This window comes from Pan troglodytes, chromosome 1 (assembly GCF_028858775.2).
Source record: "Pan troglodytes isolate AG18354 chromosome 1, NHGRI_mPanTro3-v2.0_pri, whole genome shotgun sequence".
Lineage (NCBI taxonomy): Eukaryota > Metazoa > Chordata > Mammalia > Primates > Hominidae > Pan > Pan troglodytes.
This window is the reverse complement of record NC_072398.2, coordinates 18,888,971-19,177,328: the sequence shown is the minus strand read 5'-3', so window position 1 is coordinate 19,177,328 and position 288,358 is coordinate 18,888,971. Positions and strand designations below refer to the sequence as shown.

Here is a 288,358-nt window from a genome sequence, read left to right as displayed (position 1 = left end):
TATTTGAGACAGGGTCACAATTTGTTGCCCAGGCTGGAGTGGAGTAGCATGATCATGGCTCACTGCAGCCTTGAACTCCTGGGCTCAAGCAATCTTCCCACTTCAGCCTCCCTAGTGGCTGGGACCACAGGCATCACCACACCTGGCTAATTTTTGTACCTTTTGTACAAATGGGGTTTTGCCGTGTTGCCTAGGCTGGTCTCGAATTCCTGGGCTCGTGCAATCCACCTGTCTTGGCCTCCAAAAGTGCCGGGATTACGCATGAGCCACCATGCCCAGCCTGGTTTTTAAAAAAATATTTAAAAATTTTTTAAATTGACAAATAATTTTTTTTAACTTTTATTTTAGGTTTGGGGGCACATGTGAAGGTTTGTTACACAGGTAAACTCATTTCACGGGGATTTGTTGTACAGATTGTTTCATCACCCAGGTATTAAGCCCAGTATCCAATAGTTATTTTTTTCTGCTCCTCTCCCTCCTCCCACCCTCCACCCTCAGGTAGACCCCAGTGTCTGTTGTTTCCTTTTTTGTGTTCATAAGTTCTCATCATTTAGCTCCCATTTGTAAGGGAGAACATGAGTTATTTGGTTTTCTGTTCCTCTATTAGTTTGCTAAGGATAACGGCCTCCAGCTCCATCCGTATTCCTGCAAAGGTTAGGATCTCATTCTCTTTTATGGCTGCATAGTACTCCATGGTGTATATATACCACATTTTATTTATCCAATCTGTCATTAATGGACATTTAGGTAGATTGCATGTCTTTGCTTTCATGAATAGTGCTGCAATGAACATAAACGTGCATGGGTCTTTACGGAAGAATGATTTTTATTCCTCTGGGTATATATCCAGTAATGAAATTGCTGGGTTGAATGGTATTTCTGCCTTTAGGTCTTTGAGGAATTGCCATACTGTCTTCCACAATAGCTGAATGAATTTCCCTCCCAGTAACCATGTAAAAGTGTTCAATTTTCTCCTCAACCTCACCAGCATATGTTGTTTTTTGACTTTTTAATAATAGCAATTCTGAATGGTTCAAGGTATCTCATTGTGGTTTCAATTTGCATTGCTCTAATGATCAGTGATATTGAGCTTTCCTTTATATGCTTGTGGGCTGCGTGTATGTCTTCCTTTGAGAAATATCTGTTCATGCATTTTGCCTACTTCTTAATAGGGTTGTTTGTTTTTCTCTTATAAATTTGTTTAAGTTCCTTATAGATGCTGGATATTAGATCTTTGTCAGATACATAGTTTCCCAATATTTTCTCCCATTCTGTAGGTTATCTGTTTACTTTGATAGTTTCTTTTGCTGTGCAGAAGCTCCTAAATCTAATTAGATCCCACTTGTCAATTTTCGCTTTTGTTGTGATTGCTTTTGTTGTGTCTTTGTCATGAAATCCTTGCCCACTCCTATGTTCCAGAATGGTATTGTCAGGCCTCTGAGCCCAAGCTAAGCCATCATAACCCCTGTGACCTGCACGTACACATCCAGATGGCCAGTTCCTGCCTTAACTGATGACATTCCACCACAAAAGAAGTGAAAATGGCCTGTTCCTGCCTTAACTGAAGACATTGTCTTGTGAAATTCCTTCTCCTGGCTCATCCTGGCTCAAAAGCTCCCCCACTGAGTACCTTGTGACCCCCACACCTGCCTGCCAGAGAACAACCCCCCTTTTCCCTTTACCTACCCAAATCCTATAAAACGGCCCCAGCCCATCTCCCTTCGCTGACTCTCTTTTCGGACTCAGCCCGCCTGCACCCAGGTGAAGTAAACAGCCATGTTACTCACACAAAGCCTCTTTGGTGGTCTCTTCACATGGACGCGCATGAAATTTGGTGCCGTGACTCAGATCGGGGGACCTCCCTTGGGAGATCAATCCCCTGTCCTCTTGCTCTTTGCTCTGTGAAAAAGATCCACCTATGACCTCAGGTCCTCAGACCCACCAGCCCAAGGAACATCTCACCAATTTTAAATCGGGTAAGTGGCCTCTTCTTACTCATCTCTAACCTCTCTCACTGTCCCTTAACCACTTTCTCCTTTCCACTCTTCAATCTCTCCCTTCTCTTAATTTCAATTCCTTTCATTTTCTGGTAGAGATAAAGGAGACATGTTTTATCCGTGGACCCAAAACTCCAGCGCCGGTCACGGACTAGGGAAGGCAGGCTTCCATTGGTGTTTAATTACTGCAGGGACGCCTCTCTGATCATTCACCCAGGTTTCAGAGGTGTCAGACCACTCAGGGATGCCTGTCTTGGTCCTTCACCCTTAGCGGCAAGTCCCGCTTTTCTGGGGAAGGGGCAAGTACCCCAACCCCTTCTCTCCGTGTCTCTACCCCTTCTCTGCCTTTCTGGGGGGCAAGAAACCCCCAACCCTTCTCCTTCACTCTTAACGGCAAGTCCTGCTTTTCTAGAGGAGGGGCAAGTTCCCCAACCTCGTATCTCTGCCCCCCAATCCCTTATTTCCACGCCCCAACCTCTTATATCTCTGTGCCCCATCCCTTATTTCCACACCCTGACGTCTTATCTGTGTGCCCCAACCCCTCATTTCCACGCCCCAACCCCGTTCCCACTTTTCTGGAAGGTAAGAACCCCCGAACCCCTTCCCTCCATGTCTCTACTCTCTCTTTTCTCTAGGCTTGCTTCCTTCACTATGGGCAACCTTCCACCCTCCATTCCTCCTTCTCCCTTGGCCTGTGTTCTCAAAAATTTAAAAACCTCTTCAACTCACACCTGACCTAAAACCTACATGCCTTATTTTCTTCTGCAATGCTGCTTGACCCCAATACAAACTCAACAGTAGTTCCAAATAGCCAGAAAACGGCACTTTCAATTTTTCCATGCTGCAAGATCTGAATAATTCTTGTCGTAAAATAGGCAAATGGTCTGAGGTGCCTGACATCCAGGCATTCTTTTACACATCGGTCCCTTCCTAGTCTCTGTGCCCAGTGCAACTCATCCCAAATCTTCCTCCTTTCCCTCCCACCTGTCCCCTCAGTCCCAACCCCAAGCGTCGCTGAGTCTTTCTAATCTCCCTTTTCTACAGACCCATCTGACCTCTCCCCTCCTCGCTAGGCTGAGCTAGGTCCCAATTCTTCCTCAGCCTCCGATCCTCCACCCTATAATCCTTTTATCACCTCCCCTCCTCACACCTGGTCCGGCTTACAGTTTCGTTCCTTGACTAGCCCTCTCCCACCTGCCCAGCAATTTCCTCTTAAAAAGGTGGCTGGAGCTAAAGGCGTAGTCAAGGTTAATACTCCTTTTTCTTTATCCGACCTCTCCCAAATCAGTTAGTGTTTAGACTCTTTTTCATCAAATGTAAAAAACCCAGCCCAGTTCATGGCTCATTCAGCAGCAACCCTGAGACTCTTTACAGCCCTAGACCCTAAAAGGTCAAAAGGCCGTCTTATTCTCAATATGCATTTTATTACCCAATCTGCTCCCGACATTAAACAAAACTCCAAAAATTAAATTCTGGCCCTCAAACCCCACAACAGGATTTAATTAACCTCGCCTTCAAGGTGTACAATAATAGAAAAAAGTTGCAATTCCTTGCCTCCACTGTGAGACAAACCCCAGCCACATCTCCAGCACACAAGAACTTCCAAACGCCCGAACTGCAGCAGCAGGCGTTCCTCCAGAACCTCCTCCCCCAGGAGCTTGCTACAAGTGCCGGAAATCTGGCCACTGGGCCAAGGAATGCCCACAGCCCGGGATTCCTCCTAAGCCGCGTCCCATCTGTGTGGGACCCCACTAGAAATCGGACTGTTCAACTCACTTGGCAACCAATCCCAGAGCCCCTGGAACTCTGGCCCAAGGCTCTCTGACTCCTTCCCAGATCTTCTCGGCTTAGCAACTGAAGACTGACACTGCCCGATCACCTCAGAAGCCTACAGGACCATCACAGATGCTCTAGGTAACTCTCACAGTGGAGGGTAAGTCCGTCCCCTTCTTAATCAATACAGAGGCTACCCACTCCACATTACCTTCTTTTCAAGGGCCTGTTTCCCTTGCCTCCATAACTGTTGTGGGTATTGACAGCCAGGCTTCTAAACCTCTTAAAACTCCCCAACTCTGGTGCCAACTTCGACAATACTCTTTTAAGCACTCCTTTTTTGTTATCCCCACCTGCCCAGTTCCCTTATTAGGATGAGACACTTTAACTAAATTATCTGCTTTCCTGACTCTTCCTGGACTACAGCTGCATCTCATTGCCGCCCTTCTTCCCAATCCAAAGCCTCCTTTGCATCCTCCTCTTGTATCCCCCCACCTTAACCCACAAGTATAAGATACCTCTACTCCCTCCTTGGCGACCAATCATGCACCCCTTACCATCTCATTAAAACCTAATCACACTTACCCCACTCAATGCCAAGATCCCATCCCACAGCATGCTTTAAAAGGATTAAAGCCTGTTATCACTCGCCTGCTACAGTATGGCCTTTTAAAGCCTATAAACTCTCCTTACAATTCCCCCATTTTACCTATCCTAGAACCAGACAAGCCTTACAGGTTAGTTCAGGATCTGCGCCTTATCAACCAAATTGTTTTGCCTATCCACCCCGTGGTGCCAAACCCATATACTCTCCTATCCTCAATACCTGCCTCTACAACCCATTATTCTGTTCTAGATCTCAAACATGCTTTCTTTACTATTCCTTTGCACCCTTCATCCCAGCCTCTCTTCGCTTTCACTTGGACTGACCCTGACACCTATCAGGCTCAGCAAATTACCTGGGCTATACTGCCGCAAGGCTTCGCAGATAGCCCCCATTACTTCAGTCAAGCCCAAATTTCATCCTCATCTGTTACCTATCTCGGCATAATTCTCATAAAGACACACGTGCTCTCCCTGCTGATCGTGTCCGATTAATCTCCCAAACCTCAATCCCTTACAAAACAACAACTCCTTTCCTTCCTAGGCATAGTTAGTGCGCTCAGAATTCTTACACAAGAGCCAGGACCACACCCTATAGCCTTTCTGTCCAAACAACTTGACCTTACTGTTTTAGCCTAGCCCTCATGTCTGCTTGCAGTGGCTGCCGCTGCTTTAATACTTTTAGAGGCCCTAAAAATCACAAACTATGCTTAACTCACTCTCTACAGCTCTGATAATTTCCAAAATCTATTTTCTTCCTCACACCTGATGCATATACTTTCTGCTCCCCGGCTCCTTCAGCTGTACTCACTCTTTGTTAAGTCCCACAGTTACCATTGTTCCTGGCCCTGACTTCAATTCAGCCTCCCACATTATTCCAGATACCACACCTGACCCTCATGACTGCATCTCTCTGATCCACCTGACGTTCATCCCATTTCCCCATATTTCCTTCTTTCCTGTTTCTCACCCTGATCACACTTAGTTTATTGATGGCGGTTCCACCACGCCTAATCGCCACACACCAGCAAAGGCAGGCTATGCTATAGTACAAGCCACTCGCCCGCCTCTTAGAACCTCTCATTTCCTTTCCATCGTGGAAATCTATCCTCAAAGAAATAACTTCTCAGTGTTCCATCTGCTATTCTACTACTCCTCATGGATTATTCAGGCCCCCTCCCTTCCCTACACATCAAGCTCAAGGATTTGCCCCCACCCAGGACTGGCAAATTAGCTTTACTCAACATGCCCCAAGTAAGATAACTAAAATAACTCTTAGTCTAGGTAGACACTTTCACTGGATAGGTAGAGTCCTTTCCTACAGGATCTGAGAAGGCCACCGCAGTCATTTCTTCCCTTCTGTCAGACATGATTCTTCAGTTTAGCCTTGTCATTTCTTCCCTTCTGTCAGACATAATTCCTCAGTTTAGCCTTCCCACCTCTATACAGTCTGATAACAGACCAGCCTTTATTAGTCAAATCAGCCAAGCAGTTTTTCAGGCTCTTAGTATTCAGTGAAACCTTTGTATCCCTTACAGTCCTCCGTCTTCAGGAAAAGCAGAACAGACTAAAGGTCTTTTAAAAACACACCTCACCAAGCTCAGCCACCAACTTAAAAAGGACTGGACAATACTTTTACTGCGTTCCCTTCTCAGAAGTCAGACCTGTCCTCAGAATGCTACAAAGTACAGCCCATTTGAGCTCCTGTATGGACGCTCATTTTTATTGGGCCCCAGTCTCATTCCAAACACCAGACCAACTTAGACTGTGCCCCAAAAAAACTTGTCATCCCTACTATCTTCTGTCTAGTCATACTCCTATTCACCGTTCTCAACTACTCATACGTGCCCTGCTCTTGTTTACACTGCCGGTTTACACTGTTTCTCCAAGCCATCACAGCTGATATCTCCTGGTGCTATCCCCAAACTGCCACTCTTAACTCTTGAAGTAAATAAATAATCTTTGCTGGCAGGACTATGCTGAACCTCCTTAGGCACTCTCTAATCAGATATCCTGAGTCGTCCCAATTCTTAGACCTTTTATACCTGTTTTTCTCCTTCTCTTATTCCATTTAGTTTTTCAATTCATACAAAACTACATCCAGGCCATCACCAATAATTCTAAATGACAAATGTTCCTTCTAACAACCCCACAATATCACCCCTTACCACAAAATCTTCCTTCAGCTTAATCTCTCCCACTCTAGGTTCCCATGCCGCCCCTAATCCCGCTCGAAGCAGCCCTGAGAAACATCGCCCATTATCTCTCCATACCATCCCCCAAAATTTTCGCTGTCCCAACACTTTACCACTATTTCATTTTATTTTTCTTATTAATATAAGAAGACAGGAATGTCAGGCCTCTGAGCCCAAGCTAAGCCATCATATCCCCTGTGACCTGCACGTACACATCCAGATGGCCAGTTCCTGCCTTAACTGATGACATTCCACCACAAAAGAAGTGAAAATGGCCTGTTCCTGCCTTAACTGATGACATTGTCTTGTGAAATTCCTTCTCCTGGCTCATCCTGTCTCAAAAGCTCCCCAACTGAGTACCTTGTGACCCCCACTCCTGCCCGCCAGAGAACAACCCCCCTTTTTCCTTTACCTACCCAATTCCTATAAAACGGCCCCACCCCATCTCCCTTTGCTGACTCTCTTTTCGGACTCAGCCCGCCTGCACCCAGGTGAAATAAACAGCCATGTTGCTCACACAAAGCCTCTTTGGTGGTCTCTTCACACGGACACACATGAAAGGTATTGCCTAGGTTGTCTTTCAGGGTTTTTATAGTTTTGGATTTTACATTTAAATCTTGAATCCATCTTGAGTTGATTTTCTTATATGGTGTAAGGAAGGGTCCAGCTCCAATCTTCCACATATGGCTAGCCAGTTATCCCAGCACCATTTATTGAATAGGAAGTCTTTTCTCCATTGCTTGTCTTTGTCAGCCTTGTCAAAGATCAGATGGTTGTAGGTGTGTGGCCTTATTTCTGGGCTCTCTATTCTGTTCCATTGGTCTGTGTGCCTGTTTTTGTACCAGTACCATGCTGTTTTGGTTTAACTGACAAATAATAATTGTATGTATTCATGGAGTACATAGTGATGTTTCGATACACTCAATGTATAGCGGTAGATCAGGATAATTAGCATATCCATCACCTAAAACAGTTATCATTTCTTTGCTTGGGGAACATACAAAATTATAGCTAGATAGGAGAAATAACTTCTGGTGTCCTATACCACTGTCAGATGACTATAGTTAATAAATGGTTTCAAATAGCTAGGAGCATGACATTGTACGTTGTACACATTTCTTAACAAGCAGCACAGGAAAGTGTCTTGCAAGTCATGTGAGCCCAGCAAAAAAATAATTGCAGTCCAGTCCCCCACCTCTTCGGGTTGCATCCATACCTCAATCCTGCATGAATTCCAACAAATATTTGTGGAGTATCTACTATATGCCAGGTGCTGAACTAGGAACTAAGAAAACAAAGGTGGAAAGAAATGCTCTGCACCCTCTGGGTCTTCACAGCCTAGCTGCCAACTTGTCGTGCAGACAAAGGTGAACCAAATCACTTGGGGAACACGAGGCATGAGCAATTTACTTGGTGACACTCGGGGAAGCTTAGCAGCATTTGTCACATATGAACTTGGTGTATCAAGGCAAGTGTTCAACACCTACTTTGTGCCAGGTGTTCTCCTGGACCTGTACAATCTTCTTTCTCCTTCTGCCCCCTTAGAAGTGAATATTTCTTGTCCACTTTCATGACCCCAGCTACCATCTATTTCCTTAAAATTTTCCAAACCTCAGTGTATTACCTGGAAGCTGTGGACACATTATTAAAACAGGCAGGCAAGGTCTCTACCTCCAAGATGCTTCTGGTCCAACGGGCGACCAGTAGGCGTGATCCATGTAGGAACTGCCGTGTCAGAAGTATCTTCACATCTCTTGGCACCAGCATCTCCTGAGCCTTGTGCAGCTTGCTTCACCTCTGCCACCGCCATGGCCAGCTGGACCCTCTTAGGCCCATGCAGTTCTGCTCCTGGGGCTGACCTGTCACCTGTCCTGAGAATGTGGGTCTCTGTCCTCTGGCTGCCAGCCAGCCACATGCTCTGAGTGGATGTCTCCTGTAGACATTTCCAGACTTTAGTTAAAATGCCATCATGCTGGTCTTGACATCCGACTTCCAAGGGGTGAGCTAACAAAACCCAGGGAGTGAAGCAGAGCAGGAGAGGAGACACATGCCCTCTGCTTCCCTGTGATTGTTCTCTGCAGTCATCTCAGGGAATCCTGTCCAAGCTGTGCCAGGTGGCGAGTGGACGCTCCTGCCCGGTGACCAGCTGTGTCCCTCGAAGCACATGAGGAAGCAGGAGCCAGCAGAGCAGCCCATCACTGTGCACAGGGACTCCTCTCTCCCCACCATGCAGGTCAGACCTCCTGAATAAAGCACTGGCACTAGATCCTTGCATCACTTTGTTTTGTAGGGAACCACAGCTGACATGACAATTACAACGTATGAGTCGTTCTTTGAAAGAAACCAATGGAAAACCCTTCCCTGACCATTGCCTTCCCCAAGGAGATGCTCTCTACGCTGAGTCTTGAAGGAGGAGAGGATGTCACCAAGAGTCCTAGCAAGGTTGAAGAGCTCTCCTAATGCTGGAGGTGCCATGTTCAAAGATCCAGAGGATCGAGCAGCCTGGTAGGCTCCTGGAACCATCAAGCCAGTGTGACTGGAGCAGGGAGAAGATGTCCCGTGGTCTTGCTGTCCTTGGTGTCCTGGTGAGTGTAGGGTGAAATGAGACCAGGCAAGGCCTCCAGTACCAAACTTGTTCCCTAGAATCCCACCTTGTTGTGGATCTTCCTACTCTTTACCCCAACCCACCCCTGCATCCCCCCATAAAAGTTCTATGATCTTCGTCCCACTGCTTGCTTGCTCTCTGATTTCTAGTGTAAATTCATCCAGGTTAGTTTCTTGTTGGATAAAATTATGTTACTGTAACATCTAATTCCAGGAGACACAGCCATCATTTCATTCAAATAGTACGTATTTATTAAACACACAGTGCAAGAGGGCTGTGTTACACAGATACAAGGCAATAGAAGACTTTCCAGGAAAAAGCCATTGAATTCAAAAGAGCAACCTCAATGGGAGAATATGAGCCATTGGAGCAGATACTTTGGAGGAAAACAGCCACATACTCACATACGCTGAGTCTGCCCCAATAACCTCTGTGCCCCACTCATTCCTGCATTCTTCCAAGGCCCAGGCTTGTCCCCTGGTTGTTATGGATTTTCTATATCTTACTTATCTCCTTTATTTAAAAAAACAAAACCAAACTCTGTAGACTCTTGATTTTGTTTCTAGACAACTTGGACCAAAAGTTGACTGCCTGGTTTGGGTATCATGGGGTCTCCTGTCTTTTCTTCTTGTTCAGATCATGAATAGCCTCTTGGCCCTGCAGAGAGATTTGGATTTTACATTGACCCAAGTTAGAATAGAATATGTTGCAGGAGACAGTGATGAGGCCTCAAAGGAGGCAGGTGCAGTGTAGATAAAAGGAAGTTGCCTTTGTAATCACATGTATGATGGAAGCATTCATTAACAGATAAAAATATTGGCTGGGTGCAGTAGCTCACGCCTGTAATCCCAGCAATTTGGGAGGCTGAGGCAGGTGAATCACGAGGTCAAGAGTTCAAGACCAGCCTGGCCAACATGGCAAAACCCTGTCTTTACTAAAAATACAAAAATTAGCCGGATGTGATAGTACATGTCTGTACTATTCCAGCTACTCAGGAGGCTGAAGTCAAGAATCACTTGAACCTGGAAGGCAGAGGTTGCAGTAAGCTAAGCACTCCAGCTTGGGTGGCAGAGACCATCTTAAAAAAAAAAAAGAAAAGAAAAAAAGAAACCACTTTAAAATAAATTACCTGGCCTCAAGCATTCTGTTACAGCAATACAAAATGGGCTAAGACAGAAAATACTTAAAGAAGAGGGTACTGATTGAGGTTGAAGTGCTTGATAGACATTTGATTGAAGATTTAGTAAGCAGTGAGCAGTTTGAGCCTTGCGTTCTATAAGAAGGTTCCAGGTAATACACTGAGGTTTGGAAAACTGTAAGGAAATAGATGGTAGCTGGGGTCATGAAGGTAGACAAGAAATATTCACTTCTAAGAGGTAGAAGGATAAAGAAGATTGTGCAGAGAATTCCAGGAAGGAACAGCTCATAAGTGAGAGGAAAAGGAGGATGGCTGTGGCCTGGGAGCTGGAAGAGAAGATGTTCTCTGGAATAGTAAGCAAAAAAAAAGAATATCAAAACTACATTGGATTTAACAACTGGAGGGCACCAAGAACCTTGGGTAGGACCATTTTAGAGGAATGTCCAAAGGCAGAGTACTATGGGCTGGTGAGGAGCAGATGTGGACCGAGCAAGAGCAAAGGACAGCAGATGTGGTCACTTTTCCATCTGGAAGGCGGAGAGGAAGGGAAGGAAGGGGAGAGTGCATGCTATGGGCAGACTAACAGGATCAGAGGGTTATTTTCCAATGATACTGGAGAGATTTATCTAGCATAGGGCAGAGTTTTCTTTCTTTCTACTATGCCCTGGGGATGTACTGAATCCATCCTCATGCCAAGCAAGGATAATAAAAAAGGAATCTTTGATAAAATAGAGAGAAATACAGGCTCAATGAATAAAATTACACTACGAATATGAAGGAAAGAAAACTTGGTTTCTCTTGCAGCTGTTTTCTTTTGGGGCTGGACCATGAGGGGCCATTTTCCTCTGTTGTCTCCCTCCCTCCTGCTTACCAACTGGCAGGAAGGGGAGGAGGTGGCCATACCAGGGCAGGGCAGGAGATAATCCACAGCTCAGGCTCCCAAGGTGGCAAGAGAAAGAGGGATCAGAGCTAGACCAGAGGACACCATGCCCTGAGGCAGGAAAGGAGACCAAGTGGGGGGCTGGTTTCTTTGGGGAGCCAAGGGAAGGAGGATGCTGCTTGCAAACAGGCTCTGCTTTCTTTATGGAGTAAGAGGCAAGGCTGTTCTGTGAAGGTAGCAGAAGGAGGTTTGAGAAACTTGATGAAGTCTGGAAATACTGATGGGAAGGTGCTAGAGGAATGATTGGAAACAGGAAGAGCAGGCCTCTCAAAATCTGATGAGGCACTGTTTCATTTTAGCTTGAGTCCTTTTCCCCAGCAGTGCACAGTGGCACTGGGATAAAGCCTTTGGTCCCCCAGGCAGGGCAGGTGCACAGCAGATAGGAAGGGAGGTGAGAGCAAAAAGGACAGGGTAGAGAAGCGTGGCTTCAATAATGGATCACGTAGGGAGAAGGAAGAGGCCGGTGGAGGAAGGGGAGGGGCTGGGCAAGCATGGACCACACATGGGTGAGAGCTTGAAAAGGGAAAACTGGAATCAAAGCCTGAGAGGAGGCCAGAGTCTAAAACTTCCCCCTCTCACTCTCATTTCCATAAAACATTCTTATGGTAGAAGTTTCTGGAATTTTCAGTTTAGTGTCTGGGCAATCCATGTAATTGCTTCATTTACAACTTTATGGAGACATGCTGAAATTTGGGAATTAATGGCTTGTATTTCAGCATCCTCACAGACTAAAGATTTAGCTATTTCCTGTAAAATTTCCCTCCTTTGTTGATTTCCTTCTTCCATGGAGACAGGAGATCAATTCTGCTTCACTTGCCTTAGGGATGATAACAATCAGGTATGAACCAGGCCTGGCATTTAAAAAGTCAGTGATGGATTTCAGGACATCAGGGTGAGGGGGCCAGGCTCCTGAGGGCCCTAACTTTCCAACTTTCATCCAGCCAACAGCCATTTCTAGCAACATCCCCATTCAGCCTTGGGTGGGAGGAGTTAGTGAGTTGAGTAGGGGGTTGCCAGGGAGGTGAAGCCAATACCATCAAAATTCCAGAGTGGGATTTTAAATTTACATACGCCTACGACCTTGGTCTATTCAGGCTGTTATAACAAAATATCATAGACTGGCAACTTATCAACAACAGATATTTCTTACTGGAGGCTGAGAAGCCCTAGATCAAAGTGCCAGCAGATTCAGTGTCTGGTGAGGACCACTTCCCGGTTCATGGATGGTACCTTCCTGCTGTGTCTTCACATGGTGGAAGAGCTCTCTGAGGTCCCTTTTATAAGGGCACTAATCCCACTCATGAGGGCTCCACCCTCCTGTCCTAGTAAACTCCCAAAGACCTTACCTCCTAATACTGTCACTGATATGGTTTAGATGTTTTGCCCCGTCCAAATCTCATGTTGAAATGTGATCTCCGATTTGGCAGGTGGGCCTAACGGGAGATGTCTGGGTCATGAGGGCGGATCCCTCGTAAACGGCTGGGTGCTTTCCCCACAGTAATGAGTGAGTTCTCATTCTATGAGTTTATGTGAAATCTGGTTGCTTAAAAGAGCCTGGCACCTCCTTTCTCTCTCTTTCCCTTCCCTCTTGCTCTCGCTCTCCCTCTCTCTCTCTCGCCATGTGATATATTAGCTCCTCTTCCCCTTCCACTATGATTGTAAGCTTCCTGAAGCCTCACCAGTAGCAGATGCTGCACTATGCTTTCTATACAGCCTACAGAACTGTGAGCTAAATAAGCCCCTTTGCCTTATAAATTACCTAGGTATTCTTTATAACAATGCAAATGGACTAATACAATGACCTTGGGGCGTAGGATTTCAACATGTGACTTTTGGGGGCACATGATCATTCAGTCCATATACTTAGCTTTCCATTTCCCCTAGGAGGCTGATGTAGCTATCTGCTAACACCCACCTTCCAGGTGAGGACCACAGCTCTAATCCCAAAACATTCAGTTTATAAGCGAGTGAACCGAGATTCAGACAGACCAAGTGACTTCTCAAAGTCCTATGACCAGCCAGTAAGAGAGCAGCAATAGAAACCAGGCCAGCAGATTCCCTGCCAGCCTCAGGCCATCTCTACCATCACACAGTTCATGCAACCAACCTTCTACCCAGCAGTATGTGGGGAGGATGAAGACATAATAAAGGCTTGGGTTTGTACTCATCTTCCTTGCGCACTCAGAACACGTTGGAAGCAAGTGTGATGAAAGCCCCTCCTCCACATCACTGGCTCCTTAGCTGCAGGTGACACTCCCTGGCCCAGCCATCCATCAGGGCCTTGTGTTTTGCCTCACAACAAAGTGGCTCCCCTATGGACCTCTCCCAGAATGGATGCATTTTATTCCCAGGAATCTTCTGCATCCTAAGGGCCTTTGGACAGTCAAAGGCTTCAGGGAGCTCGGAATAGGACTTCCCTGCATGTAAAGGAACTGCGGGTCATAGAGGCAGGGACCAGGTTTGAGCCAGCCATGTCCTTTTGTAATTCAGATGCCTGGAACTGGCACAGCTCTGGAAGCTCACAGGCTCCTAGAACTTAAAAAGCATCTCTGATCTGGGCAGTCTGCTGTTCAATGCCTCCTAATCTGCTCCTTAAACATGGCTCCATTCATAAGGTGAGCATCCACTGAAAACAGAGGGAAAGACTTATTCATTCTCCTTGGTCTGTCTTCAAGGGCAGTGACTCTGCACCTACTGAATAAAGCCATGCTTTCATGCAGAGCATGCCACAGTCTGGCCACAACATGCCTTTAGCTCACTCTGTCACTTTCTCTCTCCTCTCCTCCCCTTTGCCTTTCTCTCTCTCTCTCTTTTTCTTTCATTTCCAAGCTCTATTCAGAGGCTTCAAGTATGCACTGCACATTCTTTCCTTGAGGCATTTGCTTCTATGCCTGATACAGATCAAACACACAATAGGCATGTGTTGGGCAAATAATTTTGAAAATGAATGAACGAATGGTGTGATTCTGTCTGCCTAGATTTCCCTCCTTGTCCTCACTAATTTCAAATCTTTACTCTCCTCTTACTTCACCGAGCTCTTCTCAGAACTCACACAACACTCATTGCCAAAACCTCTCCTTTGACCTCTTTCCTGTGTTACTACACACACCACCAAGTGTGTCCTCGTATGTCCTTGTGTTCCCTGTGCTTTGCTGGCATGATATAAGTTGTTGGTTAGTTTATTCCACTATTTTCTACAATTGTTTACTATGTAATTCGTCTCAATAAATATAACATCTATGCCTTGCTTTACAGCTTATAGTGTTCTTGGCCTTGCGTTACCCCAAGTGGTACCTATAACAACGATGATGAGTTAGAGATCGGGACCCCATTGACCCAACAAGACAACCAAGGCTCCCACAAGGAGCTGTAGATGATGAAATAGACCTCCAGAGGCAAATCCACTGCCCCTTCCACTGGTCCAGAGCTGCCAGATCAAGCCTGTTAAGGACAGACGGTCACTGTGATGATTAATTCTGCATCAACTTGACTGGGCCAAAGGGTGCCCAGATAGCTGGTAAAACATTATTTCTGGGTGTGTCTGTGAGGGTATTTCTGGAAGAAGTTAGCATTTCAATTGGTGGACTTGTTACAATAGGCATTTAGGCAGACATAAGCAGGGCAGGAGAGTCTCCCCCCAACAACCAGGAATGTTAGGCAACCATCAGGTGATGGCCAGACAGTTGTTAACTGTCTCTCTAAAATAACTTTTGGGCATGGCTGGCACCAGGGAAAAGCAGTCTCCCAATAAGTAGAAAACACCTGAAGCTGGTGATCATCCATTTCCTGACAAGATCTCAGGAGGTGGGCGAGTAGGCTAAGCATGCACACCAAGAGGAAAAATGGTGGAGTTTAACTGCTATGTGACCTTCCTCTAGAAACACTCAACTGGTAAGGGAAGAATGCCTCAAGCAAGCATGTGTACAACTTCGGTAAACACACTGCACATGAGGCCCCTCCCAGTGCTGGCAGGCCATTGCTCATGCGAGATAGCTTACCCCAAGGGAAGAATCCCAGGAGAACTGACGCAGACCACAGAAGTGTACCAACATACCAAACCCCAAGCCAAAGGTCAAACTGGGCACTTGAATCTCTCAAGTCACCGGCTTGGCCCTCTTCCAAGTGTTCTTTATATCCTTTTGTTCCTGCTCTAAAACTTGCCTCAGTCTCTCACTCTGCCTTACTCCCCTTGGTCAGTCTTTCTTCTGAGGAGGCAAGAACTGAGGTTGCTGCAGACTGTATGGATTTGCCGCCACTAACAGACTGAATGAAAAAGATGGCCCTCACCCATGTGGGCAGGCATCCTCCAATCCTTGAGGTCCCAGATCCAATAAAAAGGCAGGGGAAGAGTGAATTTGCTCTCTCTGCTTGAGCTGGGACATCCTTCCTTTCCTGCCTTCAGACATCAGCACTCCTGGTATAAGACCAGGACTTCACCATCAGCCCCCTGGCTCTTAGGCTCTCAGACTCGGGCTGCAACTACACCACCAGCTTTCCTGGTCCTCCAGCTTGCAGACAGCAGATCAAGGGACTTCTTGCCTTCCATAATCACATGAATCAGTCCCTCATCATACATCTCTTTTTATATATCTGTATGTCTATCCTATTGGTTCTGTTTCTCTGGAGAACCCTGATTATCTCAGTCCCCCTAGACCCAGGCTCAGCGACCTTGCCCCAGTTTTGCCTTCCCTCCAGGCCTGCCTGAGCCAGGGGTTCTCAGCAGTGAGTAGATGCCTCATGGTTCCCAGACAACTGGGTCATCGATAGCACATTCTTGATCTGTCCCCTGAGTTAATTCCACCTTCCCTTCTCTCCAAGGGTTTGCTCCCAGTTGGGAGTAATTATTAGACACTTTGAAACTAGTAATTATTCTAGTAAATATATTTTATTCTTATTTGTACATGAAGCAGAGGGTGGAAATCCTGGATTCCCATATTGTATTAATTGCTTCACCTGATTAAGTTTTAAATTAGATGACGTTTTGCACTAGTTGGATGGAAGGCAGAAATAAATGTGCCTCAGATGTTCAGGTTTGATTATAGCTGGATGGAGAGAAGGAGAAAGAAAAGGACATAAAAAATGACGTTCATTTATATTGGCTTTAGTGAGCCTCTCAGAAAAGGGGCTCCCAGTCATTTTTGTCTAGAATCATCCTAGGCCACAAAGGAGTTGGAGCAGCAGCTCAGGAATCCTGGTCTTTCTTCAGTTTGGTACATGAGAGTACTGGGTGCCTTGGGGGTTTGGGTGATAAGGGGAGTCTGAACCATAGAATGATTAAGAACCAGACCCCAATAAAGCTTCACATTTTTTTAGGTCTGGCTTCTTCTTCAGTGTTTTCATTTTGTGCCTAGAGAGGTGAGGGGAAATGTCAGTTTGTGCTCATGTCTCTTCCAGAAGCAATCTGAAACAGTGCCTGGCTTGCTCAGTTTGTATCCACCTGTGTCTTACTGGAGCCCAACATGCATGGCCCTTGCCTCTAGAGAAAGCCTACTCCTCTAGAAGGTTCCATGTGTATTCAACCCATTCTATTTACCTGTCTCTCCCTCTAGTTTTCAAGGCCTCCAGAGTAGAAGGGGAAGAAATCAGACTTTCTTCCCTGCCCTGGGTGTCCCAGAGGGCTGATGATTTTGTCAGCAAATGAACAGAATGGAGGTATCATTCCCTGGGAACTTCCAGGGGCTCCCAAGTGCTGGATCTGGAAACAACGGTCACCAATTTGATCTTTATTTACATATTTAATTATTTTGAGACAGGGTCTTATTCTGTTGCCCAGGCTGGATTGCAATGGTGTGATTATAGCTCAGTGCAACCTCCAACTCCTGGGCTGAAGTGATCTTCTTGCCTCAGCCTTCCTTCCAAGTAGCTGAGACTGCAGGCACACGCCACAATGTCTGGCTATTTTTTTTTTTTTTTCTTTTTGGTAGAGATGAGGTCTCACCGTGTTGCCAGGCTGGTCTCAAACTCCTGGGCTCAAGAGATCCTCCTGCCGAATGGCGGGAACCCGGGAGGCGGAGCTAGCAGTGAGCTGAGATAGCGTCACTGCGCTGCAGCCTGGGAGACAGAGGTAGACCCTGTCTCGAAAAAAAAAAAAAGAGATCCTCCTGCCTTAGCCTCCCAGAGTGCTGGGATTATAGGCATGAGCCACTTCACCTGACCACAGGTCTCCAGTTTTAAAATCCTATGCCCAGCAGGGGGTTTATCTTCTTTTTCACCTGTCACTCAACATGCCACTAGCCTTGTTTTCTCTGAGTCAACTTCACACCACAGTAATTTAAGGAAATCTGACAGTGACATATTCATCATCAGAAGAAACAAGACCCAGGCCTTCTAAGGCCACTTCAGGACTCAGCCCCATCCCTGCATCTCCCACCCTTGTCAGTGGGACAAGTGTCCTACATTGTATTCATAGCAGTGTTGCGAGATTTTTCCTTAGTTCAGCTGAAGACGGGGTCCTTGTCCCACGGCCACAAAAGATTAGGCTCGCAGACAATTTTAAGGGTGAGTAAGGCAGGGTTTTATTGGGTGAAAAATGAAATAAAGGGGAAAAAGAGACTCTTAGTGAAGCCAGACTCCCTGTTAGTGTGCTTCCCACCTCGCAAACTGAATCGCAGGTGCTACACAGGAAGGGGAGGGGCCGGGCTCCTCCCGGTCAAACAGCACAAACTTCAGTGGCTCCACTCCAGCGTGCACTCCCTCCAGTGTGCAGGCTGGTTAGAGTTTCTCTGGGGACCCCTTTCCCACCTGGCTGTCTCCGCAGTGAGCATTTCTTTTTGCTTGGGTGTTTTCACTCACCTTTCTGTTTGGTTTTCTCCTGTTCTGATAAATCTTTCCATTTCCCTATTGAGATGGTGACTAGCCTGGTATAAGCACACGTATCACATCACTCACAGATCTCCATTTGTGGGGTGTGCCTTCTCACCAGGAATGGACCTCTGGACGTGGGGTGGTCCTCCTGCTTGGAGATCATGTGCGTTTATATTGCAATGCACTGCAAGTAATCCAGGAAACTCTAAACCCCTGGGGAGCCTTTGGGTTGCTAAAGTCTTTCATTGGCCGGGTCTGATTAATCTCAGATCCAATCCCTGATTTCTACTGGGCTCATCCTTTGCTTGCAGAAGACCTTATGGCTTTTTTTTTTTAAACCCCCTTCTGAACCTGAACATTGCCTTAGAATCCTTCCCAGAACTCTGACTATTACAAATTGATTGATGTTGGCCTGGAAATTGAAACCTGTTCACCTCCGTTAATGTAGCCCATTTAATAGTGGAAGGGCTCAATCACCATGGTTGGAAAAATTGATTTTAGCGCTATGTGGTATAAAACGGTAATTTTTGCAGTGAGGCAATATGTTATCCAGAAGGAAGGTAAAGACAGATTAACGTTAGCTTTTGATACATTAGAAGCATATGTTGTGATTCTTAGGGTATTCACTAAAAGAACCAAAACAGATTGCTGCCAAAAACAAAATTTCAACAAACTGAGTTTAAACATCTAATTGGCTTTTATTAATGATCCATGAATTGGGCAGCATCCTGTCTAAAACAATAGAAGGAGCTCCACTAGGCCTAGCAGAACAGTCAGTTTTTGTAAGGTAACTTGAACAGAAACAAGGAAACAGCTTAATACAGAACAAGAGGATTGGTTAACATCAGGTTACTTCAGGTTACTTTCTTTGAAAGGGCTAAAGCAGAGGAGACTTCCTTATCATGCCAGCTCAGATTGACTGGGCCCTTATAGATTGGTTGTTCTAAATCTCCTGTTTTTTGGAAAAAACTGGCCCGCTTGGGGATTTTTTCTGTTTTTTTAAAGTTTCAGTCTGATTATGTGGCACTTAACACAAGTGACTCCATTTTGGTTGGTCTGTAGGGGCTTGGCACAAGAGCTTAGCTCAAAATAATGGCCTCCCATACATTTTATTTAACACTGTATACCCCCAACTAAGAGAGGGAAATTGTGAAAGCCTGAGCATGGGAGAGTAAGCTCAGGTGGAGCCAGAGGTCAGAATGTGAGTAGGCAAACAGGACCATGGGTGGCCCTGTTGTTCTTTGGGATTGAGCGAAGAGTTCTAGGGAACCACAAAATGTCACTGGACAACCACAGCTTCCCTCGTGCCTGTGTATATGCTTGATCTCCTCTTTGGATGCTGCCCTCAGAGCCCAAGCTCCTATTCCTGTAGCCCAAGGTACCTTTGGCAGGGCAGGTGGGTTGAAGTTGGCATCAGAGGGAGTGTGTGTTCCCAGAACAGTCTGACATCTGGAGAAATTTTAAAGAATTGTCTGCCAGAGGGCTTCTCCCTTGTATTTCCCCCAAGATTTACCAATATCTTCATTTTTTGACCCAGAGATTAGAGCTTAACCATTACCTCTACCACTCTCACTCCCATCACCATCTCAAACAAGACTAGTCTTAGGCAATAATCCCTAATCATACCAGTTAATAACCAGAGAGAGTCTACATAGCTTTATGAGCAGATACAAAAGAGGAGACCATTCAACAAATGTCTAGTGACCAAGCAGGAGTCATGAGTGCCTGCGTTTCACTCAACTATCATGTCCTCAGTGCCTACTATGTCATCTTTGATTACTAGCATTTATTGAGCACTTGCTGTCGTCCAGACATATTACTCATGGTTTTTTTTTTGTTTTTTTTGTTTTTTTGTTTTTTTTTTTTTGAGACAGCGTCTTGCTATTGCCCCAGCTGAAGTACAGTGGTGCTATCATAGCTCACTGCTGCCTTGAACTCCTGGGCTCATGGGATCCTCCTCCCTCAGCCTCCCAAGTAGCTGAGACTACAGCTGCATGCCACCACACTCGGCTAATATTTGTAGGGGTTTTTTTTGTTTTGTGTTTTGTGTTTTTGTGTTGTGTTTGTTTGTTTGTTTGTTTGTAAAGACTGGGTCCTACAAAATGTTGGACCTGTTAGTCTTGAACCAACCAATGTTGCCCTGACTGGTCTTGAACTCCTGAGCTCAAGCAATCCTCCCACCTTGGCCTCCCAAAGTGTAGGGCTTATAGACATAAGCCACTACGCCTGGCCTATATATGTCTTTGATCCTTCCAATAATCCTGCAGAGTAGTTCCCAATATAATGTCCACTTTAGAGGTGAAAAAAACATGACACAGAGGAGTGAAACAACTTTCAGGAGCTAGAAATGGGGCCAGTAAAGGAACAGACCTGGATATTACACATGCTCTATCTGGCTTCACCTCACAACAATACGTGACAGTTCCCAGGACAGCCTCAGCCCTCAGTGGGCTTTTGGTTTAGTAAGGAAATAAACAGGTACACTCAAGACTCCAAAACAGGACAGATAGGATGAACAACATAAAAGAAAGACAAGCGGTGGAAGAAAAGACGGAGAGACCAGGCAATGATGAGGAAGGGAGCGGTTGTGGAAGGATAGGGAGAATTTGTTTCATCCGTTTCATCAAGAAAGACAGCCACTAAGTTAGTCATGTGAAAAGATGGGACAAGTATGCCAAGAGTAGAAAATAGTGTGAGCAAAGACATAGATTTAGAAATGAAGTTAAGCTTGGGAAATGGATAGAAAGACTGGTTTGCCTGGAGTGTAATAGTAACACTAATAGTAGCAACAACAGTAATGATGATGATGTGTTTTCATACATTGGTGCTGGGAGAATTAAGTGCTGTCTGTACCACTGCACCAGTGAAGAATAACTAGGAGCTCCTGCTGGTTTCTCCTGGACTCTGCCATATGTGTCTTTTGCTTTACTCATTTTAACCTGTATCTTTTCACTGCAACAAACTACAACCATGACTATAACAACAACAACAAAAAGATGATGATGATGATGATGATGAAAGTAATTAATACTTCCATTGTACCAGGCACAAATCTGAGCACTTTATGTATATTAAGCAATTTAATTCTCACCACAGCCCTATGAGGTGAGTACTATTATTATGCACATTTTACAGATGAGGAAATGAATGCAGACAAGGACAATTACTTGCGTGAAGTCACAGGCTAGATTCAAATCACTGGGATTCAAATCCAGGCAGACTGTCTTGAGCCTGTGTGATCTAAACCACGATGCTTCTGTTGCAGTTAGACAGAACATTAGTGAAACCCACTAAGGAAAAGAATACAGGCTTTGCACACCGGGATTATAATAACCATTTATTAGTGATGTGACCTTGGGCAAGTTTTTGAACCTCTCTCAATATCAACTTCTGCATTTATCAAATGAAGACAACACTACCTACATCAGGGCACTGTGAGGAGTAGAGATATATATTATCTCTACCAGTGTATACCAGATACACACTTATATACCTATATACCAGATATATAAGTATATCTGATATACTTATATACCAGATAGCACCTGGTATATAAGTGGAAAAAGGATGTAGGAATGACAGGTGAAGAAATAAATATCTGATTCAGGAGATGCTGCTAAAGGCCTTCAGCAAGCAACAGGATTGCAGCTGAACTATAAGAGCTATCTGAAAGGAGTTTATTGGAGGAACAGGTTCTTGACTGGAATGCCCAAGACATTCTAGGGAATGTCAAAGTCCTAGGTTTATCTCCTCAGAAATTATAGGTATATCATCTAGGAATTCATCCTATGAAAACAGAGATGTACTAAAGATAAATATATAAGTATGCATTATTTAAATGCAAACAAATAGAAACAACTGAGATGTTTATTAGATTTTTATTTATTTTTTTTTGAGATGGAGTCTTGCTCTGTCGCCCAGGCTGGAGTGCAGTGGCATGATCTCAGCTCACTGCAACCTCCACCTCCTGGGTTGAAGCAATTCTCCTGCCTCAGCCTCCCGAGTAGCTGGGATTACAACTGTGTGCCACCACGCCTGGCTAATTTTTGTATTTTTAGTAGAGACGGGGTTTCACCATGTTGGCCAGGCTGGTCTTGAACTCCTGACCCCGTGATCCACCTGCCTCGGCCTCCCAAAGTGCTGGAATTACAGGTGTGACCCACCACACCTGGCTAATTAGATCTGGGTTATATAAATGATGCAACGCATATGATAGAATGCTACAAAAAGCATTAAAAATACTATTTTGGAGGACAATCTGATGACTAAATGCTCATAGTAAATTATTAAAAGTAGACAAAGAAGCAGCCTATAAAACAGTGTATACAGTATGTTCTTATAAATATACCTAATCTTTGTCCATATGCATTAAAAAAAAGCTATTAAAAAATGCTAACGGTAATTCTTGGCCAGCGGAATTATGAGTAATATTAGTTACCTTCTTCATCTATTCTCTATTTTCCAAATTTTTAGAGTGGCTTTATATGTATTACTTTCTATATACAAATTTTTAATTTTAAAATATATTTTAAAATATTGGATATATAGCTTGAAGTGGAAAATTTTAGTAACAATAATAAGTCCACCAGAGAGCTAATGATTGTGAAACATATTATATCTGGTCAATATGGCAGGTTACTAGATGTTTGGTTTGGTTTGGTTTCCATGTTATTACATGTTAGGTGATTTTGCTTTTAAAGTATGGATCCAGAATTTAAAATAAATTAGACCAATTGGAAATACTGAAATCCTTTTTCTTTGCTAAACATTTTAAGAACTGGGGCCTTTATCCTGCTTAGCAAGAGGAGACAGGCATCCCCAGTCAGGGTGCTGGTGTAAAGAGACATCTATAGCCAGGCATCATTAAGAATGGCAAGAGAATTGCTTGAACCTGGGAGGCAGAGGTTTCAGTGAGCCGAGATTACGCCACTGCGCTCCAGCCTGGGCAACAGAGCGAGACTCCATCTCAACAACAACAGCAAAAAGAATGGCAGGAGAGACATTAGTTCTGCTGCCATGAAAATGCAGGAAGATGTAGGCTTTATCTTACTGCTGGCTTTCTCTCTCTCTCAGAAAATCTTAGTGTCACAGCAGAAAAAAATATTAAATTATTAAAGTCTGTGCTTAAGAAGCTGAGGTGTTTTATGAGCACCACTGTGACCATTAAATCCATTTTACTGTGGTCTGTGATTTTGTTTTCTTAAATTCATGGTGACATGCTACTCTGAATCATGGAGGATGGCAGGCACATTGCTTTAAAAGGTAGTTTCCTGGGTTTGAAAAGTAGCCTAGAACCTTCAGGAGAATGAACAGCAAAGGGAGGATCACCTATCTGGAAAATTACCCCAAAAGGTGGATTTTGGATTTTGTCTCAGTGCCATAGACCTGCATACTTAAACATAGTTAACATGGTAAATTTCATGTTTATGTATATTTTAACACATGCAAAAGTGTTTTTCATAGAGTTTGGATTAAAATCTTTTATCAGATACATGTTTCACAAGTATGCTTTCCCAGGCTGTGGCTTGCCTTACCTTATCAGTGTTTTTTAAAGAGAAATATCTTACATTTTGATGATGTCCAATTTATCAACTTATCATGTTATAGTTTATAGGACAGCGCTTTGTGTCCTATCAAAAGATATTTTGCGCAACATGAGTCAGAATCTATTCCTACTTTTTCTTCTAAAAGTTTCTTCTATGGCTTCAGGTCTTAAGTTTAGGTCTATGGTCCAATTTGAGTTAATTTTTATATATGGTCTAAGGTTCATTTTTAGAATGAACTTAGTCCATTTATTAAACAGGCAATCCATTCCCCATTGAATTACCTTAGTATCTTTGCCAAAAATCAATTGACCATATATGTTACGGTCTCTTTCTGGACTCTCCATTTTGTACCTTAGGCCTAATTATTGATTTATGTAATTGTCTTTTAAATCAGTTAAGAGGAAAAGGGGCTAGAAACAAAAAATACATTTATACTTTATTTTATATTTACCTATGGAGTTAACTTAATTGGTGTTCTTTATTTATCACATGGATTCAAGTCACTGTCTAGTGGTCTTGCATTCTAGCCTTAAGTACTCCCTTTAGTATTTTTTGTAGGACAAGTATGCTAGAAAGAAATTCTCTCAGTTTTTGTTTGTCTGGGAATGTCTTAATTTCTCTTTCATTGAAGGAATGTTTTTGCTGGATATAGAATTCTTGATTGACAGTCATTTTTATTTCAGTACTTTGAATACATCACCCCACTGCTTCTGGCCTTTCTGGTTTACAATGAGAAGTCAGCTGCTACTCTTATTGAGGTATTCTTGTACCTGATGCGTTGCTTGTTTCTTACTGCTTTCAAAACTCTGTCTTTTTGTTTGACTTTCAACAGTTTGATTATGGTATGTCTAGATGTGGCTCTCTCTGCATTTATTCTACTTGGAGTTTGTTAAACTCCTTGGATGTGTAGATTAATGTTTTTCATCAAATTTGGGAAGGTTTTTTTTTTTGTTTGTTTGTTTGTTTGTTTTGAGACAGAGTCTCGCACTGTCACCCAGGCTGGAGTGCAGTGGTGTGATCTTGCCTCCCAAGTTCGAGCAATTCTCCTTCCTTAGCCTCCCTAGTAGCTGGGACCACAGGTGTGCACCACCACACACTAAATTTTTTTTTCTTTTTTTTTGTATTTTTAGTAGAGAGGGGTTTCACCATGTTGGCCAGGCTGGTCTGGAACTCCTGACCTCAGGTGATCCACCCACCTCGGCCTCCCAAAGTGTTGGAATTACAGGCATGAGCTACCACACCTGGCCCAAATTTGGGGAGTTTTCAGCCATTATTTTTTCAAATATTCTTTCTGCCCATTTCTCTCTATCCTCTCCTTATCTGACTCTCATTATGAGTATCTTGATAATTTTGATTGTATCCCACAGGTCTCCAAGGCCTACTGTTATTGTGGGCCATTTTGTTGTTGTTGTTGTTGTTTTCAAGGTTATTGCAGACATGGCTAGATGGGATGGGAATAGGGAAAGTTAAAACATCACAAAGCTCAATGTTCTTACTGAGATTCAGATGTTTTTCTTGATTGCTATTGAGATGAAGCAAGGACCCCCTCTTAGGGGCCTGGGAGCCCCCTCACCTCCACCCCCCTCAAGCATGGAAATTAAGGAAAATCTTGAGTTCCTTTAAGGGAAATTCCAGGTACCTAGCTAGCCTTGAAAAGTAAATAATAACTTGATAAGCAAGAAAATGATAGTAGCTTGAAAACAATAGCCAAAGAAGTTAGAATCCAGAGATGTTTGGTTCCCTGTGGAAACTAAAGCTAACATCTTAACGTGTGTCTGTTGAGTTGCTTTTCAGAAACCTAGACCCCCACCAAACAGTTCCACTGGCACATGGACCTCAGATGAGAGGAAACCAAGGACTGAACTCTGACCTCTGCTGTTTGTTCTAAATTTCTTCAGGAGGGGCCTGGAGGGAGTCACACCCGCAAGCCAGTTAACATTCTTTACTGCTGATTCCAAATTTTTGGACAAAGCTTTGCTTTCTTAACCAATTGCAAATCAGAAAACCTTTGTATCTGTCTATGACCTGTAAGTTCCCACTTCAAGATATCCTGCCCTTTTTGACCAAAACCAATGTATAACCTCTATGTATTGATTTACAATTTTGCCTGTGACTTTGCTATCCTGAAATTTACCCCTGCCTTTAAAAACTGTCACCTGCAAGCCATAGAGGAGGTCAGGATTTGAGCACTAGCTGCCTGGTTCTCCTTGCTTGGCACTGTGCAAATAAATGCCTTCCTTTCTACCACTGCAAAACCTCAGTGTGCATATCTGGTTTTGCTGCACTGACGAAATGGATCCCAGTCTGGTTCTATAACACTACAAGCTTTTGGTTAACTTCCAGAACTGAAAAAGTTGTTCTGACAAATTTTGTCAGCACAGACAACCCCTGATATATAATGGTTCAACTTAAGATTTTTCAGTTTTACAGTGGTGTGAAAGCAATACTCATTCAGTAGAAACCACACGTGGAGTACCCAAGTAACCATTCTGTTTTTCATTTTCAGTACACTCTTCAACAAATTACATGAAATATTCAACACTTTATTATAAAATAGGCTTTGTCTTAGATGATTTTGCCCAACTGTAGGCTACTATAAGTGTTCTGAGCATGTTTAAGGTAGGTTAGGCTAAGCTATGATGTTTGGTAGGTTAGGTGTGTTAAATGCATTTTTGACTTATATTTTTAACTTACAATGGATTTATCAGGACGTAACCCCATCATAAGTCAAGCAGTCATCTCATTGTCCTGGAGGAAAGAATTTTCAGAGGCGCTTACTCTGCCATTCTGGCTGACATCCTATCCCTTTGATCTATAGGTCTATCTCTACACAAATACCTTTCCTGAATATTGCATAGCAAATCTTAAATTAGATAGTGTAAGTATTCCAACTTGGTTCTTATTTTTCAAAATTGTTTTGTCTATTCTAGGTTATTTGCATTTCCATGAAAATTTTAGGAATGGCTTGCCATTCTAGGCCAGGCGCAGTGGCTCATGCCTATAATCCCAGCTCAAGACCAGAATGATATAGTGAGACCTCATCTCCACAAAAAAAGAAAAAGAAAGAAGAAGGAAGGAAGGAAGGAAGGAAAGAAAGAAAGAAAGAAGGAAGGAAGGAAGGAAAGAAAGAGAGAAAGAAAAGAGAGAGAGAAAGAGAGAGAGAAAGAAAGAGAGAAAGGAAGAAAGAAAGAAAGAAAGAAAGAAAGAAAGAAAGAAAGAAAAGAAAGAAAGAAAGAAAGAAAGAAAGAAAGAAAGAAAGAAAGAAAGAAAGAAAGAAAAGAAAAGAAAGAGAACAAGGGTTTGCTATTCTAAATGTCTACCCAGGGAATCTGCTGGGATTGTGATTCTTGTGATTCAGATTCTACAAATAAATTTGGCAAGAAATGACATCAAAAACTACTGAGTCTTCCAACCTATGAAATATCTCTTCATTTGTTGACATCATCTTTAATTTTTCTCAGCACTCTTTTGTATGAAATAGTTTTCAGTGTACAGGTGATGTACATATTTTGTGAAATATATCACAATTTTTGTTCTTTTGATGCAATTGTAAATATATTGTATATATTTTATATGTATATATTTATATGTATATATTTTAATCTAATTTTCAAATTGTTCATTGCTAGTAGATAAAAATGCAACTCATTTTTATATATTGGCATTGCTAAGCTCACCTATTCTGCTACCATTTTTGTAAATTCATTACTATTTTATACATATATAATCATGCCACATCATTTGTGAATATAATCAGTTTTATTTTTCACTTTTACATCTATGCATATGACTTCTTTTTCTGGTCTTATTTCACTGATGAAGACCTCCAGTACAAAATGAAATAGAAAGGGCAAAAGCAAATATCCCTCCCTTGCTCCAGATCTTAGAGGTGGAACATTCTGTCTTTCATCACTAAGCATGTATCTATCAGGCTGAGAAAAAATTACCTTCTGTTTTTATTCCATTTCCCTTCTTTTTGTTGAGGGTTTTTAATCATAAATGGGTATTAAATTTCATTAAATCCTCTTTCTATAGAGATGACTATATTTCCTTTCTTTCTTTCTTTCTTTCTTTCCTTCCTTCCTTCCTGCCTTCCTTCTTTCTTTCTTTCTTTCCTTCTTTCTTTCAGACAGGGTCTCACTTTGTCACCTAGGCTGGAATGCAGTAGCATGATCATTGCTCATTGCAACCTCAAACTGCTGGGCTCAAGCAATCCTCTGGCCTCAGCCTCCTGAGTTGCTGGGACTGAAGGTGTACACCACCACACCCAGTTAATTTTTTTCATTTTTGTAGAGACAGGGTCTCACTATGTTGCTCAGGCTGGCCTCAAACTCCTGGCCTCAAGAGATCCTCCTGCCTCAGCCTCCCAAAGTGCTGGGATTACAAGCATAAACCACCACCATACTCAGCCTGGTTTTTCTTTTTAAATCTGTTAATGTGATGAATTACATTAATTTTTCACATGTTAAACCAACCTTACATTCCTGGTAGAAATCCTACTTCATAATCATGTATTCTGGATTATATTACTAAATTTGATTTGCTAAACTTTTTGTCAAGAATTTTCATTAACTATGTTCTTGAAAGATGTTGGTATGTAATTTTCTTTTCTTCTACTGTCTTTGTATAGTTTTGGTATCAGAACAATATTGTCCTCAAAGAATGAGTTGAAAAAGTTCCCTCCTCTTCTATTTCTGGAAGAGTTTGTGTAGAATTGACATTATTTATATTTTAAATATTTGATAGAATTTAGCTGTGAAGCCATCTGGGCCTGGAGTTCTCTCTCTCTCTCTCTCTCTCTCTCTCTCTCTCTCTTTGTGTGTGTGTGTGTATGTGTGTGTGTGTGTTTCAGTAAACTTTTTATCATAGGATAGTTTTAGATTTACAGGAAAGATGTGAAGATAGTATCAAGAGTTTCCATATACTTCATACTTGGTTTCCCCACCATTGATATTTTGCATTGTATATTTGTCACAACTATGACCTGATATTGATGAATTATTATTATTATTGTGTTTTTAATTGAGATGGAGTCTCGCTCTGTCCCCCAGGCTGGAGTACAGTGGTGTGATCTCGGCTCATTGCAACCTCCGCTGCCCAGGTTCAAGTGATTCTTCTGCCTCAGCCTACTGAGTAACTGGGACTACAGGTGCACACCACTACACCCGGCTAATTTGTTTGCATTTTTAGTAGAAGTGGTTTTTTGTCATGTTGGCCAGACTGGTCTCGAACTCCTGACCCCAAGTGATCCACCTGCCTTGGCCTCCCAAAGTGCTGAGATTACAAGCGTGAGCCACGGAGCCAGGCCTGATGCATTATTATTGATGAAAGTCCATATTTCATTCACCTTTTCTTTTTACTGAATGTCTTTTTTCTGTTGGGATCGCATCCTGGGTAGCACATTACCTCTGGTCATCACATCTCTTTTGATTCCCCTTGGTCGTGACAGTGTCCCCACACTTTCCTTGTTTTTGATGACCTTGACAGTTTTGAGGAATATGGGTTAGGAATTTTGTAGAATGTCCATCAGTTGGGCTTTGTTTGATGTTTTCTGAAACTATACTGGGACGATGGGTTTTTGAGAGGAAGACTACAGAGGTAAAGCGCCATTGCCATCACATCACACCACGGTATGCACTATCAACTGGAATCACTGTTGATACTAACTTTCTCCTGCTGAGGTCAGGCTTGCCAGGTTCCTCCACTGTAAAATTACTCTCTTTATTCTAAGGAAGTTTTAAACTATGTGTTTAATTTCCCTAATAAATACAGGGCTATTGATAACATTTCTTCCCAAGTGAGGTTTGTGTCTTTCAAGACATTTTTTCATTTTATTCCATTTGTTGAATTTATTGACATAAATTGTCCACACCTTTCCCTTATATCTTCTTAATATTTATCAAAGGTGAAGTGGTGGCCCTTCTCTTATTCCTAATATTAGTAACTTGTGTCTTCTCTCTTTATAAATTTTTTTCTTTGTCTTTTCATCTCTTATCTTTTTTATGTCTTATTTGTTTCACAGGGGAGGGGTCTTATACATTTTATTTATCTTCTAACAAAACTAGCTTTTAGGTTTTTGTGGGTTTTGTTTGTTTGTTTGTTTGTTTTGAGACAGAGTCTCACTCTGTCACCCAGGGTGGAGTGCAGTGGCACGATCTCGGCTCACTGCAACCGCCTCCCATGTTCAAGCAATTCTCCTGTCTCAGCCTCCAAAGTAGCTGGGCGCACACCAGCACACCTGCCTAATTTTTTGTATTTTTAGTATAGACGGGGTTTCCCCATGTTGGCCAGGCTGGTTTCGAACTCCTGACCTCAGGTGATCCACCCGCCTTGGCCTCCCAAAGTGCTGGGATTACAGGCATGAGCCATCAGGTCCAGCCAGCTTTTACTATCATTGATCGTTCTTTATTGTTGTTATGTTTCCTATTTCGTTAGTTTCTTTTTAATTATTTACTATTTTGTTTCTTCTGATTAACTTAGCCTTAATTTGCTAAGACTACGTTTTAAACTATAAATTTAGTTTCCCTAATACACATAGGGCTATGTGGAGAGCTAGTTCATTCATTTTCAAGCTATCTACCTACATTCGCATGACATGCTACAAATTTCTAAGTACTGTTTTAGCTGCAGCCAACAAATGTTTACATGTTACGTTTTCATTTTGTTCACCCTCAGAGATTCTTCTTTGTTTATTGTATATATTTAAGGTGTAAATAATTTCATTTTTATTTAGTTCAAATATTTTCTAATTTCTCTTGTCATTTCTTGTTTGACTCATGGGGTTATTTAGAAGTATGTAGTTTAATTTCCAAACATTTGGGAGGATTTTTAAGGTATCTTTCTGTAAGTGATTTCTAGTTTAATTCCTTTGTGGTCAGAAAACATACTTCGTATGACTTAAATCCTTTTAAATTCATTGAGACTTATACTATGATCCAGAATATGGTCTATTTTGGTAAATGATTCATATGCACTTAAAAATAATGTATATTGTGCTATTCTGAGATGGAGTGTTACATAAATGACAAGTTGGTTGATAGTGTTGTTCAAATATTCTATATTTTTACTAATTTTATTTCTTCCTGTTCCATCAGTCATTGAGAGAGATGTTGAAATCTCTAACTATAACTGTGAACTTGATTACTTCTTCTTTCAGTTCTATCAGTTTTAATTTCTTTTGAAGCTGGGATATCAGGTTAATACATATTTAGCATTTTGATGTCCTCTTGATTACTTGATCTCTTTATTATTATGAAATTATCCCTTTTATCCCACTTAACGTTTTACTATATTTATATTTTAGATATTGTATTCTTCATCTTTATAAGCTTCACTCACGTCTTTTTATTCTTTCATTTATTGCTTCATTGTATCCTTTTCCTCTACTTTCTTATACAATGGAACTTATTTATAACCATTTTAATATTCTTATCTGCTAATTCTGTCATCTCTATCATCTCTTTCATTTCTGGGTATTTCTATTGGTTACTTTGTCTCCTGATAATGGTTCAAATTTTCTTGCTTTTTGCATTTCTAGTAATTTTTTATTGGATCATGAATATTTTGGGATTTACATTTTGGGGGTGCTGAATCTTTTGATTCCTTTAAAAAGTGTTGGACTTAGTTCTGGTAGACAATTAAGTTATTTGGAATCAGTTTGCTCCTTTCAAGCCTGCTATCAAGCATTTCGGGGGCATGTCTGAGTCAGCCTTCAGTCTAAGGCTAATAATTTATCCCAACTAGTAAGATGGTATTTTCCTGTCCTGTGTATTTATTGCAAGGTCTGTCCATTTGGCTAGTGGGAACACGAATTATTCCTGCTTATGTGCGAGCACCATGAATGTTTAGCCTACTGCCTTGCAGAGTAGTTACCCAGGTCCGGGTAGTTCCCTTTCACACGTGGGCAGGTGAGTGTTCGTCTAAAGGTGTGCCTGGTTTCCTCCACAGGTTTCTTGAGCTATTTCTTGGTGCAGCTCCTTCTTTTTTTCTTCAGTATTCTGTTCCACAAATTCTAACCACTTTGGCTTCCTCCCTCCCACTTCTGATCTCTTTCTCCTGCGCTCAGTGTAATCCTCAGACAGTGTGGGAACTGCTTCCTGCGCTACAGCCTGGAAATTGCCTCCTGGCACTTAGCTGGGGCAACTGTAGGGCTATCTTGTTTGTCACCCTCGCTCAGCAGTCTCAATCTTGTACTGCCTATTGTCCAATTTCTGAAGAAAAAAAACATGATTTCTTATCATTTTGTCCAGTTTTCAAGTTGTGTAAAGTGGGAGGGTAATTCCGGCCCCAGTAGTCCTTCATGGGCAAAAGTGGAAGTCTCAGATGCTCTTTTAACAAGTTTTGTGATAGAGAGCAAGAGAGAAGTAGCTTGAAGGTCAGGCAGAATCAAGTGAATCTTTTTCTTTAAGTTGGAAAAGAGATTTTCTTCTGCAGACAAGAGAGAACGAGCAATGAATAAATGCCATTAGAACTAAAGTTTGTGATACTTGGTAGAAAGCTTCAAAAAGCTCATTTCTGGTGACATTTATGTTTTCTATATTGTGGGAGGTACAGTCATCCAGTAAAAATGGCATGTGACAAAAGAAAATGGTGAAAGTTTAAAGATCAGCTGGAGGAGGCAGGGAGGGTAAAGTAGAGCTGATTAGGGAAGAAAAAAAAACACTGGTGACCAGGTGAGAGGGGACATACTGTAAGCCGTAGGTTAGTCATGATGTCCCTCAAAGAAATACGTAACTTGAATGGCAGCACTAAACATGTCTGAAATGATGCCCTTGACCATGAGACCTATAAGACCATGTTCTATAAAACCCAAGGTTCACAGACATTGAGCACTGTTGAAAAGTCATTCCTCTGGGCAGTCTCTAAATATCATTAGAGCAAGGTGCTGCATTTCCAGTCCTGTTCCCAGGTCTGGCTGTAAAGGCTTCCTTAGATCCTTGGCTCTTGTTACTCTATTAAAAACAGAGAAGAGGCTGGACATGGTGGCTCACGCCTGTAATCCCAGCACTTTGGGAGGTTGAGGTGGGTGGATCGCCTGAGGTCAGGAGTTCGAGACCAGCCTGGCCAACATGGTGAAACCCTGTCTCTACTAAAAATACAAAAATTAGGGTGGGCTCGGTGGCTCGTGCCTGTAATCCCAGCACTTTGGGAGGCCAAGGTGAGCGGATCACCTGAAGTCAGGCGTTCGAGACCAACCTGACCAACATGGAGAATCCCAGTCTCTACTAAAAATACAAAATTACCCAGGCGTGGTGGCACATGACTGTAATCCCAGCTCCTCGGGAGGCTAAGGCAGGAGAATTACTTGAACTTGGGAGGCAGAGGTTGCAGTGAGCAGAGATCATGCCATTGCACTCTAGCCTGGGAGACAAGAGCGGAACTCCATCTCAAAAAAAAACCGAAAAACAAAAATAAAAACAAACAAAGAAGAGGTCACACATGGTCAGATGTGTAGGTCAAAACCACGCCATCAACTCTTATGAAAGAGTACCCAAGGGCGGAGACTTGGAGCTTTCAAAGAGGCACTGTTAGGACAGTTGACTTCACCTGGGCTGACTAGACCTGAGTCCTTTTCTCTGTGTCTCGTTTGGCTGCCAGCCCTTGCCAGCTTGGGATTTTTGGATTTGCCTACAGTGTCAGTTTCTTACCCATGTTTTGCCCAAATTTTGCATGGTGAGTGTGCTGAAAGACCCCAGCCAGATCCCCCTGTTCCTTTCACTTCACAAGCTAGCGTTTGGCATCCAGCCCATCTGGGTCCCTGTCAGACTTTGTGTGAATTAGTCAAAGCTTCCTTTTATGTGTAGTCCCATGTGAGGGCTTCTAGCCTGGCAGATGGAACCTAGGTTAGATTTTAGCCCTTGCTCACCCCCTTGACCCGCTCCCCGTATAGTGTACAACCCACATGACTGTACACAGCTGGCACAGTGCCCTTCATTTCCTTGCCTTGACTCCCTACCTCCTCTCTTGGCATTAGCAATTAATAGTGACTTTGTCTGCCAGGCAGGCTCCTGGCCTCTTAATTCACTGCTTTTTATGTCAGTACAGGTGTCCTTCCAGGTGGTCTCAATCCCACCCAGGTGTCTGCAATGGTGCCTGACAGCTATCCGCTTCACACTGTTAAGCCCTGAGCCAAGGATGATGATGACACACTGTGTATTAGGAGAAACATCCTCTCTATTGGGGGCATAGAATCTACTGCCACTGTCTTCTATCCAGATTTGCCTGAGGTGACTTGAGTTTCCGGAGCCCCTCATGGGAACAGAGTTGTGGCTTTCCCACACACCCCATCGAGGGCTGTCAGTCTACACAACCAGTCAGGCCTTCTCTCCCGCCATGTCCCTGCGAATCACTCTCATTTCCACCAGAGCCTGGGCCATGATGCCCTGGGAACCCCACACTGATCATCTGTAGCCTTGTTCTGACCCCTTGTCTAGACAGTGCTGGACTTTTCCCTTAATGCGAGGCCTGACTTGCAGGGTCTTTTCAAACTTTACAGTGGTTCTGTTAGAAAGTCTTGGGAGGAGGCCGGGCGCGGTGGCTCACGCCTGTAATCCCAGCACTTTGGGAGGCCGAGGTGGGCAGATCACGAGGTCAGGAGATTGAGACCATCCTGGCTAACACGGTGAAACCCCGTCTCTACTAAAAATGCAAAAATTAGCTGGGCGTGGTGGCAAGCGCCTGTAGTCCTAGCTATTCGGGAGGCTGAGGCAGGAGAATGGCGTGAACCCAGGAGGCGGAGCTTGCAGTGAGCTGAGATTGCGCCACTGCACTCCAGCCTGGGCGACAGAGTGAGATTCCATTTCAAAAAAAAAGTCTTGGGAGGGGAAGAGTCTGAAAGTGGTGGCCAAATTGAAACCTGAAAATGAGGCAGGGCAGTATTTCTTAAATTGTGTGCTAGGAAATGCTAGTTCCACAGGATGTTTTCTGGAGTAAAAAAGAAAATTGTCTGGCCAAATATGTTTGAGAAATCTGGGCTTAGCAGCAGTTAAACAGGTTCTTCTATTGCAGGACTTCTCAGGGCTTTTGACACGCCAAAATCTGTAATGTACCTGTAAGGGGATTTAGAGCGTATAACGTTTCCCAAACGTATTTGATTACAGAGCATCTCATGATTCAGGTGCTCCACAGAATACTCTTGGGAAAAGTTGGGATGTGGACCTTTCTGTTCCGTTTCCCGGTATGGTGCTGCTTTCTCAGGTTATTGGGAGGACTGCGGGAGCTCCTCCCTCCTGGGCATCCACTCGCGTTTCTCAGGTGAGGAGTTGCTACCTGGGCCTCTCTGCAATCATGTCAGCTGCAAAGGAAGCTGAGAAACAATCAAGGAAAACGCCTGCTGCGGATGTCTCTGAGTTCCAAGCCCCCTGCACTAGGATCTGATTGATCTCCTCTGTTTAACTTGCAGTGTTTGATTCTCGTGCTTTTGAGCTCTCAAGGCTGCTTTAACAATGCTGTTCTTGAAATATGCTGATAATTTCCTTTGAGACAACTGGCCTGCTCATTTCAAAATGACAGGTTTTCTCTTTCAGTACTTTAACTGTGAGCTCTCTTTGATTGAAGAAGAAAAGTTATCTTCTCAATTCTCATCCCCACATGAAAGAACATGATGGGAAGAAGCCTTTGAATAATGAGCCATGACTTCTACTTCAAACTGCTTGCTCTGTTGATCCAAGTGGAGAACCTCTTTCCATATCAGAAGCCAGTCTTGGCCATCCCCCTACCTAACCTCACTCAGCCTTTAATAAGCAAGTAATGGCATCTGCTTCCAGGGAGGAAGATGCTCCGTGATGACTGGTCTTTAAGGACAGAAGAGTGGGCCAACGTGTTGATATTTTAGACCATTTGTGTTACTATCAAGGCATACCTGAGGCTGGGTAATTTATAAAGAAAATAGGTTCAATTGGCTCGTGATTCTGCCGACTGGAAGATTAGGCATGTGGTGAAAGCCTCTGGCTGCTTCCATTCATGATGGAAGCTGAGGGGCAGCCAGCCTGTGCAGAGATCATAAGGCAAGAGAGAACGCAAGAGGTGCGGGGGGAGATGCCAGGCTCTTTTTAACAACCAGCTTTGTGGGAACTCATACAGCAAGGACTTACTCATTACCTTGAGGATGGCACCAAGACGTTCCTGAGGGATCTGCCCCCAAGACCCAAACACCTCCCATTGGGCTCCACCTCCAACACGGAGATCAAATTTCAACAGGAGGTTTGAGAGGACAGACATACAACAATAAGGTGAAGATTACCTGGAGAAAGCTGGAGGCCTGAGTCCTCAGCACTGTGCAACTGACAAAGAAGGAGGGGGAGAAGGAGAAAGAGGAAGATGAAGAGGAAAAGAAAAAGAGACGGAGATGTTTGTATTTTTGTAGTCCAAGTTCTTACAGAACAGAGTTCCTGGTTAGGCAAGGCTTTAAACACCCTGAAATCAGGGACTGGTCATTCAGTAACGCTGTCTGCAATGCCTGTGATGCTGGGTATGAGGTTGCATGCAACCATAGTTTGCTGGAGAACAAGAGAGAGATGTATGAGGCAGGGCTTTAGCCCTTCATGACCTTACAGGATAGTAGGAGAGACGGATGGGTACAAGAGTCATTACCATGTAATAAGATATGGGATCTATGTGTGCATGGTGTACTCAATAGTAGAGCAACACTTAGTGGAGAGAGTTTCTGTGGGCTGGGTCTGCAGAAGGCTTTATGCTAGTGGTCACCTTTGAGCGAAACCTTAAGGTTTTACAGATAGTAAAAGCAAGATGTATGTCATGACATTCACTGTGATCTCACCAGTGTCTGTTTCCTTCCACCTCTCCATTGCCTAACAGAAAACCAATTTTAATTCTGGCATCTACCTCTTTCCATCACAGGCTAAGCACTTTTGGAAATGCTTGACTGACCTTAAGCCAGTCAGCACTGTCCATTCCTCTGGCCATTTCATTATTTTGGTGAGAGTACTATACTAATTGTATTTTCTTATTTTCTGTATTCTTGATGCTCTGACATCTAGGTCCTCACTGACTGGAGAGAGACTGCCTCTTCCAGGGCTCAGAGATAGAGTAGCAAAAGGTCCACCCAGGTCTTTCATAGGCAAACTAACAAATCCAGAGCTCATACTCTGAGCCACCTCTCCTATCTGGCTCTTGCACTCCAGGAAGCAATATTCCTGTGCCTTAAATCATCCCAGGGCCTGGTACAGCCAACTTGGGCCAGCCCCTACACTCCAGAGCCCATTGAAATTATTCAAACTAGCCAGTCCTAAGCCTGCTTACTGTGCCTTGCCTAACCTTTCCTGTGGAAACCACAGTAAAGGGTCCTGGTCATGCTTTTCCCTCTCTCCCATTGCCCTGAGATCCAACTTGGTGTTTCCGCCTGCACCAGCAGGGATTGCTTCATCTCAGGAACTGTGAGTAACAAACTATCTTTTCAGTGGTGGTCATTGCATGACCTGTTGGCCTCATCATACCTGAATAATAATAAAGCCTACACTTTAAAACAAGTATGACTTAAGTCCGTGCAATCAGGGTAAATTTCTGGGGTCTGCTTGGAATTATGACCCAGAAGCACTCTCTCTCTTCCACTGGATATCAGTGAGGAAAGGTTATGGCCCTTGTTGTACATGGCAGGCATCCAAAAACCACAAGAGGAGCCACCTGAGCTGGACAGAAGACTAGAGAGGCAGACACAGCCTTCTAGGACATCACTGAACCTCCAAGCCACTGACCAACTACACCTGAAGTCCGCCTGTCTTGTCAGTCAACAGAGCTCCCTTTAGGTAGTTTAAAGCCTGTAATACAATAAAGACTATTCAGAGGCTCAGAGAATGGTGGGAAGTAGTCTCTGGGCTGCATTTACAGGGACAGCTTCCAGCTCTCCTTTGCAGAACTGATGTGAAATGGAAACTGTTGCTGCCATCAACCTGAGCAGCCTCTGCTTGGGCCAACGCAATGGATGCCCCTGGCCCTTGTCTTTTATAGCTGGCTTCAAATAGAGTGATCAACTCAGCTCAGGTTACCCAGGACTTTGCCAATTTTAGCACAGAAAGTCTCACATTCAAGACTCCCTCAGTGCCAGGCAAACCAGAATGGTTGGTCACCCTACTTCCCAGTAGAAGTTATAGGAGAGTGCAACGGAGTGATAGAATCTATTTCCCCAGCAGCAAGAGGGACTGGGTCTTTTCATTGGAAAGGAGGAATTTACAATGTGGGGAATGACCAGAAATGTGGAGAGGATGTTTAAGCAATTTTGAGCAGTCAAGAATGACAATTGTATTTAATACAATAAAGCATCATACCTAGACTTTCCAGGTCCATGAGCAAGATGAGGCACTTGCAATTGGGCTTGCAACCAGAGCTCCCTACTTGATACAGAGGCTTTCAGCAGCTTCTACTGGAGAGCTGCTGTGCTGAACTGAGAGCGAGTACCCTGGTGTTATTCACAAGAGGATGAGGTCCGATGTCTAGGGCTTTTCTCATAGGATTGCAGATTTACCATATTTTACCTTGTGGTGCCAGGGACAAAGACATGAAAAATAAGCAAATAGATAGGAAGGGGGGCAATAAAATCTACAGTTTATTAAATGAAAGAATGAATTTAATTTTTTAACCTTTGATGACAATGAGCTATGCCACCTTCTTGAGAATGTGGCACCAAAGTCCAGAGGACAAAGTAATAAGACTAGAAGTCCCTGAATACATATCTGAATGAAGTAATGAGGGAGAGGCATAGAAGATGGTGTTTCATGAGTCGTTTATCAAACTGTCTGCACTGCAGCATTCAGCATCTGGACCAGCTCTGTCAACATCACTTGCAGTTGCTGTTGAATCACATGTGACAAATGACAAGTCCCCAACAGGTCTGGGCTGACAGCCAGCATGCCTCCACTGCAGTGACACCTAGTGCAAAGCCTGTATTTGGGACTCAGCCTATAGAAGAGGACCACCCACCCCTGTCCACCACCACCACAGTTGCCTGCCACCATTGTAGAACAAACTACAGGAGAATGTCACACATACCCTAGGGGATACATTCACTCTGCTCTTTGAAAAGTCTTTGCATACACTGTGTTTCAGGTGAGCCCCTCCTATGTCACCTGGAGAGATAGGCAGGATAGGCGTTGTGATGTCCATGTTAGAGAAAAGCAAGCTCAGATCCCAAGAGAGTACGACACGCCTGCTGTGATACCGTTTGTCACAGGTAGCTCTTTGCCTTTGATGGGTGAGAGAGGCAAAGAAGGTGGCAAGACTAGTCTCATCTGTTAAATGTCAGTCATCAAAACCAAAGTTGAAGCCAGGTGCTGTCACTCACACCCATAATCCCAGCATTTTGGGAAGCCAAGGTGGGAGGATTGCTTAAGCCCAGGAATTCCAGACCAGCCTGGGCAACATGGTGAGACCCTCACCTCTACAAAAAAAAAAAAAATAGCCAGGTGCAATGGTGTGTGTCTGTGGTCCCAGCCACTTAGGAGGCTGAGATGAGAGGATGGCTTGAGCCTGGGAGGCTGAAGCTGCAGTAAGCCCTGATTATTCTACTGTACTCCAGCCTGGGTAATAGAGCCAGACTCTGTCTCAAAAAAAAAAAAAAAAAAAAATGGAAACAACAACAAAAAACCAAAGTTGATACTTTTAAAATATCAACTTTGATATCAACTTTTAAATATTTTAAATATTTTTAAAATATTGACTTTTAAATATCTTAAAAATACTTCTAAATATTCCCCAACTTTGGGCAGATTCATTTCATTCTGTAGCAAATTGGTTTCTGCATTTGGGCTGAACCACTTGATAGACATATACTCTGCAGTTATATATATAATATATATTTTACACTCTATAGTAAGTTGCCTGAAGTGCCCAATATATTCTAAGAACATGAAAGAAACGATTCCAAAATAAATGATTTCCATCAGCCCCTTGAAAGTGTCTGAGACCTCACTTATTTCTCTATTGTTCTGCCTCATTCTGTGTAATTGCACTGGATAAAACATTACCTGGTCTAAATTGTCTTGTCAATAGAACTTTCACTTTCTCTTTTTTGTACCTCTGCTTCTCATACTCCTATAGCCATTCAGACCCTGGCTTTGTTTTCTCTCATCTCTCCTGAGCCCTCGGCTTATGTCCACAGGGACTGGCTCTCTGTGGAGGAGAAAGGACTGGCTCTCTGTGTGGAGATTTCTGGCTCTCTCTTCAAGCTCCCAACTCTGCTCTGTTCTACTCACCCCAGCCCTCACCTTCCAGCAGTGCATCTAGAATGGGCCCTTCTGCCATATTTGCATTCCACGGCTCTCTCATTCAGTCCCCCACTGATCTCCCCCAGCCTTCACTATTTGAAGCAGGGTAGGCATTTTCCTTGATTCCGCCAAGCAGATTTTCAATTCCTAGGATTCTGTAGTTGAGCCTCAGGGATCGTTCCTAAAATCTTTTAGGTGGTGAGAGTGAGAAGCCACCTGAGACCAGGCCTGGGAGGGCCAAGGTTGACCTTGTCAGGGCTGCAGTGGAGAAAGCCAGATGTTTTAGATGGCCATGAAGCCAAGGGAAAGAGATCGGGAGGCTCTGAGAGGCCGCGTGGGAACCTGGTTCTTGTGGAGATCCCAGTTCTGGGAACCAGCCCTTTGGAACCTGACCAACTTTCCTGTACTTGCCCTGTTTTGCTTAAGCTGGGGAGTTCTGTTTCTTGTACCCCTAATCATGGCTGCCTCCAATCTCACCTTTAATTTGCTGGGAAGCTTTAGCTAACGGCACCTGCCCCACCTTCACTGCAGCTTTATTCTGCCTCTGGCTTTACCATGTCAGGAAGAAATCTGATCTAATCTCATCTCTCTATATTATGGGCTGAACTGTCTCCCTCTAAAAATTCACATGTTGCAGTCCTAACCTCCAGGACCTCAGAATGCAACTGTATTTGAAGATAGGACCTCTAAAGAGGTAAGCAAGTTAGAATAGAATGAGCTCATTAGGGAGGGCCCTACTGCAATATGAATGCTGTCCTTACAAGAAAAGAAGCCCGGGACAAAGATGCACTCCAAGGGAGGACCATGTGAGGACACAGGGAGAAGACGGCCATCTGCAAGCCAAGGAGAGAGACCTCAGGAGAAACCAACCCTGCTGACACCTCAATCTTGAACTTCCAGTCTCCGGAATTGTGAACAAGTAATATAGCTGAGAGCAGCCACCAACTTTCATTGCTCAGGGAAAAATCTTGGAACCAAACTTACCTCCTTCTTTCTCCCAAACCCTACCTCCCACCCATCAGGAAATACTGCTGGTTCCACCCTCACTGCTGGCTCTTCTCTTCTGCTTGCTCCCACACTGGTCTCAGCACCAGCAAGCGGAAGAGTTTCCCAAAAGGTCGGAAAGACTGCTTCTGCCCCTGCCTTGTGTAATCAAACTCAACACAGCAGCCAGCATCAGATGTGTTTGCTCTTCTGCCCAAAACCCTCCACTCAGAGTAGAAGCTAATCCTGAAAGCACCCTGCAGGATCCTACATTCTCCAACTCACTGTGACCTTCTGACCCAGCTCCGACCTCTTCCTTCTTATTCTCAATTCACCATGCAGGCTGGACAAGCTCTGCCTCAGAGACTTCGCCTGACTGCTTTAGCTCCTGCATGGAAGGCCCTTCTCCCAGATGCCTGCTTGGCTGATTCTCTCACCTCCCTCTAGTCTGGGCTCAGATAACCCCTGCTCACCATATCCAGGGTGGCCACTGAGTCCGCACTCACTGTCACTCTCCCCTTCCCTGCTCCACCTGTCCTTGTGTGCAGTGTACATGTGACCTTCTAACACACTACAGGGGACCCTTGAACAACATGGGGGTTAGGGCACTGACCCCCTTTGCGGTCAAAAATCCACGTATAACTTTTGACTCCCCCAAGACTTACCTACTAATAGCCTACTGTTGACTAGAAGATTTACTGATAACATAAACAAACAATTACCACATACTGTGTATATGTCTTAAATACTGTGTCCATACAATACAGTAAGCCGGAGAAAAGAAATTATTAAGAAAATCATGAGGAAGAGAAAATACATTTCCTATTCATTAATTGGAAATGGATGATCATAAAGGTCTTCATTCTCATTGTCTTCATGTTGAGTAGGCTGAAGTAAAGGAGGAAAAGAGGAGTTCTTCTTGCTGTCTCAAGGGTGGCAGAAGATCCACATATGAGTAGACCTCATGTGGTTCAAGGGCCAATTTGTATTTACTCTACCTACTCATTGTGTTGAATGCTTACTGCCAGTCCCTCCCTTTCCCATCCACCACTGCACTACAGTAGGAACCCCAGGAGGGCAGGGACCTAAGTCTGGTTTTTTTTTGTTTGTTTTGTTTTGTTTTTGGAGACAGAGTTTCGCTCTTGTTGCCCAGGCTGGAGTGCAGTGGTGTGATCTCGGCTCACTGCAACCTTAGCCTCCCAGGTTCAAACGATTCTCCTGCCTCAGCCTCCTGAGTAGCTGGGATCACAGGCATGTGCCACCATGCCTGGCTAATTTTGTATTTTTAGTAGAGACGGGGTTTCTCCATATTGGTCAGGCTGGTCTCGAACTCCCAACCTCAGGTGATCCACCCACCTCGGCCTCCCAAAGTGCTGGGAATTACAGGCATCAGCCACTGTGCCCGGCCTGGTTTTTTTTGAGACAGAGTCCACCCTCTCACCCAGGCTGTAGTACCAAGGCACAATCTCAGCTCACTATAACTTCCACCTCCCAGGTTCAAGTGATTCTCGTGCCTCAGCCTCCCGAGTAGCTGGGATTACAGGGGTGCACCACAATACCCGGCTATTTTTTTTTTTTTTCTATTTTTAGTAGAGATAGGGTTTCAGCATGTTGGCCAGGCTGGCCTTGAACTCCTGACCTCAGGTGATCCACCTGCCTTGGCCTCCCAAAGTGTTGGGATTACAGGCGTGAGCCACCGCACCCAGTCTAAGTCTGTTTTGTTCCCTGATGTAACCCAAGTTTCTAGAACAGTGCCTGGCACAAAGCAAGCGCCTAATAGAGAATGGCTGATGGAATAAATAGAACTTCTCACTAAAGTCCACCCATTTCCTTAAGTCTGGGGCTATGGGGGCGTCTTTAACCATGAGTCTCCTTTCCTGCCTAAACCTTCCCACTCAAGTCCAGCTGCTGCTGCTTCCCAGCCAGCTCTTGTTTGATTCCTCCCTGCTCCCTCAGAGACCTGACTGGAGCTCAGATCTGCCCCACCCCATCCAGCTGCAGAGCATGGACTCGTCCCATTACCCCAACAGGTCCTGAAATCACCTATTAATCTTTTAAAATGTTGCTTTTATCCTACCACTCCCTTGCTCTAAAAAACCCACCACTCCTCTGTCAGCTGTTGGATCAAGTTCAGGTATAGCAGCCTGAGAGCCAAGCTCTCAGATCCAGGGCCTATCCTCCTCCACCACAGCTGTCTGCGGTCGAGAACGCCTCCCAGAACGCTCACCCTCATGTCTGAACCATACCCATCCTCCAAAGCCCAACTCAAACCCTCCCCTCGACCCTTCCTTGGAACTCCAGCCCACACCGATGGGTCCATTCTCTGACTTCTCCCCACAACAATTGAGGGCAGCTCCTGATTTAAAAGTTGGATTAATGCAGCAGGAGATTAAGGACAATAAACCTTTTATCATTTGGAAATCCCCAAGAGATTTTGATAGCAACTAGACTTGCTCCCCGCCATATATATTACATTTAAAATTTTCTGTTAACCTCTTAAGTGTCCATATCCAGCATTTGCCACTTTATTTATTGCCTTACTATCTATTTCACATCTGCGTGCTCTGTTTGTCAAACAAGGGAATAAGTTCCTTGAGGGTAAAGGCTGGATTATACAGTGATACGTTGATTAGAAATTCCTCGGGAACAAGGCTCATTTATTCAAAATCGACTATGCTCAAAAATAAAAACAAAACATCTTCATAAATCATTCTAAGCAGAGCTGCCAGCTTACAGCTGCATGTCAGAAATATTTCAATGCACAGTTTCTGTTTGTCTCTACCGATTCTGAAGTTAACGAGACCCGTCTTGGGGAGAATTTGCAGTCTGAGAAGTTTGCTCTTGGCATGCAGAGTCTCCTCATTTCCAACTTGAGCTTCCGCAGCACCATTGTCAGGCCCCTGAAAGGTGCACATCTCCACCTCCCCACCTCCCCAACCTCCTGCAGAGTGGATAGACCTAGGAGACTGCCCTTTATCTTCATGGATGCATTGAAACTGACTCCCTCCGGACTGTGTGCACTGCACTCACTCTTAGAAGGTGTGAGATTTTTCTGAAGGCAGAGATGTTCTTCACTTTCTTCATCCGTGCACTCCAGTAATCTAGAATAGAGCTTGGCAAAATGTAAATACTCAATAAATATTTGTGGAATCAGTGATTGTTATCTCAATGGGTGTTTATACTTTCAACCTTTTATCTCCAGTTGTTTCATAAATTGTTGAGGACTTGTCAATTACCTACATGGGAGAAATGTTCTCCCTCCCCACACCTTCTTAAGCAAAAATGCCCCTGATGTTTCAATTAGGCTGGTCAATCTGACCTGTAGCTGGCCTAGCCTCCCTCAGGAGGAGGTGATTCATGGAGACTTTCCTGTTGTCTTTCCAGCTCACTGCCTGGTTCTTGAAGAGGACAAGCTATGGTGGGATCCCTTTCTCATGGCCCATCGTCATCATGTCTACAGACTCATCCAGCCCCTCTTTTGAGCCCCCTTCTCTCCAGGGCTCTCCTCTATCACTTACCTCTGCAAAGGTCAAGCATTCATCCTTAACAATGACCTAATTCTGTCCTCCCGTCCCCTCCCTAGGACTTCCAAATGCATCATTTTATGTTGCTCTATTTGGGATCTGACTTAAGGACTTTTCTTAGTAAAAACCTCTCTTTTCCGACATCCTGAAGAGTCCCATATCATTTCTCTTCCTGGTTCAGAAGTTTCTAACAAAGATAATCTGCCTGGTAAAGAAACCTGCTTGCTAACGGAGCTATAATTTGGGGTGCTTTAAAAAAACCTCCTAGTGAATTATATCCAGGACAAAAAATCTTCATGGAGCTAAATTTAATCATTAGCAGCTCAAGGACAGGAACCCATAGTGTACATTTTCATTTTTTTTTTTCTCACTGTTTGTAGAAGTCCTAGGCCCAGCACAGACCTGTAATAAACACCTGTTGAATAATTGTTGAATAACTGATTGATTGACAGCCTGCTGACCATGCCAGATGTTTCTGTCTGGCTACAATGTCTGGGTTTTTCTTTTCTTCAATAAAAATTGTTATGATTTTCAATGCAATTATTCACCAGATTTTCCTCATGTGCCTTTATTTTTCTTTTTCTCCCAGCTTTTCATTTTGAAAAGTTTAAGTTATAGATACAAGTTGAAAGAACAGAATAATAACCCCATTATGCTCTCTACCTGGATCCAACAATGAGTGTTTTCCCACATTTGTTTTTATCTCTTGCTATATCTATGCCTATATTTTTATAACTCTCTACAATATAAATACTTTCATTGCTAGGTCATTTGAAAGTAAGTTGCAGACATCAAGAACTTTACCCATAAATACTCCAGCACACAGCTCCTAAGAATGAGGACATTTTTCTAAGTAACCACAATAGCAATATCACAGCTAAAAAATTAATAATAACTCCAAAATATAATCTAATACCCCTTCACTTATTCTTAAATTGGAAAAGCTTGCCTTTTGATCAGACAATGACTTTGCTTTCCAAAGTGGAATTGTAGTCCTAGTTCCCTACAGATCCATTAGGATTTATAGGTATAGTCAAGATGTACAGTTCACATAAGATAGTTGCATTCTCTGGTTCTGGGATGACAAAGGGATGTTCAGGCCCCCAGAATGGGCTGTTTCTAGGGTAGACCAGGTCCATCATCAAGTGGGACCAGGGAGATGTTGCTTTGGGACTCTGAGGGTTGCCATGAGCCCTACGTACCTGTTAGAGTTTCTAACCCCACAGCTCCGCAATGTATGCTTGCTCTGTCTCTTTCTAAAATCCCTGTTTCTACTCTCCTTTGTCTACTTGCATTGGCAAATGGTAACACTATACACTAGTCAGCTCCACTCTTGGCAGTTCTGATTCAGTAGGTCTGGGATGGGAATCTCGAGAAATTTTATTTTTAAAAAGCTCTCCAAGATCTGCAATCTGGCAGGGGGAGGGGGGAATGGAAAATCCCTCATGAGTTACGTGGTCTGCCTACACAGCTCTGCACATCTTATGTATATGTGTTTGTGGGTTTCTGTAAAATGTCTCCAATTATCTTTGGAAGTGAGTGGAGTATAAACTATAAATAAACGAGAGACTTTCTCAGAACATCTATGTGCGGTGGGACCAGTCTTGGGGACTCTGCAGCTGAAGGTGGGGGACGGTGGAGAGAAACTGTGAACTTGAAGAGAGATGACCGGCTGGGTCTGTGTTTGGTGCTGCCATTGGCTAATTACATGGATGGTTTTGGACAAGTTGCCTGACTTTTCTGAGCCTCAGTTTGTCATCCTCTAAGATGAGCAGAGTAATATGCACCTCATGAGACCTTGAGGTCGTGCATGTGAAAGTGCTTTGTAAACTACCTGCAGGAGTCTAAGTTGAGCCAGAGATAAGTTCACCCAAGAGCCCGGATCTGCCTGGGGGCAGGGGCAGGCACACAAGGAACTGGCTACTGGAGGAGCTGCGGGGCCTCTTGAGAAGAAGCTTACCCTAAAGGAAGGTAGCAACCACAGGCAGGAGGGGTAGGAAATGGGAAGGAGCATTGCTGGGGTTAGGTAAGTGTCGTCCGGGGCTAGGAGGATTCCGCTGGCTCCTTTCCCCAGGACGAAGGGAGGAAAGGGCTCTGATACAAGAGTGTACACGAACGAAAAGCACTGGCTGGAGATCATCTATGTGGAATGTGGACAGGGCAAGGTGCCCGTAGCCCCTATGGCTTACAGAGTAAGTAGAACTTCTCACTAAAGTACACGTATGTCCTTAAGTCTGGGGCTATGGGGGCGTCTTTAACCATGAGTCTCCTTTCCTAGCCCTCCTGACACTGGCCTCCTCCTTCCTAGGCCCAACTCTCAGGCTCACTCAGGGGCAGCCTGGGCTGGTGAGGCATCAGCAGAGGCCGTAGTGCTATGAGTGCTGGCTGGCGGCACGGCAACATATTCCCTGGGAGCCTGAGATGAGAGGGTTACACAGCAGGGAAGGTGGGAACAAGAAGACTGCCTTTCAGCAGAATGTCCCCAGGATCTCCTAAGCCCCCGTGATGCTGTGCTCGGTCGCTTTCCTGCCCCACCCCCTCCAGGTAGCTGCTGTCCTGCCTAATGGGAAGATTCCTTTCCCCCACCGGCAAGTGTGCCAAGTGCCTCCTACTGACTCACTCTCCCTGACTCTGCTACTCGCTGAGCTGCCTTGGGCAAGGCACTTAACAGCACCCTGCTATAAAACTGAAATAGTGAGAGCATTTACTTGATAGGACTGTTGTGAAGATTTAATAAAATAATACACAAACAGTGCCTGGCATATGGTAAGCACATCATTAATGTTTATATGTTCAGGGCAATTGATTCCTTTACCCTAAATCACATTTGATAAACTATTTCTCAGTCACAATTCAAGTCAAGCAATTTCTGGGAAGACAGCAGCAGGTGGTTAACACTGTCCCCGGGGTGTGGGGATTTTGAGCTTAGTGTCACTAAGAGCTGCTCACTGAGGATAGAACTGTAGTACTTCAAAGTGTCCCCTCTCATTAAAGACAGCCCATTGTGGGTCCTGGGAGTATGACAGGGCCTGGGCAAGCTCTTCCATATCTTCTTTTTGTAATAACCTCCATAGAAATGTGCTTTCAGTTTGGTGGGAGGGGCGTGCGAACGAGTTCCAATTATCCAATTTCAGTGTTTAATATTTTGTTCCTTTTAAGCAGTCATAATTTTGTTTCTCCTTTTCTCCTGATTGGGTATTGTCCCCCTTTAAAGCATTTTAGAAAAAAGGAAATTGGACAATCAGATTATAAGAAAGGTTCTATTGTGCAAAGTCACAATGTATCATTAAATTGTACAGGGCTCCCGACATCTCTGACAACAGTAACTGGTACAGTGAATTGGCAGCAGAAACGCTGAAGCTGTATTTATGTGCTGCTACAAATATGTAGCTATTCTTACTGTACTATACAGTCAGGAAAAAGCCCTAAGGGCTTCTGGCATGAAAATGTTACATTGATAAATGACAGCCACAGTGCTGAACAGTACTAGGGTCTGACAAAAGGCAAGTCAATGTATATAGAGTTTCCTACTCATTACCTTACCTGTAAACACTAGAAGTCATGCACAAGTGTTTGAAAGTGTCTGTGGAGATGTGTTAGGAAAGTAAATGAAGGTAGAAGAAAGACAAGGAGCGGGTGTTTATATGCCAGCTGTCTAGAGAAGCAAGTTGTAGTATCTTTTAGACGCTTGGGCTGTGGGGTTGTTGCAATGGAATGTTTTTAGGTTTCTGCCTTTTATCTAATCAGCAGAATGAAACTTCAGGGTCACCATATTGCATGTAAAACCACTTTTAAAGAAAACGATTTCAAACTTACCAAAAAAGTTGCAAAAATAGTGCAGAGAATTCACCTATGTCCTTTACCCAGACTCGCCATTTTAAAATATTTTGCCACTTTTTTTTTTTATCATTCTCTCTCTATATTTTTCTTGAATCTTTTGAAAGCAGCTCGTGTATGTCATGCCCCCTTAACCCTTGACACTTTAGTTTATATTTCCTAACAAATATCATATTTCCTAACATTCTTCTAAGCAACTATAGTACAGTTAGCAAAATCAGAAAATTGGACATTATACTATTTACCATAGTGTACCATGGTATATCAGACTATGCTATAGTCCGTAGTCCTGTTTTGTTCATTGTCCTACTCATGTTCTCCATAGTATTTTTACTTTCCACTACAGGGGCTTTATTGCATTTAGATATCATGTCTCTTCAGGTCCATTAATCTGGGACATTTCCTTACTCTTTCTTTGTCTTTCACAATAGACAAAGTGACATTTCTGAAGAATACAAACCACTTACTTTACAGAATGTTCCCCATTTTTTTCCTGATATTTATTCACATCCTTGGCCAGAATACATATTTTCATTTGAATATATTCTCCCTTGGACACCTTGTAATTATTCTTTGTTTCTGGGATAGTTTTTGTCATTATTTTCAATTTCCTTCTTGAATTTGCTCAACCCTTGTTTATATACATCCTTGGCCAGAATACAAAAACCATGATGCTGTCACCTTCTCAGAGTCTCTCTGCAGACTCAGGATATCCATCTGACCCTCATAAGTGATGCTAGTTTTGGTCACCTGGCCAAGGTGCTGCCTATTTCTCCACCAGCTACTAAATCCCCCATCCCCCTCACCACCACCACCCACACCCAGCAGTGAATAATATGTCTATTATCCAACTAACAAATGTCTGTTGAAAGACATTTGAAGACCTTGTAAATCTCCTCCTTTTCATCAAACTCCTCCTCCCCTAACCACTTCAGCATCCATTCAGGTGTCGTCTCCAAACAAACTTTTACTGCGATGGTTGTAAGATGGCGATCCACTCTTCCCTGAATGTCTATCAGTTGGCATTCTACTCAAAGAGTTCTCCTTTTGTCCATTTATTTATTATCATTGTGTATACCTAGATTTCTACTTTATTCAGTGTTTATTTTGATGCATATATTGTCTTAGATTTAGCCAGTGGGGCCCCTTCAAGCTGGCTCCTATGTCATTTTAACATTGTGCTCTCTCTCTCCTCTGCTTCTCTCTTTCTCTCTCTCTCACTCTTTCTGCCCTTCCTTACTTTCTAGTACAACAAGATGTTCCAGGCTCATTTAATACCCTCTCAACCCCAGTCCTGGAATCAATAATTTCTCCAGTGAACTCTTACAATGGAGAATGGTATTTAGAAACCAAGATCTGGGTGCAAGGGGTGCTCATTGCTACTGGGATATTATTAATCGGGGCCCTTTAAGTGGACAGATCTAGGAAATATGTATGTATATTTGTTTAAATATGCATACATATGAGCATAGATATGTGTGTGTATGTGTGTGTGTGTGTGTGTGTGTCTGTATGAAATAATGAGTTCATACCGCTATCTCTAATTACAAATCTACTCCACAGGAATCTTTCTTGCCTTCTTCCATCCCATTCTGTATCTCCCTTCTTCCATAGTGAAAAGCCTAGCTCCCCAAAACAATGTATTTCCTGATTTGCTCAATTGCATACTATGCATAAAATAATACAATTGCTATACCCATAACACTATGAAAAAAATAAAGGGCTTTAAAATTCTTTCCAGTTCTAGGCTGAGAGCACATAGCTGGCATACTTTGTTTAAGGTTATGAATTTTTTTTAAGCTTTATATTATTCATTTATAATATAATTGGATTCAGATATTTCTGTTTGGATTCAGTTTTTATTCCTCTCCCCTCAGCTTTCTTGATTTTATTTTGTTTTTTTAATATAGAGAACACTATCATGTTTCCAAAATTTAAGCCTGGAAAAACAGTATACTCAGAGAAGCATCAATTCTTCTCCTATCCCTTCTACCTTTCCCTGCCACCCCTTCTAGGTAACCAACTCAATTGTTTTCTGGTTTACCACTATTGTGTATGTGAGTGTGTATGTGTGTTTTGCCAAAATATGCAGATACATGTGTCTTTTCTTTTCTGCATGGAGTGTTTTCCAGTGAAAACCAGCAAACCTTCTACACAAGTTCTAAAAGAGCTATAACACTTACATGTATGTTTTCTTCTAGTCCCTTCTTTGTTACAGAAAAAGTAGCAGATGATACATACCCTATTGCAACTTCCTTTTTTCATTTAACAAAATATCCTGGATATTACGCTATATGTGTTCACAGACGTTTTCCTTATTTATTTATTTATTTATTTTTGTAGTCTTGCCAACAGAATGTTTTGTCAAGCTTTTGATTTTTTACCGGTTTGATGGGAGGATAAATAGTATGTTTGTAGTTTTAATTTACAACTCTATTACGAGCAAAGTTTAATGTCTTTCCATATGTTTATGGACTCTTTGTAGATCTTTACTATAAATTGTCTGTTTATGCTTTTCCCCATTTTTTATAGGAGATTTGGGGTTTTTCCTTAATGTTTAAGTACTTTATATGTCAGAGATATTACCTTTTTATCTACAATGTTGTGGAAATAATTTCTCCCAACTTGTCATTTGTAGTTTTTTCAAATTGTGATGAAATATACATCACATAAAATTTACCATCATAACCATTTTAAGTGTATAATTCTGTGCCATTAAGTACATTTACCATCCATCTCCAGAATGTTATCATCTCAAACTGAAACTCCGAACTCATAAATAATAATGGGAACTCCTAATTCCTCTCTTCCTCAAGCCCCTGGTGACTGCCATTTTACTTTTTGCCTCTATGATTTTGGTTACTGTAGGAAATTCATATAAGTGAAATCATTTGGTATTTGTCTTTTTGTGTCTCACTCATTTCATCTAGCATATTGTCCTCAAGGTTCATCAATGTTCTGGTATGTGTTAGAATTTTCTTCTTTTTTAGGGCTGAATAATGTTCCATTGCATGGATATACCACATTCTGCTTGTCCATTTATCTGTTGATAGATATTTGTGTTGTCCCACCCTTTGGCCACTGTAAATAACACTGCTATGAACGTGGATGTACAAATATCCGTTTGAGTCCCTGCTTTCAATTCCTTTATGTATACAACCAGAAATGGAATTGCTGGATCATATAGTAGCTCTAAATTTAATTTTTTGGGGAACCACTATACCATTTTCAACAGCAGTGCATAAGGGTTCCAATTTCTCTACATCCTTACCAACACTTGTTATTTATTTATTTATTTATTTTTAAAATGTTTTATAGGCTGGGCGCGGTGGCTCACACCTGTAATCCCAGCACTTTGGGAGGCCGAGGCAGGTGGATCATGAGGTCAGGAGTTCGAGACCAGCCTGGCCAATATGGTGAAACCCTGTCTCTACTAAAAATACAAAAATTAGCTGAGCATGGTGGTACATGCCTGTAGGCCCAGCTGCTTAGGAGTCTGAGGCAGGAGAATGGCTTGACCCCAGGAGGTGGAGGTTGCAGTGAGCCGAGATTGTGCCACTGCACTTTAGCCTCGGTGACAGAGCAAGTCTCCATCAAAAAAAAAAAAAAAAAAGTTTTATATAATAGCTATCCTAATGGATATGAAGTGGTATCTCACTGTGGGTTTTTGTTGTGTTTTGTTTTTTATTTCCATAATCAACACTGGAGGTACATTACAGTTTGTCCTCATGAATTCTAGTTGTTCTCATGAGGTACATTTTGTCCTTGCAGTTTTGACTTTGTCTTTGAAATGCCCCATGTCACATCTAGCTATTCTTCTGATTCCCAGGTCTAGAAACTACAGTGACTTCAGACCTGCCCCATGTACAATGGAAAGACTTCCATAACCTGTTTTCTTCTACCTCTAACATTGTCTAAAGTTTAATCTCTATCATACATCGCTTATTCCATCAAACTAATAATGATTTTACTTTGCAGATCAAATCCTAATGATATACAGTTGATAAGTGTTTAGGAAGGGAGGTTTTGGGCTATAAATTGTCCCTCTTCATCTCATTTAATGCTTTTTGGCCACTCTGTTTTGTTTGATATCAGAATCACAGCACCTGCTTTTTCAGAGTTGGGGTTTCCGTTATGCCTACATTTGAAAATCTTTTATTTTAAAGGGTGAACTGAGCCCACTTATAAATTGTTATGTCTGATGTGGGTTGGTCTCAGCTGTGTCATATTGTTTCCTATTATAACTACTGCATCACCGTGCCACACTTACTGTGTTTCTTTCATTATTTGGTATGTATTCTTTGCTATTTTTAGAACTTTTGGGGTTTTGGAATAGGGTTTCCAATATTTGGGAATACATATATTTTGTTGTAGTGATTTTTATTTATATTTTTAATATATTACCCTTAATTCCTATATTTTGTTTCTAACCTTTTAACATCTGGTCTGTCTGTTTTATATGGTATCCTTTCACTCCTACCTGCTACTGATATTGCAGACAATGATATTATTCTATTTTCCCTTCGCTCTTCCCCTTCTCCTCCAGTTGTCTTTAGTTGCACCTGTTCTAAGTTTATCAGAAAGCATAATGTATATACACTAGTCTTTCACCTTCTGAATATACAAAATGTTCTCCATTAGTCACTCTGCTGGCTTCCTCAGCTGTCTCTCGGTTGGAGGAAGCTCATTCTCTAAGATTCCTCATGAAAGGCCCATGTGAGTCACGTTCTCTGAATTTTTGCATTCAGGTCATATCTGTTTGCCTACAACCTTGACACTTGAGGGCTGGGTATAAAAATCACTGCCTGGTACTTTTTTGTGTGTGTGTCATGGAGTCTCGCTCTGTCACCCAGGCTAGAGTGCAATGGCATGATCTCAGCTCACTGCAACCTCTGCCTCCCGGGTTCAAATGATTCTTCCACCTCAGCCTCTCGAGTAGCTGCGATTACAGGCACCTGCCGGCTAATTTTCATATTTTTTTTAGTGATGGGGTTTCACCACTTTGGCCAGGCTGGTCTTGAACTCCTGACCTCAGGTGATCCACCCACTCTGGCCTCCCAAAGTGCTGGGATTACAGGCATGAGCCACTATGCCCAGCCTGCCTGGCACTTTTGTTCCTTGTTAATGCTGCTCCACTGTTGCCTGGCTTTGCATGTTGCTGTTCAGAAGTCTGATGCCAGCATAAATTTTTATCTCTATAAGCAATTTGATCTTTTTTGCCTTTAAAATCTAATCGTTTTACTAAAATATATTTAGGAGTTGATAATTCCAGATCATTTCCCAAGGTACATGGAAGTCACTTTTGACATGTACATTTAAATTTTCCCTTATTCCTGGATTATTTTCTGGGGTTATAGTTTTAATATTAATTAGGTTTTATTGTTTAATGTTTGTACTTTAGGGACTCCACTTAACATGTATTTTGGTCTTTCTTTCCTGGCTTTTATTTTAACCTCTTCTCTCTGAACCTTTTTACTTCTATCTTTATATTATTTTCAATTTCTTGATTGTTTTCTTGCCATTCTTCAGTGTCCTTTTACATATTTTCATTTGAATATATTCTCCCTTGGACACCTTGTAATTATTCTTTGTTTCTGGGATAGTTTTTGTCATTACTTTCAATTTCCTTCTTGAATTTGCTCAACCCTTGTTGCATTTCTTCCTAATTTTTGTCTAGTCTGTCTTCAGTTCTTGAAATTTCTTATCCTAGATATGTGCGTGTGTGTGTATGTGTATACAAATACATGACACTTTGTTCAGTTTGACATGTGGTATTACAATTTTCTTATGCTTCATGGTTTTTATTGTGGGGGTTTTCATCAGCGAAAATGTTATGATTTATTTTTTTATCATCAGAAATGTGATTTCTGTTTTCTTTTTGCAGAATCTTTATATGCAGTTGATTTGATGTTTTTCTGTTACTAGGCATTTTGAGGCAGGGTTCCCAGTTCAAGAGTGTTTTCTTTTATCTGTGTACTGAAATGCAGTTTTTAATAGATAATGTTGGTGTTTGGGGAGGGGACTGGCTGTCTTCTCTTTCATTTCTGCAGGATTTGTAATTTTCCCTTCTGACTTCCTTCTTTCCCTTCATTGTCAGGCCTCTGAAGGACATTATCTTCTTTTCGTATTTATCTGACTTTTTCCCAGAAACAAGGCTCCTTCAAGCCTCTCACCTCTTGTCCCATTTTCTTTCAAATCTCTTCCCTTGATCAATAAGGCACCTGACCTCTGTTCAGTTTTTAATTCTTGGTGTTGGACTTTCTATTTATAAAGAGGTGACAACCCTGTACTTCACTTAAGTCCTTGGCAATAGTGGAGGGAGCTCAGTTGGAATTTGATATCTTTTCTTTCTTCTACTTAAGTAATTTAATGTTCAGTTCATGGCATTCTCTCTAAGTAATGCTGAAGGCTTGTTTGTTTTTGTTTCGTTGAGGATATGGGTACGGACTTATATCAGGCAGCTGCCATTATCCTCTGACCGAGAAGCTCCTGAAAACATTTAATATATCAAGTTCTAAGTAAAATTTCTGTCTTTCTTAGGAACACTGGAAGCTTTGCGTGTTGCAAGGGCATCACCAAGGTTACATAGATTATGTTACAAGACAGATCGTTTTCTTGTATCGTTAAAGATGCTTAATGTGCTTTTTAAAGAACGCAACGAATGAGAAAGAAAAGATTTTAAACAATATATTATTGCTTTCCTTCTTCCTCATTTTGTGTTTATTGAAAAGAACAACTCTACCATTGATAGCTCTGTCACCCACAGAAAAATGTTCTTTTGAAAATTACCTTCTCAGTTCCTACCACCTCAAAACCTCCACATCTGCCTATATAGATAAATAAAATCGATACCAGCGGGTCAGGAATGTTTTGCTGCAAGATTAGTGAGAAAACTGCAGCAAGCAGCAGCAAAGTCGGGTTCAAGCGGGCGGTTTGCACCAAAAACTCAGGTCAGTTGGCCAATAAGAGCAAGCCCGTTAAGGGTCTGAGGTGGCCCCAAAGACCAAGGCTGAAGAGGTGACAGTCTGGGCAGGAAGCGCCGAGGCCACTACCGCCCCCGTAATCGAGAGGCCCCGTGTGCGTGAGCAAGGCTCTTTGCCCACGTGTGCGCGCGCTCCAGTCTGGTCCCGGGGCAGCCACCTGTCACTCACGGGGGAGGGGGCGGCCGGCGGGGGGAGCACGCTGAGGGGCGGGCGGCCGGGGGCGGGGCGGCGCCCAGGCCCTCACGGCGGAGCCCGGCGTGCTGCAGCCATGGAGACGCGGCAGTCCCCTCCCGCGGCCCGCGCCCCGGCCCCCGCAGCCGCCGCCGATTGGTCGCCCTTTGCTCCCTGACCCCCCTCGCCGCCTCCGAGGCCGCTGCTTCCTGCTCTGGTGCCGCGCGGCGCCGCCGGCCCGGGGCGGAGCTCGGGCGCCGATTGCGCGCCGCCGCCGAGCAGTAGCACCGCGCGGGAGGAGGAGCCGCCGCCGCGCCCTTCCCCTTCCTCCGCTCCTCCCCCGGCCCCCACCGCGCCCGCGGCCGGCCCAGGCAGCACTCGCGAGCAGCGGCGGCCCCGCCGGCGGCCGAGTTGGGAGAATGCGGCGGCGCTCGCGGATGCTGCTCTGCTTCGCCTTCCTGTGGGTGCTGGGCATCGCCTACTACATGTACTCGGGGGGCGGCTCTGCGCTGGCCGGGGGCGCGGGCGGCGGCGGCGGCGGCGGCGGCGCCGGCAGGAAGGTGAGTGGAGCGCCCTGCCGCGGCCGGGCCCCTGCGCCCACCCCCCACCCTGCGCCCCTGTCCCCTGCCCGCTCCGCGCCGCCCCTGCGCTCCTCCGCCCGGACCTCCGCTCGCGTCGCCCGCCCCCGTCCCGGGCCTCCGCGCCGAGTGCCCAGGGCAGGGGTGCACCCGGCCCCTCTGCGCACGCCGGGCTCCGAAAGGGCGGCCCCCGCAGCTTTTCTCTGCCCCCTCTCGTGGACGTCGCCCCTCTCTCTGCTCGTCGTAATTCGAGTCTTGTCTGGCCGCCGGGAGCCCCATCCCCTGCGGTTGGAAGTTTAGGGATGGGGGTGTTGGGAAACACAAAGGGGGTGGGGAGGAGAGGAGAGAGAGGCGACCGCTTTTCCAACGCGTCATGTACAGCAGGAGAGAGGAGTCCAAGTTTCTTTTCAGCCCTTTGATACCAGCGGCTGCAAATCCTCGTCCCTTTCCCCCTGTCACTCCGCGGGGCGTGGGTTCCGTGTTTCTGCCACCTTCTTTGCCCTTTACCTTTGGGGGGCAGGGGCGGCCGCTCCCGTGCCAAGTAAAGCCCCAGGGCCCGTGCGAGCCAGGGGCCAGTGCGCCCCTGCGCCCCGAGCGAGGCCAGTCCCGGCCGTTCCCTTGCGGCCCCAGCGTTACCCTCTGCCCAACCCGGCCCCCGGCCCTCCCGCGCGAGCCGGACGTGGCCTCCTGCGCTTGCATTTTCCATCCCCACTCCCCGCTTCAGGGAGAATCCCTCTTCTGTGGCTGTGTTTTTAACATGCTCCAGGGGCCGAGTGATCCGGCTGTGGGGACCGTGTGAGCCGCTCTGCGGTTCCGCGTCCTCGTGCCGCCGCTCCGGACGGCCGGGCCCTTGGGCATTCGGGAGGATGGTGAGCGCCGAGAGGAGCCGGGACAGCGCGGTCCTGCGGCCGAGCGCCGGCCGGGAGAGCAGGGCGTCGGGCTGTGTGCTGAAGCATGCCGGCAGGGGACGTTTGTAGTGTTTTACTGGCTCCTCGGCTTTGAAAGCAGCGTTATCTTTTCCGAATTCCTGTAACCCTCGTTACTGTGACATTTAGTGTCACCGCAAACCCAGAAAATTCTGAGTTAATGGAGATGGACTACGGGTGGTTGGGTTGGAACAAGAGAGTGGTATCCTGAAACAAGCCAGAGGGAACTAACTAGATGAACAGACTTCAGTTCTGAAGTCAGACCCCTAAATGTCCACGCCGGGGTTTGGCTGCTTCAGAGGTTTTTTTCTTTGCTTCATTCATTCATTCATAGCCGAAGATGTTAGGTGGAATGGGTGCCTTATGTGGTTTCTGGTAAATTACATGGATTTGTTTTATCTAGAAGGGCAGAAATAAAGCCCTCTTTCCACGTGCTGAATCGGCCTAGCTTCTGAGCTGACATTGTACTCTTAGCGTTGTTTTTGTAAAAAATGGTATAGGTAGTATATGTACGCGAAGACTTGGTTTATTCTTGAACAGCAAAGAGCATGCAGGCAGCAAAAGCCGTGCAGTCCATTCAGAGATATAATCGTGTAAAACTGGAATGATTTTTAAAACTTTGCTTCCCGGTAAACTGTGCCTTGGCCACTCTGCATAGCCTGGTGTGCTGGTGAGACCTGGCAAAGCTTTCTGCCTTTCATGCAAAGAAAACCAAACACATAAGCCACCCTTGGCGTTTCTCTTTCCTTAGTCTGCCACTTTCATTAGTACACGTGATTAGAAAGAGCAAGCGTGCTCGTTCGCCTCCCGGAGGCTGATTCCTCACTCTGGTGGGCTTCAGTTCCTGGATGGTGTGAGGGGTCTTCCATGCAGAAGTCTTCAGACACTCCTGAAGTGTGTGATTCTTAGTTGGCTTTTGTTTTGTTTTGTTTTGTTTTTTTAAAGAATTCCTGGTGGCAATATAGACAGGTACGGAGACCAGGTAGAAAAAGTGGGGGAAATGAACAATTACACATGGATTGGTGATTTGGGATTCTATTCTTTCTGTCAACGAACCATAAAATTTAATCCTAGCCCTTAGGATGCTTTAGTGATTTGTCGGTTGAGGAAGAGGTGTGTAAATGCAATAGCTTTTGAAATCGCAGTGGAAGACTCATTAACTTCGTGTGGTGGACCCTGGGTTAAAGAGAAGCCTTAAGATGGTTTCTGAAGGAGGTAAATAGAGCCCTGCTGTCACGAATGCCTGATGTATAGGAAAATCGTGTAGTCTTCTTTCTTCCCCAATTGTTTCCATGGATTTAGACACTAGAAGTGTCTCTAAATTTGTTTCATTCTCATACCAAAAAAAAAAAAAAAAAAAAATGTGGTTTGTTTGGCTTGTAAAGTATGGACATAAAAAAAGATAGCGGGCCACGCACAGAAAGGCAGAATTTAAAAGCTAGCTATAGTTTTTTAGAGATAAGTGGACCTATATTTTTTCTCTTGCCTCATACTGTTCAAATCAGGGCTTTTATTCCATATTTAGCCAGTTTCTGCACATCCTGACGTTTTTCATAGGGTACTAGGCTGCAGTATTGGGCTTTAGGGATCGTCTGAGGGGAGTCCAACTAGGATTTCTGCTGCTTCAGCAGCCCAGCCCAGGCTTGTCATTGTGTGCCCTGCCTGTTAAGTAACTCATCACAGAACTATTATTCTCCACTTGGCAAAACCCAGAGAGCCAGCTCACCTCAGATTGCAGGTTTAGTAAACTAAGCAGGAGGGAGTGCTGAAGACCAATCTCAGGCACTGCCGCACAACTCGGGACTCAACACCCAGGCTCAGGACATGTATGTTAAAGCAGTTTATGCAAAATATTGTTTAAAATTACATTTCATTTACATTTGTGTCCATACCCTTTCCCCCCATATTTTGCTCTTTCCCCCTAAATTGATGATTTGCACTTCAAGTGTGCCTTTCCTTTGAGCTTCTTAAATGCTTTAAAATTTTAATCATGTTAAGTCTCCCCTGGGCTTTGGTACGTTGGCAGTGGATGGAGCCGCAGAAGAGAGGAAGGGATTTCTCTGGAAATGAAGCTGCCTGTGGGTGAAGTGTGGCTGTTTAGGGTGGAAAGGGAAGGGTTTTCTCTCTGCTGTAAGAGTGTGTGGAGCCTGAGACCCCTTGCCTGTGTGCCTGCATGCTGGGAGGTAAGGGACGGTGTTAGTTGAGGGACATGATCTGGAGCCCTGGGAGCCTGTCCACGTTGCACAGTAGCATCACCCTTATTCCCTGAGCTGGCACGAGTCCTGTAGCCCTTGCCCGAGAGTCCAAGGGTGGGGGACTTTGGGTGGGATCTTCTAGGAATCATGCGGGGAGGCGGGCAGGTTATTTCTTGGAACAGTGAAGGACCTTGGCGGGCTAGACCATGGTACACGTGGAGGGGAACGTTAGGGTGTAAAGTTGGAGAAATTCAGAACTAAATTGTAACGGGCTTCAAATGCCAAGCTGAACCATTTGGGAACTAGTAATGTTTTTGAGCTAGTAGTAGACATTAAAGGGAAATGGCACAAATCCACTTATTGGCATTGAGTGAGACCTAGCTGTTTACCTCTTTGTGCTTAGTGACCTTCACTGATGCATTGAACCTCTCTGACCCTCAGTTTCCTCATCTTTGCAGTGGGAGTAATCATTCTTACCTCATGGCCTTGTTCGGAGAGTTAAATACTGTTAGTGGGTGCTGAATAACTGCTATCTCTAAAAGAGGAAAATGAAAAAATAAAAGCCTAAATATCCCCTTGAAAGTGTAGTGAACCAGGAATCTTAAGTTCACGGTATTCCTGATACAATTCTTGATTTCTGGAAAATAGTCGTCTTTCTTTTTTTTATCCCTTACCCCCACCTCTGAGATTGATCTGACTGGTTCGTTTGGGGTTTGGGCTATGAATCTTAAATGCTGTTAGAGACGGACTTTTTGGGAAGTTGTCCAGACACCATGCCAGCTCTCTTGTACCCAATTGTGGTGTCAGAATGGGGATCCCAGTAGTGGGCAGCCATCAGGAATGTGGGTGGAGGGTGCAGCTTGCCTTGGCGGTTAGGCAGTTGTAGTGTCCACCAGTGGACAGACGTGTCCCTGAGCGAGGGGTTCCTGTGGTGGGATCCCAGGTTCTGAGCTCCACTGCTCTCCCTCTGTAGCCCTGCCCCTCTTGTTAGAAGGGCAGGTCGCTGTGATCCCTGGAAGCATGCATGACTTGAGGTCGAGCATGGGGCCCTCACGTGGTTTAATGGGTGCCAAAAATCTGTGAGCATCTTGGTGGATGCGGAGGGGAACACCCATACCACTCCTTGCCACCTATCATCAGTTTGGAGTTTAAAGAAAGTCCACTTCAAATGAGAGTTTGAAGTTGACATAGGGAGGACAGTAGCAGGGAAAACCACTGTATAGCCAGATAATCCGACAGTGGCACTGTAACATAAACTTCTCTCTTTAAAGAAAATAAAGTTTCCCAATTCTGGAGTGAAGCTGTGGCTGCCTCTGGGTCAGCAAACATAATGGAAACAGATTGTGTGACTGCTGAACAGTGCAAAAGTAACGAGCTCTTCCCTAGACCCTTGAGCAAAAATGAAAAAGCAACTGCTTTACCCAGCACTGAGTGGGGTCAGCTTGCCCAGGCTCTGTTGGACCTTGGGGTGGGGGACACCTGGGAGGCTGGTGAAGGTTTTATGAGTCTTCAGGCCTGCTGTCAGTTTCCCCACCCTAGCTCCTGTTTGGCTGAATGATGGGTGAGTGGTTGGTCTCCTGTTTGGAACAGAGGAAGAGGTGGTCAGAAAAATGATGGGAGAGGGGGTGGGGGAGATTGGGTTGGGGAAGACATAATTTCTTCTTGCTACTGCTCATGTTTCTTAGGGCTTTGGGGAGAGGGAAGTCAGTTTGGGAAGATACTGATTTTAGTGTCAAAGCAGGCAAGGCCACTGTCCTGCCTAACTTCTAGCAAGTCCAGAGGCAGTGGGCTTAGTGAAAGGAGGTGTGGTGGGGCGGGGGTTGGGGGGTGCGGTGAGGCTGCCTGGGACAGAGACACAGGTGTAAGCAGGAGTCGACTGTGAGGCTCTGGCTGAGATCCCAGGAAGGGAAGCTAGGTATTCCTGGGAAAAGCCTGTGAAGTCTCCTGGAGTGCCCAGCAGAATTCACGTGATGAGAAAACACACAAACCTGGCCAAGTCTACGCTCCCTGTTGGTTTTTGTGCTTTTGTCCTTGTGAAGCCTCTTCTGGAAGCTCTGCATGGGTGATGCTGAGCCATGCAAGTCAGTGGATATCCAGATGGAAACACACTGGCTTAGCCATGCCACTCACATGTAACAGTGGGGCACTTCCATGCTGGTTGTTAAATATGCTCTGCCTTGAGACCCCCTGAGTGCCCTCCAGTTCCTAGCTGCCCTGGTCTTTCCTTGGGATCTCTTTCCCATGTTCAGCAATCAAAGGGTTGAATCCTGACACTTGAGGGGCCTCTCGGACCCACTTCTGTGCCTGTGCCATAGTGAACATGCTGATTGTCACCCCTGCAAATGTGCCACTTGGATAGAAGGAGGCCTAGCCCCACTTCCATGATGGGAACAATCCCTTTTCCCTCTGAGTAAGTCTTGATTCACTGTTACTGTTGAGAGTTCTGGTTCCACCATTGTAATCTTGTGGCCTTGCCTCTAGACTGCCTTATGGGTGAGGTGTTTTTAAGGAGGAGGGATGTCTTGGTACTTCCATATGCAAACCCTCCTGAATGGGTCTGGGATAGGCTGGGCCTGGCGGGGAACTCTCCTCTCTGGAGAATTACATTGAATTCATTGATGTGTGCTCACCAGTGATCACTCCTCTCCTTAGAGTGGAACTTGACCTTGTTCTCTTAACAGTGTGAAGATTCCTTTACCTTGGCCCTGTGCTTGATCTTCATGATGAACCCAGTATGGAGTTGGCAGGAAAGCTGTCTTCAGATTACCTGCCCAGTCCAGAAAGCCTCTCCCACCTTTCTCTATTGTAAACCATGGAAATAAAAGGGGCTCAAGACACTAATCCATCTTCCCTGATGGGCCCCCACCTTTCTAGGGTTCCCTGCTCTAAGCAGGTGGCACTGTGCTCCTGCCTGGCTCTTGCCTCCTGCAGCACAGGGTGAAACACTGGCATTTTTGCACTTAGTCATGTCTACTAGTATGGGCCCCAGAAGCATGGGGTGTTTTATATGGATTAGGTTTCTTAGCATGCTGAAATGTAGATGACAGTGATTCATCAGGGCCGGATTTGGAGATAAACAAAAACTGTCACATAGAGTCTCAGTCATAGGCTTACATTTAAAAAGCTTTCCCAGGCTATGGGAGTTATATGAGCCCCTTGTCTCACTGAGGCGGGCTGTCACAAAGAAGCAGTTAAGGGCTGGCTGCCTGGGGGCTGGGAAATGGGCCGATCCCTCATGGCTCAGCCTGCCCTTGCTGGCTGCTTGCCCTGGTCAACTGTCCCTTCTGCCGCAGCCTTCCAGGAGCTCCCCATGGAACAGAGAGTCTCTCCTAGGCCACTCTGCTGACCACCTCCTCCTGCCCATGGCTGGCAGTTTTCTGTCCCTAACTCTTAGGGAAGAGGAATGGCCAGGAGGGTTGGGGGTAGAGTTACTGAATTTCCAGAGTTCAGGTCAGGACATGCATTTGGGCAGGGACAAGGGTACTTTCGGGACCGTGGTTGCACTGGTTCAGTTTCTTAACTCTGGCACCATTGACATTTTTGGCTGGCCTTTTTTTTTTTTTTTAAGACAGTTGTGCTCTGCCACCCAGGTTAGAGCTCAGTGGTACAACCAGAGCTAACTGTAGCCTCAAACTCCTGGGCTCAGGTGATCTTTCACCTCACCCTACCGAGTAGCTAAGACTATAGGCATGTGTCACCACACCAGGCTAATTTTTAAATTTTTTGTAGGGACAGGGTTTCACTATGTTGCCCAGGCTGGGCTCAAGCGGTCCTCCTGCCTTGGCCTCCCAAAGCATTGGGATTCCAGGTGTGAGCGACTGCACTGGGCTGGATCATTCTTTGTTGTGCAAGGCTGTCCTCTGCATTGTATGATGTGTAGCAGCATCCCCAGCCTCTCCCCACTAGATGCCAGTAGTTCTCCCACCCCTGATCTGCCAAGTTGTAACAACCAAAAATGTGCAGACATTGCCAAGTGTCCTGGTGAGGGTGGGAGGTGGGCAGAATTGCCCTTGGTAGAGAACCACTGCCTTAGTCCGTTAATTTTGATTTCATTCCTTCTGTCTGAGCCTTTATGGTTAGACCTTCTTGGAATGAGACTGCCTTTCTGTGTGGTCTGGGGTGAACCACTGTGGGGAGGGCTAATATATTAATATGTTTTAATTTTCAAAATTTAATAAACACTTTCGTGGCACTCACTGTGCATAGAAATAAAAGGGCTGCATTTCATCTCAGCCCTTTTATTTCTTCTAGTGTACTGATGAAACTGAAGCACAGAAAGGTTAAGTGACTTTCCCAAGGTCACAGAGCTCACAGGTGGCAGACCCAGGGTTGTCTGGTGGAAGAGATCTCCTCAGGGCCTCTGGAGGCAGTGGGGTTTTTCTGCAACTCCTGGCCGAGGGTTTCTGCCAGCCAGCAGTGAACCTGGCTTGCTCCTGCTCCCTGGGCCTCCCATGCCCCTTCCTTGCATTGGCAGTGCCCTCATACTGCGGCCTCATTTGGAAAGTTCCTGGAAGGCATCTTGGAGCAGATGCACACTCGATAATGCTTTGCTAGTAGTGCTGGTCTGTTTTGCTTTTTTTTTTTTTTTTTTTTTTGAGACAAAGTCTCACTCTGTCGCCCAGGCTGGAGTGCAGTGGCACAATCTCGGCTCACTGCAACCTCCGCCTCCCGGGTTCAAGCGATTCTTGTGCCTCAGCCTCCTGAGTGGCTAGGATTACAGGCACCTACCACCATGCCCAGCTAATTTTTGTATTTTTAATAGAGACAGGGTTTCACCATGTTGGCCAGGCTGGTCTCAAACTCCTGACCTCAGGTGATCCACCCACCTCGGCCTCCCAAAGTGCTGGGATTACAGGCGTGAGCCACCGTGGCCGGCTGCTCTTTTCTTCATTTTTACCTTTTGCTCCATGGAATTTGTGTTCCTACCCTCCAGGCCTCTGCCTGTCCTGAAGGCTGCAATCCTCAGCTGCCCCTCCAGAAGGAGCAGAGATGAAAACTGGCTCTGGTTCTTTTCATTTATTCTTTCAATGAGTATCTCTTGAGACCCTCCTATGTGCCAGGCACTGCTTGAGTGTTTGGGAGTACACCAGTTGTTGTAGCAGACACGAAATCCTTGTGGTCTTGGAGCTTTCATTCTAGTGGGGGGCTGCGGGGAGCCAGACAGTAGACATGAAGTCAGTTATGTCGTGTGCAGAAAGGTGCTATGTGCTGTGGAAAAAATAGAGCAGTGTATGGGGATTAGGGATCAGGGCGGAAGGATAGTTGCAGTATTAAAGTGGTGATCACGTAGGCTCATGGGGAAGGCAGGATTGGAGCTGAGACTAAGAGGGAGCCATTGTGGTTCCCTCTGCTTCAGAGGTAGCCCCTGGTTTCATCTTTGTCCAGCCTCTTTTTCGGTGATCTCTCTACTCCTTGGTTTCTTTTGCTAAACAAATGAGCCAGTTTTCTTTCCCGAAGGATGTTGCCTTTGGTTGGCTAGTGGTGGAGTTTCCCTCCATGCTGTGGACATCTTGGTCACCTGTTCTTGTTCTGGTCTCCTCGATGAGGCATGAATGCATCCTGGTTAAAAGGTTGTGTGTACTCTCATGATCGCTTCCCTTACTATAGACCTGCAGCTGCTCGAGGCAGTTTAATTTAGACTGCTCCAGCGGTTTAATTTGCTGATCAGCTTCGTAGGATATGCTTGTGGAACGATCTCATTTCTTGATTCCTGAGCTGACTTCTGTGAAGCACCAAGCATCGGGTAAGTCATTCATTGTTAGGTGCACCATTGAAGAACAGTACACATTCTTAAAGTGCTTTCTGCACATATTGCTGTTTAACGAGAAATCCCCCTGGGTCCCTGTGCACCTTTTCCAGCACAGGATTTCCGCTGTGATGTGATCTTTGGGAGTTGCTGCGGGTGGGAGTGGGGGTTGTTGATTCATATTTGCAGGAAACCAGAGATCAGATGCCTGCCTGATACCCAGGCTTTGGAGAGGGGGGTTATTCTTGGCAATGTGGGTAACACTGAGCTTCTGTGATCGATAGTGTTGTACTTGGGGACAGTAAAATGGAGATGTGACTTCATGGCCAATCTCAGGGAGGCGGAACTGTGGGAAGTTGTGGCTGGTCCTGGTTCTCAAGGTGAGGGCATGCAGGTGCTTTTCATAGAGGCCATTCTCATTTATGAAGGGTCATTAGATATTTTATCGGATTGGTAGGTACCAATCCCATAAAACCATTGGGATGGTTAGGCACCGTGCGTCCAGTGTACTTCTGGATAAAACAACTGGAGCATTTACATGGCGGGAAAAAGAACAGGTAATTTGAGAGGCCATCACATTCAAGAGTGGCCATCAAGGTTTCTTCCTCTCTGCGTCAGAGACCAGCCCAGGGAGTGAACTCTTTTCTTTCTGACAGGCTGCTGCCCTAGAAAAATGACGCACTTCAAATGAAGGGTCTTTCTTAGCTAAATTGCCCTGTGAGAGCTTGAGGAGCCGGTGCAAATTAAAGGGCTGTGTTTTGGAGATGCCCATGAATTAAGTACTCTGTTATCAGTATTTGGGTAAGTGTAGATGACTGTTGGGTAGGGGCATTTGTATGGCTGTCCTGGATGATGAGAGGGTTGGCCCAGTGTGGGATGCCTCCCAGTCTCATTGTTTCCTCCTTGCTGCTTCTGGGGCTTTCCCCTTGACCTAGATGTTGAGCTTTTGCTCTGTGACCTTCAAAAGGCCTGCCCTGCCGCACTCTCCTTCCCCTCCTGCCCTTGTCCTGCCCCATCCCCTATGCCAGGGAGCTCACTTAGTTGTCTTCCTGTCTCACTTTTGATCATCACTAATTTCCCCTGTGTCTGGAATACAACTTTTTCATCAATTCCGAGAGGCCATTATTTGTCAAACATGCCATTATTTTGTGGACCACTAGGAAAGAAAAAACACTGTCCATTGACCTGTGACACAACGGGTTCTTATCAGTTGGCGTTCTTATTTTCTACTTATTGAAAGAGCTCTTTCAGACCGAGACATCGATTTTTCCATATATCACTCTTGGGCATAGATAGATACAAAGGAAAATACAAGTGAAATACATTGAGCAAAGTGTTCTAAAACTTTTTCAGAGTCCAAGCACTCTGAGTCACTTTTTGACTCAGATATTAGTGCCTATTTTCTTCAAACAGAGTCATCCACTGTGCCACCAAGAGCGCTGGTGATGTAGCATTTCCTAAGGAAAAAAATCCATAAAAATACTAAGAGCCATTGGTTCTGGACTTTGAAGACGGCTTGGCAATGAAGTCGAGGTAGCCAGCCTTTGACTCTTCTGGGAATTTTGCCTAACTCCTCAATTCACCATCCATTCCTATCCCACCATGATTTGGTTTTTAGGGATTAAGAGTGCTTGCTTCATTGTCGTTTCTTGGATTTTCTTCTAAGCCATTGACGTATATGTCCTGCAGATGTGGATGATTGAGCATGGGCTGGTAATAATGCATCATGGGCCTTGCCTAGCCCATAGCACTGCCGACGTCATTGATTGTGAGCTGCATTCCAGTTGGGGGTGGTGGAGGAAAGGGCATCTTAGAATTGACCAATTACAGCCTTTCTTTTTCTCGTGTGTCACATTGCAGTTGGGCCTTCATATCTGCGGGTTGCACATCTGTAATTAAGGCAATTCCTACTTTATTAGTGGTTATATTATTCAAAAATCCTTATTTTTTGAAGAACAATACAAACTGTGGATACAATGTATCGTATTTGGGGGGGAATCATGGAAGAAGCCAGATGTGCTGTTGAAGTTGACCAGTGGGTTCATGGAGTTCGTTCTACTGTTTTATTTTTGTGTACTTTTGAAAAGTTCATTTAAAAAATTTAAAAAGATATTTACTCATGTATGCAGCATAAATTAAAGAAGCAGCTGAAAACTAGTATTTTTGTAAAAAGCAACTCAAAGAGTTTGTGATCGTATTAGTCCAGAGGTGCTTCTGCCTGACAGCTCTTCTGTAGTTTGGGATATTCCACAGTGATTCTTTTCATAGGGAGCATCAGAGATCACGTTAGATCCTGACTTAGTACCTGTATCACCAGGGAAGCGTTCTTACATTGGTTGCTGTTTCTTCTGTGAGGAGTATCTACATTCTTTGGAAATTGCTAATCCTGGTGCAGTTTCTGGTGGTAGAGGATGAGCTCAGGGGGTCTGTGAGGTCATTTCTGCCTAAGCAGACTGCCCAGTGGACCAAAGACCCTGTTACCCACCAGAGTTCACTGTAGATGTTTTATTTTATTTTATTTATTTATTTTTAGAGTCAGGGTCTCACCCTGTCGCCCAGGCTGGAGTATAGTGGCATGATCATGATCATAGCTCACTGCAGCCTCAAACTCCTGGGCTCAGGCGATTCTCCACTTCAGCCTCCCAAGTGGCTGGGACAACAGGCATGAGCCGCTGCGTCCAGCCAGATGTTTTATTATCTTGACTACACCCTTCTCATTTGCCAGGCACCTCTTTATGTTCAGTCTTTCTGCCAGATTTTTCACTCATGCTAGGCAGCTTTGCTTGTGGTTATAAGCTATCCATCAGGAGCTGTGGATGACTTGGGAAGCTGAGTGGGAGACCGTTAATAAATATGTGTTAGTCCTTTTGGTTCTCCCAACAAGATATTGATGCTAAAGGCTATTTTACGTGGTATTTGTCAATAAGAGATTTTGGCAAATTATGATACTGCGTATCTTCTGTAAGGTATAATTCCTGGTACTTCAAATTTATGTCAGCTTTGTCTCTGAGATGTCTGAAATGCTTTAGAGCCATTGCTCATTTGTCTTGCTTTTCAGCATGCCTGGGAGAATGAACAGCTGGGGAGAAAGAACAGCTTTTCTTCCCACATTCACACACAGTTTCTGATGGACCCACAGGTTATTAGCCTGCCCCACGGGTCATGCAGTAGCCAAGTTGGGACTAGAATTTCAATGTTCCTCCACCTGCCTAAAGTACGGCTCTGGAGAAAGTCAGCCCTGGCTGTCCTGGTCTTAGTAAAGCTATAGTTCCTGAAACATCAAGTTACAAATAGCAGGTTTCCCTCTTGCTGACGCAGAGCTGCAGCTTCAGGCTTGGAAGGTGCTGATTACTGGGGCTGGTGATCTACTAACCCTTTATTGAAACTGCTGATGTGGATGATCGAGAAGCAGAGAGCCGGGAGGAGAATGTAATTCAAGTCTGGGTTCTTGGATGGTCTAAGCTCCAGGCCTGAGGCTGGCCGTCATGAAAGGAACGTAACTGTGGCTGTCCAGGCCTCATAATTGGGCTCATGGGGGCAGACGGGCTCATGAGGAATGTCCCTACGCAGAGGGTTGCTGAGGCTCAGCCTCCATCTGCACTTCAGTAACTTAGGAGCTCACACATTCTTATGGGTCAAGAAGTAATCTGGGTCACTAAGCATTTGCCTAGGAAGATGTGAATTTGGCGTCCTTTGTTTTAGAAAGAAAAGGGATAGAGGTAAAGTTTCCCCTCTTCCTGGTAATAAATGTGACTTGGCATATGTCATAATTGCAGTAGTGTTTGTACTTAAGACATAGGTTTTAGTTTAGAGGATTTTTCTCCCTAACTGGCAGTGGAGAGTGTGTGGAGTCATTTTCGTTGTACTGGCCCCGGAAGGGTATTTTTGGTGATCTAATTTTTTTTATTCCGGTGTTGCAAAGTGCCGACATCATTATCAAATGTGCCATAGTTGTTTGGAAGCGAAGCTCTCATCAGCTATGTAAGTTTTTATTTTAGGTTACTGTGTGTTCAGAGTCGGAGCTTGCTGCAGAAATTCGAGTCCTGTTGACCCAGGGAGCAGGCCTTGACATCAGGCCCCGTGCATGAAGCAGTGTGATGTCCCAAGCAGTGGTGCTCTGACCACTTGCCATTTAGGTCCTGGTGCCAGCGGGAAGGTCTAGCATCAGCAGGTTGCCAGGGTGACTCTGTAAATCCATACTGGGGGCTTTGGAAACAGTTTTGCCTGTTTCTGGCCCTAGCCTCGTTTGACAGCAGAAGCCCAGGAGGCTTGTGCATGGGAGCTCTTGGTGGACAGCTAGCTCTGGGTGTCTTTCTGGGGCTGCTGTGACGTGGCAGAGAGGATGCATAGCACAGGGGCCACTGGCCTGGGCTCCGGAGCAGACTCTGGGTGTGCATTCTGGCTTATCCAGTTAGCTCTGTGGCCTCAGGCAAGTCACTTAACCCTTCAGTGCCTCAGTTTCCCCATTCACCTATCATCAGGTTGTTCAATGATGAATACATTAGTTTATGTAAAATGCTCAGAATGGTGCCTGGTACATACATAGTAAGTGCTTAAAAGTGTTAACTGCTGTTGCTAATGTTAACTGTCACTTTGAAGGCGGGGAGGTGTTGACACGGGTTCTTGGGGAAGCTGCACCAGTGTGCTCTCACATCACATGTGACACGTCGCAGGCATTCACGAGCCCAGAGGCTCCTGTTCCCCAGCCAGAGCCAGCCTCCTCTGCCAGGTTTGAAGTGAACCAACCTACTTTCCTCGAAAGCGCCTCCAGCCTCCGCAGACCATGCCTGAAACTGTCATTCCTAGGTAGGTGGGTTGTTTTGGAAGGAGTGTGAGGATGAAGGGGCTCCTGCAGCCCTTTGCTTCTTCCTCGGGTGGGGAATCTGAGCCCCAGACAGCATGAGGAAGCTGGTCAGGGTCCCCCACAGCTGGTGTGAGGACCGAGTGGCCCCTGGGGTTCTGCAGGCAGCTTCAGGCCAGAACCCTTTCCCCATCCAGTGTTCAGTGGCCAGGAGATTATTTCCCAATTCCACCCTTAATCTTTTTCAGCTTGTCTTTGAAAAATTATACTGAGATATGGTTTTAAGTGCGTGCTGTTTAATTTTTTAATACTCTTATTGGCAATTGGATTTTTCAACATCTTGAGCTGTTACTATCTGAATATAGCGTGTTATTTGAAAACTTTTCTGCAAGGTTTTAATTAGTAAATATTCTTTCATTAGTTCAGTTTCTGGCTTGCTTTTGAAACTGCAGATGAGTGACAAGTGGAAGACAAATTAATAATTGTGGCAATGCAACAAAGCCCCCCTGTGAGGGCTGAGGACTAGTTCTGTCAATTAGCAAAGTGTTCACGTGGCTTTGCTGATGGCTCTAATTAAGACAACTCACAACTGGATTGCAGATCAATAGATACACTCTGTGATGATTTTAAGGAGGAATAACCTGTGTGAAAACCCGCATGTTTGGTCATGCTAACCATGACGAGGAAGGATGGCACAGTGGTTGGGAGCCTGGCCTGTCATGTTAGACCTGGTTCAGATCCTGCTGTTACTATGGAGTAGCTGTGGGACATTGGCTTGCGTTTCCTTGTCTGGAAAAGGGAGTTAGTGAGTTGATGAAGATGATGCTGACGAGCTTAGTGAGGACGTTTATTTGTGCTTGCTCTCCCTTCCTGCAGGTACTTCTGGGGCTGGTCTGGCTTGACTTCTCTGACCCAGGAGGGGTCTTGCTTGGAGCAGACCTGCAGGTCAGTGGTGACATCAGGTGTGACTTTTTGGACTAGGAGTGTCAGTCGGGGTGCAGAGGCGCCTGGTGAGGCAGGCTTTTCCATCCTCCTTCTCTGGTCTGTGTCCCTCCTTTGGGCAATGTGGAGTTGCCTCTGGTCTGGGAAGGTCTCTGTTTCTTTGTGTAAGGTGAAGCTGTGGTGCTGAATGAAGCAGGTGTCACATTTGGGTTACATTTTTAAGGTTCTCTAATCGGTCAAAGTGCTGTGTAAGTTCCCAGGGGCACCGTAGAACAAAGCAGGCTTAATGGATTAATGGACATGATTGAGTGAGCTGATGGGTTGGTGATTTCATGGGTGTCTGGCTTTAAGCCCTGCCTTGCCTTTGCAGTTCCACAGCTATTCAGGCTGGTCATCTCTTCCTAGGGCCTCTGGAGCTGGCCCACCTTGGAGAGATCTCCAGTGTGCCATTCCTCCTGCAGCAGACTCTCCTTATCCCTACTTCCTCAGTGCTGAGCCAGAGGAGAGTACCTTTTATCACTTCTGTATCATTTATTTATTTCAGGAAGGGAGTGTAGTGGCTGCCAGGAGAAGGAGGCACACATATAAATTGTGGACAAAGCCTAGAAACCTAGGCATTGCCCCTGCTCATAGGAAGTCATATGCATGGAACATACACACTGGAGTGCTAGTTAGACAGCTGGGATGATAGAGCAGGGGATCCAGGCTGATACATCAGGGGAACTTGCAGAGGGAATAGGGGATCCAGGATGATAGAGCAGGATAAGGACAGCTGTGGATGGAGCAGGACAACTGGATAATGGAGCATGGAGCCAGGATGATGGAACAAGCAGCTAGGATGATGGACAGGGAGCTGGGATGATGGAGCAGGAAGCTGGGATGATGGAGCAGAGCAGCTGGGATGATGGAGCAGGGCAGCTGGGATGAAAGAGCAGGGAGCTGGAATGATAGAGCATGGCAGTTGGGATGATGGAGGAGGGAAGCTGGGATGATGAAGCAGGGAAGCTGGGATGATGGAGCAGGGAACCCGGGATGATGGAGCAGGGAGCCAGGATGATGGAGCGGGGAGCCTAGATGATGGAGCTGGCAGCTGGGATGACAGAGTGGGGAGTGGGATGATGGAGCAGGGAGCCAGGATGATGGAGCAGGGGGGCCAGGATGATGGAGAGGGGAGCTGGGATGATGGAGCAGGCAGCCAGGATGATGGAGTGGGGAGCCCAGATGATGGAGCAGGCTGCCAGGATGATGGAGCGGGGAGCGAGGATGATGGAGCAGGGGAGCCTGGATGAGGGAGCAGGCAGCTGGGATGATGGAGCAGGGAGCGGGATGATGGAGCGGGGAGCCAAGATGATGGAGCAGGGAGCTGGGATGATGGAGCTGGGGGGCCCAATGATGGAACAAGAAGCCAGACTGATAGAACAGAGGAGATGATCTGAGAAACAACTTTGAAAGGTCACCTGCAGCCCCCTGATGCTTGCATTATGTTAAAATGTTTGAAGATTTAGAATCCTCATTTTAAGGCATTGATCTTTCCTTCAGAAAGCTGTCCTTGCTGTTAAAAGGTGTCCGGAGAGTAAGGAGATGGTCAGCACTGAGCATTTAGTTTCTTCAGAGGAATGACAGTGGGGGTTACTCTGTTTTTACTTGGAGTATCTGGATTGCTCAGGACCAAGTAAAACTCTGTAAGAAAGGGTTGGAAATCCTGGTGGGCCTCTGTTAGCCCTTCCAATGGGAGGGGGCCGGAGGGGGCCCACTGTCTGTGTCCTTGGACCTGCATGCAAGCTGAAGGAAATGGTGCCTGCTGCACATGGAGGAGCTGGAGCCGTGGACAGGCCTGAGCTCATCTCCATCAGCACCCGGATGTTGGCGTACATGCCTGTGAAGGTGAGGGTCTGCACTTCCAGCAGCCCTCCCCCTTTGTGGTCTCTTTGGACACCCGAGATTTCCCTGATTTGCCTGGAACCTCTGTGTAATTTTAAATTTGATCCCCTGAGTCCCACTGGACTGTGAGTGTCTTGAGGCCAGCACAGGCTTGGCCCCTCCCACAGCAGGGAGGCAGTGGGGAGCCAGGCTAACATGGGCCCAGGGATGTATATTCTGGAAGGAGGGCAGGCTGGGGGACGGTCACGCCAATATCAGAGTGTGAAGTGGGGCTCCATGAGAGGTGAGTCCTCATCAGGAAGGGCCGAGGAGGGGACCTGTGGGCGAGGCCTGTTGACCAGAATGATCCAGTGTGGCAGAAGGCTGTCTGGGCTTGGAGAAGATCCTGTGCAGAGATCCTGGGGCCAGAATGAACTTGGCATGTCTGGGCAACCAAAGGAGGAGGGCAAGCTGGTGAATGGGACGTGAGGTCAGAGAGGCAGCCGGGGGATGGTGAGCATTTAGGATCTGATTTTGTCTGCCCTGGCACTTCCTGTGTCTGGCTCAGCACCGAGACGTTGCTAGATGAGGGAGATGAGGCTGAGACTGGTGGGCTCGGGGGAGAATGGCTGAGAGCCGGGGTTGTGGAGGGTCTGCCACATGGGGAACATGCCTCACAGGTTCAAGGCATCCCTGGCCCCTGGCTCCCTCCTACTCTCCTTCAGCTGTTCGCCTGCTGGGTGACTCAGCTATGGGCTACCAAGTCATTTTGCCCTTTTCTGCTGGGATCTGCATGCTGAGTCTCTGACTGGTAACACGCTGTGGTTTGGCAGCATGCTTGGGAGTTGACATCATTTCTGGGTGCAAGTCTGGCTTTTTCTCCCTGGTGCAGGGTGAACATGGGATTAGGGGAGACAAGAATGTCTGCTTTTTCGTCCAGACATGCTGCCTTGCTCTTGCAGCTGAACAGACCCCAGCTGTATTTGTAAGTTAAGCCCTTAAATCCTTGTGCCCTAAAGGTGGAGGTGCCATTTCATCTCCGAGGAGTGGAGAAAGATTGTGCAGGGATGCTGAGGTACAGGAGAGAGCTGATGAGGAATAGAATGATCAGTTGTTTGTAAGCAATCTCCTCTCTTCTGGCTCTCTTTAGCAAAAGTTTTTATTATTAACTCTCCTTTCACCACTGTGGATGGCAGACATACCTGACGGCAATAACTGAAGCATACCCTGACAGTGACCCTGTGGGGCATACACACCTGAATGTGTGTTTGGAGTTTTGAGCTAAGGAATCCGGGAGTGGCCAACCTGGAGATTCATTCCTTGTTTATGAGGAACGTTTGAGCCCCTATCCTGTCCCGTGGAACACTGGGCATACAGATGAGCGAGGCCCTTTGTTTTGGGTTAAATGAAGGTTGCCCTGTGGAGGCTGTTAGAGGATGCTAGGTGGAAACTCTGTTTATAAACCACAGGCTTCAAGCAGTTGCAGTTTTCCTGCCCAGTCCACTGCCACTGGGCCATCCCTGTGTACAGGTTTCCCACTCGTAAGCCCCTGTGTCTCATTTGCTGGCTCTGGGTCTCCTTCAGCTTCTTGGACCTGGTGCCGTCCCTGTAGAAGTTCATTAGGGGTCTGGCATGATCCAGTTCATCACTGGAAAATTGTTCTGAATGTAGGCGGTAATGTTTGTGATTGTCTAGGTTGAAGTCTGGGGCAGTCTACCTGTTTAGGCAAGATGCAGGATTAGGCATCTGAGGTTCTCTTATTCATTGCATTTTGGATCTTCTGGAGCTCCTCCTGGCTGGTTATTTTAATGCTCTATACCTTAGCCAACCACTTACAGAACTGTTTTGATAGGCCACTGACTTCTGGTGTAGACGTTGGGGGTGAAGGATGTTTGACAGATGGGATGGAGATGGATTTATGTTTGTGAAATGTTGGGGAAACCCGAGGCAATACCTGGAGCCCAGAAGAGTGGGCTCACCGTATGTCCACAGCTCTATCAGTGCCCCTAAGGTGATTGGAAACTGCTTGCTGACCTGCCTGGTTAAGGAAGGAACTCGGGTTCCACCAGAAACGTGCTGAGAGATTTCCGTCCACCTTCATGGAATTCACAGAACAAATGACAAGATTTTAATCCAGGTCTTGGTATTCCTAGGGTGCCAGAGGTGAAACTGAGAAAATTTTGCTCTCAATTATTTGGCGAGTTTGTAGGTAGAGAATAATATGAGCTCCTGGAGGGCTGGAATCTGGAGGCATTTCAGCAAGGGTTTAGAAAGGGTGGGTGATGGTGACTAGGGATACGGCACGTTGCTCAGCTCTGGGCTGAGAGGTGGTTAGTTCAGCCTGACAACCCAGCAGAGCACCTCCTGGTCATTCTGCCAGCCCTTTATCTGGTGAGGTAGGGCAAGGAGGGAGTTGGAGTGAGGAAAAATGCCTAAGTCAAGGGAATAGAGGGAGGGCAAGATGAGAGATGGCCCTTGCGCGAGAACTGTCTGCATTGCTCACTCTTTGGAGATTGATGCTTTCTCCATTTTACAGTTTTTAGGGGGATGTTCTTACTGGCAAAGGAGGAAAACAGCTGTAAAGTGAGCAGTTTTTTTTTCCCCCGTGGGTTAAGGGAATTTATTTTCCTTTTCATTCTTTGTTCCTCCTTGGCTCACCCCTGCTCAGGACATAACTTTTGCAGAAATGAGGATTTTGCTGCAGCCTGAATCTCCTGGGTTGGATCTCTTAGAGCAATTAATAACTTGTTATTCATGTGTTCGGGGCACAACCCTTTGTACTCAGTGGTGCGTCTGTCATGCTGTTTGTGCTATTGGGGACCACTAAGAGTGCTCTAGAAAGTTGGTGTGGGCAGTGCTGAGCTTTGGAGTCATGGAGTGGCTCAGGTGTCAGCCCTGCCACTTACCTGTGTGCCCTTAGACAAGTACCTTTCTATGTCTCTGTTACTCCTCTATGAGATGGAGTTTATCACAGGGTTTACTGCATGAAGCTGTCACAAGGGTTCAACAAGATGTTGCCTGGTGAGCACTTAACCCACACCAGGCACGCAGGGAGAAAGAGCTCAGTAGAGTGTGTGTGGGAGGGGTCTTCTTCCGTCCCAGGGAGGGAGGTATTTCACCTGGGAAGGTCCTGGCTGGGAGCTGTCTTCTACCCCTTCTTTATGCAGCGGGCTCTAAGCCAGCATCTGGCACCGCCCTTTCCAAACCAGTGCACACTCTCCCCATAGGGAAGGGGCCTGGCCTGCTGGGGCATGCTTAGTTTCTGTATTTTAAGAGCTCCCTCATCTAATGACCAGTACTAATTACCGAATTTCACAAATGAAATATGTGCAGGGTGGAGTATGCCTGTTGATTGCACTCGAATTACTGCATTAAAATTAAATTTCAAGGACTGCAGGAGCCTAAGATCCTTCTGCTGTCCTCCACTTCCCCCATCTTAATTGGTTTTCCTTGCCACCTGTCTTTCTTGCCTTTACTCCCCCATAACTGCCAGCCCGCACTGTTATCCAGCGGTTCTCAATCTGGCTGTACGTTAGGAACACCTGGGGAAAACTTTGAGCTATAGATGCCTATCACCCACCCTAGACTGATTCAGTCAGAACGTCTGGCTGTGGGGCCCAAGTGTGTTTTAGAAAAAGCTCCCCATGTGTGAATGACTCTCACGCAGTCAGGTCTGGGGACAGTTGGTTAGGAAGGCATCGCTGAGAGTCTCCATCTTTTGGGAGTAACTGCTGATGGTCATGGAGCCCTTGAATATCTGTTTGGACTTTTTGAGGGCCCTGAGCTTGAGCGTGGTCTTCTCTTTTGGAATACTTGGGTGTTTGCTTTAATATTCAGAGTTAAATATTGATGGGCATATAATGAAATGCCTACTGGATTACTGGACGATGCTTTTAGCTATGAGTACTTACTCTGGAAGCTCTGAGAATAATAAAAACAATGAACAGCAGATATTAAGTGACAGTTTAGAACAGAAGAAAAATACAAGTTTCTTACAGGCTCTTGGCTAAATGAATATGGGGGTGGACTGGGGTATTCAGTAGTTGAGCAATCCTGGATTCTATTTTTCCATATTTGTGTCTCCCCCTGCCCCCAATGTTTTTGCTTTATTTAACAATTTTTGGGGTAAAAAACACGTAACATAAAGTTTACTGTCTTAACCATTTTTAAGTGTACAGTTTTGTAGTGTTAAGTGTAGTCCTGTTGTTGTGAAACTTTGTCATCTTGCAGATCTGGAACTCTGTATCCATTAAACAGTAACTCCCATTCTCCCCAGCCCCTGGCACCCACCATTCTGCTTTCTGCCTCTGTGCACTTGACACCTCTAGGTGCTTCATGTAAGTGGAATCTTGTAATATTTGTCCTTTTCTGATTGGCTTGTTTTCACTAGCGTGATGTCTTCAAGATTCATCTCTGTTGTTCTGTGTGACAGGGTTTTTTTTTTTTTAATTCATTTTTATTGAGGTGAAATTCATGTAACATAAAATTAGCCATTGTGAAGTATACAGTTCAGTGACATTTAATACAGTTGTACAGCTACCACTTCTGTCTAGTTTTTTTTTTTGTTTGTTTGAGACAGTCTTGCTCTGTCACCCAGGCTGGAGTGCAGTGGCGCTATCTCGGCTCAGTGCAAGCTCCGCCGCCCGGGTTCACCCCATTCTCCTGCCTCAGCCTCCCAGGTGGCTGAGACTATAGGGGCCTGCCACCGTGCCTGGCTAATTTTTCATAGTTTTAGTACAGACTGGGTTTCATTGTGTTGGCCAGGCTGGTCTTGATCTCCTGACCTCATGATCCACCTGCCTCAGCCTCCCAAAGTGCTGGGATTACAGGTGTGAGCCACCGTGCCCGGCCACTTCTGTCTAGTTTTAAAACATTTTCATCCAAATAGAAACCCTATGCCCATTAAGCAATTGTTCCCCATTTCCTCATCTCCCCAGTCCCTGGCAACCACTAGTGTACTTTCTGCCTCTGTGGATTTACCCATTCTAGATATTTCGTATAAATTGACTCAAGCAGTATGTGTCCTTTAGTGTCTGAGTTCTTCCACTTGCCATAGTTTTTGAGGTTCATTCAGGTAGTGGCATGTATCAACTCTTCCCCCCCGACAGTTTTTATTATGGTAAAATACATATAACAAAACATCATTTTAACCATTTCTTTCTTTCTTCCTTCCTTCCTTCCTTCCTTCCTTCCTTCCTTCCTTCCTTCCTTCCTTCCTTCCTTTCTTTCTTTCTTTCTTTCTTTCTTTTTTGAGATGGAGTCACTCTGTGGCCCAGGATGGAGTGCAATAGTGTGATCTCGCCTCACTGCAACCTCCGCCTCCCGGGTTCAAGCGATTCTTCTGCCTCAGCCTCCTGAGTAGCTGGGACTACAGGTGCACGCCACCATGCCCGGCTGTTTTTGTGTGTGTGTGTGTGTGTGTGTGTGTGTGTTTTTAGTGGAGATGGGGTTTCGCCATGTTGGCCAGGCTGGTCTTGACCTCAAGTGATCTGCCCACCTTGGCCTCCCAAAGTGCTGGGATTACAGGTGTGAGCCGCAGTGCCCATAACCATTTCTAAGTGAACAGTTCAGTGACATTGTGTTCACATTGTTACCACCATCCGTCCGTCTTTAGAACTCTTTTCATCTAGCAAAACTGATACTCTGTACCCAAAAAACAGTAACTCTCCATTCTCCCTCCCTGCAGCCACTGGCGGCCAGGGTTCTACCTTCTGTCTCTGTGAATTTGACTCTTCTAGGTAGCTCATGTAAGTGGAGTCATTCAGTATTTATTCTTTTGAATTGGCTTATTTCACTTGGCATAATACCCACAAGGTTTATCCATGTAGCATGTGACAGGATTTCCTTTCTTTTTAAAGCTGGGTAATAGTTCATTCTATGGACATACAACGTTGTGTTTATACATTACGCTGCTAACACGTGCAACACATTTGCTATTCATGCTACTGTGAACACAGGTGTGCACATTTCCCTTCGAGACCCTGCTTTTCATTCTTTTGGGAGTACACCTGGTGGAACTGCTGGATCATATGGGAGTTCTGTTTTTTAATATACTGAGGAACCTCCATACTGCTTTCCACAGTGACTACACCAATTTTACATTCCCACCAACTGTACACAAGGGTTCCAATTTCTGCACATCCTCACCAATACTTGTTATTTTCTGTTGTTTGATAGTAGCCATCCTAATGGATATGAAGTGGTATCTTGTGATTTTGATTATCATCTTTTTTTTGGATGAGGGAAAGTTTGACCCCATATGTGGGTGTCTGTCACCAAGATAGAATGAATGTAATTTCCAAGGAAAAATAATCCCAGGCAACCTCTTCTGGATTATGTTCCAACTGATTGGAAATGCTGGGAACTTTCTGTGGTTGAAGGACCTTGACATTTGTTGTCAAACTGCCTGTGAGTCACTTATCTTCTGTGGGAAAATAAACATAACCGTGTCTTCCAGTCTGAAGTGGGGTGGGTGGATGATATGAAGCATTGCACACAGCAGAGCCTGCTGCCCCTCCACAGCCTCTGCAAATGCCGTGTGAAGGTGGTGGACCTGCTACCAGAACTGGTGTCCTGCTGTCTCTGTAGTTAACTCTTAGGAGAAATAACGGTTGTGTGTGTGGAGGTGAAGAATGGGAAGGGAAGGAGGGGTGGGGAGGGCTGATGCTTCTGAGGTTCCCAAAGTTCCTGGACTCGAATTTTCTGTTGGCAAATAAGCTGGTCAGAACTTAGGAATGTGGTAAGTTGATCCAGGAAGAAGTTGAAGGTTTCTATCTGTGTTTTTCTGTGCGGTTGTGTATGTGTAACGCGTTTGCAGAAATAGTTGAAGCTTATTATTTTCTTCAAAAGATCTTATTTTCCAGTGTGTAAATCACAGGTAATTAAATATGAGTTAAAGTAAGAGAGAGACCCTTGGGCTATCTCAGACTTAGCTTTGAGAGAGAATGATCGTGGGTCTAAGGCGTCACTCTTGGTTTTATAGGTTTGGAAACTCAATGTTATTAGTTCCATCTAGGAGTTATCAATGGGGGATTGGGGTTTACATGCATCAGAATTGTAAGATACTGCTAAGAATGACAGTTCATTAATTGATGAGAACTGTGCCTCGCTGAGAAAGCCAGCACTCCTGGGGTGTGTGTACTCCGCAGACCTTTTCTTTTGTTTGTTTGTTTCTTTCTTTTTTTTTTTTTTTTTTTGAGACAGAATCTCTGTTGCCCAGGCTGGAGTACAGTGGCACGATCTCAGCTCACTGCAGCCTCCGCCTCCTGGGTTCAATCTATTCTCCTGCCTCAGCCTCCCAAGTAGCTGGGACTACAGGTGCATGTTACCACATACTAATTTTTTGTTTTTTTTTTTTGTTTTTTGTTTTTTTTTAGTAGAGACAGGGTTTCACCGTGTTGGCCAGGATGGTCTTGATCTCCTGACCTTGTGATACGGCCGCCTTGGCCTCCCAAAGTGCTGGGATTACAGGCATGAGCCATTGTGCCCGGTCCTCAGCAAACCTTTTCTATCGGCCTATTTCTATCTATTTTTCTATCGGCCACCTTTTCTATTGGCCTATTTCTATCTGTCTGAGGAATCTTGATGCATCGGCCTTCTCGTTCTGGGGATCTTTCTGTGTATAGAATCAATACCCTCTCCTTAGGGTAGTGATGGAGATTCATTTTTCAAAAATCCCGACATGTAATTTATGAAATTATTGTTTCAGCTCCAGACTCTGTGCTCTGTTCTGCAGTGTTGGAGCTAGGACCGCACATCCCAGCTGCTTTGCCAGTGGCTTCTGGGCCACCTCCATCAGGAGGAGGCGGTAGAAGCACCAGCAAGATGGGGCTTTGGTCCTTCCTGTTGGCTTCCTGTTGCCCCAGCTGTAGCTGTTGAATTCAGTCATCAGTTATCCCAGCACTGGCCAGCCAGGCTCATCGTCCACACTCCCTGCAGATCCCACCACTCCTCCAAGGAAGTCTCTACCTCAGGGCCCTTTGGCTACGCTTCTGAGGTTAAGTCTAACAGGTTCCCTCAGGCCTAGGGGTGGTGGCTGCTTCCTGTCCTTGCTACTTCCCTGATATGTAGAATTTTCCTTTTTCTACCCAGTTACCTGGTTACTGACTTTCTACCAAGTTAACAATTTATATTAAAGCCCTTCTGTTCTAAAAGCTTATGTAGTTTCTGTGTTCTAGTTGGATCCTGACTAATACCTCTGACTTTCAACATTCTTTAGTAATCAGTCAGCAAAATGATTTCATGAGATAGATGTATTATATTTAATTGGATTACAGTTCACCTTATATTCCTTTAGTTTTTTTGTTTTTGTTTTTGTTTTTTTTTTTTTTTGCACTGATCTTTCTGATTTTCGTTAGGCTCTTCTATGTAATTTGAGACATAACTCCTCTCATTAGCTACTTTCTAAATCATCAGACTGAGTTCTTTCCTGGAAAGATCACCACAGATGGCTAATGTCATTCATTCTGTTGGCTCTTTTGGCTTTATAGTAGAGGGTGACAATTCTTTTGTTTTTGGTTTTTTTTTTTTTGAGCTGGGGTCTTGCATGACCTCACTGCAACCTCTGCCTCCTGGGTTCAAATGATTCTTCTGCCTCAGCCTCCTAAGTAGCTGGGATTACAGGCACGCGCCACCAAGCCTGGCTAGTTTTTGTATTTTTAGTAGAGATGGGGTTTCACCATGTTGGCCAGGCTGATCTCGAACTCCTGACCTCAGGTGATCCGCCCGCCTCGGCCTCCCAAAGTGCTGGGATTACAGGTGTGAGCCACCGCACCTGGCCAAGGGTGACATTTCTAAACCTTATCTCTAAATTCTGTGTCCATTATTCAGTATTCCTTTAACTTGTAGAGCATGGCTATTATGTGTTTAAGCAACATATATCTCTAAAAAGATTCGAGGCCGCTTATAAGAAAAAGTATATTATGTGTAAGCACAGATTCATTAAAATAAGAGTTTAAAAATCTGGGGTCAAATTTAGGGGGTAGAGGGGATGAGGGATAAAAAGGTGAAGGAAAAAAGAAGTGGATGGAGAATTAAAGAATGAAGGAGAATTTCTAACACTGAACACCCACCCCCATGGAGCCGGATCCTAGGTGTTTGCCATCTGTGTTTAGTTTAATGCTCAGCATAATCCTGCGTGGCAGATATGTTACCCCCATCTATAGGTCAAGAACCTGAAACCCAAAGAGCTGGCCGATTGTGCTCTAGTCCCCCTATACATTTCAGCTTACGTCTACTGACACTAAGCCAAGGGGAGCTCCTTCAGTTGAACGTGCAATTGTATCTTGGTAGCCAAAGCAAGAAAGGAAGCATGTTGGGTTGCGTAGTTCTCATTTGATAATACAATGAAACATTTTCTTGAGAGAGATAAACATTTTCTTAGCCTTCAAGCTTGATAAGAATCTAGTGGATATTAACTTAAAGGTCACTGAACATGATAATAGTGTCCGTCGGGGGGAGAAATAACAGAAACCAAATGCAGAGATGCACACGTGGCCGTTTATTTAAATCAAACCTGAAGCAGAAGGAGGAACATTAGATCACAGTTGTGTAAAGGCAATTCTAGGAGAAAACGATGGACTGTAGCTAGCTTTCTGCAGCCCTGACCTGGCCAAGGGTAAAACTAGATCGGCTGCGGGCTGTGTTCCCTGGGCTTCCTGCTGCTTCACTCCTGGGAGGCAGCACAGAGTGGTTGTTACGGGGAAGGTTTTCATAAGTGCTGTGAATCCACCCTGGGCCGTTTACTGGCCTTGCACATGTGGGCAAGGTACGGTCAAGCTCAGCATGATGACATTTTAGCCAATGACAGATCGAATACCCAATGGTGGTCTCGTAAGATTATATACTGTATTTTTACTGTACCTCTGTGTTTAGATACACAAATACTATTATGTTATAGTTGCATACAGTATTCAGTACAGTAACAAGCAGTCCAGGTTTGCAGCCTAGGTGTGTAGTAGGCTATACCACCTCGTTTTGTGTAAGTGCATGCTATCATGTTGCCACAATAATGAAATCACCTAAGGGCACATTTCTCAGAAGGTATCCCTGTCATTAAGCAACACATGACAGTACTTAATCTCTCTAAGCCTTAGCTTCATCCCTTCTTAAATGAGGGTAATAATACTGTTTCGTCCACCTGTGTGTGTGTTTGAGATAGAGTCTCGCTCTGTTGCCCAGGCTGGAATGCAGTGGCACAAACATCACTGCAACCTCGATCTCCTGGGCTCAAGCAATCCTCCTGCCTCAGCATCCTGAGTAGCTAAGAATACAGGTGTGTGCCACCATGCTGGCTAATTTTTTTTTTTTTTTTTTTTTTGTAGAGATTGGGTTTTGCTATGTTGCTCAGGGTGGTGTCAAACTCCTGGCTTCAAGTGATCCTCCCACCTTGGCCTCTTAAAATGCTGGGATTACAGGCATGAGCCACCATGCCTGGCCTTATTTTTATATATTTAAGAACATATGCTTTCGGCCGGGCGTGGCAGCTCATGCCTGTAATCCCAGCACTTTGGGAGGTCGAGGCGGGTGGGAGGCGGGTGGATTACCTGAGGTCAGGAGTTTGAGACCAGCCTGGCCAACATAGTGAAACCCCCCTCTCTACTAAAAATACAAAAAAATTAGCCAGGTGTGGTAGCAGGCACCTGTAATCCCAGCTACTTGGGAGGCTGAGGCAGGAGAATCACTTGAACCCGGGAGGCGGAGGTTGCAGTGGGCTGAGACTGCATCACTGCACTCCAGCCTGGGCAACAAGAACAAAACTCCGTCTCAAACAAAAACAAAAACACCATATGCTTTCCCAGCACATCTGGACAGCTGATATTAAAAAAGGGTATATGTAGTAGAATTAAAACTATTACAAGAGAAACAGAGCCAGACAGTTTGGGGAAGGGAGAAAACAGAGAGGTTGTGGGGGCACTTACCTTGAATCTTCTTAGGTCCCTTGTGTGTTATTTTGCCTAATCCTTCCCACACGTCTGCAAAGAGGATGATCTCCCCACGTAGAGACAGGAAGCGGATTCCGATACCTCGCCTTCCCTGTGTTAGATGTGCCGTAGCTCCTAATGAGGGTGAGGATTAATTGGAGATGATGCAGGTGGAGCTCTAAGCACGGGCCGTGATGATGTCGTAGTTCACGGTCACAGGACTGTCACTGCTGTTACAAACTGGCCCTTCTGCTCAGAGTCTGCTGGTCCTCATACGGTTCCTTTCTGTCTCTGGTTGTGGTTGTTAAGACAGAGTAGCTGCAATCAGGGAGAGTGTCGACCCTGACCCCAACAAGCAGGGAGAGCTAGTGCAGAATGTGGGCAGTGGCAGCAGACCCGCGGGGCTGTGACACTGTCCTTTCTGTGGCTTGGGTGGACTTCAGGGTGACCCATCTAGCAGAGTAAAAATAGTAACCCCACATGCTGACCATGTACCCCCTGCTTTGACGCACTTTTATGGGTGAATTCACCTATCCGTTATAGAAACTCCATGAGGCATTTTTATTATCCCCATTTTACAGATGAAGCTGTCAGGGAGAGAGGTTGAGTTGCCGGCAGTCTCACATGTAGAAGTGGTGAAGTGGGAATTCAGACCCACCCCTGCGGGCTCCTCAGCCAGGCCTGCTCTTAGCATCCCAGTGTGCTGATCTGTGACGAGCCTCAGTATTGGGATCCACTCTCCAGATGAGGTTTGAAGAGTTCTGAAGTGGAACGTCTTTCTGGGTTGGCTGGCTGTAGAGGGGTTGGTGACTCCAGTGTCCTGTGGTGGCAGACAGTCTCCAGCCATGGACATGTACTTCTCACCTCCCTGCCTCGTGAATCTGGTCAGTCTGGTGTCAAACTTGAACCGGTAGACTGCTGTGGATGTGACACTGGGCATGGTGCAGGCTCTGTCCTTGAGGGGCCTGGTAGCCCCACCTGGGTCCCCTGGGGCCCAGCTGCCATGCTAGAAGACGTCCAGGCTGCTCTGCTGGAGAAAGAAACCGTGTGGGGTTGCCTGGAGGGTGAGACATGTTGGAGGGGAGGGAGGGAGAGGCCAAGGCCTCAGACAGGTGAGAGAGCCCCAGCCGCGAGGCACCTGTGGTCTCACCGTGGGACATAAGAACTTGTTTAAGCCATGACGTTTTGGGAGGGCTTTTGTGCAGGAATGGCACCCGAAACTCCTGCTTCCCATGAACCCAGGGCTGTGGGCCTGGCTGCTGGGAGTGAGCCATCTGCTGGGCCAGGGATTTGCCCTGCTGCAGGGACTTTTCTAACCCAGCCAGGCCGGGCTTGCCTGGGGGCCCTTTTGATTTGGAGAGGACCCATACCTCAGCCTGCATTTTGGTGTCCTCTTGCTAGCACCTGCCAGCTGAGGTTGAGCCATGGTGGACAATTTTTCCTTTTAAGACGATTCTAGTTACTGAACCAAAGATATTAATTATGTGCTTATCTGTGGTAATTACAACTAAAGCATTCTTTATCACTGCAGCTTAGTCATTTGCTTACGTGATTTAAATGTGATATTTGTTAATATGCATATCTCGTCAAAGGGAGTCATGGGGGTGGCATGGTTAGAGCATGCTGGCTGAGGGCAGGAGGCCAGAGGTGTCTGCGTCTCCCTCGTCCATCTCGTTCTCCCCTCCCGCCTTCCTTCCCCTTTCCCCTCTCTCCCTTCTTTCTGTCCCACCAGGATTTCTTTAAGGTTTGTGTTTCATCACCATCATCCTGTTTGAAAGCTTTTTGTTGTTGTTAATCCATCAGTCTTTCTCAATTCATAATTAATTTCTTCCAACCTCCCTCCCTGCTCCCATCCTTGGCAGCCTGGGGGCAGCAGGTTGGGAACTACCACCAATGTTGCACCTTCTTAATATTCTTTTATGTATCTCTTCTCAAAGATAGAATTAGTTTGGTCTGAATTATACATACAATCATAGATCAAAGTGACTTGAAACTTAGAAGGCGCATTTTCTTTTAGGGTTTAATTCACTCAGAGGTCCTCCAACCCAGCCTCTCATTCAGTAAAGACTTCCCTTCAGCAACAGATGGTAAATAGATTCTGCAGAATGAGTAATTCCTTCATTTCTGTCTGAATGGTTTGTTTAGAAGCAAACAAAATGATTCCCTCTCCTTATTAAATTTGTTGGGAGAACATCAGGATCATACTAAGTTACTGTCCAAAGCTACAACTGTGAAGAGGGGGTGCACAGTGACAAAAAAGAGAAATGTCGCTTGACATTTCAGAATTCAGGCCCAGTATCATCGGTGCCCTCATAACATTACACGCCAAACCCTTTAATAAAACTGTCAATCCAGATTGTTAAAACACTGGGCAGTTTGCTCAGGAGATAGAATATTTATCATACTGAGGTTCCCAGTTTTTAATGAGCCAAATATATTTCCTTATTTTTTTCATGATCTTTAATTTATCATCTTAACCATTTTTAAGTGTACAGGTAAGTGGTATTAAGTACATTCATATTATTGTGCAGCCATGTCCACCGTCCATCCACGGAGCTCTTTCAACTTGCAGAACTGAGACTCTGTGCCCATTAAACACAACTCCCACTCCCCACTCTCCCAGCTCCTGGCAACCACCGTTCTACTTTCTGTCTCTGAATCTGACTACTCTAGATACTTCTGTTAGTGGAATCATACAGTATTTGTCCTTTTGTGACTGGCTCATTTCACTTAACATAATGTCCTCAAGATTCATCCCTGTTAGAGCGTGTGTCGGAATTGCCTTTTGAAGGCTGAGTAATATTCCATTTTGGAGGCTGAGTAATATGTACATGTGCACATTTTGTATATCCATTTATCTGTCAGCTGACTTTTGGGTTGTTTCCACTTTCTGGATATCATGACTAGTAATGCTGTTCCTCACATTTTAACATTCAAATGACACATCATAATTTCATTTATTCTTGATATCTCAGGAAAAATTTTAAATACCGTTTAATAGTGGAGAATTATGGTAACGCACACCAAATGTACATTATATTTTTAATTGCTTGGCAATTTGGGACAACTTACAAATTCTGTCTTTAGGTTTGGTCGCTATACAACAGATAATGCTGCTATTTCTGCTTTAGTTTCAGGGATCAAAATGAGTTAATACGTATGAATGTCCTTTGTAAAGAGAGAATGTAAATGTTTGTCGATAGAACCAGAATCCATTCTGAACTTTCTTGCTTGTATTCTGGGTAGGTAGACATTTAAAGTAGAGATTTGGCATAACTTAGTTCTTCCAGAAACTTCAAGCACTTTACACTCACTCTTTTTAGCCCAGGTTTGAATTATGTGGGGTCATTCATGGGGTTTATGAGGTTTGAAGACATACTTAAATAACATGTGGGTTCTCTAGAATGAATGTGGAAGGAAACATTGTACTCCTGTGGAATGCTGGCACCCTAACAGGGTGACTTTCTCTTTTCTCTCTCTTTTCTCCTTTTGGTCAACTCTGTTTGTATGTAGTGTGAGGTCTATACTGTGGGATAGCATTCTTTTTAGAATGCATGCATGTGAATTGTGTAGTGCAGAGATTTGCTATATCCATTTCCAGAATGTACATATTGAACACTGTTTTGCGAAAGGCAGGTCTATGCAAACTACCCCAAAGTCCGAGGAAGCTGAGAGGCTGAAGGAAGAGCCTGACAAATCCCGTTTCTTAGAAAGAAACATTTAATAGAGACCTACAAGCAGAAGCCGCATCTGTGTCTAGGGCAGCGGTAAGACAAGATGGTGGAGCCCCACGCCATTACCCCCCAGACCCAGGGCTTCTATGCCATAGGGGAGGGAGGAGTGGTTCCAAAGGGATCCGTAGGACAATTGAAGTAAGATAACATCAAGGTTGTTTGATCTGAGGGCAGGATTTACTGTAAGCACCTGCTCTTACACAGGAATAGTAGATAAATGGGAAGTCTTAGAGGCCTTCTTGGATAGGGGGTTAATCAGAAGCCAACGTGGCAGATTAGCATCCAAGATGGAGTTGCTTTAGCCTCCACAAGCACTGACTGTATGCCAGGAGTTGACCACGATGTGTTATGAGGCACTGGGGAATTCATTCCTATATGAATCTGGGTGATTGACAAGAAATTCTAGCGGAAGCGACATGTAGGTTGAGCTGTGCATTGAGCGGGCTGGTCACGTGCCCCCCTTTAGATGTTCCCGATCGCGCGGAATCACGACATGAGAGGATGAGATCAGAGTTCTGTCAGCTTCATGTAGCCAAGGACTTTCAAGTTCTTCCTTGAGGAGTTGGCCCTCCCTAGTCTCCTCTGTTACACCAGTCATTGCTACGTTAGCAGCTTTGCAAAGTAGGTATCACGCTCCATGTGCTCTGTGCCTGCTGTTGGCCTGAAGCACTGTCATGGCCCTGCCCAGGTTTGCTTTCCTTAAGGGCACCATTTGGTCCATTTTGTCAAACCCATTTGCTTACACAGGCTGCTACACTATTTCTATGATTGCAATTCCAGAGTTTCCGAGTCCCGGGATGGGGGTGTCTGATGTTAGTAGCATGCCATGGTCAGATGTCTTGGGGAATCTGGGGGTAAGCATAGTTGAATACACTCTCTGCTGCAAGTTTCTCAAAAATGTGAATACACCAATGGTGTTTCATGAATCCACCAAGACCATACAGCACTATAGCTTTGCCTGGAGAGTTTTCTCTCCTCAGCAAAGCTCTCCACCTGTCCCAAGCTGTGATTCCCAAGAAATGCCAGCTGGGAAGCCTGGTTTGAGGGTAGCATATGCTCCATTGCCATGGCCAAGTCAGTACAAGCCTTTTAGCAATGGTGCGTTCCCTCAGAAGGTTTGCTGTGGCCCATTTAGCCATATTTTGGCTTTGGTTCCTGGAAGGGAGATGTCTGCCTTCTTCCTAGTGGTGTGCTGCCCACCAGGCATGCCCAGTGGCTCATCTGTCTCTGCAGATAGCTTGGCTGAACCCAAAAGGGCTCAGTCCTTCCTGTGGGCTTGATGCCTGTAGGAAGGGCCAGTCTTGTCCCCATGTCTGCAGTGTGCCACAGCCTCCTTTCCAATTTGTTTCCATTATAGGATTATGAGACCTCCTGACTCTAAGGAACTGTTTTATCTGGGGCTTGGTGTTGCGGGCACAGCACCTGTGAATAGTTAATGACATTTTTTATTCCCAACCAAGACCTAGGCTCCTTTAGGGCAAGGGCCAGTGTTGATCTGAGGATATATTCCCAGCTTCTCACACAGTCTGTGGTGCAGACTAGGAGTTCCATAGATCGTTGAATGAATGGTTTAAAAAATGAAGGGATCAAGTCCTGGAAGTGGTTTTAATTTGCTGTGACTCCAGGTAGCTTGCTTAAACACTCTGTGTTTTCTAAATTTTAAAATAGAGCTAATATTTCTCAAATGGCTCCATAGGACATTGGTGACACTCAGTTCTGCACCAGCTCTTTGCCTGGTAATGTGCAGGATGGGGGATGCCCAGGGTATCTTTTTATTCCTTTTTTTTTTTTTTTTTTTGAGATGGAGTCTCGCTCTGTTGCCCAGGCTGGAGTGCAATGGCGCGACCTCGGCTCACTGCAAACTCTGCCTCCGGGTTCAAGTGATTCTCCTGCCTCAGCTTCCCGAGTAGCTGGGATTACAGGCACCTGCCACCACACCCGGCTAATTTTTGTATTTTTAGTAGAGACAGGGTTTCACCATGCTAGTCAGGCTGGTCTCGAACTCGCCACCTCAGGCGATCCGCCCGCCTCGGCCTCCCAAAGTGCTGGGATTACAGGCGTGAGCCACAGCACCCGGCGTTTTTATTCTTAAAATAATCCTGTGAGGTGTATGTTGTGTTCACCTGATTTTGTAAATGTGTAGGCACAGGGAACCGAATAACTTGCTCAAGATCACAAAGGCTTTAAGTTTGAGAAGTGCAGTGAAAATGCAGGGCTGCTTCACTCCAAAGTCGATGTGTGTATATGTACATATAAGTGTATATGCATGTGTACATGCACATATAAACAAAAGTACACATTTAGGAAGTGTATGGGAAATATACATGTACACATGCGTATACAGTCATAAGGACGTTTCAGTTAACAGTAGACTGCATATTATCACAGTGGTCCCGTAAGATTATAATCTTGTATTTTTACTGTATCTTTTCTATTTTAGATAACAAATACCATTGTGTTACCTACAGTATTCAGGACAGTCACATGCTATACAGGTTTGTAGCCTAGAAGCAGTAGGCTGTACCATCTAGCCTAGGTGTGGAGAAGGCTGTACTATTTAGGTTTGTGTAAGTACACTCTGATCACACGAGCAAGAAATAGCATAATGATGCATTTCTTAGACCAGATCTCCATTGTTAAGTGATCCATGACTGGATATACACATACACATATGTGTATGCCTGTATAGATGCGTGTATTCTACATACTCCTAAATGTGTCATATGGCAAGGGTGCCTCATTGTAATTCTGGCTTTTTCCATAAATGTTAAACAAGCATCTTCTCCCACCGCCAGTCCTTTTCTTCCTTCGAGGGGTCAGGGCCTCTGGAGCTTATGCCCAGCTCCTGTTGGATGCCCCCGTGTTCTGGTCACTTGTGTGCCCCTCTTTTCACACTCAGTTTTCCCACCCCTGAGCACCTCAGGTGCCAAGGTGTGTTTGTTGAACTGAAATTCTTAAGCCTGCTGAGTACATTCTCAGTTTGTCAAGATGGATAAACAAATACCTTTTTTAGATGATTTAAAAGATTCTTGACACAATCCCAGTGGTGTTTTAACAACTTTTCAGGTCCTGATCAGCCAAACTCTGGGCCAAAAGTAAATGTTTAATAAACAACATAAGAGTGATGGAGGAAAAATGTATCTTAAGTGGAACTGTGTGTTCTGTAAATCTATGACAGATTACTGTTCCTGCTTTTGTTGTGTATAATTATTCTTGTTCCTCCTGAGAATTGCCCTCTCTTTCATCATGAAACGTATAAGATGGCCTCCTCCTCTGGTAATTTGGAGCAATTGGCCTGGGAGAGGATTGATGTGTAGTAAGGACAGTCCGTAGGAGAGATTTAGTGGGGGCAGTTTCCTTATCTTCTATTCTGTCCCTTTGCCAGACAGAAGCACAAAAAGTAGTTGGACTGAAAATGCTGCTTCCTAAAATTAGCTCTCCTCTTTGTTTTCCGAATGGTTTTACTGGTTGATGCGGGCACAATTTGCCCTTCTTGGGGAGCCTTCTGCATTGTGTAAAGTGCAAAGACACATCTATCAGAGAAGCTAATTTTAGGTGCTAGTAAGTTTTAAGGGCATGCAAAGCTCAAAACTTTGCCTGTTCTCTTGGAAGAAGATTTTTCCCTCCTGAAAAACAAGCTTCCTTTCAAAGTCAGAAAAGGGGAGCTTAGACGAAGCCCCAGGAGGGCAGGTATGTCTTGTTCACTGCAGTCTCCAGTGCCTTGCGAGGGCCCGGCATGCTGAGCGCTCAGTAACCCTTGGCCTAATGTAGAGTTTTTCATTCTGTGAATCAGGAATAGAGCAACATAAGGGGAGCTTCTGCTTGAGACAGCAATGGCAGCATCAAAATAAACGTGGCAATTTTGGTCTTAAGAGTGAAGTTGTGTCTCTGAAATTGTAAGCCCAAATGGATCATTTCCTTTTTTAGGTTTTAGAATTCCAGGTTTATTTTCTGGAAGAGCTTGCAGCAGATGGGCTTCTGTAGGGGAACGTTTATACCTTGGGGGTTCCGTTTCGAGAGTCCTTGATTTATTATTGTTTACAAATGGTGGTTGGAAATTGTTCATTGATTTGACATAAAGCTGCCCAGGCTTATTGTAAAAACACCTCTGCATCCAATTAGAATGACAGACACTTAGTGTGATGACTCAGGACAGTTGATGGCCTTAAAAAAAAAGCGAACAGATTAAATCACTCTCTGTTTTTTCATAGCCATTGATGGAAACAGATTCTGTGGGGTAAATAACAGAGTCTTGGATGGTGGAAAGGTTGAAGACGTCCAGTAGTTGTGGCAGGGCAAGGATGGAGGACTTTTTCTTTGCAGGGGCAGTGGAGAGGCGGGGCCATGGGTGAAGACTGGAGAATACTCCGAAGGTAGCATGGACAAGAGTGTTGTTTGATGACTCTGCATGTGACCAGTAGTGACATTTTACTCACTGAGGCTCATATTGAGGTTAAGCCCGAGGTCCATTGGCCTTGCTGAGATCGTGTTTAGAGCACAGCACTGTGCAGTAAGAGACTCCTATAACTCTATCAAATTTGCATTTGGAGGAATTGTAAAGAGCCTCTGTTACCTCCTAGGTGAGGCAGTCCAGGAAAACAGTTGCTAGAAGGAGCTATCTGCAGAAATAGACAGTTGTGGTCCTTTCATGTTTTAATAATTGTTCCCTGGATTTCAAGGAGTCAGTCCAAAATCCCCGTAATAGATTTTAGTAACGTTCATGGAATCTCAGTTTGCACATCATGAGACCTTTAGTGTGGTCTTTACTGTCTTCACCTTAATATACTTTGTATCCATGAGCAACCTTGCTACAGTCATGCAAAGATGATTATTTTTTATGCAGCAATAATTAGCCACAGTGTTGAGCACCCAGATGCCTTCCTGCAGCAGCCCCCTTTTCTCCCCAGCCAACATCTGCAACTGTGAACAGATTTCCATCTTCAGCCTTGGTGGTTGGAAAGAAATGTAAGTCCCCTTTTTTTCTGGTTGGTTCTGGGGCAGATGCCACCAGGCTGCAGAGGCAGTCTGTGTCTGTGGGGCTCACCAGGGCATGAGTTCTGCTCCCAGGAAAGAGATTCTTGCGGGATTTTGTCTGTGGTTCTAAGGAGACAAGTAGGTGGCACACAAAAACAGAAAATGAAAGAACCCATCGCTCCAAAACCACACACACAAAGCCAAAAGGAAAAAAGAAAAGCACATAATTATCATGTAGGCACTGTTGCAGCTAACCCTGATTTTGGCCTCAATTCTGAAACAAGTTAGCTGGTTTAGACAAACCCCTTATTAGGTAATGGATTGTTATTCATTCCTCCCCTTCTCCTAGTCATTTACTCTGTGAGAGCTGCTCCTACCTGACCTTCCACTGATTTTGGTAGCAGCATCTCCCAGAGCGACTGTTTCCTTCTTCAGCAGTGTTCCTTACTCAGGGTGTAAGATCTTAACCCCACAGAGCCCCGTATCGGGTTTAATTAACTAATTGATTCAGCTTGTGCTTACTGAGTGCGAGGCAGTCATGTGCTTCTGTTTGGTAAATGGCTTCATTTTCCCTCTAACTCCTGAGCGTCCTGAAGCTTCTCTTATGGTTCTCTCCAAAGGAGTCAGCGTGCTGGCTCTGCAAGGGTCAGTAGGTTCTGGGGTGGTGGGGGGCCGAGGGAGGCAGGGAGGTTGGCTCTGTCTTTATTTGGCATAGAGCTCCCCGAACAGGGTCTCTCCTCCTTTCTCCAAAGCTTAATGGAACCACTATCTTAAAAAGCTGAAGTCTTATCTTCTGGGGTATTTGGGTAGAGAAGGCTAGGGAATCCCTTTTCCATGGTGGTGCAGTAGGTTCTCAGAACCAGCTGGTGGGCCTCCAAGAGAGGCGGCCGTATTTTAGCCTGATAATCTTGATTCCTGGTTTCCTGGCTCTGTAGCATCAGAAATGGGAAGCTTTAAAAGCCGTGCCTTGTTGGATGCACCGAGTCGTAAAATAAATGTGATGTGCTGGGTGGGGGAAATGCGGGAGGCGGGAAACAGGTGGTTGGAGCTGCTTCGTGCTGGCCGCCCACCCCGGCTCTCCTTTCTTAATAGGCTTCAGAAATCCTGGAATGCGTAATTCACCAGCTCACAGAGTTCCACCCATGTCCCCAGTGGCTTCAAAATGTAAATGACATTTGCAGTGCTGGGAGGAAGGAGGGCGATCCCGTTCCTTCCCTGGATCTCAGTCGCAGAGGTGCTGGCTCATGTGCCTGAGTGCAGCGGCTGGCCCGTCATTACTGGTCTTTGCAGGAAGCCACTCTGAAGGCACCTGGGCCCTTGCCAGGCTGAGTCACAGCTGACTTAGGGAAATGCCACACAGGACGCTTGCAGTCCCCCCGTTCTAAGCGTAGGTTTTGCAACTGCATACTCGGAAAATGAATCAGAGTCGGGGAAAGTGTCAGAGAAACAGCAGAAATGGAATGTAGGCAGGAGGGCCACAGTGGCGCTGTGGATTCAGACCACACCTTCGGCTCTGTTTGGGGCCCTTCCTGTAAGGAGCGTACTGATGCCAGAGGCTGGGGGTGTGGAAGGGAAGCTGCTGTGCTGTTAGATCCATTCTGCTATTTAGCCAGCCTTCCTTTTCCCAGCTGGCACAGACAGGATGTGTTAGAGAGGTGCTCAGACCTCCTTTCAGAGCAACTGAATCATTCTCCAGGAGGGACAGGGAGTCTGAAATGCAAACAGGTTCCCAGGGTTATTGAAGAGCAGCCAAACTGAACACCCACTGCTCTGTGGACTCAAGCTGGTTTTAGACATTGTTTGGTCAGGACCAGAGCCTGAGCTCTGGGGCCCACTGGGGGCTCTTGTCGCACCATCTCATTGATTCTACAATGCACATTTCCCCCCCTCTCATGTTTTAACATGTCTGAAATCAGGATGCATCTTCCATGGATGGTGTTTCAGGGTTTCATTGATCATGTTTTTCTTCCTGAGTGGCACACAAAATTAATGGTGCTCCCTAGAGTTGATGGTCCCTGTGGTTCAGTGAACCGTGTTGCTCTTGTGTAAGCTCCTGTGGGAACATAGAGTCTCTGTGTCCCACCTTCTTCCTCGCAGTGGTCAGCACGGATGAGGTGGGAGTTGCATAAATGTCAGCATTCGAAAGTGAGGGCGTCTGTCGGTGCTGTCTCACTGTGGGGCTTCAGAGAACGTGAGCACCTGTGTTTGCATTCTCCATCAAGGTTCATGTCCTGTTGGCTCATAAGCATGATTATATCCATTATACAAACTGGGGCGCAGGCACCCAGAGAGAAGTCAAAAGACTTGTTCAAGATGGACAACTAGGAAGTGGTGGGGACAGACCAGTCCTGTCTGATGCCAGATCCAGCGCTGTATCTGCCAGTCAGCATGCACACTTTCATCTCTCCAGCCTCTTCCCACTCACCTTTACTCAACATTTCTGGGCCTCCATAGTGATCGTAGTAATTCGGTAAAGATGATTCATTTCTTTAGTCCGGTCTTCGGACTTGACTTCTTAGAAGCAGGCCTTGTGCAATAGTTGCATATTAACCACTTGGTGACACAGTGCATGAGGGTATGCCAACTCTTTTTGCTCATGGCCGTGCAGTGCAGAATTTCCAGGCATTGTCCGCTCTGTTTCCTGGACTTCGGAGTGATAGCAGAGTTTTGTATTCCCTGATCAGCTGTGTATCTCTGAGCAGCAAGTTGATTTCTCTGTATAAGGGTGACTGTGCCCATGGAGGATGGCATGCAATTGCCTAAAGATTTCAGTCTGAGAATCTGAGAAACGATACTGAATGGAGATGACAGGCTGAGTGCCTGCTTCCAGGAGCCATGCCTCCTCCTGGCCTGGAATGAATACCTAAACACCTGAGGCTCTGAGTTCCGGCAGTGTGCTGAAACTGCTGTTGGTCTGGCCCACTGACCCGGAAACCCAGCCACCTGAGGTTGTGACTTTAGGGCTTCTAGTTTTGTATTTAGCTTTAATTCCGTCTGTGAGGCAGTGGAGACTGTTCATTTTATTTTACATCAAAGGCTTTTGGAGGTTGAGATGGGAACAGGATGATAGAACAGTAATACATAATTATGGAGCATTTGCTGTATGGCAGGCATTCGTAAGAGTGCATTTGTTGATATTATTGTTTGGCCTCTCCTGTCATTAGCCCTAAGCAGCTACACTTGCTAAGCTCTGTGCTAAGGCTGCAGTAAGCAGGCAGGCAGTGCGTGCTGGTGAGCTTGGGTAGTGCTGGAGTGTGTCTGTTGCCCAGTGTGGGGATGAACATGCACCCTTTCATGCTCACAGGTGCCTTAGCCTGGATGATAATGTTTAAGTTCATTCTGTTTATATGCACCGTGTCATTAAACAATGCTGTGAAAAGGGCACTATTATTTCCCCCATATTTTCAGTGATAAGGCAGAGGCCCATGGGCTCCTTGTAGCAATGGAGGCATTCCTTGAGGATCCAGGCAATCTGACTCCCGAGCCCTGGGGCTGGACAGAAGGAAGCTGGCTCCGAGAGCTAGACTGCAGTGCAGAGGAATTCCAGGCTCCGCAGGTGCTGTCTTCAGAAGGTGCATCTTGTCAGCAGGATGAGTGCTTTTGGAATAGACAATCTTAAATGTCATAGTGAGGTGACTTGCAGAGATAGGGAAGGACGCCAGCCTCAGGCACTGACTGATGAATCCAGATGGTGACTTCCTCCTTGCAGGAGAATCAGCCACTTACACAGATTGGGAGGGATTCTACTGAGGGAAAAAATGAATTCGCAGCCAGGGACAGTGGCTCATGCCTGTAATTCCAGCACTTTAGGAGGCTGAGGAGGCAGGAGGATCACTTGAGCCCAGGAGTTCGAGACCAGCCTGGGCAACAGAGCAAGATCCTGTCTCTACAAAAACAAAACAAACCAACAGTTAGCCAAGTGTGGTGGCACACAGCTGTAGTCCCACCTACTCGGGAGGCTGAGACGGGAGCATTGCTTAAGCCTAGGAGTTTGAGGCTGCAGTGAGCTATGATTGTGCCACTGTACTCCAACCTAGGTGACAGAGCAAGAATGTTAAAAAAAAAAAATTCTCATTTCTTCTCATGGACTTTGTATCTGTGTGTGTGTGTGTGTGTGTGTGTGGTTGGTTGGTTTAAGCCATGGATTAAAGAAAGGAGAACTATTTCCTGTGACTAAAAGTGGTTTACATATTGGTGCTTTAGCAGGAATTTTGGAGGGTGGCTTAAGTGAATAATTAAAACAGAAATCTTCCTAGACGATGTTTATTACACTCAAGACATTAAAAATTAGAATCAAGGGTCTGCTAAGACTTGGGGTGCTTGTGGGTGAGGCTGCCTTTCAGGGAGGTCATGCTGTGAGTTGAGAATCCTAGGCCACCTTGTCTGCACTGCCAGCTTTGCAGCTGTGGGCACATCTGGATCCCCATTTCTATGCGGGTGCAGACAGGTGAATGTTACCTGCGTGCGTCATAAAATGCTGTGAAAGGGGTCACAGGTATTGCCCAGGCTTGGGCAGACTCATTCATAGGGCTCACTGGCTTGCATGAGAAGGGATGCTGGGCACGATAAACACAGAAGGAGAAGGCAGGCTCTGCTGCCAGGAGCTTGCACCCTGAGCCACGTGGAACTGGTTTGCCTGTGAAGCAATAGGCACAGTCCTGAAAGAGCACAGTCCTGAAAGAGCACTTCTAATTGGGCATACAAGCAAGCTCATAATAAAGTTCTCCTAGGAAGTTTTCCTCATGTTTTGAAGATGATACACTGAGTCCCTGACTGGGGATGGTTTCGCTTATACTTTTTCAACTTTACGATGGTGTGAAAGTGATACACGTTCAGTACGTTCCTCAATTAACAATGAAGCTATGTCCCGATAAACCCATCATAAGTTGAAAATATCGTAAGTCCATAATGCACTTCTGATATAATGGTATTTTCAACTTACAGTGGCTTTACCAAGATGTGGCCCATTGTAAGTCGAGGAGCATCCATCCCTGATGGGATATATAAGGATGAGATTTATGCACAGATGTTCCTCAGCTTATGATGGGATCATGTCCCAGTAAACACACTGTAAGTTGGAAACATCTGAAGTCGAAAATGCATTTGATATACCTAAGCTATCAAGCATCATAGCTTAGCCTCACCTGCCTTCATTGTGCTCAGAGCACTTAAACGTTAGCCTGCAGTTGGGCAAGTCATATCCAAACAATGCTGACAGCACCGCACACTGTAGGGTATCAGTTGTTTAACTTCGTGACCGTGTGGCTGACTGAGAGCTGTGAATCACTGACATTGCCCGGCATTGTCAGAGACTATCCGACCGCATATCGCTAGCCCAGGGTAAGAGCAGAATTCGAGATTTGAAGTACAGTTTCTACTGAAGGCATATTGCTTTCGCACCATCGTGAAGTCAGAATTGTAAGTCGAGCCACGGTAAGTTGGAGACCATCTGAATAACAGGATGAGATGTAGAGCAGGATATATATGTTAGAAACAAAGTTTCGTGAACAGTGCAAACGTTTTCTAGATGGACTATCCTACTCTTCTCTATCTCATTAAACACTTTGCTGGCAGCAACTCACTGAGTTGAATTCCCGCTCCACCAGTAGCCTCCCCTGGGCGTTGGAAGGCTCTGCCCTCTGATGGGGGTCTCCCTGGGAGCTGCAGCTGCGGACCCCCATAGATGGGATGCAGCTGCCCAGTGTGCTCCTTGCCTTTGCAGGTGAGCAGGTGCAGGGAGGCGCGGGGTGGGGTGGCGGCTGCAGCAGTGGTGCTTGGGGGCCCTGCAGGCTCCCTCGGGGTGTAGCAGGGACATGGTGTGGTGGTTAACAGGAGTAGGCCACTCATGTGGGACGTCAGGACTAGTGCCACAAAGGCAGCCCTGTCACACAAACAGGTTCTTGGGGGACAGAGGTCTGTCTGGGACCGGCTAATGACCTGGAAAGACTGGAGAGGCACCATTGTCCACCACCAGATGTATGGCTGCAGGGTAGGAGTAGACTTAAGAAGGAACACTGTTGGCTGGGCACAGTGGCTCACGCATGTAATCCCAGCACTTCAGGAGGCTGAGGCAGGTGGATCACCTGAGGTCAGAAGTTTAAGAACAGCCTGGTCAACATGGTGAAACCCCATCTCTACTAAATATACAAAAATTAGCTGGGCGTGGTGGCAGGTGCCTGTAATCCCAGCTACTCTGGAGGCTGAGGCAGAAGAATCACTTGAACCTGGGAGGCGGAGGTCGCAGTGAGTTGAGAGATCACGCCATTGCCCTCCAGCCTGGGCAACAAGAGCGAAACTTCGTCTCCAAAAAAAAAAAAAAAAAAAAAAAAAAAAAGAAGGAACACTGTTAGGGAGGCAGTCAGTGAGCCTCAAGTCAGAAAGACAAACAAGCTCATTTCATGCATTTGCTAACATTTGACCTCTTCTGGGACGCGTAGGTCTCTCAAGTTCTGTTTCTGTTTCCTGTCACGCAGATCAGAGATGTGAAACAGACCTGGTGTACACCCGTCTGGGGTAGCACTGGGAGCCACGGCGTCCTGGCAGAGCAGGTGTGCCTCCCACAGGCTGATGCAGCCGTTCTCTGTGCAGAGGCTGAGCCATCCTAGGAGTAGCTGTGGGGTGAAAGTGTCCTTCCTTAAACTCAGTGCTCCTGCTCATTCTCTCAGTATGGCTAATAGCTCATTTAAATATACTATGGTGGTTTTTAATTTTTGTGACTCATTCCCTCCCCTCCTCACCTGTGTTTTTCCTGTGTGTCAGGGACATTTTAGGGGGACCAAAAGGATCTCTGTCTCTGCTCTGTGCTTGCTCTGAGGTTGAATAGAGAATGTTCAGGGCTGTTCTTATTTGAGTCACTGGAGCTGTTGTGAGCTCTGACGGCCTGGGAGCCCCACTACTGTCACATGAGGACAGGGCGTGGGGTGGCTCAAGCATGGCCCCTTGGGGTTGGGTCCTAGTGCTGTCATGTTGGAGGTGTCTGACCTTTGCACTAAGTTTCCCCACTTACACTAAATGGGGATAATCAAAGCTTTGTGTGGGGATTAAGTGAGTTAATGTAACCAGAACACTTAGAATGGTGTGTTGCATACAGTGATAATGCAGAACTACTCACTGCTGCTGGAGTGCGCTGTTATATTATTTGGTCCTCAGACTTTTTCTATGGCTAAGCCTTGAGGGTCTCTCTCAGCTGTGCTTTTCTGTTTTTTTGTTTTGTCTTCAGTAGATTTTTCTAGGGTCTTTTCTGGTAAAAAGAGACTGGGAATGCAAATACATTGAGCATGAGTTGAGAGGAGTTTGGACATCAGCCTGACCGTGGAAAACTGGGGAGGCGTGGAGTATATAGTTTCCTCTGGGTGGGTTACTGACAGACCATGGGAGTTCTGGGGAAAATGTATGCTCTTCTCTTTAAGTACAAGCCACCATTGCCAGGCAGAAGCTGATAAAGTAATTAGAATTGTTGTTCATACCTGACTTGCAGGAATGTGTGTGCGTGTGTCTGCATGCGTGTGTACATATATATACTGTGCATGCATATTTGTGTGCGTGTACATACATATGTACACACTGCTTGTGTCTGCATTTATGTACATATGGGCATGTGGCATGGGCATATGGGCATGTGGCATGGGCATATGGCACATGCATATCTGTGCATGCACACATGTACATAGCACACATGCACACATGCAGTGCATAGTATGCCTGCATGTACATGTGCGTACCATGCATGCATGTACCTACACATGTGCATACTAATTTGTGCACACGTGCACACTGCAATGTGTACTTACATGCAAGCCTACGATATGTGTTTGCAGGCACATACATGTTCACACACTGCCCATGCACATTTGCATACACATGTGTGCATGGAACATATGCAGTACAACACAAGTGTGTTTGCATACATGTACAAACATACATGTGTATTTACCTACATTTCAAGGTGAACCCTCCCCAGAAGGCTCTGCTCAATGAGACTCTGAAAGTGTTCAAAAGCATGGTCTGAGAAAGCATCCCTCCTTCAGGGCATGTACCCAAGTAGTCTTTCTCTTGCTGGCTGAAATCATCAGGGATTGTTTCCAAGTTTTAACTTCTGATTTTCACTCTTTTAAATCCCAGAGCCAATACTTGAACAGAAGTAAGTTTGCTGTTACACCTCTCACTTTGATTAGCTTGTTGCGTTAAATTAATTGTCAGATTGCCTGAAACCAAAGCTTCTTAAAATGAACACTGGTTCACTCTGGAAATTTTTGCAAGATCAAAAATGGAAGACTGTGTCACTGATGAAAGGGAGAGATAGCCAGAATACAAAATCTAGAGCTTTGGACCTGAAATCTGGCTGCAAGATGGTTTTTTCCTGTCTTACCTAAGAAGTGGCCCCCAGGATTCACATACCAGTAGCCTCTTTTTGTTATTCTTTTTTTTTTTTTTAAACATATCCCCTTGTTAAAGATCCTCTTGATTGCAAGCAAAAGCAGCCTACTGTGCAGGCTGGCTTAAGCAGAAAAGGGAATTTATTGTGGGGACATGGTGGGGAGGTGTCTCGTTACTGAGAGGAAGAAGGCTGGCTGGCCTCAGAAGGCATGAGAACTGGGACCTGGGTCCAGCCCAGTCCACGGTGGCCACAGCTGGATCTCAGCTCTGCTCCTCCAGGCCAGGTGGCTGCTTTCTCCTCTCTCTGCAGTGGGATTTTCTCTGCCCAGGACTCCTGTGTCTACCTGTGGGTCTAATCTCCTAGCATAGGCTGAGCCTGCACCTCCTTGAGAAAACTGATTAGCTTAGCTTAGTCTGAGTGTTCACTCCAGGCGCACCCTGAGAGGGAGCGCAGCCTGCACATGGGGTGGGTAGTTCTTAAAGGGAGCCTGCCTCCAGAGGCGCCGGGGGAGGTGGGGGGCCTGCATTTAGAGTGTGTGCGTGGAGCATGTAGCTTGTTCCTGTTTTCATGGAGTCGCAGAGATCAGAAAGCATTTATGCCTGTTTCTGACAGAGATGCTCACAGCTGGTCTGAATGGGCAGGATTGGGGTGAGGGCAGTGGAGGAGGGATCTGGCCGCACAGGCAGTCTGCTGTGAGGGCCACTTCAAGCCACTCTTCCCTTGCTGAGCTGTGATTCGTTCTTTTCCAAGTGACTTAAACAGAGGCCTTTTCTCTTGTTTGTGGGGATGAGGATGGCGAAGGGAGGAGGAGGGAGAGGGTGGCTGAGTGGAGGAAGCGCAGTTGTGCTGCGGAGATTCCTGCTCTGCAGCTTGTCTGCTGTGGATTGGCCCAGGGGGTAGGTGGCACAGTGTGTGTGGCAGGGGGGTGGGGGGGACCAGGCCTGGCTCCGCTGGTCCACTCTTGGGCTGTGAGCCAGGACAAAATCTTATACCAAGCAAGCATCTTTTCCAGTAAAATAGAGTGTCTCCATGCCCTTAGGAACTGCCTGGGACAGCCTCATTCTGTCCTGGATTTTGTTCTGGGCTCTGCTGCCTGTTTAGCGTGGACCAGTGACCTCGTAACTGTGGCAGAGGTGAAGGTCTCAGCACCTTCTGTGTGCCCTCTTGCATGTGTGTTTGCCAGCATGCTTGGGGCTTTCTTCAGGTGTTTCTGGCCTGAGGAAGTGTCTTACCCCCATGTTATTTGTGTGGCTGCACAGCATCTGGAGGGAGGGATAGAGCCCCAGCGCTGGGCCCATCGGATCTGTGCTCTGAACAGCTCTGTTGATGCCGGAGCTGCCTGACTTGCTCTGTGTGGTGCTGTGAAGGTCAGGCTTGGAGAGTGAGGAGCTGCTGAAAAAGGGTGAGTTTTGTTCTCTTCTTCCAGGGCTCAGTCTTCCTTGTACCAGTTTCTTTCTCTGTTCTTCTCTCCTTGACTCAGGAATCCAGTTTGCGCAGCACTTACATGGCGGGCAAACTCCAGTTTATACCTGGAGCTACAGGGCGGAGCTGCTGTCAGCTGCGAGCTGTTATTGAGGAACAGCTGTGGTAGAGGTGGATAAGAAGAAGACCTGACCCCACCTGCTGGGGCAAGAAGCCTGCATAGCACAGCTAAACAGCCATGTGGGACAACGGCTGAGCAATGACAGTGGAACCCAGTGTCCCATGCAAAGTGCTCAAGAAGTGGACGGGATGGATCGCTGCTGAGTGGCTCTTGAGGAGCTCAGAGTATCTTGGGGCTGATGTTGCCTGTTGGGACTTTCCCCAGCACAGACAGCATGCGGGATTTCAGATGCTCTTCTCCTTGCTTTCAGAAGCCCAGGGAGTGTTGGCAGCTTGTTTGCACCTGATCAGATAAAAGAGGTCATGATCTCTGTGAAGGTCTTTTCGGGGAAGGGGTCACTGGCCTTGCCAAATGTGGGAAGCGAGGCCTCTTCCCAGTTCTGCCTGTGACTCAATGGCTGTGGCTCAGGGCAAGTCATTGGATTTGTTTTTTGTGTTTTTTTTTCAGAATAACGTCAGCATGTGCTGAGCATCTGACTCACAGGGTGAGGCAGTGAATGAAGGACTTCATCTCCGTGAAGTGCTTGACGTGATAGAATGAAAACCCTTGCGTTCCCAGCCTTGGCTGTCAGAGTCTCATTTTAAGGAAAGCCGTTTTTGACGTGTGTTTCCTTTCAGTTCGGAGCTGGCTTCTGTTAGGACGGGGTTTCTGCCCACTTAGCTGTGTCTCTGGTAATCTGAGATTCTTGGAAACGGGCCACAGTGATTCCTCTGGCCACATTCAGGGTCAGGTTTTCAGTTCATCTTCCTGGTGTTTCCGCGCCTCATTCTAGGGGGAGGTTTGGTCGTTTCTTTCTCTGCTGTCCCCCAGTAGCTTCCGGCCATTCCTTGTGAAGGAATCTTCCTAAGTGAATTTTCCCTGGTGAAGACTGAGCCCTGGACGAAGAGAACAAATCTCATCCTTTGTCACTTGGGAATTTCACTGGCGAAATTCAGTGAGGCACTTGAGGTTTGTAAATGGGCAGACGTTTCCCACACGATTACGTCTGTATGTTGGAAAGATATTTCTAAGTTGTAGTGAGGTAGGAGGGATTCTCAGCGAGAGGAGGGGCTTGGGCTGAACCCGGCACTGCCGGGACATGAACAGGGGAAACAGCGTTGGCGGTGGAGCAGGTAGACATTCCCTTGACCTCGTAAGTCCTGGATGCCACCCGGCGAACTGGCCTGCGGGCTGGAAATGATGCAGCTGACCCAGGAAACGCACTCAGCTCACCTTTTAGTCTGGTCCAGAACGCTGAATTGAGCTCTTGGATCTTGGTGCTAAATACGTGGTGTGGCATTAATGGCAGTAAAGATGGATGGTTATGTACCATGTAGAACGTGCAAATCTGTTTTCAATAGGCTTTATTTTTTAGAGCAGTTTTGGGTTCACAGCAAAATTGAGCAGAAGGTACAGAGAGTGCCTGTATACCTGCTACCCCCAACATCTAGCTTCCCCTATTAGTTTCCCTTCGCAAGAGTTATAGTCCACCAACCTACACTGACACATCCTTAAGTCTCCCAAGTCCACAGCTTACATTAGGGTTCACTCTTTTTTTTTTTTTTTTAAGATGGAGTCTCACTCTGTCACCCAGGCTGGAGTGCAGTGGCATGATCTCGGCTCACTGCAACCTCTGCCGCCCGGGTTCAAGCGATTCTCCTGCCTCAGCCTCCTAAGTAGATGGGATTACAAGCTCCTGCCACCGCACCCAGCTAATTTGTGTATTTTTAGTAGAGACAGGGTTTCACCATCTTGGCCATGCCGGTCTTGAACTCCTGACCTTGTGATCCACCCGCCTCGGCCTCCCAGAGTGCTGGGATTACAGGAGGGTTCACTCTTGCTTTTGTACATTCTATGGGTTTGGACAAATGTACAGACACACGTCTGAGAAAATTGTGGGTTTGATTTCAGGCCATCACATAAAGCAAATACGGCAGTAAAGCAAGTCACACACAGTTTTTGGTTTCCTAGTGCATACAAAGTTATGTTTACACTGTATTGCCGTCTGTGAATAGGGCAGTAGCCTTATGCCTAAACAATGTACGGCTCTTAATTTTAAAATATTTTATTACTGAAAAATGCTAAGTATCATCTGAGTTTTTAGCAACTCGAGTCATAGTCTTTTTGCCCAGATGTTGATGGCTGCTGACTGATGACGGTGGTGGTGGTTGAAGGTTGAGATGGTGGCTGTGACAGTTTCTTAAAAGAAGACAACAATGAAATTTGCCACATTGATGGACTCTTCCTTTCACAAAAGATTTCTTTGTAGCATGCGTTGCTGTTTAGCATTTTGCCCACAGTAGAACTTCTTTCAGAATAGGAGTCAGTCCCCTCAAACCCTGCCACGTCATTGTCAATTAAGTTTATTCTGAATCCTTTGTTGTAATTTTGACATGCTCACAGCATGTTCCCTAGGAATAGATTCCATCTCAGGAAACCACTTTCTTTGCTCTTCCATGTCTTTTTCCAGGTTCTGTCATGAGTTTGCAGCAATTCAGTCACATCTATTGTCTCCACTTCTAGTTCTCTTGGTGTTTCCACCACAACTGCAGTTCCTTCTCCACTCTAGTCTTGAACCCCTCAAAGTCATCCATGAAGGTTGGAATCAACTTCTTCCACACTCTGGTTAGTGTTGATATTTTGATCTTTTCTGTGAATCACGAATGTTCTTAATGGCAACTGTAAGGGTGAATTCTTTCCAGAAGGATTTCACTTGACTTTGCCCAGATCTATAAGAGGAGTCACTATCTATGGCAGTTATAGTTTTACAAAACATCTTTCTTTTTTTTTTTTTTTTTTTTTGAGACAGAGTCTCGCTATGTCACCAGGCTGGAGTGCAGTGGCACGATCTCGGCTCACTGCAACCTCTGCATCCCAGGTTCAAGGAATTCTCCCGCCTCAGCCTCCTGAGTAGCTGGGATTACAGGCACACACCACCACGCCCAACTAATTTTTGTGTTTTTAGTAGAGACGGGGTTTCACCATGTTGGGCAGGATGGTCTCGATCTCCTGATCTCGTGATCTACCTGCCTCGGCCTCCCAAAGTGCTGAGATTACAGGCGTGAGCCACTGTGCCTGGCCACAAAATGTATTTCTTAAACAAGACTTAAAGGTTGAAATTACTGCTTGATCCATGGGCTGCAGAATGGCTGTTGTGTTACCAGGCATGGAAACAGTATTCACCTCCTTGTGCATCTCCATCAGAGCTCTTGGGTGACCAGGTGTGTCATCAGTGATCAGTAGTCTTTTGACAGTATATATTTTTTTTCCGAGCAGTCTCAACACGGACTTAAAATCTTCAGTAAACCGTGCTGTAAACAGATGTGCTGTCATCCACGTTCTGTTGTTCCATTTATAGAGCACAGGCAGAGTAGATTTAACATCATTCTTAAGGGTGCTAGGAGTTTCGGAATGGTAAACGAGCATTGGCATCAATGTAAAGTCACCAGCTGTATTAGCCTCTAACAGGAGAATCAGACTGTGCTTTGAGGCTTTGAAGCCAAGCATTGGCATCTCCTCCCTAGCAATGATAGTCCTAGATGGCATCTTCTTCCAATAGAAGGCTGCTGTAGGGTAGCCACCTTCATCAGGGATCTCAGTTAGATCTTCTGGGTAACTTGCTGCAGCTTCTCCATCAGCACTTGCTGCTTCACCTTGCACTTTTATGGTATGGAGGTGGCTTCTTCCCTTAAACCTCATGAGTCAACCTCTCCTAGCTTTCAGCTCCTCTTCTGCAGCTTCCTCACACACGGTTAGCTTTCATAGAATTGAGGAGAGTAAGGGCCTTGCTCTGGATTAGGCTTTGGCTTAAGGGAATGCTGCAGCTCATTTGATCTTCTATCCAGACTGCTCACACCTTCTCCGTATCAGCAATAAGGCTGTTTGGCTTTCTTATCGTTCATGTGTTCACTGGAGTAGCACTTTTAATTTCCTTCAAGAACTTTTCCTTTGCATTCACACTCAGCTAACTGGCCTTCCTCACTAAGCTTAATCATTATCAGCTTTTGATTTAAGGTGAGAGATGTGCCGCTCCTCCTTTCACTTGAACACTCAGAGGCCATTGTAAGGTTACCAATTGGCCTAATTTCAGTATCGTGGTATCGCAGGGAATAGGTAGGCTTGAGGAGAGGGAGGGAGATGGCAGAACAGCCAGTGAGTGGGGGAGTCAGAACACACACAATGTTTATCCATTAAGTTTGCCATTTTGTATGGTTCATGGTGCTCCAAAATGATTAGTATCATCAAAGACCACTGATCACAGATCACCATAAGATATAATAGTGACAAAGTTTGAAATATTGTGAGAATGGCCAAAATGTGACATATAGACATGAAGTGAGCACACGCTGTTAGAAAAAATGGCAGTGATAGACTTGCTCAATGTAGGGTTGCCACAGACCTTCAGTTTGTAAAAAACACAGTATCTGAAGCATATCAGTGTGAAGTGCAGTGAAGCAAGATATACGTGTCTGATGAAAGCATCCGCCTCACTCTGTTCTGGGCAGTGTCATATGGAATAGCTTCGCTGCCCTTGGAATTGTCTGTGTGCTCCCTGTTCATCCCTCCCAACCCCGATAACCACTGATCTTTTTACTGTCTCCATCACTTTGCCTTTCCCAGAATGTTGGAATCATTCAGTATGTAGCCTTTTCAAATTGGCTTCTTTCGCTTAGTCCTATGTATTTAAGGTTCTTCCATGTCTTTTCATGACTGGAGAGCTCATTTCTTTTTAGCACTGAATACTGTTCCGTTGTCTGGATATACCACAGTTAATCCATTTGCCTAGATGTGTCCATCATGACAAAGGACATCTTGGTTGTTTCACATTGTAGCAATTATGAATAAAGCTGTTATGAACATTTGTGTGCAGGTTTTTGTGTGGACATAAGTTTTCAACTCCTTTGGATAAATTCCAACGAGTGCGCTCACTGGACTGTATAGAAAGTGTATGTTTAGTTTTGTAAGATCCTGCCAAACTGTCTTCCAAAGTGTGCAAGCCTATTTTTTGACCAGGGCGGTTAGTCACACATAGCAGCCACATCTGTTGTGGTGCCTTCCTGGGAGGCCCCTCTCTTTTATAGTCCCATCAGTGCCACCATCTGCAGGGTCACCACAGTCCCTGTAGGGCCAGAAGCACAAGTATGGCTGGGTTCCTTATCTCCCTGGAGCCCTGGCTTCTTCCCACCTCTCTCCAGCCTCAACTATTTTTTGCCTTTGCCCTACGGGGACTGGCTGGCGGTTCTCTCCCCGCGTGGCTCCTCCCCGCACTGTCTCGGTGGGAGCACCGTCCGGCCTTCATACCCTGTAAGATGCGGTTCAGATGGCACCTCCTCTGTGACACCCTTCCTCTCACCCTAGCCCAATTAAAAAAAGTTATTATAGTAAAGTTCAAATATATGTAAGTAGACTCAGTAGTATAATGAACTCTGCCTGCCCCTCACCCTGCCTTTATCCGATCAGCCTATGGTCAGCCCTGTCCTGTCCATGACTGCCCCGGAAATGGGCCCCAGAAATCATCTTATTTTACCTATAAATATTTTACTGTGTGTCTCTAAAAGATAGTTTGAACTCACAGTACCATAAATCATACTTAAAAACAATTAACAAGTTCCTTAAGGGCATCCATATTTAATTATCGCTCAAATCTCCATTTGGTTCATAAATGTTATACCTGTATTTATAATTTTTCTTAATTCAGGATTTATATAAAGTTACCGACTGTGGTTGATTCATACAACCTCTGGTTCTTAGAAAATCAGAGTTTTCTTTTTTCCCTCTGCTTTTGGTCATTTCATTGGCTTGTGCGTACAGGTTTTTGTGAAGGGAGCTGGGAATCGCCTTACTGTTTTCCAGCCTGGATTTTGTGGCTTGCGTCTCCGTGGGGTAGTTTTCCGTGTTACTCTGTGCTCTGTTTCCTGCAAATGTGAAGTTGGGTGTAGAGCCTTGATGAGATTCCCATTTGATTTGTTTCTTCCTCTTTGAGGGATGGGCGAGGCTGCTCGCCACGTCGGGTCTGTGCTGCACTCTTGGACCTGGAGGCACAGGGCACTGGGTTTCTGTGGTGGAGGCAACCATTGATACTCAGTGTCTGTATCTCCTAGTTCTTTAGGCTTTCAACATTGTAACATTTTAATTCTATCTGCGTTTGTAATTTCTTTGCTAGGCTGTTTGTATAAAGAGAACTCCCCCTGCCCCCACTATTTGTTTACCTGGTGGTACTGTCCATGGGGGAAAGATAACACCCATGTCAGTTTCTTCCTTTTATTTATCAGTTTCCAGTCAGTGGTAACTAGATAGGGCTTTTTGCTTGTTTGGTTTTATGGCATTATGTGGACTTACACATTTGCATTTCAGCTTATTCCAGTTATTATTATTAGGGTTCACATTTTCCCAGCTTTGGTCAGTGAAAGCTGCTTGAGGTGGGCCCTACATCCCATTGGCGTGATTGTCATGGCCTTTGAGGACCGTGTTGCTGTATACTGTGGTAAGATTCCCGGGGTCACATTGTCTGTTCCTGCCCCAGACCTGGAGTCAGCCTTTCCCAGAGAGCCCTGGTTCTCTGTGCTGGGAAGCGTTTGCAGTTCGCTATTGGGCTCGGGGCAGCCTGCTTTCCTGTTCCTCCCCTGTGCCCTCGGCACCTGGCCGGAGCATCTCCAAGTGTCTGCCACCATACACTGCAGTCCTCACTAGCCTCTTGCATGCGTGGCGGGGGGTGGGGTGCGGGGGGGGGGGGTGAGTGGGCGGTGTTAAAGGCTACACCTGGGTTTCTCCAGGCCTCAGCAGCTGGGTGTTGTAAGGTTACATAGTAACAGTGTTAACCAGCTTGCCCTGTCTTTTCTCAAAGTTCCACCCATTCAGTTCCAGGGGTCCAGGATGTGCCCATCAGGAACAGCCCTTGGATGCCCTTGGATCCTGGCCTGCCTCGTGGATGTCATCTGCTCCCATGTCAGCCATCTCCAGGGCGCTTCCCGAGAAGAGGGCAGTCCCCGCCAAGGGTGTTGCCTCTCAAACCTGCCAAACTACAAACCCTCTTGGTACCTCCACACATCCCTGGAGTCGGCTTTGGGGAACACTGTGTTCCATGTCTAAGTGGAGTCCCGGGCCTCTCCCCTCCAGTGTTGCCTGTGCCAGCTGGACACGAAGCAGCAGATCAGTCATGAAAATGGCTGCTCAGCTCCGATCTGTCCTTCCCTCCGCAGGACTCAGGGACGCACAGCTCCCCAGGGCTGGTCACCCAAACAACAGCATTCCTTTCTCCTCGGCCTCTCCCCAGGCTGCTTGGGAGAGAAAACTTGCCTCATCCTCCTCCGCACACACTAAATGCCCTGCAGGAATCTTCTTTCCAGTGACTGTGGCCCCAGGTCGTCACACATGGCCAGACACAGCTGAATCTCAGGCTAGATCATGTTGGCACTGCTTCCACCCCTTGGATAAAATAAAATTCCCAGTGACTTCCTTAATATTTTGATAGGCTGAGTGGCTTATATGCAAACTTTGATGTAAACACTAGGCCAGAAATTGGTTAACTGTGGTTTAGGACTCCTAATCTTTCTCCGGATTTATTGAAAACATGTCTTAGAATGGTACGCACCAAGTGGTTCTCCCTGGTACTGCATCCTGCTGGCCACGTACCCTTTCCTGATGCTCCTCTGAAGGGAGGATGTTTAACGCAATGATCTCCAGCCAGTGTCCAAATGGCAAAGAGCCACTTCCTTGTTGACACTCCCTGGGATCTGGAGGTCACTTCCAGCTCTTTCCTCTTTTCTGCAAGAGCCATGGTGCTGGCACATGCCTGCTGTGTGCTGGCACATGCCTGTGGGGTTGTGAAGGCTTTGTATGGGTCCCTGGACCACACCTGAGGAGGCGCTGTCTTAGCACTGTGGCGGGCGGTGGGGCAGGCTCCCTGCACTGGAGGAAGCACCAGCAGGCTTTTGTGCGTGAACAGACAACTCTGTTGGCTTTCCTGCCCTCCCCTGTTTGCCTTCTTGATTTTTCCCTTCTCTTTTTGTTTCTGTCTCCATCCTGGAGACAGATTGCCTCACTCCCCTCTTCTTTGTCCCTGCCAGGTTTCTGATGGGTTACTTCTTTGAGGAGGAGAACCCTACCACCATTCCAGAATACTCAAGGCAAGGTCTGAGGGGAGAATTAGGCGGATGTCCATTTCACAAGGCTTTGTTTTTGCCGAGGAGAACATCAGTGTCTGCCTTTAGTAGGTTGCCATCATCATAAGCAATAATAGCTGACTGTAACTCAGGGACTGTGCTGGGAACTTTCCATGCCCACGGAGTCAGTCCCTTCAGCAGCCCCAGGAGGATGAGTGCTTTTGCAAACCCCACTTTGCATAGATCCCAAAAAGGGGACATTGGGACATTGGGAGCATCAGTAACTTGCTCGAGGTCACACAGCTAGAAGAGGGGAGGAGGGATTTAGAATTTATTTATTTATCTTATAACTTTTATTTTTTGATATATAAATTTATATTTCCCTTTGTAGTTTATTTAAATACTGTTAAGCTTTTTTTTTTTTTTTTTTTTTTTAAGGGACAGGGTCTTACTCTGTTGCCCAGGCTGGCCTTGAACTCTTGGGCTCAACCATTCAAGCCTCAGCCTCCCGACTAGCTGGGACTGTGGGTTTAGAATTTGAATCCAGTGTTCACCCTTCCTCCTGAGCGGTGCTGTACATTATGAACAGGTTGTTTGCCAGGAACTGGGAGAATGCCATTTTCCTCATAAACCTTTGCCCCGCAAGCATGGGTAGACAGACAGCTGGTACTTTCCTTGGTTATATTTGGCAAACTATATAACCAAACCAAACTTGATTATATTTGGCTAGTGGACCAGTTCTTTTGTAGTTGGTTAGAAAAGAAAAGATATCGCTTTCCCTTGAAAGAATTCATTCTCCGTGAGATTGAGGTTCAGAAAATCTGTTAAATAAATCCCAAGCCCTGAGGCCTCCAAATCAGTGGCTGCTCCGCTGCTCCTCTCTCTCCCGCGACCTGGTCTCTCAGTGACCCCCTCATCTTTTCAAATCATAGCATGTTGGGACAAGTGTTCCAGGGAAGGCCTCTGTCAGTGTTTAGCTTACATTTCTTGGGTGTACCTTTTTGACACAATTTTCCCCCCAGGGATAAGGAAACCAGAAAACCACAGTGGATCAGCGTGCAGGAATGCATAAGGGTGGCTGTGTGTGTGTGTGTGTGCATGTATGTACGTGCGTGTGTGTGTTCATCCGTGTGTGTGTGTTTTCCTTCAGAGCATTTTAAAGGTCTCAGCTATTATTAACATGAATTTATTATCTATATTTAGGATAAGCCCACTAAGGATGATTTGGGATGAGCTGTGAATCTGTGGTGTATATATAGATCTCTGCACACGCGTATAGTGCATATTTATGTCTGCACGTACTCCTGGGCGTTGACATCTGCCTGTGGAATGGAGACATCTCTGTGCAGGGTTGTGGCCTGTCATCTCTTGATTGGCAGTTGAAGTGTCCTGCATCCCCTTGTTATTAATAACTTACTTGGGGCTACATTGAGTTGGGGATGTGCAGCAGTGATTTATCAAGACATTGTTATAAAGACACAAGGCTGGTTGTAATAGTCTAATCAGAACAAGTGTATTCAAAGTGGCGAGTTTCAAACATGCTGTTTAGGAGACTTCACACTTATTTTCAGCGTTCAGAACATTGTTGAACCTCTGCTTTTGGCATCGTGGTCACAGCTAGTCTATGAGCCTTAGGAGAAATTATACTTGCCATTTGGTGCCCACTGTGAGTTTCTGACCAAGAACAAAATTTCCAAGCTTGATCACCTGCCTTATTCATGACGCTTGGCTCCAAGTGGTTGTTAGCTGTTTCCAAAAAACAAATGTGCTTTAGAGGATGAACATTATGCTGTTGTCTCTGGGGGCCAACCCATTAGGGGAGTTCCAGAAATATTTTGAATGATGACAGCATCATGGGAATACCAAGGGTCTCCCCAGGGGACTACTTTGAAGAGGGGCACATGCAGGTTGGTCATGTCTTTGTGTGAGTTCCAGGGTTCGAAAATAACTGACGTATACCGGTTGTGTATGTCTGTGTGTGTGTTGCCCGCACAGCTAAGTTTAGACACCGAGCTTTGCAGACCTCTGAGAGCCGACTCCACCTTTGATTTTCAGTTGTCTTTCATTTTGTACCCATTTGGTATTGTCTTGCTTGAGCCTTTGTGGAAATAGACCTTGACTTCATTTCTTAAGTCTTTTTTACTTTCTACGATTATGGAAAGGAAAAATATATATTTTATTTAGAAGGCAACAGGTGTACTTATGTTCTTCTATATGATGGGTAGTGGAGATGTTTTAATTGCCTTCTTTTGTCTACTTTAACCTCATGATCATTGCCTTTGTTTGCTAGTCTCTCAGCATGCGTGGTTTTGAAAATGACCTGCACACTTAGCAGATGTGATACAGAAACCAAACCCCCAAACCACACTGTCAGGGGACTCTAAAAATGTGAAAACACCTGGTTTTGGTTTCTTAGTCATTCTGTTTATTTGGTGAACTCTGTAGCTTCAAACGTACAGCTTTGACCACTTAATGAAAGCATGTGGATAGTGACGTGAGGATGACCTGAAGATATGACTCCCTGTCCTTTGGACTAAGTGGCCTTTAAACCAGTCACATGCCTGGCTCAACTTTAAAAAGAAGTAAAGACATTGTCACTAGATCTATACAATGTCAAGAATATTACCCGGCCTGGATTTAGGTGGAAATGAATTAAGTGCAAGTACTGATAGGTACTTTCTGGGGGTTAATTTTATTATTTTCTTCTCTTTAATTTTGATGTAGACATGGAGACAGCAGAGGGAGAGACACCAATTCTTAAGCATGTTATGTGCTGGTGTGTTGCAAAACATTGCTGCAAGAGCTGTGTATCACCCACAAGAGCCCTTCTGACCTGATCTGTGGTCGTACTGGACTTGTGACAAGCTGGAATGTCCCCTTGTCACCAGTGGCATGTTAATGTTACTAAAAAGCAAGGAAAATATAATTGAGTTCTCCCTAAATCTACCTGTGGCATGAAAAAATCTCTCAGGTTGCATCATGTCCAGAAATAACTATGGTGGGGCCTAATGGGAGTAATTCCCTGGCTCCAGGTACTTGGAGGAGGCAGGCAGCACTTCTCATTGGAGCGATTTGGAACCAAGGCAATACATTTTCCTGCTGTTCCTGAACAATCTGAAGTTTTGCAGATCCTTGGAGAAATAAAAGCCACCGTCTTGGAACCTCCCACCTTCTTTTGGCCTGAGTCCTTCTCATGAATTCAGCAACCAAAATGGAGTCATGGGGACGGGTGGGACCTGCCGTGATGGTCCCACCTGCATTACCCCCATGGCAGACTAGGGTGTGGTCTGTCTGGGAATGTGGTCTTTCTCTCTGAGAACCCAGCTATGTGGTTAGTAACTCAGGATTGTGGCCCTGTGGTTACTGTGCACTAATCAGCCCTCCAAACACTGGAGGAGCACACCCTGGTGTCTGCACCACTGGCTGTTTTCAAGAGTGTTGTTCTCTTCCACCAAACAGCCTGCACTCAGCCCTGTACTCAGATTTTGCTTTATTGATGAAGCTGGAAAGAGTCCATGTGACGTGTAACCTGGTCTCCGCTAAGCGGTTGTTCTCTATTCTTGTCAAATGTGAAGGCTTCCCAAGCCCGGTTATGCATTGTTGGCTGCCAAAGAGGGCCAAGTGTTTGAAAGTGAATACCAGATTAGAGAATTCATAAATGAAGATGCAATAACCCATCACACAATTAGAGTGCAGGATCCCTTTCCCACAATCAGAGTAACAGAGATGGGACTAAGGAAGTTGTACAGGCCAGAGAAGGGAGGGGGCTGTGGGGAGAAAGAAGGAATAGCTGGTTATGTCCCTGTGTTTCTCAAATTCTGCAGTTTCCTAGCGACCCCTCCCTCAGGAGTGTAGCGAGGCCTGGCTGGTGTTTGACAGCGTCACATATTTTAAATTAAAGGCAGAGTGAATAAGGAGAGATGAAAGGTTTACTGCATTTGGATCGTGAGTCTTTCAGCCAAGATTGTATCTTAAATTTTGTATCTTGTAATATCGTATCTGTGGGATTTCGTCAATAATGCTGACAAAATCTGAAGTTGTACAAAGGGTTGGTGGGAGTTTCTCATCAGAGGTCATAGATTTTGGTGGGTAAGAGTGCTGCTTGCTTAGAGGGGTTTTGGCAGCTGCCTTCAGGCAGTGAGAAACTGTGTTAAGGTAGGAAGGAGAACAGACAACTTCGGCTTAGATGAGAAATTGTGAGCACTTTCCAACAGTGACATCCCAGTACTCTGTTTAAGTGAAAAGCTGAACTCTCTTAAAACCCTCTTGCCATGCCTCATGTCATCATTTCTTCAGGATTGGAATGTGTGCCACTCCTAGAAAGGATTATTGGCAGGGTTTTAATGTCTCTCTCCTGTCTTTCTTTTCCTCTCTTCATTCCATGTGAATATACAAAGGAAGGTGGCTCCCCGCCCAGTGCTCAGAGGTTGGGTGGAGGCAGCACACAGACAGGTAGTGACCCTTCAAGCATGGAGAAGCCAGAGTTCAGAGGACGGTGTGTGGGCTACAGCCAAAGAGGAGCGAGGAGCAGGGAGGCCTTTTGGAACAGAAACCCTGAGCCACACTTGAAGAATGATGAGGTTCCCTAGATGAGTGTGTGGGGGCAGGGGTGTGGGGGCAGCCCCAGCAGAGCTTTGGAGATGGTGATGGGAACTTCCCAGAGCAGGGGCGTGGGGTGCTGTGCTAGGAGAGGGCTGTAGGAACACCCAGAGTGGAGACACAGGCAGGGCCAGATCGGCGGGGGCAGGCACCCCTCTGCAGAATGTGGAAAGGGCCTGGTGATGAGTATAGCTGAGAGAGGGCAGCCATGCACTTTTTGGGGCCCGCTGGGGTGCTCTGAGAGGGAGGGATGGAAGGTTGCAAGCCTGGATTCTTGAGACCTGGAGACCAGGGAACAGAGTGACCTTTGTCTTATATCATAAGGGGGTTGCAGTTGAGGACTAACGGATGCCGATGCCTCGAGAGGGTTTGGGGTGTGGGAAGAGAGGCCCCCGCCTCCATCCTGCCTCGCAGGTAGAAACATGAGCGGGAATGAGAGTGGTTCAAAAGGCCATCCTCCCGCAGGCAGCCTCACTCACGTACCTCAGTCTCTCCTCGGAAAAGTGTGTGCATGGGATTGTAATATCGCATCTATGGGAAATGTCAATGTTGACAAAATCTAAAGTTGTACAAAGGGATGGTGGGAGTTTCTCATTGGAGGTCATAGATTTTGGTGGGTAAGAGTGTTCCGGCCCGTATAACCCCACGTGCACACTTTGCTGAGGAGAGACTGAGGCATGCCAAGGAGTGACTGCACCCAGCGCAGGTTCAGCAGTGGCCAGGACGATAGTCCCCTTCAGGATTTGGAGTGAGGAGAAAAGGATTTATGGGGCTGACATTTGTTTTCAGACCTAAACCATTCCTGTAAAATTGCAACCTAATTGCTCAGTCTGGCTGTTTCCTCTTCCTGGTAGTGGGTGAATGGAGGTGGGGGGAGCGTCTCCCCTCTTTTTTGGATAGATGTTAATATTTTGCACTGCTTTTAGCACCTGGGGAAAACCCATTAAACAAACGTCCCCCCCTCCCATTGCTGCCTGAGGCAGGGGCATGTGACCAACACACCCCTACTTTATTCGGAAACAGTGACTTTGCAGCAACCCTAAATCCTGCTGTGAGCCCTGCCTGAGCTGGTGCTGTGTGATAAACTGACACCTCCTCCTTCATCTCTGTGGAAGACTCTCTTAGTAGTGTAGTTTGATTTCAAATTCATTATGAAGAGATTTTTTTTTTTGAGTTGGAGTATCGCACTCTCACCAGGCAGGAGTGCAGTGGCTCAATCTTGCCTTACTGCAACCTCCGCCTCCTGGGTTCAAGTGATTCTCCTGCCTCAGCCTCCCAAGCAGCTGGGACTACAGGCATGTGGCACCATGCCCAGCTAATTTTTGTATTTTTCGTAGAGGCAGGGTTTCACCATGTTAGCCAGGATGGTTTCGATCTCTTGACCTCGTGATCCACCCACCTCGGCCTCCCAAAATGCTGGGATTACAGATGTGAGCCTCTGTGCCGGCCGAGGGTTTTTTTTTTTAATTTTAAAGAGCTGGATCTATGTGAGCCCCTTGCGGTGGTGGTTGCTGTAATCCTCCTCAGTGATACGCTCCCGTGCTCAGTTCATCAGAACACTCCTGGGTGCGTGAACTCTTTTGAGGTGTGAATTGTTGCACTGTAACTCATTCCTCATTACCACGGTATTGCTGACGTGGCATGTAAGATGGGATGTCTTACAGGCCAAGACGGAACCTCCCCTCAGTCCTCCCTGTGAAGCCAGCCGCTGTGGCCCTTGGTGCCCTCTGAGGAGCCATCTATCCCAGCGGCCCCCAAGGGCTGTGCGGGGGATGCAGGCACAGACTGAATGGGATGATTTGTCCCAAATGCAGCTTTTCTTTCCTTCTCTAGAGTTTCTCATCACCAGCTGGGTGGCTGCAGGAAGGGTGTCCGAATCCTTACCAATACCCATGAGGCCAGGGATGGTCAGGCCCCCAGAAGGCCTCTTAGTACCCTTCTGGCCATCTGGGGCCATCTGTCCTATAGCATAGCCTCTCTGTCACACCCCACTCACCATGTGCAGGTACTTCTAAATGCAAGTGCGCTGGAGAATGTGTGCGTGGGGGGTTATGAAGGAAAACAGGACCTTCGCTTGTCATGGTGTGTACAAGGGCAGGCGTGTGTTCTCCGATGTTATATGGATTTTGTGGCCCTGAAGCCGTCAGCCACTTGGAGTTTTGGGGGGCTCTGCCTCTTCCCCGAAGCTCTGTTCTGTGGAGGCCACAGAGCCCAGCGTCTGCATGGCTGCTTATTAAATACAGTGGGCCACTTAGGTCTTGTGCACCAGGGATGGAGCCACTGGCTTCTGGGTTGCCTCTGGAGTTGCTGGCTTTTGGATAGGGAGGTAAGGGAGAAAGTAAAACAGGAATGATCTTAGAGAAGGGACTTTCATAAGGGCGTGTGTGGCGGGGGTGGGGGTGGTTGGGGGGAGGTAGGCTTTCCTTTTTTCCCCCAAGCTAGTCTCTCCTGAGTGTTACAAGAGCCTGAGTGTTGGCTGGGAGGTATCTGTCTTCAGGGCCTTCCTTGCTCCAGTCTCCTCTTCTCTTGGAAGTTCCTCTTTCTGCCAGAGCATCAGCTCAGGACAGCCTTCCTAAGCCCCCATCTTCCTATATGTGGGGTGCCCCGAGCCCCATCCAGGGCACCTGCACTTTCTGGTTCAGGGACATCTCATGCCTCAGCACTGTTGAGAGCAGCTCAGCCTGGCACTTTGTGGATGTTTGAGTCAGTGGAGAGGATTTTCTGGATTATCAGCAATACTTCCGCCAGCTCCTTCTTCCTGAAGCCCCCGCGACACTTGTGAAGCACACACCCTGCTTTTACTCAGTGGCCAAATGCCGCTGCTAGCGACGCATCAGTCATTCGGTGTATTTTGGGCTCTCTCATAATTTTATGATGAGTTTGCTGTTCGTTTGTAGTCTGTTTCTAATCTGGCTCATTAGGAATTAGCAAAACTTGTCTCTTGCTCAAAATAGATTTTGTTGCCAGGATTCAAAGCCAAATTCTGACTGCAGATATGCTGTGAATGTTTCTGTTCTTTAGACTTTTTTCTTTCCTGTCCTATAACCTGTTTGTTACTGGGGTAGAAGATCCACAAATTTAACTCTTACTATTTTATTTTTTAGAGATGAGATCTTGCTCTGTCACCCAGGCTAGAGTGCAGAGGCGTGATCGTAGCTCCCTGAGGCTTCAAACTCCTGGGCTCAAGCGATCCTCCCTCCTCAGCCTCCTAAGTAGCTGTGACTATAGGTGTTTGCCACCGTGCCTGGCTAACTTTTTAATTTTTTGTAAAGATGGGGTCTTGCTGTATTGCCCAGGCTGGTCTTGAGCTTCTGACCTCAAGTGATCTTCCCCTCTAGGCCTACCAAAGTCCTGGTATTATAGAAGTGAACCACTGCACCTGGCTCACAAATTTAACTCTTTCAAGAGGAAACAATACACCCGAGGGTCCTTACTTTTTTTTCCCCCCAAAATTCTGTCACTTAAAAATAAAAGTTCAGCTTTCGTTTTAGACTCAGGGTGCATGTGCAGGTTTGTTCATGGGTATTCTGCATGCTGCTGGGGGTTGGCCGAGTGTCCTTCTGCTGTGACTGGTTGACCTGACACTGAAAAGGCTGCTGAATTCTGTTAGTCACTCAGCATCAGTGCATTAGATCTGAAAGGACCACAGGTTGTCCCCAGGCCAAGCTCCTGGCTCCGCAGAGCAGGCATTGCTTCTGCAGCTTCTTGTGGACAGGCATCACCCGTCTGCTGAAGTACGCTGAACGGGCACAATTGCAGGATTACTGCCTTGAGATCTGCATGACCTCCATGTTCTTACTTGTGGAACGTGGAGTCCAAGTCTACCATCCCTGCAGTCCTCTCTTGTCTCTGAAGCTTTGAGTGAGCTGATGCCCATCACTGTGGAACTTTCTAGTCCTAATACCTCTTGCACATGAAAATCTCTCTGCTATTTGAAGACCTTTCTCATCCCGCCTTCTACTACCATCCATATCTTTCTTCTGTAAGCTAAACCTCTCTAATTGCCTCACATGAGAAGATTTTGAGGGATTTCTTCACCTACCCACTCCGCTGCCGCAGCCAGGCCTCATGATACCTTGGCTCATAATAGCCACTGAGTGGCTTGGGAGAAGCACTTAGCATGGGGTCTGGCACTTAGAAAGCACTCACTAGATGCTCGTTTCTGGACGCTGCTGGGCACTGGCTGATGTTAAGGACTCCCTGTGCTCAGCCGGTTGTGAAGAGTTTGGGAGCCTGGTGTTTACCCCCACTGTTGGATGAGGTGCTTCAAGGAACACCAGTTTGATACAGAGGCAGTTTGGGGTTTACTAGGGAGTCAGCCAGCGTGAGTCACATGGTATCAGGAACACCGGGCCCTGGGGACCGACCCCTGTGTCTCCCCTAAGTAGGACGCTCCCATGCAGGAGCAGAAGGACAAGCAGCCCGGAGCTGCTGCCCGGCTGTGGCCACGGTGGGATTTCTGCTGATCAAGAGTCTGGAATTTACACTCCAGCAGGTTTGGAAGTCTCGGCGACAGCTCCTGTATGTTCAGTCAAGCTTGGCTGACCGTGGCTAAACCACTTTAATGAGTTTGTGGGACACCAGCGAAGCTGCAAACTGGGTGGGGATGAAAGCTGAGTGGGCGGGTGGGGGCTTAAATGGGAAAGCACTGGGAGGGCTGGTCCACACCCGCGACTGCCCTGCGTCTCATGGGAGCAGAAAGGTGGAGGCTGAGCCTGAGACAGGGTAGGAACCCCTCTTAGGAGCCTGTCAGGCACCCTCCAAGATAAAAATTTTAAAAATTTAAGTATTAAAAAACTAGGCATCTCGCTAGCCTTGAGAAAGAAATCAACAACCTAATAAACAAGATAGCTTAAAACAGTATCTAAAAAGCTAGTCACAAAATGTTTGTTTTTTTTTATAAAAATTAAATACCTTAATATATGTCCCTGAGTCGTTTTTTAGAAACCTGGACCCCCACCAAATAATAAATGCTGTCTGCAGCACATAGACCTCGGGTAACAGAAAACTGAGGACACAACTCTGACCGCCAGTTTTAATTTCTTTCTGAGAGGCCTGGAGGAAGACACTTCCACAGGCCAGATGCTAACATTCATTTCTGCTGATCCCAAATTTCTAGACAAAGCTTTGCTTCCTTAACCAATAGCAAATCAAAAAACCTTTGAATCCACCTTTGACCTGTGGGCCCTGCTTTGAAACATCCCACCTTTCTAGGTCAATCCCATGTAGAGCTTTCATGTATTGATTTATGACTTTGCCTGTAACCTCTGCCTCCCCACCTTTAAAAACCCTTACCTGTAAGCCATCTGGGAGTTAGGTCTTAAGCACTAGCCACCCAATTCTCCTTGCTTGGCACCCTGCAATTTAAACCTCGCACTGTCTTGCTGCTATCCTGATGTCAGCGTTTAGCTCCGCTGCACCAGCCAAGTAGACCGAAGTTCGGTTTGGTAACAAGCCCTGGAGAGATAAGGCAGGGGCTTGGCTGGTCCAGGTGTGGGGTCCTGTTGGAGGCCGAAGAGTGAGGGTCGTGATCAACTCAGTATACCACTGGAGGCTATGTAAGTAAGCAGCGAACTGTTTCTCATAAATGCAGAATGTTGGCAAACTGACAAACTGCGTCTGCCACCCAGAAGTGATGCTGAGGGCAATTATGACCCAGACGCAAGTGTTTCTTATGATTAGGCATCATTGAAGCCTGTTAGTAACAATATGAACCTGTGATCAATTAAGCAGCTGACCAATCGTTACCTCCTTCCTGCTCTTGTTACCCAATAAATAGGAAGGGCTGTAGAAGCTTAGGGGGGCTGCCTTTGCTCACTAGAAGCAGGGTGCCTTTTTCCTTTTCTTCTTCTCTCTTCTTCCCCATGCTAGCCTTCCCTTAAAATAGTTACTTTTGCTTTTTGTTATTTCTACATTCATCCCTTCAGTCAGTCTCGTAATGACGGTCTCAAGTAGCAGTAACAGTAGTAACTGTGGCAGTCAGCAACAGGGTCCTGGGGGTAACTCTCTTCTGATCTGGTTTTCACTGCCCCGAAATAGATAGGGGTAGGGGAGACCAGGACGTCCAGCCTGAGAACTGTTAAATCACCCAGATTTCCTAAGGGAAGAACACACCAGACTCCTTTTCTGTCCAGGGGCTTGGTGGCCATCTCTCCAGCTGATACTGGGAGCGTCACGGTGGGATGAGGCTGCCTTCCATCACAGCTCCTTGAACCCTGTGAAAGCCTGCAGAGGCTGAGTCCTGCACCCCCTCTAGTTGGGTCTGTCTCTTCCTTTGGTTTTCCTGCAGGGCCAGGCCTTGCTGAGAATGTGAGATTGGGAGCCATGAGGAAGGGACTGTACTGGAGAGGTGACATGCAGACTGTCTTGGAACTTGCTTGGGAAGAGGTGGAAGATAGTGGTACATAAATGGAAAAGGTGATCTGTGCATTTCTTGAAGCAGGTACAAACCAGTGGTTGAAAGAATTAAACCAGCCATTTAAAAAAATGTGACCATTTTGTTGCAAAATAAAGGACTGCTATATTAGTTGTTTCTCTTCTTTCTGAATTCCTGTAAGAATATCCGAGTGTCTGTTGTGCTGTGTTCCTTTTGCCCTGGAATTGTGTTTCTTGAGCGTGGGATGAGAGGGTAACATTCTTCCTCTGTCATCTTCCACCCTATTATAGAACTGATGCATATTAATTATAAAAATACAGCCGAGCATAAGGAAGCAGGAAGAAGGAACACATAATTCATGCCGCGTAAGCATCCCCGCCACGGTGCCTTCTAGGCTTTATTCTGTTTGGTTTTTTAATATACTCGTGGTAACAATGTGTTGCAGTTTGGTTTTTTTCCCTGCCTTGAAAGTTTTAACACTATATTGTATTTTTACATGATCTAAAAAGCTTTTATTAACATTGTATGGATATGTCCAATCTACCTAGCTAATTTGGTTTTGTAACTTATGATGAACCTTTTTACGTAAACCTTTGCAATACATTCTTTACTATGTCCTTAGAATAGATTTCTAAAAGTGGAATTACAGGGTCAGAGAGTTTGAACATTTTTAAGGCTTTTGATAGATGTTCTCAACTCTTTTCCAGAAAGGTTGTACAAGTTTACACTCAGACCAGAAGACTTTTGTACCTTTGCCACATTGTTAATATTTGCAAATAAAATCTTTGTTTATTGCCTAGGTGGTAGTTGACATTTCTGTTTTGATTTCTTTTTTCTTTTTTTTTTGAGACAGAGTCTCACTCTGTCGCCCAGGCTGGAGGCTGGAGTGCAGTGGCATGATCTCAGCTCACTGCAACCTCCGCCTCCCGGGTTCAAGCAATACTCCTGCCTCAGCCTCCAGATTAGCTGGGATTATAGGCGCCCGCCACCGCGCCCAGCTAATTTTTTGTGTTTTTGGTAGATATGAGGTTTCTCCATGTTGGTCAGGCTGGTCTCGAACTCCTGACCTCAGGTGATCCGCCTGCCCTTGGCCTCCTAAAGTGCTGGGATTACAGGCATTAGCACCACACCTGGCCTTAATTTTGATTTCTTTAGTTCTCTTGAATTGAAAAGTGTCTCATGTGTTATCTGATCCCGTAGCCTGCTTTTCTCATACTTTGTGTTAGCTGTTTAATAAATATTACAAATTGCAACCCTTTGTCTATTTTTAGGTAATATTTTCCCCACACTTTTCCTTTTTTTTAAAATAGAGAGGAGACTTAACTTTATGTAGTTAAATTCTCATTCTTTTGCTTTCTGGTTTCCTCCATTTCTTTTAAGCTTAGAAATGCTTGTCTCATCCAGAGATCAGGTAAGTAATACTTAATTACATATTACTCTGATACTTGGTTGGTTTGCTTGATTTTGATATTTAACTCTTCATCCACCGGAATCTGTTTTTTTTTTTTTTTTTTTTTTTTTTTTGGCAGAGTCTCACTCTGTCACCAGGCTGGAATGCAGTGGCGCAATCTCAGCTCACTGCAAGCTCTGCCTCCCGGGTTCACGCCATTCTCCTGCCTCAGCCTCCCAAATAGCTGGGACTACAGGCTCATGCCACCATGCCCAGCTAATTTTTGTATTTTTAGTAGAGACGGGGTTTCACCACGTTAGCCAGGGTGGTCTCCATCTCCTGACCTCGTGATCCGCCCACTTTGGCCTCCCAAAGTGCTGGGATTACAGGTGTGAGCCACCGCGCCTGGCCTATTTGGTATTTTTGAGAAGTGCAGCTCTAAGTTGGTTTTATCCCCTTCCCCCAGTTCCTAACCAGTTGTTCAGGTGAGACAACCATTTGTTACTTCTTTGGTTTCAGAGAAGCTGTATCTATCTATCTGTGGTGTATCCCTCTCAATCTTCCCCTCATTCTGGGTTGGGCCCAGGAGGAGGGCATCCAACCCAGACCTGGTGGAGAGGAGCAGCTTTTTTTAAGGCCAGTAGTGCTCAATATTTATAAACTCCTTCTGTATCAGCTCATGAGACATTTCACAGTTGTACTCTTCGCCTGCTTGGCTGTGTGACTGAGAGGAGCTGGGCGTGGGGTGGGATAGCAGCGAGCAGGTGAGTTATCGGGGCAAGCCCACCAGCATCTCTCCCGTGTCGTCTGCACTTCAGTATTGGATTCCTCCCCGTGGACCCAGTGCTTAGAAAATCCAAGGCCAGTCTTGGTGCTACCACTTGCTTAGACAAATCACTGAGTTGTCTGTGTCAGCCAGTTTCTCCGCTGTATTTAAGTATGATCAGTGTGAACTAAAAACCTATTTGGCCTGCCTGTTGTGAAGCTTAAATGAGAGGAAGTATCTGAGAGTGTTTCAAATCATCTAAAGCATTGCCCTCACATAATTTCAAAGCAATATTAATGTATTAATTTGAGCCTTTAGGTGCTAAGGGTTGTAAGATGCACCATCATTTTGTCAATTTTAAGATGCATTCCCCATTTCAGAGATGTCGGAACAGGAAAAGCATGCATCCTGGAATTGGTGTTTGGTCCTGACTCTCATGGGGGGTGAGAAATGGTAGAGACAGTGTCCTAGACTCGGGGGTGGGGTTGCGAGGGGTGTAGAGGAAGACAGTCATGGATACCCATATTTTATTCTCTAATGATACAGAATCTTCATTTTGGGCTGATTCCTATGGCTCTGTTTTCTCTTTGTAATTCTGCTTTGCGATGCATGTTGCAGAAGAGAAACCATTTTCCAACTTTCTTCATCTCATTTCCGTTGTGCTAACAGAGAAACTCTGAATTCAGCTGAGGTGCTTTTTACCTTTCTTTCGGTGAATTGTCAGGCATGAGCCACAGGAGCCATCCGAATCAGGTTTCTGTGTGGAAATCACACGGCGGGGAGGTGGAGGCACAAAATGATCTTAATGACATGCACATCTTCCTGCTCCCTTGTGGAGCTGAGTGTGGGGGGCCCTTTGCAGTCTGGCAGGCTCGGCTCTGGATTTGAATTCAGTCTCTGCCATTTATCACTTGAGGGATCTCAGGTGAATGCTCTTTCCCTTTCCCTTTCCTTGAGACACAGTCTCCCTGTGTCACCCAGGCTGGAGTGCAGTGGTGTGGCAGCCTCGACCTCCTGGGTTCAAGCAATCCTCCTGCCTCAGCCTCCTAAGTAGCTGGGACTACAGGTGTGCACCACCACGCCTGGCTAATTTTTTCATTTTTTTTTTTTTATAGATGGGTGTCTCACTGTGTTGCCCAGGCTGGTCTTGAACTCCTGGTCTCAGGCGAGCTCCCCACCTCCGCCTCCCAAAGTGTTAGGATTACAGGCGTGAGCTGCTGTACCTGGCCAAGTGCTCTCTTTCTGATCCTTAGTTTTCTCTTCTGTAAAGTGAAGATAAAAGGATATATTCTGGAGCGTTGTCAGGAGAATTGAATGAGCTGCATGTGTAAGCCCTAGTAGAGTTTCCTGGGTATACAGGAGGCACTCAGTCAACATCACCTCCTTCCCATCTCCTCAGGAGTTGGAGGGTGACAGAGCAGAGGAAATTTAGGTTTTCACGCTTCTGGGGGTGGGTCAGGTAACTACGATCGAACCTGCACACATTGTTTTAGTGCCACGTTGATTGGGTCGCGCCTGATCATTTGCTTCTGGTCTGACTGTCCCAGATCCCTGTCAGCACGTGTCTGGCACCAGCCGTCCTCTGATAACCCTGCCTTAGAGCTCCAGGAGAGAATGGGGCCTGTGCCTGGTGGCCTGAGTTGTTGAATTGTACTCTTTAGACATCGAACCTAGTGTTTCAAAACACACATTCGTCCGTGAGGCCTGTCTGCCGCGCTTTCTCTCCCGGATGTGAGTTCCAGCACGTGCATGCACCCCCTCACTGCCCCCCATCCAGAGCCACAGCCTGCCCTGTCGGAATATGTCCAGCCCTAATGAGGGAGGCGTTGTCTTCAGATCACACACTCTGCAGCGGCTCTGCTCTGCCCCCTCAGGAGCGCTGGGTGTGAGAGAGGACTTCAGAAATAACAGGGGCAACGTTCCGCTTTGATGCTATTATTAGAATTTTCCAAACACCGCTTGTTTGTAGCTTCACAGGGACTTGGAGAGAGGCGAGTGGGAAGAGGTTGCTGCTAGTGCCATTGTACGGGAAGCTCAATGGCATGTATGTGGTCCAAGGTCATTCAACAAGAACAGGTTGAAATCACCCTCAGACCGAAGAGCCGGCCGTCTGTGCATTTTGCTTTTCCCGCAGTTCAGCCAGGACTCTGCTTCACGGATGCTTTCACCGCACGCACAGTGAAGCCAGACACACGGGCCCTGCCTGGTTGGGGGCGAGAGCATTTTTCCATAGTCAGTAGGCTATTCCGAAGCTAAGAGACCATTTCCTTGAACCAAAAGGCTGATTCTTTCCTGCTGGAGCTCCTGTTTTCACACTCATTTCCCTGGGGAGTGGAGCTGAGGCCTGTGGACTGTTCCCACCCCCGCCTCCACCGAATAAGCTTTGGGGGAGCCAAATAGTGCTTTTCATTGGAGCCTGAGTGGATGCAAGGAGGCACACATGCTTCATGGAAGGGAATCAGTGATCTGTCCTGCTGCTCTGGGGCTCCAGCATGGAGCTTCATGTAGGCTGGGGTGGGGTTGGTTCTGTGTGACAGCCTGCACAGAGGTGGTGGATACGGCCGAAGCCACTTCTGCTTCATGCTGTGTTTGGGCCAGATGTCCTTGGTGGCTGGGAGGGTCTGCTGTGGAGGTGCCCATCGTCAGAGAGCCTGCCGGCTGCAGTGGCTGACCTCTCCCCTCCTCACCTGGCTTTGCTGAGAGGGTGCTTGCTGGGTGTTCTCAGCTGGGCAGCCAGCCGAGGCTGTCACAGTGACAAGGGAGGAATTATTTTCTCTTCAAGGGGCGAATGTGAATTACTTAATTATTTGCAGAAGTTTCATTGCTTTTTACTTACATTCTCCTGGTTCCTCCCCAGTGGAAGCATCAAGACCCCACTGCGACAGGCTCGTCAGCATCTTGTCACAGCTGTGGATGTTTGCCAGGCTTTCTGGACGAGTCCAGCTCTAGATTGCAACCTGGTTTAGCTACACACATTGAAAAGGAGAAGAAAAAAGTGGAGATAAGCTAGGATTTGGCTCAGGATTGATGTTGTATAGGGTTTGACTTTTATTATCTTTCACTCTTGAAAATTGAAATGTATTCTCCTTTGATTTCTGTTGACGTTGTTGGAAATAGAGATTTCCTTCAAGTCTTTAAACAGCATTATTATCGTTTCCTAGGTTCTTAGTTTTGATTTGTTTTACAAGCAGTAGTGCTTCATTCTAATCCTCCTGCATCCATTTTACCTTTTTCTCCTTGGAATTTGTTCAGTGATGACTTAATAGAAAAAACACCTTGCATGTCGTTGCGTGCGTCTTTTCCAGACCTCTGTCTGTGGCCTCTTCTCCTTTCATCTGCCATTGCCCAAGCGTTACTGGAAAGGGGTCCTCATCCAGACCCCAAAGGACGGTTCTTGGATCTTGCACAAGAAAAAATTCAGGGTGAGTCCATGGAGTAAAGTGAAAGCGAGTTTATTAAGAAAATAAACAGGGCCAGGCATGGTGGCTCAGAGCGCCTGTATTCCCAGCACCTTGGGAGGCCAAGATGGGCGGATCACCTGAGGTCAGGAGTAAGAGACCAGCCTGGTCAACATGGTGAAACCCCATCTCTACTAAAAATACAAAAATTAGCCAGGCGTGGTGGCACGTGCCTGTAATCCCAGCTACTTGGGAGGCTGAGGCAGGAGAATCGCTTGAACCCAGGAGGCGGAGGTTGCAGTGAGCTGAGATCACACTTCTGCACCCCAGCCTGGGCGATGCAGCGAGATTTTGTCTCAAAAAAAAAAAAAAATGAAACAGAAGAAAGAATGACCACTCCATAGGCAGAGCAGTGGCATGGGCAGCTTGACTGAGTATACTTAGGGTTATTTCTTGATCATATGCTAAATAAGAGGTAGGCTTTTTATGAGTTTCCTGGGAAAGGGGCAGGGATTTTCCTGGAACTGAAGGTTCCTCCCTCTTTTAGACCATCTACGGTAACTTCCTGACGTTGCCATGGCATTTGTAAACTGTCATGGCACTGATGGGAGTGTCTTTTAGCTATTGTGTTATAATTAGCATATAATGAGCAGTGAGGATGACCAGGTGTGGCTTTCGTCGCCATCTTGGTTTTGGTGGGTTTTGGCAGCTTCTTCACTGCATCCTCTTTTATTTATCAGTGGGTTCTTTATGACCTGTATCTTGTGCTGACCTCCTGTCTTATCCTGTGACTGAGAACGCCTAACCTCCCGGGAATGCAGCCAGTAGGTCTCAGCCTCATTTTACCCTATTCAAGATGGAGTCACTCTGGTTCAAACACATCTGACACGAGCACTCAGTGTCTACCCTCACGGGGGTTATGGTGTGAGGAGACCAACAAGAGCTTCTGGCTTTTTCTAGCTGCTACTTCCTGTTGACCATTGACAGCCACTTTACCTGGCTTTGGTCCCCTCACCTTACTGTTTGAAAGGTATCTAATAATCCCCATTTCAGAGATTTATATTTAAATGAAGACATTTAGATGAGAACATCAGGGTCCTCTTGCTAAATCTGAAGAATCTGGATGTTATCGTTGAAGCCAAGTGCTCCTTCCTGGCCACATGTGTCCCTTCTGATGAGAAGTTTATCCCTCTCTGTTCCCTGCCACAACTTCCAAGCCGCATGGGACACACCAAGACCCCTCTTCTAGGCTAAGACAGCACAGTGCAGCCTGGAGTTCAGGGTCTCAGCCTCTGCCTTCAGCAACGCCTCACTCCTCCTGCCCCATGAAGGGAGGACGGTTATTCTGCAGCAGGGCTGCTGGTGCTGGGCCTGGAGGGGAGCCACTGTAAGCCGATCAGGCAGTCCAGAACCAGCACCTGTTCCACTGACAACAGCTAGAATTGTGAGAAAATGGCCACCAATGGAAAGAGCAGTAGAATAGTAAGGGATTTTTTGTTTTTTGGTAAAATTCCAAGGAAAATACAAGCAAAGCACTGCGAGCGTAATAATTTGCCGTTGCATGGACTAAGCGGTAAGGAAGGATGAACTGGTGTATTAAAGGAAATCCAGTTTCGTTCCCACCTATGAAGATTACTCAGGTTTATGGAGAGTTGTTTTGCTTTGGGCCATTGCGGAAATAATCTACTTGGAATGAAGTTCTTTCAGCTCCTGGGAACCTTTAATTGTCCTGTGGGCTGGTCATTCAGGTTGTACATCCACAGACTCACAGAATTGCGTAGCCCTGGAAGGAAGGGACCATAAAGATGAATCAGCCCAGCCTTCCTCAGACATCCTGCAACCACCCCAGGCCCAGAGAGGCTGTGCCTGGTCCAGGCTGCCGGGTCCCTGCGTCAGCTGTACTGGAACTGTCTACTGAGTGCGCCCTCCCCCACGGGGCTTCTGTCTGCTTCTTGGACACCCCTTTCTTCCCCTTGGGGGTCGGCTTTTTAATGGCCAGCTCACCTCTGCCTGAGAGGAGGAATGAATCCCAAGGCTTGGGTTTAGGGGATGGCTCACCTCTGCCAGCCTGTGCTTCATGTTTGGAGACAGGTGATGGTTAACCAGGCAACAGTCCCTGCCAGTAGTGTGTACACAGACAGTAGTGTGGCTGGTAGGTTTGGCCAAGGCCTGGAGTTGGATTCCTACCCCTGCCACTGCCTGGCTCCACTGCCCTGGGCCAAGTCCCTGCCCTTCCCAGTGCCCCAGCCCCTGGACAGCAGTGGCCAGGTGACGGAGAGTGGTCCCTGTCCTACTGAGGAGATGGGAGCCCAGTGGAGCGTGACTTCCCGTGAAGCTGCTGTCCGTTGCTATAGAAATCCAGCCTCGGAACCGGGAGTACTGTCAGTGGTGCTCGGGAAACTTCCCCCTTCCTCCAGCCTGTGCTTCCTGGAGTGATGCGCTGCCACAGCTGGAGGCTTTTCTGCAAACGTGTATTATGGTTTTATCTTCTCCCCTCCCACAATGAGTTCTGTCTGTGTCAAGTGTTTAGAGATCATTCGAACCTTTCTCCTCACCCCTCCCTTCCCCTTTTCCTCAGGGAAAAGCTTGTGCATAACTCAGTAGTAAATGAATTGTCTAAATCATGTAGCAAAACACAAAATAATGTGACTCCCAGTAGTGTATACCATTATACAACCCAGCTGTACAGTATTTCAGTGTATTCAGAGGACCTCTTTTCCATTACCGAGTGATAGTGTGGAAGGGAAGATACGTATCCTTTCTAGTTCTGAAATAGCTATATTCTTATTTTCTCTGCTTTTGTGTCATCATTGAAAAATTCCAGCATTCATTGCAAATGTGTGTCTATTTTGAAACAAACGACAAACGAAACAAGAATGCATAGGTCTGTAGGTAACCATGCTTAAAGACATTCTGTTTCTTCAAGGGGGGTGTGAGTGAACGTGAATTAGATCACCCCACAGGAGATTAGTAGGAACTGATTTATTTTGTTGGCAACATTTGTTGACAGTGTGTCCTGGAGTCTTAATATTACAGCTGAAAGGAGAGATCTTGCCCATCTTAACACCGCGCAGAAGGGACTCGTACAGGCTCTGGCTTCAGACCCGGGCTGGGTTCCTTACTTTGTTTTTAATCCTTAAAAGTTGGTAAAATACGTACATCATAAAATTTGCTATCTTAACCATCCTTAAATTTACAGCTCAGTATCCTCACCCATCCACAGAACTCTTTCATCTTGCAAAACTGAAACTCTGTCTCATTAAACACTGACTCCCTTCTCCCCTCCCCTCCCCCTGGCAACCATCATTCTACTTTCTGTCTTCATGAATTTGACTCCTCTAGGTCCCTCATGTTAGTGGAATCATCCAGTGTTTATCCTTTTGTGACTGGCTTATTTCACTTAGCATAATGTCCTCAGGGTTCATCCATGTTGTAGCACGCGTCAGAATTTTCTTCCTATTTAAGGCTGAATATTCCATTTTATGGTTAGGCCACATTTTGTTGATCTAGTCACCCATTGATGGACACGTGGGTCCTTATGGCTATTGTGAATAGTGCTGCTATGAAATATGGGTGTACAGATATCTCCTCAAGACCCTGCTTTCTTTTGTTTTCCTTTTTTTTTTTTTTTTTTTGAGACAGGGTCTCGCTCTATTGTCCAGGCTGAAGTGCGTGCCACAATCATATCTCACTGCAGCATCAAACGCCTGGGCTTATTTTCCCGCCTCTACCTCCCAAGTAGCTAGGATGACAGGTGCTCACCACCATGCCAGGAAAGTTTTTTGTTTGTTTTTTTGTTAGAGACGAGAGCCTCACTGTGTTGCCCAGGCTGGTCTTGAACTCCTGGCCTCAAGTGATCTTCCTGCCTTGGCCTCCCAAAGTGCTGGGATTACAGGTTTGAGCTACCACCCCTGGCCGAGACCTTGCCACCACACTGCTTAATAAAAGGCTGGGCTGCATTTTGGGATTAGGACCTCCTGTGGAGGTGGGGGGAGGGTGGGGAAGGAGAACGGTGGCATCCCAGCCAGGAAGCATGAGGGATGGCATCCGTCCACCAGGCCACAGGAAGCATAAGGGATGGCCTCTATCCACCCGGCCACTTCTTTCCACATCAGCATTCTTCCGCACTTGGGCCACACAGGGTCTGCGAGAACTCCAGGTGGCTCTTAGAGTGGCACTGACCAAGTAGTCTGTGTAGGGGGACTCACGGTGCCCCCCATGCTCAGAGGCTGTATGGTGAAGTCGTTCAGGGCCCGGGCTTATATCCAGCCCCGCCAGTTGATCACTCTTGATCTGGGGCAAGTAACTTAACCTCTGTGTGCCTCTGTTTCCTCCTTTGTAAAATGGGGAAAAAAGTAGTACCTACCTCCTAGGGCTCTTCTGAGTGTGACCTGGGTTAATATAATTAAATATACCTAGTACGTGCATAGTAAGCACCATGTAAGTGTCTAGAACATTAGGGGTAAAAATATGCCTGCGCTTTGGTGAGTCTGGAAGTCTAAAGTGTAACTTTCCTAAGCTGGTCGTTGCCTGCTCTGTTCACCTCCCTAAGTTCGCATGCTCATTTGCTGAATGCTGTCTGCATACTTGCTGGTCAGCTACTTCTTGTCCTCTGTCTTACTGTGGGGCCTGCGTGGGAAGGCTGGGTTTTTCTGAACACTTGCTTATAAATTATCCTCCTTCTGTTCATTTAAAGCCAGATGCTCTCTATATGAGAATTGGCCTGTACCCTGGGAGAAGGTTTGAGCTCTCCTGGGTCCTGGGGGCCAGCAATTCCAGGAGAGCCATTTCCTTCCTGTGGCTGCTCTTCAGAGCAGCAGCCTACAGGCTGGGCCCACCCCTGGTTCAAACTGTTTTTAGGGGAGTGGGCTGGAGAGCTGCCCAAGTCCGTGTCTGAGCAGCTGGTGGAGAGAATGGTGCTGGCTCCTCTAGGCTTCTGGTACTCCTGGAGCCTGAGTCCAGAGACTGAACCTTCTAGTCCTTCCCTTGCAGTGGATTCTGGGAATTGGGGTACTGGGCACTGTCAGCCCCATTCCCTGTGAGCATCTGGGCTTTGGGCAGGGTCCTCACTCTCTCTGGCTTTCAGTTTCTGCGTGTGAAAAATCAGGGGAATCCGCAGCCTGAGAGCTTCTCTGGAAGGTGTAGTTATTTTTTGGTAAGAGATGTCCAGTCGTTTGCAGCAGCTGCTAGGAATGAAATGCAGAACTGGAGACATTCGAGAGCAGAAGAGCAGAAGCAGCAACAAGGTGCGGTGTGTGCAGGTTCCACAGTCACACAGCACCGCTGCCCATCCTTCATGGGGTCCTGAAGTCCCATGCAGAACTGCGGGGTGGTCCTGCTGAAGTTCTTGTGGATGCTGCTGCTGACCTGTAAAGAGGCATGGCAGGTGCAGTAGGGGCCGAGGAGAAAGAGGTCGTCTGTCGGCCTGAACACTCCCTTGGTTTTTTCTTGGCTTTACGCAGCATGTTGCTTTTCACATGGGAAAGTGTCAGCCCCACGCTCTTATTAAAGCATTGAGTTCTTCCAGGCCTCTGTTGCTGCTCTGATAACTGAAAGGGTATTGTGCTTGTCTTTATCTGCCACACGCACGTGGGTGACATTGATGCACCAACCAGATGCCCCCAGCTGTGACAGGCAGAATTTAACTGTTGCCCTGCTCAGCGGTCACCAGCTCATCTCATTTGTCCTGATGATGGTCCCTCCTGTTATTTGGCTGTTTGTCAGATATCAAGAATTTTCTTTGTAATTAGGCTTTAATTGCTAACTTTTAAATTCTAATCACTTTCAAAATAGCACTCTTTTAAATGGAGGTGACACATCTTAGGACGTTCAGAACGATACCTCCTATATTTGCCAGAACATATTCCACTTACAAAAGCAGCACCTGCGAGTGCTTGACAGCTGTGTCGTGGGAGGTGGCTTGATGCAGATCCTCCTGGCCACACCTGGATCGGGAGGCAGAGCAGGTTGGGGTAGGAGACGTCTCCGTGCTGCCTTCTGGGCCACATGTCAAAGAGTTGACACTGTTATTTCACAACCCTCTCCCTGTATCTAGAGTGACCATGCTATTTACTGTCCAGACCTGAGTGCTTTTGAGAATGAAAGGGGAAATGTTAATAATTACATGGAGACAGTAGTTAGTATCCAGAACATTTGTCCTGTTTTGTGCCTGAAACCAGCAAAGACTACTGCACTCGGCTTCTGTATAACCAGAGGATCACAGAGCCAGCGTCACCCGCAGCACCTAATGATAAAAGCTCAGAGTAGCCGGTGCCTGCACGTGAAGGGCGGTTTGTGTTCCTCGCTACTGGAAGTAGGATTATGGTTGTAATAATTATGTCGACTTCAGTATTTTTTCCTTAAGAAAGTTTTATTGTGCCAACATCTGCAACAATAGACGCTGTATACTCTTAGGTACCAAGCACCCACCGGGATTTCGCCATGCTTGTTTTGTCTTTTCCTGTTTATGCCTGTGTGTGTGTGGTGGGGAGTTAGGGGTGGTAGTGGTGTGTTTTAAAGCAAATCTCAGATGTTATTTTTCTTCTTGTGATGCTTACTTCAAAGTAAGTACCACTAACCTTGTGCCAGTGTTCTCATGTGGGGCGAGGATTAATTAAAGACTAAGGGATTTGAAGAGCAACTATAAAGTTTTAAAAAGCCTGGGAGTAGGTGGTTGATTTGGGGCAGAGGTTATGGTGGTGCTGATACAGTGGCTTCTAAGCTTCTTGTGGGAAGGATGAGTTTATCTTTGGCAGCCTTCAGTGATCTCCCCGCGGGCCTTGAGGTGAGATGTGTAGTGATGTCAGGCTCCTCTTTTGCTTGGTAACCTACAAACCAAGCAAGGTGAGAGGCCCGGCGGAGCATCCCAGGGGTCTCCCGATGGCCACTCCAGAGCTGCGTCATCTGTTTTCTGCTGCAGCATCTGCAGGCTCTCACTCACCCCGTTACACTTAGAGCGCCCCATGTGCCTGTGGGCCCCTCCTGCCCCAGTACCAAGACTGTCCTTGGCACCCCCTCCCCAACCCCATTCTCAGATCGCCCCCTGTGTTGCTTGTTAGCAGGCAGGTTCCAGTGCAGACTGGCCGAATCTGAATTTCTCAGTGAGCGTCTCAGAAATCTGCACTGTCACCTCCCCTGACCCCTAAGTTTGTGGGGTCTCCTGGCCAGGCCTCAGGCTCCTGGCAGTCGGGCCTGGGCCTTCTGAGGGGGTTTGTCCTGGAAATCCTGTCTTCCCCCAAGGGAAGCTCCCCAAAAGGAACCCTTTTAGGTATCTGGTGTTTGAAGCCAGTCCCCCATTTCCCTCTGTTTTTGTTGTTATCGCATACTGTAGGGATGGTTGTAATAAATACAGACTTTTAGAGAATGCAGCCAACTCGGTGGTTCTCTGGGGATTCCTCCGCTGAGGTCGAGGCTTAGACATTTACACGGTTTTCTTTTGCCTTTTGAGATTCTTATCCACAGCTAGTTGGTTGATTGAAAGCCACCCACCTTGGCATAGTGCCCATGGGGGCCTTGCCCCATGTGGTGCCTGATGCAGCACAGCAGGACGTCAGGCAAGCCCAGACGTCAGGTAGGCCCAGAACGTCAGCTGTCTTCTTGGTGGCAGTGGTTCCATCTGGACTTGGAAATACCATGTTTGAAACAAGGTCCCTGTAATTACTTAATTGTAAAGAAACGAGAGGTAGCATTTCGGCTTGCTTGCCTACCTGCCCAGCCCCCCTGGGAAGTGTGCCTTTCAAAGATGCTCGCCGCTTGCATTTTTATTATCCTGTGATTAAGAGAGAGGACGTTGGTCCACTCCTCGTCCAGGCTGCTTTGGGCTGTAGTGGACCTGCTTCTGGTGTTCCTTAAGGTTCTACTTTCTTATGAGGGTTCTTTTTTCTCTCTGCTTCTTATTGATCTGTAGCTGCTTATGTTTTTTGGCTTGGCTAAAAATAAGCACTTTTCCTTCTTCCTCCTGGGTTAGGAGTGAAAAAGACAGTCTTTGTACTTCTGCTGTTTGGAGTTGGATGTGAGAAATTGATAAGCTAAAAGACTGTGGTTATTTTTCCCCTCCCTTTTCATGTATCTCGTTAGGGAGCCCTGGAGGAGGAAGCTTTGGGAGGGGTCCCGCGCCTTCTCTCCCGCACCAGGTCTGAGAACTTGTTCGCGGCTGTTCATGTCTTATGTGTGCCTGGTCACCCCTCTTCCTCTTTCAGTTTTGTTTTTTTGTTGATAGCTAAATCACATTTCTGGTTATTTCCTTAATATGGACAGTGTTTTCATTTCCTCTGGAGGTGCTGGTCGGAGGCCACTGCCTGCCTCGCTTCCTGACCCGGTTGGAGTGAAGCAGGTGTGGGCTCAGAAAAGCCTGCTTGGGAAGCACTCCTGTGTTCATTTACAACTCAGCCACCTTATACCAACCATACACTACACACTCAGTATTAGATGAGAAAGGAGCAAACTCGGCTGTCAGGGAGCTGGGGCATTTAGGAAAAGGAAACAAATTAGTATAGTAAGATGCATAATGAAACGGCATTGGGACTAACCTGGAGGGATGGCCCAGGTTGCAGGGGGAGGGGTGGGAAGGAGAGAGGGCATAGGGTGAGTGTCGTGCATGTAAGTGAAATGGCATGCCAGGGGCTGCACGCACCTCAGAGCGGCCCCACGTGTTGGCGGGGAGGCGTTATGCTGGAAACGTGACCGGTGAGGAGGTTAGGTAAGAACCACGCAGGGTCCTGTATGATGCAGTCCAGAGCTGGCTACCTCCTGCACTGTCAGATCTCGGTGTCTGTCCCACTGGCCGCACTGCGCAGGAATCGTGGCAGGGGACAGACAGGAGGCAGGTGGGCCACTAGAGCCCAGGTGAGAGGGGAAGCAGGCCTTCAGCTGTGGCAGGGTGAATTGGGAAGGAGGGGCCAGAGTTAGAGAAACAGGAGGCAGTGTCTGCATATCTGGCCAGCTGGTGAGATGTTGGGGATGAGGGGTGGGCAGTGCCAAGCTGGGGGAGATTTCAGACCATGATTCTCAAAAGGATGCTCTCTGATTTGACAGCATCCTCAATTTGGAGGAATTACCTTTGTGTTCCTTCCAAGATGTTGTCACTGGACTGATGAACTGAAACCCTTTCCTCTGGCATTTTCTAGTTTCCAAGATCGACCGTGAATTATAAAGACTTCATTTTATTCAACATTCATTGGGTTCAAACCTTCTAGCTGAAAGCCGCCTACTTTGGGGTTAAGGTGTGGCTTTGCCTGTATTCACTTTGCTGTCCTTGACTCTTGGCCAACATTCCTAGAGCCCCTGCCACGGGACTGCTGTGGGCTGAGACTGGTGTCGCCTCTCCCTTGAAAGCATGGCGTGCTCTGCCGTGTGCCTGGCTTGGCCACTGGTTCTCCTTTCCTGGTCCTGCGGGGGCTTTTCTTTTCTTCTCTGTTGTAAAATAATCTCAGGCCAGGGCCACTCCTGGCCTACTCTTCGATTCTGCGAACGGTGGCTGGCTAGTGGTATGGCCACATTCCCCTGCAGTGGTTGAGGCTAAACGGTCACTGTTGAGAGAAGCTGCCTTCCTCCTCCAAGAGTCCCTCCTTCCTGCCCTGTTGCCCTCTTCCCGTTGAAGGAGAGCTTCTGTCTCCTGTGTGAGGGCCTCAGCTCTGCCTGTGGGTCAACTCTGGCTCCCAGCCTGGAAGGCATTGCAGGCTTCATGAAGAGAGCTCGTCTTTAGCTGCTATTTCTAAGCATGATTGCTTGTTGGAGGTTGGCAGTGGTAGATGCTCCTAGCACATGTCCACACCTTCAGGGCAAACGCTCTGTCCCCAGACATTGTCCCTGTTTAGTTAGTTTCCTAAACTATGATCACTCAGCAACCTCGAGGATAGTCACTGTATTATTACATACAGGTGCAGCCCTCTTACATACCTGTGTGTGTGTCCAGCCCCACTGGACACATGCCTCCCACTTGCCCACACTCTTCCCCATCCCGCTTTAAAGCTTCAAATCTGAAAAGACAGTGGCGCTGCGTGGCTGAGAGCCACGAGGTGGACTTTAGGTGAAGGGCTGCCCACCAGGACAACCAGATCAGTGGCCAGCTCGGGGCGTGCACAGTGCACTCAGAGGGAGAGCCCTGTGGCACGGAGTTATTTTCCTCCCAGAGCCGAAGCCAGAAACCTGAAAGGGAAAGGGGGCGTTTTCAGGGCTGGAGTAGTTCAGCACAGTCCCTTCCTCACTGTGGACTCCTTTTCTAAATCTGCAAGTCACAGGTAACCAGGGTGCATCCAACAGGTCCCACAGCCCTGGAAAGCCCTCGTTTAACACAAGTGCTCTCTCTCCTTGCTGCAGAGGCGGCTCCACGCCTTGCTTCTAGAGGTCCCTCACTCACCTTCCGGAGTTAACTCCAGGGTGTGGGTCAGCCTTTTCAAGGGGTTTTGTTTTCTTTTTTTTTCTTTCTTTCTATTTTTGTTTTTGAGACAAGGTTTGTCGCCCAGGCTGGAGTGCAGTGGTGTGATCACAGCTCACTGCAGCCTTGATGTCCCTGGGCTCAGGTGATCCTCCCACCTCAGCCTTCCGAGTAGCTGGGACTACAGGTGTGCACCACTATGCCCAGCTAATTTTTGTATTTTTAATAGAGACAGGGTTTCGCCCTACTGCCCAGGCTGGTCTCCAACTCCTGGGCCCAAGAGATCCACCCACCTCAGCCTCCCAAAGTGTTGGGATTACAGGCATAAGCCACTATACCCAGCCCCACTCCTCCCCACCTTTTTTTTAAACAGGGCCTCGCCCTGTCACCCAGGCTGGAGTGATCACGGCTCACTGCAGCCTTGACCTCCTGGGCTCAAATGATTCTCCTGCCTCAGCCATCTGACTAGCTGGGACCACAGGCACGTACCACCACGCCCAGCTAATTTTTGCATTTTTTGTAGAGACGGCGTTTCTCCATATTGCCCAGGCTGGTCTCGAACTCCTGGGCTCAGGCAGTCCACCTGCCTCAGCCTCCCAAAGTGCTGAGATTACAGGCGTGAGCCACTGAGCCTGGCCTACTTGTTTAATTCTTGATCGCTTGATTTCAGAAGGTGCTGCTTCTGCTTTTATGGCTCCTGAAGTCATTTTATGGTCTTGACCTTGTCTCTCCTGGAGCGGGTGGGAGGACATTGCGAGGCCACCTAGATTGGACTTGTGTGGTTGAGCACTGGGTTCAGGAACATCCCTGGAGGGTGGGTGATGGTTGCTGCCTGCTTGCCGTTTTATAGGGTGTTTCTCTTACAGGCTGCCAATAGCTTGGTGGTTTGAGCATCCTATTATTGCAGTGATTCTTAGGTCTGGTGTTGAGGGCAGCAAGATTTCTGCCTAAACATATTCCTTCTCCGTAGTAGTGATTCTAGGATGGGCCACTATAGACAGGGGCATGTATTGAGTGCAACAAGCGGTTGAGGGACCTTAGATTTTGAGGGTTTTTAAAAACCGCCTGATTGGTTTGTGTGCGTCCTGCCACAGTGTTACCTAGGTGGGCTTAATGAGGTGGGAGTGGGCTTTTTGTTTTGTTGTTTTATGCCTCAGCCATGTAAATATAAACAGATACATTGAATCATTCAATGTCCAGAGTGGGAAATTACAGCCAAGCCCTCCTCACTTTTAGAATAGCATGGCGTGAATAACTGCAAAACCTCCCTCTGGTCTTTCCTGCCTCTTTAAGAGTTCTGTCTCCAGAGACTGGCAGAGCCGTCTCTGGGCAGATTTGCCGAATTGTTTCAGCAGGGCTTCTCCGGTGGCCATCAGATCAATTGATCTTGACACATAGGGGTGCCTCTGAGGGCTTCTCACTCTTGATTTAATTCTCAGAAACGCTTCTCAACACTGTTGGTGTCTTTCTTAATTATACCATAATAGAGGTTGACAGCCACACAGTGTGATGGACCCCAGGGTGAGGATGGCTGGGTGGGCTTGTGGGGCTGCTGAGGCAGAGACCTAGGAGGGTGCTCTCCATTCCTGGACGCGGAGCCCATGAGTGGCTTAAAAGACATGCACTGGCTCCGCGCTGGGGCCAGGAGAGCCATCGCCTGCTTGGTGACTGCAAAGCTGCCCACCTCCGTGTGCTGCCGTTTCTCTGTACCGAAGCTTCCGTCTTTACCTCACCATAGGAAACCTGAGATGTAACACTCAGAAGAGGCTTGACAGGCTTGGAATCAAAGGCATGACTTCATACATCACCCAAGGTGTCATATTCCTTCCCAGAAACTTATATTTGGATAAAACAAAAATCCTTTTTCAACCTTTGAAATGGTTTCCAACAGCTGCTTTAAAAAGACATAGTACAACAACTCCTTCCACTTCCTCTTTCTGCCCGCTTTGTTTTTGTCCGCAACCTTTGCAGAGAAGTGAATGTCTCTGTTAGAGTTGGAGTTGGAAATTGGGGAGGGATGTGTGACTTGATTCTGAAAGGAAAGTCTCATCTCTTTGGTAGAGCATTTTTGTTTTGTTTGTTTGTTTTTAGACCTTAAGCTCTACTTATAATTCTAAGACACCTTTGTGGAGCAGTTGGAGTGCCTGGCTCCTCATTAGAGAATGCGCTGCGACATTCAGCCTCTCCTTGGCCTTCTAGGATGGCGGGAGGCACAGACACACACTCCTTTTCCCACCCAGGGATTTGGCGTTCAGAATGGGGGCTTTGACTGCTTGGCCCTGACTGTGCAGTTTTCTGGATGGAAGCCTGCTGTCTTCTGAGCACAAAGGAATCCATCGTTTTCTTTGCTTCCCTAAGGAATCTATTTTCCCAGTCCCAGAGCAACTTAGAGAATTCCCAGCCAGGGCCACCATTCTCAACTCCTCAGGACGAGGCTGGTGCACCCGGCATGCAGGTGTCTGTACCTTTGTGTGACTTGTTGAACTCTTTCCTATTTAAGGTGCACTACCTGGGTTGCCTGGAGCACAATATTCTTCCTCTTGTGGAAATATGTTCAGGATCTTGTGTGGTGTCCTGGGTTGGATTTTATAGCTTTGCCAACATAATGATTACAGTTGACGATCACCGTGGCCACCGTTGTCTTTTCCCACCATTCCCCTGCAGCTTTCTGGACCTCCGGGATGTCCTCCTGGAGGGAAGGCCCCTGGAGAAGTGTCCCAGTAGAACGCGCTGTTGTGTCACTTGCTCTGACCACCGTTGACATCGCAGCACAGCGCTGCACACCCGTGACAGGGTGATGGTAGAAGATGAGGGTTGGATTGTCCACGTAGTGCCTCCAGGAAGCTCAGGATGATGGCCAAGCCAGATATGTAAGGTGGCTTTGGGGCACAGGATGATGCCCTCGAAGTAATGCATGGTCTAGTTGTTTTGTAAACAGTGCTGTTTCCTGAAGAAGCAATGATTTTCTGACTACCCGGCCTCCCCAAGATAGCCCTGGGAGGAGAATTTCTGATTCTCTCTACAGCAGTGCCTTCTTCTGTAGGATCTCCCCACATGTCCCTGTGCCCACCACGTAAGCTAAGGAGGGAAAGCAGAGCTCCTCAGTTCATTGATGGCTTCAGCTACAGATGAACCAGTGTTACAGGAAAGGGGTCCCGATCCAGACCCCAAGAGAGGGTTCTTGGATCTCGCTCAAGAAAGAATTCAGAGCAAGTCCGTAGTGCAAAGTGAAAAGAAGTTTATTACAAAAGTAAAGGAATAAAAGAATGGCTGTTCCATAGACAGAGCAGCCTCGAGAGCTGCTGGTTGCCCATTTCTATGGCTATTTCTTGATGATATGCTAAACAAGGGGTGGATTATTCATGCCTCTCCTTTTTAGACCATATAGGGTAACTTCCTGACATTGCCATGGCATTTGTGAATTATCATGGTGCTGGTGGAAGTGTAGCAGTGAGGACGACCAGAGGTCATTCTTGTGGCCATTCTTGGTTTTGGTGGGTTTTGGCCGGCTCCTTTACTGTAGCCTGTCTTATCAGCAAGGTCTTTATGACCTTATTTTGTGCCGATCTCCTATCTCATCCTGTGACTTAGAATGCCTTAACTGTCTGGGAATGCAGCCCAGTAGGTTTCTGCCTCATTTTACCCAACTCCTATTCAAGATGGAGTTGCTTTGGCTCACATGCCTCTGACAAAAGTAAAGCTCTTGGGGGGCTCAGGCTGATGGGTTCCCTTTTACTTCTTTGAATCCCCAATCGGGCTTGGAACCATGGCCTGTAAGCGCATCCGACACTTGGCTAGAATCTCGAACCTGACTCTTTCAAAGATGAGGGCAAGGTTTTTCAAATTGTAAGTTGTGACTCAGTAGATCATGAAACTAATAGAGGAGAATAACATCAGTATTCATGATGAATAATTAAATAGAAAATACTGGAGCACATCATACATGTAAGAGTAGGTACCCTTTTATGACACAGTATGTGGATGGATGGGCGTGCATGTATTCATATAACATATATATTTAAATACATGCTTTGGGGGATGGATGTCTACATCAAATTTATTTGTTACTATGGGTTTTGGCAAAAAGGTTTGAAAGCTGCTAGGATAGTGCATAGCCAGGAGGGAAATAAAAGGAAGCTATGGGAGAACTAGATAATCCCCTTCCTACACAGACTTGTGTTTTGTGTGAGTGGGACACTCCTCAGCCTGCGTCCACTCTCAGGTAGCTTCCTCTTTGAACCGCTTGTCATTGTGAGGCAGCGACCATCTGCGCCAGCCCTGTCCTTGGCTCTAACATGAGGTTCATTTGCTCACCTTTCTTGGACTTCCTTTGCTTCCTCAGGCTTTAGCTTCTTGCCCTGCTGCCTGTATCTATGGCCTTCTATCTGGCTGTGGTTTGGGGAAAATCACTCCATCTTTCTGTGCCTTCAGTGTGTTTGTCCACTGTGAGTGAAGCATAATCAATACTTGGTGACTTGGCTAAACTGCGTTCAGTCCTTCTGAATACTTATTTACATTTTATTTATTATTTTTATTTTTAGAGATGAGGTCTTACCGTGTTGTCCAGGCTGGAGTGCAGTGGCGTGATCATGGCTCACTGTAATCTCAAACTCTTGTGCTCAAGCAATCTTCTTATCTCAGTCTGTGGAGTAGCTAAGACTATAGGCCTGAGCCACTGCCCCTGGCCTGAATACATTTAAATGAGATAAAATTAAATGAGAGAATGAAAATGAATAGGCCCATTGCCGTGCCTGAGACAAACTCAGATGTCTGCTAATGATCGGTTCTCTTCTCCTTACATGCGGGAGTGTTTCTGTAGTCAGACTGGACACCTACACACTTAAACAATCATTGATGGGGGGTCAGCCTTCAACATTTTAAGGATCTCTTTGCGTTTTTAGTTTTATTTTTAATCACAGTAAGCACATTTTCATGTATTAGAGAAAAAGAAAAAACACCCATAATGCTTTCTGTGTAGAAACAAGCATTACAGTGGCCTTGGTGGTGTTTTCTGAAAGGGCTGGGGAATTAATTCGTCGAGAACATCTGAGGACGCCTTCCAGATTCACCAATCATCAGGCCCCTAAGTACCCTTCCAGCCCCACGCCCCTGAGTTCTTTTCATGATTCCAACCCAGAGGTCTCGGTTGTGAAAAGTTTCTTTTGTCAGACACAGTGAGCTCAGTCTGTCTGGCCGAGGCCACTCCGCTCTTGGAGATGGATTACAGCCTTTGTTCCCACTCCTGGGCCTCCTGGCGTGGCCTCGGGGGCCCCTGGTTGGTGGCACTCACCATTCACTCTGTGGAGGGGTCTGGTGGAACTGATATGTTCATAAAAGCTACTGGTAAAAACAAAGCAACAACAAAAAAGCTACTGGTGCCCAGTGCCTCTTACAAACTCTCATGCAGATTTATCGTGTGGGTCTGTCTGCGTGGGTGTCTACCTTATAAAGACTCAGAAATGGTTTCTCTTTTCACCCATTGTTTGGAGAATAATAAGTCTCTGTCAGATTAGCTTCTTGGGGCCTCAGTGCTTTTTGAAAAGAGCTTGCATAATCAGTGTCTGGTGAGCTGTGAGGCCGAGAGCATATTGCCATTGTGCAACGGGGATGTGGATTTTGTACATTTTCAATATTTCACCATTCAGTCTTGTCAGAAGTCAAGCTGCCGTCCACCCTGCACTTGCAGTTGAGACATAGGCCCTTCGTCCACAGTGGATAAGTTTTTCTCCACGTGGGCCACATTCTTACTAGAAAAGAAACCCGGGCCCTTTAGCTCATCACCTTCTGCTCTGGCTTTCCCCGAGTTGGTACAGAGCTGATGCTGTTGGTGTTTTTAAGAAATAATCTTGAGTCAGAAGGAATGTGACCAAACCAGCACAGGTGAGAGATCTCTGGACCCCCTTATATTTGCCTATTCTGCCCCTTCTGAGAAATTTCTGGGAGAGAAGGTAGTATTATGGGACAATGAAGCCCTAACCCCCAGGACCTCAGAATGTCACTTTATTTGGAGATAAGATCTTTATAGATATAATCAAATTAAAATGTGGTCGTCAGCATGGGCTGTAGTATGACTGGTGTCCTTATGAAATGGGTGATTCAGACAGAGCCAGACACACGTGGAGGGAAGACAGTGACAAGAGAATAGACAGCGGGCACCACCTCTAAGCCAAGGAGAGAGGCCTGGAACAGCTCCTTCCCCCATGGCCCTCGGAAGGAACAAACCCTGTCGCCCCTTGAGCGCAGACTTCCAGAACTGTGAGAAAGTGTGTTTCTGTTCCTGAAGCCTCCCAGTTTGTAGTACTTTATTATGGCAGCCCTGGCATACTTACTCAGGTAGTCTCTGTCAGGTTATTTATAACTCACCTTATCACATTGGTAACTTGTGGTTTTATCATTTGGCATGACATCCAAGGCCCCTTGCAGTTCTAATATTTACGTACTAGCACTTAAAAAGACTTTCTCTGACCACAGGGTCTTTGCTGGATGGGGTCTTGGTCTGGGGCTGGGGCTTTGGTTTCCAAACATCAGGGTCCTCCCAGATGAGGCTGCCCCGCGCCGCATGCACCCCCCACCCCGTTTCCGCGTGCAGTTTTCTGCGGAAGTATTTCCCAGGTCCTCGGGTTCCCTTCTGTGTGAGAGCGTCACTTTCTCTCACATCTGTGGAGCGGAAGTCCTGAGGCAGTCACCGTTTGGGGCCTGCCTGGGGTTGTGAGAGCCCTTGTGCTGGCTCCTGCCCGCCCTGTTCTTCGCTGGCTGCCTGGGGCTCCCTGCAGGTTTTCGCCCGGAGGTGGGCCCTGCCTGCAGCCGCTGACCTCCGGGAGAGACCGGCCTCTCCCTAATTATAGCTCATCTCTTAATCCCGGTCATCGTTTCAGCTGGCTGTCCTTGAACTGAAAACAGATCAGGAATGACTGAATCAGGACAGGGTCTCCTCCTTTGGGGCTGGGAGGGACAGGGCAGGACTCTCCCAGGACAGTCCCATGGGCAGAGCTAGGTTTTGTGAGGACTGGAGCTTTTGTCATTTGAAGACCATTTCTAAGAGAAAGAGTGATTATAAACCCAAAACTGGGCTCCCAAGTGCATAGCACAAAGGACCCCACAGAAGATCACAAATGGCCCATCCTGACTGGAAGAGAGAGATTAGATTGAGGGCCAGGTCGTGAGGGCACTCTGAGGGTCGCTAAGACATTCGGCGTCAACCTCCAGTTCACTCGGGAGTTCTGAGTGGAGGACAACAGCCTTGCTTTAAAAGGACTAATTCTGTAGTGATTTTGCCACATGGAGAGGGGAGGGAACTATTGTGTCAGATCAGGAAAACCATGGGATCAGTGCTAAGGGCCTGTGTGGTGGGCTCTGTCTGGGTGGGAGAGACTGTGGCCTGGTCATGGGGCTCAGTCTGTGGGTGGGTGATAGAAGAGTAAAGCTTTTGTGTTTTTAGGGTGGGGAAGAGAAGAGAGAGTCATTGATTTTAGATAAAAGTGGAACACCACGTAGACCTGGCCTCTGGGTGGTGATGACCTTCTGGGGTTGATGTCTGGAGACGGTGCGGTTTTGGGATGGGGGAGCAGAGGAGGGAGAGAGAGAGAGAGTGTGTGTGTGTTTTACGGCAAAGACCTGGATCCTGAATCTTGGGGAGAAAACTCCTTGCATTGTACAGATTGGGCTGGTTACATGGCTGAAGTTCACCGTGTCATTTTAGGCCTGCTTCTGGCTTCCACACTGGTTTGCAATGTCATCCTAGGGAAGTCAGCTTGTCCTTGGTAGGATATATTCATTGGTGAGTTAACTCAAGAGACTCCTTTTTGCGTGTCTTTACCTTCAACATTCGTTTCCTAAAATTGATTATTCCTTCATAAAGTTGCCAGCATTTTCAACATGCTTCCTAGATGCTGGATATTTTATTATCGTTTGTCATGGATCAATTTATTTTTTTGGCCCTTAAACGATCACATTTTCTGCAGTTAAATTTGCTGAACTTTCTAATGCAGGGGCAGAATGTAACCTGCAGGTTGTGGCTTTAGAAAGCGGTGTGGAACTCGGGGCCATGGTAAGCAAGTTGGTGGTGGTTTTTTTTAATGGCACACCTCATCCTTTGATGTCAGAACACTGTCTACACACTCTGATTCATTTCAGTCAGTCCCTAAAATGTGAAGACGAAATGCTGGGGAGACAGATCCTCTGGCCTGAGGAAGCTAGCCGTCTTGTTTGGGAGATAAGAAAAATCAACAGTTTTGAAAATACTTTGGTTCTGTCATTAGAGAGCTGATCAAGTGCAGTAAGAGGCAAGGTCAGACTGGGCTGTATTACGTTTTGATTTGGAGAAACTATCACGAAAGAGGTAACATTGAGTCGGAGCCTGAGAGAATTGTGGAGAATCCCTGCAGGAGTAAATAAGACCATCCCAGGAGGGCTCTCATTTAAGGCCTTGTGTATTGTGGTCATTTGACCTTGGTTCAGATGCCACTTCAGTTTAGATGCATTTAAAAGCAGAGAAAACATTGGAACTTACTGTGTAGTATTGAGTGAGCATTAATTGGGATGTGTGTGAACCACTGAGCATGATACCTGGCGTGTCGTAAGCACCATTATAGCAAACTTATAGAAAGCTGCATTATGTCACTATACACCTAGGGGAGTGGCTTTGGGGGAAAAAAAAGCAAAAACACCACCAAGTACTGGCAAGGACATAGAGCAGCTGGAACTCTTATCCCTTGCCAGTGGGAATGCAAAATGGTACAACCACTTTGGAAAATAGTTGAGCAGTTTCTTATAAAGCTAAACACATGTTCTCATACAACGCAGTAATCCCACCCTTAGATATTATCCAAGGGAAATGGAAATTTATGTGCTCATGGGATTCATAATGGCATTATTCATATTTGCCAAAACTGGAAACTACGTAACTGTCCCACGACTGGGGAATGGATGAACAAGCTGTGGTTTGTGTACATGGTGGAATGCAGCATGTGGCGGGATACCTCCTGCCGTGGAAAGGAGACAAGCACGGTTCACACAATGTGGATGGATCTCTGTACATTATGTGCATTAAGAAGCCAGGTCCAAAGGCTACATACTGTATACTTCTATTCATATGACATTCTGGAAAAGGCAAAACTACAGAGAAAGCAGATCAAGGATTGCCAGGGGCTGGAGAAGAGAGTTAACTACAAATGTACTCAGGGGAGTTTTGGAGGGTGGTGGCGCTGTTCTATATCTTGATTGTGGTGGTGGTTGCATGACTATATGCAGATGTCAAAGCTCCCAGATCTGGATACTAAGAAGAGTGAATTTTACTGTATGTAAATTATACTTTTAATTTAAAAGCAGAGAAAAAAAATCATAAGCCAAGTCAGGGAAGTGAGAAGGATCTTGTTGTATGTGGAGAACGGTCATGGAACAGGCCAGAACTGAGCACAGATCAGGTTGAATGGGTAGGATGAACTGTGACTCCAGAGGCATTGAAAGGGAAATGTTTGCATGGGGCGTGGTGGAACACAGAGAGCCCTCGGGAGGCCCGGGCAGCAGGGGGGCAGGATGAAGGGGGCATTTCGTGTTGTGTGAGGGATGAGTAGCGTGGGGAGATGAGGCCAGAGGTTCCAGCCAGGAACTAGTGCAGTTCTCTAGTCTGTAGATAAGGCCTGAACACAGCAGTTGGTTGTAGGATTCTGGAGAGACTGGAGCTTAGACCTGATTATATTATATATGCACTGTCTTTTCTCAGAGATGGGGAAACTAAGGCATGAAAACGTTAACTTTTATTTTGGAAAAATGCTAAACATAGAAGTAAGAGGGAGGCCTCCTGAGGCACTTTGCCAAACTTTATGCACAGCAACTATGACCTGCAAAATCTTTTTAGCCTGGGCTCCCTCTCTTGACCTGAGACTCTTCCAGGGAGCCTGGTATCCACAAGAGTGGAAGCAGCTGGTCAGGGCCACGGAGCTGGAGATGCCCCATGGGACAGAAGGCCTGGGGCTCTGGCAAAGTGTCTTGTAAGTGTTCCTGTCATTTCCCTCCACGTAAACCAAGTCAGGCTTGCAAATCAGCAGCCTTTCAGGTCCTTTCTCTCCTTCTGGAAGCTCTTGCATGTTGCAACCCCCTACCCACCCCGCCACCTCCCATCACAGATAAAGATTTTGTACCATCAGCCTGCAAGTGAGTTGGATGAATGCCATCTGAAAGGCTTTGTTCGTTTGCACACGAGGTCGTGAATAGCTGGCAACAAAGAGGATTGAGCCTTGGACCTAGTGTGTCTGAGCAGTGCCCCAGCCCCCATGCCGCTTTGGATTTCAGTGGCCTCTACGGCAATTTATTATTCTTACATCAGATGTTTGAAGTAGGTGAAGGGGCAGGTGGCATGTGTCTGGTGAGGTTGCTGACACTGCTTTTGGATGAGAGAGAGAGTAGTGGTTGAATCAGAGCATTCAAAAAAGCGTACACTTTAACCTGTAATCCGCAAACATTCCTTTGAGTTTACCCAGCCGTGGGAAAGGACGCTGTACCCCTGCCCTATTGGCTGCACCCTTTGCTGTTGATGTGAGGCTTTATTTACCTGGGAATTGACAGGGTTTTGGTCAATGATTGCTCCTTTCTCCGCAATCACATTTAATGCCCATGATATCTCATCTTTGCACACAAAGCCAAAGCCTTCTACTGCTTTTTCTCTTAAAGTGTTCAGCACTCCCCTGAGTTTATTAGAAGGATCAGAAGAAAGAGACCCTGAGTGTGAGGCTAGGTCAACCGGAGAAATTCACCCAATTATTTCGTTTCTTTGTTTGGATCCCTGCTTTTCATTTCTACCTATTCTGAAAGAGAGGCTTAAAACTAAAGTCTGGTTAGTTGAGGATCAGATGTGTCATACTTTTCTCAGAGGGGAGGGGATGGTCACTTTGCTCTAAGTTTGGGCCATGAGGTCCACACTGAGCCTACATGGGGTAGGGGGAAACCGTGAAGTGTGCAGTGACCTGAGGGTGCCAGATCACCCCGAGCCGTTGTGGTTCCCACTGGGCAGGCTGTACGTGGTGAAGGTGATGGACTGCATGTCTCATGTGGCGTAAGGCCAAGTGCCTGTCGGTCAGCTTGAGGAAGAAGATACCGAGTCTACCTCCCCCCACCTGCAGGCTGGCTGGCTTTGGGTGCAATGACCCTCCTCTTCCTTGAATCGCTGTTTCATTGTGGACCTGTTGGAAGTGCCAGCTTGGCTGGCCCTTGGCTGGATCCCTGTTTGCTAGAGCTTTGCTCCTACTCTGGAGGAGTCAGCTGCTGTGCCTTCTGGGACTGCCAAGAGTTGCCAAGGGGAGTGGGGAGTCCTCTCTGTGGGGTGTCGTCTGAATCCAGCAGCCGCACCACCCAGGTGCTTCCCTCCTCCCCACTCCTAGGCCAGTGTCCTTAGTTTCTGCTCACTGATCAGACCATTATCCCTTCTCCAGGATGACCACCATCATCTCCTCGTAGTCCTTCCTCACTCCCTTCCACGAAGTGCTTCTCCAACCCATTGTCTCTGTCATAGTGAAATGATTCTACTGTTAGTATCAAGATTTTACACTAGTGCTAATAACAATTCCTGATGTTATCAAACATGTAGGATGGGCCAGGCATTGTACCAGGTGTCTACAGAAATCCTTTGTGGTGACTGTTGACCACTATCCCCATTCTGTAGGCGAGAGTGAGCCTTAGGAAGGGCGTTGGACGTGGCCAGGATCACACACCATGCCTTGCACTCACCTCTGATCTCTGAGGGCCAGGGCCTCCCTGTATACAATGATCTCTGCATCTCTTCTTCCTAGCAGAAGACTCAAAAAAACTTTCAGATGTGGGAGGCCAAGGCAGGTGGATCACCTGAGGTCAGGAGTTTGAGACCACCCTGGCCAACATGGTGAAACCCCGTCTCTACTAAAAATATGAAAAAATTAGCCGGTCGTGGTAGTGGGCGCCTGTAATCCCAGCTACTCAGGAAGCTGAGGCAGGAGAATTGCTTAAACCCAGGAGATGGAGGTTGCGGTGAGCCAACATGGTCCCACTGCACTCCAGCCTGGGTGACTGAGACTCCATCTCAAAAAAAAAAACAAAAAACTTTCAGATGAATAAATTGGTTCTATCAGAGATGGCTCTTAAAGCTCAAAAGCTGTTTTAAAAAGCCCTGTGGATGCGCAGGCTCTCTTAGACTCTTTTTCTGTGTTACAGAAGGGGATATAACAACCCAAATAGGGTTTTTTTGGTACAAACTGTGGATAGTACTAGATTTTGCTCCATACAGAGTCCTTTTGACTGAACTGCCCTTTCATGTTGTGTCTCCAGTGTTTTTATGGGCAACAGCCATATACAGTCTACTTCCTATCTATTGTGAAGTTGTTGTTGAGGATTTCCTGTATTATTTCACTCTGCATTCATGTCTCAGTTACCTTTGATCCCTAGCAAACTGTCCCAAGTGGAATGGCCTAACCCAGGAATGATGTATTATTTCTTCCAATCCTGTGACTGTCTGGGCAGTCCTTTTGCTAACTTCCCCAGGTCTCACGTGTGCCTTGTGGTCAAGTGATAGCAGCGTTGGCTGGCTGGTCCAAGGTGGCCTCACGTGTCCTATAGTATTTGCTAGCTGTTGTCTGGGGCTCCTCAACTCTCCACATGCCCCAGTAGCATAGACCAGCTTCCTTACACCATGGTGGTCTCAGGGCAGCATTCTAAGAGGGCACGTCCAATGTGCAGGTGTGTATTAAGCCCCTCCTTGCCTCGTGGTTGCTGGCATCCAATTGGCCAAAGCAAATCACATGGCCTAGTCCAGAGGCCAACTCCAGCTGTCTGTGCAGACGTGGCAAAGAAATATGGCCACTTCCAATCCACTGCAGTCCAGTCCCCAAAATCCATTCTTTTCATGGCACATTTTGGAATCTAGCAGCTGAATTTCAGTCTCTCTTAAGATACTCATGACTTTATTTGGATGGTGAGCATATGGTTGGTTGGAGCACAGGCTTCAAAGTCCAGCCTGAATTGAGATTCTGACTTGCTCTCTGACCATTGTGCCTTTGGCGGGTGACTCACATCCATTTCTTCATCTGTGAAATGGATATGATGACACTTGCCTTCCTGAGATTGTTGTGAAGTTAATTGAGACTATACATGAAGTCTCTGGGCCATAACTGATCTCATTACACCTTAATTCTTGTTTCTATTACTTATTTTACTTCTGTCTCTGGGAAGTTCAGAGTTTAAAAATTCAACTTGACCACAGCATCTTTACTTGGTCATTTCTGCAATCACCATGTTCCATTTCTTTTGTGTTTCTATTTAGATCTTTTGTTTTAAGCTACCCAATCCTTTTTGGAATAATATGGGGTATTATTAAAGTAAGACTGACCAGCAAAATTCTGTAAAAATTTTAAAAAAAATCTTGGCACTTCCAGTTCATTGGTTTTGCTGGTAAGATTCAGGATTATAGTACTGTTGAACAAGCTTGTATAGACGTGAATGAGTTTCCACATTCTTATAGATTTGACTCAAGTGATCTTTGCAGATTTTCACAAGCACTGAAGACTAACCAGCCTTCCTTTAAGTCTCCCAGCACTTAATTCATCTGGTCCAACACATGCCGGGTTCTTCAGGGTGTTAGGATGAAGCTCCTGTATCTGATCACCTACCATATTCCACACATTTTCCATACACTCTTTCTCATCCTCTGAGAATTTAGCATTCTGGGTGATGCTACTAAGATGGATGAATAATTTATAAAGTTTTAGAATTCTAAATATAGTTCTTTCTAGTTTCCCTTAGGGTTCAGAAAACAATATCCCAAAATGAAGGCCTCAGAAGCAAAAGTTTTTCGCTTTCTCCTGCCCTCCAGCTGCCAGTCTCCTTCTCCCCAAGGCTGCCCATGGAAGCTAGAATTCCTACATAGAAGCTAGAATCCCTCTTCCCTAAAACAGGTCCTAGGAACCAGAACTTGCTTTCCCCAAAGCCAGCCATCAACCCTGAAAATGCAGCGGTAACTTTCCCTCTGCCTTCCTATGTAAATACTGTTTATAAAAACAGCATGTGACTTACCTGTTTGACTGTAGGTCATAAGACCTACCCCTCCACTCCATTCCAGAGAGGGTCTTGCCCCAACCCGGAATGAAGGAATGCTGCTCAGAGAGGCTGAGAAGAATCTAGGTGGACAGGCCTTGCTGGGCTTCCCCACTCGGTCTGTTGGCATTGGAACCTACCATTTTTGTCCAGTCACATTTCCACATGACTGTCCATACTGTGTTGAACTTAAGCATGAGAATGGACAATTTCCCCTGTAACTTTGGGTCTTCATTCTGATGGCTCCTGTGTGTACACATTAAATCAATGTGTATGCCTTTTCTCTAATTAATCTGACTTTTTCGAGTTGAGTTTTCAGTGAACCTTCAGAGGGTGATGGGGAAAGTTCTCCTTGACCCCTGCATTTCTAAGTCAGTGGACATGTGAATCTTTGGCTTACAGAAAGATAAGAATCAGGTAAACATGTTCTTTGAAACTCTGCATTAAAACAACAACAACAACAAACTTTTGTCAAAGGAATTGTTAAGTCCCCCAACCTTCATGTGCAGTGAGGTGAGATCCAGGCCCCACTTGGAACAAGTTCCATGGAGTGCGCACATCTTGTGGGCCACTGGCCACTCCTGAATTCCATGGACTCCATGGGGCTGAGGTGCAGTGGAAAGATGAGCAGTGACTGTTCCCAGTGCTGTTGCTCATCAGAGAGCATGGGATGAGGTCACTCCGGCGATCTCTCATGCTTTAGCGTTTCCAGCTGTACGAGGGAGGTGCAGTGTAACTTCTCAGGCGGTCGTGTGGCTCTGGGCTCAGTTTTTGTTGAGAGCCTTCTGTGTGTCAGACACTGCTAGCATCATCATGTATGTCCTTTTATTTAATTCCTCCACATCAAAGTGGATAGAAAACATGGTCCTATTGCTACGAGCTCCAGAGCAGGAATTTGAATTTGCCTTCGAAGCCTGAGCTGCTCACAGCAGCTCACTGTCTTTTCAGCTTTCCCATCAGGATCAAATGAGATGAAGTGTGTGGAAAGGAGAAGCAACCTTTAAAAGTAGATCTTGGTAAAATTACTGTTTTCTGAAGTTGGACCAGGGAAGCTAAGAGGAAAGAGGGACAGTCCCCACTGACTGTCTTGGCTGCTGTGGGCCAGGCCTGTGCCAGTCACTTGGTGTCAGTGAGCTTATTGGATTTAGCTTTCCCAACCACATGGACACGGGGTCAGTCTGTCTGTCCCAGAACTGGCCGGGGGTGGTGGATGGAGCCTGGACTCTGGGCCAGTCACAGCCTGATGTGACACTGGATACACTGCCTGTTAGCTGTGTGCTCTTGACTTTGTTTTTTTTGGGAGGGTCTCAGTTTTGTCATCTTTTTTTTAATAAAAGGGGTATTAAATACCATACCTCAAAGATACTGTGAAGAACACATACGTAACTGCAATCGCACACGTGTAGCTCCTCTACAATGCCTGGCACGTGGAAAATCCCTGGTAAATGCCAGTTCCGTGAAGGTGGCATCACTGTCGCTGTTATTTCCATGTTCTGGGTTGGGGGCAGAAGGGCCGTCGGGCCCATGGGGAAGTACCCAGTAGAGGCCGGTGCTTTGCTTTCTCTCCTTGTGTGTGTGATTGCTCGTACATGCACTGTCAGCACCCGAGTTCCCTGTACACATTTACTGCTAACAGCGGTGATAAGCGCTCAAGATCACTTTGGTGTTTGACCCGTTTCTTGGAGAAAGCAAAGATTCAGTAGGGAAAGTGATGTACATAGAGGAGATGAGCCCCTCAGCAGGCTTGGCGGACTGCATCCGATCATGTGATCTCTTCCTTGCCCAGGACAGCACGGTGCTCTCTGGGCCCTTTTTCTTTTTTTTTTTTAGACGGAGTCACTCTGTCGCCCAGGCTGGAGTCCAGTGGTGTGATCTCGGCTCACTGTAACCTCTGCCTCCCAGGTTCAAGCGATTCTTCTCCCTCAGCCTCCTGAGTAGCTGGGACTACAGGCGCCCGCCACCACGCCTGGCTAATTTTTTGTAGTTTTAGTAGAGAGGTTTCACCATGTTAGCCAGGATGGTCTCGATCTCCTGACCTTGTGATCCACCTGCCTAGGCCTACCAAAGTGCTGGGATTACAGGTGTGAGCCAGCACGCCTGGCCTCTCAGCCCTTTTTCTAATTCCAAGGGAGAAGGGAGGCTACCTGAGATTCTACAGTAGTGCCTGGACCCCAAACCTTAAAAGCAGAGGTCAGCTCACACCTGTTTCTAGAAACAGCTTTTGTGTCCCCTGCCCCATAGGTTCCTGTAGTGGCTTTGGGCAGCATTTGGAACCACTGGCCAGATAAGATCCCTTAATGATGTGAAATACTGCATAAGGTCGAAGTTCCAACTTTAACATGTCTGGGCTAAATTTTTAAAACTATTCAACAATTCATGAAGATAATTAAAGAACATGTGAAAGTCTGAGAAGGAGAGCCAACACTCATCATTCTCCACTCTTAACACAATCATTTTTATTCCAGTGCCTTTCATTCCAGGCTAATCCATATGGATACAGATTTTTATATAGTTGTTTCATTGTGTACATAAAACTTTGTCTCCTGCTTTTTCATTTAACGTAAGCATTTTGCATGTGGCTCTGTGATCTTTATAATTTTAATGGGCGCATAGTATTCTTTGAAGGGGCTGTTAACAGAAATTAACGTTGTATTGGTGAATGTTCTAAGTTTCTTCTGTTTTTTCTCTTATAAATAATGCTGCAGTATTTGTGCATAAGATTTATTCCTTATTTTAGGTTAGTTCACTGGGATAAATTTACAGAAGTGAGATTTCTTGGCTTAAAGATTTTCAGTCGCTTTCTAGTTCTTGATGTTGGATGCCAAGCCAAGTTGCTTTCCGATAAGGTTTAATTTACACTGTGTCCTTTTGCTTTTAAAATAAGGTAGTGAGACATCTGCAGCCTGGTTGTGATGCCAAGTATTGAGATAGTATGGAGAATGTCCCAGCTGTTGAAGGCAGAGAATGGACTTACAAATGAGTGGCACCAGAGGTAGGGGATCTCACAGCTTGTCCCTGGATGGCACTGGTCAACCTGTCCCAGGGCAGCACTCGAGAGGGAGGGAGGCCCTCGGAGTAGCCAGAGCCCCTGGAGAGGGCTGGTAGATGCCCCACAGGGCTGGAGGTTTCTGTATGGAGTCCTGCTGTAGGTCACTCATATTAAGCATGATGTGAACGTGCTCCACTCAGCTACTGTGATCTGATTGAAATAACCTTTTAAGAAAAGAGCTTGCAACTGTGGAAAGACCACTGTTTTGGATCAGGTTGACATGGAGTCTGGGCTTTGATGGGACTGTATGAACCACCTTAACCCCTGTGTTTACCTGTCTTTAAAGTGGGCTAATAAGCCATGACAGTGTCCTCTGCACAAATCCTTTGTGAAAGAAGAATTTGTAATTAATAAAAAAAAAAAGAGACCTTTTGAAAAAAATAGATTAAGACAATCCTTATAGGGTTTTGGGGTAACAGTCACACAGCTAATAGCTGCTGAACCCTGAGCAAAGAAAATGTTAATGAGAAAATGTACATTTTAAATGAATAAAAAGAAACATACAGTCCCTATGTATTTCTTGTTTGTTAGGAACTTTTTCAGGCACTCCTCCCCGCAGCGTCACTCATGAGTTTCTTTTTCTTGGGTGCAGATAGCACACATTTTGCATGGTGTGCCTCACACGGTGTTTCTCATCTCTAGCTACTTTCACCATCTTTCTAAATATCCCACGTGGGTCATATCATTTTACTAACTTTGAAAGGATTTATCAGGCCTTTTTCAAATGCCTGCTTTATCAGTCCTGAGCTGCACAGCCTTGGCCTTGCCATGGAGAGATGGCGGCAGGACAGTGGACTCCAGGGATTCAGTGAGCACGTGGACATGTCTTGTCTCTGCCTTCTTGCTGTGACCAGTGGGTGTGATGTGCTGGTCTCTGCCATCTGCTGTCTCCCAGGGCAGCTTGGGAAAGCCTCTCCTCTCCCCCAACTTCCCTGCTTTCTTCCCTTTTCCCAAAATCCAGATCTAATTCTAATGGTACCCAAAGAGAAGTCAACTGAAGTGTGAGGTTTCTCCCTTTGAAGATAAGGGGTAATTGCTGTACAGAGAACCTCAGAATGGGGGAGAATTGCTGTAGTGGGGGAGTCGTGAGGAGTAAAAGAGAGAACATACTAGTGCTAGGCCTGGGGTGGATGTTGAATAAGCATTAGTCCCTCTCACTCACACTTGGGTTGGCTGTACCTGGGCTGTACTGCCAGGAATTTCCAACTCTGTAATGATTTGTGATGAGGTAAGTCAGGGGAGAAGCTTAATTACAAATTTTCCATTTTGTTTGTAACCCTCAGCCCTCTTGGGGCTCTTTGCATATCATTCTGAGACTCATTTTTTTTTTCTTGGAGATGCTCTTCAAAACAGAGTCAAGTGTTTTATTTTTTTGGTAGTGGGGGGTGACAGAGGGTCTCTTACTCTGTTGCCCAGGCTGGAGTGCGATGATGCGATCCTGGCTCACTGCAGCCTCAAACTCCTGGGCTCAGGTGATTCTCCTGCCTCAGCCTCCCAAGTAGCTGGGACTACAGCTGTGCATCCCCACACCTGGCTAATTTTTAAAATTTTTTGTAGAAGCAGGGTCTCACCACGTTGCCCAGGCTGGTCTTGAGCTCCTGGGCTCAAGTTGTCCTCCGACCTTGGCCTCCCAAAGTGCTAGGATTACAGTCGTGAGCCACCACTCCCAGCCTGGAGCCAGTTCTGACTCAGTGGTTACAGAGCAGGCCTAGGAAGGAACCAGTTGTATGGAAGTTAGGCCCTCATGGGAAGGATTTAACCAGATGGTCATGGGAGATGGTGGCACCTACTGGTGACAAGGAGCATTGCACTTTAGTTCTGTGAGACCTGCTTGTGGGCTGAGGTGAAGTGGGGAGGGAAGCAGCCTTGCGGGGATATTGACATGGAGGTCAGGGAACTGCCGAGCATGGAGGAGCACGGTGGTGATGGGAGGAAGGGGCGGTGGAGCAGCAGGGGTGTGAAATGTGCAGGGCTGCAGCCTGGCCGGCTGACGAGGCTGCCTCCTGCTGGCCTCCCTGCGGCTGCTCCACTGTGGCCCTTGGGCCCCGCTCATCACCAAGTGCTGCCTGAGGGCTTCACCTCTCTCCTCCCACCTTTTTTTCTTACCTATTGGCAATGATTATTTTTAAATTTTTAAAATGCAATTGATTTTTACATAAATCACATGGGAAATAATTTTCTAAAATCCCCCCCCCCCTTTTTTTTGTAAAGAGACATTTTCTAGTCCAGTGTGCAGAAATTCTTCATTTTTCTAAAGTAAAAGAACCTGCTTCAGCTGTGGTTGGGAAACCCAGAACAAGAAGTGAGCTGCAGTTGAGAGAGGGCTTTGTGTGCCACCCCCTGACTGGGGAGGCGGTGGACTCGGAGCAAGTGTTAGAAAATGGAGCCATAAAAGACTCCTTAAAGTGTCGGGCACTCAGCTAACTTAGGGCTAGAATTATATATCATCCTTAAAGGACCTGCTGTTCTTGCCTTCAGGAATGGGAAGTTATCACCAGGAGCTAAGAGCTGACCTGCTTCATAAACTCTTATTTAGACCTAGGAATGAGGAAAAGCTGCATGCGAGTGGCATCCCTTGTGCTCGCTTTCTCTGGGCTAAAACGTTTAGGATGGTCTGGCAGCTCTTGAAGAGAGGATGGTGGTGTGGAATAGATTCCTCTGAGGCCTTGCCCCTCCTGTCCCCGGAGCTGAGCTGATTATTCTCATTGGAAGATTGGCTTTCGAGTGAGCATTTATCAAGAGATTTGTACCTGAGTTTTCTTGAATGAAGAGGGAGGCAAGAGGGCTTAAAATTTCCATTAAAAATGAACAGGCACCCAGGAAATACATGATTGACGGATGTTGGCCCAGGAGTTTTCAGTGTAGTTGCTTTCCCTTTAGGTAAATAGGATTATGCGCACATTTTTGTAATTTTTTACAATTTTATTTTTTTCTAGAACAGTTTTAGATTTACAGAAACATGGGGAACATTGTGCAGAAAGTTCCTATATATATCATACCAAGTTTCCCTGTTATTAAAATCTTACATCAGTATGATTCATTTATTGTAAAGAACCAGTATTGATATGTTATTAACTAAAGTTCTCTGTTTATTCAGATTTTTTACAACATCTCCTTGTGTTCTTTTTCTGTTTTAATATGTTTTCCAGAATACCACATTCCAGTTAGTGAAGTTAGTGATTATGTCTTCTTACTGTGACATTTTTTTAGACTTTCCTTTTTTTTTATGACCTTGACGGTTTTGAGGAGGCTTGGTCAGGGATTTTTTAGAATATTCCTCATCTGGGGTTTGTTTGATGTTTTTTCTCATGATTAGATGAGAGTTATGGGTTTGGGAGAGGAAGACCACAGAAGTAAAGTATGCATAAATTTGTAAACAAGTTGTTGAATGAGTTAATTATGGAGAGGAAGGGAAGTTTAGTAGCCCTGAATAGTAACTGGAAGAGGAGTAAAGGCTGGACCCCCAGATTGGAAGAAGGCAAGTTTAATGTTCTTAATGATGGGACTTAATGTCTAACTTGTGTCATGCCTTATAGTTCAAAGGGGATGGGATAGAGTGGTTCTTACATTTTCATGTTATATCTTGGGAAACTGAGGCTCAGAGAAGCAGCCTGAGTTGCCTAAGGTCATAGAGATAGACCAGGATTTACTGGATATGCCAGTGCATTTGCAAACTATTCCTAGTTGCATTTTCTATGCCCAGAGGTTCTAGACTCAACTGGCTGGGTCACCGATGGCCATTTCATCTGTGCGTAGCTATAGGGATTTAAATAGGAAGATTTTTGTTAAATGAAGGCAATTGACCGACTGTGCATGGAATGAATGTGCAGGATGATTCACCAGGCCTTCTGCCTGTTAGAGAAGTTAAATGGTTGAGAATTAATAATTATGCGATTGTAGTTCACGACTTTAGCACAAGTCATTGTTACAGTTCTCAAATGTTGAGCAGCCCCACTTTATTCCCCACCAGCGTGTTTTTCTCTGAGGTTACACAGTAAAATAAGTGAAGTGCTGACCTTTATCATAACATATTTTTTATTTGTGAGCAAGTGGAGTATGTATAAAGCAGTTTGTGACTTTGAATCCAAAATAGAAATTTGCCCTCCTCTCATTTTCGCAGCATTGAGTTTCATAAACTAAGTTGGAGCAGTGAAAGTGAAACTGGAAATGCATGGATGAAGCCAGTGGTTCTGAACACTGAGAACTGCCTGGGAGCTTCTAGAAAAACCCCCAAGGCTGGGTCCCATTCCCTAAAGTTGTAATTATATTGGCCGGGGCAGGAACAGGCCTTGGGAAATCCAAAACTTGGCCTTTCTGTCTTGTTCCTCACTCTGTACTCTACCCAGGTCTTCATTCTTAAACCTTTCATATCTTTTGATTCTTGCCTAAGTAGAGGTTTTGGGAGCTGTTGGGCTGGAGCTTTCAAAGCTTGCAGTAGGCTGATCTTACTTCTCTACCTGTATTTTACCTGTTCTCCCTAGATGATGAAACTAGGAGGGCCCATGGCTACTTCTGCTACATGGGGCACAAAACATGCTTCAGAAATATTTAAGAGACTGAATGAAGCCTGTCTCTGGTCTCTAGGGTATATTACGTTCCCTTTCTATTCTAATGATGAGTAGGAGGAAAGATACCACTCTTTCTTGTAAACCAAACTGTTGTTGCTTTCAATGGGGATTTTTATTAAGAAGCAAAAACTGATCTCTTTTATAAATGCATAGATACCAGTGTTTTACACAGTACAGGCTTCTGGTTTTAAGAGAACTTTTGCCATGGTTCAGAGTGATCTTACTAGCCTAGTATATTGTTTTACATTGCTATAAAGGAATACCTGAGACTGGATAATTTAGAAAGAAAAAAGGTTTATTTGGCTCACGGTTCTGTAGGCTGTACAAGAAACATGGCAACAGAATCTGCCTCTGGTGAGGACTTCAGGAAACTTTTCATCATGGTAGAAGGTGAAGGGGAGCAGGTGTGTCACATGGCAAGAGAGTGAGCAAGAGAGAGAGGGGAGGAGGTGCCAGGTTCTTTTAAACAATCAAATCTGTGTGAACTCTTTCCTTTACCATGGGGAGAGCACAAAGCCATGCATGAGGGATCCACCCCCATGACGCAAACACCCCCACCAGGCCTCACCTCCAACATTGGGGATCACATTTCAACATCAGATTTGGAGGAGACAGATATCCAGATGAAATTACCTAGTTAACTCTGGTGTTCTTTTTTCAGGACCCTTTCCCAGTGAGTTAAAATTAAATTTGTGAGTTTATTAATAGGTCACACAGCCTATTTGGAAAGTAAGTTTTTTTGCCTTCTTGTGAGAAGACCTGAAGATTATTCCTCTACACTACCCTGGTGGAACACCAACCTTGAAGAATTAGAAATAAGTCCTTCTGCTTCTCCCATGGGTCACTTTATAGGGAAAATGCTTGATCAGGGGAGGTCTTGGTCTTTAGCGGGAAACTAAGTCTACTCTGTAAAAATTTGCTTTCGAGTGAACAGTATTTTAGTTAGTTTGTAATGTCTTAGCTTTGCAGCTTAGCTTAGTCTTACCTTTTGAGAAATGGGCTGTGAAATATAAATTATTACATCATTTAAAAATTTCTGGCAACCTGTTTTTTTCCTCAAAACTTGAGGGTTGCTGTGTGGATTGGCTGTAGTGGTAATTACTGAAAAGTCATCAAATAACAGTGAAAACTAGACAACTGATGAGAAGGGAATCAAGTAGTCATTCAGATGGTATTTTCGGTAATTTAATCTGCCTCTGACCATATGTTCTAGTCAGCTGAAATAATTTAACAGTGACAACATATATTTCAGTAAGCAGAGATTAAAAACAGCCCATTTATTTTCTGTTTTCTCCCGCAGTAATATTTTTATGTCTCTGTTAACAAATATGATGTTCGCCATTTAAATTATATGGAAGCAGCTTTGGATGATTTAGCAATATACATAACATTTATTCTTTGTTATTATCTAGTTTTATGTATGTAAGCATGTTTATTTTAGTGGTGTTTCATAATTCAAAAATGTTACCAGAGGTGGTAATTGTATTTATATTGGACATGGGTAAGACATCAGCGTGAGATGAAGCCACATTTTTGCTGCTTTTGTGACTCAATTCTTGGGCTTCCAACACCTCACAGCCCCTGCCCCCCACCCCTGTCCCACACAAATGACTGGCTAGGTGCAGCAGTCTCTGCCACTAGCAAGCCTTATGGCATTGATAAATGTAGTGGTTTTAGAATATTCTAAATATTAACCAATTTTTTTATTATCCTCCTCTCAAAACTGGAGGCTAGTCTCAGCTCCACCAAACCCGATTTCACGTGAGCTGGACATGGTGACATGGTTCATTATTTCTAATGAACAGACTGTGACAGGGCAACAGTGAGTGATTTCCAAGCCTAGGCCATAAAAGGCATCACCGTGTTTCCCTTGCTCTTGTATGTGCCCTCTTCCTCATATTCACTGGGGAAGCCAGCCGCCTCTTGGGAGGACACTTAAGCAGCCCTATTGGATGGGCCCCAGTGAGGAACTGGGGCCTCCTGGCCATGTGAGTTACCCATCTTGGAAGCAGACCCTAGCCCTAGGCAAACCTTCAGAGAACAGCAGCCCTGGCCGAAATCTTTGCAGCCTCATTAGAAATCGTGGGCCAGAACCATTCAGATTCCTGACCCTCAGACGCTGTGTGAGGTAATAAACATTGATTGTTTTAAGCTACTGAGTTTTGCAGCAGTTGATAAGTCAGGTAGCCCTTCTGGATCCTTTTTCCCAATCCTCTGGGAAACGAATGGTTGGACTGCACAGTGCCCTGCACACATAGATTCGATCAATAGTGCCTAAGGGTCTTGCTCATCTTCCAGCCACTGTACCTCCTCATCCCCACGGCGCCTTTCCTCCTCCACTCCCCTGACCACTTGCCTTTGGCAACTGAGCCAAGAACACTTCTTATTTTTTTCTTATTTGGATCAGAGACAGATTATACTGGGAATATTCTATCAACAACGAAACCTATATTTACACTTAATTAGTTTCCATAACTATTTAATAAACTCACCTATTGGGTTTACTGCTTCTGAAAATAGTGTCATAGTATTTAGATGTCATTGCTATTTTATGTACTCAGAAATAGGATGAATTTGAGCTGCTGTGCTCTCTGATTATGGCAGGTAAGTAGACGTCGCTCAGCCACGGATTCCCGTCTGATTACACTCATGGCCCTGGTTTAATTCCATTTGTGCCTCTGTTGTGTGCATTTGTAAGAACAATTTGGGAGATACATATTTTGAGGTTTTAGGATACATAATTTTGAACCAGATTAAAATGTCTAATAACAATAATCACTACCATCTGGGGTAAGTTAGTAAGTAGGAGAAGACTTAGAGTTCTCATTCTCTGGCCCAGATGCCATTTACAAAGGGAGAGAAGACCACAGCGCCGTACTTTAGGGCATCTAGGTCTTTCCAGAGGCTGCGTGTGGATGCATCCAATACTCCAGACCAAGGGGTGATGCCAGGCAGGGCAGCAGCGTTCTCCTGTCCCATGTTTCTCATTTGGTTGGCAGGGCATCCTAGACCTCTGGTTAAACTTCCCTGATGGAATGCAGTATTTGGTCAGAGCTGCTGAGCCCTCCCTTGTCTACACTTTCCTGAAGCACCATCTGTCTGTGGGGTAATCATTCTGCATTCACTGTCAACATCCCTCCTTTGAGGGTGGTGGAAAGAAAGCAGAGATGGGTCTGCATCCTGGGAAATCAAAGCGGGCTTACAAGATCACAGGCTTTGAATTCTCTGCAACTTTTGACCCAGCATAAACCACATCACGACTTGTCTAATCTCAGCAGTTTATACTTGTCACTAAAAAGAGGACCTGTCTGTCACTGCATCATTTTCCCCTTAAAAGGGAGAAAACACACAGATCTGTTGGTAGCACAGCCAGGATACCAGTGGCTACTGGGCGCAAGAGCCTTCTTCATACATTTGCATTCAGTACATTTCCATTTTTGAGCAGCACTGATGCTAGTGTAAATAAGTCTTATAATGTATGTAAATGTATGGGAGGGGGATTGTAACGAAAAACTTCCACTGCAGAGTAGGCGAAGCCGGTACAATCAATCTGAGTAAGTAGGGCGAGGATTTTTTTTTTTTCAGCTGCATTTATTATTGAGCAACTATTGTAAGGCCACCAGCGCACTTGGTACCATAAGGATACAGAAGGAATATGACAGCTTTCCTTACCCTCAAAGAACCTGAAATCTTTTTGGATATCAAACATGGGCGAAGCAGGTAGCAAATGTAAAAGACCCCCAAGTGCTAACTGAATGTATCACCTACACAAGAACACTGGGCAGGCAGGGACCCGCTGTGCAAGAGGCATTGAGCCCAGCCTCCTAATCTTAGAGAAGTTAGACTCCAACACCCACTGCCATTGGCAGAGGCGTGGCTGGAACCCAAGGCTCTGGCTCCGAGGCCAGTGCTGCTCCCCACGTGTCATGCGGGGTCTCCTCCTTTCCTACTTGTCCCTGCAGCATTGGCCTCTCCTCTCCCCTGCACTGACACCTCACCTTCCCTGAGTGGTCTCCCTCCTGCTCACCAGTAACTTTAATTACCCGGGGCCTTTTCACAACCCCAGATTTGTGCCTCCATCTGTTTGCAGATGCCTCCTCTTGGTATCTCACAGCAGCTTCATCATTTCCAAACCAAACTCCTCTATATTTCCTAGCACTGCTTCTTACCCTCCCCAGCAACTGTCTTGCATTTCTTCTCGGTGGACATCACACCTGTGTAGGAAGTGCTGCAGTCAGAAACCTGGGGCCGTCTTTGATTCTTCTTCCCCTTCGCACTCCTCCTGCTGCATTGCCAGCCCCTCCTAGCTGCACCTGTCTCCGCTCTGTCCCTCCTGGACCTGGACTGGATCCAGCATGCCATCTTCCCATTGCTGCATTACTGAAATGGCCTCCTGGGCTCTCTTGTGCCCTCTAGTCTGCCCCCACCTTATAGCCATAGTGATACTTCTAGAATAAAGGTCTCAGACTATCCTGCCGCTTCCGTGCCTTCCTGTTTTTGATCTTTCCCTTGTTCCATCTGTCTGGTACACCCACCACCGCTAGTCCCCATTGTTCCTTCTTGCCTCCCTTAGGTCTCCACCGAGGTACCACTTCCGTGTACAGCCTTCCTGGGGGCCCTGTTCTACGCGGGGCCTGTGCCTCTGGGCCGTTGTTCCCCACGCTTGTCTGTGGGTGTCTTTGCACAGCACAGGCCAAGATGCCTGGCCCCTGCTGTGTCTCTAGGAGCTGACTTTCTTAATACCAGGCCAAGGCCCTCGGTAGGGGTGGAGAGAAGAGAGTGGGACAAGACAAGCATCTACAGACCAGTGGTGGGTTGAGTGTGGGTGCTCCATCAGCCAGTGAACCTAGTCAGCCATCTTTGTAGGAATTTATTTCTAGTGACCAGACATATTCTGAGATGAATGGTTAGTACAATGTCTTAATTGAACTTTGGCTATTTAGTTGAGGGAGGGAGGAAGCTATCTTATCTAGAGGCAGTACAGCTAAATGACTGAGACCATGAACTCCAGCCCTGAGCTCCCCAGGGTGTGGATCCAGCCTCATACGAACACTAAATGTTCAGTGCCTTGGCTTCCTCACCTGTAAAATTGGAATAGTAATAGCATTGCAGGAAGATGAGCATATGTGCAGTGTCCAGAGTGGGGCTTGGCACCTCGTAAATACTGTGTTAGGCAGCAGTCACCATGGTGGTTCCTCCTTTTCATTGTCCTCCCCTCCCCCTCCTTCCCCTCCTCCTCTGCCTCCTCCCCTCCTCGTCCCCCTCCTCCTCCTCCCCCTCCCTCTCCCCTCCTCCTCCTTTCCCTCTCCCCCTCCTCCTCACTGTCCTCCCCCTCCTCCTCCTCACTGTCCTCCCCCTCCTTCTCCTTGGGGGCTCCTCTTCCCCTTCCCCATTTTTACTGTAGGAGCAGGTATTTAAGATGATAATCTGCAGGTTTTGGCCTGGGAGTCCAGAACAAAACAGTCCTATGTGAGTGACCTCCTAGAAATGTATTCTTGGGTTTTTATGACATTTTGAGAATCAGGCTCTTATAATTTAGTTTAAATCGAGCCCTAGCCTGTCATTCCCACTCTGACTTACATAAAGGGCCAGATTTAGCTTTTTACCAGCTGCGTAACCTGGACAAATTGCTTAGCCTATCTTATGTGTCCTCATTGTAAGACAGGAATTATAAAATGCAGGAATGAGAGAGGGTCATTGCACAATGCTTGGCGTATAGTAGGTATTCGTAAATGGCACGGCTTGTTCCATCTGCTTGGTACCTTGTCATGCCCTAATTATATGGGCATGAACTCACCCTGCACTAGTTTTATAGTAGGCATCATTGATTGGAAGGAAGAAGGGAGGGTGAGGAGTGTTACCTGTGGGCAAATCAATCTTATTTGTGGGCACAAAAAAAAAAGTTTATTTTCTGGGAAAACACTGATGGTTGACCTGCAAATGTCAGATAATGACTACAGATGATGACTTTATTTTTACATGTAGAAAATATGCTAGAGTCACCAGCCCCACTGGCAGTGTTCACTTTTGATTTTATTCAGCTACAAGTTTAAATGATTTGATCCATTAGCTGGTGTACATAGAAGGCCAGATGCTGAGGTGGGGGTTGAGAGGTGGGAATTATCAGCCACAATGCTACAATCAAGCCTCAAAATAAAAATTAATGCTTAATTAAAAGTCTGCAGAGTGTGACTGTGGTAATTTCATTACTTGCTGATTTCGTATTCACATGTATCTCCTTACTTTGTAAAGCCAGTTGGTGGGTTAAATTCTCTCACCGTTGCCTATCTGCCAGGGTTCCCGCAAAATCAGTGCCAGTAGTAAATTGAAAGTTTCTTTATAGCCAAGTAATCTCAAAAGCCAAGTTATAAATATATCTTTTCAAAACTTTTTTGCAGTAAAAATTATTTAAATTGGGATACAGCTGCATTCTAATACATTTGTTGCAGCGTGGGGTAAGACTTGCAAAAGTACATGGGGCACTTAAAGGCCAGGAAGGTGTTCTGCTGGGTGGGTGGGGCTTGGACCCCCGGCTGCAGAATGGTTTCTCTCACCAGCCCGCCAAGGCTACAGTTCTTCCCCTCCTGCCATTTTCACGGCAGCCCTGATGTGATAAACCCAGCTGTATCGCCTCATTAGAGAAGCAACGGAAGCAAAAGCTAGCCAAGAGATGGGGGAGTCTTAGGCACAGTTTCTATCTAATTACCACACCTCTTGAGTAAAAATGCAGATTATTGGCAAAGCAAGTTGCATTTGGAAAAAATGTGTCATTTGGCCCAGGCCCTGAGGTTTACCCTTCTGCAGATCTCACTTTACGTTTTAAGTAAAGAACCAAAACGTCTCCAGTGGTGAACGTGCGTGCAGCACACAGTCCGCACTGGTCCAGAGGAGTGCTGGTGGAATAAACCCGGGGAGAGCTGGGTTCCCCGCCCCACAGGGAGGGATTACTGTTGCGTATCCGCCTAATCGCATCTGCTCAGGAAAATGGCCAGCTGACAATGCTTGGCTCACAGGAGTCTGGTGGGAAAATTACTAGCCATGGCTTATTTCTGATTTGGGTTATATACAGAAACCTTTCTTATTTTAGTCACAGAAATCAGATTCCCAGTGGTGGAAAATATATATTTAGCTCTGTGGTCGTGCAGTTGTTATTTAGTCTGATTTAATGTTGATAAATTAGAGTAAATTGTTTGCCCAGATGAGTTGAATAAATTCTGCCAGAGCTTATATCTTATTCTGTTTTCACATTGAGTCCTTAATATGTATCTCTGTTTCATTGGCAGTCCTATTAGAGTAAGTCCTAGAAAAAGCTTGGTGGCCCTACCCCCTGCTCCTATGTTAGTCAGTGGAATTAAATCATTTAACACTCTCTGAGGGGAGCTCAAAGGAGCCCTTAGGGAGAATCTGGTCCTAAGATGTCCATAAACCACCTAAGATGTCTGGAGAGCTACCTTCATTTTAATGGTTTTAATTTAACCACTCTAGAATTATTTCATTTAATCCACTTTCCCTATCTCGCTTCCCCACCCTCACAAATCCCCAAAGCCCTGGGAGTTTTTGGAGTATTTCCTTCCCACAGATAAGCAATACAAATATAAAATGAAGAGAGAAATGCAAACCCTTAGGAAAGGTCATGCCCATACTTTTCTCCCCTTGCATCTTGACTCCCTAACAATTTCTGGTGTGTGGGGTCTTTAAGATGTGCCCTCCTTCCTGCTCATCAGTGCATCCCCAGGGCCAAGTGTTAACTCTCCTAAGACTCGGTATGTATTGAACTGATGAACGAAGGTGTGCTTGAAGAACAAGTCAACTCATTCAGTGTCTTTGTTCCCCTAGGAGGACTGGAATGAAATTGACCCCATTAAAAAGAAAGACCTTCATCACAGCAATGGAGAAGAGAAAGCACAAAGCATGGAGACCCTCCCTCCAGGTACTGCCAGGGGCCAGGAAGCCATCTTGCTTTGAGCACGTGATTGGGAGTGGACTGAGCATGGCTCTTGGAGCAGGTGGTCTGTGGGGAGAGGCTGGATTCCATAGGTCAGCAGGAGACACCGCCCTAAAGCACTGCTTTGCCAACTTCCATCGGACCCATTAGTGGGTGGTCAAGTTAAAACTTTAATAGGAGGTGACCAAAATGTGTTGAAAAGAAAATAAAAATAGACTGAAGTAGAAAGTATATATTAGTATATATTAGTTCATGAAATATTTTTAATAGACTTTATTTTTTAAGGCAGTTTTAGCTTCAGAACAAAACTGAGGGGAAGGTACAGAGAATTCCTGTATACCTCCTGCACCCCCACCCTCAACACACATACAACCTCCTCCATTGTCAGTATCCCCCAACAGAGTGGTACATTTGTTACAATCCATGAACCTGCATTGACACGTCATCATCACCCAAAGTCTCTAGTTGACATTAGGGTTCACTCTCGATGTTACACATTCTGTGGGTTTGGACAAATGCATAATGGCGTTTAGCCGCCATTGTAGTATCATACAGAGTCGTTTCACTGCCTTAAGAGTCCTCCGTGGCCGGGTGCGGTGGCTCACGCCTGTAATCCCAGCACTTTGGGAGGCCGAGGCGGGCGGATCACGAGGTCAGGAGATCGAGACCATCCTGGCTAACACGGTGAAACCCCGTCTCTACTAAAAATACAAAAAATTAGCCGGGCGTGGTAGCGGGCGCCTGTAGTCCCAGCTACTCGGGAGGCTGAGGCAGGAGAATGGCGTGAACCCGGGAGGCGGAGCTTGCAGTGAGCCGAGATCGCGCCACTGCACTCCAGCCTGGGCGACAGAGCGAGACTCCGTCTCAAAAAAAAAAAAAAGAGTCCTCCGTGCTCTGCCCATTCATCCTTTGCTCCCCCCAGCCCCTGGCAACCAGCGATCCTTTTGTTGCCTCTGAAGTTTTGCTTTTCTAGAATGTCAGGCAGTTGGAATCATAGGGTATGTCAGCTTTTCAGATTAGCTTCTTTCACTGAGTAATATATATCTAATATATATTTATTTTAATATATTAATATATTAATATTTAATATATATTTAAGGTTCCTCCATGTCTTTTCATGGCTGGATAGCTCATTTCTTAATGAATTAACATTCCATTGTCTGGGTGTATTAGTTTGTTTATTCACCTAGTGAAGGACATCTTGGTTGCTTCCAAGTTTTGGCAATTATGATTAAAGCTACTATAAATATCTATGTACCAGTTTTCGTGTAGACATAAGTTTTCAGCTCATTTGGGTAAATACCAAAGGGTATGATTGCTGGATCATATGGTAAGAGTATGCTGAGTTTTGTAAGAAACTGCTAAGTTGTTTTCCAAAGTGGCTGTTCCATTTTCCATTCCCACCACAGTGAGTGAGGGTTCCTGTTTCTCTACATCCTCACCAGCATTTGGTGTCGCCAGTGTTCTGGATTTAGGCCACTCTAATAGGTGTGGAGTAGTATTTCACTTTTGTTTTTATTTTCAATTCTCTAATGACATATGATGTTGAGCATCTTTTCATAGGCTTATTTGCCATCTGTATATTTTCTTTTCTGAGGTGTTCACTCCTTTTGCGCATTTTTAATCCAGTGGTTCATTTTCTTATTGTTGAGTTTTAAGAGTCTGTATACATTTAGGATAATCGTCCTTTATCAGATATGGGTTTTGTAAATGTTTCTCCTAGTCTGTGGCCTGTCTTCTCATTGTCTTGATAGTGTCCTAGAAGATTTTAATTGATTAAAATCTGGCTTATCAATTATTTCCTTCATTGTCACGCCTTTGGTGTTTTCTCTAAAAAGTCTTCACCATGACAAAAAGGTCACCTAGATTTTCTTCTATGTTATCTTCTATGAGTTTTATACTTTGGTGTATTTACTTATTTATTTGAGACAGAGTCTCACTCTGTTGCCCAAGCTGGAGTGCAGTGGTGAAATCTCAGCTCATTGCAACCTCCACCTCCCAGGTTCAAGTGATTCTCCTGTTTAAGCCTCCCAGTAGCTGGGATTACAGGCATCTGCCACCAAGCCCAGCTAATTTTTGTATTTTTAGTAGAGACAGCGTTTTGCCATGTTGGCCAGGCTGGTCTCAAACTCCTGACCTCAGGTGATCCGCCCGCCTCGGCCTCCCAAAGTGCTGGAATTACAGCGGGAGCCACCACGCCTGGCCTACTTTGGTGTTTTACATTTAGGTCTGTGATTCATTTGGAGTTAATTTTGTGAAAAGTGTAAGAGCTGTGTCTAGGTTCTTTTTTTTTTTTTTTTTTTTGGCATGTGAGTGTCCAGGTCTTCCAGAAACATTTGCTGAAGAGACTCTCTTCTCTCCGCTTTATTGCCTTTGCTCCTTTGTCAGAGATCAGTTGGCAATATTCGTATGGTTCTATACTGGGGCTCTTTATTTGCTTCCATTGGTCTATTTTTCTGTTATTTTGCCACTACCACACTGCCTTGATTACCATGACTTCATGTAAAGTCTTGAAGCCGAGTCACCTTTGTTTTCTTTCAAGGTAGTTTTAGCTATTCCAGATCTTTTGCTGTTCCATATAAATTTGTAAATTTTAGAATCAGTTTGTTAATATCCACAAAACAACTTGCTGGGATTTTGGCTCTAATTGCATTGAATCTATAGATGAAGTTGAGATTAACTGACATTTTGACCATATTGTCTTACTCCCCATGAATGTCAAATATTTTTTCATTTAATTCTTTTGATACCTTTTATCAGAGTTTTGTAGTTTTCCTCATACAGAATTTATACATATTTTGTCAGATTTGTACCTAAGTTTTTCATTTTGGGAGTTTCTAATGTAAATGGTCTTGTGATTTTCACTTCACATTCCACTCCTTTGTTACTGGTATATAGGAAAGCAGTTGACTTTTGTATATTGACCTCACATCTTGTAACCTTGCTGTAATTGTTTATTAGTCCTAGGAAATTTTTGTTCATTGTTTCAGGTTTTCTGCACAGACAATCATGTGATCTATGAACAAATAGAATTTTATTTATTTTCTTCCAATCTTTATACTTTTTTTTTTTTTTTGTCTTATTTCATTAGCTAGGACTTCCAGTACAGTGTTGAAGAAGAGTGGTGAGGGGTCATCTTTGCCTTGTTCCTGATCTTAGTGGGAAAGTTTCCAGTTTTTCACCATTAAGTATGATGTTAGCTGCAGGATTTTTGTAGGTATTCTATATCAAGTTGAGGAAGTTCTCATATATTCCTAGTTTGAGAATTTGTAACATGAATGGGTGTTGGATTTTGTCAAGTGGTTTTTTTGCATCTATTGATATGATCATGTGATTTTTCTTGCTTAGCTAGTGGACATGATGGATTACGTTAATGGGTTTTCATTTGTTGAGCCACTGTTGCATAACTGGCATAAATCCTACTTGATCATGATGTATAATTCTCTTTATACATTGTTGAATTTGATTTGCTTTATTTTGTTGAGAATTCCTGCATATGGTCATATGAGAGCTATTAATCAGTACCTTTCGTTTCCTTTTTTTTTTTTTTAGAGACAGGGTTTCACCATGTTGGCCAGGCTGATCTTGAACTCCTGACCCCAGGTGATCTGCCTGCCTCAGCCCTCCCAAAGCGCTGGGATTACAGGCGTGAGCCAGCACACCCAGCCATACCTTTCTTTTCTTAAATGTCTTTGTCTGGTTTTTGGTATTAGGGTAATGCTGGCCTCATAGAATGAGTTAGGAAGTATTTCTTCTGCTTCTGTCTTCTGGAAAAGATTGTAGAGAATTGGTATAATTTCTTTCTTTAAATGTGGGTCAGAATTCATCAGTGAACACACCTAGGCCAGGTGCTTTCTGTTTGGGAAGATTATTAATTATCGATTCAATTTCTTTAATAGATATGACCAGTTCAAATTGTTTATTTCTTCTTATGTGAATTTTGGCAGAGTATGTCTTTGGAGGAATTGGTCCATTTAATCCAGCTTATTGAATTTATGGGAATAGAGTTGTTCATACTATTCCTTATTGTCCTTTTCATATCCATGGGATCTGTAGTTATATCCCCACTTTCATTTCTGATATTGGTAAAATGTGCCTTTTTTCTTTTTCACTTAGTCTGGTTAGAGATTCATTGATTTTATTGATATTTTGAGAGAACCAGTTTTTGTTTTATTTTTTTCTGTATTGATTTTCTGTTTTCAATTTTATTGATTTCTGTAATAATTTTTAGTATGTCTTCTACTTACTTTGGATTTAACTTTCTCCTTTTTCTAGTTTTTTCAAGTAGAATCTTAGATGATTGCTTTTAGATCTTTCTTATTTTCTAATGTATGCACTCAGTACTATAAATTTCTTTGGAAGCACTGCTTTTGCTGCATCTCACAAATTTTGATAAGTTTTGTTTTCATTTTTATTTACTTTGGAAATTTAAAAACATTTTTTCTTGAGATTTCTTCTTTGACCCCTGTGTCATTTAGAAGTGCGTTGTTTAGTCTCCATGTACTTTGGGATTTCCCAGCTAGCTATCTTTCTGTTATTGAATCTAGTTTAATTGTATTGTGTTCTGAGAGCACACAGTCTGATTTCTGTTCTTTTCAATTTGTTAAGGTATGCTTTGTGGCCCAGAATGTGGTCTCTTTTGGTGAATGTTCCATGTGAGTTTGAGAAGAATGTGTACTCTGCTGTTTTTGACTGAATTAGTCTATAGATATCAATTATATCTAGTTGATTGATGGTGTTGTTGAGTTCAACTCTGTCCTTATTGAGCTTCCTCTTGCAGGATCTGCCCATTTTTGACAGAGGACTATTGAGGTCTCAAACTATAACAGTGAGTTCATTTATTTCTCCTTGCAGTTCTATCTATCATGAACTGCATGGACATTTTTATGCCTCATGCATTTTTATGCTCCTTTTAGGCACATACACATTAAGGATTGTTGTATCTTTTTGGAAAATAGACTTTTAAAAAATCATTGTGTAGTTCTGTCTTGATCCCTTAAAAATTCCCATGATCTAAAGTCTACATTGTCAGAAATTAATATAGCTATTCTTACTTTCTTTTGATTAGTGTTAGCATGATAGATCTAACTTTTCTTGGTAAAGGCCATTCTTTATCATTTTACTTTTAATCTATATGTGTTATTTTATTTATAGTGGATTTGTTGTAGACAACATATAATTGGGACTTATTTTTCGATTCTCACAATCTTGGTATTTTCTTTGGTGTATTTAGACCATTGACGTATACAGTGATTGTTGATATATTTAAATTCATATTTACTATATTTGTTATTGTTTTTTATTTATTGCCCTTATTCTATGTTTGTACTTTTACCTTTCACACTTTTTCTGCCTTTTGTCGTTTTAATTGAGCTTTCTGTATGATCCCATTTTCTCTCTCTTCTCAGCATATCTATTATGTGTCTTAAAAAAAAATTAGTTGGTCTTCTTTCAGATAACACTATACTTTTTCACAGGTAGTGCACGTATCTTATAATAACAAAGTATTCTTGATTCCTCCCTCCCATCGCTTATATCATTGCTGTCATTCATTTTACATCCACATAAGCATATGTATATAATATGTAAAAGAATACATGATAGAATATATTGTTGCTATTATTATTTCAAACAACCCATTATATGTTCAATTAAGAATAAGAAAAATAGGCGAGGAGCAGTGGCTCATGCCTGTAATCCCAGCACTTTGGGAGGCCGAGGCAGGCAGATCACCTGAAGTCAGGAGTTCAAGACCAGCCTGGCCAACATGGTGAAACCCTGTCTCTACAAAAAATACAAAAATTAGCCAGGTGTGGTGGTGTGTGCCTGTAATTCCAGCCACCTGGGAGGCTGAGGCAGGAGAATCGCTGGAACCTGGGAGGCGGAGGCTGCAGTGAGCCGAGATCGTACCACTATTCTGAGCCTGGGTGACAGAGCAAGACTACAACTCAAAAAAAAAAAGGAAAAGTTTTTATTTTACCTTCACTTATTCCTTCTTTGATGCATCCTTTCTTCATGTAGATCCAGGTTTCTGATCGATGTTATTTTCTTATGTTAAAAGAGCTGCTTTTAACATTTTTTGCAAGGCAGGTCTACTGGCAACAAATTCCCTCAACTTGTGTTTGAGGAAGTCTCTATCCCTTCTTCATCTTTGAAGATCAATCTTTTTTTTTTTTTTTTTGCGACAGAGTCTCACTCTATTACCCAGGCTAGAGTGCAGTGGTGCTATCTCAGCTCACTGCAAGCTCTGCCTTCTGGGTTCATGCCATTCTCCTGCCTCAGCCTCCCGAGTAGCTGGGACTACAGGCGCCCAACCACGCCCAGCTAATTTTTTTGTATTTTTTTAGTAGAGATGGGGTTTCACCACATTAGGCAGGATGGTCTCGATCTCCTGACCTCGTGATCCACCCACCTTGGCCTCTCAGAGTGCTGGGATTACAGGCGTGAGCCACCGCGCCTGGCCTGAAGATCAATCTTAAATGGTACAGAATTCTAGGTGGTCATTTTTTTTTTTTCTCTGAGCCCTTTAAATATTTCCCTCTCCACTCTTCTTTCCTGCATGGTTTCTGAGAAGACATTAGTTATAATCCTTCTCTTTGCTCCTCTATTGATAGGTAAGGTGTTTCTTTCAGTTTTTTTTCTTTATCTTTGATTTTCTGCAATTTGAATATGATATGCCTCAGTGTAGTTTTTGGAGCCTTTATACTATTCTGTGTGTTCTCTAAGTTTCCTTAATTTGCGTTTTGGTGTTCAACATTAATTTGGGGAAATTCTTAGTCATTATTGCTTCCAGTATTTCTCCTGTTCCTTTCTCTCTTTCTTCTCCTTCCGATATTCCCATCATGCATATTTACACCACTGTAATTGTTCCACAGTTCTTGGATATTATTTCAATTTTTTTCATCTTTTTTGTCTTTGCATTTGAGTTTTAGAAGTTTCTAATGTCATGTCCTAAAGTTTAGAGATTTTTTTCCTCAGCATGTCATGTCTGCTAATGAGCCCATTAAAGACATTCCTCATTCTCTACAGTGTTTTTGATCTCTAGCATTTCCTTTTGATTCTTTCTCATAATTTCCATTTCTCTGCTTACATTATCTGTCTGTTCTTGTGTGTTACCTACTTTTTCCATTAGAGTCCCTAGCATATTAATTATAGTTGTTTTAAATTCCTGATCTGATCATTCCAACATTGTTCTATATCTGAGTCTGGTTCTGATACTTGCTGTGTCTCTTTAAACTGTGTGTGCGTGTGTGTGTGTGTGTGTGTGTGTGTTTAACCTCTTAGTGTGCCTTGTAATTTTATGTTGAAAGCTGGATGTGATGGACTTGGTGCACGGAACCCTGGTAAACAGGCCTTTAGTTGTGTGGTGTTAAGGTGTAGTGGGAGGGGAAGCTTGCTATAGTCCTATGATTTGGTCTCATTCTTTTAGGGAACCTTTGTGTCTGGGCTGTGAGCCTCACATTTGCTTCTCAGCTTCCCCCTCTCCACATCCTTAGGTGATACTAAAGTCTAGCAGAGGCTGGTTATTTCCTGTTCCTCAGATTGGACAGGCTCTGATAAATGCTAGCAGTTTAGTCCCTGTTTAAATAGTTTCTCCCGATGGCAGGCCTTATTAATAAGAACACAGTGCCCTGGCTTCTTTCAAAATGGTTATTTTCCCTTCTCGCTGTTGTAAGCATGAGGGGATATTTCTTCAATATTCACTGTGAGGATCTGGTAGAGCTCCAGGAGGTAAAACTCACACAAATATAGCTGCCACACCCCCATGACTGGGTCCCCCTGGAGTTTTTAATCTCTTAGGCTTGTCCACAGTGAGCCTCCAGGAATTTTCCACTACAGTTTAGGTTTTCCTACCCCCGTAGTGGATCTTCAGGGGTTTCTACTTACAGGCTTCTGCTCCAGTGAATTGTGATTCCTTGTATTCACCTGTCCAATTTGGGGGGCTGTGGCTTGTGACATTTCTCCAACAGATCCAAGGCAGATCTCTAAGAAGTGCTGATTTTTCATTTTATTCAGCTTTTTACTGTTAGGACGGAATAACAACTTTCAAGCTCCTTACATGCCTATTGGGAACTGGATGTCCATTTATGAAGTGTTTGCTTTGCTGGCAAGAGTGTTTGCTGGTGAGAGTGTTTGCACGTTGTGTTCTTGACTGTGGTTGGACAAGCGTCACCCCAGGGAGTCCAAGCCCCTCCTTTGTGCCCTCCCCATGCGTTGTCCCACCTACACCAGATGCAGGTATGTCACTGTCTCCTCCAGGAACTCTGACTGGACGCATGCATGCAGTCAATTTGTGTGTTAAGTCGGCCTCCCTGTCATCTTTCCAGCTCCTGGATGAGTCATGAAGCCCTGAGCCACAGTTCTTTCATATGTAAAGTAAACATTACCCACACAATGGGGAGCATCTGAATAGAATAGTTAATATTCCTTTATTATAATAATAGGAAGCTAGGATACACACTTCTGTTGTGTGGATTAATGAGAGACTTCCTATGGATTATCTTCTATTAAAAACATACAAGTGTTCTGATGGTTTTCAGGCAAATAGAGAGAGGGAGGGAAAAGCCATCTTCAGGTCATAGGCTGGATTTGACCATTGAGAGTCATACCTTATTTAAAATCATTTGAGTGCTCACATTGACTCTGCCTTTCATATCCTTAACTATTGCATACAGTTGGTTTTCTTATCTTCAAAGAGATCAGAATGTACTGATTTGCCTCTCTTTTGAGTTATTAGTAGTAATTTTTGATAAACGCACAATGTCTTTTTATTTTGCCAAAGGGCTTTCTTTCCTTTTTATGTTGAAACCATTTTTCTTACTAAACCAACATACACATAATTTTTTTGTTGTTAGAAATTATTTTCTTGTGATTGAAAAATACATTTTCCCTAAGCATGAGGAACACAGCTAAAGTTTTATGGTTTGCAAGAAACTACTGGCCATGGCACTTTCCAGTGTGTCAGTGGTGTGTTCAGGAAGCTCAGTGGCTTCCTGTGTTCTGTGTGTTGGGGCATGTAGCAGTTGTAGACAGATGGGCGGGAAGACATGACACCAAGCTGGATGCTTTTATGGCCACAGAACCCACTGACAGATGAAGGAGCCAGATCTAACAGGGCAGAGCAGTGATGTTCCAGGCCAACAGTCTCCAATTTTCTGATCGCACACTCTATGAACAAACGTATATTTAGACCACCTCCCACACACATATGTATTAAAATGCTTACTTAGGAATTACATGCATATTGCCATACAGATTTATTGATACATTCTAAATGAAATGGGGTAGTTCCCTTGACCCCTTCACAGGACTCAGCCCACAGCTCTCAGCCCCTCATGGGAGGAGCAGCATGCAGGTGAGTGGGTGCAGGGGCTGGGGTGAGTGCTTTTGGGCATCGGCAGGAGTAGAACTCTGTGCAGCCCCCCGGCAGCATCTGGGTGGGGCTACCTGTGACCCCTGGAGCCCTAGAAGGCATATGTTACAGTGTGCTCTTAGATTTGCTGTCCACAGATGACTTAAGTGTTAGCTCAGTGCAAGGTCAGGGTGACAGCCTTTTGCATCCACCCTCTTGGTACCTGAATTCTCATCCGGTGTCCAGGAAGAATCAAGTTGTGCAAACAAATTGAAGGATGGTGAACGTGGAGGACTTTATTGAGCGCTGGAAGTGGCTCTCAGTGGGATGGGAAGCTAGAAAGGGGGTTAAGTGGGAAGATGGTCTTCCCCTGGAGTCCTGCTGTCCCCGGCCAAACTCTTCTCCAAAGTCCCGCTGTCAAGCTGTCCCTCTGAAATCAAGCTGATTCTCTCCAACATCCGGCTGTTTCTTCTCTCCTTCTCTATTGCTTTGCTGGTAGGGCCTGGGGTTTTTATGGGTACAGGATGGAGGGTGGGGCGGGCCGGGGTGGTTTTGGAAAAGGCAACATTCGGGCAGGAAAACAGAAATGCATGTTCTCACTTTGGGCCCTACGGTTCCAGGCTTGAGGGTGTGGCGCTCGCCAGGGACCACTCTCTCCTACCCAGTATTTCCCTGCCTCCTGTTTGTATCATAAAGTGTATTTAAAATAAGCTATTATAAAGGATGAGGAAAATACTTGACAATGTCTGTCATTTTCTTTCTTTGCCCCGGAAGATTGTCTTGTGTGGCCCCACTTTGGAGACTACCACTCTTGGGGCTGCCGTGGTCACAAAAACCCAGATTATTGTTTTAACTCTATTTCTTGCCTCAGTTCATCGTACTTTGGGGAAGAATCTGGAATTTGGATAAAGTATACCACCCAAGTGGCAGTCCCAGCTGGAAGTCATGGAATGGGGGCAAGAACAATAACCTGGGAGCACGGGATCTGGGTTCGGAACAAGGATGACGGCCGGGAGCTCTAGGCTCAGCTGTGCCACCAGTCCTGTGGCCTTAGACAAGTTAAGGAGTATTTGAGTTTTGTTTTCCTTGTCTGTAAAATTTAGATACATTCTTGCTCTAAAACTCTTTGATTCTGTTAACTGTGTCTTACCATTTCCCTTTAATCTCTATTCTCAGATTGGAATCACCAATTTTATTTTCTTTTACATGCTGTAAAAATATATCTCTGTAGTTCCCCCCACCCTCATACCACATTTCAGGTCTACTGTGGATGAGTTTTTGCCCATAAACTCTGTGACCCTTGCTTCTATTTCAGCATCATGCTCTCTACTTGGAACCACTGAATTTTTTTTTTCAGTGTTGGTTTTTAAAATATTGTCTTCAAATAGAGTATGTATATTAGTCAATATTTTGTATTTTGGAAATCTATCTGATAGAGAAGAACGTCATTTTTTCCCCTTGGTGTGGAAAAACTTCTGGATTGAAAAATAAGTTTCTCCCTGTAATTGTCTCTGAATCTGACCAGCCAGCCAGCTGGCAGAAGGACTGGCAAAGGAGCGGGGGCCGGAAGAGGAGCAGGGGCCAGTAGAGGAGTGGGGCCGGAAGAGGAGCAGGGGCAGCTGTAGGGACTGGAAGGCTGAGGTCTGCCTCTGAGGACAGCTGTTGATGAGGTTCTTGTTGGAGATCTCTCACCCTTTGGTCAACGTGGCCTTTTGGAGCAGATTTTCTCTTTGCCTTTATGAGACCTTAGTGTCATTCTTGTATTCCTTAGTAACCTTGTGTAAAGGGCTGAGGCTTAGGAGAGACGAGGGTAGGGAGAGAGTTCAGAAAGGAGAGTCCTAAGGCCGTCTGGATTCTCCTTGAGGCCCCTCCCCGTCCTGGTCCTGGGCTGTGTCTTCATCACAGCCACCCCTCCCCGATGTGCTGTTGGTTCAATTACCCCAGACAGTGGATTTCTCAGAACAGAAATTGCTAATGTTCACGTAAAGATGAATGAAATGGGAATGATGAAATGTGTTAAGAGAACTTAAATCCAGGGTGTGAATTGCCACTGATCCTAACAGAGACGTTTTAGCTTTTCTACTTCCCACCTGCCGGAAGAAAGATGAGATAAACCACTTGTATTATTTGTTCAGCATTGCTGCAGCATCAGAGAGAAGTGTTCCCCGACCCTTTGTTTTTCTAGGTGACTTAATGGGTTCTGGCATTGTGCATTTATCTTTTTAATTGTGGTAAAAGATGCATAACACTAAAGTTGCCATTTTAAGCGTTGTTAAGCGTACAGGTCCGTGGCATTAAGCGCATTCACAGTGTTGTGCAGTCATCACCACCATCAATTAGAGCTGTTTTCATCTTGCAAAATGGAAACTGTACCCATGTAATACCAATGTCCCATTCCTGCCTCTCCCAGGCCCTGGTATTCCTGTTTCTATGAATTTGGTTCCTCTGGGTCCCTCATATGAGTGCAGCCTTAACAGTACTTGTCCTTTATTTCTGGCTTGTTCACTTAGCATAACTCCTCCAGGTTCACCCATGTTGTGGGTCAGAATTCCCTTCCTGTGTTTCTGTGAACCATGTGCACTGTGATACATGTCGTGTGAGGTGGAACTGTGTGACACTTGTGGGGAGTGAAGTCTACTTAGTTCTTCATGAGCCAGGCCTGAGGCCAGTGATCTGCACAGTGTTGTCATAAGGAAAATAAGTGGCTGTCAGTGTCTTTAGGGAAGCATCTTTTAAAAAGCAAGCAATGTGTGTATTGTACATTTTAGAAATTCAGATAAGCAAAAATAAGAAAATTATATTCATACATAATTCTACCATCCAGAAACAACCACCATTCCTCTCCCACTGCGTGTTCCTCCATACTTGCCCTGGGCGTATACCCAGGTGGGTGTGCTGCCCCCATAGCTGAGACGAAGGGGTCTCCTCTGCATGGGACGCGCCAAGACCCATGCACTTGAAGCCTCAGGCCTTGCACACAGTTTCTTGGAGTTGGCTCCTGGGACCAAATGCTCCTGAAGCATCTGGCCTCTCTGACTGTTGGTCAGAGTTTGCCTGTTGGTCCTGAGTTTTATCCCACATTCAAAGTTCAATCTTTTCGTGAATTTCTGTGAAAATTCAGGTCATCCACAAGGTGACTAGCATTTCAGTAGATTTGGGGGATTTGCTGAGACGTCTCTCCACACACGCCCATCTCTCTTTCAGAGCCCCCTCCTGGGCTCTGACTCCCTGATCGGGGGCCACCGTCCTCTCTCTTCTCTCCTGAAACGGGGCCTTTTTCTGTGGGCAGTCCCCTACCATCTGCTTACAGCTAGATTTTTACAAATACAGCACTGTGGTGTGCCATCTCTGCTTGGGCGATATATCGGGAACTCCTTTTCACATCCATAAACATCTCCTATAGCATTTTAATGGCAGCAACATCTCGACGGCCATCGGCTCATTGAACTTATTTTTTGTTGTGGGACATAAAGAGGGGTTCCAGCCAGTATCCTGAGAGGTAAATCTTTGTTTAAGTCCATGATTATTTCTTGAAATGAATTCCTAAAAGTGAAATTGCAGGGTCAATGGCAATGCATGCATTTTTTAATATTAGTTGCCATTTTGTCTTCCACAGGGGGCCTATTTTCTTCCTCTAGCCAACATTAAAAAATCTTCCATTGTCCTTCTCCTGTTTCAACAAGCAAGAAAGTGGAGACCAAGGGCTGAGATCAGTAGCCAGAGATGTAATGGAGCTGTTTAAAGATAGTTATCTTAAGCTTTATTAGTCGAAATACAGTGTCCAGAAGCAGTCACGTGACATCCAGTGTTCTCTGGGCTCCCACCCCATAGCTGAAGTGTTTAGTTCTCTTAAGAGCACAGAGTGTTCAGGGATGCTGATAAACTAAAGTTAGTCCGGCTGACAGTGACTCAGATTTTGAGGAAGCGGAAGCAGTGTCCGATGAGGAACACGTGCAGTAACTGTGGATGTTTTTACAGAAGGGCTTCCAAGGGGAAGTGGGATCGTGATGTCTGAATATTTGAAAGGCTACCATATAAAAGAGGCTGAAGACTTTTTTTCTCTTTTTATTTGAGACTTCTGTTTCTTTTATTTGAGCAGAAATTAGAGGGAAGCATTTTTTTGTTTCTGTTGTTGTTTTGAGACAGGGTCTCACCAACCCAGGCTGGAGTGCAGTAGTGCAATCATAGCTCACTGCAGCCTCAAAGTCCTGGGCTTAAGCAGTCCTCCTGCTTCAGCCTCCCACATAGCTAGGACTACGGGTATGTGCCACTATGCCAGACGCATTTTTAAAATTTTTTGCAGAGACAGCATCTCGCTATGTTCCCCAGGCTGATCTCAAACTCCTGAGCCCAAGTGATCCCTATTCCTTGGCCTCCCAAAGTGCTGGGATCATAGGCGTGAGCCACCGTGCCCATTCAGAAAGCAGCGTTTGTTTTTATCTGAGGAAGCCCCCACCAACAGTTCTCGCTGTCCAGTGAAACAGCTGCCTTTTGAAACGGGGGGCTCCCCATGCTCAGCACCTCTTCAGCTGTGGCTGGACATTGGGGACTGTAATGGAAAGATTTTCACACCTGGAGAGATGATGTCCACAGTTCCTTCTGAGTCCAACGACAGGTGATGCCAGCGTTTCAGAGACAGGAACACCTGCTCTCAAAGTCAGAGACTCAGTCACTCCAGGGTGGAGACAGGACTGGCACTGCCACCTGAAAGGGGGCTGGGCAGCTGAGAACTGCACAGGCATGCAGGGTTGCTTTTTGGTGTTTCGCTTCAATTTTCCCCACTTAAAAGTGAGTTGTCGGGTGCAGTGGAGGGAACACAGACTGGGCATAATTAGGACCTGGGTTTGAGTTGTGGTTCCATCATCTTACAGCTGTGATATGTTGGATAAGTTTAACTTCTGTGCCTTAGTTTCCTAACTTGTAAAGCAGAAACCCTCATATTTGACATGGTTATGGTATGGTGTGGACAAGGTCTTGTATGAAGTAGCAGACCAAGTAGTCACTGGTTAACAGATGCTGTCTTTCTCTCCTTCTGTCTTTTTCATCTGTTGGCTGGGATTCTGGGCAGTAGATTCACTTTGATATTATTACTGATATTTAGGATGAAAAAGAAGATTGGTCAAGACCATGTACAATAGGCTAAATTTATTATGGTTAGGTAGTACAACATATAACGAAAAATGAAGAATTTTCATTTCAAATTTGAAGAAGAGATATAGGATGATTCATACATGAAGATTTATTGCACTTTATCAATTTGATACTGTTTTGTGGTATATTTTTAGTTGTTTTGATAGCACAGATAATTTTAAACAAATGAAAACTATTTCCTCTATAACATCTGATATTTTCTTAGGTTTTCTTTTAAATAGCTTTTTATCACTTCTTTGGATTTCCTGGTTTTTTTGTCCTTAATCATGGATGCGTGGGATTCCTTATTTCAAGAGACGGTTTCTCACAGGTGAAGAAAATTTCCTGTGATACCAGATATCCAGTGACAAATAATAAAACATAATTTATGGGCCTTTGTAATTGAAATGGATCTATTTGTTTGTAATCCTGGCCTTGTCCTCGTCTTTTCTTTCATGGTGTAGCATTATGACCTTCTAGAGGAAGAATATTAGGATTTTTTTTTTCTTTTAAGCACAGTAAAATTACATTCAATTTGAGATCAACCAAATAAATCTGAGAGCCTTGTCCTTTGATATTAAATACATTCTGTTTCCCTTCCTTGGCTGCTTTCCCAGCGGTTTCTCTGTTTTACATGGGGTAGCTTTAGATTTGTTTAAGCTGTCTTTCCTGGGGAGGATTTGAATGAAGAGTTGCAGTACAGCAGTGAATACCTGTGTAGAATCCTGAAGCCTCCTGCAGCCTGAATCCACTGAGACTCTCAGTTTCCTGCACAACGGGACCTGCATCCAGGAAGATACCTCCCCTCCCCTTGTACACCTGCGGGTGGTAGATGACAGCTCTTTGCCCAAGAGCATATGTCCTGATCTGCTGCTGAAGGACAGTCGCAACTGAGAGTCCTCTAAAGACCACATTTGTGCATGTGCCTGTGCATGAGCCTCTGTGTGCTGGGGTCTGCCTGTGCCTCTCTGTGCTGGGGTTTGCATGCGCCTCTCTGTGCTGGGGTGTGCCTGTGCCTCTGTGTGCTGGGGTTTGCATGCGCCTCTCTGTGCTGGGGTGTGCCTGTGCCTCTGTGTGCTGGGGTCTTCATGTGCTTTGTGATGTTAATTCTTTGAAGGGTCAATTTTATAGGTTTCTGTCATCTTTTTTTTTCAAATATAAGGTTTAGTAAAAACAAAAATTTTAAGAAAGAAGTGGCATTGTTTGGAAAGGTAGCATTATTTTAAACCAACATTTATTTGAACAAGTCATCCAAATGCAAGTAGTCCCCTGATGACAAAAGCGTCTTTTTCAAAAAGTTCACTTGAAGATTGGTTATTAGGATCCCAGAATGAACTGTCCCATGGAAATGGTGTCCTGAGTGGCACTTAGGAGCGCTGTCTGGCTGTGTCTCTGGCTGCAGCCAGGTCCTAGAGTGTCAGCCACAGAGCTGATGCTGGCGGGGCCCCGAGCAGCCTTCCCGGGGCCTCAGTGCCTATGCTCAGCCTCCACTCCCAGGCACCATGGACCGTTACAGTCGCCAGCCACTCTCTGCTCAAGGGACACTGTCCTGCTCTCCAGCCTCGATAAGATGGGGAGAAAAGTTCCCAAAACTAAACCAGGAAAAAACAGATTCTGAAAAGGTAGCTATAACTCAGAGCCTGGTGGATGGGTTACGGGAGGGAGAAGAAATTCTGTACCCAAGGAAGTAGCAAAGCACAAAACCTTGTGCCCTGAATGATAGCGGGTGTGATGAAGAGTATCAGTGGGGAGGCATGCCGACTAAGTCAAAGATGGGGAAGACAAAAAAGAAAAAGTTGCTGGGCCTGAAGTCTGTGTAACCCAGGGAGCAGTGGCCGGGTCGTGGCTAGTCAGGACAGTGGGCAGGGATGCGTCCTGCAGAATGGACCGGCAGACAGAAGTGGTGGGAAGTTCTCCTCCCACACCAGCCTTAGGGCCCCCTTCTCCTGCAGGGGTCCAGAGCCAGGACTTGTCAGGCCACCATAGGTCTGCTCTGTCTCTCCGGATCCTGGCCCTTCTCTCCCAGAGGCAGAAGAATTAACCTGGGCCCATCCCCTCTCTGACTGTACACATTGTTTTTCATGGCTACAGGGATAAGAAGGGAAGGCCTTAGGGCCATCAGTCCAAAGGTAATGGACAAGGAATCTCCCTTCCTCTTGCGGTTAGCCCAGCCCTTCAAATGGACTGGCCTCCATTTGCCATCAGACATCAGATGCAGCTGCGAGGTGGCCAGGAGGGGAGGGACACTCTCCCCACAGTGCCACAGGCCTCTGGGAACAGTGTCAGAACAAGTTGCAGGAACGCCTGTAGGGCTTAGCAGGATGTTCATTTTCATTACTGAAGTGCACTGCTTAATTCCGGGCTGGGCCCCCATCCACCATAGAGGGGAGCAGAGAGAGCTGTGGCAGCCTATTCCAGTGCATGTGGAGGGGTCAGTGCTGAAGATGACAAGCATAGGTCTGTGGACACGAGGGGAGGAGAGAGAGCAAGAAGAGCATCCCAGCTCTGCGGGGAGAAGAAGTGGAGCCTGCCCGTTCCCATTGGGCCTCCATCTTCTCTGTCCAGACTTGATCTCCAAACTGAAAAGGGTACAGCAAACAAGGTTAGAAGGGTATTGAAGTCTGAGTCAGGTGGAGAGAGACAGGACTCATTTTAAACGGCTTTCAGTGAATGTGTCTCCAAGTCCGGACCAAGGTCAAGACAGGGAGGGCACAGCCAGAACCCGAGAGGTGGCTATAATTTCTGGGGAGTGACTTGGGAGTCACTGAGGTGCCAGCAGAGCAGGAACAAACACCATTGTCTCTGTGTTTGTTGCTGTGTTCAGTGGCAGTTAGATGTGGTTAAACTTGAGCTCTAGCCTTGGTGGAATTTCAAGTTATTAGACAGAAGAGTGGAAGCACTTATAAGGCCCCCTGGCAAGAGGGTTTTAGAAAAGCTGTGGTTGGGATAGAGCTCTGCGTGAGGGGGCAGGAAGAGGCTTGCAGAGAGAGGAGAAAGAAAAGAGAGAGGGTGCAGAGAGGCAGCAGCTGGGGACCCCAGGGAGGGCTCCTGGAGGAGGTAGCCACATTGAGAGGCAGCTCAGCCGGCAGGAGGGGTAGACACATACATCGCAGTGGCCCTGCCTTATCTGTAAGTATGCACAGCATCAGCGGTGCGGGCATGGCTGGGAAGACCAGCTTTAGTAAGAGTTCCCAGGTACACCTTCTGGGGTTGCGGATGGGACTGACAAAACAGTAATGAAGTATTAGCCAGGTTAGTGGAAGCATGGCAGCCTTCCTGAGAGGTGCTGTGCCCGCACCGCCACAGATTCCACCGTGGCTCCTCCTGGAGGAGGAGGGAGCGCTGGGGAGGCACCACTGGCCACGCAAGCCGGAGGTGAGCAGAGACCTGGACGTGAGTTTGGGGCTTGCAGGGGCTGGGCTGGCTTGGAGGTGACATGGCATTTGGCTGGGGACAATCCTCAGATAGGGGCAGGGCCTTCCTGAGCAGGGGGCAGATGTGCACTAGGCTGTACACACTTGCACCGGGGTCGTCAGCCTCCTCACTTTCGTCTCCTGTCTGAGCATCCTTCGTTCCACAGCCAGAGGCACATTCCTGGAGTGCAAAGTGGATCAGCACTCATTTGCTCCAAATATCCTGTGCACTCTAGAATGTGGGGAGTAAGGTTCAAGTACTTCAGCCCAGGCTAGAGGATTTGCAGCCACTGGGCACAGGGCCCCCTCACCTCCTGCCTGCTGTCCCTCCCTACTGGGTCTCTTCTGTCTCTGGGTGTCTTCTGTTACATGCCTCCTGCATCTGGCAGGCTCCTGCTCACGCTTCAAGACCCAGCCCAAGTGCCCTTTCTCCGGAGCTTTCTTGGAACCTTGGCTTGGTTATGGAGCTATCCCATCTCCTCCTCACTTTTGGATGGCGGGTCTTTCCAGTGAGGCGTTTGTTAATTTCCGTACATTTGCTTGGGCTTGGCATTTTCACTGTACTGGGCTGTTCTGATCAACTTGGGGAAAATAGAGGGTGGTGGATTGTTGTTCTCCAAAATTAAGACCCAAAATAAAATGTCTGTCTTATGAGGTCACCCATACATTCCTCAGGACAGCAAGTGTGAGACGTCCCTTTAGTATTCTTCCAACCCTAGGATTGAGAGAGGGTGTGTGTGGGTCTCGACAGGAGATGGGAAGGTACAGCTCCACCTGGAGACACAGGCTTCTGCATTCTTGCCCCGTCCAGCACACAAGCTGCTGTCAGCAGGCAGGCCCCGCTTCTCCTCACCCCATCCCCGCTGAGCAGGAGAAGTTCCGCATCTGAGTGGGAGCCCCCAGAGGCTTTGTGGCCCTCAGTAGCCCTCTGGGTGATGCAGAGAGCAGGAGAAAATGGCAAAGGAAGGTGCCTGTGGCATGCACAGGTGAGGGGCAGAGGGCTGGTGCTTCTCTGCACAGTCCTGAGAACTGGGTTTCTCAGACCCAGTACCGCCAAGGAATGTGAAAAACAGCTTAAGTGGAAAACCTAGGGACCTAACTGATCATGATATGGCTGATAGTAAAACTAATTTTCTCTTAGAGTAGGCCCCTGGCACTTCCATTTTGTAGTGGGCTGTGTCTGGAGTATTCCTCTTTCAAGCACTAACACCCCTGGCTTCAGAGCAAGCCTCTCTTCCTCCACACTCCACCTGACATGGGACCTGTCTTACATCTCCCCCTGCCTGAAACAAGCAGAGAATGACATTGAGTTGTTATTTCCAGGTGTTTCTTGGGAGCAGCAGATGGAAATGAAAGGATACAAGTGTAGACGTAGGTGAAATCATCCACTGGCCCCGCCTTCTCACTTCTCACAGCGCTATGGGGAGGGCGGGAGGTACTCGTGGGTAACAGCAGGGCATGAATTCAGTGCATCCGCAGGTCTGTACCCCTGCTCGCCTGGGCAGTGCCCACAGGAACCCCATAAAGAAAGCAGGGATTCCCTCTATGCTTCCTGCTCGCCCCCCCCCCGGGGTCAGTTGCAGAGTGGGACACCCCTCATGGGTGTCACAGAGGGCCTGGTGGCTGGGTGGTTCCCAGCAGCCCTTTCTGGGTGAGGGCATAGGGGGTTACATCAGAGAGGCAGGGACATTCTGTTTGTGTTCGGTCATTTCTGCCTGTAAATATCAGTTAATTTTATAGTTAGTAGTGTAGGACTTTTGCTGTGATCATCTCATTTAGTTGTTATAACAACCCCAGAAGTGGAATATTATTCCCATTTTATACAAACCAGAGTGTCAGAGGGAGTCAGTGAGCCAGGCTCACCCTCATGCTTGGATTTTGTGCTCTGTGTGTGTGTGTGCATGCGTGCGTACATGCGTGCGTGTGTGTGTTCGGCTGCTCCTCTGCTCAAGTCCTTGAATCCTTATCGGTGACACAGCATTGGCCTGGACCCCTGTTGGCCAGCTCTGCACCCTCTGTTCCCCCGTGCTCCAGCCAGCGATCTGACTGATGGGGCAGGCAGGCTCGGGAGGGCTGACAGGCTTTGCGGTGGAACACATTTAAAAAATGCCTGCAAACGAGCGAAAGAGGCGTAGGAGTAAGCGTCCGGCGCAAGACCACAGCACGTCTCATATGCGGCTGTATCGGCACGCAGCGATGAGATGTGTAAGAACTAACACGAAGCTGCGTTCCTCCCGGTCACGCGCAGGATTGGATTCCTTTTCACGGTCGGCCTCCGGTACCTTCGACCCAGGACGAGACCCTCAGTAGTAAAGCCCTTAACAGGTGCTTGTGGACTGCGCATGTGGAATGCTGAGGTGCTGCGGGCGAGGCTGAGTCTGTGAGGTGAGGAGCTCCATCTTCACCTGGGTAGGAAGGGGAGCCTGGAACAATACGAGGAGTGGCGCGGGCAGGACAGCAGCCCAGGAGAATACGAGGAGTGGTGTGTGCAGGACAGCAGCCCAGGAGAGTACAAGGAGTGGCAGGGGCAGGACCAGCAGCCCAGGAGCGTACGAGGAGTGGCGGGCAGGACCAGCAGCCCAGGAGAGTAGGAGGAGTGGCAGGGGCAGGACCAGCAGCCCAGGAGAGTAGGAGGAGTGGCAGGGGCAGGACCGGCAGCCCAGGAGAGTACGAGGAGTGGCAGGGGCAGGACCAGCAGCCCAGGAGCGTACGAGGAGTGGCAGGGGCAGGACCAGCAGCCCAGGAGAGTACGAGGAGTGGCAGGGGCAGGACCAGCAGCCCAGGAGAGTGAGACCCTTGTGGGCCCAGTGCTTCTCAGAGGACATGGCCATGCATGTGTGGAGCAGGGCAGTCTGTGGGACCACCTGAGGGTTTGACTGAGACTAGCGCAGACCTCTTTCCAGCCCAGGTAGGTCGGCATGGGGTCGCAGACAGGTGACTTGTTCTGTCTGCGGAATAATCCGCTGTAAGCTTCTCATTTTTACTGAATCAGGGGTTTCAAGGCTGGTAAGGTCAAACAATTCCTTCTTTGGTTTCAAAGACCACATCTAAGAGAAGTCTATCTTCTGGAAAGAAATTTCCTCAAAAATATTTTCATAACCTTATTTAATAAGCAAACTTTTCGCAGCCCTTTTTAGGATAATGCTCTCTTTCTTTTCTCATGTTATTTAAATACCTTTCTCATGTTATTTAAATGTATGTTTTATTTTCCTGTCATCTTTGGTGATGAAGCTAGTTTCTGCCTCCTCATGTAAAATGTTATATCTTTGAAGTATTTTCCGTCAGCTGCTTCTGCTTAGCCAAGTCCACTTTCCCGAGATTCTCATATATTTTTATTTTCTAAAGCTGTTTAATTTCCAGAACTATTTTTAAAGATTTTTAAAAAGATGATAAAAGCACAAGATGATGTATGGATGTCATGTCATATTTTTAGGAAGGCAATATATTCAGACGTTTTGTTGGTTGTTTTGTGGCTGTTTCTCTCTAACCTCTGACTCATACCCTACTCTGTGTACCTCTCGCCATGTCCCTGTCTGCGTGGGGTTGGGCTGGGACGCGTGTGCCCTCTGCAAACCTTGTTCTCCATGGATTTTCCTGCCTTTGCCTCTGGGGGTAGCTTCAAACCTAGCAATTCTATATAGTACAGAAATAACCAATTTTAGTAATGGTTCTTTAGCTTAGCGTTTTCCAAATTATGGGTTGTGACCCATCATTAGGTGGTGAAGCCAGTTTCGAGAGATACCTAAAACAAAAATAGAATAGATCTGTTCCTCGCATATAGTGAGGGTAAGTTTGATATTGTGAGACTTTTGTATCAGTTGGGTGTGTATGTTTGCATTGTGACACCTGGGTCACAGTGTTAAAAGTGTGTCATTGTCAAGCAAACTTGAAAGCCCCTGTAGTATTCCAGTACTGCTAAGCTTTTATGAAAGAAATACTGTTGATAGTCTGTCTCTAGTAAAACAGCTGTGTGTCTCAGGGAGATTGCCACAAGACAAGGCAGGGCCCACACCAGGGTCCTGTTGAAGACGCTCCTGTGTCAAAGGAGGCGGCAGGGCAGGGTACCGCTCAGTAGGCTCATGTAGTCTTTGGGTGCTGAAGAAAGATGATATTTTTGTGAAGTTTCAAGGGCTTCTCCAAGTTCATTTTTACTCATGATTCAAATCTCAGTTCAAATATTCTTTCTGCAGGGAAGCCGCCCCTGGTTTCCCAGTCTAGATAAGATTCCTCCATTATTTGCTTCATTTTTCACCCTCAGAGCACTTAGCTCAGTTTTTATTGATACATTTATTAGTATGGTCATTTAATTCTTTTTTTTCTTTTTTTTTTTTGTGAGATGGAGTCTTGCACTGTCGCCCAGGCTGGAGTGCAGTGGTGCAATCTCGGCTCACTGCAACCTCCGCCTCCCAGGTTCAAACGATTCTCCTGCCTCAGCCTCCTGAGTAGCTGGGATTACAGGCGCCTGCCACCACGTCTGGCTAATTTTTTGTATTTTTAGTAGAGATGGGGTTTCACCATGTTGGCCAGGCTGGTCTCGAACGCCTGGCCTCGTGATCCACCTGCCTCGGCCTCCCCAAAGTGCTGGGATTACAGGCGTGAGCCGGTGCGCCCGGCCTAGTACAGTCATTTGATTCTTGTCTGTCTCCCTCTACCTCCTAGAACATGAAGTCCACAGCATGGGTCACGGGCCTGTGTGTGCTGATTCTCCCTACAGGATCTAGCATGACACCTCATGTGGAGTCACCTAGTATGCACCGCAGGCCAGGGTCTGAGCCACCCTGTGAATGACTGGCATTAGACATCTTGCAAACCCTGTGCTGTGATGGTCTTATTCCAGAAGGGCTGTGGGGGTGTGAGAGCACAAAGAGATGTATGGGTGGAAATGGGATTGAAGCTTCTAGAGCTGTGCAGAGGCCTTATCCCATGGCCACTGCTCTCCTTGCGCACAGGCCCACACCAACCAGTCCTCAGACTTTGCTGTCCCCAGCACGCCGGTGAGAAGCAAGTAGGCTGTAAGCAGAGTTACATGGTAGGATGAAACCTCTCTCGGGTGGTGGTCTCTTCTCTGGCTGTGCATGGGACTCCGTCATGGTTCTTTATTCCATAGTTCAAAGTTCCGTGGTGCAGGGTATTCAGGACATTAAATACGTTTGTTAGAACCAGCTCATTGGAATTCTGCCATAGGTGCTGCTGGTTTAGATTTTAACAAAAGCTTCAAAGCCTCTTTTGTATTAGTCCGTGAAAGGATAAACTCACTGGTGAGGAGTAGAAGCTGCTCGCTCTTGAGTGCAGGTAGGTGTTATTTTTCTTCTCATCCTTGAAAATATATGAGGGTGAAGGCAGGAAGATGAGGAGAGAGTGGAGGATCAGTAAGTATTTTTAGGATGGTCTTTGCACGGAAAACATGTTTCCAGTAACATGTTTTGGAAACGTTTTATTTGCGGCATAAGAAGATGCTGACACCTTGGCCGGCTCCCACAGGCAGCTGTTACTGGGGCCGTGGTATCATCGCTGTAGCCAGGCTCGTGGGTTTTGGAACTGATTTTTGATTTGAGAGGCCAGACTTCTGTGACCCCCCCCAAGCATCATTTCCACGGCAACCAGCTGTGATGAGATGGGGGTTCTGACCTCGCAGGACCATTGCAACAAGAAGCAGATGAGCTTTTAGATAGAAAATTTACTCTTCTGTCTTGAACAAATTACATGTAACTGATTCTCAGTTTCCTCATCTCTGAAATAGAGAAAGGAACACAATGGCCCTTCAATTGTGTAATGAAGGATTTCTGTTGGGAAAGTAGATATGGAGGTACACATGCTATTATCATACCGTGTTTTCAAGGTCAACTGCACGACCCAAGGGTTGACACGCTGCAAAAGAGCTGTCTCCCCCTTGCTGCCCTGTTTCGTGTAGCTGCCGGCAGCCCTGCCTTCCCCTCTCCAACCTTGGCTCTGACGGCCAGGCTCTTGCTTGCTCCTTAGTCACACTGGCCTCCTGGCTGGTTCCTGAATGGGCATGCTCATGTCGACACTAGGACCTTTGCACTGCGGTGCCCTATTCTCCCGGAGAGTTGCATGCCCACACCCTGCCTTTGTTCAGTTATCTGCTCAAAATCATCTTGCTAGGCCTTACCAGACCACCCCATAAAGAACAGGAACCCTGTACTCCCTGCCCCCATAACAGCCTTATGTTTCTTCATGGCAGTTCCAACCACTGGAAATTGTATGAGTTTCATGTGAGCAGGGTTGTTGGTGGTGTTTATTATTATTTTTTAGTTTGTCATATCTATGAAGTGGAACATTGTAGGCCATTAAGTCCTCGTGAAGAACCTTTTGTTATTCTATTTACTTATTTTGTAGGAAACTTAATTTCAAACAATGAATAGCGTATCCAAGATCATATAGGTGGCAAATGGCGAATGGTGCTTGATTGAAACCCAGGTTGACACAGAATCATAAATGTTCTCCTTGCTTCAAGTCTGCCTCTCCTTCCACCTGTCTTCTGCTGTTTGAGCGTCCTGCCTTTGTGCATTTCTCTGGCTCTGCCTTTATTACACCTGGGCTCATCCTGACTTCACTCGCCTAGCAGTGCTCTCCTCTCAATGCTCCTTGGTCGCCAACACTGCCTCTGCCCTAGGGTAGAGCTCCTCAGTGCAGTGGTGTGTTCTTGGAGAACCTTGTGCCTGGCATTCTAGGGTTCAGGCCAATGCCAGGGGACAGGCAGGCTGCCTTGGCTTCCTTTCTTCCAGGAAGAGAACAGGTATGATGTGTGTGTTAGGAATGGCCAGGCCCCTGCTGTGCATATGAGGACACCTCTGAGAGCCACATCCTTCACTTTCTCCCCATGGGGTCAGGCATACTAACAGCTGCAAAAAGGACCCCTTGACAAGGCCTCACCAAAGGGTATTTTGATATCCTGTTCTTTAGGGGTTATTTTTTGTATAAACATTTATTTTTGTGTTACCTGATGTTACATGATGGAATACCTTATGTGCAGTTTATACATGATCTTCTTCACCCTACCTGAGATAATGTCAACATTATAATCCCTGGAAAGGTGGGACAAGCTGAGAACATCTCCTTTTATAGAAAACATGAATGATGCCACAGTCACGGGTACTTTGATCATACTTTGTTCACTGGACAGATGCCTGTACACCAGGCCTTTAACTTTCATGCTGTAAATGGCAAACCTGCAGTTTCCTGTTCTCTGGGTTGTAGACAGGATGATGCTTGCTTGTGCTGTTTTCAGCTAGTTTGTTGTTTAAAATGGCCACTATATAAAGAAGCCATGGATGTGATTTCTGGAGTTAACACTTAACTGCAGTCTCTGTGATGAGCACTTGGTCACATTTTCCCTCATCCCTACCCTCTGTTCTGCTCTTTTTAGGGAAAGTACGGTGGCCAGACTTTAACCAGGAAGCTTATGTTGGAGGGACGATGGTCCGCTCCGGGCAGGACCCTTACGCCCGCAACAAGTTCAACCAGGTGGAGAGTGATAAGCTTCGAATGGACAGAGCCATCCCTGACACCCGGCATGACCAGTAAGTACCCCACTAAGCACCTGCTGCAGCTTCATTTGCTTTCACACAAACCAGTACATCGCTTTCACCTGTGACACTAGAACTTCTCCATTACTCTGGGAAATTGAATGTGTGTTGTAAAACTAGGAAAAATCCTGAGGTATATGGCAATGGAACTTCACCCATAGGCAGTGGAAGGATGGTTCTAGATTCAGCTCTAGTCTTTAGGTGCCCTGTGGCAGTGTGCAGAGGCTGTGGGTTTCTGGCCAGAGCATGGAAGTCAGAAAGAGAGTTGTGTGACTGGCTTTATATTTAGTGATCACTTGTTATTTTTATGATCCATTCACAAAAATGCAAAATTTGTCATTGTTCCCAACCTTGGAGGAAGAAAATCTAAATTCCTGCTTATTGTGACAGCTTATATTGGAAATGTTCGAAAGATTAGAAAGGAGAAATGAACTACCCAGCATAATAGATGTTAAATTGAGCAGAAACACAGGAGGGACAGGTGCCGCATCTCCACACCCTGTACTAAAGGAAAGGCTCTTGTCCACATCTTTCTTTCTATTTTTAGAGATAGGGTCTCCCTCTATCACCCAGGTTGGAATGCAGTGGTGCGATCATAGCTCACTGTAACCTCAAACTCTTGGGCTCAAGCAATCCTCCCATCTCAGCCTCCTGAGTAGCTAGGACTACAGGCATTCACCACTACATCCAGATAATATTTATTTAAAATTTTTTATTTTTATTTTTTGGTAGAGGTGAAGTCTCTCCATTTGCTCAGGCTGGTTTTGAACTCCTGGCCTTAAGTGATCCTCCCGCCTTAGCCTCCCAAAGTGCTGGAATCACAAACATGAACCACTGCTCTCCTGACCTCCTTCTTTTTCTTTTTTTTTTTTTTTTTGGAGACTGAGTCTTGCTCTGTTGCCTAGGCTGGAATATAGTGATGTGATCTTGGCTCACTGCAACCTCTACTCCTCTACTTCCCAGGTTCAAGCAATTTGTGGCTCAGCCTCCCGAGTATCTGGAACTACAGCTGCCTGCCACCACACCTGACTAATTTTTGTATTTTTAGTAGAGATGGGATTTCACCATGTTGGCCAGGCTGGTCTCGAACTCCAGACCTCAAGTGATCCGCCCGCCTCGGCCTCCCAAAGTGCTGGGATTACAGGCATGCTCCACCTTGCCCACCCCTTTTTATTCTTCAAAGATCTTGAGAGTGGAGGGTACTTTGGGGTCTATGAAGCTCAGCTCAGGAGGTTGGTAGGCATTTTAAAAAGATTTGTCACCACTTATCAGGAAAGTGATATGCATAACCCTCATTGTTATCCCATACCTGTAAGTTTGCTGATAAGAACCTTGATTGGGAGGTCTTTCACATTGGAATTCTCAGTGAATTAGTCTTGTTTCAGATTATTAAAAAAATAAGGAGCTGCATTTTGAAGGCAGCTGTTTTCCTGGGTGCTTGGTATATCTTCCTGCTAAGTTAGAGTCATTCATTCATCAGTGAATGGAATATAGATTACACATCTACCATATGTCAGACTCTGTGCTCGGATCCTAGCATTTCACCCAGAAAAATCTGGTCCCATTCCAGCTGCTAGGGGTGGCAGGTGCACCAGGAAGTGAGGTCGTGTAGCTCCGTGGGTTGGGCAGTCTACTTTGCATGAATAGTTTTGAGGCACTCAGGAGGGTGGGAGGGTCAGGACAGGTCCCAAGAGCGGTGAATTGGGTGGGGACACTCAGGAAGAAGGAAGTGCAGAAGCCCTGCCAGGAAAGCATGGGGCTCCCAGAGAGCCAGCAAGTGTCTAATTTCACGGGCTGGAGTTTCAGGGATTGATGGGGGAGGGAGAGCTGGAGAGAGACAAATGGCCAGTGAAACTACATTCACCCACACTGCATACAGTGAAAGAAGATTTTTCTCTCTTACTCTCAAGGACCTAATGGACAGTGTAGGTGCCAGTTAACTGCCAGGAGCTTCCTTTCTTAACAGCTTTCTTTGGGTTCTAGTCAGCTCTGTTCACCTATTCCAGCTCACATTTAAGAAATATGTAGCTTTACAGTTTTTTTAGGGCCATGGAAAAGTGTGTGTGTGTGTTTGTGTATTAATATCTGATACATATGAGTATATGTAAACATACATATCTTATATAATAGTAAGAATCTCATCATTTTCCTAACTCCACTCCAAAAGATTGTCTTTGATTAATGTTTCCTGTCATCCATTAATTTCTTTTCTAAAGCCAGCTCTACTCAGTCCTTATGCTGTCCTGGTTAAAGTCAGCTTGACTAACTGTTTAGTACTGTATCTAAAATAAGGGGTGACAACCTGGGGTCCAAGGACCTCCAGGGAGCCATGCATGGGCTTTGGGATGTTGTGAAAGTGTTGAGGCCAAAGCTGTGTGCAAGATCACAAGTGTATATGTAGGTGCGTTTCTGGGGACAGGGTCCTTCACTTTTTCCAGAGGGTCCCAGGTGTGTACTTCCCCACCGCCAGCCCATCCCCAGGCTAACCAGGCCAAGCAGCCCATGCCAGGTGCTTCTCCGGCCCCCACCCACGTAATCCACACAACCCTTTAAGATAGGCTTGAAGCTTATCTTCATACACAGAGAGGAAACGGAGGTGCCCGGAATGTTGATAACTTGCCCAGTGATTAAGAGCTACTGACCTAAGACCAGAAAGGGTCCGTGTAGCTTTTAAGAAGGGCTTGGCCTAAACTCAGGGGAATAAAGTCTAGCAGAATCTAGTGCAGAAATCTTCCCTGATGACTTCAGTCGACTGCTTGGCATGACATCTCCATGAGATGGTCTGAATTTCTTTTCACCATGTGGGTTAAGAGCTAGTTTTCCCACAAGATTTTATCTTTACATACTTAACTTATCCTGTGAGCTGAGAGAAGAATGGTGTTCTTTCTCATGGCTCATCAGCATGTGGGCTGGCTTTCTCATCTGCCTCCCTTGCAAGTCCCTACAAAGTCCCCAAAACTATATGTACGTATATTTTTTTTCAAAGTTTTTGAAATATGAGTTTGTCCAAACAGATGTTTGAATATTCATCCCACAGTGTGGGATGCATTTTAGGTGGGTTTAATTTTAGTTCCAGCCAGTGTGTCATGTTCATTTGCATGTGTTAAAGGGGCAGCTGGGATGCCTTCCACATTTGTTGGATTTGGGCTAAATTAAAGTCTATCCATAGTCAATTGGATGCCTAGAGCTGAGCCGATTTAATGTCTCAAAGTGTAAGCTCTAGAATTACCATTCTTGTTGAATGTCAGGTTAAGAAGATTGGGTTACCTCTTTGAATTTCTCTCCCAATATATCTAATGGGGAGCTATTTCAGAATTTGACCTTTCTGTATAAAATGTTTTTTGTCTCTGCAGTATCTACCTTCGTGTTGATCAATAGAAATTCTTGCACAGTAGAATTCAGTCTTCAGTTTTGATAAATCTGAAAGCAGTACAGGTGGAGGGTAATTAAGAATGAGGTGTTTGGAGTCCTACAGACCTGGGTTGAAAATCTCAGACCCTCCAGTTCTTAATTCTGTGACCTTTATCATCTATAAGATGATAGAACATTACTCCATCTGTAACCTATGAAGATTAAGCAACATGTGTACATGGGCTGGTTGCCCCTCCCCTGAGCCACCTCAGTGAGGTATCCCTTGACCATCTTCCCTAGGAGTTCAACCCCCTGACCCCCACTCCAAAACTTCCCGTCCCCCTTTCCTGCTTGATTTTTCTCCACAGTTCCTCTCACCACCCACACACTGTGTATTTTACTTATTTTTTTCTTCCGAATAGTGAGTTATTGTATCCAGGGTTGTTATTCAGACACCTCTGGGCACTCGGTAAATTCAATAAGTATTTGCTGAGTGAGTGAATTGTTTAGCAGAGTGCCTGGCATATACTGAGTGCCCAATAAATCATGCAAGATATGAAGAATCATAAAAGAATACAGGAGAAGGAAAGGGGGATATTTAAGTATAAAGGTCCTGTGAACTCAAGATGGGCCACACACAAATAACCTCATTGTGTTTGTGTTCTCCCAGGACTGGAAAACTGCGATTATAATCCACCCCTTATTACCCTGAAGGATAGATACAAGGAATAAGGCTTCAGAGCCTCCCAAACAAACAGACAAACAAAAAACTCTGGGCTATGCTTTATTTACCTTTCTAGATGTATATATTGTACCAAGAAGAAATATTTACATGGAATCAGGAAGCACACAAAAGCCAGCTGTGAGTGAAATACTAAATACTATGTATAGGATATATTAGGTCCTCTTAGGTATTAGAAAGATGATAGCCCATCTTATTTTTTTTTTCTTTTCTTTCTGCAAGGTCTCACTCTGTCACCCAGGCTGCAGTGGTACAATTTCGGCTCACTGTAGCCTTTCCCTCTTGGGCTCAAGTGATTCTCCTGCCCCAGCCTCCTGAGTAGCTGGGACCGTGGGTGCGCATCATGACGCTAGGCTAAGTTTTTGTAGAGATGGGGTCTTACTGTGTTGCCCAGGCTGGTCTCAAACTCCTGGCCTCAAGCAATTCTCCCGCCTTGGCCTCCCAAAATGCTGAGATAGTAAGTGTGAGCCACGGCATTCAGCCCCATCCTAGTTTTGAAAGCACCATTTCTTTTCTTTTTATTTTTAAATTGATATATCACAGTTGTTATCTGTCTTGGGGGTACATGTGAGATTTTGATACCTGTCTACAATGTGTAATGATCAAGTCAGGGTAATTGGGATATCCCTCACCTCTAACAGTGATCTCTGCATGGTTTCTCAATTTAAAAAAATAATATTCTTGCTTGGAAATTTCAAATAAATTATCAAGACTTAAAAGCAAATTAAACCAATGGGAATTCTGAAGTTTCTTTTTTGTAATAAGTGTTTGTTTTTTCTCTCTCTCTCTGCGTTGGGAAGCTGTTTTTACTGTCCAGGCAGAAGGTAATGGAAAGTAGCATTGGTGGTGGTGAGAAGTGGTCTGGTGGGCTATATTCTGAAGGTGGGGCCAACAGGATGTGCCAATGGACTGGAGGGGGGTATGGCTTGGAAGAGGGTGCCAAGGATTGTGGCTGGCACAAGGGAAGACCTGCAGTCTCCTCAGCTGAGATATAGGGAGGCTGTGAGTGGAGCAGGTGTAGGGAAATGTGGACATGTTAATGCTGCTCAGTGTAGGTGGACCTGTTTTGTAGGTGGTGGGATATGTGTCTGGTGTTCAGGAGGAAGGTCTTAGCGGGAATGTAAATTTGGAAATGTTCAGCGTATGGATGGTATTTAAAACCATGAGGCTGGGTGTTAAGCCCAAGGGAATGGATGCAGACAGAAGAGGCCCAAGGCCTGAGCCCTGGACGATTCCAACATTGAGATCTTTAGCTGTGAATCTGGAGCCAACGGCTGACACTTGAGGACAGTCTAACAGTGTAGATCGCGTACTATTTTAGGCTGTGTTCCCGTGATCAGGAGATATAATTTTATGAAGCTATGCGACTGTGAAGCTAAAAGGAGCCTCAGGGGAGTGTCTAATTCAGTGGTTCTCAGCCTTGAGCTGTGCCACCCACCCAGAGCGAAGATGGAAATGTGGGGGTGGAGGATCGGGGGTTGTTAGAATACCCGTGGGGTGCTCCTGGCATTTACCGCCAGGGCCCAATGAAGCCACATATTTCGTATAGCCCAAGTTGGTCTGGCACATTGAAGAGACTCTCCTACCCAAATGGCCACAGGGCTTCCTGTCAAGCCCTCATTTACTTATTTCCCCCCATTAGTTAAAAAAAAAAAAAAAAGCATGTTGAAGTTGTTTTTTTGTTTTTTCTGTTATTGCTCTGAGTCATACCTGCCTTCTCCATCAGCCAGCCCTCAAAAGCAGGTTGAAAGCCATCACCTCCTGAGCCTTATAGCCCATACAGGCCCCACCGGAAGTCTCTGTCCCTCTGACTAGCAGCCGCACGGAAGTATGTGTGTTGTGGACTGAATTGTGCCCCCTCAAGTTTCATACATTGAAGTCCCAAACCCCAGAGTGACTGTATTTGGAGACAGGTCCTTTGTGGAGGTGATTAAGGTTAGAGGAGATCCTAAAGGGTGGCGCCCTGATCCACCCCATCCTGATCCACCTGTCCTACAGGACAGGTGTCCTTATAGGAGGAGGAAGATGGAAAGAGAGATTTTTTTCCCTACCATGTGAGCACACAGCAGAACAGGGCCACCTGCAAGCCAGGAAGAGGCCTCACCAGGAACCAGATCTGCTGGTACCTTGAGCTGAGCTTCCAGCCTCCAGAGCTGTGAGAAATACAAATCTATTGTTGGGCCAGGTGCAGTGGCTCACGCCTGTAATCCCAGCACTTTGGGAGGCCAAGGCGGGTGAATCGCTTGAGTCCAGGAGTTTGAGACCAGCCTGGGCAACATAGCGAAACCCCATCTCTACAAGAAAATACAAAAATTAGCTGGGCATAGTGGCTCACACTTGTGGTCCCAGCTACTAGGGAGGCTGAAGTGGGAGGATGGCTTGAGCCTAGGAGGCTGAGCCTGCACTGCACTTCAGCCTGGGTGGCAGAGCAAGACCTTGTCTCAAAAAAAAAAAAAAAAAAGTCTATTGTTTAAGGTCCCGTCTGTGGTATTGTCAGCCCAGGCTGACTAATACAGAGTGGAAACGATACAGCATGACCGGCAGGCCAGTGGGAGGACCGGCCAGCCAGATCCTGAAATGACTTGGGTAACACTTGCCTTCATTTTCTCTTAAGCTCTTCTGAAGCCTCTCCCCAGTGTTGTCTGGTTCAGAGGTTCCTGGGGTAACATCCCCTTGATACCTTCTTTAGAGTGTGCTGCGCTTGGGAAGTGAGTGTCGTCAGGCTGGAGCGTTTCCGGGATCCAAACTCCTTTCCAGGAGGGTTTTGATTGTTTTTGCCTGGAAATGCATCTGATAAGAAAATAAAGTAGAGGAACCCAGGAAGTTTATGAAATCTCTTTCTCTCTACTAGGGAAAACTTGGGACAGTTTACATTGAAATTATTTACAGATGTAAAATGAAATCAACCTTTAGGGGGGAAACCATTTTCTTTGTTTTCTTCTTTCCCCTGTCAACTAGACACCATTCCTTTTCACTTATTTCATTAAATCCTTTAAAAACAAGAACTGCTTGGTAAAGAAACAGGTTTCCTTCGGGTTTCAAACGTTTAGTTATTAGAAAGCTTTTCTCTGCCTTGCCACCACTACATTTAAAATGTGGGGTTTTAAAACATTTTTGTGTCTCACGCTGAAATACCACCGCCTGAACCATTTCCCTACAAAGGAACCTTCTTTGAGAGGAGTGTGTCCAAGTTGTACATCTAATCGGTTTATCTTTAAGTCAAGAATATGTTGTTTTTACTCTAGTTACAGATTATAGTGGCTCAGCCTTTGTTTAGAAGAATTACTAAAGAACTCTATTTTGACCACTTTTGAAATGTCTGCCTTTAACATAGCCAAAACATAGGTCAAAGCTCTTAAGGGTGTGTTCTTTTATTTATTTTTTAGGGGCATTTAAAGAGGGCAGACATTGAAGGCCTGGGTTGTGTTGTTTACTCTCACTGGAATGTCAGTATTGATATCAGTTGTTTTAAGAGTGGCTAATCAGGATTAAGGATTGTGGGGAAAGATAAAATCCAAACTTCCCATTCTTGTTCTGGAAGAACAAACATTGCTGAAGCCAAGTGAAGGTTTTCAGCATTAAGTCAGCCAGCTTGGAGGGAGGCTTTGGCTAAGGCAACTATTAGGGGACTCGGAGTTTTCTTTTTAGGGGGGCAGAAGATCTAGGGAAATCCACACAGCTCCCCAGTGGGAGTGTGATTGGAGATCCAGGCAGGGCTGGAGCTTTGTCCTTATGTTGTACTTCTCGGCAGCTCGCGGCGTCTCATAAACATGCGCCGCGGGCCTCCTGAGATTCTTGTGACGGAACCGCTGCTCCATGGTAGAGCTGGCCCGAGCACCCACTCCTCCCGCATCAATTTGCTGCCCAACTCCAACTCTGTATGCCGCACCACAGGGTCCTGGTGGAGGAGATGGGAGGCCACACGGGGTGTCACAGGTGGGGACAGGCGCTTCTCTAGGCTTAGCTGTTCTGGCTTTGTTGGCATTTGTGGCCGTGGGGCAGGTGGAGTTTGGGTGTGGTGTAACAGTGAATGTTTAAAAGCTTGTTCAATAATCACAGTAACAAAGCAGTTCATTGAACATTTTTTGGTATCAAGGCCCATGCTCAGCCTTTTGTGTGCATTAATTTTATTTAAGGCTGGGCACAGTGGCTCACACCTGTAATTTCAGCTCTTTGAGAGGCTGAAGCAGGAGGATAGCTTGAGACCAACGTGGGCAATATAGTGAGACCCCATCTTAAAAAAAAAAATTACTCTAGTGTGGTGGTGTGCACCTGTACTCCCAGCCGCTTGGGAGGCTGAAAGGGGAGGGTCACTCGAGCCCAGAAGTTTGTGGTTGCAGTGAGCTATGATCATGCTATTGCACTCCAGCCTGGGCAACAGAGTGAGACTCTATCTCTAAAAATAAAAATAAAAAATTTTATTTACTCTGCATCACACTCCTGTAAAGTGGGTAGGGATGCTATACTTCTGATGATGTCGTATACCAGTTCCCAGAAGGCTCGGAACTCAGACCCCACTTCCAGAAAGTAGAAGAGTTGCACGCAGGAGTCAGGTTTGGCAGGATGTGAGCTCAGTTTGCAGAGCAGAGGTTGTTTTTCTCATTTTTCACATTGTCAGTTGGAACATGTTTGGGGAGAGGCAGGCAGCTAGGATATCCCGGGGCCTCATAAGGCACCACCTTGTATCTAGAGAGCCTTAGTCCCCAGGGATTTTACAGTTACTAAGCCATGAAGTTTTATCACTTGTCTATGAGGCAGACGAGAAAGGTGAGCCACTTGCCTGAGTTCTAACAGGGCTCACTGGTGGAGGAATTGGAGCGCTCTGTATCCCTGGCTCAGGGTTCTGTCTAACAGTTGTGGCTCCCTTACTGTCCGCTCTTCAGAGGGTCTTTCATACTCCTGGCTTTTAGGCATGAGTCTTGGCATGAGGCCTGAATGCACCTAAAAAATGGAAGAGATGGGTGTTGGTAACTTGCAGCCAAACAACCTCCTAAGGGAAGCTGGCCACACGTTGATGGGATCCTGAGAAATGGAGAAGAAATGGGGTTTTCTTTTTCCAGCTTCAGATTCTCGAAGAAAATGTATTGGAAGAGTGCACTCTATTTCTGTTCCCTTGGAACATTGCTGATGCCGTTCAGGAAGTGAGACTGCTTGTGTGTTCAGTCAGTGTGACATCTCTGCCTGTCAGTGTGACATCTCTGCCTGCTGTTGGAAGGGTGCTGGCAGGCTCAGTGAGATATACGAGATGTGGGGAGTGGGAAGTGGCCAGCAATAATGGCTCCTTGCTTAACGGGTCCCCCACCAACTCATCCCAGGTTGTAACTTGCATCTGATGTGCACAGTTCACACCAAAGCCATGTCATTATTCATCAGCGTGCTTGTTTATGTTTTGTTTTTATTTTTTGTGTCTTTATAAAACCAACTTCTGGTTTCAACCACAGACCGTTCTTTTTCTTCCCTTGATATGTTTCCTCTTTTTTTTTTTTTTTTTTGGTCTATTTCAGGCCTTCTCTCTGTCTGAATTAAAGAATGCATTGAGACTGGTATAAGTAGACTGTATTGATTTGACTGTAGAGATTTCGTTTGTGTCGATGTTGGCATCTCTGAAGGGCCCGTTTCAAGTCTCCTTTTCAAAGATCATTAGCAAACGTATTCTCAAAGCTTAACCCCTGAGTGGCTGCCCACATGTGTGGCTCAGTTTCCCCATCTGTAACTCTGGGTTATGGTTTGGGCAAAAGCACGATGATGCTAAATGAGTTGTGTGATTTGCTTTCTTTACTCTTTAGTCTTTTCTTTCTGCCATCATCCTGGGAATGCAGTGATGACCATGAGGATCGTCTTTGTTGTCAAGAAACTGTAGTCTTTCCGGAGAGGCAGACAAGGAAACAGGCAATTACGTAGCCTAGTAAGGATAACCTAACCACCTCTAGACCATTTACAACAGAGCTCTATTCTTTCTATTTTAGACCTGTTTGTGAGTTTCTGTTATTTTCTTAGTAGACTGGCCCTTTTATCATTATGAAATGCACTTCTTGTCAGTGGTAATGCTTCTTGTTTTACAATATCAGTAGAGCTGCACCATCTTTCTTTGGTTTCATGTTTTTGCATGGTATACATTTTCCCATGCTTTCACTTTCAAACTTTTTATGTCCTTATATTTAAAGTGTATCTTCTGTAAGTAGCCTATAGTTGGATTTTGGACTTTCATCTGCTCTAACAATCTGTATCTTTTATATGGTGTATTTAGTTCTTTTACATTTAATGTAAGTACTAGTTTATTGGGGTTTAACACCAACATCTCACTGGTTGTGTTCTATTAGTTCCACCTGCTTTGTGTTTCTTTTTCCCTTGCATCCTCCTACGTTTTTTCTTCTCTGTTGGTTTGCTAAATTCTTGACTAGTAAGTCCACATGTAGAGCCTAATGTAAATGAATAATTTTATTACTTCTTAGACAATGCACAGACCTTCTAATAATTTACCTTCCACTTACTTTCAGCCCCTTGTGCTCTTGTTGTCATTTAGCTTAATTCTTTCTTTATAAACTCTATAGGATATCTTTTATTGTTTTATGCAGTAAATATCCTTTTGATTTATTCACATATTTATATTCCCATTGCTCCTCATTTCTTATATTTCTATTTTTCTACCTAAGGCCATATTCCTTCTGTATTTCATTAGTATTTCTATTAGTCCCAGTATGTTGGCAATGAATTGTATCCTTTTGTTTGTCTGAAAACATCTTAACTTTACTTTTTTTTTTTTTTGAGACGGAGTCTCGCTCATGTTGCCCAGGCTAGAGTGCAGTGGTGTGATCTAAGCTCACCGCAACCTCCGCCTCCCCAGTTCAAGTGATTCTCCTGCCTCAGCTTCCCAAGTAACTGGGATTACAGGCGCCCACCACCATACCTGGCCAATTTTGTATTTTTAGTAGAGACTAGGCTTCACCATGTTGGCCAGGCCGGTCTTGAACTCCTGACCTCAAGCCTTCTGCCCACCCCAGCCTCCCAAAGTGCTGGGATTACAGGTGTGAGCCACCACGCCCAGCTTACTTTTGTTTTTGAAGAGTCTTTTCACTGACTGTGAAATTCTGGGTTGACAGTGACTGTCAGCACATTTACGTTGTCTTTCAGTTGTCTTCTGTTTTTTGTTGTTTCTGGCGAAATGTCTACCGTTAGTCTTGTTCCTTTTGAAGACATTTGACTTTTCCTTCCAGCTGCCTTTTCAGATATTTCTTTTTTTCAGCAATTTTGCCATAATATGCCTAGCAGTTGTTTTCCTTGTGCTGAACCTGTTTGGGATTTGTGGAATTTCCTGACTCTTGAGCTTCATGCCTTGTCAGTTTTGCCATGCTGCAGTTCTGTCTCCTCTTCCTCTGAGACCCTAATTTCATCTTTGTTAGATATTTCTGCGTTTCCTCTGTCCCTCATAAGCTCTTTTCTGTACTTTTTATTCTTTTTGATTCCCTGTGTCTCAGTCTGGATATATTTCTGTTGGCCTGCTTCCTGTTCATTGATCCTTTCCTCTGCTCTGTCTAGTCTGCTTTTAAATCCACCGCTGAATTCTTCATTTCAGTGATTGTGTTTTGTTGTGTATGAATAAATAGAGAGATATTTCAGGGCTCTCACTGACTTTTTCCTCCAAAGAGGATTTAGTTTTGTTCTCTGGTAGGCAGTTAAAATAGGGCAGGTCACCTTAATCAAGTCTGGAATTGAGCTGGTATAAAGCTGGGTTTCAGTCTTTTGTGAGAGAGCTGGTGAGTTTCCAGTTCTCTTTTGCCACTAGGAAGTAGCCCTGTGGGATTTGACCTGGAAGTCTGGGATATTTATCAGAGCCCAGTTTCCTCAGCAAGCCCTGAAGTCCATTTCTGGCCTCCACAGCTCCACGGCACCTCCAGAAGCTTTCACTTGGCTCTGCACCTACAAGACCATCGCTTCTGCTCGGCTCAGTCGGCCGTTTGGCTCTATGCCGTTTGAGGGGAAGAGGATCAGAGAATGTTGGCCTTCCTCTCTAGGTGCTTCTCCTTTCTGGAAACCTGACCTCACACCTGGCTGCTTTGCTAGCTCTCTAGTGCCTTCAAATAGATTCTTCAGTGTATTTCATCCTGAATTTCTGGTTGCTTTTAGTGAGTAGGTTGGTCTACAGCAAGGAACTTTACTGTCACTGGAAGCAGGAAAAACACCTGAGTGTTTTATTTGGAATTCAAATCCACTCTGAATTTGGCAGTTTATAAATTTTGCCCTGAGCAGTAATGTCTATCTCGAAGGAGAGTAAATAGAAATACAGGCTTGAAGTTGGGATGTGTCGCTTTTATTACTAGCTCAACCAGCTATTAGCTCCCAGACTGAGGTTAAAATAATCTCTGTAAACCCTGGGTTTCTTGTCTGTAAAACAATAATCATGCTTGCCTGGCCTGTCTTACAGCATTTTTATTAGGCTCAGATGTACACATAAACTACATACATTAATTACACAAATACAGGACATTAATATAGTGACTAGTGGCTTGTATATATATCAGCTTTAAGTAAAGAATGAACTGTTATTTTGTTACACTTTGCTCTCAAAATGTGTGTGACATGGCTGGCAGACTTTCAGCTTCCAGTATGTGAATGCCTCTGTCACATTGAGATGGTATTGGATTGTTTTATCATAGAACCAAAAACAGTTGCGGAAATAGCTGTGAAGCAGTGATCTTACCTATTTCAGAAAGAAATTAGACCAGGAAAAATGGAGTCAACAGAGTTTTGCTTGATAAATGAGATCAATCTTCGAGTCCTAACAAACTGTCCTACTTCAACTATCCATTTAAAACCCATCACTTTGCCCCCCGTCGTGGAACCATGAAACTGCAAGAACAACTTTCTTTTTCAGTGGAAGGGTTTTGTATATTTTAGGAAACAGTCAAAATACTGTAAAATTTATTTTAACTTTTTTTGTCATTTAGGCTACGTATTTCACTTGAATATGGTTTCAGAGATTACTTGTGACGTTTCTAATGAACTTAAAAGAAGCAGCATTGTCAGTTTATGGTACATTCATTATTAAGTCAAAACACCGATCTATTCACGGTGTAACTGACAATTCACATATACTTTGGAGTTGTCTCACCCCGTTGCCCAAGCTGGAGTACAGAGGTGTGATCGTAGCTCACCGTAACAAACTCCTGGGCTCAAGCCATCCCCCTGAGTAGCTAAGACTACAGGTGTGCGCCACTGTACTCAGCTGATTTAAAAAATTGTTTAGTAGAGATGGGGTGTTGCTATGTTGCCCACACTGGCCTCAAACCCCTGACCTCAAGTGATCCTCTTGCCTTTACCTCCCAAAGTGCTGGGATTACAGGCGTGAGCCACCATGCCTGGCCTGTACTCTGGAGTTGTTAAATGTTAATGGTAGAAACTATGAGGGCCCATAATCCCCACTGCCATCTGTAAAATTTAAAGTTCAGACTTTTATAGTAACGACTATCTTAACTATATTGAATAAGCCATGATTTTCTTCATCTGACAATAATGTGAGAAAATCCACACCTCTTTGGAAATTCAAGTTATTTAAAAAAGGAAATATCCCAATAGGAATATTGTACTTAGATTTAAAGTTTTATATTCACTGAAGATTTATTTTTATTCTTGGATTTATGCATTTATTTAGCAAAGATTTGAGTGCTAACTACATGACAGGTGTTTTTCTGGTCACTGGGGAAACAGCTGTGAACAAAACATTAAAAAAACAACTCTGCCGTCATAGAGCTCACATTAAGAGGATGGGGGAGAAAACAATAAAATAAATCATTAATTATATGGTTTTAAAAAAGCATGTTAAATACAGAAGAGAAAAAAAATAAGCGGTGGAGGTTAGGAGTGTGAAAGAGTCAAGGGTTTTAGTACTAAACAGGTGATCAGGGAAGATCTCACTGACAGGAAGGTGTTTAGGCAAAGACCTGAGGGAAGGGACAAGGGAGTGTGCGTTTGAATAACTGGGAAGAGAGTTCTCATCAGGGGAGGTGGCAAGGGCAAAGGCCCCAAAGAGGTAGTGTGCCCGGCCTATCTAAAGGACAGCGGGAGGCCAGAGTCGCTAGGCAGGAGGCCATGAGGAAGAGTAGAAAGAGGTGAGGTCTGAGAGGAGTCAAGGCACCAAGCCCTAGGAGCCTGGAGGCGCATGGTAAGGGCATTGGCTTTGTCTCTGTCATAGTTCGTTTTGTGCTGCTATAACAAAATACCTGAGACTGGGTAACTTACAAAGAACAGAAGTTTACTTCTTATAGTATGGAGGTTGGGAAGTCCAAGATCTTTAAGCTGGCAGGCTCACATTGTCTGGTGAGAATCTGGTTTCTGCTTTCAAGATGGCGCCAAGAACAGTGGATCTTCCAGAGGGGACAAATGCTGTGTCCTCACATGGCAGAAGGCAGAAAGGCAAAAAAGGGACAAACTCCCTTCATTAAGCCCTTTTAAAGGGTCTTCATTCCTTTCACAAAGGAAAAGCCCTCATTATCTAATCACCTCTTAAAGGTTCTGTCACCACTACATTGGCTGTTAAGTTGCAACACCTGAATTTTGGAAGAGACTCATTCAAACTGTAGCAGCCATTGAGTGAGATGGAAGCCATTGTAGGTTTGGGAGCAGAGGAACAGCATGACCTGAATTAGGCCTCTAAAGGGTCAGTCTTTTAAAAGGTTGCTGTGATAAGACCAGGTTTACTGGGGGTGGGGTGGGAAATACAAGGCCAGAAGCAGAGAAACCTGTTGCCATGATCCAGCCAAGATGACAGTGGCTAAGAACAGGGGACTAACAATGGAGGTGGTGAGAGGTGGTTGGATTCTGGATGCCTTTGGAAGGTAGAGATGACAAGATATGCTGAATCGGATGTGGAGTGTGAAGAAGAGAGGGCTGAAGGATGCCACTGAGTTTCTTAACCAAGCAACTTGAAGAATGGACTTGGCCTTTGCTGAGCAGGGAGCAGTACAACCTCCTGGTTAAGGTGTGGATGCTGGCACCAGGTCTCCCATGTTGGAATCCCAGTTATCCCTTTAGCAGCTGCACGATCTTGGCGTGTCGGTTAGCTCCTTCGTGATATAAGTTAAGGGTGGTGATAATACTCATCTTATGGGCTGCCGTGAGGACTAAATGAGTTAACACCTGTAAGTGACTTAGCACAGTGGCTGGCACATAGTCAGTACTAAACGAATACTAGCTGCTATTCAGGAAGCATTGCTGGAAAGATTAGGAGGGAAGTTTTCATCCAAGTGGAACTGTCCAGTAGGTGGATGAAGATATACAAAAATCTGGAATTCAGGAGGCAAGCCTGGGGAGAAGTTACACAGTTGAGATTGTCAATGTTTATGGATGGTTTTAAAATCACTTTGTTATCTATCCCTGAACGTGTATTTTTAAATGTGGAGGTATTTCTGGTTACCAAAATAGGCTTAAAGCAGGGGTCCCCAACCCCTAAGCCGTGGACCAGTAGTGACGCATGGCCTGTTAGGAACCAGGCCACGCAGCAGGACGTGAGCAGGGGATGAGCAAACATTACCGCCTGAGCTCCGCCTCCTGTCAGATCAGCATGGGCATTAGATTCTCATAGGAGCACGAACCCTATTGTGAACTACACATGCAAGGGATCTGGGTTGTGTGCTCCTTATTAGAATCTAATGCCTAATGATCTGAGGCGGAACAGTTTCATCCCAAACCATCTCCCCTCTCCACCATCTGTAGAAAAATTGTCTTCCATGAAACTGTTCCTTGGTGCCAAAAAGGTTGGGGACTGCTGGCTTAAGGGACACTGGGTTTGTTATCTGTTGCCTCTTCTTTATGATGATGATTGAATTTCCTCTGGCATCTTTGCCATGGCCCTTTAAACCAAATCTTTTTTATTCTTGGTAATTCTTTAAGTGCAAAGGCCAAGGTACTTGTTCTTGATATTCACCTATAAGTGCCACCTGTTGAAGTTGGAAAATTCCCCGTGTGTTGCTCTGGGCTAGAATAAAGCAATGCCCTGGTTGCCTAATTCTACTTGGCCAACGTGTACTGGCGCGTGGGGCCATGAGCTGCCCAAGTGGCCTTGGTGGCTTTCTGTTCTGGCATCCCTCTCAAATTAACCCCTTCCTCTCATTGCCACTCTTGGTCCAGTCCCTTGTCCTCCCTTCTGAGTCACTGGACCTGCCTACTCAGATCTCTCAGTACCTCTCCCAGGCTTGTATTCTGCATGCCCCTCCCACGCAAGAACTAACCTATGGTGAGGACACCTGGATCCCCCTCCTGGGCCCTGCATAGATGGCCTGCAGTAGCCGGTCCTGCCTCCGCCACCCACTTACCTTTCTTGAGACTTCTGATGTGGATGCATTCCAGATGTGGGGGCATTCTTTGCAAAGTGCTTGTTGCTGTCTTCATTCATGGTATTCTCCACTGCCCTTCTAAACCTTTCTAAATGGGTGTGTCCCTTAAAACACAATTCGCCTAGATTCTTCCAAAGAACTGCTTCTGACTGGCCCCCTGCCATGGGATTGCTGCCCTTGCTTGAGACCTTGCCACCCCCAACCAGAGCCTCTGTGCCTGGGCTTTCTTGTTTTGTAGCTGTGCATGATTTCTCCAGGTATTTCGTAAGTTGCTTTGGGACAGAGACTATCTGTAATTAGACAGTTCTCTAATTCCTCACTTAAATTCTTAGGGAATTCAGATTGTTAAAAAAATATCTAGAGAACTATTAATGACATATACACAATTTGTGAAATAATGTTTTTAATCTTGAGACAGTACCTTGTACTCAAACACACTAATGTTTTTGCAGCAGAGCATGAATATGCATACCAAGTGGGATAAATCAGGACAACAGTCATCAGGTCAGGTTTTACTGCCACATAATTCAGGTCATGGCAGGCTTTGCCACCAAATAGGATACAGATTTTTTTCCAAGGTGTTTTTGTTTTTTTTTTAATGTTGGAATCAAAGATTAGGAATTATGGACCCTCGCTAGGTAAATAAAGAAGAATACCATTGATTCTGCTGCCACATGATAAACAGCCCACTCCGGAGGCACCAGAGCCTACTTTTGGGTTGCTATGCTGTAGATGAGGGGAACAGGGCATAAAGGGAGTTGAAACTCCCGGGATGGTCTTCAGCTTGATATCCTGCAGGGCCTCTGGTGCACAGGTTGCCCTTGAGATTGGTTAGCACCCAGCGTAGCTCCTGGTAGGCTTTGCCACTCCCTCACTGTCACCACGTGCTGGGTGGGCTGAACTAGATCTCTCTTGGTAGCTGCTTTTATGGAATCACTCAGTTAACCCAGTTGACTGTAGAATCCTATCTGCAAAGAGGCATCCCCTGGAGGCCAGCGCATTGGTGGTGCCATCAAACGAAGGTACTTTTGTTAGGGTTGGTCCATTCTTGGGCTTAATCAGACCCGCCCTAAGGAAATCATGGTATGATGTGACGGTGATGCTAATGATCTGCCTTCTGTTGTTGGCAAACCTTATCTTGGCCAAATATTAGCTAAAATCTCTGAATTGGTCTGTGTTTCACCTAGATACTAATGGTCTACGCAGTGGGCTGTTAGCAAGCTTGTATCATGAACTCCCCAAGTTCTCCTTTCTTTAGATACACCGAATTACTCAAAACTGGTTTTTTCTTTAAAGAAAAAGCTTTTTAAAAGTAGATACATGTTTGTTGCACACAGGAAAAAAAGTCTGAAAGCTTCACATTGTCTCTGGTAAATGTCCTTCCTAATTTGTCTCATACCCTCTGATGTTCGATGTATGTCATTTTCTATAAATACAATGACAATAAAATGACACTGTATTTGCTGTTTGCCTGCCTACTTTTTTTTCATTCAGTAATACATAGGAAATATTTTCTAGGACTGTTAAATATATAACTTTCCTTTATAAAAGCTGTATATATCCCATTTTATGTTTATTTAGCTAGCTCTCTGGTAATGGACTGCTAGATTCTTTTCCTTTTTAATGCTAACGTTGGGATGAATATTTTTGAATAACCTCCTTGCTTACTCATTTAAAAGGAGATGCTATTTGAGATGACAGTGTGTTATTTGGTTCTGAAAATGTACCAGAATTTACTCAATATATTGCTGAGTTTGGCTACTGCTTTATTTTAGGTTTTGAATGAAGATTCATAGCTGAAAGTATCTGTGGCCGGCCAGCCTGCCTGCCTTCTTTTCCTCCTCTCTCCCGTCTTCCTTCCTTCATCTAGCTTTGGCTTCAAGATTATGTTAACTTTGTAAAATGAATTTAGAACAAATTCCTAAATTTCTTTAGATGCTTCAGAAAAACTGATTTGCAAAGGAGTTATTTGTTTCTTGGAGCTCACCTTTCAAAGTCATCTAAACTTAGAGCTATTTTTATTTTCATTACAGTAATCCTTTGATAACCTTTTAAAATTCTTCCATGAATATTGACATGTGTTCAGTTTTTCTATGTTTTACTTGAATTAATTTGATTTATATCTTCCCAAAAGAATAAATTTCCCTTGGATTTTCAAATTTATTGGCATAGTGTTATATGTATATGCACTTAAATCTTTATTAATTATAAACTTTTCATTTTTTTTTTTTCTTTAAAAATGCCAGTGATGTGTCTCTGGTTTCTCCTCCTTACTTCTGTCTTCTTTTCATCCTTGACATCAGGTGCTGGGATTTTATATACATTTCACTGCTTTTCTCTTTTTGTTTTTTTTTTTGAGATGGAGTCTTGCTCTGTCACCCAGGCTGGAGTGCAGTCGTGCGATCTCAGCTCACTGCAAGCTCTGCCTGCCGGGTTCACGCCATTCTCCTGTCTCAGCCTCCTGAGTAGCTGGGACTACAGGCGTCCACCACCACGCCCGGCTAATTTTTTGTATTTTTAGTAGAGACTGGGTTTCACCGTGTTAGCCAGAATGGTCTCGATCTCCTGACCTCGTGATCCGCCTGCCTCGGCCTCCCTGCTTTTCTCTTTAATGCATTCATGTCTGCCTGTTCCCTCTGCTTTCCTCTGCACTCCCCCTGCCCCATGAGAGTTGAATGTTGAGTGTTTACTTTATGTCTACTTAATTGGTTTCTGAGTGCAGCTTTGGCTGAGTCTCATAATACGAAATATAGTGTGATAATTTTGGTTATTTTTAAACCTACTTGTAAATGACCGCTATTATTATTTCTCACCACTCTGGAATTCTGTTTTTGGTTTCTTTTTTGGTACGTTGCTTATTTAGGAAAGAGTTTCAAAATCGTAAGAAACTGATTTTTTTTTCTTTTTATCTTTTTAAACTTAGGTCATTGGAGATTTTTTTCTCCTCACTTTATTGCTGTGGAGTCAGACATTACAACTTTATAATTTTACTATTTTGCATATATGGAGGGTTTTACTTTGGGCATGAGATGTAGCTACCTTTAATTGAGATTTTTGTTCCAGGTGCTATGCTAAGCAATTTACACACATTACTCATTTAATTCTCACAGCAACCCTATGAGGCATAGGTACTGTTGTTATTGTTACTAAGATTTGATAGTTAGAGAAACAGAACTTGCCCCATTAACCAGGCTGTGGTGAGGTCTAAACAACAGCCTGCCCCCAGAGGCTGCAATCTTAACTTCTCATTTCTATGAATATTTGATGGGTATTTTTTAAAAGCTAGTAACATCTATACTCATTTCCAAGTTCAAATATACATGTTCAACCAACCTGATCGATTACATTCAAAACCTTTGTTATTGACAAAAGCATTTGAAACTCACATTACAGTGCTAGGAGTTTCTGCTTATTTCTAAGCATGAGGGGCTTAGAAGATATATATTCATGGATTATACCCTTATTGACATAAAATTACCCCATTTTATTTGTTTTTCTTTTCTTTTCTTTTCTTTTTTTTTTAATAGAGATGGTCTCTCACTGTGTTGCCCAGGCTGTCCTTGAACAAGTTTTCCTTTTTTGCCATACATTTTGCTTTGCATAAGTGTTAATCTCCTACTTTATTTCACTTACTCTTGATACATTTTTGTATCTTATTGATTTTTTTTCTTTTTTGGATGCCATTTTGTCTTAGGTTTATCTTTTGTAACAGCATATATTTTGATTTTTAAGCCAACCTGATGGTCTAAAGTTTAATAGACTCTTAGCCATTTTTTTTTTAATTTTATTCATTTACTTTTTTTGAGATGGAGTCTTACTCTGTCACCCAGGCTGGAGTACAGTGGTGTGATCTCGGCTTACTGCAGCCTCCGCCTCCCAGATTCAAGTGATTCTCTCCTGCCTCAGCCTCCCAAGTAGCTGGGACTACAGGCACCCGCCATCACACCAGGTAAATTTTTGTATTTTTAGTAGAGACGGGGTTTCGCCATATTGGCCAGGCTGGTCTTGAACTCCTGACCTCAGGTGATCCTCCTGCCTCGGCCTCCCAAAGTGCTGGGATTGTAGGCGTGAGCCACCGCGCCTAGCTGAAAAGTTCGTCTTTTTAACCACAGGCCAAAACAGAGCAATTCAGTGTATCTGAAAAGAGTGGTGTCCTAAAATGTCACCCTCCACAGAACTTAAGCTTTTCTCCTGTCCACTTGGGACAATCAGAACTGCTCAGTGGTCACACAGACTCCATTATCTGGCCCAGCTTTTGTGGGGAGAACTGCAAGAGTAGGATAGGAAAGAAAACCAACTGCCTGAATAACCCCTAAGAAGGGTGCTCTAAAGGATTCACCACTTTGAGACAGGCAGAGCAGATAAAAATGAAAGCACATCTCTTCATGGAACAATGGAAGTAAAAACTAAACCCTCAGACAGCTTGGAAACCAGAACTCACGTATCCAAGAGGACGATGCTGGGCACCAGGAGGCAGAGGGAGTTACTGGAGTTACTCTAGCAGGACCAAGGGTGCCACTTGTCCCAGGGGAGTAGCAAGAGGGAAGAAATGGAATGTGCAGTGTTCACATTGTCTGATGAGCAGTGTGAGCTTCCATCCAGAAAAGGCAGCTTGTCCCCTGGCATCGGGAGGAATGAAAGTTTAAAGGACAATAATAATTTAGTCTCTCTGAAATGACTCTAGCCTTAAATGGTGAGTGGGACCTGGCAGCTGAAGTGCAGCCCTCGGAGAGCGTGACGAGAGAGTTCAGATGGCTTCATCCAGGGCTGTTATTTTCTCAACTTTCAATAGCTCTTGACTCTTGAAAAGTTTTCAGCTAAAATGTAGTGTCTGTAAAACTGGAGGCACTAAAGGGCAAATGGTGCTCTTTGAATGAAAAAACATATTTATTCCATCAAACAATGGCTTGCTGAAAGCTTCAAGGGGAAACCTAATGTTTTTCCCCTTCTGTTGGAGAATACTCACGTATTCTGGGCAGCATTTTTTGTGGCCGGTGCCTAAGCATGGAGTGTTTGGTGAGCGAAGAGTGTGTTTTTGGATTCTCCGCTTGGCCTGAGTGTGTGTGCATGTTTTTTGCCTCTGGAACCCTTGGCTTTTCAATGAGATTAGAGGACTTCAAAGGGAGTACAGTAAATACGATAGGCTTGAGTTTCCTGTGTCACAGGGAGGATAAACATTTTGTTTTAGAACATGCTTCCGACTCCTATGCGTTGCAGAATGCAGAAGCCTGCGGTATTCAAGAAAGCTATTTTAGACGAATAATTTTGAAGTGAGACAAACCTAAAGTTATTAATGGAGCTTATTCAAATCTCCTGTTGACCAGATTTTTAAGAAGCTTGATTTCACAGAGGTCCTGCAGAGGTTTTTTAATGTCTTAGGATTTGGTTCTGTTTAGTTTTGAAAGACCTCTATAGAAATAAACTCTGTAGCTATTAGGACTAATCAGAAATTAGTGGATTTGGTGGAATATTATGCCATTATGACTGTTTGGAGGATTATTAAGAGTATGTTTTAATTAAATGAACATTATACAACAGCTGGTGAACTTTTTTCCATTTTCCTTTTTTTGGCTTCCATTTCCAGTTTACATTCTATCCAGTAGCCTGCCTAGACTTTCTGTAGACTCCATAGCAACACATCTTGAAAATGTGAAGCTGAACATCTTGTTTGGGATGGGCCCTAGTGGAAGTGCCCTGAGGTTGACAGATGCATCCGCAGCCCAGTTTGGGGTTGGACTGAGGAGGGCCTGTTTCCAGTGGCCCCTTCTGCCTTGTGGTGGATCCAGTCTCCAGCTTGGGCTAGATCTTTTCAGCCTGGTCATGTTGGGCCTTATTCCCAGTGGCTTAGGCTTGACTCTCTCTGTGTTAGGCTTCATAGTCATGGTAGACTTTGAGGAACACAGCGTGGGCTGGGCCACTTCATGTATGATGACCACGGGGGGTCAGATTGTGGTAGAGAGGGGGAATGGGAAATCAAAATCTGGAGGAGGCAGAGTTTTTTTTTTTTTTTTAACCTCTGTGCTATATGGTCCATACCAGAGTTCCAGGTCTAAATTCAAGTTATCCAGATGAGTCTAATTATGGCTCCATATTAGAGAACTGTTTCACTAATAACACCTCTCACTTTTCTGTGTGTTTCTTAAAATGAAGTCTAAGAGCAACCTGTATAAGCCTTGCCTTCAGGGGCCTTTTCGAATTCAGATTCCCAGGTATCACCCAGACCTACTTATTCAGAATGGGATGGGAGAAGCAGGCAGGGCCGAGGCATGTTCATTTTCATAAGCTCCATGAATGAGTCTTATGCTCAGTAAACTGTCAGAGCTTTGTGATAATCAGAAGTCTGTGGCCTTAAAGCAACTGCCCTTACCGCAGAAGCAAATCAGAGTCCTGAATGAGGAGCATGCGCCCAGCCTGCGGTTGGCTCTAGCCTGGCTGGAGCCCCACCTTCACAGCAGAGGCATATATGGACATTCTGTGTCCATTCTGTGTCCATGGGCAGCTGCATCAGGCTGCCAGGATGGTCACTGAAACAACAGACCTTCCTGCCCTTTTCTTTCCCTTGAAATGGGAATGGCGTAAGCATTTTCTGTGGATGAGGGCAAGGAAACAGAAGGCATTCACCGCCTCTGTTGCATCACCAGCTGTGTCCAGAGCCTTGATTCCAGCATCCTGAGGTGCTAACACCCTCCCCCTGCCACCGAATATCTGTATATGAATGGAGAGATGGGCTAGCAAGCAACAGACTGTATTTTAATATGTTCCTTTGATTTTTAAAACTTCTGGCCCTGCTGGCTAATTTAACGCCCCCACAGGCTCTCTCGGCTCATCTCACCTGGCTGATGGGTGCACATGGAGACTCGCAGACTTTCAGGTGCTGTGTTGGCTGGAGAAGGAAAGGTCCACGTGGCTGCAGGGCTCCCTGGGCTGCTCCATCTTTCCCAACGCATGCGGAGGCAGGTGCCTTGACCTGGCTCAGAGGCAGGGGCCTCGCCACTCTCTCCCAAAGTTAGGGGAGCCAGTCATCGCACCCGCGGACATTTCTCCCCCTCCCCATTTCACTCACCCATCTCATGGTTGAGAAAACTGCCTGTGTTTCTCCAGCTGTAGAATTTGCTTGGATTTTTAACCATTTTTCCTTATGTAGGGTAGCTGAGATCAATCACTCTGTGACTGAAGAAGGTGGAAAAAGCTGCAGGGTGTAAACCTAAAGAAAGCAGAAGGAAGGAAATAAGGAAGGTAAAAGAAGAAATTAATGAACTAAAAATCCAGTGGAGAGTACTATATAAAGCTTCATCTTTAAAAAATATAAATCTCTAAAAATGCTGATTAACAAAAATAGAGAAGAAACATTAATATTAGGTGTAAAAAAGCAGATATAACTAAGATCATAAGAAAATTAAAAGTATACTTTTATGTAAATAAATTTGAAACTTACATGAAATTGATAATTTTCTAGGGATATTTAAGTTACCAAAGTCTCTTAGGAAATAAAAAAATGAATAAGTGCAAACCATCAAAAGAAATTTTCAGCAATAAAAAATTTGCCTTCCCAAAATTTCACAAAGCTCAAATGGGTTTGCGTAAAACCCAGACTGTTTCAGAGAATAGAAAAGGAGGAAAGCTACCCTATTTCCTTCAGTAGTACCTAGCTATGAAACCAGAAAAAGAAAGTATAAGAACAGCAAATTGTTTAATTTATGGTTATAGACTCAGAAAATCCTAAACCAAATACTAGCAAATCTAATACAGCTATATATATATATGCTATATAATACAGCTATATATGCTATATAATACAGCTATATATATATGCTATATAATACAGCCATATATATATATATATATATATCCAAGAAGAGTTTATTTTAGGAATGTAAAAATGATTGAATATCAGAAAATAATGTAATATATCTTCTCAGTGAATTAAAGGAGAATAGCTGTAGGTCATATTAATGGATGCAGGAGGGAAAACAGTGAAATTCAGCACTTGTGAGGGAGTTTCCTTCACCTGATGAAAGGCATCTGTAAAACATCTATGGCAAACACAAAGCTTAATGATAAAAATCTGCTTGTGTTCAATTTAAAGATAGGATCAAGGCAAGGTTGTTTTTTACCACTTTTAAAAATTGTATATTGTGTTGCAGGCCATAATCACTGCCATCTTAAGAATCGCAAGATGTGTAAGGAATGGAAAGACAGGGACAGAATGTAGATGTATTGATTTGTGGAAAATCTAAGAGAACCTGCAAACTGACTATCAGAACAAATAAGAGAGCACAGTGAGGTGTTGAATACAGAGTCCACATACAAAAACCGGTATCAGTAATGGCCAATTCAAAAATGTAATAGGAAAAGAGACTCCTTTCACTGTAGCAAGCAGAACTGTTAGATATGGAGGAATAAATGCAACCAAAGATGTGCAAGACGTTCATGGAGAAAATTATAAAACATAACTGAAGGATATTTTAAAATATCCAGTATTGTAGAAATATTAATTTACTTCAAATTAACTCATAAATTCAGTGCAGTGTCATGCAGGGTTTTTTCATGGAACTTGAAGAGCTGATTCTTAAATTCATCAGGAAAAGCAAATGGTCACAAATATCCACTGGCATCTTGAAGATCTTCGCCTAGTAGGGGCCATGAAGAGTTACTGCTGAGCCACATTCATTAAGGCAGCATGGTACAGGTGCGGGGTTACACACATAGATGACCAGAACAGAAACGGATGTAGACATAAATAAGTGTTTGGCGTGACAGCAGTGGCGTTACTCATCAGTGATGAAATAATGAACTATTAAATCATGCTGGGACAATGGATTATCTACACAGAAAAAAAGGATATTATGGATCTCCTTCATCTATATATGAAGGATAGCATGGAACTTGTCTACATCCATTTCTGTTCTGGTCATCTGTGTCTGTAACCCTGCACCCATACCACGCTGCTTTAATCACTGTGACTCTGCAGTAACGCTTCATGGCTCCTCGGGCATGTTGCCCTACTATGTGTTGTTCTTCAAGACTCCAGTGGATATTTGTGACCATTGATTTTCCTGATGAATTTAAGAATAAGCTCTTCAAGTTCCATGAAAAAACCCTGCATGACACTTCACTGAATTTATGGATTAGTTTGAAGAAAACTAATATTTCTATAATACTGGGCACTTTTTAATGTCCTTCACTTATGTTTTGTAATTTTCTCCATGATATACATGGATATACATAATCCTTCAATATTTATGAAGGATATATAACCTGTTATAAGCTGTTAAAAGCATTTGTAAAAGTTTAAACATTTGAAATAAAATTCACAATATATTAATGACCTTCGGTTAAGAAAGCTTTTCCTGAACATTGTTACCCCAGGGTCACAGTTTGAAAACTCAAAATTAAAAAGTAGGTTTGACAAAAAGCATCATAAACAAAATTAAAGCATCTGCCACAGAGATTTTTGCAATGCTTCTGGCTGACAAAGGATAATGTCCAGAGCATATAAATTCCTACAGCCAAATAGTAGGTAAAACCTAATCAAAAAATGGACAAAGAACATGAATAGACAGTTAACAGCAGAAACCATCCAGTCAGCTCCTAAGCATATAAGATGATATGTGGCCTCTCTAGTAATCAGGTACATGAAAGTTAAAATGATGACTACTTCATACCAATCTGGTTGGCAAAATTTTAAAACATGGTGATACCTAGGGATGGTGAGAATACAGAGCAGGATGATCTCATGCAGGTCCGGGCAGGAGTGACACTAGGTCCAGCCACTTGAGATTAAGTTGGCTATGTCAGGTCAAGTTGAAGAGGTTCATAATGTATGACCAGTAGTCCTACTTGTGGGTAAATAATGCAGAGAAACTTTCTCTGCTGTGTAAAAAGACAGTGTCCACTGCAGCGTTGTTTCTAATGGAGAGAATTGATAATCAGCAGAAAAGGGATGACGTGTGGTGTGTTCCTCCCTACAATGGAAAGCAGTGTAGCAGTGAGGGTGAATGAAACAGAGCTCTGTGTGTCAGAACAGATGCACCTCCCAAAAAGTGAAAACACCAAGTCACAGCACAGTGCCATCCCTGCAAACTTCGAATAGGTGCAGAAAAATGCTTGGTATAATTTATGAATACATACCTGGGTAGTTTATTTAAAATACACATAGTAACAATGAAGCACCAAATTCAAGATAGTGATTGCCCCTGGGGAAGATGAGGATTGAGGTAAGGGCTGTAATTATTCCCTGTCATCCTGTCATGTGTCATTTTATTTAAAATTTTTTTAATCAAAGGCCAGTATTGCAAGATATTAAGACTTGGCAAGCAGAGTGGTACATGGATGCTTCTATAATATCCCTAAATTTTATGCGTGAAATATTTCACTCACATAAACACACAGTGATGTCAGTTGCTGCCAAGAGGCCACAGGAGGCTCATTGCCTTGGTAAATTTGTTGCAGTCTAAGACTTGCCCCTCAGCTTTGCAAACCCAGAAACTTTTTTTTTTTCTTAGTTTTTTGCCTGCCGATCAAAACTAGGTTTGTATCTCAGGGGCAGACTCAAACTCAATTTACAAATCCAATGTATCCAGACTGCCAATATGATAATTTGTAAATACATAGCACAGTAATCAGGACCTTGGAAATACCGCGACCTTGCATGATCCTCGTGTTGTTTGTCCTGGAGTTTTTCCACGGGAACCTGAGCCACAGCCCAAATGCCTGCTCATAGACACGCAGTTAGACGTAGCTGCTGTGGAAACCAGCATTTCGGAGCCCCATTGCCAGCAGATTTGCTCCTACACAGGACACCAGTCCTAATCAGAACACACAACTCCCTTAGAGGGACTCCACTGGAAGTGCCTGCCTGCTTCAGGGAGGAACTGAGCATGCCCCTTAGCACTGGATACCCAGAAAGTGCCTGTGGAGGCTTGGCATTGTTTATAACTTTCCTTTTTTATTTTTGACAGTATCTATTCCCCATCTCTTCCGTGATAGAATCCTGTCTTTGTGTAGGCATAAACTAATGCTTACTTAATAATCAGTTAAGTTGTGTAGTAATTTTCCTTACAAAATCCGAATTACAAGGGCAGTTCAGGGAGATGGTGCATATTCATCTAGGAGTTTTTCCTTCCCATGACCCTCTGTTTGGTCTTCGTGGCTATCTCATAAGAAGTGTGGTCTTACTGTTGGCCACATCCCCTCTCTGGGCCTTGTAGAGGTTCTTGAACTCTCCTTCTTAAAGAGAGTTTATTTAAATATGTTTCTCCATTTTCTCCCACCTTTGCATCTCCTGAGCCCTTCTTGCAGGCCTGGGAACCCTTGTCCCTTTAACTGACAGTGTATTCTCTACTTGGAGCTGCTGCTGCATGTGGACTTGGAAGATGTCTCAGAGCCTGTCTCATCGGCTGCCTCTCCAAGTTGCTAGAGAAAGCTCCACTCTGACCTCCCAGTCACCATTGACACACAGCTGCCAAATGCAAATTATAAGCCTGCATTCATTAAAGTGACCTTGACAGTTTTCAGAGTCCTTTTTCACACGTTTTTGTTTGGTGTTCCCAATAATCAGGCAAGATTGTAAGGGCCATTTTCACAGATGAGGAGTGATGTTAGTTGTCACACATTACACAGTAACCAAGGTTACCAAGGGCCCTTTGCAAAAACACTAGGTCACCTGGGGTGAGGATGGGGCATGGCCTGCCCGGGGTAGAGAAGGAAACCTATTTCTTTGTTCCTCCCGACAGCGTGAAACAGCCTTCTGTGTTATTGGACAGAAGCTGGAGCTTCCCAGTCCAAAGAGCTTGCGTTTGGTTATTTCATCAATGTCTTGATCAAGCCCAGGTATAACGTCTGCCCTAAAGACAGAGTCATTCTTCCACCCTGAGAGACTCTCTATACAATGTGGTTGTTTAGATTCACCAGTTTTTTCCATTTCCGGCTAACCAAGAGTTCAGGTACTGAAAGCCATCTAATCTCAGAGAAATTTAAAGCTAAATAAAGGATTCTTAAAACAGATCTTTACGTGTCCAGTTTTTAAAGCCTCCATTTTACTGAACAGGAAGTTTGCAGAATGATCACATTAGCACCAGAGCCTTGGACACTCAAGTGAACTTGAGCCCACAAAGTCAGCCCGAAACCCCGCCCACTCTTCTCAGAGTCACTGCTTCTAGCGTGCGCCGTCTGGTAGAACAAACCTTACTGCACACTGTTCCTGCCGCTGACTTCAAATAAACTGCAGTTTCTACTCAATTCCCAAAGAAAGCTCAAGTATGAAAGTGCCCCTGGCAGCCAGCTCCCCTGTTGAGTTACTATATTGGGTGTTCTTTCACTAGTTCTGGAGTAGTGAAGACTGGTTGGCAGGGATATGGCTCTTTAAATACAAAATTTATTCTTTTTCTTTTTAAAGACATTTTTCAAGCCGACCCCACCTTCTTGGCTCAATGTGAGGACTTATTATCTAAATTCATGTACATACACACACTCACTCTAACTCTGGGATGTAAAATATTTCTTAGTTTTTACTTTTTATCTCTCTTTGCCTTAAAAAATGGGATCCCTCTTAAGTTTCCTGAATGCCAGTTCTTAGCAAAAATGGATGCCTTATGAATATGTAGATGAATTTTAATAAAATGATACGAATGCAGCAGCTCTGCGTGTTCTGAAAAACGTTTCCAGAGCCCCGTGAGACTTTCAAATGCTCCTGGAAGATGAGGCTTCCTGCAGAGAAAAGGAAACCGAGAGAATAGGACATGATTGGATCGGTTCCGTTTACTATGATGTAGCATGAAAAAATGCTGCCTTATGTCTCTTTTTAAATTCTCCTATAGCTGCATAAGCCCATGTTCAGTAAGGCATTCAACCTAGGTCTGCTCGTCTCAGCAATTCCCGCTGTGTTAAGTGGGACCTAACTGCAGAGGATAGCTGCCTCCTAACGCGGAGTCCTTATTTCATTAGCATTACAGATTGGGTTCTTGGGAAGGACATTCTTTGGTAATTTGTTTACAGTTGAAGTCTTGCAGATTCTCACTTCCTTAATCTAACAATCTGCTAATTCTTAAAATTGGAAAAAAGAAAGAAAAACCAGCCTGTCAGTCTACTTGTCAGGAAAGACTTAGATGTCAGGAGCTCTAATGAGGTGCGATATTAATTCCTGCCTGCTTTTTTCCCCCAGACAACCGTGAACAGTTTCCCCCCAAAAACTAGTATATTATGCAATTTCTCATGATTAATTAAAACAATAACTATAATAAAAGAAGCCCATTTTGTGATTCTGACCTAATTGCTTTTTAATTGCACTGCTTTTCATGTTTATTTTCAAAATTCACTTCTCTGAAGTAGTCACGAGGGAAAACGAGTGTCTGTTGAGCACTTTCTCTGAAGGTGCGGCCATTGCTGTGAAATTGCTGGTCATTGTTTGGCAGCTGCTAGACCATCCACTTTAGTTCTTAACTCCTTAAATGTTTTTAGCGATGGCTGAGTTCCAAATATATATATTTTTAATCTATCTCGTTCGTCCACTGATTTCCCATCTGAGATATTATCTCTAATTTTGGGGGCAGATAATTCATGGCTCTGGCAAACAATATTAAGAGCTACAGTGGGCTTATATTAGGGCCAGGCACAGTGGCTCACGCCTGTAATCCCAACACTTTGGGAGGCCAAGGCAGGCAGATCACGAGGTCAGGAGTTCGAGACCAGCCTGGCCAACATGGTGAAACCCCGTCTCTACTAAAAATACAAAAATTAGCCAGGCATGGTGATGGGCACCTGTAGTCCCAGCTACTCGGGAGGCTGAGGCAGGAGAATCGCTTGAACCCGGGAGGCGGAGGTTGCAATGATCCAAGATTGTGCCTCTGCACTCCGGCCTGGGTGACAAGAGCAAGACTCCGTCTCAAAAGAAAAAAAAACCTACAGAATAATTTTTTTTTAATGTATTGGTCCCCTGGAAGGCATAAGAGTGAAGGGAATGTTTCCCTCCCCATCTGAAGGTTTGAATCTTTATGTCAGCTGAAATAAACTGACAATAGATTAATAAATTTGTTATTAATGTGCAAATGTGCACAGGAGCCACACAAAATATGAGACTCGAAGAAGGGCCAGATGGTTGAAGCTTAAATACTCTCTGCATAGGGGAGAGGCAAGTGAGGGATGTAGGCAATTTTAGAAGAGTAAATGATGTTTAGGAGAGATGATTAGGATGGAAATGCAGACAATAGCCGGGAACAAATTTCCTCCACAGGGTCTCGGGGAGGTGGCAACAAGTTATGGGAAGGCGAGGGGCAGAACTCTATTGTGAACAGAGGTTATTTTATCATGCAGATAAATCTCTCAGGTGACAGCCTTTAGAAGAATAATTGAAAGAATACGTGAAAAGTCTCTCCAAGAGTGGGGTCTTGGTGTGGGCTTTTAGTTTCTTCTGCTATATGAGTTAATCTCTGGTTAATGTAGATTCCAGAGAGGGGGTCCAAGACAATTACACATCTTCTGGATGAACTTCCCTCAGTCAGATAAGAGAACTTGAGACAAAGTCCCTCCCTGTGCTTCTGAAGGGAAGTTGGAGGGGGTGGGGAGGAGAAGGTCAGAGAGAGACCTTGGTTCTGAGGCTTATTTCTGAGGTCTGTGAATCTCCTTCTTTCAAAGCACTCAGCATGCCAAAGCAATATAATTTGGGGTATCATTTTCTGAGCCCCAGCAAAGATTTTCTGCTGCTTCAATTCCGGTGGCAGTGTGTTTAACTGCTAGAGTTGCAGGAACATTGTGCAGATAATAAATGCCAGCATGGAGGAAACCTTGGCATGGGACAGACAAACGGGCCCCTCTTGCCGCCTCACAGGCAAGACTCTTCATCCTCAAGACCACGGGGCATCAACATCACCATTTAAGAACCATTTTTCTGAAACCAAAGCCTCTTTTCCAAGCTGGTATCAGTAGTATTACCAATTTAGTAACTCTGAATGGAGTCAAACCAGAAATTAAGTGTTTCTAGAAGTCCTCGTGGGCTGTCAGTCCTGCCCAGGTGTGTTGTTCTCTCAGGATTCTCTGGGAACATTGCTCTGTACTAGGATGCTCTTAGGTCTGTAGACCCTGCTTTGAAGGGTTCCTCCTGATGGGTTCTGCTGAGCCCGGTAAACCTTTACTGCTTATTTCTAGTGTATGATACTTTAGCATCTTCCACCTGTAGCTATCAGCTATTTTTTAAAATAGCTATTCTGACTGAGCACAGTGGCTCATGCCGGTAATCCTAGCACTTTAGAAAGCTGAGGTGGGAGGATTGCTTGAAGCCAGGATTTCGAGACCAGCCTGAGCAACAGAGTGAGACCCCCATCTCTACAAAAAATAAAAAAAAATAGCTGGATGTGGTGGCACACCTGTAATCCCAGCTACTTGAGAGGCTGAGGTAGGAGCATCACTTGAGCCCAGGAGTTCAAGGCTGCAGGGAGCTATGAACATGCCACTGCACTCTAGGATGGGTGACAGAGTTGGACCCTGTATCCAAAAAAAAAAAAAAAAAAAAAAGCTACTTACTGTTCTTCTAGTCTTGTGTCTGTCTGTAGAGCCCAAATTTGAGAGGTGCCATGTTGAAATCTGCCCCTGCTTTGTAGGTCTGGCCTCCGAATCAGCTTCTGTGCAGAGGTGATCCCAGGGTTCTTCCCTACTGCTGGAAGGGGAGAGCTCAGGCAGGCTCAGGGTCCCATTGACTGTACCCTCACTCCATCTCCCCATCTTCATCTCACCACTGCCCTTTGGGGTATTTGGGGATGGCCTTCCAGGGCAAGGGACATGCATCCCTGCTGTCCCAGGAAGGGAAAACCTCCAGTGGGTCTGCTGTTCATGGCGAGAGCCAAGTTCCAAATATCACCGGAGTACCACATGCTTGTTGTAGGCAATGTAGAAAACAAGAAAAGAGCAGTGGCGCACAGTTGGTTCTGCCCTTCGGAAATTACGACTGCAAATTGTGAAAAGCGCATCTCTAGAGGTGTATCTGCTTGAGAGTAGAAATGGGATTTCACTGTTGTAAAACACTTTTTTTTAACGTGTTAGAAAGATGTTCTCAATATGTTACTTTTTGCCGAAATCGTTCATCTCTCAGAACGTAACTCCGGTCGTGTTTTTCTGTTTCCTTATGTCCCGTTGGCAGTTCATCTCAGAACAGGCCAGGAACTTCTGCAGATAACAAGTTAATCATAGCATGTCCATCCCAGTTGGTCAGTCTGCCTGTTCTCTCAAGGGCTAAACAAGCTGTGGCTGCTCTGGGGGTCATTGTTCAGAGGACCATCTTTCTCTTCCTGCAGGTGTCAGCGGAAGCAGTGGCGGGTGGATCTGCCGGCCACCAGCGTGGTGATCACGTTTCACAATGAAGCCAGGTCGGCCCTACTCAGGACCGTGGTCAGGTGAGGCCAGGAGATGCACTACCTATCAGGGGTGTTAAGACATTAGCTGTGTCCCAGGCACAGTCAGACCAGGGCTGTCAGTGGGGGCTGCAGACAGGGTCTCCTGACTGCTCAGCACAGGGCGCAGTGTGTAGCTCCTCCAACCAAGGGTTAGGACCAACATATGAGAATTTTCTACCCCAGGCTAAAAGTTTATACCCCTAAAAGACCTATAAACTTTATCTTCTTGTCTTTTCTTAGCGTGCTTAAGAAAAGCCCGCCCCATCTCATAAAAGAAATCATCTTGGTGGATGACTACAGCAATGATCGTGAGTACTGACACTGATTTTATCCCTGTGTCTGGCTCTTCTCTGGGCACCAGTCTTCCTGTAGTGGGGGTGCTAATGAGGCATGAACAAGCCAGAAATCAGATCCACAGAAAGAAGAGGTGCCTCTGTGATGCCCCAAGGAGATAATCGGCCCTTAGATGATTGAGAATACTATGGTTGAATGCAAAGCCCTTTATGAACTCCAGGTTCAAAATGCTCTGCTTCTTTTCTTTTCCTAGCTGAGGACGGGGCTCTCTTGGGGAAAATTGAGAAAGTGCGAGTTCTTAGAAATGATCGACGAGAAGGTAAGATTCTTCTTAATTCAGCACCAAGACAGTTGAATTCTGACTTTTCCTGTAATAACATAAAGAAGTGCTGTAGCTCAAAGAGCAATTAATTGTCTAGCTTTTTTCTGTCTCCCTCTACCAGAGCCGCTTGGGAGACTTCTCCCAGCAAACACAGGAAAGACATTAAAAGCTTGACTAATTGAAATTATTAGTATATTAGAGCAAGATCAAATTACATTTTAATTTATGTATTTAGAAAATTGGCTTCTTTCTTTCACAACCTAGGAAGTCTTATCAGTCCCTTGAGTACAAAAGTTTAGAAGAAAAACAAAGATTTAGCAATAAGAAGTTGAATGACTCCATGCTCCAGGCATCTGATAAAATAACCGGGATTCAAGTTTGACAGCCTGCTGAAGGTGAACCATCCAAAATGGGGAGACAGTTCTGCAATTATATGCTCATGCGATTTTGCAAATGCCAACCTCGGAACCTTCTGTCAGTCTTATCTGTGCTGGAGCTGAGCTCATGAAGACTGTTTTATTGGCAGTTAGAAGAGAGGCTGTAAAGGAGGAAAGTAGTACACTGGAGTGTCTGGGAAGGAAGCTGCAATCACAATGTAATTAACATCCAGTGTGTCAGTGCTGTTAGAGACCCTGAAGACTGAATTGTTAGGCTCCTCCATGGTTGGGAGAAATCTTTCAGTATAGGAAAATCACAGAGCTTTGGAACCTATGCCACATTTGCTATTTAAGTCTGACTGTTGATCCAGGGGTGGTGATTGTATTCCTTCATCACTGTAAAACTCTTTCTTCTCGTTACATATGCACTCCAGCTGGAGTCAAGGAGTGAAGTTTTTCTTACCAGGAATCTTATTGGCCACACAGTGATTGAGCCTGTTAGAACAGCATCATATTTTAACCAACTAGGGTCATCAACCTAGACATTCAGGATACATAAACAGTGGGATAAGCCTTGCCTTCTAAACAAGCTGTTTGCCAGACTCACATCAGTCCACCAAGCCTGGAATAAACCAAAAAGGGGGCAATTTGCTGCCCCCTAAACACCTTCAAAATAACTTTATGAATTTAAACCCAAAGTATCTGCCATCCTACCCCATCACCTGGCACAGGCTTTAAAAAAAAAAAAAAAAAGAGAAGTGGGGAAGGAGGAAAGAGAGATAGTGTTGGCATTGTAAGTCACTTATGAGCCTTATCTAACAGTGTCTTTGTCTTTAAGCTGCTTAGAAATCAGAACAATGCTTCTCAGTATTAACTTTCCACTAGAATGTTCATTTGGGTTGAACCCGTGCCAATACGTTGTTTCGGGGAAGGCATGAGAAGGGTGGGTTGGGAGAAGCCAGATTATGGAAAGCCTATATGGAACAGCTGAAGTCTGTAACAATTGAATGAGAAAATATGTGCACACTTGCACACACACACGTATATATGTACCCATGTGTGTGTATAAGATCCCATCTATGTAAGCATACACACAAAGTGCTTGTAGTGATGCTACTAGATGACAAAGTAAATTAATTGCCTAAAATATTATGGTAGTGAAAGAGCAGTCTTAGGATCTTTCTTCTGTGGATTTTATTGTGCATTGATTCTTAACCTAGCAATTTATTAGAAGCACCTAGGGAATTTAGGACCATGTCTTGCCCTCATTCACAATTAAATAGAAATTTCTGGATTTCTCTGGGTGGGGTGTGGGCAGCTGCGTTTTTAAAAGCTGCTAAAATGATGCCGATGTACAGTGGAAGTTGAGAGCCTAGTACTTTCATTTTACAGATGGAAATACTAAATCTAAAGAGGCTAGGTGGCTTTCTCAAGGCCCTACAGCTATTTAATGACAATAGTAGGACCAAAACCATGTTAATAATGAGATAAATCTTTTTCTCTGCATTTGTGGAGATAATCAAGTGGCATTTCTTTTTTTAATCTGTTAATATGGTGAAATACATTGGTTGATTTTCAGATGTTAAACCAGCTTTGCATTCCTAGTATAAGCCCCAGTTGGTCATGATACAGTATCCTTTTAATATATTTTTGTTAAGGATTTTTATACCTGTGTTCATGGGAAACATTGGTCTGTAATTTTCTTAAAATGTATTTTTCCAGTTTTGGCATTATGGTTTACTAGCCTTATAAAACAAGATGGAAAGTGTGCCCTTCTATTTTATTTTCTAAAAGAGTTTGTATAATATTTTAATTATTTCTTTTTTAAATGTTTAATAGAATTAGCCAGTCTGGACCAAGAATTTTCTTTATGGAAAGATTTTTGATAACTAATTCAGTCTTTTTAATGGATATAGGCGTATTCAGATCTGCTGTTTTTGTGTCTGTTTCAAGAAATTTTGTATTTTATCAACGTTTTTATATTTATTGGCTCAAAGTTGCTTATGATATTGTCTCTTTTTTTACTGTTTGTCGGATTAGTATTACTATTTTATTGATTTTGGTAATTTATATCTTCTTATTTTCTTTATCTGTCTGCTGTTCATCGACTCTGTTCATTTTTTAAAAGAACCAATATTTGGCTTTTGTATTAGGATTCTCCAAAAGGACAGAACTAATAGGATAGATGTATATATAAACAGGAGTTTATTAAGGAATATTGACTCACACAATCACAAGGTGAAGCCCCACAATAGGCCATCTGCAGCCGAGGAGCAGGGAAGCCAGTCCAAGTCCCCAAACCTCAAAAGTGGGGAAGCTGACAGTTCAGCCTTCAGTCAGTGGTTGAATGTCCAATAGTCCCAAAGCTGAAGAACTTGGAGTCCAATGTTCAAGGGCAGGAAGCATCCAGCATGGAAGAAAGATGTAGGCCGGGGGAGACCAAGCCAGTCCAGTCTCTCTATGTCCTTCTGTCTGCTTTTATTCTGGCCGTGCTGGCAGCTGATTAGATTGTGCCCACCCAGATTGAGGGTAGTTCATTTACATGTGGTGTAATCATTGGTGTGACTGGGTTTGGGTCTGCTCTTCGGCTGTTTCTTCTCTATTTGTACCATGTGCATTTTGCTTTTTGTAACTGCGTTCCTGCTTTCTTGCCTTCTTTTGGATTCATTGATCTTTTTAGTATTCCATTTGAATTATTCTTCTAGCTTTTCAGCAATACTTTTCATGTATGCACAGGTGCCCTGAGAATTACAACATACAGCTCTAACTTACAACAGCCTGCTTACAAGTCAACATCATACCACTTTAAATTTAAGAATTTTACAATAGTTAAATTGCATTTCCGTTTCCCTTCCTATGTACTATCGTTATCATGTTTTTCTTCTACATACATCTTAAACCCCATAATACAGTGTTACATTTTTACTTCAAATAGTCAGTATCTATTAAATAAAGAGAAGAATATGTGGATATGTTAAGCTTATCCTCATATTTTCCATTTGTAGTATCTTTGTTTCTTTCCATAGATTGGAGTTTTTATTTAGCCCGAATAATTTTCTTTAGAATTTTTTCTCATAGGCAGCACAATCTCAGGTTTTATCTGAAGAATTTTTTTCTCCTTTGTTATTGGAGGCTATTTTCTTTCAGTGGAATCTGAGTTGACAATTAATTTTTCTTTCAGCACTTTAAAGGTTTCACTCCAGGCGGGGCGCAGTGGCTCAGGCCTGTAATCCCAGCACTTTGGGAGGCCGAGGTGGGCAGATCACGAGGTCAGGAGTTTGAGACCAGCCTGGCCAACATGATGAAACCCCGTCTTTACTAAAAATACGAAAATTAGCCGGGCATGGTGGCATGCGCCTGTAGTCCCAGCTACTCGGGAGACTGAGGCAGAAGAATCGCTTGAACCTGGGAGGCAGAGGTTGCAGTGAGCCAATATTGTGCCACTGCACTCCAGCTTGAGTGACAGGGTGAGACTCTGTCTCAGAAAATTCATACTGTTGTTCCTTTGTATGTTATGGGTCATTTCCTCTGGCTGCTTTTCAGGTTGTCTCTATATCTGTTTTTTTTTTTTTAACAATTTGATTATGATGTGCCTAGATTTAGTTTTCTTTATGTTTATCCTGCTTCAAGTTTGCTGATGTAAATTGAATATGTAAGATGATGTTTTCCACCAAGTTTGGGAAATGACTGGCCTTTTATTTCTTCATGTATTTTTTTCTGACTCATTCTTGAACTTCAGTTGCACATATGTTATACCACTTGATATTGTCCTATAGATGACTAGACTTTTTCCCCCTTAATTTTTTCTCTGTCCACCAGATGGATCTATTTCTGTTGTTCCATCTTCAAGTTCACTAGTCATTCCGCCATCTCCATTTTGCTACTAAGACCAGTCAGTGGATTTTTCATTTCAGATAATTTCATTTTTAAGTTCTGGAATACCCATTTGATTCTTTTTTATAGTTTTTATTTCTCTGCTCAGATTCCCCACCCATTCACTCATTAAAATTGTTGCCTTTGAGTTGTTAAACATATTTATAATAGCTGCTTTTAAATCCTCCCCTGCTAATTCCAACCTCTGGGTCATCTCAGGGTGAACTTCTGATGACTTTTTTTCTCTTTGATGTGGTCTCCATTTTCCTATTTCTTCTCATGTGTAGTGATTTTTTATTTTATAATTGACATTGTGGGTGATATGTTGTAGAAACACTGGATTATGTTATCTTTCTCTAAAGAGTATTCATCTTTGTTATATCGGGCAGTTAAATTACCAGATGATGATGCTGAACTTCTCTAGGCTCTTTTTGTACTTTGCTAGGATGAGTATGGTTTTTTTTTTTCGTTTTTTTGTTTGGTTGTTTGTTTGTGACAGCGTTTCTCTCTTGTTGCTCAGGCTGGAGTGCAGTGGTGCGATCTCAGCCCACTGCAACCTCTGCCTCCTGGGTTCAAGCAATTCTCCTACCTCAGCCTCCCGAGTAGCTGGGATTACAGGCGCACGCCACCACGCCTGGCTAATTTTTTGTATTTTTAATAGAAACGGGTTTCACCATGTTAGCTAGGCCGGTCTTGAACTCCTGACCTCAGGTGATCTGCCCACCTCAGCCTCCCAAAGTGCTGGGATTACAGGCGTGAGCCACCACGCCCGGCCATGAGTCTGTTTTTATGAGTCCGTTATTCATGATACATAGTCTATATTCCTATGTGTGGTCTTTCTGAAGTTCCTGTAGAAGAACTGAGATCTTTACCAAGCATGTCACACTTGGCAGGACTCAAATTCCAAACTTTGTTTTCTCTGCAGTAGATAGCAGCTGAAACTCAAGTTTTTTCTGCCTTCTTAACTGTTGCTTTTCATGTTGGACTTGGTTCCTGCGTGGTTCAGAAGTCAGCCAAAGATTTAACAGGAGGTTATTGCCAGATTTGGGGCCTACCTCCTTTCCAGGATCTCCTTCAGTTTCCAGATAGCAGAAGCTCTGAACTCTCTATCCTCTAACAACTCAAGCCAAAAAAGGCTACATTGCAGTGGATTGGAGCGCATCCTCGTGGAAAACGCCGTATAAACACAGAGCTTACTCAGTGTTATTTTCTTATTTTAAGGGGTTGGATCCTATCTAGTTTCTGTCTGCTTCTGGCTTTCAAATTGCTGCTTTTTATATTTTGCTCAGAGTTTATAATTGTTACTGGAGCAAAGGTTTGCCCCATACAAGTTGTTTTGCAGTTATCACAACTTAAAATCTTTAGTCTTTTTCCCTGTTCTAGCATACAGCCACATAGGAATCACTGAAAACCCATTTTGACTGTGGAAAAAAGTACTTAGCAGACTTGTCCTCACGGGTTATGAATAGTTGCATCATCTTCACATAGAAAGCCCAGCATATATAGCAAAAGCCATTTATGACCACAACATCCAGGGATAAATATACTATTATTTATTTTATTTTATTTGTTATTTATTTTGAGACAGGGACTCACTCTTATCACCCAGGCTGGAGTGCAGTGGCGCAATCATGGCTCACTTCCCAGGCTCCAGTGATCCTCCCACCTCAGCCTCCCGAGCAGCTAGAACCACAGGCACAGGCACAGGCCACCACCCACGGCTAATTTTTGAAATACACTATTTATATTTTGTGTCATAATGAACATGCACATTATTAACACATCACAAGTATATAAATTGTAGAATTTGACCAATAGTATAACTAATTTTGTGTAAAAGGCAGACAGCAGGGCTTTGCAACTTATTTAGCTCCTGATAAGTCTTAGAAGACAGAGATATTCACAACACTGTTAGAAATATTATCACCACTAAAATCAACACCATTAGCACTGGAAGTCTCTGGGTGACACCTTCCTTAGCCCAGTTAGTTAGAAAACTGTTGCTGTGTCAGAGGAATGTAGTTATAAAAGTTCCACATTTTGGTTACTTGATAAAGGAGACTTCAGTAATGTAAAGGGCCTTTCTCAGAAGACGGTAGTTCTAAGAACGTTGTCCTCCCAGTCATCCAATATAACTATTAAAATTAAAAGTTCTGACAATAGTCTGTCTCATGGAGCAGTTTTGATCTCATCCAGCAAGTTTACAGTAACCTCCGTGCCCAGAAAGCAGGCTGCAGAGCTGCGGGCAGGGAGGCGTCGCCGGTTGGCATGGGGTTGTGCTGGCCCTGTGGCTTCTCTCTCCTGACGTGCTTTCCAACTCGCCTCTGCAGGCCTCATGCGCTCACGGGTTCGGGGGGCTGATGCTGCCCAAGCCAAGGTCCTGACCTTCCTGGACAGTCACTGCGAGTGTAATGAGCACTGGCTGGAGCCCCTCCTGGAAAGGGTGGCGGAGGTGAGATGACGGGGGCTGGGAGGGGTGTCAGGTCGTGGGTGGTTGGTAGAGGGGACAGAGAGGAGCATGGTCCAGGGGAGGTGTAACACAGGGAGTGGGGCGTCAGGGCTGGTAGGGGCTGAGCTCGCCATCTGCAGTTTTCCTTGACAGAAAGAAAATGCCTTTGGGGCATTGTAGAAAGACTGTTTTACTGGCTGTAGGAATCCATCAGTAGGAGGAACCATCCGTTGACAGGTAGGAGGCGAGGATCAGCAGAGGCTGGTGAGAGCCTGATTAGTTGAAGGCAGCCCTTTTCATGGGAGCAGTTTCCTTCCCCGCCTACAGCTTCGCAGAGTGCTTAGAACATTGCCCGGCACCTAGCAAGTGCCATCTCTTGCAGCTCGCAGAGCGGGGCGTGCTGGGGAAGCTGTCCCTGGGGCCACCTCTCTGCTCTTAGTGAGTAGGGCAGGTTAGCCCAGCAGGCTTCCAGGCTCCTGTCGGAGAGGGGTGTGGCTAGGAAGCATACAGGGACCGGTGGGGTTGTCAGAGGGTGATCCGCGGCTACACTTCTGCACCTTCTGCTTTCTAGAAACATCATTGCTAATATTACATTTGGCCTTTTTTCATTTCTCTTGCCTTCTGCTTGTTTTATTGACTTTTCTTTCCTTCCTACTAAGAAAGCACTTCCTTGGGGGCGATAAAGCAAACTTAATGAAAGGAAATAGAAAATGAACAAGTAGTTCTGCCTGAGCATAGCAAGGATAGCTGATGGGCTGTGAGTCATGGAATACTAAGTAACCACAAGCTACTAGGAATTATGAAAATCATATTCGTTACCCTTTATCAAGTTGGGGCTACGTGCTAGGCCTTTTTTATATGTTACCTGTAATGCGCTCGTTATCTCCGTTTGACAGGTAAACAGGCTGGGGTTCAGGGAACTTTAATAATGCACGCAAAATCATACAGGTAGCAGAGCCAGGATTGCAAAGCCAGTTTCATTAAATCCCTATCTGAGCCCCTCTCTTAACACATGTGCATACAGCTATATCCAAGAAGAACCCGCCCTGGAATCCCCACCCACCCCAACCCCACAACTTCTTGCTCTCCCTGGCTACGCTCCGCCAGGCTGTCTCTCAGGGAAGCGCAGTCAAAACCAAAACTGCCATGGCAGTGTTTGGGTGTGCGAAGGTCACCGAGCTCAGTGGTCAGATTGTCAGAACTGCTTCAAACGCCTGCTCCTAAATTGAGGAGAGAAAGTGCCAAGCCTATTAACTTTCACTAAATTGAGCCTTATGAAACAAAATGTAAGGTAGTTTATATCCTTTAACTCATACACCTAGAACCAGACTGAGCCAGGCAAGGAAAGTTGTGTTCTTCTCTGCCCTCAATGCACCACACAGCCTACTTTTCCCTGTAGATTTGCACCTGGGTGTTACAGAGCTTTGCAGTGTTTGTGTGTTCCTAATTAGCATGTTCCTTCACCTGTTCCTCTGATGTAGTATGTTCTTAGCTCTGCTGGTTCTGTTACTAAGTTGTATTTCTAAATCTTTCTTCTGGCTAATAAGGGTTCTCTAAGTGGCTCAAGGAAAACACTTGCTCTTTGGTTAACTGTCAGCATGGGGCACAGTCCAGGGTCTCTCACCAGCATCCGTCATTTGAGCTTAAAGAGGTTAGAGATGTTAAAAGGCCTTATGTTCACAAACTCTTACCAGAATGATGGCAATGTGGCATAAAGACATGGCTCAATCTAGGGGGATTTTTTTTTTTTTAATAGAATCACAGGGGCTGGACACAGTGGCTCACGCCTGTAATCCCAGCACTTTGGGAGGCCGAGGCAGGCAGATCACCTGAGGTCAGAAGTTCAAGAATAGCCTGACCAACATGGAGAAACCCCATCTCTACTAAAAATACAAAAATTAGCCGGGCGTGGTGGTGCATCTCTGTAATCCCAGCTGCTTGGGAGGCTGAGGCAGTAGAATCACTTGAACCCGCGAGGCGGCGGTTGTGGTGAGCCAAGATCACGCCATTGCACTCCAGCCTGGGCAACAAGAGTGAAATTCCGTCTCAAAAAAAAACAAAACAAAAAAACAAAAAAGATAGAATTACAGCTGAGGCAAACGTAGAATCTGGAAATCTCTAGTTGATTTGGTTAACCTTCTGCTGTGATAATATTGATACTTACCACATCTCTCTCACACACACACACTCCCACATAGAAATATATTCCTAATTTTGATGTATGAGCATTTTAGCAGTGACTCCATTCCTGAAGTTTACTGCAGCTCACAAATCACTAATGGTATTTGGGCAAACAGAAAAGGACCCTTGGGACACAGCAACACAGTTTTTGCCTTTAGCTGGGTGAACTGATGGCTACCTGTCCCATAACCATGGGAGTCTCCACTCCTAGAGTGACTCCTGCTACGCACCCACTCCTGACCTCCCTCCCTGCCTCCCAGCAGGCCACAGCACATCTGTGGATGGCCAAGAGCAAGACCTTCTCGGTCTGGGTGGGGAGGCTGGGTTCTTGAGGGCCTAGGGTAGTAGGTAGTAAGGGCCAGTTGGGTTTGCCCTGTGCCTGCCTAATACTAATGCCTTCTATGGTTGGGCAGGTTTTTTGTTTTGCTGGGATTTTGATAACTACTCCTCTCTTTGTATTTTAGGACAGGACTCGGGTTGTGTCACCCATCATCGATGTCATTAATATGGACAACTTTCAGTATGTGGGGGCATCTGCTGACTTGAAGGGCGGTAGGTGTCTGTCATGGTGCCCCTGCCTAGCTCGTCCCGTCTACACCAGCATCTGATCACGACTCCCTCTCATTGTCAGGAGTGACAGTGACAACAGTGTTCACGCCGTAGTGTGTGTTCTGAGTAAAAACCACCTGTGTGCTTAACGAGTAGGACTTCATAAAGAGAAAAAAAAATAGGCTTGCTCCCTTAAAGAGCTTCCTGGGTTTCCCTTTCTCCTCTTCCTTGACCTTCTGTCACTTTTGCGAGCCATGTGGTTCCATGAACAGATATGGTGTCCTTTGTGATCAGAGATGATGAAGCTCTCCTTGCAGGAATCTGGGGTGAGAAGCTTCAGGGAGCTGAGGCTTTGTGGGATTCAAGGGGCTGGAGCCTGTCTTTGCCTTCTCTGCTCACCCTGGCTATTTCTCTGACAGCCTGGTCTCTTTCTGGTTGCTCAGATGGAGACCTGTGTCATCCTCAACCTCCTCGCCCTCACCAAGCCCACGTGTGACCCTGTTCTGCTGATACAGCCCCTTGCATGTATCATGGTTTCTTGTACCCCTCTTTCCCAGCCCAACACCTGTGCCTACATCACCCCGGTCCCCTTCCGTTGGAATGACCACACCAATTTCCTGTATGTCCTCACCGCACCCACCCTGGAGCCCCAAGAGCACTTTGTCTGTTTACCCTCTTAAAAATTATCAAAGACCTCAAAGAGCTTTCATCTGTGTGAAGATGAAGTATTCTAGATAGACACTGGGCAGAGGGTTAACTGATGGTCTAACATCAAAAAAGACGACAGTAAAACTATAAAATAGGGCCTTGGCCAGGTGCAGTGGCTCACGCTTATAATCCCAGCACTTTGGGGGGGCTAAGGTGGGAGGATTGCTTGAGCCCAGGAGTTCAAGACCAGCCTGGGCAACGTAACAAGACTCTTGTCTCTATTTAAAAAAAAAAAAAAAAAATTAGCTGCGTGTCATGGCATGCCAGCTACTCAGGGGTCTAAGGTGGGAGGATCACTTAAGCCTGGGAGGTCAAGGCTGCAGTGAGCCACGATCAACCCTGGGAGACAGAGTGAGACCCTGTTTATTCATACACACACACATACGTGTGCAAGCAAGCCTTAACCCCAGAAAACAGAATACTTGGACTTTTTAGGGAGACTCAGCCACGGTCCTAGACATTGTGGGCTTTGGCCCCACCTGCCTCTTGCAGGCCCCGTCATCACGGGCGGGCCATTTTGCCTCTGCTCCTCAGCTTCCGCCTCTGGGAAATGGGATGATAATTGTGCTGGCCACACAGGGCATAATGGAATTAGACATCAGCGGGAGGGCGGGCATGCTTGGAGGACTGTACATAGGGTGGGAAACATAACATTCGGGAACGATTCCCAGCAAATGGTAAGAAGTAAAATATTTGGGGACATTAAAGAGGAGGGATCCTTAGATAGCTAGAAAGCCTGGCTTTCAGAATGTCGTATTTCCCCAAGTATTGGAAGAGCTGAGATCTACCAGGCTGTATTTCTCCCAAAGCAGCTGCGTATGTCAGAGCAGGGGCAAGAACAGCCAGGTGCTCCGTGTGGGGATGCAGGTCTTCTGGGTCAGAGGAACGGGGCCACATTCACCCTAAGAGCATTTTATGAAATTCCTTTAGAAAAAAAATCAAGGATGCCATTCTTAACAGATCTTTAATCTGCTATAGCCTCTCTCTTTGGACCAAATTAATAAAATAAATAATAAGATAATAGTAAACATCAAAAAAATAAAGGAAAGGTTATGTCAGCTAATCCTTAACCTTCTCTGTTAGTGAAACAGCCAGGACATTGTTTTTCTGGTTTTCCTTCGTGGCCTTTGAGGCACCATGATAAGAGCCAGCTCAGGGGCCCCCAGGGGTCTCCTCTCTGTGCATTCCTGTCCCCACTGCCTGGGCCTCTGTCCATTTCCCTCTCTCTTTGCCTGAGGCCACTCTATGCTGCAGTGAGGGAGCTGGGAGACCTCTTTGTCCAGAGCCATAAATTCTTGGCCAGCCCAGGACACTCAGAAACCTTCACCCGCCATCCTTCAGTCACTGGGGCTGTCAGGGCGGACAGACTATGAATTCAAAGCATGCAGACAAATCCAAACTTGGGCATTGCAAAAGCCCTGTTGACAAAAAGCCTGATGGCAGAGAGCTTAAGAGGATTGAAAGATGCATGCCCTAGAGTCATTAGGTTTTGCTGTCAGACCCTTGGAATTGGAAATGCAGCACCATGAGCCATGTGTTTGCCAAGAAGTGGCCTCCTGATGCACCAGGACAGCTTCCGCAGGTGGGGCCTGCTGGCCTCCAAGAGGCACTATGTGTGTGACCCTGGGAGCAAGAGCGAGACCTGAGGCCCTGCAGATGCCCACAACCAAGTCCGGGTACAGGGTCCAGGCTCTTCCATCCTCAGGGGTCTGTGGATTCCAAAAATGAAATGCAACAGGTGCCAAATATATCTGAAATTGAAGCTTATTTGCCCAGCTTGGCAACTTCCGCTGGCTCATTTTCCCTTAAAGTTTTCATATTCCCAGCATGTTCCCACTCCATTCTTGCTGCAAATACAGTCTGAAGTTTGCTGGCCCAGGGAACTGACAAAGCCTCGTTCCCTCCCCAGCATTGCCTTCCCCTGGGGCAGTGTTGGAGGTACCACGGCTTGATTTTCATGTTGGATGCTCTTTTTCCTCACATCCTTGCAGCCCTTGGACATGCCCTGGTTATCACCACACAGACCCCAGTTCTCTCCCCATATTTCATTTTTTCCTATGCATTTCAATATTAGAAAAGCCTGACTCACATTTTCTTTAGGGAGGGGCAGGGAGAAGATTTCAACATTCACCCTCACTGCCGGTCTCTCTCTTCAGCTACACCCACGCCCCCAGTCCCCTTCTCTCTCCTCCACACCTTCTTTTTTGGCTTTGTTTTGGTTTTCATTGAGTTCTTTCCAAACATCGAATATTTTTAAGCTGTGAGGAATGGGGGTGTCGGGAGGAAGTGGCCAGTCTCTTGTCAACACCCTGTTTCTTTTCCTGGCTGGCAGGTTTCGATTGGAACTTGGTATTCAAGTGGGATTACATGACGCCTGAGCAGAGAAGGTCCCGGCAGGGGAACCCAGTCGCCCCTATAAAGTAAGTGCCAGCATCCTTCAGGGTGCCCCTCCCAGATGAGACCCCAGGTTCCAGCTTCTTTGCTGGGCCCGCGTCACCTGGATACCCAGTGGGGGCTGTTCACCTTCTGCCCTCCGGTTTCCCCTCGTCTTAGCTCAAAGATGAGCACCTTCCACCAGGTCATAGAATAAAATCTTGGAGATTTCTTTTCCACAGTTGAAGTCTCACATAGGTTTATAAGGCCTATCTGCTAGGTCTGTGCATTCCTGTATGTTGATAATGTAGAGCGTTTCTGTAGCAGAGCAGGATCTCCGAGCTGACCCCAGGCCCAGGAAAAGGGGCTTGGTGGGCAGCAGGAGGCTTACTGCTGCCACTGCCCAGCAGGCCTTTGCTCTCCTGCAGAGGAAGGAGCTCATGCTCATGAAGCCCATGCTTTAAGATTCCCAGGCCGGGCAGTGGGCTTTCTGGTTGAGAGTCAGGATGCCTTCTCTAGCTGGGGAGAGGAGGGGGCCACCTCTTCCAAGTTGGCACACGGTTAAGTGAGATAGCATTCACAGAGTACTTAGCGCTGAAATATATTTGCTGACATTTAGCCAACATCTGCAATGTGCCATAGACCTTCCCAGCACTTTACAGTGAATTCGCACAGCATCGCTTCTGGGAACAAAGTAGGGAGCTCAGCGTACATCTGTTGTCAACCCCTTCCTGGGATGATGAAGTGAGGAGCATGGTGGGTTCCCTTGTAGGAGGTGGAGTCTCATCTATGATAGTGATAATGAGAGCTGGTGCTGTGGAGCATTTCCTAAGCGTGCTCAGGGCTTTATGCCCATGATTTTTTGCAATCCTCATAGCTACCCTATAAGGAAACTGACACACAGAAAGGCCGAGTTCTTTGCCTATGGCAGCATGTCAGTGAGTAGTGATCCAGCCCCAGCAGTTGCTCCCGCATAGGGGAGGCTCAGTCCAGCCCCTGGCACTGTGGGAACATCCAGGCAGGGACAGTGGGGGAGGCATTTGAAGGCAGCAGTGGTGAAGCAGAGAGAGTGGCATGCTGGGCACTGAGCAGAAAACAGTGGCAGTGTGGCTGTTCTGAAGATCAGCTTATTGTTAGGGAATCAAGGCTTGGCCTTGGCACAAGGGTGCTGGCAATCTAACCTTGACTTTGCCCTCTCCTCCCTCCCCCCTCTTCTTTCTGCCTCTTTAGAACCCCCATGATTGCTGGTGGGCTGTTTGTGATGGATAAGTTCTATTTTGAAGAACTGGGGAAGTACGACATGATGATGGATGTGTGGGGAGGAGAGAACCTAGGTATGTACAAGCCTCAAATCTCAGGACAGAGAAGTGCCTCAGCTCTGCAAAAGGCAGGGTGCCAATTGGAAAAAAAATTTTAAAGTCTTCAGAGTGACCATTCACTGGGCTTAATCGATCCTTGCAAACACATACGTAACACCCCTTTTGCTCTTGAAAGTCTCATGAGTTGGGCATTAAAATGTGCCTCCCTAAGTTAGAGTGGAGGATGCCAGAATACGGATAAAGTCTTTGAAGGGAAATGCAAACTCTTTCAAGGCGTCTGAACCCAAGTGTTTGGAATGTTGCAGGCTTGCAAAAACAGAGGGAAACAGTCCAGGAGCTCAGATTCATGCTGAGTGGTGGAGAGTGGAAAATGAACCCCGGCGAGGCTGGTGGGATTGATTGAATTGAAATCATGAAAATCCGATGGGGCAGGGAGGCCTTGGCACTTAATCCCTTCTCGACTACCTTTGTGAATGGTTCTCATTTGTTTTTCTGTTTGTTTGTTTTTTGTTTTTAAATACCCCATGCAAATTATTTTTACCCAGGTTTAGGCACAGCAAAATTTTACACATTGTGGTCTATATTGGTAGCCTTATATTTACTGCATAAAAGATGAAAAGATGTGTTTTGTTTGTTTAGGGTTTGGAGTGGGGGAGATCTTTTTTGCTTGTTTCAATTAAGCCTTTTGTTTCAAATGCTTGACATTCTGAGCGAATTCTCCTGGGCTGCTGAGTGTTGTTAACTTACATTCGTCCTTGGGTGAGTGTACCCTGGAGGACAGGGGAGAAGGAAAGAGGGAAAAATGAGGCCACTCATTTTTAATAGTTTTGAGACTTTGAAAGTTTTTGTTACTTTAAAAGAAAAGACTAGCCTAGCCTATTATTTTTCCATTGTTTTATGATGTTGAAGTCAGTGATACCATCTCATCTTTGAGGATTTCTCTGCCTTGGTTTGATGTTGAAAGCTTCTTTAGGCTCGATTACTATACTGTGCGGGTGGAGAGACCGTGAGTCAAACTCCTTTTGGGTTGTTTTTAAAAAATGATACATTAACCTCTAGGGAAAGCTTGGGTTGAAGTCACTTGAGTACAAAAGGCTTCAGAATTGTTAACCCTCTAAAGAAGAGTTCTGTCACCCTGTTCCATGGGTATCCCCTAATGGTTTAGTGGAAATCCAGCAGGCCAGGGTCGCCCAGTAGGGCAGCGTATCGTGTAGGTGGCCATTTCTCAAAAACAGTGTGGTTTTCAGAAGTTTGCATACTATTAGCTGAAATGAGACATCAGCCAGCATTTTGTGTCATCGTGTAGGAAGAGTGTTGATTTACATATCTAAGGAGGCATTCACCCAGAGATTGGGGGCAAGATTTGTTGTAAGGAGCTGCTTTATTGTGGTTTGGTGTTTGTATTTATTATGTAGCTGTGCCTAGGAGGTTCCAGGGTCTGAGCAGTTCAGGTTGGGGTGAAGATGAACCCTGCAAGCAGGAGCACATCTCTGCCCAGGATGGAGCATCTGTCCCTCCGTGAGGGGCTCTCCTGGGTTATGCCGAGGACTTGTACTCCCAGTGAGGTTTGGAGGGCTCAAGAGCTTCACGTGAGAAGGCCATGCCATGAGCCTTTCTCCTTAGCACTGCTCTAGCTTCTGCTTCTGGGGGCCGTGCACACTACTAGCCATTGCCAACCTGAGGGGCCTCTGTGGGTGTGCATTGGGAGAGGTGTGTGGTGCGGAGAGGCCCGAGTAAGATCCAAAACCACTTCCTCAACGTGTGCCCCGCTGGAATGACCAGAGCTTCCCATTTTCCTAATCATGTAAGTCCTTATGTCATTTAAGCAATTAAAATGGAGGACCAAGAACCTAACCCTTAACTCTAACAATGGGGGTAAGGCTCCTTGGGGGCATCATCTATGTTTCTCTACATCCCTGTCGTGCAAGGATGATGCTAAGTACTTCCAGGGAATCATCTGTTTGTGCTTTCTTAACGGAGTGTGGTCTGCAGAGGTCATGGCACCTTGCCCAGGGTCTCAGAACCAAGATGTAAACACTAACTGCCTAATTAAAAAGCCATTGAGTTTTACTGAGTAATTATCCTCAAAGTTATAGGGTTCAAATGAAATCAACGCTGAAGATACTGTAGTTATACTTAGCCTTGAAAATCTCCCACAAAAGCCCTGGAAGGATCCCCCCTTGTTGGCTTAACAGATTCCCCATAGAGAAGCCAAGGGGATTTCCTAGCCCCTGATTCTAAATCTTGTGGTGAGGCAAATGGATATTTAAATTTTATTTTCTGAAATAGAGACAACTTCTTTTTTTTTTTTTTTTTTTTTTTTTTTTGCGATGGAGTCTCGCTCTGTCACCAGGCTGGAGTGCAGTGGCACATTCTTGGCTCACCGCAACGTTCGCCTCCCGTGTTCAAGTGATTCTCCTGCCTCAGCCTCCCAAGTAACTGGGATTACAGGCATGTGCCACCATGCCCGGCTAATTTTTTGTATTTTTAGTAGAGACAGGGTTTCTCCATGTTGGTCAGGCTGGTCTCAAACTCCCAACCTCAGGTGATCCGCCTGCCTCGGCCTCCCAAAGTGTTGGGATTACAGGCATGAGCCACTGCGCCCAGCCGACAACTTCTTAGGTTGTGTTGGGAACTGTAAAAAGTAAAGTCAGAAACTTTCACTGCTTATGCTTATGTGATTGTAACCATACATTTTCTATTACTACAAGAGAGTTGCTTATTAAAGCCCCGTAACAGCTGCATGGATCACCCATTGCTAGTGAGTGAGGCATTAGTTTGCTGGACCCAAGTAGAAACTCATGGTGTTCTGACCCCTGTGTTGTATTTCCTGCCATGTGCCTGGCATTCTGGGCACCCGTTGCCATAACTAGGTTGACTGCCTGCAGGAGTTGCCATCAACTCACTGTATGGTCTGTGATGGACCCACCCTATTTCTGATCAATCTGCATTGGTGACAGTGACTGCACACTCTGTGGATATTATATGTGTATATTTTTACTTCTTTTAATTTGTTAATTGACAGATAATTGTGCATATTCATGGGATACATAGTGATGTTTTAATACATATAATGTATGGTGATCAGATCAAGGAAATTAGCATATCCATCATCTCAAACATGTAGCATGTCTTTGTGTTGGGAACATTCAGTATCCTCCTCCTGGTTATTTGAAACTATGTATATATTGTGGGTCCCTAGAGTCACCCTACAAGGCTGTAGAATACAAGCAAGATCCCTCTTCTCTAGCTGTAATTTTGTATCCTTGAAAAAATCCCTACTCCTTCCTTCCCAGCCTTTACTATCCTCCGTTATACTTTTTACTTCTATGAGATCAGTGTTTTTTAGCTTCCATGTATGGGTGAAAACATGGTATTCAACTTTCTGTTCTTACTTCACTTAATTTCCTGGGAATACTATCCAGCCAGAAAAAAAAATGAAGTCCTGTCATTCACAGTAACTCTGTTGATTCTTGTCCTGCCTCCCTAACATGTTCTTAGGGATCTTAGATAATACAGAGTAAAATTCCCTTTTGTATTATACAAACCTTGTAAAGAAAAACTGTTTTTTGCCTTTCAGAAAATTCTTAGTTTTTCTGTTGAATCTGTTTCTTGCATTCAGTCGGACCCCTGACTCAGACTCCAGTCACTCACCTAGTCAGTGGTGATAAGGGCAGGTACCTGGTTGGAAGGTACCTGTGTGTCACAAAAGGTGCACCAGTCAGTCTAAGCTTCGACTAAGTTCCAATGCCCAGGGCAGTCTGTGTGTTTAAGTAGGTGTGGGTAGTGCCTAGACCTACACATCTCATTCCTCCTGCCAGTCAGTTCTGTGTTGAAGCAAGTCAACAGCAGCCTTCCCCAGGGAGCATTCCTACCTGGGCCAGCTGGTTACTGACTGGTCCAAGCCTGTGAGCAGCGTGCAGATATCAATCAGTTACTTGACTGTCCTTGGTCACTACCATAGTCCATAAGGCAGTCCCTAAGGCCATAGTCCATAAGTCCAAACTCTGCCTGGAGACTTGAGCCTGCTAATACACAGGGACTTGTATTTAATAAACTTTTCCATTTGAGGGAAGGGATTATTTTTCCCTGGATGAGAAAAGCCAAGATGCATCCTGGGGTTCAGTCTGTTAAAAATAAGTTTTAGAGAAAGATGGCATATATGGTTGTCTAGAATATGTAACAATAAAGCTTAATTATACATATTTATATACCTTCAGTGTTGCCTTTTCCCACGGTGTTGATAGGAAGCAAGTGCAAATGATCATGAGCCAGCTAGTGAAGAATTCAGCACAAGTGTTTTGTCACTCAGTAGTTATGATGATATTGGGGTATACATGATCATATGCCAGGAGGCCTTTATATTTACAGTAGACCAAGAAGCATTCTTGTCTCAAGGTGTCTACTCCACCTCTGAAAAATATTTCCCCGTGAACATGTTTTCTTGATTGTATTGTGGTCCAGAGATCCAAGTGTGTCAAATGTCTCTCCTTTAGAGAGTTCTGCATCAGGTTCTGGAAAGAGGAAGGTCCTTATCAGATCTCCTTCAGCAGCAGAGGGCATGGGAGCCCCATGATGGGGTGGTCGGGGGGCCTCTGTACCTGCTTGGTGTGTCTGCTGTTGCAGAGGTGTGTCCCAGGCTCTGTCAGTCACCCGTGTCTTGTTCATCGTCTCAGAGATCTCGTTCCGCGTGTGGCAGTGTGGTGGCAGCCTGGAGATCATCCCGTGCAGCCGTGTGGGACACGTGTTCCGGAAGCAGCACCCCTACACGTTCCCGGGTGGCAGTGGCACTGTCTTTGCCCGGTAAGTAGTGAAAGGCTGAGCGGGGTCCAAAACATTGATGACTACCCTGAAAGCAGGACCTGACCTTGGGCTGTTTGAGGACAGATGTCCTTCAGTGGGTGTGGTGCATTTATACAATGGAATACCACTTAGCAATTGAAAGGCACATTCCACAGATGCAGGATACAACCTGGGCGCCTTTCCAGGGCATGATGCTGAGTGAGAGAAGCAGTTACATACATGATTCCACTCATGTCACAGCCTCATAAAAACACAGCTTTAGGGATGGGGCCAGACCAGTGGTGGCCAGGAGCTGGGATGGCAGGGAAGCGGGGAGTGTGACTGCAGAGGGGCAGCACTAGGGATGTTTGGAGGAGGGACAGAGCTGTTCTGTCTCCTGGTTGTGGTGGTAGTTGGACAAATCTTCATGAGTGTGAAGGCTCTTAGAACTGTACACCACCCCCAAAAATGTTATGGGAAAATTTTTTAAAGAAGGAAGTTCATTTTATAACCATTCAAGGTGCAACTAAAAGCAACATTGTCTTAGTCCATTTTATGCGTCTCTAACCAAATACCACAGACTGGGTAATTTAAAATGAACAGAAATTTATCTACTCATAGTTCTGGAGGCTGAGAAGTCCAAGATCAAGGTGCTGGTGTCTGGCAAGGGTCTTCTTGATGTGTCATCACATGGTGGGAGGGCAAAGAGAGGGCAGGAAAGAGCAAGAGGGGGCCAAATTCTCCATTTTATAATAGCATCAATCCCACCCATGAGAGTGGAGCCCTCATGGCATAGTCACTTCTTAAAGGTCACCTCTTAAAGGCCTCACCTCGGCTGGGCATGGTGGCTCATGTCTGTAATCCCAGCATTGCGGGAGGCCGAGATGGGCAGATCACCTGAGGTCAGGAGTTTGAGACCAGCCTGGCCAACATGGAAACCCCATCTCTACTAAAAATATAAAAATTAACCAGGCATAGTGCCGGGCGCCTATAATCCCAGCTACTCGGGAGGCTGAGGCAGGAAAATCGCTTGAACTCAGGAGGCGGAGTTTGCAGTGGGCCAAGATCGTGCCTCTGCACTCCAACCTGGGCAACAGAGCGAGACTCTGTCTCAAAAAAAAAAAAAAAAGCCTCACCTTTTAATACTGTTACAATGGCAATTAAAGTTTAACATGAGTTTTGGAGGGAACAAACATTCAAACCATAGCAAATATTAAAGTCAAGCTGTACTAATTGTGTATACCACAAGACATTGTGACACAGTCACGATTCTTGATGGAGAGTAGATATATTTTAGTAAACATGAAGATGCCAACGGAAGGGCTTTCCGAAAGTAAAATAGCAAATAGCCGTTCTATCAAGCCAAGTGTCCTTCTAGGGAATTCTCTTACATGCTAAAGATAGAACAGCGTACAAGCCAGATCTCAGGGAGATTGCCTTCTCTTGAGTGTAGACAGCAAAACACACAGCTAAATAAGGTATTTTCAAATAGTAATCAATGCTGTGAAGAAGATAAAATGCAGTCATGTGGTCAGGCATGATTAGGACAAGCAGTAGGAGAGGTTTTCATGGTCAAGAGAACCTTTGAGGAGGTGTTAGGTGAGTTCAGACTTGAAAGGTGGGAGGAGGTCCCTCTGGGACCCCAAGGAATCAGACTACCTGCAGGAGGAGCAGATCCAGGCTGCTGAGGTGCATTTGGCATATCAGCCAAATGGAAGCCAAGGGGAGCTGGAACCTAGAGAGTAAGGGGACAGTGCACAGGGGCAGAAGAGCTAGACAGGCCCGGGCCATGCACCTTTGCAGGTCATGGGAAACGTTGGATGTTATTTGATTCTGGAGGAAAACACTGGGGCTTTTCAGCAGTGCCTGATGTCTGTTTTATGCTTTGGAAAGGTCCGTGTGGTTGCTGGGCAGAGGGTGGCCAGGAGGTGACCCTATGGTGAAACAATGGTATGAGTGCCCCCTCCACTCTTGGAGCCAGAAGCAAGGGTCCTGTGAGCACTGTTGCAGTAGCCCAGGCCAGAGATGTGATACAGTCATGCACCTGTAACAGCGTTTTGGTCGGTGACAGTAGTCCCGTAAGATTATAGTACCGTGTGTTTACTCTACCTTTTCTATGTTTAGATAGAAATACTTACATTTAGATAGAAATACTTACCATTGTGTTACAGTTTCCTCCAGTGTTCAGGACAGTCACGTGCTCTACACGTTTGTAGCCTAGAAGCAATAGGCTGTACCATGTAGCCTAGGTGTATATTAAGGATACACCATCTAGGTTTGTGTAAATGTACTCTATGATGTTCGCACAACGACAACATCGCCTAAGGATGCATTTTTCAGGTTGTATCCCTCTCATTAAGCAGCACCTGGCTGTACCTGGAGCAGGTGTGTAGCAGTGGAGATGGGGTGAGATCCAGCTCCATGGCGAAGCAGGCAGTTGTTTGCTAATAGGGCGGCAGAGAGAAGGGAGGTAGAGCAGGGAATTAATTTAGGGTGATGCCCAGGAGCTTTGTTACACAACTGCGCTGGCGTGCTGCCCCTACAGAAATAGGGAAAGCCTTGGGGTGGGTGTGGGTGTGGGGATTGCTAGCTTATCTTTTGTCTAGTTTTTTTCTTGAGACAGAGTCTTGCTCTGTTGCCCAGGCTGGAGTGCAAAGGTGCGATCTCGGCTCACTGCAACCTCCACTTCCCAGGTTCAAGAGATTCTCCTGTCTCAGCCTCCCAAGTAGCTGGGCTTACAGGCATGTGCCACCATGCCCGGCTAATTTTTGTATTTTTAGTAGAGACAGGGTTTCACCATGTTGGCCAGGCTGGTCTCAAACTCCTGACCTCAGGTGATCTGCCCACCTTGGCCTCCCAAAGTGCTGGGATTACAGGCGTGAGCCACCATGCCCAGCCATTTTTAAACTTTTTGGTTTTTTTTCTTTTTTGAGACGGAGTTTCGATCTCGTTGCCCACACTGGAGTGCAGTGGCGCGATCTCAGCTCACCACAGCCTCCACCTCCCGGATTCAAGCGATTCTCCTGCCTCAGCCTCCTGAGTAGCAGGGATTACAGGCATGCACCACCACACCCAGCTGATTTTGTATTTTTAGTAGTAGGTTTCTCCATGTTGGCCAAACTGGTCTTGAACTCCTGACCTCAAATGATCCGCCCGCCTCAGCCTCCCAAAGTGCTGGGATTATAGACGTGAGCCACTGTGCCTGGCCATTTTTAAACTTCTTAAAAGTACAGATTATACAATACACCTATTATACAGAAGTCAGATTTTTCACATAGGGAATCTGATTTCTGAGAAAACTTTAATAGAAGCCAAAATAACAAATAATGCTTCTGACCAAATTATCTTCTCTCAAAAACTATGTTTCTTCACAAATGTTGAAACTTCATTTTTGTTCTTTACTAAAACAAAAATATGATCTTGTACAATAAGCTTTACAAAATCAAACAAAAATGTGGACATATGTGCTTTTTCCTGGGGCAGCATGAGATTCTTTATATAGACATATCAGATGCCCCACACCAAAGCCATTGATACCTACCAGCAAACAGTGAGATTTCAGAAAACAGTATGTTAAAGTACTCAAGACATTGCACTCTTTGTTAGAAGAGAAACATTTTCAAATTGTATTTCACAGCCCAGGAGCCTGTATTCTCGAGATTTGGAAAAGAAGCTGATCCAGGGTTTCATTATTTTGGGGCAGCATGAATCTGATTAAAAAGCCCTGCTGTTGACCTTCAGCCAGGCTGCTCTTTACCTCAGTTGACTCATCTGAAAGATAAAGAAGTGGAATTATATCACTGTATTTCTGAGGTCTCTTTCCAGCTGCAGGTTCTCTTAATCTCCTATACAGGTTGAATATCTTTTATCCAAAATGCTTGAGACAAGAAATATTTTGGATTTTTGACTTTTTCAGGATATGGAATATTTATATGTACTACCTAATGAGATATCTTGGGGCTGGGACCTAAGTCAAAGTACAAAATTTGTTTGTTTTATATAGACCTTATACACATAGCCTGAAGTTAATTTAATACAATACTTTTCATAATTTTGTGCATGAAACAAAGTTTGTGTACATTAAACCATCAGAAAGCAAAGGCGTCACTGTGACCGCCCACTGGATTCACCTTGCCCGCTGCCCAGATGGAGCTGACTTACCAAGATGGGAATTGCAATAGAGAAAGAGTTTAGTTCACACAGAGCTGGCTAAGTGGGAGACTGGAATTTTATTACTTAAGTCAATCTCCCCCAAAATCCAGAGGCTAGGGTTTTTCAAGGATAATCTGGAGGGAGCTGGGGACTAGGGAGTGGCTGCTGCTGATTGGATGAGGTGCAATCATAGGGGTGTGGAAAATGGTCCTTGTGCCTGCCGAGTCTGCTTCTGCATGGATGGGTCCACAGGACAAGCTGGAGATCTGGATGGAGTCATCAGAAGTGCAGAAGCCTGAAAAGACATTACAAAAGGCCAATCTTACGTTCTGCAATGGTGATGTTATCTGCAGGAGTAATTGGGGAAGTTGCAAATCTGTGACTGATTTGTTAGTCCAACAAAGGCAGTCTGGTACCCAGACAAAAAGAGGGTTTGTTTGGGGAAAGGGCTGTTACCATCTTTGTTTTAAAGTTAAACTATAAACTAAGTTTCTCCCAAAGTTAGTTCTGCCTATGCCCAGGAGTGAACAAGGGCAGTTTAGACGTTAGAAGTTAGATGGAGTCAGTCAGGTCAGATGCCTTAAACTGTCAATTTTGTCATTGTTAAATTTTTTGCAAAGGCGGTTTCGTCACTATCTCATGTTGGTGCTCAAAAAGTTTTGGATGTTAGGGCATTTTGGATTAGTGATGCCCAACTTGTAATAGATGACATTTAATATTTATTTAATACTTATTTAATACTACCTAAATACTTGCAAATACCTGCAAAAACAAGGAGGGCCTGGACAAAAGTGAGTCTCCCTCGGTGCCACTGTATCTGCAGCACTGAGACTGTTTGGTGTAGATACCAAATAAATACCTGAGTGAACCAATAAATAAATGAATAAAAGGAGCTAGCACTGAGTAGCACATGGAGATCATTCCTTGGGGCTGCCTAGTTATCCTTTTCTATTACGAAGACAGAAAAGAGTTGCTTTGCGTTTAGGAATTTTTAAGTGATTTAGTCACTTCAGAACTTGAGTGATTTGAAAACAGTATGACTGGAGTTGATAAAACCTTTAAATCATTAAGGCTGAAAGGAACCTAGGACATTCTGGAATCAAATCCTTTCATGTCCCTGTTGGGGAAATCCAGGTGCCAGATGTTACAAGTATTTAAGTTAATAACTGGTTAAAAACTGACTAGGCATAGGTTAAGGCATAGGTCACTTAGCAAAACCCCAAAACCCCACTAACAATATTTAGTGGCTCTTCTGAGAAATGATATGTATGATCCAGTATCCCCCAGCACTTTAAGTACTCATTGTTGTATCTGTATATTTTTTAATAGAGAGAAAGTAAAAATTCATCAGTCTCATCACCAAACCAGTTGTGCCATAACACTCTCATAATTTGATGAATTCCTCTGTCAGTATCTATTTCTGTCTCTCTCTCTCGTTTGCTCACTGGCTCTCCTTCTGCCTCTACACACATATCCACTATATGCAATTCTGCAAACTGTTTTATTTTCCCACAAGTCCAGGACATCATTTCTGTCAACATGTAAGATGCACACTCATGTTTTTAGTGGTCACAGAATATTTCATTTGATTCCTTCCTCATATTTAGTCATAAAGTTTCTCTCTCTTTTTTTTCTTTTTTGCCATTATAAACAAAGCAGAAATGAGCATATTTTCACATGTATATTTCATTCCTAGTTGATTGCTGCCTTGAGATAAATTTCTAGAAGTAGAGCTGCTGGGTCAGAGAATAGGTGCATTCATATGTTCTTATCTGTGTTGAATGGCATTATGGATAATAGTCCATATTCTACTTCCTAAAATGAAAAAGTATATATATCACCTTATATGAAAGATATAGGTCCCGTACAGAAATTATTTTAATAGTGGTATCTCAGATCAGTTGAAAGTTTCGCCATTTTACGGAATTATTTTAAAAGGCGAGCATTGCCTCCTTACTGTATTTATTTTGGAAGAACACAGTGCCTTCTCTATGGGGTTCTTAAGGAGGGCTAGCTATAGCCTGAAGTGGGAGTCCACCTTGTAGCCGAGACCAGAATATGGGAGCAAAGAGGTTGGCTGTGTGCTTGCTACTTCATGGATGCTTTAAGATAATTCTAGGCAGGATACGCTGCTGATACCTATGCAGATGATAGCTTTTAATGCATGTCAGACATTCAAGAGTAGCTTGTCCCAGGGGCTTTATTTATGGCAAATCATGGTTCTATGAGATTTAAGCACATGGTTTTCTTTCCTTCTAGAAAAGCCGGCTGGGCGCGGTGGCTCACGCCTGTAATCCCAGCACTTTGGGAAGCTGAGGCGGGTGGATCACAAGGTCAAGAGATCGAGACCATGCTGGCTAATGTGGTGAAACCGTCTCTACTAAAAATACACAAAAATTTTAGCTGGGTGTGGTGGTACATGCCTGTAGTCCCAGCTGCTCAGGAAGCTGAGGCAGGAGAATCGCTTGAACCCGGGAGGCGGAGGTTTCAGTGAGTCGAGATCTCGCCCCTGCACTCCAGCTTGGCGGCAGAGCGAGACTCCATCAAAAAAAAAAAGCTAGTGCAAACATGGCAGTCTTTCAGCTTAGCCCCGCAGAAAAGAAAGTGATTTTCCCAGGAACTCTTATCTTATGTAGTCTGAACTTTTCCTCAAAGCTGTCTGATAGTGTCGTAGCCGTGACGGAGAAGGCCGTGGGGCCTGGAATCTCCTTGCTGTGCTCTGTGGCCCCGGCCCTCTGTGGACGCGTGATGCGAGAGTTTTTAAAGAGTAACTTTCTTTTGTCCTTCTTCATGATATAGACCCCAGTCCCTCCTTTAAAATACCGGCTCGTGCTGTAATTTCCACTTTGCCTTTTGCCCTTTGACCATCTGTGTGACAAGAAAGCCATTCCGATGGTTCAGTAAGCACCCGCTGAGGCTGGCTCCCCTCAGGTCCAGCTCGACGTGCTGGTGGGGACAGCCCACCCTCTGCTGTGTGCCATGATCCCAGCTGGAGCTGCTGCACACCCAGAGGGAGCCGCCTCAGTCACACGCCAGCAGACAGGTGCAAATGGAGTGATGCAGACAGAAAGAAAGCAAATCACACCTCAAGATTTATTTTCTTTCTAGAAACACCCGCCGGGCAGCAGAGGTCTGGATGGATGAATACAAAAATTTCTATTATGCAGCAGTGCCTTCCGCTAGAAACGTTCCTTATGGAAAGTAAGTGGCAGTTCTGCCTTCACACAATTACTGGGGATTCTTGGGGTATGGGGGTGGGAGGTAAGGGGCTGCCACCAGCGTTGAATTCAGCTACCCAGGTGCCAAGGCGGGAAGGGGTTGTGGGCACAGGAGCGTGGGCAGTCCATACCACACCACCTGCCCCAACCCTGTTCTCCTCAGCAGATTTTCAAGTTTGATGTAGAAAGCCCATCTATTCTTAAAATTTATAAAGGAATCTTATTTCCCTCTTCTCCAGTATTCAGAGCAGATTGGAGCTTAGGAAGAAACTCAGCTGCAAGCCTTTCAAATGGTACCTTGAAAATGTCTATCCAGAGTTAAGGTAAGTCCCCAGGGATCTGGGGTTTCACTTTGTAAGGGCTTAGAAGCCAGTAAGGCCATAGAAGCAGCAGAGGGGAAATGGAGGTGGGGCTGCAGGCATGAGACTGGGCACCTGGGCCCCAGTGAGAGCCTGTGGTCTCACTCCATGGTGTGGAGCTGAGAATCTGCTCCCAAGTTGGCCTGCTGCTCTCTCTGTCCTGCAGAGCTGCCCTCCCATGCTTCAGAGTCCCAGAGGCAGTCCCCGGGCCTCACCTTGTTTTTGGCTTGTTCTCCATTGGCAAGGTGATGGGCTGGGTGACCTGAAGGACTGGTGTCTGACAGGCTCTTCGAGTGACTGGGAGCAGTCCCCAGCCTCCGCAAGCATGCAGTGTCTGCAGCCAGCCCTCGATCCCCCCGCCAGGCGCCTTTGCATGCCTCTGATCTGCTGCGCTCACCCTTGCTGCTCCTGTGGGCCAGCAGATAACGGCCCCCACGAGGCTCGGAGCACGGGGACCTGACCACGTGCCTCCCTCCTCCCAGCTGGGTTAATCACATGTGAAACGGAAGTAATAATGCTGCTGCCCCGCGTCCCTCCGGAGGATTCATGGCAGAAACACCTTTCTGAGCATTATTTCCACACCCAGCCTCTTGTTTTAAGCGAATACGAGCTCCCCATCTGGAGGGACCTGCTGATAACCTCGTGAGAAGACCTATAGATCCGCTGGGGTGGAGGAGCCATCTGCACTTCATCTTCTTAAAGGGACTGTCAGGCAGGTCGTGCCTTAATGCGGCACATTCCTTATTCTAAATATTCCCAGAGCATTTTACAACGGCTCACATATCTCCAGCACAGTGCCTGCGAACGCAAGACTTGCCACCATTATCTTTCCGCTAACAGCTCCTTCAGAGCCCTTGTCACGGAGATTTGTTGGACAGTTAGGTAATGCGGCCTCTCTCTGTTGCTCCTGTTCGCTCACTTGGCTCTTTGGAACCGTTTCCTCTGCTTTTCAAGTAACATGCCAGGCGCCAGGTGGCCCATGCCCCCTAGGAGGAGAACAGGAGAGAACACAGCGTCCTTCTCCCTCGGATCCCTGCCATGCAGGACAGCTTTTGCTGGGGATTAAGAGCACCAGATGGTCACCAGCGATGGTCACCTGCAGCGGGAAGGGTGCACTGGTCACAGTTGCTGGTTGCAGGGCCCTGGTCTTCTTCCTGCCAGCTCTGTCCTCTTGGCCATGTGCACTCAACCCCAAAGCACCCATTCTTCCTCTGCGTCTGGCCCCAGAATATGATGTCTACACCTCCTGCCTGGTGTCCCTATACAACAGATTCTTAACTGTGGGCACTAAGGCGGCTGCTCATCAACTCTCCGTCAGCCAAAGAGGGGTTTCAATTCAGTGGATTTTAACCCAACCATGCCACTCACTTTGCTTTTTCAGTCACAGTTGACTGCTGTTTCTCACAGAGGTCACCCATGGTTTGTAGTGACACTGGGCCCTGCACCCACTGAAGACCACATCTGAGGCACTGAGCACCATCCCGGCTGGCAAATCTGCTTCCCCTGCCTGTGGGGGGTGAGGGAGACATCAGCCTCGTGTTTTGTGTCTGTAATATCACTGCCGTTTACTGAGTGCCTCCTACAAGCCAGGCACTGGGCCGCATGCTTTACACGAAATGTTTTATGTAACACTTGCAGCAGATCTGGGTAGCTCGTAGCCTACCAAAGGGCAAATGGAGCTTCAGAGAAAGTGAGTCTTGCCTGAAAGCCAGCACCTGGCAGAGGTGGGCTGAGGTTTGGATCTGGTTCTGAAGCACGTTGTTCTTCCCTGTGGCTGTGGATTTGTTCACATTAGGCCACCTGACAAGTCTACCCACCTTTCCCGTCTTTACTGGATAAAGGTCAGATCCTAAGTGTATTGGAAAGTTCAAGGCAACAGGATCTGGCCACATTGATTTTCTAAATGACTTCCAATAAGACTAACATTGAAGAGTATCAGGAGCTTTTCCTTCCTTTCCAAAAAAAAAAAAAAAAATGACCTGATATAGAATATAAAGAATACTTCTCCAACATACAGTCTTAAAGTGTTGGAAGTCCAGAGCCTGGGAGAAATGCCGTGTCCCTGACACAGACTACCTGTGGTAGGAAGAGGCACGATGCCTAGTCACTGAGTCTTTCTCTCGTTCCTGTCACCTGTCATGAAGCCACTGAGCAAAGGGGCTGGTGGACGGGAGCTGGTGGTCATGTGCAGTGAAGCAGGTGATTCTCACGTTGTTTTTCAGGGTTCCAGACCATCAGGATATAGCTTTTGGGGCCTTGCAGCAGGGAACTAACTGCCTCGACACTTTGGGACACTTTGCTGATGGTGTGGTTGGAGTTTATGAATGTCACAATGCTGGGGGAAACCAGGTATGTGCATGGGGAAGCCAGGTCACCTGCAGGCCCAGAGAGAGCAGGAGTTGGGGGGTCCTGATGTTAGAAGTCCCAGCTGCCACCTTTCTCCTGGGATGGGTGATGTCTGTGAGGAAGCGCCTGGCTCCTGCTGGCCACAGCCTCTTTGGCAGCCAGCGCCAGGGCCAGATAGGATGTCACACACTTTGGTGCATCAGCTCTGTCATCAGCTTCGGACCAGGCTCTGCTGCAGCGGCAAGGGTGCACTGGTCACAGTTGCTGGTTGCAGGGCCCTGGTCTTCCTGCCAGTCCTCTCGGCCATGTGCACTCAACCCCAAAGCACCCATTCTGCCTCTGCGTCTGGCCCCAGAATATGATGTCTACACCTCCTGCCTGGTGTCCCTATACAACAGATTCTTAACTATGGGCACTAAGGCGGCTGCTAGTTATAGCCCCTGCCTGTTAGATAATAGCTTAAGATAGAAGATACTCAGTATTAATTGCTTCCATTGCACACATACACACCTTTTCCTAGAGGCATAAAAATGCACAACCACCAGGCGCCGTGGCTCACGCCTGTAATCCCAACACTTTGGGAGGCTGTGGTGGGTGGATCACCTAAGGTCAGGAGTTCAAGACCAGCCTGGCCGACATGGTGAAACCCATCTCTGCTAAAAATACAAAAAAATTAGCCAAGCGTGGTGGCGGGCACCTGTAATCCCAGCTACTCGAGAGGCTGAGGCAGGAGAATTGCCTGAACCCGGGAGGCAGAGGTTGCTGTGAGCTGAGATCACACCATTGCATTCCAGCCCAGGCTACAAGAGCAAAGCTCTGTCTCAAAACACAAACAAACAGAAAAACCCACTACCTTCTCTTCTCTCATCATTGCAAAGGAGAGACAAAATGAAGGCTTGATGGGCCCAGCTGAGACTTCGGATTCTAAAAACAGTTTTCCCATGAGATGATAATAGGAATTGGGTGAAATGTGAGCTTCATGCACGAAAGGGTAATCCTGTGTGCTCTTACCCCCTTCCTGAAAACTTGCCTGGCACTGGGAGAGCCTGCAGTTTTAAAAAAGGCAGGTTAACTCCGTGTGTGTATCCTGAGTGTATTGATTTCTTAACTTTCTTTAACTGGAAGTATTTTTGAAAGGGGGCATGTGCTTTTGTGTAAAGCTGAGTGCTCCTTCCAAGTGAGTGTCCAGGCAGACTGCAATCCACAAATACCTTGACTCCTTTCTTCACTTGGTGATGTGGTTTTAGCAGTTACTTGCAATGGCCTGGACATCCTAAATTAGAAGAGAGAGAGGAACCTGTCTGCCTGGGGCTTGACTGGGCCAGTCCCCATCCAGCATGGGCATGGGGCAGGTAGCCAGGGCCTGGCCCTGGTTCCCCTAAATCTCCAGCCCTTAAATAGAAGATACTTGGCTTTGATGAGTGAGAAAATAAGAGAGAGCCTCATTTTCTCGTGTGGTTTTGGTAGAGTTGATCCTGGATTCTCCGTATCAGTGTCAGCAGTCTCGATGGTTCAGAATAGCTAAATGTGATGCTATGTTTGGGTAAGAGCCCATGGGTCAGGTTTGCCGACAGGTATGAGTGTGCTTCCAGTGCCCGTGCACATGTGTGACACACACACACACACAATAGCACATATGCTCATCACGTTCTCACACAACAGCTCTCTTCTCCTGATTCCCGGGCTCAGTCCCCCTCTCTTCTTTGTGCACATGCACCTAGACTCATGTGCTGCTTCTTTCTTCTTTTTCTGTTACTCAGATGCAGAGGTTGTTTTGCTCTCTGTTTCATGTACATGACTTCATATCATTGATCTCTGTCCTTTTGATAAATATTGTTGGAGGGTTTTCTACTTGGCGGTACTATTTTGCTAGAGAAAGGGATTAGAAGGCAAACAAAGCAATCCCTTGCCTTCCAGAACTCACAGTTGAGCAGAGGAGCCACTGTGGGTTGTGAAACAGAGGAGGCACCTGCTCACCTCTGTGCTGTCCAGGTGGCTGCGCCTCCTGTTATTCCGGCTGCCCTCACCTCCATGTTTAATCGCTGGGCTTCCCTCTGCTGCGTGGCAGGACTGCGTGCCATTCCCAGGCTCCCAGGGCCTGGCGTCTGTGTGTAGCCTCTGGGCTGTGAGGACACTCCCCAGGGAGCAGGCTTCAGGTGTGGGTGCACACACAAGCCAGCCTTCGGCTATAGCCTGATGGACCAGTTTTAGGTATTTCACACTGTAGCAGGTCAGCCCCCCTGGGTACTCGTCACAGGCCCCACCCGTGTCAGGAGTCACCTGGAGGAAGGAACCCATACAGGGGGAGGGAAGAACAAAGACAGTGGAAGACGAAGCGGGTGAAAGGAGGAGGAGCCAGCTGGTATTGGTGGGGTGGGCAGAGGCGGAGGGGAAGGTGCCATCCCCACCGTGTCTATGCTTCTGTGTCCTTGTAGCTCCTCCATCCAAGACCCTGCTGTTAACTGTGTTCTCAGTCACTGCTGGGAAGCGGGGGACCCAGGGGACTCACTCAGAGGTGATGGAGGGTGCAGTGCGGTGCTGCTGTGGGTCCCGTTGTGGTCCAGGTGTGACTGGAGGAGGCGTCTCCGCAGGCTGTGTTCCTTCTACACTGATAACAGCGTGCTTATTTCCATGGTTTGGGCTTCGTTCTTGAGATCTGGAAAGCAGTGAGCTTGGGGAGAGATGTTTTATGTGTTTCCATCTAGAACCATAGTGAAAATCCACCGAAATGCCCTCAGAAAAGTGGAGCTCCGTGAGGGAGGGGGAAATGCTGGGTCTCATTCTCAGCAAGCTGGGTTTCATCTAAACCGGACAGATGGTGCTGCAAGGCTTGGTCGATCACACAGCATTAATGCAGATTTCACCAAATGCAGACATGTGGATAATTCGTGTAGGGTTGGGTGAAGCTTACCTCTGGTCTGTGGATGACAAAACGGACGAGGTGCCCACCCAGGTTCCGTACTGTCTGGGTGTTGGGCCTCTTGTGATCCCTGGCCAGCCTCACCTCCGTGTTTAATCTCTGGAGTTCCCACTGTCACCCTGCAGTGTTCTGATGATTTACGGAAGGTTGGAGAGGTCACTCCTTTCTGTGTCAGCGCCTCTGCTGGAAAGCGACACACCTTACGCTACAGCACATTAAACAGAAGCGTGTGCCCAAGGCCCCGGCCGAGAGAGTTCGTCATCAGAGTCTCCGGCCCCAGCTTCATCCCCTGTGCGTCAGGCTCTGTGACTGGCTCACCCCCCGCCAGCATTGCACCTTAATTACCGCACAGCTAGTAACACGAGACAGAGTCTGGGCCCTGTGGAGGTGGCAGGTCTACGGGAACCAAAGACTGTCTGTGTGGCTGCTGCCTGTGACCCTCCTCACCTGCCCTCAGGAGGACAGCCTGTGTCCCACCTTCAGGGCTGTGGCCCTCGCCCCCCGGTCCTGCCCAGTAGAGAGTCTCCAGGATTCCTCTCTGCACAGTGGGGGCACTGAGCAGAGGGCACAGTGCTGAGGGCAGCCACAGCACAGACCTTTGACACAGAGCGCCCGTTCCTCGCCTCTGCACCAACTTCAGGGGTCAGCAAAGGGCTGTGCCAAGGAGTGAACAAGATCGGGTCTGCAGGGCGTGTCTCCTGCTCTGCTTTTGCTTTTCCTTCTTGCTGTTGTGCAGCCATTACTGTTCTCACATGTGGGCTTTCCCTTCCTTTCCAGCAGTAAGTGCTGACTCCCTGCTCACTCTCTGTCCCCCTCCAATGGCCACATCCGGGGATTGCTCAGAGAACTTTTTTTTTTTTTTTTTTTTTTTTTTTTTGAGACTGTTTTGAGTTTGGCTGTGTTGCCCAGGCTGGAGTGCAGTGGTGCAATCTCGGCTCACTGCCACCTCCGCCTCCCAGGTTCAAGCCATTCTCCTGCCTCAGCCTCTCAAGTAGCAGGGATTACAGGCACGTGCCACCACACCCAGCTAATTTTTGTATGTTTAGTAGAGACGGGATTCCACTATGTTGGCCAGGCTGGTCTCGAACTCCTGACCTCAAGTGATCCACATGCCTCGGCCTCCCAAAGTGCTGGGGTTACAAGCGTGAGCCACCACAACCAGCCTGCCCAGAGAACTTTTACAAAATGCTGATGCCAGGTGCTATGCCCAGAGAGCCTGATCTAATTTGTCTAGGGTCAGAGGGCACCACCAGATCTCTAAGAGCTAACAAGTGATTCTAAATGAGGATTTGGCCTGGTGTAGTGGTACACACCTGTAATTTCAGCACTTTAGGAAGCCAAGGCAGGAGGATTGCTTGAGTCCAGGAGTTCAAGACCAGGCTCGACAACATAGGGAAGCTCCGTCTTTACAAAAAAAAAAAAAAAAATTAGCCAGTTGTGATGACCTGTGCCTGTAGTCCAAGCTACTCAGGAGGCTGAGATGGGAGGATTGCTAAAGCCCAAGAGGTCGAGGCTGTAGTGAGCTGTGATTGCACCACTACACTCCAGCCTGAACAACAGAGTGAGACCATGTTTCTAAAATAATGTAAAATAAATTAGGGTCGGGCACGGTGGCTCACGCCTGTAATCCCAGCACTTTGGGAGACCGAGGTGGGTGAATCACGAGGTCTGGAGTTCGAGACCAGCCTGGCCAACATGGTGAAACCCCGTCTCTACTAAAAATACAAAAGATTAGCTGGGCGTGGTAGTGGGCACCTGTAATCCCAGCTACTCGGGGAGCTGAGGCAGAAGAATCACTTGAACCCGGGAGGTGGAGATTGCAGTGAGCCGAGATCGCACCACTATACTCCAGCCCGGGTGACAGTGTGAGATTCTGTCTCGAAAAAATAAATAAAAATTTTTAAAAAATAGGAGTTGAGGAGCAAGGGTTTTCTAGTGGAAAGATAAACACATCAGCACATACAATGTGATGTGAGATGGCAGGATGACATGATGCATGTTACACCCTCAGCTTGGGAGCACCTTACTGCCTGGGCCAGTCTGGGGCCAGTGGGCTACTATCTAATCAGTACTTTCCAATAGAACCATGTGCTATGATGGGGATGCTCTACATCTGCCATTCAGTATATCAGCCACATTGTGGCAACTGGGCACTTGAAATATGACTAGTGTGAATTACAAGTTTAATTTCATTTCATTCTGGTGAATTTAAATGTAAATGGCCCTGTGTGCCCTGTAGCTAGCACATTAGACAGTACGGCTCAGATATTCCAGCTCACAAACCCACTGTGCGTGAGTCCTCTCTGAACCAACAGAAAGTGATGCTTTTTTGCATAGCGTGTGACACAGATGAGAAACGAGAGGGTAAGTAATATTTCCCAACTGAAAATAGGGCCTGGTGCTTTGGAAGAGTGAGGTTTGTTATCTGGTTTCCGGCTGAGCCTTGGCAGACACACAGGAAATGAGAAAATTAATGGCCATGCCTTTTAAGAGTGGCAGCTCAAAAAAGCATTTCTTAAATATTTATGAACTTTATTTTACAAATTCAGATAATTGAAATGCAACAGAAGAACAAAACGGCAACTAGCTCTGTTGTTTGCCCAGCTGAATTAGTTTTTCTGGAATCCTGTGTAAAGTCTGCTTTACAGTAATTAAGCACACAATAGCAAGGAGGTTGTAAAAACATTCAGACATGATCTTTAACTGGGTGTCAGCAGACCATCCAGCATCCGCCAACACCTGCTGCCAGGGACAGTCTGGAACCCTTCTCCATACCAGCGTTGTCCCCCTTACTCAGGACTCTCCTCTTCACTGTGAGTGGGCGTCTCTGTGTGCCACAGTTTCACACATCCTGGTGGTGTCCCCAGCCCCTGTGAGTGCAGGGACGGAACAATGTGCTTCTTCCTGGCCCTCTCCATCCTGAACGCCATCTGCCTATGGGAAACACACACGGCTCCCTCTCTACACTCCACACCTTCCATACTCTGTGACCCAGTGAATAGGAAAAAAACAAGCTGCTTTTCCTCCTTTATACTCTCACAAAACTTCTCACCTCTGACACCAGCCATGTGGGCTTTTCCCCCCACACCAAGCAATTCTCCAATTCTCCAATTCTCTGCGGACACTGAGTGTCCTGCCTGTCAACTCAGTTCTGACACTGCCTACCCAGAGTTAGCACAGACCCCATGGGTTATGGGCTTCCTCCCACAAGATGCTTCTACTCCAGATGCCAGTCCCAAGTCCAAGTTGTCACCTGCTGTCTGACTGTAAATCAGGGCTCCCGCGACCTCGCCTTGAATTCATTCATTTGCAAGAATAGTTCATAGAACTCAGGAAAACGGTTTACTTCGTGGCTTACCTGTTCATTAGGAAAGACTGAAACCCAGGAGCAGCTGGACGGGAGAGATGTATAGCACGCAGTGTGGAGGTGGGGTGTTGGAGCTTCCATGCCCTCTCCAGGTGTGCCGCTCTCCCAGCGCCTCCCTGTGTCCGGCAGCCACATCCCGGAGTGCAGGGACTTTGACGGAGGCCTCATCACATGGGCATGATCTCCAGCTCCTCTCCCCTTCCCGGAGGATGCGGTGGCAGGGGACTGACAGTTTCAAGCTTCTCAGCATAACCTAGTCTTTCTGGTGACCAGCCCCATCCAGGAGCCCATTAGAGTTGCTTCATTAGAACAAAAGACACTCCCATCACCCAATAAATTCCAAGGGAGTAGGAGCTGTCTGTTGGGAACCGGGGTCAAAGACCAAACACTAGAATGAAAGATGCTCCTAAAACCCCTGTGGCTCAGGAAATGACAAGGGTTTTAGGAGCCTTGTGATTGTGCCAGAAAGCAGGGGCAGACACCAAATAATTATTTTGATGATGTCACACTGTCCTAGAGTATGGGTGACGTGGAGTGCCTGTGGGTGCTTGGAAGAGCTGGCTGGAACTCACCCATGTTGAATGACAGCATCATAGAATGTTGGGATTCGACTCAGGGTCGGGTGGCCTTCCCCAGAGAAGGTGGCCGGCAGGGGTGGGTGGGTCAGGGCTGCCTCCATGCTGTGTTTGGAATGCTACAGTGCACAGGCCAAGCAGGTGCTTCTACTCTAGGACTCTTCAGAGCCTTTAATAGACTGAATTTCCGAGAGATAAACACAGCACAAAGTCTGTTTCCCAAATTCATTTGACCTAGAATCCATCTTTCCTAGGATTCCTCACAGAGTAGAATGTGAGGAACGCTAATTAAAAGGTGAGAAAATGGAAGACCCGGGAAGTGAGCAGCTTGCCCCAGCCTCCCTCCCTGTCAGGGGAGGAGGAAGCCTTCAGACAGGTGAAGGTGTCTTCACTGATTCCTAGACGGGTGTCCGTGCCTCTGCATCCCCTCTGCTGATGCCGAGAGCTGGAGATGGTGCATCCCGCCAGTGGTTGTATAAGGTCTGAATGCTAGAATCTTTAGGGTTGGGTTGAGTTTGGTTTGGTTCGGTTCGGTTCGGTTCGGTTCGGTTCAGTTCGGTTTGGAGACAGGGTCTCGGTCTGTCACCCAGGCTAGAATGCAGTGGCACAATCACAGCTCACTGCAGCCTCGGCCTCCCAGGTTGAAGCAGTCCTTCCACCTCAGCCTCCCAAGTAGCTGGGACCACAGGCATGCACTGCCACACCCGGTCAACTTATTTTTTATTTTTAGTACAAACAAGGTCTCGCTATGTTGCCTAGGCTGATCTCGAACTCCTGGCCTTAAGCAGTTCTCCCGCCTTGGCCCCCAAAGTGCTGGGATTATAGATAGGCCTGAGCCACCACACCGGGCTGAATCTTCACCTTTTAATGTTTTTCTAATGACGGACTATTTGTTCCAACATGATACAGATACTAGACAGTGAGGCTTCTTTAAACACTATTTGTTCCTTTCCTTACCTCTGTTTCCAAGAACCAAGAAAAAAAACAGTGTCTTCATAGCACATAATAGTGCCTGAAGTTGCAGAATACATTTATTTGTGTGTCTTTCATGTTCCCCGCTAGAAAGGGAGCCTGGCTCTGTGACAGCGCCGGTGTCATGCAGGTGTGCAGCAGGTGGTCATGGGACAGACCGATAGAAAGACAGACAGACAGACGGAGGGGAGGGCCACTGCAGCGTGCTGGGGCTTAGAGAGGAAGGGGATGGAAGTGGATAGTGAGTCCCTGTGGGCTTTTAAACTGGAAAGGGCCTTGCTGCCTCTGGATATTAAGGGGTGTTCATCCCTTTGAGTGGGACAAATGGAGAGTGATGGTCAGAAGCCTCACCTTCCAGTCCCTGCTGTGGCCCTGCCTGGAACAGGCTCCGGCCTCCTCTGCCGCCTGGGACCATGTCTCGTTTAGTATCCAAAATGGTTGTCGTCTCACCCTGTCACAGCCTTTAACTTGTGTGTGTTTGTACATATTTGTGTGTGTGTGTTTGTTAACATCATGGCGTGTTATTTAAACACTCTATAGCTCAGTTTTCTCATCTATAAAATGAGAATAATAATAGCCCTCATGGAGCTGTTGTATAAAGGGCTTAAAATAATGCTTGGCACATAGCACCCCATTAAATTTAGCTGCAATGTATTCAAAGAAATTCATAGATCTATTCCTCCAGTTTTCAGAGGGCTTCATGAGCACCCATAGATCAATTAGCGTTCACTTAGGAGGCTGTACACAATATATTTTGCTTACGTATGCGATGTGTTATTTACTACAGTTCACATTCATCAATGCTGTTTGCAGGCCACACCTGCGTGAGGGCAGAGTCATTCCAAAATAGCATGGGTGGACCAGTTGCCAACTGTCTACCTGGTGTATACCCAAGCTTGTGCCACAGTTTTTACAGCTCACATTGGATTATAGAAAAATGAGCAAGGCAGTCTAACTTGTATTTGGGGCTAAAATAGTTAATAGTTTTATTTTAGTTACTGAGGTCCTCAAAGCACTTCTGCGCATCACTCAGCCAACTTACTGCTCAGTTGTGAGGTTCTCCCACATCTCTGGTGTTATAAATTTGCCCTTAGGCAAAAAGTAATTCTTTCGTTCTCAGTTGGCTCAGGGGTTCTGAATCTAAGCTCCGCCCCATGACCCATTTCCTTTTGGAGCCCTCATCGATGCCCCTTCTTTCCTTTCACAGCCCGGTGCATAGCATGCCTCTGACTTCTGGTTTTGTGTTCCAGGAATGGGCCTTGACGAAGGAGAAGTCGGTGAAGCACATGGATTTGTGCCTTACTGTGGTGGACCGGGCACCGGGCTCTCTTATAAAGCTGCAGGGCTGCCGAGAAAATGACAGCAGACAGGTACGGCTTGCAGGCACCCTTGGGTGCCCGTGATTAACCCAGACCAGGGTAGCCACGGCCTGCGCCCTCTTGCTCTGTGCTGCCTCTCAAAGCATCCATCTCTGCGTGTACTTATGTGTTCTTTTGCATCACTGTGAATAATGTCTAGCTGCCCTATTAGACTTAAGCCACAAACCTAATGTTGCTTATTTCTGATTATATTCTCATTCTCTTCCCTATGCCGCTGAAAATTTTAAAGAGAAATTATCTACTTTTGTTTATTCATCAAATAACTTTTTTCTATTTCAATTTACAAAAATTCTAAATGATTAATGTTCACATGGATGGTACTCGATACATAATGCAAGTGTGTGTGTCTATGTGTGTATATATGTGTGTATATATATGCACATATATACACACATATATACACACCACATATATATACATGCTACATATATACATATATACATGTCACATATATACATATATACACGCCACATATATACATATATACACGCCACATATATACATAAATACACACCACATATATATGCATATATACACATCATATACATGTATATACACACCACATATATATACATATATACATGCCACATATATACGTATGTATATACACACCACATATATATACATGTATACACACCACATATATACATATATACACACCATATATACATATATACACACCACATATACATATACCTGCCACATATATACATATATAGACACCGCATATATATACCTATGCATGCCACATATATGCATATGTAAACACCGCACATATATACATATATACACGCCACATGTATACGTATATATAGATGCCACATTTATACATATATAAACGCCACATATATATACACACCACATATATATACATATATATACATGCCACATATACATCTATAAACACATGTATACATGCCACATATATACATATGTAAACACCACATATATACACACCACATATATATACATGCCACATATATACATATATACAAACACCACATATATATACATATACACACACACCACAGATACATATATATACAAGCCACATATATACATATATATACATGCCACATATACATATATAAACGCCACGTATATATACATATAAACACACCACATATATATACATATAGATACATGCTACATTTATATATACACCACATATATATACAAGCACAACATATATACATGCCACATGTATACATATGTAAACACCACATATATATACACATATATACACACCACATATACACACCACATATATATATACAAACACCACATATATATGCATATACACACACCACAGATACATATATATACATGCCACATATATATACAAATATACATGCCACATATATACATGTATATACACGCCACATAGATATACATATATAAATGCCACATATATATACATATATAAACACCACATATATACATAGACACCACAGATATATACATATATACATGCCACATATATATACGTATATATACATGCCACATATATATACATATATAAACACATATATACATATATAGACACCACAGATATATATATACACACCACATATATATACATATATACACACACACACATATACACACAGTTTCTTTAAACATTTCAGAATAGACTTTTTACCTGCCTTGTAAGCCGGTTTTCTCTGACATATTCCCTTGTGGCAGCTTGTGGGCACACCCTTTCTCAAGGCATGGGGTAACAGTTAGTGTCAGGAATAGAAATGCAAGCACAAAAGGTCCTCCTAGTATGCCCATACTTGGAGTGCCTGCCCCTGTTCTTACAGTCGGTCCTTAGAGATAGATGGGATGTAGGGAAACTGAGGCACCGAACCTACTGGAGCCAAGAGCCTAGGCCAGCTTCTAGTCTAACCCTGATTTCACAACAGAAAAGTCTCAGAAAGTCATTGCCTCCACCCTGGAGTCATCTGGGAAGACCAAGGCCAGGACCGAGTCCCCTGTTCTGACCCCAGTTGTCAGGGAGACGCTTGCAGAGGGCCCTCTTTCACCTGTCTGTCTCCAAACCCCTGCGCCAGCTCTGGGTGCTCCTCCTTCCCTGCTCTGCAGAGTCCCAGCCTGTCCTGGCAGTGGGAGCCCCTCTCTAGGGTTCTGCTCACAATCCGCATCTCTAAATGTCCATCTGTGTTGATGACTTGATACCAAAATGTGTAAGGGAGTGCCTGTTAAACAAGAGAAGGCTAGCACCGCTTGGACCCAAACCACCTAGAAATTGCCTCACTCATTGGCCCCTCGAGAGGAAGCTCCTCGAGGGCAAGGCTGGCATCTGCTGAGCCAAGTACTGGGTGAGTCTCAAACACATTCCCCTGGGATGTAACGGAGCAGAGATGTCTTTGGATGTAATGGATTGATAAAGTGATGACTTTAGTTGACACCTTTTTAAAAAACAAATATTACTTCAATATTGCTTAATTTCGAGAATTGACAGGTGTTTCTACTTCAGTCCCAGTTTTGGGGAACCGTAACTGACACGCCTTAGGACCTTTGTGAAGCATGAAAAGACCTATAAATAATTTTTTCTGGATGCATGGCATGTATAAATGGGGATCTGTTAGGTTTTAAACCCCAAGACTCAGGCTATTAGAGAGAATGTGGGGGCTGTTTCAGTAGAGTCTGACTGCCTTGAAAATCTGCGCTCCGCACCCCCAACCACAATCCCATCAGACAGACACATCAGAGCCCACAAGGCCACCTGTGCGAGACGGAGCTGGGGTTTTGTTGTTGTTTTTCTAAGGTTCTTGATTTAGCTGATGCTTTGACACGGTACAGGCAGTCCCTCCAGTGGCCAGAATCAGATTCCGTTCATTCCGAATTCTTTGTTGAGAAGATTCCTGGCTGCTCAGAGTAACAGGGCAGCCTCAATACATACACACTTTACATGACAATGGGGAAAAACAGCATGAGGGGTGATTGACAGCAACGAGGGAGCTGGAAATGAGAGGCAATGACGGGCACTTAGCAAAAGCCTCCCCGGCTCCTCTGATTGCACTGTCTTTCCCTGCTGGCAAGAACTCCAGGTGAGCAGGTGGACGGAAATAAGGAAGGCAGGGTACAAGTGACAACATCCTTGTGGTGTTTCGCGCAGGTCGGGTCCCCAGCACTGGGCTCCTCTGCCTGCTCCGACTCCTCCCTGCCTCACTCACTGGCCCCTCGAGAGGAAGCTCCTTAGCAAATTTTATCTTGGAGCTGAACTGGCTTTGCCAGTTGGAACATTTGGTTTCCAGGCACGTCCATGTTTTCATATGATGTGCATATTTGCAGAGTCAAAGGGGAAAAGGGAGGCAGGAGTGAGAAAATTTAATTCTGCAATGTCAAAAGGATTTGCAAAAAATACTTAGGTGAAGGAGCTTTCGTGCACACAGTATAAAAAATTAATTAGAACCACAGACTTCATTATTTGAAACAAGAGCTTTGGGGAAGAAAAAAATGTTACTTTTTGTTTTTTAAGAACAAACATTAGAGATTTTTAAAGGGGGATTTTTCTTTTTTTCTTTCTTTTTTTTTTTTTTTAAGAGACAGGATCTCACTCTGTTGCTTAAGACTGGAGTTGGGGGGGTGGGTATGACCATAGCTCACTGCAGCCTCCAACTCCTGTGCCCAAGCGATCCTCCCACCTCAGCCTGCAAGGAGCTAGGACAACAGGCATGCACCACCATGCCCTGCTAATTTTTTTTTAAAAAATGTTTGTAGAGATGGGTTCTTGCTATGTTGCCCAGGCTGGTCTTGAACTCCTGGCCTCAAGCGATCTTCCTGCCTCGGCCTCCCAAAGTGCTGGGATTAGTGTCATGAGCCGCCTGCACTCAGGCTGAAAGGGGTATTAATGTTACTTGCTAAACAGGGCTCCTCAGATTTCCTTCAGGCTGGGTTGTGCGCTTTGATTCTGGCTTAGTTGGTGGGTAACAGGTATGCGGGTTGAGTTTGGTTGTTCGCTTGATTTGAGTGTTAGTAAAGAGGCATCGTACCCTGTACTTTACAAGCGGCATGTTCAGAACTCAGCAGACATTGGTCCCTGCCATACAGAGCACCAGGGGGCTCAAGGGTAGCAGAGACAAGTTTCTCATATCCACCAAGGAGCTTGCACACCAGTAGAGAACAGACTACATAGAAATAGGCTTCTCAATGCTATGTTCTGTTCACACAACCATCTCTCTTCCTGACATTTGGCCTGACACCGTTCCTCTGGCTCCTCCGAGCAGAAAGCCCTAAGTGGGAGCATGGAGGTGCCCAGACCAAGGCCTCCAGGCAGGGCTGCTTTCCAACAGCCAGGGGAGGAGCTGGCCCTGCGTTGTGTGGATCCCTTCTTGGGGTGAACCATCACTGGATCAAGCTTTCATACGAAGGCATGCAAATTCCCCTACATCAAATCCTGTGTTAATGACGAAGGGGTGGGTGCCCAGAGCTCTGGGGCTCAGAGGAGGGGACACCCACAGAAAGTTTGGGGCAGGAGACGTTCTGAGTTTTGATCCAAGGCAGAGAATATGTTTCCTTCCTGGGTCCCAGCAGCACCTGTGGCTGGTTTCCTGTGGGGCTGCTGCAAGCTCCCCGGCCGTTCAGATGAGAGGCTGGGAAAAACGTGTCTATCTGTGAGTTTTTAATGCAGCCACAAGGTCCTGAATTCACACGAATCTGTTTGTACTCCTTTGCTTGTGCCCACACTCTAAGGCACTCTCCTGTGTCTTGCAGAAATGGGAACAGATCGAGGGCAACTCCAAGCTGAGGCACGTGGGCAGCAACCTGTGCCTGGACAGTCGCACGGCCAAGAGCGGGGGCCTAAGCGTGGAGGTGTGTGGCCCGGCCCTTTCGCAGCAGTGGAAGTTCACGCTCAACCTGCAGCAGTAGGAGGGTCCGGGAGGCCCTGCTGTCCTGTCTCCTGCACCATTGGGTGGAGTCTGGTGATCACATTATTGATTATGTTTCTTAAACTTTCCGCGAAACTAATATACCTCAGTATTCCATCATGGTCTGAAAGTCAAACTTCGGCAAGGCACGGACGACTGTGCAGACACAGCAGCGGCAAGAAGCGAGAACTGCCCTCCCCCTCCTCTCGGTGCAGCCCAGCCGGGCCCCCTTCCCCAGGCCGGAGCGCCCCTCTTCCTTCCAGCTTTCACTTCTGCCGGCTCCGCAACTGAGTGACACCCAGCGACAACCGACCGGGGAGTGGTAGAAGCAACTGAACGGACGCGTGCGAGCTGAGGACAGGGCGGGAGGAGGGGGCACACATGCCCCAGGGGAGCGAGGAGAACTCTTGAAATCTCCATTTTCAATCCCTTCGAAATCACGTATGGTTTCCACAAAGCCGAGTCGTGTCACGTGGCAGGTTTACGTCGATAGTCCCTCTCTCTGCTCCTCCATTCGCAAGTGTCTTCCTGGGCCAGACTCCCCTCCACCTGATGTACTTGCTATATTGAGGATGAAGTTTTCTATGGTGGGACACTAAATATAAAGCTATATAGAGAAGGAATGTACGGTCAGTTCCCTATGGTTTCTGTAGATCATCGTCATCTTGTATATTCCCCACAAAGCCGTTCGCAGCTTCCGGGAGAAGGGGCCAGAGCCCGGTGGGGCCAGTTTCTCACAGAGGGAGGAGGTGGCCTTTGTCCCCTGGAGCCCGATCAGCCAGTTGGTGCTACTGCTGTGGCCAGCTGGGGGGCTTCCTCCAGACCACCGGCCTCGGCCCCGACATCCCTGTTGGGCGTCAGCCTGAGAGTCCCTACTGTGCGTCAGAATCCACCTTGCGTGCTGTGCATATCTGTGAACCTGGAGCGGTTACTTATTTTGACAGATATCACTTTGGGTCTTTTTACATTAAATTTCTTTTCTCTAAGGAATATAAGACATACCCCATAGCTCTGTGTGAGCCAGCAATACCGCTGCCCCCTGGCGACAGGGCAGACCAATGATGCCAGGCAGCTGTCACACGCTAGCATTGGCTTCATTGTGATCTGAGCCCTGCACGCTGGGCCTTCAGAATTAATGGCCAGCAGTGTCAGGGATGAGCCCGTCAGCCAGGGCACAGGCCTGGCTCACAGTCATGCACACCTGCTGGCCTGGGGAGCTCCAGCCAGGCAGCGAGTCCTGCCCCGCCCGCAGCTCCCTCCCACACCCCATCTGGCCAAGGTGACTGCTTCAGGGGGCTTTGGGGAAAGAATTAGGAAGGGTCAGAACCAAACAATACCTGCTCGTTTACACTGAGGATTCAGGGCGGGAGACAGGAGCCTTGGGGTCCTGTTAAACCACAGACAGTTAGGAACTGAAAGTCATAACGGGGAGAGGTGCCTGGCTTCTGCCTGGGTGCTCAGGAATGTTCCTCATCACCCCTGCCACTCTGTGGTCAGTGCCCTGCTTCCTCCTCCACTCCTGGCCGTCTTCTCCAGTGCCACACACACAGATGCTCAGTCTCAGAGAGGCTGGCACAGCCTGGCAGTCTGAGAAAAGCGTCAGTTAGGCACACCTGCAGGCCCCTCGGAGGGACAGCGGCGGCCTTGGAGTTAGGAGCCACCCTGGGAGGTTGTGCCGGTGCCATGCTCCTCCCTGTGTCTTGTATGAAAGGGACCACTGTGTGTCTTCCTCCCCGGTGGGAGCCCCACGTGTGTGCACTGTAGGACAGCGGCCCCGAGGTGGAAGCCTGGCTGGAGGGCTGCCCTATAGGTCTCTTCCCGCCTCCCCTGCCATGCAACCAGATGTGTTCTGAGTGGGCAGCGTGCCCCCACGCTGGAGCAACTCCGCACGCTTCTGTCTTTCACGGTGGGCGCTCGGGGGGAGCCTGAGGAAAACCCCCTTAGGTACCTGTGCGAGGCTGTGGAATGCAGGCCAGAGCAGGGTGTGCGTAGCCCCCAGCACCCAGGTTCTTTTGTCAGACCCTGTGACCTGCGAGCTGCTACTACTGTAAGGAGGGAAAAAAAATGGATGAATCTGGCTTGTTTTAAAATCACGTTTTTTGATGAATCCTTTGCCCCCACACCTTTACCCCGCCCGCACCCCTAGGCCCTCTCAGCCTTGGTATCATCGGATGTGTCTACCCAGACCCTTGTGCGGCCCATGCCCTGGGGGCAGCATCCTGTCCCTGAGCTGGGAGGCGGCTTTGGATGATCCGGGCGTCAAGAGCAGGGGTGGGCCAGGGAGGGGTCCTTTGCGGTGAGCTATGTTTACATGACACAGTGTGCCAAAGTGACTTACTGTGGTTGCGTTATTTTTTAGTCATCAGGACTATCTCACCCTCCCACTCCTGTTTTTAAAACTCAGAATTCTTTCCTAAGAGCCCTTCGAGCAAAGCGTGCCGAAGTTAGTTGTCTTCTCTGTGGTGGTCCTTTCTTATGTCTTCATAAAAGCTCAGATGATGGTATCTGTGAGTATGTTTTGCAAATTCAAAATATAGTTTGGTAATTTTTTTTTTCCAGTTGATTTTTAAAAAGAACTGCTGTACAGAGCTTGTACTTTGTCCATTTTATAGATGGAAACCATCCTTGAAAATTGTTTAACTTAAATAAAGAGAAGATACTTTCTAGATACCGCTCTTTGCTGGCCAGAGTCTGTCCTGGTGTGTGAGGGCTGGGTGGGGTGGATGTGGGGACTGGGATTGGGGTCAGCCTTCTGCAGCTCCTGCTCAGTGGCTGTTTCTTATCACCTTTTGCAGATGTGCTTTTATTGCTATGCCCTTTGGTTGGTTATTCTTACTTGTAATAATAATCATTATCATTTGTGGAGTGTTTATGATGTGCCAGGCACCCAGCCAAGCCCTTAAATACACTTGCATTTTACAGCCACAGGGGAAGCTGGTGAAGGAAGTTGCTAGCCTGCTCAAGGTCACGTCCTTCCTGTGTACCTGCCTGGAGCCAGCCCTTGGCACTCGCACCCAGACCCTGTGCTCCAAACCAGGGGACAAATATTTTTACAGTTTTTCAAGTAGTTAAGATTTATAGACTTGTTTACCAGTTACCTGGGGCTCTTCAGTTCCATCCAGGCGTCTCTGAGGTTCTTCAGATACTATTTATTTTATTTTTTTTTTTTTTTTGAGACGGAGTCTTGCTCTGTCACCTAGGCTGGAGTGTGGCGGCGCAATCTCGACTCACTGCAACCTCCGCCTCAGTGATTCCAGCGATTCTCCCACTTCAGCCTCCAAGGTAGCTGGGATTACAGGCACTCACCACCATACCTGGCTAATGTTTTGAATTTTTAGTAGAGATGAGGTTTCACCATATTGGCCAGGCTGGTCTTGAACTCCTGACCTCAAGTGATCCGCCAGCTTCGGCCTCCCAAAGTGCTGGGATTACAGGCGTGAGCCACTGCACCTGACCTTCGGTACCTTTTAAATTCCTGCATTTGAGCCAGGCCACAGTAGTGCGTGCCTGTAATCCCAGCTATTCAGGAGGCTGAGGCAGGAGGATCGCTTGAGCCCAGGAGTTTAAGACCAGCCTGGGCAACGAAGCAAGATTCCCATCTCAACAACAGAAGCAAAAGTACCTACATTTGAACAGCCCCACAAGGGTTCAAGGAAACATAACCTTGACCAATTATTTAACAATTTTTTTTTTTCAAGACAGAGTCTCACTTTGTCGCCCAGGCTGGAGCGCAGTGGTGCAATCTTGGCTCACTGCAACCTCTGTCTCCTGGGTTCAAGTGATTCTCCTGCCTCAGCCTCCCGAGTAGCTGGGATTACAGGCCCCCACCACCACACCCGGCTACTTTTTTGTATTTTTAGTAGAGATGAGGTCTCACCATGTTGCCCAGGCTGGTCTCAAACTCCTGACCTGAAGTGATCCACCCGCCTCGGCCTCCCAAAGTACTGGGATTACAGGCATGAGCCACTGCACCTGGCCCAAATTATTTAGCAATTTTGATTGACATTGGGGTGAAGTAGGAGGTTGGCCACTGGCAGGACTGGCCCAAATGAGTGTCTGAAACCTTCTAGAGACCACATGTAATCCATTTTCTTTCCCTATTATTTGGGACACCAAAAATTTGCTGCCATCTGAGAAGACTAAAGGAACTCTCAGCATCGTTTTGTAGCACCCACTGGAGCCCCTTAGGGATCCCGTGTGTGGTGCCTGCTCTGGCAACAGGGAGAGGTTTATTTATTCGGTAACTATTTGTTGAAAACCTGTGTTGCGCTGAGAGTCCCCAAGAAGACCCGGGGTGAGGAGGAAACACGTTAAATGGCGACAAATAGGACAAGCCAAATGCAGGCTCTCGGCCTGGCGGGTGCTGCACCCTTGTTGGAGCCGTGTCTCAAAGGTTCTGTGGGATTCGGACTTGGCGAGTGAGAGCGTTGCCGGCAGGGGCGCAGCGTCTGAGAAGTCCCATCACCAGGACATAGCAGCAAGATCCCCTGATGGGGACAGCCTGGGAGGAAGAGGACAGACTGGCAGGCGGGCCCGTGTGTGAGCATTGTGAATGCTGGGGAAGGCTGTGGGGGTGGGGAATGACAGGAGTTCCTGACTGGAGCAGAGAGGGTCAGACTTGCAACGCTTTTCAGAATGAAATATCCAACCCAACTCAGCGATTGGGTTCTGCGGTATAACTTCACATTGTCAAGAATATTCAACCAGAAAAATAAAACGCCTCTGACACACTCTTCTGTTCATGGACTTACCTACAGAAGAGAAGAGAAAACTCTCTTCTCAGCAGTTCTTGCCTATTTCTCAGCAATCTCCTAATACAATTGCTGTATTTGATTTTATGCATTGTATGTGCCTGCAAATAACATACATCCTGTTTCCAAAAGCTGTCGTCTCCCCTAGGGTTCCAAAGAGGAGTGTTCGCTTAGCAGTTTCTGCCTGAGCTCCTGGGGCCCCAGGCTAGGGTGGTCTGGACGGGGCTACAGAGAAGACCTTTTGGGCCTCAGCCCAGGTGACACCCACGGGTGAGTCAGATTTGAACCAGACTCTGGATGCAATTATAAGGAGCATTGTGGAGCAGTAGCCATGATTTCCTCTTCAGGAATAAAGACCCAGTCTCAACAAGGTGCCAGCCTCCTGAAGGGCGTGGAAAGAACCCTTGCGGGGCACCGAAGCCACTGATTCACACTCGCTGCGCAGTTTCCCTGAGACTGTCCTCCTTGCTCTCAAGTTGGCAGAATTGTCTATTGGAGAGCTTCCATAAAAAGCCCACCTAAATGGAGGCGAGATTAAAAGAGATGTTGTCTTGTATAACAAGAAATCCAAAGGTGATGGGATTCCACGTTGATCCTGGGGCTTGACATTGCTGTGGACAAACTGCTCCCTGTCCGAGCACCCCTCTCCTCCATCCCCTCCCACCGTGGTTCATTTAGTACAGTGGGTGCTCGGGTCTCCGTCTGTTCACGTTGCTGTAAAGGAATATTGGAAACGGTAGGTTATTTGGCTTATGGTTCTGCAGATCGTACGAGGAGCATGGCTCCAGCGTCTGCTTCTGGGGAGGCCTCAGGAAGCTTCCACTGGTGGTGGAAGGCAGAGGGGAGCAGGCATGGCATGGCGAGAGGGGCGGGAGGAGCCAGGCTCTTTTCAACAATCAGTTCTCACTCACTCCTGTGATAATGGCACCAAGCCATTCAGGAGGAACCCACCCCCACAGTCCAAAACACTTCCACCACGCCTCACCTCCAACATTGAGGGTCAGAGTTCAACATGAGACTTGAAGTGGACAAACGTCTAACATTTACCACTGAGCAGACCTGGAGCGTGCTCCCTCCTGTGCATCTTTGTTTTTTGACTTAGGGAAGATGCACCTTTGCCAGTGACCACCCCACCCCTTAGCCTCCCCACCCCTTAGCCTCCCCACCCCTTAGCCTCCCCACCCCTTAGACTCCCCACCCCTTAGCCTCCCCACCCCTTAGACTCCCCACCTTAGTCTTCCCGGGTCCCACTGCCCAGAGCCGGGTCCTTGGGGAGCCGGGAAGCAGTCACCTCCCACCTCCTCCCATGTCATGGAAGTGGGTTTTGCTGGCAAGGAGGACAGGGAAGGGATGACTACTCATTGAGCAGCCCAGTGCCCACCACACTTGCCGTCCCTGGAAGAATTCTGGCAGCAGCAGATGGACAGGGGTGGCAGCGTGGTCTCAGGATTCCTTCATCCTAAGAGAGGCAGTCGCAGACCCTGTTGAGCCCCTTCACCCTGTTGATGCCATGGACTCCTTTGGCGTGAGCCATCAACTCAGGGCCTCCTCTCAGAAGGTGTTCAAATGAATAAAACACATTGATTACGTGGGATTACAAAGAAGTCTAATTATACTGAGACACAGTTATCAAAATATTTTCCTAATAGGTGCTTCTTAATGCATTAAATAACAAGTCTCCCTGTCTAATTGCTGCCATAATTTAAAGTAGTGATGAGCATAAACAATGTTTTGAAAAAGCTACAATAATTAATGTGATGAAAATATCTGTGATTTTTTAATTAGTGACAAAGTTCCTATTTTGTTGTCGACATTCGTTGTAGAGTGTTCCATTTCAGTTGGAGGTTGTGAAAATAACAATGTCATTTTTCCCATCTAAGTTGCTGGACCCCCTAAATTCTAAGCATCTCCATGTCGGTGAGATGCATGGTCCCCACTGTCCTGGAGCCTCCGTGACTTTGTCATCTCCCTGCTGCAGGGTCAAAGGGGTGTTCTCCAGGGCCCAGGCAGCTGCCCAGAGCTCTAATCCTGATTCCAAGAGCAAAAACGGGAACAGACCGCCCTTGAGGACAGGCGCTGCTGGAGCCAAGAGACTCACAGTCGGTCACCTGATTTGCATTTATATTGAGAAATGACAACTGGAGGGTACCCTGGCAGATGGGTGAGGCTGAGCCACTCAGGCTCTAGGGAAGCCACGCTGTCCTCACAGTGCCCACCCATTGATCTGTGACACGTGGGCCAAGGGGTGTGGGATTTTGCTGGTCAGCTTCTCTCCCTATTGAAGCCGCATGGGAAGGAAGTGGGCAGAAGACTGCTCGGCAAGCAAGGAGTCAGAGTACAGAACGCAAGGACCTTCACAAAGTGCCTCTTGAGGTGGAAAGACGGAGGCGTTTCTGCGCTGCTGCGGGCATGGCCTCAGCCACGAAACTGTCATTCGGAGACTGCTTGGCCTGGACTCCAGTTCAGGACGTGCAGGGCGGGTGCTGCCTGATGCCTCTCTGAGCTCCTCATCTGGGCCTGCCAGGTCTGGGGCAGGAGGGCGGGTAGGATGGGAAGGAGCCCATCCTGGGACAGAGCATGTAAATGCATAGCCACCACTGTCGGGTGCCACACAGGAGTGAAGTCCAGGAGTGAAAAGAAACACTTGAGGGAAAGGAAGAGGGGCGAACAGAGGAGGTGGCACTGGGTGTGACTTCTCAGGCCCTGGAATGGGTGTCCCACCCTCCAAATAACCTCTCATCTCTACACAAAGACGTTACCCCCATTTTACCCCTGGGGAAACTGAGGCTCTGATCAGCTAAGTCATTTGCCTAATTTACCCACACAGTGCCAAGTTAAGCACCCAGGCTGTGACTGTCCTCTTCCTGGTCCGGTGGGGACACGGGGACAGGAGGTGATGGGAAGTGAAATGGGCCTTTGGTCGTAGCCAGGGGAGGGGCAGTGACTCCCGTTGCTAACAGGGAAAGCTGCAGTCGCCTCTGCCTGCCGGCTCATGAGGGCTGGAGGGGAGGAGTCAGGAGACTCAGGGGTGGGAGAGATGGGCTCCACTGCTGCATCCTGCCACCCACCACCTGTGTCACCATGGGATGTCACTGAGCCTGCTCTGTGAAATGGGAACCTTTCTGTTCACCCTGGAAAATCATTGTCAAGATCAGAGATCAGAGAGGAAGCATGAAAAGTGCCTCCTGGTCACGCAGTGGCTCCTCCTGCAATCCCAGCACTTGAGGAGGCCAAGGCAGGAGCATCACTTGAGTCCAGGAGTCTGAGACCAGCCTGGGCAACATAGTGAGACCCCCATCTCTACAAAATAACAATAATGATAAGCTGGGCATGGTGATGCACCCCTGTGGTTGGGCTACTCGGGATGGCTTGAGCCCAGAAGTTTGAGGCTGCAGTGAGCCATAATTGCACCACTGGACTCCAGCCTGGAGCAAGACCCTGTCTCAAAAAAAATTTTTTTTAATTTGCCTTCTGATCCAGGCCGGCCCAGAGCTGCAGCCCGGCTCCCATGAGCCTCCCCAGCTTTCCCGGCAGGTCTGTGGGGCCGTCCAGAAGGAAAGGGACTGGAGCAGGGGAGCCAATGGGATTTCCATATCTGCCAAGTCTCCAGGGAATGTGGGATGGCACGGGGACCCGGGAAATAAGGGTGGAGGTGTTAGCCCTGCATTTTTACAGCCTAGAAGTGACGTCAGAGGCCACCAGAGAGGGGGATTGCAGAGAGAGGGAGGACAGGGGCCTGGAAACACAGATCCACACACAGGCTGGAAAGGACCGAGCAAGACACTGCTGGCTGGGCAGAGGCAGCTGGAAGGAAAGGAAGGAAGGTGCGGGACAAACGAGGCTGCCCCACGGCCCGAGCCAGAGCGCAGTGAGCTCTGGGAAGAGGTACCTGGATTTTTGGCAACAAGGAAGTTGGTCCGATGCCAGCAGGTGAGGAGCATCCTCCTCATGTGAGGAACACGGGGCTGGAGCAGGGGAGGACAGGGTGTGTGGCCACTGGTTCAGGTGGGGATGTCTGGGACGGACCTGAGAAGCTGGGGCTGATGGGACAGCGAGGGGACAGAGAACTCACCGGAAGCTTCTGGCTCCGGGGCAGAGGGCCGAGCTAAGGGGTGGCATGGGTAGCCACTGTTTCCCTCCCACTCCCCCAGCCCCCTGCACCGGGGATTTTGAGGCTGTCTGCACTTCATATGTTTGAGAGAAACCCACGATTGTAGAGCTGAAGATGTAGAATTTGGCCCGCAGGTAACTGCACACCAACCAGGCCCAGCCCTGCTCATGAGCTTGACTGCGGCACCCATTTCATCACACAAGGGGCCAACCAGAGGCCAATTCAGGAGATGTCAATGCCTGTGCGCCTCCACCCCAAAATTCATAGATTGAAATCCTAACCCCCAAGGCAATGATATTAGGAGGTGGGGTCTTAGGGAGGTGGGCAGGTCATGAGGATGGCCCTGATCCAGTCTGACTGCTGTGCTTATAAGAGATGATGACACAGACCCACACAAAGGGGTGGCCACGTGCGGACGCAGGGAGAAGACAGCCGTCCCATGCCATGGAGAGGCTTCAGGAGCAACCAACCCTGCAGACACCTTGATCCCGGACTTCCGGCATCCGGGGCTGTGCGTTATGCAAGCCCCCCCCAGCCTGCACTGTTTTGTTCTGGCAGCCCCGAGCTGACTCATACAAGCCCAGAGCCCTCGCAATTCCCACACGCCACATGCATGGCTCAGCTGCACCTCCTGCCACCTCCAAACCCCATGGCACAGGGTGCACACTTGTGTGTCCATATGGTCAGCTTTCAGCACTGGACAGGGCTTCTAAGGTCCCATCCCATGACATGCTCCCCAGCACCTGGGTCCTCCTTCCGACACTCCCAACATGTGTTCTGGCATCAGCTGGGGGGCCATGCTTGTGCTGGGAGCTTAGAAGATGAGAGCTAATGTTCACTGGGCACCTGCCATGCTCCAGAAATGATGCCAGCTTCTCATTCAGGGCTCACTTCCACCTTTCAATAGATGGACCAAGTAGGACTTAGAAAGCTTAAGGCATATGTGAGTCATGTCAGAACAGGAATTTGAACCCAGCTCTCAAACTTCAAAGCCCTGTTCTTTGTATGACACTTGTGCTTCTCCAACCTTGCTGCATATTCCAATTACCTTGGGAGTGAAACAACAACAATGCAATCCTGTAGTCCCTGGAGCTAAGGTCTGCTGTGTTTGCAAAGCTTCCCAGAGGCTCAGAAAGTACAGCTGGGTTGGAAACCAAACCAGTGCTTCCCCAACCTCAGTGCACAGCAGAGTCTCCAGGAGGGCTTGTTAAAACAGAGTCCCGGGGCCCAGTCCCCGAGTTTCTGATTCGGCAGGACTGGGGTGGGATTTGAGAATTCATATTTCTTTTCTTTCTTTTCTACTCCTTCTTCTTCTCCTTCTTCATTTTTTTTTCTTTCTTTCTTTCTTTTTGAGATGGAGTTTCCCTCTTGTCCAGGCTGGAGTGCAGTGGTGTGATCTCGGCTCACTGCAACCTCTGCTGCCTAGGTTCAAGTGATTCTCATGCCTCAGCCTGCAGAGTAGCTGGGATTATAGGCACCCACCACCACGCCCAGCTAATTTTTGTATTTTAGTAGAGATGGGGTTTCACCATGTTAGCCAGGCTGGTCTCGAACTCCTGACCACAGGTGATCCGTCTGCCTCGGCCTCCCAAAGTGCTGGGATTACAGGCATGAGCCACCATGCCTGCCCTCATCTTCATTTTTTTTAGAGACAGAGTCACCCACACTGGAATGCAGTGGTGTCAATCATAGCTCACTCCAGCCTTGAACTCCCAGGCTTAAGCAATCTACCCATCTCAGCCTCCCGAGTAGCTTGGGACTACAGGCACACAACACCATGCCTGGCTAATTTTTTGTATTTATTGTAGACACTGGGTTTCACTATGTTGCCCAGGGTGGTCTCAAACTCCTAGTCTCAAGTAATCACCCACCTTGGCCTCCCAAAGTGTTGGGATTACAGGCATGAGCCACTGTGCCTGGTGGAAGTTTATAGTTCTAATGACTCCTAGGTGATGCTGATGCTGCTGGCCTGGGAACCACACTTTGAGGAGGCACAAGGCACTTAGTTCAGGCCGTGGCTAGTTTAGACAATAGGGATTGCCCACACTTCATACCAAAGGGTCATTACTGAGTTGCATGGCGGCCTGGAGAAGCGGTAGTGGGTAGGGCTCAGGTTGTGGTTCTGGGGCCGGACTGCTTGGTTCATGGCCTCAGGTCTGCTATTCCTGTGCCCTTGGATGCTTCATGGCTCGGATGTGGACCCTGTTACATGACCTCAGTCTCACCATCTCCGTTCTCTGTGCTCAGCTTCCTCCTCAGTTAAATGGGGAAATGAAATTCACAAAGTTGGCCGGGCGCGGTGGCTCACGCCTGTAATCCCAGCACTTTGGGAGGCCGAGGCGGGTGGATCACGAAGTCAGGAGATCGAGACCATCCTGGCTAACACGGTGAAACCCCATCTCTATTAAAAATACAAAAAATTAGCCGGGCATGGTGGCAGGTGCCTGTAGTCCCAGCTACTCAGGAGGCTGAGGCAGGAGAATGGCGTGAACCTGGGAGGCGGAGCTTGCAGTGAGCGGAGATCGCGCCACTGCACTCCAGCCTGAGCAACAGAGCAAGACTCCGTCTCAAAAAAAAAAAAAAAGAAAAGAAAAAAGAAAAGAAATTCACAAAGTTAGAGCCGTGGGGTGGTGAGATTCTCTCACTCCCCCTCTACCATGACCTACTTCGTCAGAAAACCATTCCCCCTTCTGCTGCTTGAAGGGCTTTAATATCATGGATCTGCACCTCGTAGTTTCAATTTGGAATTTTTTAGTTCAGAGGACTTTGAGTGACAGACATTCTAAAAATCAAAGTAGGTAACAAAATGAATAAGGGTTGCAGAGAGTATTCAAATGCAGACAGTGAGAGCTCATGGAGGTGAAGAATCAGGCCTTGATCTGCACAGTTACCCAGAAAGTAGAATCCCTCATGGATGCTGAGCTTGGGGCTGAGGCTGCTGGCTCCCTCTCTGCACTTTAGAAACAGGTCTGCATGTAACCCACCTAAACACAGCCCTCTAACCTCTCTGTTCTTCTTCTGCTGAATGAAAGATTTGGGTGATGAATAAAATGATAGGCTGGGCCACCCTTTTCCACCTCACCTGAAGGGCCAGGAAATAGAACTAAGAAGTGTGTTTAAGGAATCATTTTAGGCCTGGGGCAGTAGCTCACATCTATAATCCCAGCACTTTGGGAGGCTGAGGCGGGAAGATGACTTGAGCCCAGGAGTTGGAGACCAGCCTTGACAACATAGTGAGACCCTGTTGCTACAAAAAATTAAAAAATTAGCCAGGTGTGGTGGTGTGCACCTGTGGTCCCAGCTACTTGGGTGGCTGAAGTGGGAGGATCGCTTGAGCCTAGGAGTTGGAGGCTGCAGTGAGCTGTGACTGTGCCACTGCACTCCAGCCTAAGTGAAAGAGTGAGACCCTGTGTGTAAAAAAAGGAAGAAATCATCTTAGTACAAGTTCTTCCTTTTGAAGAATTTCAGACACTTAATTGCTTTGTTTGTGCTAACTCTTTAAGGAAGCGGCTGGGTATAGGGCCAGCTCCCTGGGGGGAGCGGTGAAGTGGGGAGTGGTGAAGTGGGGAGCAGTGACGGTGACGGGGGGGGGCGGGGCGGAGCGGTGAGGGAGGGAGCGGTGAGGTGGGGAGCGGTGAGGGAGGGAGCGGTGAGGTGGGGAGCGGTGAGGGAGGGAGCGGTGAGGTGGGGAGCGGTGAGGGAGGGAGCGGTGAGGGAGGGAGCGGTGAGGTGGGGAGCGGTGAGGCGGGGAGCCGTGAATGGGGGAGCGGTGAGGGGGCAAGTGGTGAAGCGGGCAGTGGCAGGTCCTCCTCTAGGGTGGCTGTTCTCTGCCCCTCACCCTGGGGTGCTGCTCTGCTGCCCGGCTCCTCACACTCTCCCTTGGATTCGAATGACAGCGTGACCTCGGGTCCCCTATTCCTGTGCCCTTGGATGCTCCAAGCAGGTGAGGAAAGGGAGGAAATAGGTTCTTGGGGCTCTAGCCACATCGGGTGAATAGAATCAGGAAATGTCCACCAGGTCCTCTTCCTGCTGCCAGGGATAGCAGGGCTCCTGAGAAGGACGCCGCATCCCGGCGAGGCGAGGTCGGAGAGGGGGCCGGGGCACAGCTGCCAGAGTGATGGGCGCTCTTGTCTGTCAAAAGCCCCTTTTCATAATGGCCGTTCTGGGAGAAGAGAAGCTCAGGCTGGCAGCTTGGGTCTCACATACCTGACTGACTGTGATTAATTGCCTCTCGCAGGCTCTTGCCCTCTCCACCTCTCTCTCTTTCCTTCTCCCTCCCTCTCTCTCTCAACCTGCCTCTCTTTTTCCCTCCTCTCTCTCTCTCAACCTCTCTTTCCTGCTCCCCCTCTCTTTCCCTCTCCCTCTCTCTCTTTTTCTCCCTCCCTCCATCTCTCTTTTTCTCCCTCCCTCCCTCTCTCTACCTGCCTCTCTCTTTCCCTTCCTCTGGCTCCTTCTCTTGCTCTAAAAACTCAGATGTTTTCTCCCCAAACACATTTTTTTCTTTGTTTGTTTGTTTTTGTTTTTGTTTTAATTTTAGCCAAGTTAGTCCCAGAGGTAGCAAATGCAAATCGTGAGGCCGTCTCAAGGGTGCATTATTCTGGGGAAGGCCTCTCTGACGTGTCCATGGGAGACACCCTTAGAGCAAGGAGCAGATGGGAAAGCTCATGGACACAGCCTGCATGACAGCGGCCTGGGTCCAAAGCCAGGTCTTTCCAAGAGCTGTTGCCTGGGCAATGAAATGGAGAGATTTTGACAAGCCTCTCTCAGCGTGTCCACACCTGTCCTGCTGGCAAGCCACCTGTGGTGTTATTAAAATCACTTGTCCTGTGGTGGCTGCTGCTACAACGTGTCTCCCAAAGGGGAGAGCCACAGTTCATTAACTTGATTATTAAGCTTCATTAACTTGACTCATCCACTACTAACTAACCCCGCACTGCCCTGAGAATCAGATGATGGCCTCACAGGCAGCAAGAGAAGGCAGAGACCCAGAGAGCCAGATGCACCCGTATCCGTGTGTGGACCAGGCAGCACGCTCTAGTGGAAGGCACCTGTGCTCCCGATGCCTGGCTGGACTCTTCGGGTGGGTCACGCTGCCATCCTGGAGATGAAGAGCCCCCTCCAATAAGCTTGTCAATGCTTTTCCCTGAGAGCTTTGTATGAAGGCATCCTCCTGTTAGGAAAACACACAGATGTTCACTGCCCTCAGGATTAAACCACGTGCATGCTGGCATCCAGGCTGGGACACACTGGCATTCAGCCTGGGAGGCTCTGAGCACCCAGGACGTGGGATTTGAGGCGGAGGAGTCAGTGAACAGGGGGAACCAGCAGATGGGCATCAGTGAGGAGCTGAACGCAGCTGGAGAGAAAGGAGAAGCTAAGCCTGAGAGGCCAGCCCCATCACCCTCTCGGCCTGAGGATGCTGGATTTGCTGTGGTGCTGTCACTGTGGAAGGAGACAGATCCCAGGAACTTTCATACCAGGAGGCCCGTGTCAACCTGCCTCTCTCCTCCTTCTGCAGGGACTATGCTGGCCTCTTCAAAGTCTAGGTCTTTCCAACCATCGTTTGTGGAAAGACTTTATGGCAAGGACCACGCAAGAGGCAGCAGACAGGGACGTTATTCATGTGAGAATCTGTAGTGTCTCCCCATGGGAAAGCCTGCTCTTTGGAGAGGGCAGGATGACCATAGAATTGCTCAGACTCGGTGGCCTGGCAGGTGCTATGAGCAAACAGGTAAACAGCTTCAGGACAGGAGCCTTCAATCCCTTATCCTGCTCCCAAGCATTCGGGGAGAGGGGCCCTAGAGAGAGAATGGAAAGGCTACAATGTGCTCAAGGAATGAAATGGCTTGTGGAGGGCTGCCCAGAGATGGTGGGTCCAGTTCAAATCAGTTCTGCCTCTGTTCATAATCCCACCCACACCAGGCATCAGCCGGAGCTGACCTGCAGGCCAGAAAGAAAGAAGGGGCCAGAAAGTTTAGTTCCATAAGGGCCAGATGGCCTGAGCAATGCCCATCAGTCAGACTTGTCTTGGGGATTGCTAAGATACAACTGTGCTGAAAGTGTTATACTTTTAGTAAAAAAAAATACATTCTGAGGCTGGGCGAGGTGGCTCATGCCTGTCATCCCAGCGACTCAGGAGGCCGAGGCAAAAGGATCACTTGACGCCAGGAGTTCAAGACCAGCTTGGGCAACACAAGACTTCATCTCTACAAAAATAAGCAAACAAATAGATACACTTTGATACAGTTGATACAATAATATCAACTGACACTTGGATAGTATTAGGTTGGTGCAAAAGTTATTGGGGTTTTTGCCATTATGTTTAATAACTTTTGCACCAACCTATATTTATAGTAGACTGAATAATTGCCACGCAAAGATGTTAGGTCCCGATCTCTCATATAGGAGCCATGAGCCCATTGGGTGGAGCCCAAGCCATAGACGGTTATCGCCAGCCCCGAGCCCTAATGGAACGTGCCCTAATGGAACTCCTGCCCTGCTGGAGTCCTTCATTGCGTGAGACTCATGACTCCTTTCTTCCTTTCACTGTTCCCTTTTGGAATGGGAGAGTCTATCATTGTTTCGCTGTTATACCACACCTGTCCCAACATTGCTTTTGGAATAAATTGATTTTCTAGTTTCACAGGTCCAGAGATAGGAAGGAATTTTTTTCCAGGATGAATCAGATCCAGAGTCTAACCCATATCTTAATCAGATGCTGTGATTTGGAATTTCTGAGTTAATGAGATTTAGATGAGATTTTGGACGTGAGTTGATTGTAGTGGATTGAGACTTTTGGGAACGCTGAAATGGGGTAAATATATTTTGCATGTGGAACAGACATGAATCTTTGGAGACCCAAGGGAGGACTCTGGTACGCTGAATAATGGCCTGACCAAAGATATTAAGGTCTGTTATCCAAAAGGCCATCAGAATGGCTCACTAGTAGGAAGGAGAGCTATATTGGTAGCATCAGCTTGCAAACTGGGAAGAGATCATCTCCAGTGTGGACTGAAGGTGCGCTCTTCAGAGGGGAACGGAGAGGCTGGGTTTTATGCCTAACAAGGTCTGCATTACACCAAAAAATAATACATATTCAGCAGGCCTGGGGGAGAAGCTATGCATGTTTATGAGGGGAGTTGAGCACATGTGCAATGGGTAACCATATATATAACATACATCCCATGTTCATTTTGGGGCAAGGTTTTAGCATTAAAATGAGGTGGCATTTGGCTCAAGTCAGAAGGTGAACTATATGACACAAAGTTTGTGCGCAGCCTCTATAAGCTGCTGAAACTGGCTTCAAGTCTGCAGGTGTTTATCAGAAAAGAACATTTGTAAGGCTGGTCCTCTGTCCAACAGAGTTGTAGTGGTCTGGGGTATAAAGCCGAGTTAGGCAGGATCCGATCATTTGCCTGATAGCTTCTATTGTTAGGGAGTTTTGCAAGACAGTGGTTTTCCTTGCAGCCATAAGAATTTAGAAATTTTCCATGCCAGCTGGGCCCCGAACCCTCAACTCCTAGGTACCTTTTGTTTCTTTAACCTCAGGGTCTGTCTTAGTTGATAAAGGGGTGTCTATTTTGGTTTCTCAGATCACAGGTCCTAATTTCTAGAGCCTTAAATGTTACCTTATAAGGAAAAATATTCTTTGCAATTATTATTAAGTATCTTGACATGGAGAGATGATCCTGGATTATTCAAATGGGCTCTCAATCCAACCATAAGTGTCCCTATAAAAGAGAGACAGGCTGGGCACTGTGGCTCCCACCTGTCACTCCCAGCACTCTGGAAGGCTGAGGGAGGAAGATCACTTGAGCCCAGGAGTTCGAGACCAGCCTATCCAATACACTGAGGTTCCTTCTCTACAAAAAAATTAAAAATTAAAAAATTAGCCAGGTGTGGTGGCACATTCCTGTAGTATCTACTACTCAGGAGGCTGAGGCAGGAGGATCACTTGAGACCAGGAGGTTGAGGCTGCAATGAGCCACGTTTGAACAATTGCCCTCCAGCCTGGGCAACAGAGCAAGACCCTGCCTCAAAAAGAGAAAGAAAGAGGGAGATTTTACACACAGAGAAGAGAAGGGAATGTGAAGATGGTGGCATAGATTGGAGAGATGCGTCCGGAAGCTAAGGAACACCAGGAAACACCGGCAGCCCCTGGGAGTGAGAAAAGGTGAAGAACAGATTCTCCCTGAGCCTCTGTAGGGAGTGCAGCCTCAGAAGCCTGGCATCCAAAATTGTGAACATTTCTGTATTGGTTGTCTCTTATGGGTTATTGTTGGTTATTGTCTCTTATGGGTTATTGTTGTCTTATATGGGTTGTTGGCACCCAGCAAGCACCCAGGCCCTTCCAGCCACTCTTGGCAGTCAGTCATTTCTTTCCATAAAAGATAAAGAACCCTTCACATCCCTTGTAAGTTGGATTCCTAGGTATTTTATTCTCTTTGAAGCAATTGTGAATGGGAGTTCACTCATGATTTGGCTCTCTGTTTGTCTGTTATTGGTGTATAAGAATGCTTGTGATTTTTGTACATTGATTTTGTATCCTGAGACTTTGCTGAAGTTGCTTATCAGCTTAAGGAGATTTTGGCCTGAGACAATGGGGTTTTCTAGATATACAATCATGTCGTCTGCAAACAGGGACAATTTGACTTCCTCTTTTCCTAATTGAATACCCTTTATTTCCTTCTCCTGCCTAATTGCCCTGGCCAGAACTTCCAACACTATGTTGAACAGGAGTGGTGAGAGAGGGCATCCCTATCTTGTGCCAGTTTTCAAAGGGAATGCTTCCAGTTTTTGCCCTTTCAGTATGATATTGGCTGTGGGTTTGTCATAGATAGCTCTTATTATTTTGAGATATGTCCCATCAATACCTAATTTATTGAGAGTTTTTAGCATGAAGGGTTGTTGAATTTTGTCAAAGGCCTTTTCTGCATCTATTGAGATAATCATGTGGTTTTTGTCTTTGGTTCTGTTTATATGCTGGATTACATTTATTGATTTGCGTATATTGAACCAGCCTTGCATCCCAGGGATGAAGCCCTCTTGATCATGGTGGGTAAGCTTTTTGATGTGCTGCTGGATTCGGTTTGCCAGTATTTTATTGAGGATTTTTGCATCAATGTTCATCAAGGATATTGGTCTAAAATTCTCTTTTTTTGGTTGTGTCTCTGCCCGGCTTTGGTATCAGGATGATGCTGGCCTCATAAAATGAGTTAGGGAGGATTCCCTCTTTTTCTATTGATTGGAATAGTTTCAGAAGGAGAACTACAAACCACTGCTCAATGAAATAAAAGAGGATACAAACAAATGGAAGAACATTCCATGCTCATGGGTAGGAAGAATCAATATCGTGAAAATGGCCATACTGCCCAAGGTAATTTATAGATTCAATGCCATCCCCATCAAGCTACCAATGACTTTCTTCACAGAATTGGAAAAAACTACTTTAAAGTTCATAGGGAACGAGAAAAGAGCCTGCATCGCCAAGTCAACCCTAAGCCAAAAGAACAAAGCTGGAGGCATCACGCTACCTGACTTCAAACTATACTACAAGGCTACAGTAACAAAAACAGCATGGTACTGGTACCAAAACAGAGATATAGATCAATGGAACAGAACAGAGCCCTCAGAAATAATGCCGCATATCTACAACTATCTGATCTTTGACAACCCTGAGAAAAACAAGCAATGGGGAAAGGATTCCCTATTTAATAAATGGTGCTGGGAAAACTGGCTAGCCATATGTAGAAAGCTGAAACTGGATCCCTTCCTTACACCTTATACAAAAATTAATTCAAGACGGATTAAAGACTTAAACGTTAGACCTAAAACCATTAAAACCCTAGAAGAAAACCTAGGCATTACCATTCAGGACATAGGCATGGGCAAGGACTTCATGTCTAAAACACCAAAAGCAATGGCAACAAAAGCCAAAATTGACAAATGGGATCTAATTAAACTAAAGAGTTTCTGCACAGCAAAAGAAACTACCATCAGAGTGAACAGGCAACCTACAAAATGGGAAAAACTTTCACAACCTACTCATCTGACAAAGGGCTAATATCCAGAATCTACAATGAACTCAGACAAATTTACAAGAAAAAAACAAACAACCCCATCAAAAAGTGGGCAAAGGATATGAACAGACACTTCTCAAAAGGAGACATTCATGCAGCCAAAAGACACATGAAAAAATGCTCATTATCACTGGCCATCAGAGAAATGCAAATCAAAACCACAATGAGATACCATCTCACACCAGTTAGAATGGCAATCATTAAAAAGTCAGGAAACAACAGGTGCTGGAGAGCATGTGGAGAAATAGGAACACTTTTACACTGTTGGTGGGACTGTAAACTAGTTCAGCCATTGTGGAAGTCAGTGTGGCGATTCCTCAGGGATCTAGAACTAGAAATACCATTTGACCCAGCCATCCCATTACTGGGTATATACCCAAAGGACTATAAATCATGCTTCTATAAAGACACATGCACACGTATGTTTATTGTGGCACTATTCACAATAGCAAAGACTTGGAACCAACCCAAATGTCCAACAATGATAGACTGGATTAAGAAAATGTGGCACATATACACCATGGAATACTATGCAGCCATAAAAAATGATGAGTTCACGTCCTTTGTAGGGACATGGATGAAATTGGAAATCAACATTCTCAGTAAACTATCGCAAGGACAAAAAACCAAACACCGCATGTTCTCACTCATAGGTGGGAATTGAACAGTGAGAACACATGGACACAGGAAGGGGAACATCACACTCTGGGGACTGTTGTGGGGTAGGGGGAGCGGGGAGGGATAGCATTTGGAGATATACCTAATGCTAAATGACGAGTTAATGGGTGCAGCACCCCAGCATGGCACATGTATACATATGTAACTAACCTGCACATTGTGCACATGTACCCTAAAACTTAAAGTATAATAATAATTAAAAAAAAAAAGATAAAGAACCCAGGGCTCAAGGGGAACCCACGATTGCTCGAGATCATCGTCAATGACAGAGCTTGGTGGAAATTCACACGTACTGACTCCACGGCCACAGATCGTCTCTCCACTGGAGAGCGACTTCCTCCCTCTGGGTATGTGGCCTGTCAGTTTGACAACCAGGCCCTGCCTCCACTCCTTTAAATGCAGGGTCAGCCTTAGGGAGGGAAGAGGCAGAAAAACGGCCCAGAGGTGCCAGATCTTCCTACAGTGGCCCTGTGCCAGGCCGTTCACCCAGAGGGAGGGTCTGCCTTCCATGTGCATCCCAACTGTCC

General features: G+C 45.9%; 1 protein-coding gene and 1 non-coding gene across 2 annotated transcripts; one reads left to right on the top strand and one right to left on the bottom strand.

Annotated features, from left to right (window-relative positions):
* Positions 1-50,282: 50,282 nt before the first annotated feature.
* Positions 50,283-50,344, bottom strand: LOC112207110 (U7 small nuclear RNA). The gene has a single exon (XR_002941582.1). It is a non-coding gene; the product is annotated as a U7 small nuclear RNA (small nuclear RNA).
* A 5,219-nt stretch (positions 50,345-55,563) lies between these two features.
* GALNT2 (polypeptide N-acetylgalactosaminyltransferase 2) lies at positions 55,564-270,880 on the top strand. The gene is made up of 16 exons (XM_003308809.6): positions 55,564-55,877; positions 166,469-166,562; positions 191,860-192,013; positions 224,725-224,823; positions 225,064-225,131; positions 225,371-225,436; positions 232,020-232,141; positions 234,784-234,871; positions 237,909-237,996; positions 239,180-239,283; positions 243,945-244,071; positions 251,311-251,403; positions 251,660-251,743; positions 254,002-254,128; positions 263,210-263,329; positions 268,058-270,880. The coding sequence occupies exons 1-16, from the start codon at positions 55,737-55,739 to the stop codon at positions 268,211-268,213; spliced, it is 1,731 nt and encodes a 576-aa protein (XP_003308857.1). The 5' UTR covers positions 55,564-55,736; the 3' UTR covers positions 268,214-270,880.
* Positions 270,881-288,358: the final 17,478 nt, after the last annotated feature.

What these genes read in the sequence shown, in the direction of transcription:
- GALNT2 (XM_003308809.6), top strand. Translation starts at nt 55,737, where the DNA reads ATGCGGCGGCGCTCGCGGATGCTGCTCTGCTTCGCCTTCCTGTGGGTG. An exon ending in CATGGAGACCCTCCCTCCAG is followed by an intron (nt 166,563 to 191,859) that starts GTACTGCCAGGG and finishes TGCTCTTTTTAG; the next exon opens with GGAAAGTACGGTGGCCAGAC. An exon ending in GTGGGGAGGAGAGAACCTAG is followed by an intron (nt 239,284 to 243,944) that starts GTATGTACAAGC and finishes TCATCGTCTCAG; the next exon opens with AGATCTCGTTCCGCGTGTGG.